At 43.6% G+C, this 288,358-nt stretch overlaps 2 protein-coding genes and 3 long non-coding RNA genes across 8 annotated transcripts; 3 read left to right on the top strand and 2 right to left on the bottom strand.

Moving 5' to 3' along the window:
• Window positions 1-8,357: 8,357 nt before the first annotated feature.
• On the bottom strand, window positions 8,358-11,244 carry LOC120395154. Its single transcript, XR_005592497.1, has 4 exons — window positions 11,186-11,244; window positions 10,464-10,621; window positions 9,952-10,038; window positions 8,358-9,818 (listed from the first exon to the last, which is right to left on the bottom strand). It is a non-coding gene; the product is annotated as an uncharacterized LOC120395154 (long non-coding RNA).
• Window positions 11,245-35,505: 24,261 nt separating this feature from the next.
• On the top strand, window positions 35,506-146,950 carry TMEM255B (transmembrane protein 255B). Its single transcript, XM_039542425.1, has 9 exons — window positions 35,506-35,705; window positions 44,253-44,395; window positions 53,606-53,668; window positions 83,451-83,540; window positions 111,688-111,768; window positions 117,283-117,368; window positions 121,503-121,662; window positions 136,204-136,350; window positions 145,951-146,950. The coding sequence occupies exons 1-9, from the start codon at window positions 35,645-35,647 to the stop codon at window positions 146,116-146,118; spliced, it is 999 nt and encodes a 332-aa protein (XP_039398359.1). The 5' UTR covers window positions 35,506-35,644; the 3' UTR covers window positions 146,119-146,950.
• A 1,339-nt stretch (window positions 146,951-148,289) lies between these two features.
• GAS6 (growth arrest specific 6) lies at window positions 148,290-219,343 on the bottom strand. 3 transcript variants are annotated; one of them, XM_039542411.1, is made up of 16 exons: window positions 219,181-219,342; window positions 218,382-218,548; window positions 198,600-198,624; window positions 197,740-197,802; window positions 185,375-185,497; window positions 182,935-183,054; window positions 177,613-177,738; window positions 176,369-176,490; window positions 174,704-174,822; window positions 174,106-174,295; window positions 169,730-169,894; window positions 167,830-167,998; window positions 165,483-165,655; window positions 163,564-163,792; window positions 150,990-151,141; window positions 148,290-148,766 (listed from the first exon to the last, which is right to left on the bottom strand). In XM_039542411.1, exons 1-15 carry the CDS (start codon window positions 219,248-219,250, stop codon window positions 150,990-150,992), a joined length of 2,013 nt encoding a protein of 670 aa, XP_039398345.1. In that variant the 5' UTR covers window positions 219,251-219,342; the 3' UTR covers window positions 148,290-148,766. The 3 variants fall into 3 exon arrangements, with proteins under 3 accessions (XP_039398345.1, XP_039398337.1, XP_039398353.1); XM_039542403.1 differs by lacking the exon at window positions 148,290-148,766 and having other exon boundaries at window positions 150,567-151,141; XM_039542419.1 differs by lacking the exons at window positions 148,290-148,766; window positions 177,613-177,738 and having other exon boundaries at window positions 150,567-151,141; window positions 219,181-219,343.
• On the top strand, window positions 219,318-242,749 carry LOC120407090. 2 transcript variants are annotated; one of them, XR_005599786.1, is made up of 4 exons: window positions 219,318-219,573; window positions 241,045-241,123; window positions 241,607-241,637; window positions 242,443-242,749. It is a non-coding gene; the product is annotated as an uncharacterized LOC120407090 (long non-coding RNA). The 2 variants fall into 2 exon arrangements; XR_005599787.1 differs by having other exon boundaries at window positions 241,048-241,123.
• Window positions 242,750-269,711: 26,962 nt separating this feature from the next.
• Window positions 269,712-277,534, top strand: LOC120398288. Its single transcript, XR_005594295.1, has 3 exons — window positions 269,712-269,827; window positions 275,194-275,371; window positions 277,416-277,534. It is a non-coding gene; the product is annotated as an uncharacterized LOC120398288 (long non-coding RNA).
• Window positions 277,535-288,358: the final 10,824 nt, after the last annotated feature.

The following is a 288,358-nucleotide window of genomic DNA, read 5'->3' on the forward strand; positions in this document are numbered from 1 at the left end:
GGGGACGACTAGTGGAAGCAGAACCCCATGAAGAGGCAGGGCAGTTGGCCCCGAACCACGTAAGGTGCCCCTTTCTACCCAGGCTGGTGGGGGGGACCTCTGCAGAGAGACTCTTGAACTCTGGGGCTGCACTGACCCGGGACAGAGACTTTTGGATTGTGGGACTTTTGGGACTGTGGGTGATTTGGGGGTTGCTGGACTCAAGGGCCCTGAGAGAATGACATGGCCCAATTTGCTGGAGTGGGTCTTTGCTCACAGTTTGACCTATGAACTCTAGCTGAGGTATTTTCCCAATTTAATGCTTGTTGTTTGTCATGTAATTAAACCTTTTCTGCTACACCAAGACTCTGTGCTTGCGAGAGGGGAAGTAATGCCTCCTCGAGGCGCCCAGGGGTGTGTGTAAGATTTTCCCAGGTCACTGGGTGGGGGCTCGAGCTGGTTTTGCATTATGTTGTGGGGAAGGGACCCCTATGTATTGAACCCGGCCCTTGCTGCTATCGTTTTGGCCCGGCAGAAGGGTTACAGTATTATCTGAGGGGGCTGATGTTTATGTTGATTTGACTGACCATTAGTGTTAGAGGCAGAGTCAGTAATGAATCATGACACTCAGCTATGATCCTGAGACTAGAGAATACATTATTAAAGTAATGCATTGGAAATTAACCATCTGACTCACATTACTATCCATCGGAGTTGCACAGCTATTAGTAAATACTCATGCACTGATGTGAAAATATATTCCTGTGTCTATAAAAGGAATTGCTATGTTATTTAAATGTATGCCAGGTCCAAATAAAAATACATTACATTTAATCAGTTGTCTCATTTCTGTCATTTGTGGTGGTTCCCTCCTAAAAATAAAGTTCTAAGATTGACAGACCAGGTGTGATCAGTAGGAAAGATTATTAAGCCATCCAATAAGACACTGAGTCAGGTTCTCCTCCCACTTTTACAGGTGTAAGTTCGGAGCAACACCAAGAAGTGGAAGTGTAAACATGTAAAAACAAGCTAAAGGGAGAGAAGAATCAAAGCTTTTGAGCCCCCAGTTGACCGCAGTATGTGTACAATTTGTTATCTAGAGTTCAGAAAAACTCCATTGCATGGCTCTTGCAAGGGATCCTTCAACTAAATTATACTGTATTACAGATGAGAAAGAGGCAAGTTTAGCTTCTCTGTGTAAGAACACGGTATCAGATTTCAATGAATTTCTTACATTGAAGGAACGTAAAATCAAAATAGTTGTTAAAAGGGCTTCTGTGCAATCTTGTCTAGGTCATTACCTGAGGATATACACCCTGCTAGGTTAAGAAGCCAGGACTAAAGTATGGGCCTATAAAATGAGTGCTACTTATGGATTTTGCCCTTTTTTAAATGTATGCTATATTGGAGAAGTGTCAGGAGAGACAGATCAGCAAATGATTTATTTAAATGTTTTAAATAAAGTAGTTATTTTTTAAACAATGTATAAAAATCACTTATATTCTTCATTCCACCCAACCACAGAATCGTGATAGTCCTTTAGGTGTCCAGGTCCATAATGGGTTCAAATCAAATCCCTTAGAGGTATTTAAGGAACTTATTATAAAGAATATATTTTAGGAAGTCATCTCTAGCAGCCCTGGGTGTAAAGCTGTAACTAGAAACCTGCAGTTAAAACGTAATGGGAAGAATAGAGGGCTTCACAAATTAATTCCTTGTTGATTACAACATCTTCAGAAATCTTGATGCCTCGACATTCTGAGTCAATAACAGCATTTAGAACTCATATAGTGCTTTTTAACCAGGATCTCAAAATATTCTTCTAAAGAGAGCTCATGTTGTTATCCTCAGGTTACAGATGGAGAAATTGAGGCCTGGAGAACTTCAGTGACCTGCCCAGGGCATGTATCTTGCAGGGGATGTGTGTTTTGATAAAAAGATGTGTGTGATAATTCTAGACAGAACTTTTCTGTCCCAGTCGCTTTCTGAAATATGTGAAAGTGAATTTGTCGTGAAACATAGATATGGGATAGATTTTATTCAGTGTTTTTGTTTTCCTGGTTGGAAAGCCTTCCAACTGGCTGTGAAAATAAATTGTAAAGTTCTCTCTCAAGTTTAGAATGATAGTTTTCAGGTTTTAGATGAGGTTGTAGAAAGCTTATTTCTTCTGTTCAGTGGAGTTTATGGTTAGTTGTAACCTTTTTTACAAGATACTCAGTTTACACAAGAGAAATCTCTTGAAAAGCAATCGTGCGGTACCATATATCCCAATTCTTACATCATGAAAAGAAGCAAGCCTAAAGGAAATCTTGCAAACACAAAACTGTAACACAGACCACAGCATACAATACAGCAGAGCGTCAGATGGGAAAGATGCAGTTATAACCCTATACAGCATATGCTGAATACTAATGCAGTATGCAGAAAGCATCGAGTGAGCTGAAAGTATCCCAGGGGTATTTGGCCAATACCTGAACTTGATAGTGTTGTTGTCATCAACTAAATGGTTCTTGTCACAAGGAGTAACAATGTGTGATGTCTGATTTAATCACTAATGAAAACTACTGCACAAATCTAGCTGTTATATTTTTCCATTTATGTTTAGAATTCATTTATTTGCTACTGTCCTTAACTATTCATCATGCAGTCCACTGTGATGGGACTGGTTTCAAGATAAGTTTGGTCCACACTAGCAAATGCAGCTCTGCAATGGATTTATAATTTAGGAGGTCTCTGGTGTAATAGTTTATCTCAAAAAGAATTAGCAGTAGGGCAGACCATAGAACTGGGATGAAACAGACAAAATAAAAGAAGATGCCATGACAGTGAACAAGCTTCTTTCCATTTAAAGAAAAGGCAAATTATCTGAAGAAGATTCTTTCAGAATTTAGAGGGTACTCTAAAAAGACAGGGCCTTAAGGCATATAATAAGTACAACCTGTGTGTCTCCAGAAACTGGGAGAATTTTCCATGACTCAGTTACTAAAGGATACAAACATCTAAAAGAGATGGGTCAGAGTTACAAAAGCTTATACCCCTATCTCAGGCAGCTGAGGTCAGGAAATGACTAGGTAGCCAGGTTAACTGGGAAGAATCCCACCTCCAGCACTCACTGCAAGGCAGGCACACCTTAGAAGACTGAGGATAGATTGTCCTCACTTGATTGCTCTATAGTTGCAGCACAGGATCCGCTATCTGGTGGCATGTCTACACTGGGACATGAAGTGTTGTGTTTGTCCCAGGATATGAGAGAGACAAGGTGTGTGAGCCGAGTAATCTCTTTTATAGGACTAATTTCTGTTGGTGAGAGAGTCAATCTTCTCAGTTTACACAGAGCTCTTCTTCAGGTCTGAAAAAGAGCTCTGTGTAAACTGGACTCTCACCAACAGAAGTTGATCCCACAAAAGAGATTAGCTCACCCACCTTCTCTCTCTCATATCCTTGGACACTCAGGAAACTTTAAGGTGAATCAACTATAGGTGTGAACTGAAGTCAATGTTCATAAATTAAAGTGTGTTATCTCACCCTGTGGCTACTCTCATTCAAGAGTGAAGGAGGATGAACTAAGGCCACTTCATTCCTGAATGTGAGCAGCCCGGCAGCAGGGAACTGGTGGATAAATACTTTAGTGTGAAAGCATGTTGGCTAACAGCTCCCCTTCCTCTTCCCTTCTTACTGTGCTTCCTGATTTCTCTTCCCAGAGTCACTGGATAAGCCTGAGTAGTTCTCCAAACAATCTAGAACTAGCTCTGTGGCTGTTGTTTTATCATCCTTCTCCAGATCTTTCACATTTTTTAACTGACATCTTTGCTGAATGGGGAATTTGAACATAGAGATTATTGGCGGGAGGGAGGTCTCAAGTTGCAGTGGGGGAGGTTTAGGTTGGCTATTAGGAAAAACTTTCATTAGGGGTACATCTACACTACCCGCCAGATTGCTCTGCCATCGACTCCTGTACTCCACCGCAGCGAGAGGCGGAAGTGGAGTCGTCGGAGCGGAGGCAGTCGACCCCGCGCCGTGAGGATGCGAAGTAAGTCGACCTAAGATACGTCGACTTTAGCTACTCTATTCTTGTAGCTGAAGTTGCGTATCTTAGGTCGATTCCCCACCCCCCATGTAGACTAGGACTAGGAGGGTGGTGAAGCACTGGAATGGGTTACCTAGGGAGATGGTGGAATCTCCATCCTTAGAGGTTTTTAAGGTCAGGCTTAACAAAGCCCTGGCTGGGATGATTTAGATGGGGATTGGTCCTGCTTTGAGCAGGGGGTTGGACTAGATGACCTCCTGAGGTCCCTTCCAACCCTGATATTCTATGATTCTAACAGGAGTCAGGTGCCTAACCTGCTTAGGTGCCTTTGAAAATCCCACTACAAATCCCTTGCCCACTGAAGCTGCCATGGTTTTCACATCTCGAGTTGCAATGTCCCAATTTCCATCACTCCTAGTTGTTTGTGTACGGACAGTATATTAGCTTTTTTTCATTGTCTTGTCTTTCTTGTCCCAGTCTGAAGGTTTATCTAGGAGGGTGAGGGGGATCCTTCCTTGTCATGCTTTGGTATCTTACTTTGTTTTGGTTTGATTGAAAGAAACAGAACATTTAGTTTAATTAAGCTGAACAATAGCTGGTACAGCATACATGAGCCAGCAGAGACCTGGGGCAAGCTGGATGCAATTCAATCCCAGCTCTGGCTGCAAACCCAAAATCCTGAAACCAGAAGGTGGTCCTATAAAAAGTGTGCTTTCTTTAATGTAGTCCCAGGAGCCACATGTTGACATTTAACTTTATAGCTTGGCAGGCTGGTACAATTCATTACTCATAGGGGATGTCGGTGTCTGTGGCCACCATCTGTTGGTATTCATTAGCTTATTGTCACCAATGTATTCCTTAGGCAGCTATGGAAAGAGAAAAGCTAGAGAACTGTTGCTTTATGCATGGAGATTAGACATAGATCAGAGCTACAAAATTCAGCTCCGGAGTTGTGGTCCAGCACTTTAGAGTGATAGAGGCCAGGTGCAAAGTTTAGATTCAGATAAAAATTTCCCTAAAGCTCAGGCCCATCTTTAATGAGGAAAAGCAGATTGTTTGTTACTTCATTCTCATTGGGCTTTTATGTATTGGCCTGTGTTTGCATGAGCCTCACTTTCTATCTTAGCAGGGCCAGTGCAAGGATGTTTCACACCCTAGGCGAAACTTCCACCTTGCGCCCTCCCCCATCCCCGAGACCCCACCCTGAGGCGCTCCCCCCCCCGTGGCAGCTCCCCCCCTCCGCCTTGAGGCACTCCCCTGTGGCAGCTCCCCATCCCCTCATCCTCCACCCTGAGGCACCTCCCCCGCCCCAGCTCACCCCTGCTCCTCGCACGAGCACCCCGAGCACGCCGTCGCTGCTTCACATCTCCCACCTCCCAGGCTTGCGGCACCTAAGCTGATTGGCGCTGCAAGCCTGGGAGGCGGGAGAAGTGAAGCGGCCACGGCGTGCTCGGGGAGGAGGCAGGACAGGGGTGAGCTGGGGCGGGGAGTTCCCCTGCATGCCACCCCTCCCTTACTTGTTGCAGGCGGCCCTCCCCGTGCTCTACTGCCCCAGCTCCCTCCGCCTAAAAGCTGGTTGTGACCAGGGTGGCCGAACATCTGGCCGCCGTGGTCACTGCTGAAGAAAATGGTGCCCCCCAAATCTTAGCGCCCTAAGCGACCACCTAGGTCGCCTAAATGGTTACACCGGCCCTGTGTCTTAGGCACATATTTGGCCCCCATCGGCCCAGTAGTACAATCTTAAATGTATTTATTCTCACAGTAGCTATGTGAACTACTATTAATGCCCTTTTTACAGATGGGAAACTGAGGGACAGAGCTACTAAGTTATTTGCCCAAGGTCACTACAGGGAGTCAGTGGCAGGACCGGGAATTGAATCAAGTCTCACAAGTCCTGGGTTAGTGCTCTAATCTCTGGATCATCCTGCCTCTCTGATTTACCAAACAGTCATTAATCCACTCCTGCCCATTTTCCCAACTGGCACACAAGCCCCAAAATTCATATGCAATTTCTCCCCTCTCTTTGGCTGTAATGGCAGGGGAGTGGCTCAACAACCACTGTGCATCCACACAGTGAATTGTTTTGGGGATTACCTCTTCCAGCCCACTAAGATCTCCTGCCCAAAGACCATTTACTTGGGTAAGCATGGGAGGTGGGAGCATTTGGGCTTGTCCTTTTCTTTTTGCTGCAGACTCGTTTCTGATTATGCTCCTAAAAAGTTATCTGCTTTTTTCCTTGACTCAGAAAAGTTATTTTAAACTCCAGTGTCAAAAAATGTCATTTGTTATAAATAAACATATCGATAGGTACTGGATGGCTCAGGGGATTATTAGTAATAGAATATAGAGCCTTATATAGAGAGCAGAGCTGGGACTGAAATGCATCCAGCCTGCCCCAGGTCTCTGCTGGCCTATGTCTGCTGTGCCAGTTACTGTTCAGCTTAGTTTATTGCAAGGTCTGAATTGAGACCAAGAAGGTAGTGACTAAAGGTTGTTAGTGTCTGACATAGGGTGACCAGATGTCCCGATTTTATAGAGACAGTCCTGATATCTGGGGCTTTTTCTCATATAGGTGCCTATTACCCCCCCCCCCCCTCCCCACACACACACTCTGTCCTTATTTTTCCTATGTGCTATCTGGGCACCATAGTCTGACAGGTCTTTGGTGGCCTGTGTATAATGAATTGGTGCTCTTGGTGCAGTTCCTAGTGGACAGTAGAAAGATCACTGAATGAATGATTCTTTAGTCTGAACCACTCTTCACCCTTAAAAGTGATTATCTCCAAGTGAGCTTTAAGGCATCTTGGTGGGGCTATGTACAGAAACGTACACGACTGCTGTCTGTGCTAACCCTGTTCTGCAACAAAGAGCTTCTTCACTGCCAATGTTTTCGCAAGTTTTCTCTTCTTTACTGTCAGTTCTGTCTGTGCAGAGGAATGTGGGATCAGTATGAACAATGTGCCTCCTAACTGTCCCTCATTGCAGCCCAACATTGAATTTCATTCTACACAGACCTGATGCTCTTGCACTTGCCACCCTACATTTGACCCTGGAGATTTTGAAACAGGAGGTTGGTGATACTAAATGTCTAAGGCTCCCCTCATCAGAGCACAGTATCAGGCATCAGAGAAAGCATGTTGAATAAATAATCATTGAGCTATTTGGTTGAGCGTAAAGCCTTCACTGATGTGTGTGTTAGGGAGAGAGAGAAAAATGAACAAATGATTGCTCCTTATTGAGATTTTGTTACTTTGCTCCTCTCTCCTCATCTGCTGCTCTGCCTCTCTTCTCTACTTCACCTTCTGCTGCTTTTTTCCCCTTCTTTTCCACCTGTTCTTTTGCCTTTTTCTCTTTTCATTATGTTCTACCAATTTCCTCTCCTACGTCCAATCCTACTGCTGAGCACATCACTCTCCCTTGATCAATATCTGCCTGCTAGCCGTGGGGTTGGGCTTTTTATTTGTGGAGGCTGCAGCAGTTTTCAAGTTGTAAGTTTAACTAAAAGGTGGAAGTTTAACTAAGGTTTTCCACCTTCACTACATTAATTTATTGAGGGTGGCTAGTGTGTTAGACAGGCAATGTACAGTGTACATATTATGTGCTGCCTCCCATGTACTGTTTTGGGGATAGTCTTCCCTTTGAGCTGCTAAAGAACAGCTCTGCAAAGAGTATGCATTTGTACTCAGCAGTGACATTAATAGAAAGCATACGTTATATGCTGTTTGCCTTCTGGTAAGTGTAGTAGAAAATTTGGGCTGGACAGAACATTATTTTAGGAATTATTAAAAAAATATTTTTCTATTTTTTTAAATATGGCTATGTGAGTACAGCTTTGCATCTCCTCCAGTTTATTGCAATATTCAGATATCAGATACTGAACTAAATGTTGCTCACTTTTCTCACACAAATAGTTCCCTTAACTTAGCAAGTCCATTCACATGCATAGAACAAGGAGGATTTGGCTCACTGTCAAATCTCAGATCATTTCAAACTATGCCTATTGCTTTCTTGGCAAGTACCACTTGTGTGTACACACGCGCGCGCACACACACACACACACCCCCCTACCTACCTACCTACCTAGTAAGATTGAGAACTATGAAGTGCAGTTTATTGTAAGGAGGTAGATTCTAAGAGATGCATTCACAGAAGAGAGCTAGGGCCACAGAATAGAAATATAATATTTCAAAAACTTTAAAGGGAATAAATAAGTAGAAAGACTAAATGCTGGTGACAGAAATTCACAACTGTACATTGATTAGTCTATCTGTCCAGCAGGACTGTAATAATATCTACTAAATCTTTTGTTGAACTGAGCTTTGCATAATGCTTTATTGAAGATTCAGCATGTCATACTTGCTTCTGTGCTCCGGACACTGAAATTTGCCAGCCAAGTGAATGCTTAGGAGGATTAGTATATTTGTGCACATTATGCAAATTAACTATGTAGAGACAATCAATTTCATTCTACCAAAGCATTATATAGCCAACTGTGATTTTTTTTAACCTTATGTAATTGGTTATATATGAGAGAGCATATGGAACTAAATAACTATTATAGTGACAACTTTCTTTCTATAGATCTATCTAATCAACTGTTTCTAGGCTTTTCTATAATTTTTTTTTTAAGCAATATAGTGGGATTGCAGTCATACAGTGGAAAGAATCAGTATTTGCCAGCAGCTACTATATTAAGATACTGTGTTTCTCTATACTTATCTGTACAGTAGGATGTAACTGCTTGGCTATTGGTTTGTGGTAATTGTTGGTAAGAGTTGATTTTTTAATTGCATATATAATACTTTGATCTGACATCTAAGATCAAAGTAGTAAGAGGCGGGATCAATGGATAAAATGTTTTCTACTAGAAACTGGGAATAAAAATGTGATCAGACTGAGCTGTAGAATGCACTTATCTGGTATAGTGTTTGCATGAGAATATCAACATTAAGATTCAGCATGCAGTACAGTAAAATCAGAAATCTGGCAGGTCATTAATGGACCATAGTAATAGAGTTGCCTTAGCATCGCCCTTCAGCAAAATTAGACCAGACTTCCAAGAATGAGACAGAAATGCATTTTTACAAGTATTCTTAATCTATAGTGGAGAAGTAGGGAAGCAGGGCCACATGGTGAGGCTGCACTTGATAATTTGTTATTGGACGTTTTTGCTGAGAAAGACACAATTAATAAAAACAATGCTGTCTTTGGCTTTAAAGCTAGTGCTTAACAGAAGGTCTTTGCCGATATTGCTGAAGTTTTGGATTTGTGCATAGCAGCCAGGTCTCACCAACAGATCACCATGTTTGATTGTGAATCTCACATTATTTTGTGTTCATTAAAGTTCTGTCGCTAACAATTTTCAGTTTAATCAGTTACATTGTGATATAAGAAATAAAATATTGATTCCTAACCTAACATGTGACATTTCTCCCCTCCATACGTGTTTCTGCTTCTGTGGAGGCAGACAGTCCAGTTCAAATCTAATCAGACTTATCCACAAACGTAGAAACTCCTCACAGAGAGAAATATTCAGATCAGTTTTTAGGCATCGGCAGCCCAGATTCATCAGGATTTCCACTGCTTGAAACAGTTCTGGAGGAATTCATAAGTGGTATGCATCCTTCACTTCCATGGTTCCTACTGTCTATAGTTCTTGTCCAGTCTTATGTTTAGTCCATGAGAACATACTATGTATCCTTTTCTCTTATCTCTAGATAAATTGTTCAGGACTGTCAGGAAATGCTTGTAGATCAGACATCTAGCAGAAAGAAGATAGGTGGTACTTAATGTATCCTGGAAAGCAATGACTCTGAAAAGGAGAGAGGGGTTATTGTAAATAACCAACTGGACATGAGGTGCCAGGGATACTGGCTGACGAAAAGGGCTAACTCAATTCTTGGATGTGTAAACAGGAATATTGAGTAGAAATAGAGAGATATTACCTGTCTATACAACATTGATGAGGCCATGAGACTATAATAATATGTCCAATTCTGTTGTGCACATTTTATAAAAGATTGTTGAAAAACCTGGAGAAGAGTTACAATAATGATTTATGGTCTAGAAAACATGCCTTGCAACGGGAGACTTAAGGAACTCTTTCTATCTAGTTTATCAAAAGAAGGCTTAGGTGGCTTGAACACATTCTACACAAGTTCCTACACAGATATAAGATATCTGATATTAAAGGGCTTTTTAATTTAGCAGATAGAGGCATAACAATATCCACTGGCTGGAAGTTGAAGTCAGAAAAATTCAAACTGGAAATAAGATACATATTTTTAACAATGAGAATAATTAACCATTGAAACACAAGGGATGGAGTAAACTCATCACTTGGTCTTTACATCAGAATTGGAAATCTTTCCAAAATTTGTGCTCTAGTTCAACCACAAGTTATGGACCCAATACAGAATTTATAGGATGAGATTTTATAGGCTGTGAGTTCTCTTACCCATTATGGTCATACTGGATAGACATAACACTGCTTTGTTGGATGTCTTTTTTGTTTGTAGTGTCTGTTATGAAACAGGACCTCCCCCTAGAATTAATGCATTTGTCCACTGCAACATGAAATTTTCTGATCCTCTGGGAACAGAAAACAGGTTGTATCTGCAAGAGAGACAGGCTCCTATTCAATTATTTTAGAGCTTGTAGACGTACGGGGGATTCATCCCTGCAGCACCTCCTGCTGATGACTCCTGGGAATTAGTTCATTCCAGCTCTGGCGTGCCCTCTACAGGCCAGTGATCCACCTGTCCTCCGGCTTCCGTGTCCCTTCCTGGACCCAGTACCCTTTTACATGGGGTGCTGCCCCCTGGCAGTAACCCCTTTCTCTCAGGGTCTCCCCTCCCCAGGAAACCCTCACCCACTATTCCCACCTCACCTCAGTATAAGGCTACTGCCAGTCATCATCTAGCCCCGCGCCCTGGGGCAGACTGCAGTATCAGCCTACTCATCACTGGCAAGGAGGGTTTGGACCTGCTGCCTTGGCCTACCCCTGGGCTGCCCTCTGCAACCCCCAGTACCTTTTAGCCCAATGCTAGGCCCCAGCCTGGGTCTTTCCAGGCTGGAGCTCCCCAGCTCCTCTGCCTTTCCCCAGCCCTGCTTCACTCAGGTACTCTGCCTTTAGCTCCCTGCAGGCCCTTCTCCCTCTACAGGCAGAGGGAGACTTACTAGGCTTCTGGCTCCCAGCCTCTTATAGGGGCCAGCTGGGCCTGATTGGGGCATGGCCCCAGCTGAGCCTACTTTCCCCAATCAGCCCAGGCTTCTTGCCCCAGCCCCAGCCCTCTCCTGGGCTGTTTTAAGCCCTTCAGGGCAGGAGCAGGGTGTTGTGTATTTGGTTGTCATGGGTTTTGTTACTATGGCAACTGAGTTAGACTATTAAGGGATAGCTCAGCCGGTTTCAACCGGCTGAGGGAGCTCTCTGTCTCTGTAAATAAAATGGAGGTTTTGGTTAGCTGTCTGCTCTCTGGCCTCAAGTGATTGCTTCCTACACCGGCTGCCCCAAGGATACAACACTGGCGACGAGGGTGGGATCCTGGTGCTGCTCCAGTAACAGAAGGAAGTAGAAGTCAAGGTAAAGACCAAACAAAGAAAAAAAGCTGCTTGTTGCACTGACTGTGAAAGTGAAACTAAAACATCATGGCTACTCTGACCAGGCCCCTGGAGCCTTTTGATGAGAATACAGAGCAGTGGCATGTGTATACTGAGCGTTTTGAGCTTTTTGGTATTGCAAATGACATTACAGAAGCGAAGAAGGTGCCAATATTCTTAACTGTTGTAGGGGCTAAAACCTACTCTCTGCTACGCAGCTTACTACACCCTGTTAAGCCTGAGACTAAATCTTACAGTGACATTGTGGAAATCCTGGGGTCTCATTTCTCCCCAAAACCACTGGTAATTGCTGAAAGATATAGGTTCCACAAAAGAGACCAAAAGGAAGATGAAACAGTTGTACAATTTGTAGCCATTTTAAAAAGCTAGCAGAACACTGTGAATTTAAAGAGATGTTAAATGATGCCCTGCGTGACAGGTTAGTGTGTGGCCTCTGCAGTGAAGCTATATGGAAGCGCCTACTGACAGAGGCTCAGCTTACATTACAGAAGGCTGTTGATATTGCTGTCTCCATGGAACTGGCTAGGGTGCAAAAAGTGTCACAAGAACTGACCCACAAACCGGTGCAGAGTCAAGAATGTTACCGCTGTGGTAAGCTGGGTCACCAGGAATCAGAATGCTGGTGTAAGGACCTGGTGTGTTGACACTGTGGCAAAAGGGACACATTGAGTATGCCTGTAAACAAAAGAAAAAGAGGCCTGTGGTCTGGCCGACAAAAGAGGAACCTTGCATACCCTAGAGCAGACCCAGGATGATCAAGGTGACACCTCCTCACAAGAGGAAGTGCCACTGCATGTTTTGTCTTTGGCAGCAGGCTCACATGACTACTGGGTAACCCCCTTATTGGAGGGCAAACCTATACGCATGGAACTAGACACCGGTGCAGCTGTCTCACTGGTTCCTGAGACTGTGTATAAGGAAAAGCTACAGCATCTTCCGCTTAAGGCAACAAAAACTGTTCTGAAGACGTATACAGGTGAAGCTGTGCCCATGTTGGGCACTATTGATGTTAAGGTGGAGCTCAATGGACAGGCGGCTAAATTGCCACTGTTTGTGGTGAGAGGTGACTACCCAGCCTTAATGGGTAGGTCTTGGCTTGGGAAGATTCAGCTGAACTGGGCAGAAGTGCACCGGATGACTAAAGAAGAAACCAGTCTAACCCCTATACTAAGGAAACATGCTGCTGTTTTTGGAGATGATTTGGGAAGTATGAAGGGAATCACTGTGACATTGAACATTAAACCTGACAGTCCACCAAAATATCTGAAAGCCCGAACTGTGCCATATGCCATCAGGCCAAAAGTTGAAGCAGACCTGGAGCGCCTGGTCACCAATGGAGTCCTAATACCAGTTACCCATAGCTCATGGGCCACTCCTATCGTTCCAATAGTGAAGAAAGATGGCTCTCTCCGGTTGCGGTGATTTTAAAGTCACTGTCAACCCAGTGTTGTGTGCAGAGCAATACCCGCTTCCCCGCATCGATGACCTCTTCGCAGGCCTGGCTGGGGGACAAAAGTTCAGTAAGATTGATCTGAGTCAAGCATATTTACAGATGCACGTTGATGAAAAGTCCCAAGAGCTGTTGACTATTGTGACTCATAAGGGGCTTTATCGATACTGTCGCCTACCCTTGAATCACATCGGCTCCGCCCTGTTGCAGAGGGCTATGGACCAGATCTTGTGTGGCTTGTCAGGAGTTCAGTGCTATCTGGATGATATCCTGGTCACTGGAAGAAATGAAGAGGATCACTTAAAGAATTTAGAGGCTACCCTACAAAGACTGGAAGAGTATGGCCTACGAGTTCGCAAAGACAAGTGTGAATTCTTCAAGCCCTCTGTTGAATATTTGGGACACATCATCGATTCTGCAGGTCTTCATAAGGCCCCTGCAAAAGTTAAAGCTATTGTGGAGGCTCCCCCACCTCGAAATGTAAGCCAGCTACGCTCATTTCTAGGACTACTGAACTATTATGGAAAGTTCATCTCACAGTTAGCCACACTGCTAAAACCACTTCATGAGCTACTTGGGCAGAACAAGGCCTGGAAGTGGACTGAAGCCTGTGATGTTGCATTTAACAAAGCTAAGGATGCATTGTTAAATTCTGAAGTTCTAACGCACTTTGATCCGTCCTTACCCCTGCAATTGGCCTGCGATGCTTCCCCTTATGGAGTGGGAGCGGTCGTGTCACACATTATGCCTTCGGGAGAAGAAAGACCTATTGCTTTTGCTTCACGCACTCTAAGCAAAGCAGAAACTAACTACGCCCAAATCAAACGTGAGGCATTAGGAATTGTTTTTGGAATTAGGAAGTTTCATCAGTACCTGTTTGGGCGAAAGTTTACTCTTCTTACAGACCATCGACCTCTGACATCAATTTTTGGACCCTACACAGGCATTCCCCCATTAGCTGCTAGTCGTATGCAACGTTGGGCATTGATACTTTCTGCACACACATATGAAATCAAATATCGAAATCCACTCTGCGGCAATGCAGATGGCCTCTCAAGGTTGCCTTTACTGGTCAAACATCAAGATAGTGCCCAAAAGGAAATCTTCTACTTTGAACAGGTAGAGAATACACCCATCACTGCTGCTCAGATAAAGAAGGCAACCCGCGTTGACCCAGTATTATCCCAAGTTATGGACCTGGTGATGCATGAAAAATCTCGACAAACCTCTCCGGTCTCACCCGACCTTGTTCCCTACATGTCCAGGCGGACGGGGTTATCGGTCCAATCTGGTTGTTTGTTGTGGGGGAGGCGTGTCATTATTCCACCACCCCTGAGATCACAGATGTTAGAACAGCTACATTCCGGTCACTGTGGAATAGTGCACATGAAGGAAATTGCACGAAGCTATTTTTGGTGGCCTAGATTGGACAGTGCTATTGAAAAGAAGACAAAAGCTTGTACCGGTATGTCATGTCAGGGTGTAAGAAATGCACCCCAGTGGGCACCCCTACACCCATGGGATTGGCCTGAAAACCCGTGGCAACGTATTCACGTTGACTTTGCTGGCCCCTTTGAAGGAAGCATGTTCTTGGTGGCAGTAGATGCCCATTCTAAATGGCCAGAAGTCTCTATAGTGCAGTCCACTACTGCAGAGAGTACTATCCAAAAACTACGAGGACTCTTTAGTCGTTTTGGTCTGCCAGAACAACTTGTGAGCGACAACGGACCGCAGTTCGTCTCTCAGGAGTTTCAAAATTTTATGAAGGCAAATGGGATACACCACATCACGTCAGCACCATATCATCCGTCCACCAACGGATTAGCTGAAAGATTTGTGCAGACAATGAAAAACGCTTTGAAATCAGCAAAGGGACAACACTCCATTCAAAAGCGTCTGGATACCTTCTTACTTTCCTATAGAAACACACCTCATGCTACGACCCAGGCTTCCCCAGCCTTTCTAATGATGGGACGACAGCTGCGCACTTGCTTTGATCTGCTGAAACCTTCTGAACCCAGACAAACTGTGCAACGTCAGCAGCAATATCAAGTCATCAGACAGGCACCCAGAGCAAAAGACCGAACCTTTACCCCAGGGCAGCCAGTTTTGGCTCGGAATTATACTTCCAGAGCTAAATGGGTCCCGGCCACAGTCATCACTCAAACAGGACCTGTTTCCTATACAGTCCGGACTGCAGAGAATCTTACCTGGCGGCGACATGTAGATCAGCTGTTGCCAGGTCATGCCAGTCTTCAGGACCCATCTGCAGTTGAGGGGTCTGACTTCACCCCTCCTGGTGAGACACCGAATCATGAGTCACCTGTTCCTGACTGTTCTCCTCCATTACTGCCGGCAGCTGAGATACCCCTTTGCCCAGCACGAGCTGATACCACCTCCTCACCTATTCGTGCTGCGGACCCTGAGCCCCTAGTACTTTCGGGTGCAACAACACCAGAAGTTCGCCGTAATCCACCTAGAGACAGAAGGCCTCCTCATCGGCTGGATCTTTAGTTAGGGCGAACCCACGGTTATGGGGCAAAATAATCCCCAGGGTTTAGCCGGGAATGGAGGCAGTCTACCCTCCTTCTCTAGTTTAGTGTGTGTTTTATTTAGGGGATGTTCTTATTAGGGGGGGAGGAATATGTTGTGTATTTGGTTGTCATGGGTTTTGTTACTATGGCAACTGAGTTAGACTATTAAGGGATAGCTCAGCCGGTTTCAACCGGCTGAGGGAGCTCTCTGTCTCTGTAAATAAAATGGAGGTTTTGGTTAGCTGTCTGCTCTCGCCTCAAGTGATTGCTTCCTACACTGGCTGCCCCAAGGATACAACACAAGGGACCACTCTGCTACAGAGCTCAATAAGTAAATGATGGGTTGTCTGGTGAAATAGATGATGGGTATCCATTATGTCCTTTTATAACATTAAAATGTAGAATAACATTTCCTACTGGAAAAAGTTGGATGCTACATTTTACTATGCAGAACTCTGACTCTAAATCTTTGTGTCTTTACTCCTATAATCACAGCTGATAATGAATTCCCTTGGTGGGCTTTATAATATTTCCAGGATGTTGATGACAAATTGTTGCACAAGTTCATGCTATACATTTGCTTGGAAGTTAGGAGACAAAATTCACCTTCCTGCATTTATACCATCAAGTAAAACCCAAAAGAAGAAACTGATACTCTGAATGACAGTCTCATTACAGCCTGACTACAAGTTCCATGTACAAACTAGATAAATAATGGTCTTCGGAACAGTGCTACAAATAACAGCACAATCCACTGCAAAAGGGAAAAAAGTCGGCTGTATCTTCTTCCAGATCAGGGGCAGCTCTAGGCACCAGCAAAGCAAGCATGTGCTTGGGGCAGCCCATTTGCAGGGGCGGCAGCGATCCAGCATAGGAGTTGAGAACTAACAGGGGGCCCTGGGAGCTGTAGTTCCTTGGTTAGCTCCCTGCCTATAGAGCCAACCCTGGAGCAGGGAAAGAACTACATTTCCCAGCATTCCCTTCAGCACAATCAACAGGAAAGGAAAGGGGAGGGAGTGAGGTTGCTGAGACCTCATGCTGTGGCTTGCTGTTAATGGAGAGCTGCACTGTGAAGGATAGAGATACCATATTTTAACATTCAAAAAATAGGACACTCCACGGGGAGGGAGGGTAGCCCCACCCTGCCACCATCCACTCCCTCCGACTGCTCCCCACAGAAACCCCAACCCATCCAACCCCCCTGCTCACTGATCTCCCCCTCCTGGGACCCCTGCCACTAACTGCCCCCCAGGACCCCACCCTCTATCTAAGCCTCCCTTCTCCTTGTCCCTAACTGCCCCCTCCTGAGACCCCCCCCAACTTCCCCCTTAGGACCCTATCCCCTACCTGTCCCCTGACAAACCCCTGGGACTCCCATGCCTATCCAACCACTGCCTGTCCCCTGACTGCCCCTCTGAACCTCCGCTCCATCCCCCACCCCTGCTCCCTGTCCCTTGACTGCCCTCCCAGAACCTTCTCCAGCCCCCGAGCCCCCTTACTGTGCAACTCAGACCAGCGTGTCTGGCTCCGCACAGCTCCAGACACGCTGCTGCATACATGCTGCCGTGCTCCCCCACGGAGCCCACAGCCCCGCCTCCCCCCGCAGCACCTGCCTTCCAGATTTGAACACCTCAAAATTCAGGAGTGCTCAAGCTCAGTTTGGGCAGCTGTTACTTCATTTCTCCCAAATCAAATATACTGATCCACTGTAACTTGCTGTAGAAAAAGTGGGATAAAATTGAGCAAGAAATGCTTCCCAGTGGTTATTAGGACTGGAATTGCTATTTTCAACAGCCATTGCCTTTTTTATTTGTTTGTTTGTTTGAAAGGAAGACAGTGATGTTGCATTGGCAAATTCCCCATAGAAAGAAAGAGTGGAACAAAAGAATAATAAAGGCACCTCAACTTTTCCTCATTTATGGAGGACAGTCTTATAATATGCATCCAGATATCCTCCAGTCACACAAGCTGAAAATTGTTCCACTTTACTGCAGTTCTGTAACCATATGGAAACCAATCCTGTCTGTGTTCTGTGCACATCTAAAATTCCTGCTGAATGACCTGCCCTGGGAGCGAGTTACCAGTGACCCAGGGCTGCAGCGGAAGGAGGGTGCAAGTGGCTGGGGCAGCAGGAGGTATGTGTGGGGGGGAATGGGGGAACCCAGAGCTGGGGGGGGGGAGAGCCCAGGGCTGGGGCAGCAGGGGGGTGCGGCAAGGAGCCCAGGGCTGGGCCGGGGGGCAGCCACAATTTTTTTTGCTTGGGGCAGCAAAAAACCTAGAGCCGGCCCTGTTCCAGATACAGTATTTCATTGGTCAATTTTCTCTGAGCTTTAGCTAGCATGTAAAGAGGTATGCAACAATTGATTCTTGATTGGAAGAGAGCCAGGGATTCCAACTGAACACCGGACACACAAGATGCTCACACAGTAAGAACAAATTATATTCCATGGTTATAATACAATTAAGGCTGGTCTGAACCACTTCAGCAGACTTCATATGTTTGTACATTGACTCATTTAGAGGCTCACAAGCACACTATTTATCAACACACACACATGTACTTGCCACTGTCAGATTACAACTTTTGGGACCTAATACAGGTTTTAAAAAATACCACAGAGAATAAAGAGAGGGGAATAACCTGATTGCTGGAACATTCGTACATTGATCAGCCTTTTAGGATATTCCCCACTATGGGTTACATTGTTCCTAGCTGTAACACACCAATGGAGGAGACTAGGGACCCTGAGCCCTGCTTGGGCAAGGCTCTGGTAGCTCCCTGCGGCATGGAAAGACTCCACAATGGCGAGCTGCTGGAGCTTTTCCCTACTGCCTCCCCCCGCCAGAGTCTTTCCCTGTGGCAGGGAAAGACACTGATGGGCATGAGGCGGGGGGACCCTGCACTGCTGAAAATAGCCTTGTAGATGGAGGAGACACTGCTTGGATGTGTACAGAGTCACTTAGGGTACATATCCACAGGGTTCAGGTGCAGTCACCGGCTTTCTCCGGGCCCTGAACGTGCTCAACCCCCTTCCCTGCCCCAGGCTCTTCCCCGCATCCGACCCCTTCTTCCAAGCCCCCACGCCACCTCTTCCCACCCTCTCTCTTCCGTAGGTCCCACCCCCACTCCACCCCTTCTCCCAAGCCCCCGCCCTACCTCCTCCCACTCCACCTCCACCCTATCTCTTCCTGCCCAGTTCCGCCCCACTCTCCCAAGTGTGTCCAGTCCCTGCTACTCCCCCATCCCACCCAGGGCCTCCTTCATGCTGCATAACAGCTGATCATGATGGGAGGGAGGGGGAAAAATTGATCAGTGGGGCCGCCAATGGGTGGGAGGAGGGAGAGCTGGCTGCCAGTGGGTGCTAAGCACCCGCTAATTGTTTTCCACAGCTGCTCCAGTCCTGGAGCACCCACAGAGTCATTGCCTATGTTCAGGTGTGTCTTTACTCGCCTAAGCAGTGCCTCGCTGTTTACACTGCTATTTATATCCATGCCAGGGGGCATGCAGTGTATGTACTCTACATGCTGCCATAAGGAGTATGCAGTGTGGGTGTGCCTTATATTTTTTTGTTATCCACATATTAACCAGTAACCATCTTTAAAAGACAAGAATCTTCCAATTAACCATAAATTCAGAATATACAAAAATATGAGCCTGAACTTTCTATCCTCTGTTTTGGGGGTGGAGGGTGAAAACATTTTAGATACTTCACTTTTACAGGGCCTAATTTTCAAAGGGGCCTCTCTTTGGCTTCTTTTTGTGCATGCCCAGATTTTAAAATGCAAGTACTTGCATATTCCCTCACATCTGTGCATGCAAATACTAGATTCATATTAAAAATCAATGTATCTACAAATGTGTTTGTGTGTATAAATTCTAGCACCTGAATGCACAGGTGTAGCACTTCAAAAGAATGCATGGATTTTCTTTCTCAAATCTGTGTGCATACAAGAGAAGACCACTTTCTGAAACTATGACCCATAATGTCCAGCATTTCAATAGTCCAATCTTCCTGCAGAGACAGAAACCTATTATATTGTATAATATATTAAACTAAGTCTTTAAAAAAAGATGACATACTATGTTAATATCCCTAGAGCACAATACTAACAAGCATATGCATGCAAAGGGTACTTACAAATGAGAATGAAGTACAGTAATCAATAGCAATTATACAGGATTCTGTGTTCATCTTCCATCTCTGAAATCTTTTTCATTGCCAATGTCACTTTTCAGAACTGACTTTTAGTGGATGGTTAGCTGAATTAATAGCTCAGTAAATGCAGGTTTTGTTTATGTACTACATTGTTATCTTGCTGGACAGAACACTCGGTCTTCAAGTTGAGGACCTGCTACTTTTATGGCACTTGTCAATTTTCCTCTTGCAGTTTGCAGTCGTAATCTCTGGATTTATCATTTCTCTCCTTTATTCCAACCCCTCCTGGTCTCAAGTGATTCCCTAATCATCCTTCTGGGAAGGAGAGAGGTGGGTGCAAACAAACTCTTAAGATTTTTAACAGTGAATATATTCACTTCACTGTCTTTGAGGCAATTCCGGTTTAACTGTAGATGAGTTGCCTTCAGGACTTTTAGAGTTTGGCTTTACGTATAGAGAGAGCTTAATATGAACAAGGTTATGATCTGTACAATATGCTGCACCATGCATTGTGCCAGCGTCTTTGAGATCTTGCTGTTGAGCTGTCACATCATCTAGTACATACTAGTGTGTTTGGCATGGCTATTACTACAGTGGCTTATATTTGCTTGGGTGAACAAATACTGGATGGTGCTGGGTATTACTAAAGCCGTGTTGTACGTTTTTGTAAGTTATAAGATCTTCATTCTTGTGCCTTCCAAACCATTAGTACAACTTCATCACTTCATATCAGTTCTGGGCCTTTACATGCGGGGATGGAGGTAGGCTCATCTAGTTCACTAATGGCTGTGATGACAAGCTACTTTTGCTTGTTTTTGCTGTTGGTGGTGGTGAAGACCGTTTAGCAGCATGCATCTACTGTTGTGAGAAAGCTATTACTTAGAACTGCAAGCAAGAGATGAACAATTTTAGGGTGGGTAGAGCTGCAAAGCCACTCACAGACTTAATGCCACTACTTGCATCCAAAACCCATGGGGAATGTCCACAACACCCCTTGAGAAGTGTGGGGCTGGTCAGTCACAATTACAAAGAAGCAACGCAGAAGCCCAGAGACAGATGAGGTAAAATAGGGAAATCAGGGGATAATAACCAGATAGCCACAATTAAGACTTATTGCATTGCGTGGAGGAAGAGGGATAATCCAATCTGAGAAACCTGCCAGACCACCCAGCAGACTCCCCGCCATTTATCCTGGCAGCTGGATAGAACTATGAATCACAAATCATCATTATTAAAAATAAGAGCTAATTTGTCTCTCATTCCCTTTTTAATTAATAATTCAATTTTAGTTTGTAAAAGTCATCATAAACTTTTGTAAAATCATTGCTGAACGTATAATCACTATTACTCGGACCTGGTTAAAATACTACCAAGACTAGGCTACCTACTTCCCCCACTTCCCCTCTGAATCCTTCCATTGGCGCTCTCCTTCTGCCATATCCCATCCCAGTTTCTTCAAGTACCTTCAAGGCCCTGCATTACTCTGCCTGTGGCCTACTATGTGTTTCTCAGATCATTGTCACTTATCAAGTTGCCCTCTCCATTCTACTAATGATACAAACCTTATGTGCCATTTGTCCATTTCTCCCGTAAATGTCTCTGTGCTATCTTCCACAGAGAAACCTACCCAATTGGCTTGCCCACAAATCTCCCCCTAGCCAAACCCTTTCTCAAAACCAATATCTATTGGGAAGCCTTTGAGAAATTAGCACGTTAACAATGGCTCGGCTGATGGGCACTGTATAGTTCATATAAAGGAACACTCCAAAACAAAACAGAATATTTTTGTACTATCAAGACACGGCCAGTCATCATCTTGACTTCTTTACTTGTATGTTGGACCCCTTCTCCCCTCCTTTTGTCTGTCTTTTTTTAGGCTTTAAGCTTTCTAGGGCAAGAACCAGGCCTTCCTTTATGTTTGTATAGTGCCCAGTGCATTGGGGGTGTATCATGGAAACAATAACCATACAAATTTTCTTAAAGGTTGTAAATTATTCTGAGATTGGATGGTAGCCTTGCAGTGTTGCAGCAGTCATTGGAGTGAGGAGAACAGTGGCTTCCAGGAACCACAGAGAGATATAAGTAGATCGCAATATAAAAGATAACATTAATACTGAAGCCATCAAGCCCTTTAATTGAAGGTAGATTATTTCTCAATGGCAGGAGGCCTTTGTGTGAAATTTGAAATGAAGTGGGAAAATTACAGCAAGCAAATCAGCAGTTAGCTGTTAGCTTTAGTAAGAACTAAATAAAGGGAAGAAATTAAATAAATTTGTAAAAGGTAAAAGTTGGATGCCAGTGGGCTTCATGATAATTAAAATGGACAGAGGAGATGGGGGATGTTGAGGGCAAGAAAGCAGAAAAGGGGATGGGGAGGAAATTCACCTACACAGGTTTTTTTAGGTAGCACATGTTCCCTAACAGACTACGTTATATCACTTTCTATTGTCAACGGGTGGCCATAATTTTCAAACATCGCTATTAAAGCTAGTTTGGGTAAATGGTGTACTTTAAGTCTCTGGTTAGTTGCATATAATAATACTCCTCCTGTGGGTATCATCTGAACACAAAAGGACTTTGTAGTCATTAAAGAAAAATGTTGTGGGTCCATGAAAAAGAGAATCTAAATAGAACCAGAATTTGGCATGTGTGTATTTTCATTTGATTGGCTTTAGAACGCTGGTTATATTACAGCTGAAATCTTGCTCTCAGTTCCTGTATTGTTTTCTTTTATTATTCTGCCTTTATTATGTCCCTTTTTACAAATGTTAGACAAAAATGCATATTAGTAAATTCATTCACAAACCCAGACTTCACTGACCATCCACGTTTCCATTTAAGCTCAAAAGATTCCTTCATTCCATCCTTGCCCCTGCATTTCATGGGCCTGATTCTGCTTACACTTATTCTGCTATAAAGCAGGAGTAACTCCATTAAGGTAAATGATGAAAAATTGGTGTGAGAGGGGAATCAAGTCCTGTCTCTTACCTACATTACAAGTCATTCTTCTAGATAAAAATGGCTAGATGCAGCTGTCTTTGGAGGCCATCTACATGGTTGCCTAATACACCTGATGGATTATTGTTCAATGATCTGGGAGGCTCTCTGTTTCCTTTGCCCTTTATTTTCAGTGCTAAGTGCACTGCCTCTACACCTATTGTGAGCACAGGATGAACAGGGAAACTCAGACTTAGATCTCTCAGGTTGTCATAAGAGGAGAATACCAGCTCTTCGCCTTTGGCCTAGCGCTCTTGGACCAAATCCAGTGCTCAATTTGTGCCAGGGCTGAGCCCCAGCACCTCTAGGGTTGGCAGTTCCTAGCCCTGGCATCTCTGGGCTTGCTGCATCAGTTCTGAATGTAAAACAGTTGCTTGAGCACCAACACCTAATTTCTTGAGCCCCAGCACCTCAATCATTACAAATTAATCATGGGACAAATCATCTGCTGGGCTAACTCCATTAACTTCAGTGGAATTATACCAGCAGAAAATTTGCCCCATTTATTTCAATTTTGTTTTAATTTTGTTTTCAAATGAGATATAGGCAAATGGATTAAAGAAAGGGTCTGTTCTATTCTGACCCTAAATTAATAGTTCTCCAAACAGCATTTTTTAAATTGAAACTTTGACAAGTTCCAAAAATCGCCCTATGGAAATAAGCTTCTATTTATTTAATGATTGTGTTTAAATGCTACCTAGAATCTGGTTTTGCAAGGGGCTCAGTGTGGCTTCTAATTTTACAGGAACCATTTTGCCCAGTTAATTGTGTTTACAAATGCTAGCACTTAGATATGTAGCTATCAGATGCACACACAAATCAGGTACAGTAATCATTTGTTTAAGTGTCAGCAACTGCACCAACAATTAATTTGCAATTGTCTGTGGGTGTGGAATTATGCCTGGCGAAAGCAAGGTCTTTTTTCAAAATCAGGCTCTTAAACCTTGTAATAATTCTTCCCCATATGTTGAGACTAAGTTGCTCTGACCTTCATACTGTAGGTTGTTGGATATTTCTGTCAATACTCCTAGTCATTTATCTTTGCTCATGTTCTTGAAACCCTGTCTTACATTTGATCCTCAGATATTTTACTTGATTTTTCTGATCAGTGTGAATATCCATTGTCCTAAGATTGTGAACAAGCAAGATGTCAAAAATAGCTCATTTGACTTAGCTAACTTAGATTGCACCAAATTCTGACATAATATCTAAAAGTTTCAGGCTAGATATATGAAGGGATAGATCCTCAGCTGGTTGAAATTGGCATAGCTCCATTTAATTCAATGGAGCAGTGCAGATTTACATCACCTGAAGATCTGGCCCCCAGAATCTTTATTTTATCATAAGTGTATTGACAAGATAGAGAGGCCTGTGGGTCTGATTCTACTTCCCTTGTGCTCTCCAAACTCTCATTAGATTCATTGGGAATGTGGGATGCACAAGGGAATGCACTACCTAATCTCATAAAAAAACAAACATGATTTAAGAGGCAAATGCTCCTCAGTGACAAAAGAGTAACTTTTGGAACCATATGTTTGCAACCTGTGTGTTAGTTCAAGAACAGAGGGAGTCTCAAAGGCAATGTTTCAGTGGATCAGTAAACTTAATTAGTGCTAAAAAGAGTTATAATGAGACTTTGGAAGGATTAAAATGACTTCCCCATAAAATAATTTCTAATAAATCTTGCAGTCAGGGCCTCATAAGAAAAAAGAAGGTATAGATTCTAGGCAAAATGGAACAGTTTGATAAGATATGAAATCTATTTTTAATTCTGGGGGAAAACAATAAAAATTTAGTAAAACTTAATACATTTTTATTAAGATAAGTGTAAGTTCAAATAAAAGGAATAACACATGGACAGATAATTATTAAATTGGGGAGAGAACTACTTTTGATTTAATTTTTTCTCTTTTTGTCTTATTTCCAGAGAGAGCCAAATACTGAAAGTGAAATTCTGCCCCATTTAACTCAATGTGAGTTTTGCCATTGACTTCAGTGGTGTCAAGATTTCACCCAGAGTTTTGGTGCCGTCATTATCTAAACAAAACTCCTGCTGATTTCAGTGAAGTTTTCCTTCTAAGTAGAACTTGCTCTATACTGCAAAATCAATATTCACAAGCATTGGTTCAGTTTAAATGACTGTTTGAACAACCAAATTTGTAACTTCTTATGTTATTCACAAACCTTTATGTGAATGGTATTTTGTTTGCATGAATGTTTGAGAAATGGCTATTCTCTGTGTGTGAATACCTGTATTTAGGGCCCTACCAAATTCACAGCCATGAAAAATGCATCATGGACCATAAAATCTGGTCTCCGCCCCATGAAATCTGGTCTTTTGTGTACTTTTACCCTATACTGTACAGATTTCATGGGGGAGACCAGTGTTTCTCAAATTGGGGGTCCTGACCCAAAAGAGAGCTGCAGGGGGGTGGCAAGGTTACTTCTGTGCTGCCTTCAGAGCGGGGTGGATGGACAGCGGTGGCTGTTGGCCAGGTTCCCATCTCTGAAGGCAGCGCCCCGCCAGCAGCAGAGCAGAAGTAAGGGTGGCAATACCATACCATGCCACCCTTACTTATGTGCTGCTGCCTTCAGAGCTGGGCAGCTGGAGAGTGCAGCTGCTGACTGAGAGCCCAGCTCTGCAGGCAGCAGCTCTGCCTTCAGAGCTGGGCTCCTGGCCTGCAGCCATAGCTTTCTAGCTGCCCAGCTCTGAAAGCAGCGCCGCCACCAGCAGCAGCACAGAAGTAAGGGTGGCAGTACTGCAACCCCCCCCCACAATAACCTTGTAATCCCCCCTCCCCCCACAACTTCTTTTGGGTCAGACCCCTACAATTACAACACTGTGAAATTTAAGATTTAAGTAGCTGAAATCATGACATTTATGGTTTTTAAAACCCTATGACCATGAAATTGACCAAAATGGACCGTGAATTTGGTAGGGCCCTACCCATATTCATATGTTTGTCATTAAGCCATTCATTAATGGTTCTGATGTGCTCAGGTTCTATGTCCATAAAAAACACTCTGATCTGACTCAGAATGTTTGTAGAAAATTTTGAATTTGACTCTGATTTAGGTGACCAAACACACAGAACCAAAAAGAAACAATGAGGAACACATAATTGAGATGAACAGTTTGCTAATATCTCATACTCTGAAATTTATTCTCAGGAATTATTCAGAGAATATTTGCAAATAAATACATTAATTCAGGTGACCAGATATCCTAATTTTATAGGGACAGTCCCGATTTTTGGGTCTTTTTCTTATAGAGGCTCCTATTACCTCCCACCCTGTGTCCCGAGTTTTCACACTTGCTGTCTGGTCACCCTAACATTAATAGAAATCAGGACCAATTTATGAACAACAGAGGGGCTAAACTGATCGGGTGATCTACAGTATGTGTGATGAGCAATTGAACCAGCTCTAAGCCTGAGTGAGGACTCCGGGGTTTGGCTCACATATTTTATGAATCTGACTGTATGTGTTAATGGTTGTATGAGCATGTATTTATAAATATTTAAACAGATAGAAATAGCTATGCCTATATACATTTGTAATAGCTGTTTGATGGATTGCAGAGTCATATAATTATATTTATCATGAACTTTTGACTACCTCGCCTGCACTCTTCTCCATTAATCCCTCTCCTTTGGGTCTTATTCTAATAGTTAAAACTCCCGAAACTTTCAAACAGCTGCCACAAACCAACCAACCAACCCACCAACCAACCTGAAACATTTCCTTCATTTCCCCCACAAGTATGAGACCTCTCTACTGCAAATTCCTCCAATGACTCTGTCAGTGTAAAAAGGGTAATAGTCAGTACTCAGACTATGACTGATTTAAGGCCTTTTATCTCAAGACCCATCAGGTCTAGAACTGAGAGCTTTTTACAATTGGAAAGAGGAGATTCTCAGCTTTTCAAGGTGTCTCATGGCATAGATGCTTCCAAGATATCAGACCTTAAAATTGAGATATTATGGTGTAGAGAAAAGCAATTTTAGATAACTGTCAGAGAATTCTAAACTTATTAGTTACACTTTTCATTTTCCTCTGAGTCTGATATTATTGTGCTCATGACACCTGGCTATAAAGGCAGAATGATGTGAAAAATAGTGCCAATATAATTTTAAAATATCTTTTTAAAACATTTCAGAAATAGTTTATTTATGAAATATGTGGCATATACACCACCCCATCATATACTGTGTAGAACTTTTATTGGCACTTGTTTGGGATGACGTGTGTAAATCATTTGTGTCTTTGCCATTCATGAGTAATGTGGTCATCTCAACTCAAGGCAATAAACCTTTATACCACACCACACCATTATAGATTTTATCTATATGTAAGGTGTATACTACTTTATGGGCCCCAGATCCTGCAGTGAAAGGCATGCAAAGGAAACCCATGTACTTACACAGAGCCCCACAGAAGTCAGTGGGTCTCTATATAGGGGTAGGAGTTTGCCTGTATTGCACTGCATTATACAATCAGGGCCCTAAGATCCAAAGTACTGTGAGAAGTCCCATTGAAATCCATGGGATTAATCACAGTGTGTAAAGTTAAGCACATGCATAAGTCTTTGCAGGATCAAGGCCTTAGTTTTCAGTTGTTTCACTGTACTTTTGTTTGATATAAAATCAGTAGAAAAATAATGTTAAAGGAATTTTTTCTTTGCAAATTGGCAAAAATACTTTAAAACCAGTTGGAGACCATGTTTACTAGCTCTAAATAAATTTTTATGTCAGAATTATAAGTCCTTAAAATAAAGATTTGCAGTGGAACTATTGCCACAATTTAACTGTGTGGTAAAAACAGACAATTTTTAAAATGCCTCTTTTTAATGGTGACCTGGAAAAATACCTTAAAATCAAGCAACTTCAGAATTGTGTGCTGATTGCCCCAAATAACAAAATAAGAGAAACCTTGAGAGCATTATCATCTTAAAACTTACTTAGAGCTGTGAGGATACATTTTTGCTGTATCTCAGAATATTCTTGAAAATAAAAGCTGACGGCTCACACTTTACTGGTATTTGCGCCATAATTACAAATATTTAGGTGAGCAAGGTTATACTCACAAGAATGTTAATTTGAAGGAAGAGGGCCAGGAATAAGTAACATGAATGAATATTCACAAGGGAGTATTTATGCTGGAATTGGGCCAGGATCCATTTTAAGAAGTTTTTTTTATTATTTGCATAATAGATTCAATGAACAAATACAAACATCTGTAGATAATTTATGAATCAAAAAAATGAAATGTCCTGTTTATACAGATCAGGTTCTCTATCCAGGCAACAGAAATACCATGGTCATAGATCATCCATCACATGGCACAAACAGCAAATGTTCGTAGAACCTAAGGAAGAAGTGCCAGAGATTCCATGAAGTTCACTTAGGGCTGTGTTATTGCTATTGGATGTACTTGGAAGCCACTTAGATACTATGGTGATGGGCAGCAATATAAAACTCATAGCTTAGATAGGATCTGATTTAAAAGCTTATTGAAATCAGTGCAAATGCTCTCGTTGACTTCAGTGGACTTTGGATCAGGCCCATAGTGGCCATTTAGCAACTAATCGGTAGCTTAAGATTTGTTTGCACCAATGATGTGAGTGGACACATTTATAAAAAATCACAACTCATTCTCAGGTGAATTGTGAACCAAAAGGATGGCTACATTTGTCCAATTAACTGTTCACTGTGTGCAGCTTGACCAGCTCTAAACTTAACTTTCTTTCTAGGTCAAGGAAATCCAGACACATTGTAAATTGCTGGTTCCCAGTCTGAATTATCACTCAGCATGTCCTGGTAATGTCATACCCACATAGATCCCCACTGAATACTTAGAGCTGAGTCACAGGAACCAGATAAGTACCTTTAATTTTAACTATATTGTAAACATTGTACAAAGTTTTAATATTTATAGAACAGAGGCCAGTTGAGGGTCTGGATGTCCTGGACCTGAAAAAGAAAATGCTTTCATTAGGGTCTGTTCTTCCATTAATGTGAACTTGTAACTCCCAGGAGCTTTAACTGAAGATCCGGCAATACATCCAAAGTAGAATATATTTCTTTGCCCAGGTCACACAAAAGATCTGTGCCACATTTCCTGAACCTCAGGCCAGTGCTTTAAACCCAAGACCATCTTTCCTTGCCCCTTTCCCTGACCATTTGAACACCTATTTTTTTTCTGAGAATGTATCAACTCAGGATGAAACCTCAACCCACTCCAGACTAGTGCATAGTATTTGAGATCTGACTGCGAAGCTAATTAAAAATAATTTAAAAAATGGAATTGATTCAACATACAAGGATTTAAAAAAGAGAAAATGATTGGTTATGGGTTTTTTAATTATATCTGCCAAGCTCAAAAACACATTCTCCAGAAAACATGAAAACTGTCTGTAATAGCTTTACTATTTTTACTATTTTACAAGAAAATTAAGTTTACAAAAACTGAGTTTAAAAATTGTTTATTACGCATACCTGCTCCATATGTAGCAAACCCTAACAGGATTTTTGCAACATAGAAAAGGTGATGAAAGTATATAATTATCAGATCGACTAGAATGGCTGAAAAAAAGCCACTGTTGTCTCTTAGGTAAATTAGCAGGTTTCTTCTTTTAAAAAAATCATAATGATGTATTTAACCAGAAGGCTGGAATGGCTTTTGCGCATCAATATTTTCACATTTACCTCCATTAGCATTTTAATGAGCACAACCAATGCAACTAAATTCATGCAATTTCTCTTTCTGTTTTTCTTCACCCTTATTCCAACAATCCTTTCACTCAGTAGCACTGGAAAAACACATGATGTAGAATGAGCTTGGTTTTCCTTCATCAGTGCATAGACTCTTAATCATTTCTTGTTTCACTGTGTTAAAAGCTTCGGCATGTTTGCAGTGGAATAAAGATCCTGGTTTAATGTTGGCTACTTTCAATTACTGCACGTTAAAAATATGTGAGGCTATTTTTGAGAAAAAGTATGATCTCTAGTCCTTTAGTAACCTTTAGTATTACCTCTCTAGCCTGTCTTCCTTTATTTCCTTTTTAATTTTTACATTATAGGCTGGCCTTTCTCCTGTTCTAATGGGCAATTCTGCTTAATTGCAGAAAGGAGAATAGAGGACAAGGCAAATTTTCAGTTTAGCCTCCTGTTGTGTTTCACTTTATTGGGGTCTGCAGGTTATTTTGTCAACACTACCCAGGGCCGGCTCTAGGCACCAGAAAACCAAGGACATGCTTGGGGTGGCATAATTTCAAGGGCGGCATTCCAGACACCTTTTTTTTGCTTCGGCAGTTGTGCTCCCAGAGGTTTTTTGGTTGTTTTTTTTTTTTTTTGCTTGGGGCAGCAAAAAACCTAGAGCTGGCCTTGACACCATCTTCATCTCCACAAATGCCCTTTTGAGCACTCAACTGAATCCAGAGCCTTAGGCGCTAGGCAGGGTTGGAGGGTTCCAGTGACACAGAGAAGGAAGTTTTGCTGCCTGAGCTGAAGTATTCCTGAGACAGGTTTATGAAGATGGTCAGGATGACTGTGTTTGGGGAATCCTGGGGTAGGGACTGGAAAGTTTGCAGAGAAAGCATATCTCCACTGCACTGAGTGGGAGACCTCCATCACTGGGATTTAGGATGACCAGATGTCCTGATTTTTATAGGGATAGTCCCTATATTTGGGGCTCTGTCTTATATAGGCACCTATTACCCGTCCACCTCCTGTCCCTATTTTTCACACTTGCTGTCTGGTCACCCTACATGGATTCTGCTGCCTAGCATCTCAGAATTGGGCAGAATAAGAGGCAGCAAGTTCCAGTCATTGATTTCTTCAGCATCATTGAATATTGTGAGTGAACTGCTAAAGCAACAAGCCACAATGTGGGACACACATTAGTACGTGCCTCATAGACTTTAAGGTCAGAAGGGACCATTATGATCATCTAGACTGACCTCCTGCACAATGCAGGTCACAGAATCTCACCCACCCACTCCTGTAACAACCCCCTAACCTGTGTCTGAGTTACTGAAGTCCTCAAATTGTGGTTTAAAGACCTCAAGGTGCAGAGAATCCTCCAGCAAGTGACCCGTGCCCCATGCTGCGGAGGAAGGCAAAAAACCTCCAGGGCCTCTGCCAATCTGCCCTGGAGGAAAAAAATGCAGTGTGACTCTTAACTTAAAAATTAAAGACCATAATCCTCAACTGTGTTGAACTCTTGTGTGATGCAGCTGAGATGGGGGGTGGGGTGGGGTGGAGTGCAGTGGGGAGGGGAGGGGAGAGACCTAATGGTGACTCGGATCCTGGTGCGGGATGGAGGCTGAAACAATCAGCCAGGTTAGAACAGTAGCCTCTCTAATTTATACTAGCTAGCCTAAGGGCAGTTCTGCTGGCCAGGGAGTATCACATTCTGGACCTGCCTCTGGTCCTCTGCACATTTCCCTAGCCAGCTCTGGCACATCCCTGCACTGGTTTTATGCCAGCCCAGAATTCCCCCAAACCAGGAGAATCCTCACCTCTCTCACTAGGTCAGCTTTATAGACACTTTGCCTCTTTAGCACTGTCTTTAAATGGGTTTTTATTCAAGTTATCTTTATGGCTAACCCTTATTTGAATTATCCAAAGAAGAGTATTGCCAACATAATTGCAGAAAAGCTTTCCATTTTTGTTTAATAATTAATTTTTAAAACCGGTTTATTTCCCACAAGAAGTGGGAATAGTTCTTGTCAGTTGTAGTATGTAGCTGGAGTGAGCAGTATTTCTAGTGGAAGAGAGGAAGGAAGAGATCCATTGTCCGTATTATTTTGAATATGTCTCTGCAACTAACAGATCTGCTTTTATCATCAGAATCGTAGTCTGATCCCCACAAAACCCACTTACTCTTGAACCCCTGCTTCCCTCACCCGACCCTGGCCTCCTGCCCTGGTCTTCCCCACTTATCAGGTATCTTATGATTTTCAAACTTTTGTTGTTATCCTTATCAAGTAATTTTAATATGGGAGAAACTACAGTGGATATGAGAGTATTGTATAAGTGTAAAGTGTACATCACTAAAACAATTATGACAACGGTTTGACAAATTTCAGAGCAGATTACAACAACCCTCCTGCATGTTTTTGAGATGCAACTCAGTTCTTAACATTCCTCATTTCAGTTAAGACTGTGAAACAGCCTCCTGGGGAAGCAGTGGAAACATTTTCCCTTGAGACTTTAAAACTAAACTGAACTAAGCTTTCGAGAATATACTGTAGGGAGAAATCTTGCATTAGCAGGGAGATTACAGGGACTAACAGGTCTTTTCCATATTTAATTTACATGATTATTAATATTCTTCAACCTTAACAGTGTTTTTATGGTGGGAATTTCAAAAGCAGCTAAGGGAATTAGGCACGGAGCTCTCAAAGAAAATCACTAGGAGTTACATGGGGGGAGGGATAGCTCAGTGGTTTGAGCATTGGTCTGCTTAAACTCAGGGTTTAGCAGGCCAACCCAGGGTTGTGAGTTGTGAGTTCAATCCTTGAGGGGGCCACTTAGGGATCTGGGGCAAAAATTGGTCCTGCTAGTGAAGGCAGGGGGCTGGACTTGATGACCTTTCAAGGTCCCTTCCAGTTCTAGGAGATTGGTATATCTCCTATTATTATTTATTATACATGCCTACCTCTCAGGTGCTTTCCAACCCTAGCCTAAGCAGATAACATAATTCACCTTAAAGGATTTAAGGTTCCTTGTAGTGGGCAAGTTAGCTTGTCAAATTTTGCTTTTACTACTTATATGTACTCTTAAATCTATACCCACCCTAAGAAGCTCTTTGTTGTTCATGTATTTCATATTTAATAAATAATCAGTTGCTTTTATTAAGGACATTATACCCTTTGTGTTTGACATATTTGTACTGTGTCATGATTGCCTTCACATATATTGCAAACAAATCTGGCCTCCACCTGTTGTTTACCTTCTTGCATTCTGTCTTTATTCCTTAGCATGTATTTTTTATTCAATGAATTTCAGGGTTTTTTTACTGTTTGCAAACACTTTTAATTTGGGAAGCATAGTTTTCACTAGCCTAGCAACTGCCCACTGTCTTTTGAAAAGTCAAGTTCATTTCTCACAATAGCCTGGCTTTGATATGGTTATTGATTATACCACAAATAATTCACTATAATATAGTACATTAGTTAACTGAAAATAAATTTGATTTATTTCGGAGGTTGGTAACATAATGGTCAGTAATCTCAGCTCACAGCTAGTTTCTTGTCAAGAAAATGTACTTTTCCCATGGATCTAAATATTCTTGATTTTTTTGGAAGACTAACCGTTTCAGTTTTCTTCTTGCTCCCACTGGAATATCTTGTAGATTTCATTGCCTCTAGGACTGACGCATGTAGCTGAAATAAAGAGCACATAATGACACAACCTTATAAGAGCTTACAATATCAGTTCAAAAACACCACTTCAGGTCTTTGCTATGCACAATTTAATGAGTTAGCAGAAAAATCACCATAAGTAGAAAATAACTTGATTAAAGAACCAAACATGGTGCAGTCAAAGGATTCATATTTAGCACTCCTAGAATATCACAATATATTTCTCAATGATTTATGGTGATCACCACATTAGAGACTTACGAACAGAAGGACAAAATTCTTAGTGCCACCATTTCTATTCTATATAGGTTCTTATACCATGGTCATCATAGTGTCTGAGGCCCAGACCCACAGAAGTATTTAGGCTCTTAACTTCCATTGAAGTCATGTGTTTGTTCATGCCCCCCCTCCCTCCGGGGAGAAGTGTATGCAGTGGAGTGTTTTGTTTTGGATATTTTTTTATAATATATTTACTTGGCATACAGTGTGTGTGTATACATACAGTATATAGATAGATATGTTGCTATATGTTTATGTTAGAATAGGTTAGAACCTTGCACTTAGATCAGAAGGTCGTGAGGTTTGGGATGATCCTTAGTTCCCTTGGGAGTTCATTGCATAATCTTGGGCTGGCCCACAAAAAAGCTTTGTCACCTGTCATCTAACCAGCTTCTTGAGCCTAGGAAAATTAACTCTGAACAGCTGCAAAAAAATTATATTCCAGGAAACTGGAACAGAAGAAATACTACAATAAAAATTCCAAATAGTTATTACAAGTGGAAGCGCATATTAGTTCAAGCGTGGTTGGCATTCTGTCGCTAAATCATTGACACCAAGGTCATATGTCATAACCATTACCCTCAGGGTAAGTCTTATAGAAGGAACAGAAGACATGTAAGCAAAGCCAAGGAGGACACTGACTGTTTATTGAGGATGTACCACATGTTACTGACAGATGTAACACATGTACACCCAGTAAGTAAAAAACACCAAGAGCGTAAACATAGGCTCCAGTTGGCAGATCCACTTCAGCAGCTGAAGAGGGCAAGGCAGAAGGATCTGTTTTGGGAACACGAAGCACATGTGATCAGAAAGCCATGGAGGTCCAGAGACAATAGTTCTTGACAGATGTCCAATAAAAGACAGAATAACACTTTCATTTGTCAAGGGCATTTAAGTTTTTTTACTTTGATATCCATCGTACATATTTCTATTTGTGTGTTTTATTAGTGGATTCTGTGTATTTTTATTGTTGTTTTTGGTTGATATTATGTTTTATTTGCAATTGGTTTAAAAAAATGGATCCCATAGGAGAGATGTATTAGCTCTAGTTTATGCAACTTTACTGTGTGTGCAACCTTCATTCACCACCATTGTGCTTATTCATTAGAATACAGCCTTTAATTACATGATCTCATGCAGTATATATTCCACAGGACCCTTGCCACATTCAGAGCACAGGATGGATCAGCTCTGGGGATGAATCAGGGCTGCGTAGTGAATGAAGCTGCTGTCTGTAGGACCCCTGCCTCATTTGCTGTGGAAGGTGGGTAGTGAATGAAGTACGGGATTGAAGGACAATCTCATGGGAAAGGCCATTGTATGCTGTCTTGGAATATTGAATTTCATCCCAGCTCTGCCACAGAGTCCCTCTGTGAGCTAGGAAAGACACTTAATGGCTGCCTGTACATGTTTGGTTTAATTGATCTGATCTGCAGAAACACTGGGCAGTGGGAGCTGGGCTTTAAACGTAGGGAATGCTATAGACTCTGAAAAATCAGGTCCTAGGTGTCTCAAATTCAGCACCCACAAATAGTGGATACTTTTGACCTTAATCTTACATGCTCACTTATCCACCTCAGTAATTAAAGAGGATCATATAACACAAAGGTGAATTATGGGGGATGGTGAATTAAGGCTCTCCAGGGAACCATAATACTGGTATTTCCTAAGTTTGAATTGCTTAGGGTGACCAGACAGCAAGTGTGAGAAGTCGGGACAGAGGGTGGGGGGTAATAAGAGCCTATATAAGAAAAAACACCAAATATGGGGACTGTCCCTATAAAATCGGGACATCTGGTCACCCTAGGATTGCTTGACTTGGAATCTCTCACAGTGACCCTTTAACACTTTTTTTTTGCGGGGGGGGGGAATCCCCTTAGCACAGGGCAGCAAAGTTAAGGTACCAGCCCAGGGGACAGTCACCCCGTTTCTCTCAGCAACCCCCAGCCCAGGGAGCTGCGGCCCCATCCCTGCAGGGGGCAGAGGAGGAGCCGTGCAGTTGGCTGGGAGCAGGGCAGGGGGGGTCCCTGGAGGGCACAGGAAGGCGGGGCGAGACTGAAGAGGCCGAGCGAGCAGGTAGGTGGGGCGGGGCGTTTCTCCCGGCTCGGCAGCACTGAGGAGCTCGAGGTCAGCGCGGCTCGCTCCTCCCCGCCTGCCAGTCCGGCGCTGCGGGGCTCGCCGGCGGCTGGCTCGGTGCAGGTGGGGGGAAAGCAGCCGGGAGCAAAGAGGATGCAGCCGCCTCCTCCCGCCACGCCGGTGCCGGCTCCTTTAGCCGTGTTGGATCCCACAGGTAAGTCCCGGCGCTGGGCACCGACAGCAGCAGCGGGCGCCCCCGGCCCGTGCCCAGAGGCACCTGCTGCGGGGCAGAGGGCGGGCAGCTCCGGCTCGCGGCCGTGAGGAGCCCGGCGAGGCGCTGAAGTTCTGGGGGCTGCTCGGTGCGGCCGCCGGCCCGGAGGCGGGGCCCGTGCCTGGAAACCCCCGGCAGCTCCCGGGGTTTTGCTGGTGCGCTTCTCGGCTGGGGACACGCTCTGCCTTCGCCTGACCAAGGGCTGCTTAACCGGGTCTCGTGCTTTCTCCAGCGTGCAGTCAAGCCGTAACTTCCCGGCCCTGAGAGGACTGCAGTGCACATCAATCTGCTGGGGGGGATGAACTGGGAAGGCTTCTCCCTCTCCCCCAAACCCTGCAGCTGCTCAGGGAGTTGAGGCACATCACCAGGCATATTTTTTTATTTGTCTCGGAAACCGTTTTTAAATGTAATGTTGGTAGTTATAGTTACTCTTGTCTTATGGTTGTTCGTTGATTGTTTAACCAGCTGTGGGCACAGATGCTAGGACTCACCTATGTAGCGGATACACTGAAAGCAGTAAACTTGTTGAGTATTATTAAATTCTGGATTTGACATTTCTGATCGCAACATTGTGAGGCTAGCATGAAAGTACTATTCCCCACCCGACCCCCACCCAATACTGCAACTCTAATTTTTCACAGGGAAAGATCTGTTCCCTGGTAATCTCTGTGAGATACAGTACTACTGATTTGCCTGTTCATTTATAAATGCTTGCACTTACAATGGAGGAAATAATTTTCTGCTCAGATGAAGCCCAATTGATCACCTTCTTAAATAGCAATCTAAAAACATATCACAGAGTGCCTAACAACTGAAAGAGGAATAAGGAAAGAATGTGGAGATAGACAAACTCTATATATCAAACTGAATTACCTTTTACTATTTTAGTTAATACTTTTAAGGTTAAAAAAGGAACCTATTCTATGAGGTACAGTACAGTACTGTTATTGGTGGGTTGGTGGGTTGTAACAATCCCTCTCTACAAATTAACTCATTGTCAAGTGTTATCATTCTGCTCTTTCTTGTCACTCTCCTTTATCACACTGGGACATTTAAAAATATTTTCAATTTATTTTTTTCATTTAGCTGTTGCATTATTTTCATGGAATTGCTGTAAGGATAATGTAATATAGAAATGAGCTTTGTGCATGTATGCAATACATCCTTTTCTCTCTTTCCTGAAAATTAACAGTTACTATGCTTGAGCAGTTTGGAGTGTCAGCAGATCAGGGTACAGAGTTAGTTTTGGCTCTTTTCCACTTACAGATGGTTTATGGCTATGATGGGAGTATACTGTATTCAGTAGTAGAAGCAATTCCACTCAAACTTTTGACTGATGCTGTTGAAATACCTGCATGACAATTGGTTTTATTTTTTTACATTTTTGTGTTGCTAAACTAATCTGTCTCTGAAAAGGTTTGTTTTCGCTTCCTAAATGTACAGGTTTGTTTTTTCTTCCTAAATGTGTCCTGGAAAATACAAATGAAATGTAAAAGAGAGGTTCAGTATTTGATTATTCCCCCAAAGTTCCTTAAAGTCAAGATAATCTAGAAAGTATCAGTGGTAGTTCTTGTGTATGTCATTCAGTATGGTATATGGAGACCTTGCCTTTACCCAAACATCAGGACAGCAGTCAAAAAGGATGTACACCCTTTATATTTTTGTTATTTGGCAGTTTTGAAGAAAACCAGGAATAAGTGGTAATAGCAATGATTTATTTAGGATATTCTCTACATGATTTAAGTATTTATTCAGTTAAACTGTCATTGTAACCATTGATTAGCTAGTCATTTAATTATTTATTGGTGAAACAACTGTTGCCAAAGCAATGAAGTCATAGTGATACTGCACAGGATCAATTACTATAGCTAAACTATTTACAGTATTAAGATCGTTTTTTTTCTTAAAGTCTACTAAAAAACTCAGCAACATTTTTTAAGGACTAGACTATACAATATACTCATGGGTTCTACAATACAACTACATAATGGAGACAAGAGTCAGATAAAAGCTGCTAGCTTGTGCCTGGAAATGAATGCAGTTGCATATGGTTTGGTTAGTTTTAGCACACTGTTTTAGTCAAGCATTTAACCAGAAAAGAGGAAGTAATCACCAAAAGCAGGGCTGATATCTTTTTTTTTAAAAAAAACATCTCAGCCCATCACATTTTAGTTTTAGGAGGCAATGTAGGATTAGTTCAATGTCATTAGTATAGCACATTTTTTAAAAATGCACAATGAAAAATATAGCCAAGGAAGATATGGCATTGAAGGTAATGGAGTAATGAAACACAATTAATTTAGCCCCAAAGACATATAAATCTCATTCCTTAAATATTAGCTTCATAGCTACAAAATATTACTGTAGTTGCAAAGCCTGTATTAGCCCTTTGATGTTATATATTATGTTACACAGGGTTAACTTGTATTACATGATTCTTTGTAACATTATGTAATTTAAAACATTGAAAAATTTTCCCCTTACAAATCTTTCTCCTATAGATCCGGGATGTTAATATATGTTGTGCTCAATATTAATTAGAGACCAGTCTCTTCACATCTACATCACCTTCACTAGAGCAAGATGACAAAATGGTGTGGTGTTGATCTCCCAATAAGTGTGATTTGTGCTCTGCATTTCCTCCCTTGCCAAATTCATTCCCTCTTATTTTTCCCATAGACTTCCAATTGGCCTGCTTGCAGGAGACTGTTGATTGGTTTTAACAGGAGTACTTGCATTAGCAAAGCAAGGTGGATTTAGACATTTTGGAGTTGGACTGTAGATTATAGATGGCTTTTCTAGCACTGACAAGTCATGCCTCACAGGTCTCTTTCTCTCCCCACACCTTCCATCACAGACCTACTGCATCCTAAAGTTATACCTTCCCCTTCACAAGCCTCATCTTTCCCTGTTCCAAACCCATGCCTCCACCGCTAGGGTTGCATCATTTCACTCTGGCAGAAACTGAACTAGGGTCTTCCCACCAAATCATACATCTTTTGTCAATGCGGACACACTCTTCCCCAAATAGACTTCTGCTGGCTGTTGTGAAAAGGGGTCCTCCAGTATATTTTCCTCAATTCCTGATTGATTGATTGACAGGGGGCTCTCGGACTCTGTTTTCCCCATCTCTAGGGTGCTGGGAAGGGTTTGAATGGCACTGTGTTCCCTCTCTTGACTCTAGGAATGATGATCTGTACTTCTTATCCAACCCAACTGCTGCATGTGTATGTAAGCTCTACGTGCCTTTCTCCTCCTGTCTCTGAGCTGCTCAGAAGAGGAGATTCTATTTTCTCTTCTTTGTGTCCTGATGGCTTTCTTTGTCCTTCGATGGAGGTGGGAGTAGTATGGTTTAGGGCCTCAAATAGATACTTAGCCTGATAAATGTTTGTTAGGCAGAGCAGAGAGTACTAGTGGGTTATTGCTTTTTCTTGGGCAATTTAAGACCACACCTGGTGGAGCACGGATCAGTGATGTGGAGGTTAGCATTATCTGTCTATCTAATCTATCTCTTAGATTTTTTTTTATAGTATCACTGTGATATCTATGCTTTGTTATCACATTGCCAGCCAAGATTGTTGAGGAACATTACCATGACAGTGTAATGCTGGTAATAATTTGTGACATTCCTTATTTGATTCTTGATTAGAGCAGGGGCTCTAGTAAAGATGACTCTACTGCAGGGGTCGGCAACCTTTCAGAAGTGCTGTGCCGAGTCTTCATTTATTCACTCTAATTTAAGGTTTCACGTGCCAGTAATACATTTTAACATCTTTAGAAGGTCTCTTTCTATAAGTCTATAATATATAATTAAACTATTGTTGTATATAAAGAAGTTTTTTAAAATGTTTAAGAAGCTTCATTTAAAATTAAATTAAAATGCAGAGCCCCCCGGACCGGTGGCCAGGACCTGGGCAGTGTGAGTGCCAGCGAAAATCAGCCTGTGTGCCACCTTTGGCACGCGTGTCATAGGTTGCCTACCCCTGCTCTACTGAGAAGACTTTGCTTTCATTTGCTTGATTCTTGGAATGGTGAAATACTAATAGAAAAAATTGGGGAATTCCAGGGAGGGACAATTTAATATTTTACAATTCCATCTTGAGTAACTATGCATCAGTTAACAGGGACTGACTAATTGCTACTGAGAGTGACTTCAGCAATAACAGGTTGGACAGTTAATGGGTTTGATGAATAATCTCCTGTCCTGGCAGGGGCAGCTGCACTGAAGAGGAATTTGCCCCTAGGAAAGATGGCAGCAGTATTATCTCATTCGTTACCTAGTTGTTCGAAGGGCCACTGTAATTCATGGCTGACACTCTGTAACAGCCCTTGCCACTGGAGACTGACTGAGGTGTATGCTGAATCAGACCCTAACTATCTTCTCCCTCATTACCACAGGGATACTTCTGACTGAATAATTTTGAATTGTTTTTGGCTGCAGGTAACTGTAGCTGAACACTTCTTGCCCCACAATGGGTAGCTATATTAAAAGAAAATCCCAAACATATTGCATCTGCCCTCTAAAAAGCAAACAAAAGCTATGGAATTTTTTTTTAAATGGCAGCACTGCTGTAGTCAATAAAACAGTATCAAAAGGGAAATAATAAAGCTTTGTACTTGCAGTGCTATTCATTTGAAGATCTCAAACTGCTTTACAAATAAGCCTAATAAACATTTATCAGGCAAAGTACAGAGTTGAGGCTCTAAACCACACAAATAGTTATCATCCTGAGTTACATACATAGATAATGTTAAGCATTACGTACATTTAAAATATTAGTATTCTGTTAAGACAATATTAAATTATCTCCGTAAACACCAGGGTTGCCAATAAATGTTACAGCCCAGGCTGCTGGAGCGTTGGAAATGCTGAGTCTCACAGGTAAATTGGATAGTGTTCTTTCCCTGCAATGTTTATGAAGGCACTTGGTATTGTTGAGATTGTAAAAAGTCTTCGTTTTTTTTTTTTTAAAGGTAAGGCCATATGTGCTGCCTTAAACTTATGCATTCATGTCTCACTGAAATAAAATTATACAGACATTTTTCAAAACTGTAGTGTAAATTTTACAAGTGATTTTTCATTACTGGGAATTTTACAAACACACAGAATTTTGAGGCAGTATATGATCTGTAAGCCAAATTTGTAGTAGATTACACATACTAAGGTCCATTTTGAACATAAAACATTTCTGTATTAGTTCTTTTGGTCTCCTCAGAATCAGTAGTTTCCAAAATGATTGAGATTTCATTTTATTTTCTGGTATGATTTTGCTGGCTTTGGAGTGTCATATAGAATGAAGATTCAAAATTCAGAACACTAGTCTGACCCTCAAGAATGTTGGTCACACTGGAGTTTTGCTCCAGTTCTCTTTCTTCTTTGAAATGAAATGTTCTTGAATAGTAGCACTGAACATCCTTTGCTAGAGGTGTGCCTATAAAGTAGCAGACTTTTAAGATAAGAGAGCTTTTTCAGGGTAATGTGACTATCCTAATGTTGTCCTTTGAATCACAGTATTTCATATGTAGTTTGTGTACATTACATATTCACATCTACAGGTGTTAGTAACATTGTGAAGTTCTTAAATATCTAAATTAATTCCTTTTAAAATGTGTATGTATTTCCCTCTATAGTTTCTTCCACCTTCTCTTCCTTATCTGGTCAGTTTGATTGATGTGTGTGTGTCTCTGGGGAGGAGGTTATTAGTGGGAGCTTTATTTTCTTTCTTGTTTTGTTCTTTGTTTTTATGTGATGTGTTGGCTTGAGGGCAGGAGAATTAAAGTTCCCACTCCTTAAGTATTTGGGCCAGATTCAGTTCTGCACCAAGATGCACTCAGCACTAGAGAGAGGTTGGAAGGGAGTTGAGGGGAGGTTTAAGGAGGGAAATGGTCATATGTCAGATGAGAATTGCTGTAGGAGCTCTGCTCTCTCCTTGGCCCTGTCATGCCCTCTTCCACCACAACATACATCCTATTCTGGGGATAAAGGACGACTGGCATAGAGCCTGGCTCTCTTTAAGATAGTTGAGAATTCTCTTCCACTAGGGGAATTCTCATGTGGCAAACTGTGGCCAGATTATGTCCCTTTTGCGCTGCTGAGGTGGTGGAAAGAGGGCGGAAGTGAGGCTAAGAATCTATCCCCTTTTCTGTTTATCTTTTTGTGAGATAGTGTTTGTTTGTTGGTTGGTGTAGATTAGAAGATGACTCTGTGTGTGGGAGGTTATGGTGAGCAAAGGTACTGAGGTTACTGAAGACTTCTCAGGGTGAAATAAAATCAGAAAATCCCTTTGGCTTCCATTGAAAAATACTTGATCAGCATAGATGGAACGACTAACTTAGAAACCTCTTGCAAGCAGGCTTGACTGATCTGTTGTTACTAAGGTTGACACTTGATGATTCTGAAGTGCCATGTCATGCAAATTTGGCTTGTGGTTAGATGAAGATACCTGGCTGGTTCTACACAGATATTCAGTGATCACTAGTCTCAAGCAGAATAAAGATGTGGGCTAATAGCTGTGATATTTTCATGCTGCTTGTAATGTAGAAGTTAGTCAATGATGGAGATGAGTTTGTGCAAAGCATATGGCTGTTTCGTGTATCCATGGGGCTGTACCAAGTATACCAAGTTTTGTGGTTCGGGTTACGCAGTAGGCCTCATAGATGAGTATGGTAAACTGGTGCTGGCAATGCAGTTGAAGTCCTCCTGGATTAGAATCCTTGGGAATTTTCAATGTATATTTGGACATCAGATTGGATAGTCTGGTCTGTGTGCTCCTAGAAGTGATGGATTGTCTTGATTTCCCCCCCCCCCCCCTTGGAGGCTTGAGGAGTGCTCTGACAGGACCAGCCATATGCTTAAATTGGGTTTGCAACTCTCTCAATATTTGGTGTTTTTCTTAAAGACCCAGCACCTGGAGTTGTGGGATTATGTGAGGATCTCAGTTTTCATTTAAACAAAAAGTTTCTAGTCTTTCTATTTTCAGAGAAAAAAAATTGAAAAAGTGAAATCTAAGCACTCAAAAACAAGAAGCTAGATAACCGCATCCCTCAACAATTATTTTAAAAAATCATTGTTTTTAAGATAGTTTTTGACTTTGGGTGGCAACCTGACTCATGATTTTTGAATGCTTGAGGTTGGCCATATTGGGTCTGCTTTAGATTCTTGGATTTGTAGATTAGCCTGTTGAAAGATCTGATCATACCCTCATGCATTTCGGTGCATGGGTTATTCCATACTTCTCTCCTTCCTTACCACCAATGGACCACCATAGATTAAATGTTATTGCCAAAAGATGAACCAGATGGGGCACAGATTGGGGAGGAGATGGCTGGAGTCACCTGGATTAATTTCTGATTGTCTGTTGTTGTGTTCTTCAGTAAAGCAGAGCACACTTCATACTGAAGAAAATATTTGAAGCGTTACTGGTTCTGTTTGAGGAATATCAACAAACATATCTCAGTTTTTATATATGTATTCATAAAAATTAGTTGATGAATTGGTTTGCAAACTGAATCTGTTCTGTGGTGTGAGATTTGAAATTCAAAAACTGAGTTTTACTTGGTCACAGGAGTCACATTGTATTGCTTCTGTTCCCTGATTGGCTTCTTGTTTGCAATTTCTTCTTCTGATTGCTTTTTTCACATTTGCCCACAGTGGACTCCTTCTCTTCGGTTTATTTTGAATGTTAAGAGGGTGTATTTTTAGATGGCTATAGTGATTTATTGTATTTTTTTAAAATATATTTTTACAGAATTTTGGTGAGCTATAGGCAGGAGCTCTATAATAATTATTTTAGAAACCGAGAGTTGCAACTCAAAGATACACTTCTGCCTCAAAGTTAAAACAACAAAATGATAATAAGGTTATTATTAGAGCTGGCTGACTACAGTAGGTTAATCTGCAATCCTTTTACTCCTGGCTACCTGAGTCCAAATTGAGATGAGATTAAGTAAATTTCACAGAACAGTTCCTGTTAAATAAAATAATATATGTATAATATATCACAAATTCATTAGCTGCAGTACAGCTTTACTTCAGAAGATACCAACTGGTTTGCTTATCTGATAAATTTTCTCTTTATATTTATTTTCCTTATAACACAGCAGAGCTTCTGCTAATCTTTAAAATTCACATATTTATGTGTTGTCCACTTAGAACCAAATGGGAATTTTGCCAAGGTAAGGATGGTTTGAGGTCTGCAGAATTGGCCTACAGATGTGAACAACAACTTCATTACAAGATTTACCACAGATAACTGAAAAAATTGTCACTTCAGCTTAGTAAAACCTCATCTTGTATGTGTAAACAATGTATTAAAGTCTACTAAGCTCCAGCTAATCTTTATATAATTTAAGATCCTCTCTCTGCTGTAAAATATTATCCCTTGTTGGGAGAAAGGGTTAAAAATGAAATAGTTGGAATGAGCTTTCATTTCATACTTGTACTGCCAAGATTGCAATGAAAAACTATTTTATATTTGTTTTCCCCAACAGGACAGTTTGCAAAACGAAAGAAGACTTCTCTCTGGTTCACAGTTTCTCTGCTGGTAGTGTCTGTGTTCATACTGACCATAGGACTTGCAGCTACCACAAGAACAGAAAATGTTACCGTCGGAGGCTATTACCCAGGAATCATTGTGAGTAGAGAAATGTATTTTAGATTATCCATTATTACCAATACGCTATTATGGCATAGACACAAGCAACCACAATTGGTCAGGGTTTGAAATTTCCCTCTTGCATTACTGGTGAGGGAAAACCTAAGGTGCATAATGTTTAGATCTAGTTCTGTTATGTTTGATTCAGATGTAAGCCCTAATCCTGCAACTTGTGCATGAGGGTGACCACTGTGCCTGCATGGAACCTCACTGAATTTAATACCTTTTTGCACAGGCACATGGACTCAGTTTCAAGAATGGGCCATCATTTTCTACTGTATGTTAGTAATGACTTTCAAACCACTTAATTCATTATCACAACCTTGATTCTTAACTGGACTTTTAAATTATTATTTAGTAAAAGACAGAATATACTTCAAAAGGTAGTTTAGCATTAACTTTAATTTCATTGACTTCAATAGGATGGATCATTCACTTGCTTAAAGTTTAAGCACATGCTTACGTACACTGCTGAATTGGGACCTGAGTGATTACAGTGTACTATTAGCTCTTGTTCATAATATAATCGTACATTTTAAGAAAAGGGATGAGTATCTGTTAATACTATGCATAAATTTTGCATTGCCAATCATTATTTGTAAATTACAATTGTTCTTTCTAGCTCAGTTCTCTAATATGTTAAAATCATGCTGAGAACATATTTGTTGGAAGGATTAATTTTAGGGTGGTAATCTATATTAAGTGGTGTTTAAAAATGGAATTAAAATGTCAAAGGTCTCACCCCCACTTGGAACTGTTGGGCTCCAATGTGGGGACCTGACTTGGTTTCCCTCTAAACTAAAATCCTAGTTTAGATCTAGTAGGCTGCCACCACTCAATCATTAAATGTGGATTGAGACACAGTCCTTCCCCAAAATCCTAGGGGATTCCAAGAGCCCCAAATCCATGGAGTTCTTACACCCAGGAGAAACAAACCATTCCCCTCCTCCCTCCCCCCTTTTCTAGGAGAGACACGGGGTCTAACTACAGAGGGATACCTCCCCCTTCTCTTTCCCTGAGAATCCACCCAAGGAAAGACCAACAAGTCCTTAATAGAAAAGAAAAGAATTTATTAAGAGAACAAAAAGAAAATACAGAATCTCTATGAGCCCAAGCTAATAACCTTATCAATCTCTGTCCCCTTTCTCAGTAAAAAGCAATATCAGCAACAGGAATAAAACATTTCCTTTAGCAAACACACAATTGCAAATGTAGAAAACAAATCATAAGACTAATTCACCTTTCTAATTAATACTCACTATTAATTAGTAGAAACTACTCCAGGAGAGCTTGGAGACATGACTGTCTCTCTTAGATTCAAAAAGAGTTCTAACAAAGAACACAGACAAAGGCTTCCCTCCACAGAGATTTGAAATTATCTCGTCTCTGATTGGTCCTTTGGTCAGGTGGTCACCAGGTACTGCATGTTAACCCTTTACAGGTAAAACACACTTTAACCCTTAACTATCTGTTTATTTATGACACGCCCCCCAAATCGCAGACAGTGGGGGAACCACACTGGCGGTGATTTCCTTCTAGAACTTTAAAATAAACAGATTAACAAAACACATGCACTATTACATATACTACTAAGTATGTAACAACAAGATATTTGACATTGAAGAACACTTTGTATGCCTTTGAGCGGACATACTTGGCATAGTCCTTGCCCATCCCCTCCCAGTGGAAGGAATGTTTTTAACCTGGTTTTGCTTTGTTGACCCCAGAATGCCCACTGGAGCTTGTCCCAGTACTTAGTTGGAACTACCAACTGTCTTTGAGGATGCTGGCCTTTCTGGTGTTTACCAGAAAGAATGTCCTTATATAAAAGTCCTTGTTTTACAACAAACTGGAATTGGGTAGAAGAGCTGAGAAGGCTGTTATCGGCTTCCTGCTCAGTCTGGAACTGTTCTGAGGTTGTTTCTATTGACTGCTGGTGCACAAGGTGATATTTTAGGCTCTGGCTGAGCCTCTTGGGTAGAGTTGTCTGCTGCTTCTGCCAGTTTAGCAGTGCTGGCGCTGGTTCTGCCGCTGGTTGCTTTTCCAGTTCCGGTCCTGGGACTGGATGTACTATGGCTGCTGTAGTTGTTGGCATGGATCCGGTTCCACCACCTCTGTCTGGGTCTCTGGTAACACAGACAGGGTCCTGGTGGATGGCTCAGGAACAGGGATGGGAGTGCCTGCTTGTTTGGCCTGGCCGCAGGTGACCACTCCCCACTCTTGGCCAGCTGCACATGGTTGCATGGGGATGGAATAATTGTTATAGACAGCAAAGTCCACTTTTCTGACCAGTCCTTGTACTGGTCTTCAGGAACCTTTGAAGAAGGCCTTAGTGTCCTCACCTGCCATGTAGGTGGGAAATTCTTGATGGGGGAACAGTGCCTTCTGGTGCTGCCACACCCCTCTGCAGTCAGTGAATTTTATGTATGGCTTGCTGGTGTTGCTTTCTGCAGTCAGGGAACTAGTTTCTAACCCTTTCTATTCACGAAGAGACTGAATAGAAAAAACAAAACTTTTCATTTGCAAATGTGTAGTTGCTGTTTGCTGATATACTGAGAAGACCAAAAAAACCAACCTGGTTTGTCCTGTTTCTAGAACAAGCCTCCTAGAAAAACTTGCACCTGTTTCCTAGCTGTTTTTCAAGCAGACAGAAAGAAAAAGAAAAGAAGAAGAAAAAATCCTTTTCTAACACAGCCTGTTAGAAACCTTATTTCAGCTGAAAATCCGTTTCAAAACAATCTTCCCTTCTTCTCTCCGGTGGGTGGTAATAAGCCTGCCCTGCTGGCTGGTCCTACTTTACCTGTGAGAAAAAAAAAAGTAAATCCTTTCTTTTTTTTTTTTTTCCTGGCTCCAGAGGATTTCAAAAAAGACACAGGAAAAAATTCTGGCTGGAGGGTTTCTGTCTCCCCTGCAACCCTGTTTTTCCCACTGGATGGCCTGCTGGATGGGGAATCCTGATCACACAAAGGAGGCCTCTGTCTTGAGATTCCTTATCTCCCCAGCAAACCTGTGAGGCTGCCTGTCCAAGCAACCCAAAAGAAAACTGCTTCCAACAAAGCCTGCTGGAAAACAATTCCCTCCAGCCAACCTGGCTGAAGATTTCTTCTAACAATGGGTTTGCCACCATGTCAAAGGTCTCACCCCACTTGGAACTGTTCTAAACTAAAATCCTAGTTTAGATCTAGTAGGCTGCCACCACTCAATCATTAAATGTGGATTGAGACACAGTCCTTCCCAAAATCCTAGGGATTCCAAGAGCCCCAAATCCATGGAGTTCTTACACCCAGGAGAAACAAACCATTCTTCTCTTTCCCTGAGAATCCACCCAAGGAAAGACCAACAAGTCCTTAATAGAAAAGAAAAGAATTTATTAAGAGAACAAAAGCAATATCAGCAACAGGAATAAAACATTTCCTTTAGCAAACACACAATTGCAAATGTAGAAAACAAATCATAAGACTAATTCACCTTTCTAATTAATACTCACTATTAATTAGTAGAAACTACTCCAGGAGAGCTTGGAGACATGACTGTCTCTCTTAGATTCAAAAAGAGTTCTAACAAAGAACACAGACATCCACAGAGATTTGAAATTATCTCGTCTCTGATTGGTCCTTTGGTCAGGTGGTCACCAGGTACTGCATGTTAACCCTTTACAGGTAAAACACACTTTAACCCTTAACTATCTGTTTATTTATGACAAAATCCGTTACAGGAATAAAATTTTAAAAGAATGAATTCTTTGGATCAGTTAAAATATATAGACTAATACAATGGCATAGTCTTTAAACAGTTATTTGTAATTGAAATTAAAACATTTAAAAAATAAACTTTCTAAGTCATTCCATTGAAGGAAATGTAATGGGTAAGAAGTAATAAAGTTCATGTGCACAAAGCAGTTAATTATAGCAATTAGTTTATTTTAGGGAGAATATGTCTGTGTACTAAACAGAAAAAATATATTTCTCTAGAGCATTTTTTAAAAATAAAGTGTTACAAGTTTTTATTTACTAGGCTGATAGAATAGCTAGAAATGTTCAGAATGATTTTGCAAATGAAAACCTTTTAATAATGATTTTTCCCTCTATTTCGTTTTAAGCTGTTAGAGCTGATGACATTTTGTAAAAGCATGGTCATTTTGCACATTTGTGGTTGATCATTGTAGTAACCGAGAAAGAGCAATGATTAATACATCATCACCCTGTATTGATACAATTACAACTTCTGATAGTGTGAGATGGCAAGCAGCTTCAACTCTCATTGACTCCAGTGAGAGCTAAAGAAGCTGAGCGCCTTGCGGAAAGTATTATCTAAGAGGAGTATTAACATACCTATTCTGGTTCCATTTTTCCTTCACTAGTAACATTTCATTCACAAAGTCTGACTGACAGTTCCTTTCCTGCTGTGTGAATGCACCATACAATGCATAGATTTATGGTGCATTAGCTTAGGAAGTATCAGAGCAGCTGAAAATGAACACATTTGTAAGGTAAGATTATGGTTTTTTCATTCTTGATGTGATAAATTAAATGTTTATTTTTATGGAGCAATGAAAAAATAAGACTGCTTGTGAAGAGAGAAATTTAAATTGGAATTAAAAGAAGGGTGGTCGCAGCTTGCTCCCATGGAATTTAGTAACAATGCTCTTAGTTCAGTGGGACAGGATAGGGCACTAAAGGTGCATTAGGTTTAACTCAAGTGACTTTGGTCTTTTTAAAAAATATTATGCAAAATGACTTAAGCCCCCAGTTCTCTTAGCACTACTAAGACTACTTCAAACATGCATAAATTTACTTGTGTCAAACTAAGAAAGGGGAGCTATGCAAAAATGAGGGGGTTAGTTAAACAGAAATTAAAAGGTACAGTGACTAGAGCGAAATCCCTGCAAGCTGCATGGACACTTTTCAAAGACACCATAATAGAGTCCCAACTAAAATGTATACCCCAAATTAAAAAACACAATAAAAGAACTAAAAAAGAGCCACCGATGCTTAACAATCATGTAAAAGAAGCAGTGAGAGATAAAAAGGCATCTTTTTAAAAGTGGAAGTCAAATCCTAGTGTGGTAAATAGAAAGGAGCATAAACACTGCCAAATTAAGTGTAAAAATGTAATAAGAAAAGCCAAAAAGGAGTAATAACAAAATGTTCAAGTACATCAGAAGCAGAAAGCTTGCTTAACAGCCAGTGGGGCCACTGGACGATCGAGATACAAAAGGAGCGCTTAAAGATGATAAAGTCACTGTGGAGAAACTAAATGAATTCTTTGCTTCAGTCTTCACGGCTGAGGATGCTAGGGAGATTTCCAAACTTGAGCCGTCCTTTGTAGGTGACAAATCTGAGGAATTGTCACAGATTGAAGTGTCGCTAGAGGAGGTTTTGGAATTAATTGATAAACTTGACAGTAACAAGTCACTGGGACCAGATGGTATTCACCCAAGAGTTCTGAAAGAACTCAAATGTGAAATTATGGAACTATTAACTATGGTTTGTAACCTGTCCTTTAAATCAGCTCTGTACCCAGTGACTGGAAGATAGCTAATGTAACGCCAATATTTAAAAAGGGCTCTAGAGGTGATCCCAGCAATTACAGACCAGGAAGTCTAACGTCAGTACCAGGCAAATTAGTTGAAACAATAGTAAAGAATAAAATTGTCAGACACATAGAAGAACATAACTTGTTGGGCAAAAGTCAACATGGTTTCTGTAAAGGGAAATCATGTCTTCCTAATCTATTAGAGTTCTTTGAAGGGGTCAACAAACATATGGACAAGGGGGATCTAGTGGCCATAGTGTACTTAGATTTCCAGAAAGCCTTTGACAAGGTCACTCACCAAAGGCTCTTACATAAATTAAGCTGTCATGGGATAAGAGGGAAGATCCTTTCATGGATTGAGAACTGGTTAAAAGACAGGGAACAAAGGGTAGGAATAAATGGTAAATTTTCAGAATGGAGAGGGGTAACTAGTGGTGTTCCCCAAGGGTGAGTCCTAGGACCAATCCTATTCAACTTATTCATAAATGATCTGGGGAAAGGGGTAAACAGTAAGGTGGCAAAGTTTGCAGATGATACGAAACTGCTCAAGATAGTTAAGACCAAAGCGAAGAACTTCAAAAAGATCTCACAAAACTAAGTGATTGGGCAACAAAATGGCAAATGAAATTTAATGCAGATAAATGTAAAGTAACGCACATTGGAAGAAATAACCCCAACTATACATACAATATGATGGGGCCTAATTTAGCTACAACTAATCAGGAAAGAGGTCTTGGAGTCATCGTGGATAGTTCTCTGAAGATGTCCATGCAGTGTGCAGTCGCAGTCAAAAAAGCAAACAGGATGTTAGGAATCATTCAAAAAGGGATAGAGAATAAGATGGAGAATATTTTATTTCCCTTCTATAAATCCATGGTTCACCCACATCTTGAATACTGAGTACAGATGTGGTCTCCTCATCTCAAAAAAGATATACTGGCATTAGAAAAGGTTCAGAGAAGGGCAACTAAAATGATTAGGGGTTTGGAATGGGTCCCCTCGGAGGAGAGATTAAAGAGGCTAGGACTTTTCAGCTTGTAAAAGAGGAGACTAAGAGGGGATATGATAGAGGTATGTAAAATCATGAGTGATGTGGAGAAAGTGAATAAGGAAAAGTTATTTACTTGTTCCCATAATATCAGAACTAGGGGCCACCAAATGAAATTAATGGGCAACAGGTTTAAAACGAATAAAAGGAAGTTCTCCTTCACACAGTGCACAGTCAACCTGTGGAACTCCTTGCCTGAGGAGGTTGTGAAGGCTAGGACTATAACAGCGTTTAAAAGAGAACTAGATAAATTAATGGAGGTTAAGTCCATTAATGGCTATTAGCCAGGGGTAAGGAATGGTGTCCCTAGCCTCTGTTTGTCAGTGTGTGGAGATGGATGGCAGGAGAGAGATCACTTGATCATTACCTGTTAGGTTCACTCCCTCTGGGGCACCTGGCATTGGCCACTGTTGGCAGACAGGGTACTGGACTGGATGGACCTTTAGTCTCACCCAGTATGGCCATTCTTATGTTCTTATGTGTGCATAAGTATTTGTAGGACTAGGGACTTAGTAATTTACTCCATTATTGAAAAATTCCCTTTATCTACATCTTTAGTTTATATTAATTATTAAATTTAGTGGCCCCGATCCTGCAAATGGCTGCATGTAGGAAGACCTCTGTGCCCACATGGAGTTTCACTGAAGTTTATGGAGCTCTGCATTGGCTCTGGGTTCCACCTGTGTCAAGCAGCTTGTAGGATCAGACCCAGAGCTTGTTCAAAAAACAAACACAAAACCCCCCCACCAGCCAAACAACCAACCAAAGAAACCCCTAACAGCTTCCCCCTCACCTTTTGTAAATGCTGTGTGTGTTGTTGTTTGTTATTATTTTGTTTATTACAGTAGCACCTAGTGACCAACTGAGATGGGAGCCACATTGTGCCTCACACTGAGGAGACAGACAGCCCCTGCCTCAGGGAACTCACTATCTGACTAGACAAGGCAGATGTGGGATTTGACAAACAAACAGTGGGAACATTGTGATGGCTTACAAACTCCATGTCCGTGCCATGATGATTTTTTTGGTGGCATTTGTTTGTTTTGTTTGTTTTGTTTTGTTTTATCCATCCATCCATCCATCCATCTTGTTTTTCCCCATGATGGGGTGTGGGTAGGAGCTGTTAAAAAGGGATTGATGAACCAAAAGGTGGGGAGAGGAGACGCTGAAGTGGGGGAGTCAGAAAAGAAGGCATGGAGGGAAAGTGGCATGTGGATGAGGTAAAGTGACCATGCAGAAGTAAACAGCCAGCAATACAAGGGAAAGGATGCCCAGAGTAAAATCTGGGGAAAGAGTCTGATGACCTCATTAGCCTCTAGAGGTTCCTGTTGCAGCTGCTTCTGTGTTCGTTGCTGGCTGGTCTCTGGTTGGCTCCTCCCAGGAATTTCTCTTTTTTCCCCAATCCCACACGGGCCCTGGTGTAGGTCTGGTTCAAGATGGGATCTGGTTGGAAGAGATAACCCTGGCTGAATTGTATTTCCCCATCCTCCCTCCCCTCATGGTTCAATTGTGCTGCTGCAGTTGCCTCTGTGTTTGCTTTTGACTCATTTCTCCCAGGAGCAGGGGATGTCCTGTGCAGTTCTGGCTTTGAGGGTATTTCTCCACTGCAGCTGGGAGATGTGATTCCCAGCACTAGTAGAAAGACTCATGTTAGCTCAGCTCAAGCTAGTGCCTAAAAATGGCCATGTGGATGTTTCGACTGGCAGAGACTCGGGGTAACTACCCAAGTCCTAGCCTGCCCTTGGATGGCTAGCCCAAGCTGTGACCAGTGGCACAATGGCCATGCTGCTATTTTTAGGATGCTAGCTCAAGCTGATGTAGTGCCAGCCTGTCCACCAGTGCTTGGAATCACACCTTCCTGCTGCAGTGTAGACATATCCTGTGAGGAAGGGGTAACTCTAGCTGAACTCCATTCTCCCTCTCTTCTCGCTAATGGTGCAGCTGTACCTGCTGCAGGTGTGTCTGTTTGCTGTGGGATGAACGGTATGAGAAACACTGTACTCTTTAGCAATTTAAAAACATCTTTTTCTTAGGACCTGCAATATTTTGCAATTTTTTAAAAAAGGTAAACATTAGGATTTTGGGGACTTGCATTAAAATAAAACATCTATTTTTTTGAAGAAGTTGCAGTTGTCTTTTGCAGTTTCATAATGTCTTAAATATGTATACTTTTATAGTATAACCATGGGTAGAACAAATGTGAAATGCCATATTTTTCTATATAATTTATTGTTGCTTTAAAATGGACATCAAAATTACTTACAGTAATATCAGTACCTATGTTATTGAACATTGATGACTATTGTCTGTATTTTCTTGTCCCAAACTCCACATTGACACCAATGGGAAGATTTGCCTTGAATAAAGAAGGCAAAGTTGGCCACCCTGGAACTGCTAAAATATAAGAAAATTCCCATTCTGATTGTTCCCTGTTGCATCTCATGATTTCTGGCCAGTAATCTATTTATACTAAATATTTTGCTCATTCTCACAAATTGTTTTAGTTGGTTTATCTGCCCAACATCTCACCTTAAATATTGTGACATTCTTGTATGTTGCCAAATAAGCTGACCTGGTGTGTTTCTGTTTTTTGTTCTTTGCCTTAGCTTGGCTTTGGATCTTTCCTAGGGATTATTGGAATCAACCTGGTAGAGAACAGAAGGCAAATGGTAAGCAACAAAACTTTTTTTCTTTTCCGTTTACTATTAAAAGGCTTAATTGAAGAAAAAGAACGGATTTATGGTCTGTAGTTACCATGACTGACTCCTGCAGTTCTTAGTCCCAGGGTCAATTGATTTAAATCACTGCTTTTAATCATGATTTTAAATCTGCATGCAGGACACCTTGATTTTAATCATGTTTTGCATTTGTACTTCAGTTATTTTTCTAAAGAAAACCGACAACCATTAAAACATGTTGATTTGCAACTAAATATAGTCAAAGTCAAAGTTCCCCCAAGCCAATGGGGGGACATTAAGGCATGTCATTTTCATAGCCAATGATACACAAGGGAGTGATGTGGCCAGCATCAAATCTGACTGCCCTAACCCAATGGATGAGGTACCCATTTTGCAGCTGGGTGAACTGGAAGGGGCCTTCTTTTTGCTAAACAGGAGGATACGCTATATCTATATACATCAATTTAAGCAAATATATTGCTTGACTTCAATTTATTCAGATCTTTAATTTTTACATATTTAACATTGTTAGAAAATGGTGAATGATGCATTTCTTATTTATTAGATTAATTTTTTACTTGTGGTTTGTGTCAAGCTCTATTTGGATGGGAATTCAAATTCAGTTAAAATGCACAAATGGCATTTTAATTTTTTTAATTAAATAAACTTATCTTAAATCTTGGGTCGAGTGCTGTAACTATCTTTAGAAATTTCCATTTGGTATCTTCGTTGTTTTGTCAATCTTCTGTGAAGGTGTTCTTAAAACAAACATGTGCTGGGTCATCATTCGAGACTGCTATAACGTGAAATACATGGCAGAATGCAGATAAAACAGAGCAGGAGACCTACAATTTCCCCCCAAGGAGTTCAGTCACAAATTTAATTAACAATTATTTTTTTTAATGAGCGTCATCCGCATGGAAGCATGTCCTCTGGAATGGTGGCTGACGCAAGAAGGGACATACGAATGTTTAGCGCATCTGGCACGTAAATACCTTGCAATGCTGGCCACAAAAATACCATGTGAATGCCTGTTCTCACTTTCTGGTGACATTGTAAATCAAAAGCGGGCAGCATTATCTCCCGTAAATGTAAATAGATTTGTTTCGCTTAGCGATTGGCTGAACAAGAAGTAGGACTGAGTGTACTTGTAGACTGTAAAGATTTACATAACTGCACTCAAAAACAAAACAATGTAATAAAAATTGGCATTTGTAAATTGCACTTTTACGATAGAGGTTGCACTGCAGTACTTGTATGAGATGAATTGAAAAATACTGTTACTTTTGTTTAATTTTTACAGTGCAAATATTTGTAATCAACAATAATAATATAAAGTGAGCACTGTGCACTTTGTATTCTCTATTGTAATTGAAATCAATATATTTGAAGTGTTTTGAGTTACTCATGGAGTTAACTGTGATTAATCGCAGTTTAATAGCCCTAATTTTTATCTATCCTCCTTAGTCTTTTCTCAGGAAAATCTCTCATTGACTTTAATGGAAGTTTTGCCTGAGTAAAAACTACTGCATTTGTCCCCTAAATTTAGTTACTCAGTTCTTTCTGTCAAGATTTTGGGAACTATAGAATGCATTGTAGCCTTGTATCTACTGAGCATGGAATGATGTTAGCAATGCCTTCTGCAAAACTGTGTAGTCTCAAAAAAACAGAACCACCACCTATAGCTCTTATTACCAAGGTGATAGCAGAGTTTCTCTGGCTAGTTTAGACATGGCCTGACCATTACATTTATGTAGGGGTTTGCTGAATTAGGTCTTACAAACATAATTCAGCAAATGTCTACATAAATGAGTTGCTTTTACTTGTGTGAGCACTTATTTAGGTAATTGAGACTATTTGGGTGAATAAAGTTTTGCAGGATTGGGTCTCTAGATAGTGTAATACAGTTTCCCTACTCAGTGCAAAAAGTGGTTGTGTGGTGGTTGAATATCACCTTTGTCCTATATGCATTTTACACTAGAAAAATCATAGTTAAACTTCATGAAATACTACAACTTCAGTGGACCTACACTGAATTACAACAGCTGAGGAACTGACCAGTTACTTTTGTTCTTTGCTATGTATTTTAGAGCAGGTTATTTTTTGAGGCTTCCTGTTTTCTTTGTCAGTAAAAACTGAATTGCTTTTGCTATTTATAAACAAACAGGAAAATAATTTCAGGACATTTTTCCATTGCACGGTAGTTTTCATAATAGATTTTCAAGTATTCCCCTATCTTTGAACTTTTGTTTTGCATTTTTAACAACTGTTGCCCCTGATTTCTATATCAGAGTTCAGAGCTGCTAACACGGCTAATTCTGACCCCTCATCTAAAGGCAAAAGAATGCTTGCCAGATGAGAATAGGATTTTGTTTTCCACTGTAATCAGGATAGTTTACTAGTTGTCATCACTCTTGACAGTAGTGTTACCTCTCAATTTTTCTTTAATTCACCTCTCAGTTTTCCACCCCAACAGGCAGTCAAAAAGCTGTAAAAAGTGAGTTGAATGAGACGGTGCTTGAAATTCAGACTGCATGGTATGTTTGTAACATTCATGCAATAAGGACTGTGGGAAATGCATGTCATAATTGCTTAGTATTAGTGTCTGTTTGCATATCCCAGCATGAAATAGTGAAAAAGCGGGCTTTTGGTGTGAAATATGCCATGGTGGAATAGAAGGAAAAAAGTCTGACAGATGAAGAACTGAGTAAGAAAATAATTAGAAGTCCAATTAAACATGTCATCCATCAGTAGATCCCATAATCTGCAAAAACAGTAAACATTATCAAAGGTAAGGATGAGTCAGTAGCTTGTTTTTAAATATTACAGAAACAGCTTCTAAAACAAGAGGGATTATATCATAGGTTGTAAGATCCAGGGCTCTAATTATTCTCTTGCGTTTAACTTAGTGTGTTCTGTTGAAAGGCTTGGGGGTAGCTGAAATGGGTTTTCAGCCATCATTAACAAAGCGAGTACAAAAGCCCAGATAAGTATAGAAATTTTACAGATGTATCATATTACTATAATGTAAAAATGGTTTCTGAATTCAATCCAGTAGGGAAGGCAAATGATTTATCGGTGGCTCTAAGTTTAATTGAACTTAGTTTGAAATAGGCCGTCAGTGTAATTTGAGACTAACCCAATGCAGAACTGAAAATGATATAGCCCTGTCTAATGACTTGATTCATTTTTGTTGTTTCAAAAATCTTAACATGAAAAATCAGTGTAGATTCAGCCACAACAGAGAATTTTTTTATTAACTTTTCTTGGTAAACCTGTTTTTTTTCCCAAGTATCAGAGAGGTATCCGTGTTAGTCTGGATCTGTAAAAGCAGCAAAGAGTCCTGTGGCACCTTATAGACTAACAGACATATTGGAGCATGAGCTTTCATGGGTGACATGCATCCGACGAATGCTCCAATACGTCTGTTAGTGTATAAGGTGCCACAGGACACTCTGCTGCTGTTTTTTTTCCCTGCAAGTTGCATTTATTTTCAGTCTACAGCTGTTCATTGCTGTTAATGATAGCTTTCTTATGACTGATATTTATAATGTCACTCCTGGGGGAGTTCTGCGCTGAAAATTAAAAATTCTGTGCACAATATTTTAAAATTCTGCAAATCTGCATATTTTATTTGTCAAAATAACACTATCTAATCATGCCAGTTTTAATTATTTTGATAATTTATTTCAAAATACCTGTCAGTCAGTATGTCTGTAACAATACAGACACACACACAATTCCCCGAGGAGTAGAGCGTTAAAGAAACCCCTATGACAACACAGTTCCTGTTTCTCTGTCCCCTCTCCTCCAGAGGCCAGCTGTGGGGCACCCCCCACCCCAGCCCAGACACCCATGCTCTCTACCCCCCAGAGTCCAGGAATCCAGAGGGAGAAACAGCCTGATGCTCGAACCTGGGCTTGCATGGAGTTTCCTGCGTGCTGCCTCCTTCCTTCAGGGCATGCTGGGAACTGCAGCTTCTGGGAACCCTCCCTCTCCCGGTAGTGTCTTCTGTGTGTAAGCTGGGCTCTGCCAGGTCCAGCAGCCCCTAGTGGCAGCCAGCAGCTCTGCAGTCCATTTATGGGGGGTGTTGGAGAAAGGACATTCTGTGCACACAACATTAATTTCTGCACAAATTCTGCATTGCGTAGTGGCACAGAATTCCCCCAGGAGGAGTAATGTATGTGGATGTATGCTATGGTTAGGTAGAGTTAGTTCAGAAGAAATCCAGTGCTGATTGAACATGAAAGAAGGTGAAAGTTCTGTCTGCTAGAATGGCCAACGCTTTGGTTGTGCTTAAAGTATAACATTGATGATGACCATAGAGAGAGTAAAGTGATCAGATGCTCCACTATTTCATACACTTACCAGACATAGGGAAGAATTTTAAACCTAATTCTGAGAGATATTGAGTACCCTCAATTCCCATTGACTTCAATAGACTGACTTTGGTATAACCCGAATTCAGAGGGAATACCGAGTGCTTAGTAGCTTGCAGGATCAGGCTTGTTATCTCACTGGCAATTTAACATTATTTCTCTACTGCTGTTAATTTGCTCCCCTCTCTATGTTGTGCTGAATTTCCACCAACAAAACAAAACAAAAAATTTGCTATCAGCCAGTCGGGATGATCTCTCACTGGAAGAGGTAATTTGGAATGCTTGGAACAGGACAACAAGAAAATGACTGACGGAAAGAATGGTGTCTCCACCCCCTCAAAAAAAAAAAGTGTACAGCTGGTGACACTGATAACAGAACAGTGTACAATAAAAAAAAGAAGAGAAGTAAAACTCTGTTATAGTCAGAGTGGCTGCTTATTCCAGTTTGGTGCCTGGAAAATACAATCATTCTAAAATCTAGATTTGATTGTAGGACACGAAGCAACCTTGCTTGCTGTCTTCTCACCTTGGAGTACAGAGTATTTGCAATTAAAAAACGAGATGCTGAAATTAAATACAGGGATCTGAGAGGTTGAGAATAAGCGAGGGTATCCATGACAGCAGAGTATGAGATTAGAATGTAGAGTCAGACTGACACATGGGTGAAAGTGGATGCATTTTTCAGCAGCACTACCATTTTATTTCAGGAAGGGAAATTAGTAGCTCCATGAAAAGCCTCTCGTAGGCTTTGCCTAAAGTAGGATTTAAAGGTGTGGTGTTAGAATGCATTAGTGAACACCTTCTAACACTTTCTAAAAGTATAGCGTAGACAAGCAAGCATACACTTTAACATGTGATAAACTGGTTGGGTTAAAGCATGGTCTGTCCTTTAGCTAATCCTAGTGTTAGCTAACATGTACTAACCACACACCTTTTAAAAGCTAGCCTGGAGACAGCTGTATTGTTTAGGTGGCTGAAAACAAAATGTCTGCAGTGGTGGTGCCTACCAATGGTGGTGATAAAGGAGGGGAGAGTAGTAACTAGCAGATTAACAGGTGCCTTTAATGTCACAATCCCACCAGCCAACAATAGCTAGCAGTAGGGTAGCAGTGAGGGAAGAGGTTCAGCTACCACCGAAGTCACAAGCCTGCTATTCAGTAGTGCGAATACAACAGCAGCAGCAGCTGAGGAACTAGGAGTAGACAAGAAGTGTGAGAGAGGAAAGAACAGAGCAGCTCTGATCATTCCCAGGCTAGGATGAGCTACCAGATTGTTACTGATAATGTTGTAGTTTGTGATTATAGTATAGAGCAGGGGTCCCCAACGCGGTGCCCACGGGCGCCATGGCGCCTACGGGGGCATCTAAATGCGCCCGCGTCCTGGCCGGCAGTGGAGCATCTGCTGAAATGCCGCCGAATTCTGCCTCAGAAATTCAGCGGCGACGCCTCTCGATGACGCCACTTACCGCCAACAAGTGATGTCACCGAGAGGCATCGCCGCCGAAACGCCGCAGAAATTCGGCGGCATTTCAGCGGATGCTCCTCCGCCGCCACGGTCCTTTGTCTGGCGCCTGCCAGATGAAAAAATTGGGGACCACTGGTATAGAGAGCTGCCTACAGCAGTTCTGAGGTTGGTATTTATCTGTAGTTATATCATGTTGTATGTTTCTTTAAAGAGAGACCCTGTCAGTATTCAGAAATTGGTTTCTCACATACGTAGAGTTTTTAAATTTTAGGTTTTCCCAGTAAATCTTGAGGATCTGCAAAAATAATCTCAGATTTTTCCATTCTTCAGATTTATCAAAAGATAGGGCACCAACAGATGGCTGGTTTTTAGATCTGTCATGGGGGTTACATTTCAAATAAAATGTTGAAAAAGCAACTATTACAGAGTTTGGAGAAATGAAGCAATAACATTTAGTTGTCTCTGTGTTTGGTTGTTTAGAGTCACATGCTAATACTAATGGTCCTGTGCAGTGCTTATGAGGTACTGTGGTGCCTTTTGTGGCAATACTTCAATAGCAACTCCAGTTTTGCTGTTAGGTACTGCACATTTCTTTCTGAAGCTGTTGCTGTTCCAATGCAGTTACATGTGGAAAGAGTATTCAGAGCCAAATCTCTTCCAATTTCTGACACTGATTACATTTTATAAATAGTTTACAACCATCGGAAGCTGTGTGTTTGATATTTATTGTAAAGAAGGAAGTTATTAAACTTCCCACAAGAGTTATTGAGACTAATGCCTATCAGGATCAGTGCAATGAATTGCACTTTTTCTGCTGTTCAGATGCAAACAGAACATCTTAGAGGAAAGGGATTTGAGTGGGAGTTTTGGATAAAGGTTTAAGTTGCTGGCAGACCCTTTCATATATAGGGTTGCCAACATTCTAGTTGCACAAAACCAAACACCTGAGGCCCCACCCCCCGCTCACTACATTCCTTCTCCCTTGGTGGCTTGCTCTCCCCCACCCTCACTCACTTTCACTGGACTGAGGCAGGGGGTTGGGGTGCAGGAGGGGGTGAGGGCTCTAACTGAGGGTGCGGGCTCCAGGGTGGGGCCAGACATGAGGGGTTCAGGATGCGGTAGGGGGCTCCGAGCTAGGGCAGAGAGTTGGAGTGTGGCAGGGGGTGAGGGCTCTGGCTGGGGGTGCTGGCTCTGGGGTGGGGCTGGGGATGAGGGGTTTGGGGTGCAGAAGAGGACTCCAGGCTGGCAGGTGGGGCCGAGGGATTTGGAGTATGGGAGGAGGCTGTGGGTTGATGTGGGGGTTGGGGTGTAGGAGGGGGTGAGGGCTATGAGTGGGACTGGTGATAAGGGGTTCAGGGTGTGGAAGAAGGCTCCAGGCTGGGCCAAGGGGTTGGGGCACAGGGGAGGTGTGGTCTCTGAGGTGGGCCTAGGGAAGAGGAGTTTGGGGTGCAGTCGGGGGTTCTGGGTTTTGGGGGGCTCAGGACTGGGGCAGGCAGTTGGCGCTCAGGGTTGGGGCATGGGCTGACCTTGGGTGGCTCCCGGTCAGTGCCGCAGTGAGGGGGCTAAGGCAGGCTGCCTGCCTGTCCTGGCACCATGTTGTGCGTGCCCCAGAAGCAGCCAACAGGTCCAGGTCCTAGGCAGGGAGGCCAGGAGGCTCCATGTGCTGCTCTTGCCCACAGGCACTGCCCCCCCAGCTCCCATTGGCTGGAAACCAGCCAATAGGAGTGTGGAGCCAGTGCTCAGGGTGGGGTCAGCACGTGGAGCCCCATGGCCCCCCTGCTTAGGAGCCGAACCTACTGGCCGCTTCTGGGGTGCAGCACGGTGCCAGACAGGACAGCCTGCTTTAGCGCTGCAGCACCGCCAGCCAAACTTTTAACAGCCCAGTTGGTGGTGCTGACCGGAGCCTCTAGGGTCCCTTCTTGACCTGCTGGTCCGGTCAAAAACCGGACACCTGATCATCCTAATCATATATTAGACTAATGAAAGCATCTTATTTGCATGAAGAGAAATTGGTTTAACTTTCTTTGTATTCCTGAGGATAGGTCTCTGCCACTCCTACATGAATAAATGAAGAGTCTTGTTTCATATTGCAAGGGGAAAAAACAGATCATGTGACGATAATCATTGTCATTACCATGGTATTAGTTCCACTCTTGAACTCACACTTATTATGAGGTGAACAGCATTCCTGTGTGTTTGGTTTTTTGCCACTGCCAATCCATACTTCATATTAGGACTCAGGAAAGAGAGAGAAACAATTAATGCTAATGTAAAAAAATCAATAAGAATGGTACAAAATAATGTGACTAGTAACTGCTCCTGTATTGTTTAGCTCCCTTTTTAAAAATGAAAACCCAAGCAATCCATTATCCATAGTTTGTTGGCACCATATATGTGAAGTAGAGATTGTAATATAAATTAATTGCATAAGCTGAAAACAAACAAGGAGGTTTATAAAGACAACCTGTTTAAGGATGCTGATAGTGTCTGAGCTCAAAAATGGCTTTTTTTTAAATTTGTGAGATATACCCTAAAATGATGCGATAAAGCAGTGAAAGGCATAATACCTAAGCAACTTATTCCCTAGGAGCATCTTCCCTTGTTGACTTCTTGGTCCCTATTAATTTCCCCCAGTGTAGGGTTATAAGCAGTTTTTTCCCCAGAGCAGGTCCGTAACCATGGCAGAGTGAGCGGGGCAGCTGCCAAGAGAGCAAAGCTGCAGGAGTGGAAAAATTAGATGGCAGGACTCAGGCCAGTGGTGATGCCAGGATGCCTGGGGTCGCCGCTTACCTGCTATCCTGTTTTCAGTTTAGGGAAATATGTTCACCCTCTGGCACAACCAAACAAAACATTAGGGGTGCATATATGCTCATCTTGGGCGTAAACTGCCTACTGGTGGTGCTGTCCCAGAGTGGCTTTAAATTCTACAGAACCAAGTAGCTATTGCCCTAATGTGGCCTTTCTGCAACTGTTTGCATCTTTCCATCTTCCAGTTGTTACATGTCTGTTAGGTTTCCCCTTTCAAACTGCTGAGGAGATGGCACATCCTTGCTGATATCTTGGCATATTTTTGAATTTAGAGTCTTGTTACTGAGTCAGCAGATGTTTGGACTGTCACATGTTTGCAGCACTGGAAGCAGTGGCGGCTCTAGGTATTTTGCCACCCCAAGCACGGCAGGCAGGCTGCCCTCGACGGCTTGCCTGCGGGAGGTCCCTGGTCCTGCGGATTTGGTGGCACGCCTGCAGGAGGTCCGCCGAAGCCGCGGGACCAGCGGACCCTCCACAGGCATGCCGCCGAAGGCAACCAGCAGAGCGCCCCCCGCGGCTTGCCACACCAAGCACGCGCTTGGCATGCTGGTGCCTGGAGCCGCCCCTGACTGGAAGATGTGGGGTGGAATCCTTTGCACTGGTTGCCTCTCTTGGCAGGATGAGTCAGCTTTCTGACTTCACTTCTGTACTTGTTTGAAGTGTCGTCTGAGGGTGGTTTGTTGATATAGGGGCCTAGAGATTTGTGTAGCAGGAAACAGGAGTGTTCTGGGTTAAAAGAAGGTGTAAGTAGAGGAAAAAAATGAAATCTTTTGGTGAAGGCTCAGTTAAGTCCTGGTACTTTTCCTACCTTCCTTTGCTACCATGCACCAGGATAATCATCTCCTTCCAAGTATGCACTGTGGCAAGAAAAAGGCCAATCTGGCAGTTATCAGTGGTGGAAAGGTGTTGAGGTGGAAAGAGGGATAGCCAATAAGAAAAGAACCTTCCACAATAAAGGCAAGTGAAATTTTATATTTTATTGCTGCCATCAGTGTGAAATACTGTACAGACAGTAATAAAATCAAGGTAAATGAAAGTCTGTTATTGACTTTCTTTCAATCAGCTAAAATGTTGAGACTTTTTGTTTTTTACACAGTACTCCTATATTTCAAGACTTCAGCATTTACTAGAATATTTCTGGGCTGATACACAATTTTTTGATATTTCATCTTTAAGGTGCAGATATTTCAAGTAATTTCATCAGTGTATAACATCTGAGAATATTAGTCATACTTAATGGATATTTCAGAATTTCATGATCCCCATTCCGTTCTGCTTGATAAACAATATTCTTAAAAGTGCATCTTGTCTGAATGTTGGGATTGGATTGGTAATGTCTCTTATTTTGGACTCATAGTAGCTGTATTCCTCTTACCTTCATAGGGAACAAAATTATGTTTAATATTTTATGACGTGTGATCTAATGGCAAGAGCATAGATCAGGATCTAGGAGAACTGCTTTCTGTTCACAGCTGTCATTGAGGACACTCTATGACCTTGGGCAAGTCAACTGACCGCTTTGTGGCTGTTCTCCATTGGTCAGAGGGGTGCTGTGAGGCTTGCTTAATTAATGTTTGTAAAGTGTTTTGAAATCCTGGAAGTTCATGGACTCAAAGGCATAAGTAAATGCTTATACTCTCCTTCTGTCATTCATATTGTAAATCTGCTCTTCTCTGTTCTCTACATATTTTCCTGTGGATCAAAGTTTAGAGGGTAATTCAGACATGTGAGTCTGATATATATGTAAACATTTTACTGGCATACCTATGTCAGTTAAGGGAGTGATTTTTTTTTAAAATTTATTATTATTTATTTTATTTTACTCTGACATAGCTATGCCAACAAAGGCTCTAGCACAGATAAAGTCATACCAGTTCAAAAGTACTTTTGTCGATATGGCTTATTTTGCTTGCCAAATTGGAATAAGCTATACTTTCAGAAGCATTTTTTTGCAAGTATAACTGTGTCTACACTAGGAGGGTTGAGCCAGTTATAGATTACTAGGAAAAAGCTTTTAAGTGTAGATAAGGCCCTAGTGATCCTTACATTTCACCATCATGGCCATTCTCTTGCTTCCTCTGTCTGCCATCTTATGTACAGTACATAGGTGTCTAAGAGCAGATTATTCCTTTCAAAGCTGTTCTTTCAGTCTCTCTGTCTGCAGATCCAGAGACTGTATTTGCCATGGGAATTTTCAGCACTCCTGGAAATTTAAATACAGCTCCACCAGGGTAGCAATGGTACAAGTGTAACCTTTCTGCCAGTTGAAGTGGGCAGCAAGAATGGCCAGGTTCAATATCTAGGGGTGCCTTTTCAACAACATAAAACAGAACTGGCTTGACCCCCTCCCCCCAGTAACCTGGGAAAATTACATGCTACCTTCTGGGTGCCTCTAAGAGGCAATACTTCCTCTCTTGCAAGCACAGAGTCTGAGGTGGAAAGAGTTTTCTTTAATAAAAGTAACCTAGCATTAATCAGGGAAAACAGCACAAGCAGGATTCATAAACATAAAAGCAAGGAACAAAACACCCACCCCAGAGTACACTGGGCTGTGTCTTTTGCCTCAGGTTCTTGAATCCAACACCAAAGTTCTTGTAGTGTGCTTCCTCCCCCACCCTACCCCGCCCATAACACCCCACTCTCAGTTGTTGTCCCTGGTCAGTAAAGACCCAGAGTTCAAATGTGCATCTGCATGAATTCTCCACCCACCATCTGGCCACCTGCTCGCCACTCCCACTATCCTCTTCTGCTGCCACCTGCCTCTCTGCTGTGACCTCTGTAGGTCAGCCCCTTAGTGATTGTCAGCTTTTAGTGATTTTTAGTTCTCATCAGGCTGGGCAGAAACACTGTCCTACCATAAGTGATTTCAGCACTTAAAATAACAAAAGGCTCTTAATGAAGCCTATTTAGCTCTGAACAGTGGGGAGGAACAGGTTAAACCAGACTGGGGACCATTAGGGAGCATCCACACCCTCTTTGGCTGGGACACCTGTCCCCTCCCCTCTCTGCTTTCATGGGGTCTGGCATTTGAGCCCCTGGCTTAACAAGGTCCTTTCAGCTGAGGGTGACCTCCTCATTTGGGACAGGTTAAGCACAGTTCTGCTCCCCTTTACTCATACAATAAAGACAACAACATTGATAACATTTCACTACCCCCGCATTCAGTACTAAAGTGATTTGTAACCCAGCACCAGCCAAAGTTGATCACTTGGAGCTGTCTGCTAGATACCTACATAGAGTAGGTGTGTGCATGTAAATGAAGTGTGCTCCTGAAGTCTCTCCCCATCCCCAAGTAGCTGTCGGGGTGAGTTCATTCAGAACCTGTTTACGCAAGCGCTAGGGCAGTCCAGGCATAGATATTTTCACTGCTGCTTTTTACTGGCCAGCACCTGTTCTATAGTCGTGTTTTCACCATTACTACCAACAGATACCAGGTCAACATGGGAAGTGCTGAAAATGTAGTGCAGACCAGGCCAGTAAGACTGCAAGGCATTGTTCTGCATTTTGAGGGCTTCTTTTGCAACCAGAAGGGCTTTAATTTTCTTTTGTAAATTAATATTTAAATTATGTAGAAATTGGGGGCTAAAAGAGACGGACATCATCATTTACCTCCTTCATACCAGTTCAGTTTAACCCTTGAGGATTAGCACTTGTCTTTGGCGCTAAAGTCTAAGACAATTGCAATGCAGTGTAAATCCTTATATCCTTAATAGAATAGGTGAGCTACAGAGTATGGTCCCTGAAGGGTGAAGCCCTGTGCTTTTAAAAAATAACAGCACAGGACTAATTGTATATTAGTTTTTTTTTCACAATTTTTTCTTATGCTGTTTATGGAATGACAGCAGTGGGTACTTTACTGTCACAGGATTGAAAACAAAAGTAAACTTTATGACCTGTGAAATGTGTTTGTGGAACAGTAAAGAAATTGATTACTGTGCCCAGGAAATGCAAGTTAGAGGATAAACACAGCACTAGAAATTAATCTGGGGGGGGAAGGTTGGGGGTGGTGGCGGTGCGCACTTAGCATTTACACTGACAGATGTGTGTATTTTGAGACATCAGTGGAGTCCGTCTGAGAGACAGTTTTGCAGGTTAACAGATCCATTATAGGTTTTTCTGCTCTTAAAACAATATTGGATGTAATCATGTTGATCTGTTTAAAATTTCACGTTTCTTTACCAGGAAATGCTAAACCTTTACGACATCCAGCATGCCACTTATTTCATTTGTATTATTCTCTTTTATTGCTCTGAACAGAAACTCTAGTTAAAGCAATAAAATGCACTTTTAACATTTTAATCAATAAAGGAGCATCTGTGAATGGAAGTTCCTGGCTGGTCTCTGTAATGCCATAGCTGTTGATCTGCAGACGTAGATACATTTTTAATTTTTATTGTCTTTCCTTTAATGCTGTAGGTACTTTTTGCTTCTTGTTTATATTTCTGGTACCCTCCCATCCTGTAATCATTCTTAAACAAGTGTTTTTTGTTGATGCTCACTAAGGGGTTTTTAGCAGTTCCAAGTGCCCAGTAGGCTGCTGCTTGCTAATACTGGCTCCTGAATCCTAAATGTTTCTCCAGTCCAGAAAGTCACTCGGTCTTCTTTCCTTTTGCAGCATGATGCTCTTATTTTCCTCTCCACTTACTTTAAACCAGGCATCTTATTTATTTATTAATCACAAAAGTCAAACAGTATTAAGGAGAAAAAGATTATGTAACTTTCTTTAATATGAGTACTGAGGCAGGACAGCTTTTAATTCTAGATAATGCTGTTGACATTTATTTCTATTTAATTTATTTTTATTCTTAAAGTGTATTTACTATATAACAAAATATTTAAATACAAAAATGAAGCATAAAATACAATTGTGAACAGTATATCATAAACTCATTCTGGGTGTGATATCTCACACAGTGTTGAGACACTCTGGAGAGGCACTGACAGTAGCAAACAGGACTATTATAGGTATTGCAATCTGAGACCCAAGACTGGGTTTATTAATGAATTACAGTATATTGAAGGGACAAATATCAACAAAAGGAAAGAAGAATTATGTAGTTGCCAAGCCAGCAACTATTGAAATCTTCTCAGAAAGGTTTAGCAAAAGAATAGGATGGTATAGTAACTACTGCAACAGTTTTGCTTTAGCAGTATGTTTCTCTATTCAGAGATTCGCAAACCATCTTTCGGTCCATCTTTGGTGTGGCCCATCCCTATGACATCTAGGGATAGAACACAACACTTTTTCCAATTCGCATTTTAAACAATTCTCACTTCCAGCAGATGAAGCCACATGAGTTTATGTATTCCTTTGTTTGCCCTAGAATGAAGGCAATCCTAGCCCAATAGTCAGAAAGGAAATTCTCCCTGTAGATGTCTTAGTCTTTTTATGAGCAAATTGTTGAGCATTTCCACCAGATATAAGTAAACTCCCCTCTTCCTCTGTGCTCCCTTGAGCAGAATTCTGCAGAGAAGGCAGAAGTGTTCAATAAATATTTCTGTTTTGTATTTGGGAAAAACATGATGATGATGATAATGTAAGGCATACACAAAAAAGGAGTGCTATGATCATACATAGATAACAAGTTTTCACAGTGGTTGAACTTTTTGGACACCCTCCTCACACACACACATTGTATTCTCCACAGGTTCTAATTTCTAGACATTCCTTACCCTTGCTGTCTGGTGGTGGTGTGATATCGAGGCAGACATTTTAGTTTGAGCCTTCTTTCATACAGACCAGTGAGTCTCTCTCTCTCTGCTCTGCATTACAGGTGTGAGATATAAGTGTATGCTTTAAAGGATTCTAAAACGTTTATTGCCTAAATGTAATATAGTGTAAAGGACTACAAATATGAGGTTGTGGGGAAAAAAGTTGCAGTTTGTTGTTTTACTCTGTGTTTGGCCAGTCTTTAAACACTTTGTAATATAAAGGAGCAGAAAAGCTTAATGGTAACAGTGGAATTGGTCTGGTGCTAGGCGGAAATGGTAGAATTATCAACAATAATGTAGAAAAGGCAGAAATGTTCAATAAATATTGCTGTTCTGCCTTTGGGGGGAAAAAAACAAATGATATAATCATATTCAATTATGATGATAAAACTCTTTCCATTCTACTAGTATCTCTGGAGGATGTTAAACAGCAGCGACTGAAGTTAGACATTTAAAAATAATCAGGTCCAGAAAAGAGTTTTAAAAGAGCTGTTGATGAATGTTGATTTTCAGTAAGTCTTGGAGCACTGGGGAAGTTCCAGAAGACTGGAAGAAAGCTAACATTGTGTCAAGGTTTAAATATGGTAAATGGAGTGACCCAGGTAATTATAGGCCTGTTTAGTCTGACATTGATCCCAGCCAAGATTATGCAGCAGTTGATACAGGACTTGATTAATAAAGAATTAAAGGGGGAGAAATAATATAACCGGTGCCAATCAACATGGTTTTATCGTCAACAGATCCTGTCAAACTAATCTGATTTTTTTAAAAAAGAAATTACAAGTTTGGTTGATAAAAGTAATAGTGTTAATGCAATATACCTAAACTTCTGAAAAGTGTTTGACTTTGTACTGCACAACATTTTGATTAAAAAAAACTAGAACAATATACAGTTAACGAGACATACATTAAATGGGTTAAAAGCTGACTAACTGATATGTCTCAAAATTAAGTTGTAAATGCGGAATCATCATTGAGCAAGTTTTTAGTGGGGTACCACAGAGATTGGTTCTTGGCCCTACGCTACTTTAACGTTTTTATGAATGATCTGGAAGAAACCATAAATCATCACTCAAAGTTTGCAAATGATTCCAAAATTGGGGGAGTGATAAATAATGAAGAGGACAGGTCACTGGTACAGAGCAATCTGGATCACTTGATAAACTGGAACAAAGAGTCCTGTGGCACCTTATAGACTAACAGACGTATCAGAGCATAAGCTTTCGTGGGTGAATACCCACTTCATCAGACACATGATAAACTGGGTGCAAGTAAACAATATGCATTTTGCTACAGCTAAGTGTGAGTATATACCTCTAGGAACAAAGAATGTGTTTTTCGAGTCTTTAAGTAATTATTCTGAAAAAGATTTGGGAATCATGGTGGATAATCAGCTGAACATGCTGTTCCCATGTGACACTGTGTCCAAAAGGCTAATGTCATCTTTGGATGCATAAACAGGGGAATCTCAGGTAGGAATAGAGAGTGTATTTTACTTCTGTATTTGGCAGTGGTGCAACCACTGCTGAAATACTGTGTCAAGTTCTTGTGTTCACAATTCAACAAGGGTGTTGATAAGTTAGAACTTCAGAGAAGGAGGCTCTTGTGCTCAAAATGGTCAGAACAATGCTAAAATACAGAGAGAAGGGGAAGGAGAATAAAGAGAGAGAAGGTATATGATGTAGACTGGAACAAGCCCATGGAGAATTTTAAAAACCAGGACAATCTTGAACTGAATTCCTGGGAGGTAGTATGGTTGTTTAAGAATCGCTGGTGTGGTTATTATGAGCTGCTGTAAGTGTGTGTGTGTGTGTGTGTGTGTGAAGGCAGTAGAGAAGGGAGTTAATTTTTAAGATACTAGGTGCAGACGGAAGTTGGAACAGATGGAGAGTTCAAGATGATGGACAGTGGAAGCAAGCAAGAGGCATAAATCATAGAGGAAGGTGAAGGGAATGAAGATGTGTTTGAGGATGCTTCTCTTTAAGAAAAGAACGTCTGTATTTGAAGCATTTAGCTGAAGGAAACTGAACTGAAGCTCCACATTTCCTTATTCAAAAGAAGCAGAGTGTCAAAAGATATCTACAGCAGAATATCTTCAGCACAACAGTAGTAAGTCTAGAGAGGACTGAGAGGGCTGAAGAGAAAAGAACGGGCACTGGTGGAACTCCACGTAAGAGGTATCTTCCTAAAGAAGCAGAAGAGGAGCCATTCCAGATAGACCGAGAGAACCCTTAAGAATAAGACCATGACAAGAAGGAACTAGATATGCCTGCATAGCTATGCAAGTCCAGGGAAGGCTGTGCTGAAATGAAGCAGAAAGAGGCAATATCAGTGGAAGGAGAATGGTTTCTCTGCTATTGTCAGAATGAAATCTAGACTGAAGTCAGTCAGTGATACTGCTATGCAAGAGATGAATGGAGAAATGAAAGAAGGCTTCTTTTAAGAGCACTTGAAAATAGCAATGAGCATATGCATGCCTGTGCAATTGCCTAATTTGCATATGCAGATACAGAGTTTGCAAGCCCAATGGAAGCTGCATCAAGTATGTTAAGCCCCAAATTCGATTTATCATAACATAATCTGATGGTGAATGATCTTCCTTCACCCTCCCATCACCCATAATTTAGAAAACAAAATACAGTTTCTGTGTTTGTTTACATAGAACTGGTAATACTTTATGCACTGGTCTGGCAGAAGACAGATCATAAGTTGACTGACTAACAATACCCAGGACTTTGCAAACATCATTGATGATGCTGGTATAAAAACAGAGAAGTAAATGAAGCAGAACCACACTGGTTTGTACTCCATAATAAATAAGTCTTAGCAGTTCTATAGTACTTTACATCTTCAAATTGCTCTGCAAACACTCGCTAAACTTCAAAATGCCCCACTGAGGTAGGTAAGGAAGTACTATTTCTATTTCCAAATGAGGAAACTGCTTACAGGCCAGGGCCGGCTCCAGCTTTTTTGCTGCCCGAAGTAGTGAAGAGGAAAAAACAAAAACAAACAAAAACAGATTGAGCTGCCGCCAAAGTACCGCCGAAAAGTAAGAGACCGAGTGAAGAACTTGCCACCGAATTGCTGCTGAAGGCTAAAGCGGAGCGCTTGAGCTGCTGCTGAAGTGCCGCCGAACACCCGAATACCGGATGGAGTGCCGCCCCTTTCTATTGGCCACCCGAGGCACCTGCTTCCTTCGCTGGTGCCTGGAGCTGTCCCTGTTAAGGGCAGTCACTCCCAGAGGCATTATTAGCATTAAATTTTTGCATATAGTGCCACAGGTGTGCATGGCACTTTACATGACTAGTAAAGATATAGTCCCTGTCGAATTGGCAATGCCTCTGTGAATGCTGGAGGTAAGCAGGCCTGAGTATCCTTTGCTGCCCCCTTTTATAATGTGTTACCGACTCTGCTGGCTCAGTTCTCCTAGCCAGTGCAGCTGGAGGGTTGATATTATTGCCCACTCTTGATCCTCATCTCCTGACCCCAGTGTTAGATGTTCCAGACAGTGCTAGACTCCCATTGTCATTATGTGGGAGTGTAGCCATGAAAGGAAATTGTTGCCACTAAATAAGTGTCTGAGAAAGTTGACTGGTTTCTATTGGTATCACTGGAGGAAAAAAGTAGAGATAAATAAGAGCATGCTTTAGTGTCTGAAACAGACCCTTGTATATTGTGTCTGTGACCATTGAGCCTGCCAGCGTGTGCAATATTATGGAAGAAATTTTCTGAGGGGAAAATGTAGTCCATAATAGGAATTTTCATCCAGCAAAATAATTGATACCTCTGCTGTGGCTCTTCATGTCCATTCCCCACACTTTAGTTTATCTAAGCAGTTGTGCATTTTGATTTATGTAAGTTTTCTCAAGATTTCTCCTGGGAGTTCTTCTGTGTGTCTGTTATTTCCGTTGGGATTTTTCTTTCACTGTTTTGCCTAATTATTCCTGACATTTTACCAAACAGTGGACTTCTTCACAGAGAGGAAAACAAAAGTGTCCCTTGACCCCAAAGAACAAAATAGTGCAACCCAAAAGCCAGTCTTCATCATTTTAATTAATTAATAATTGGAGATATACCAATCTCCTAGAACTGGAAGGGACCTTGAAAGGTTATTGAGTCCAGCCCCCTGCCTTCACTAGCAGGACCAATTTTTGCCCCAGATCTCTAAGTGGCCCCCTCAAGGATTGAACTCACAACCCTGGGTTTAGCAGGCCAGTGCTCAAACCACTGAGCTATCCCTCCCCCTGCTTATTCTTGCACTGTAACTAAAAACTATGCTTATTTTTGTAGTCAGTGAAATTCAAAGATAAAAGCTATAGAGGAAAAGCTGTGACTGGAAGAACGGTATAGTTTGTCAGCGTAAAATTTCTTTCCTATATATATTTTATAGTTTACATAGTCAACAAACAAATTAAACAATATTAACATTTTTATTACATTTTCCTCTGAAAGAAGGTATTGGACCAGATCCTCATCTGATGTAAATTGATTTAACTCCACTGGAACTAGAATTATACATTTACGTTATTACATATGTTTCTAATTACATCACTGTAGCACTTGTAATAATACTTGGCATTTTGTGCTTTCTGGGTCAGTCTCTTCTCTTAGTTACGCTACTGTACATCTAAATAACTCCATTAACTTTGATGGAGTCATTCAGATTTACACTAGGAAAATCAAAAGCAGAATTTGGTCCTACATTTGCAAAGTTCTTTACAAATATTTAACTTTTTATCCACACAACATCTTTGTAAGGCCAGCATTATTATCCCCTTTTTGCAGAAGCGAAAACTGAGGTAAATGGACATGCCCAAAGCCACACACAATGTCTGTGGTGGAGCCAAAACTAGAGCTCAGGACATTGTGCCTCCCAATCCTATGCTTTTTGGCTCCAGAGAATACTATCATTCTCATGCAATTTCTTTGCTTTCTGGTTCCGCAGATATAAAAGAAATGGCAGAACTCAGAGCGTGATGGAAGGGAGTGCAGCTTTCTCTGATGGGCTTTGATTATTTGCATCTTTGCTGTAAACTTCTTCCTCCTCATAGTTCAAGGCAACTACACCTGCATTTCCCCTCAGTGGTTCAGCAAAGGCACCCACTTCCAGTCTTGCAGCTGCCCTATTGTTACCTGTCTTGTGTGGAGACCCGTGCCTCTCCTTTCTGACCGAGGTATTTCCAGGCTGCACAGTTCCTTGCCTTCACTGTGTATCTCCCAGCAGAGACAGGTTGCCCAAGGACATCTGCTAGCTTTCTCTTCAGAGGCTGGTATCGGAGAGATTGTCAACAATTATAAGATACCATGCAGTTCTTCCTATGCAAGCTTATTTTATTCCCAAGGTAAAAAGAATTACAGATAATACATATTACAAACAATAAAAGGACCTACACATATGCTAAGAAGCTTTGGATTCTGGCAGGCCCGGTCATTCCGACCCTTCCTTAGGATTGGGGCCCTCCATGGAGCAGAGGTGTTGTCCGTTTACCTCTTTGGGGGTGGGAGGCACTTCTCTTTAGATATTGCAACCTGAGTGAATTTACCTACTCACCCCCTGCTATTCTCCTATTTGCCCTTCCCATGCAAATACATACATTTCCCCAATAACACATACACAGTTGCATTCTTAATACAATGGACTCCAAAGATTTTAAAACTCATTCAATAAGGTTTAAGATCACACAGGATATTGCAGGAAACTGTCAGTCTGTTACAACCATGATAGGACATTTCTTTGTTTTCAATATCCCTAACTGATTCAGCTCCACTCTTTCAAATGTCATGTTAATCCAATATCCTAAACTCCTAAAACACTCAAGAAAACATTCAGAGTCAGGGAAGTGGAAGGAAGTCCTCAGATTTTTAAGATACCAGTTAACACTATGAAAAGCACTTTGCAAGGTATCAGCTACCTCTTCTGTGACGTTGGTGTGCCGTTTGCTGAGGTGCAAAGGTATTGGATCTGATTCTCCGTTTAAGCAAAATTAGTGTAAAATGCTACCAAATCAAAATAGTAGGTAGTGTTTCTACACCCACTTCATTTTCACATTGAACAGAGGTAAATGACTAATCAAACGGCCAGAAAATGGGGAACCAAGCCCATGATATTTGTACAAACTTGTTTCATTGCCTAAACTTCTAAAAATACTTTGCACTTATATGACACTTTTCATATAAGTATCTGAAAGCTCTTTTCAAAAGTGAGTGTGTTATTTCCAGTTCATAGATGGAGAAATTAAGGCACCAAAAGGGTAAAGGGAGTTGCCCAAGTAGACATGCTGTGATGATGCTGGCAAGAAGAGCCAGCTTTCCTGACTCCATTACCTTATCTGATGGTTAGACACTCTTGCCTACCAATTTGTTCTAGCCATATCATAAATAGGTTTTTAGGGTCTAGTTAGGCCAGATTTGCCTGTGTTGCTTCCAGGGATGTCCTCCTTTGAATCAGCTAAATAATATTAATTGTGCCATTATGCAAGTGGCCAAGAATGCTCCCCCAGTTGTGCCATTCAGAAGGCCATGTAGATTTTCTTTTGGAGAGGACTGTATGCATTTTTTGATATGTAACGTTTAAATCTGAAAGTTGAAATCAGTACTGAAAGTCCCATATTTAGTTACACAGGACTTTCCTTAAGGTAAGAACATGTGCTGTTACAGCTGAGTTCTTATCTTCACAAATTATAGTTTTCTACCTCTAGTTCTTTAAGTTGTTCCCAGTGCTGTAATTTAACATAATAGTATTTGGATTTTTTTTCCCTCCCTGATCCGGAGGCCAGTCTAAGAAACAAGCCCACAAGCACTGGATGGACAATAACAAAATTCTTTCATCATTAGAAATTCCAGTAATTGTACTCGGTGTTAAAACTAGAATTGACATTAATGAATAATGAAGCTCCAGTACATGACACAATCATATCTCCTGTGGTCTGACAGCTCTCGAGCAAAGTCTCCATTACAGCAATGCTATTACTGAAGAACCGACCTTTGGAAAGAATGGGCTGACAGGCCATAAATTGTGAGGCACATTACCTAGTGCAGCGATAAGCCTCCTTAATAACCCAAGAGTGAGCACTGGTATAAGAGTCTGGCCTGCCTGAATTCTCTCCATAGAGGCAGAGCAATGGTTTCAGTTAATGATGGTGGCAAAAGCTGCTGTTGTGAAGAAGTCTGTGCAAAAGAGGCGGCAGAGGCCCCAAATCAGAGTACGTTAATTAACAATTGAAGATGCTTTTTTTTTCTATCTCACAACACAGGCGGCTCTTTACTAGTAGCAGCACCTCAAGCAGAATGCAATGAGTTTTATTCTCTTAGTTTTACAGGTTATTAATCTATGTCCCTGTTTAGTTGCCATAGTAACAGATGCAGTTCCTGGTGAGGATTGTGCCAGGTATTGAAAGTCCTTGTATGTTGTGGATGATGATATAGCATACAACCAGTTTGTAACCTTCTGCTTTTATGGTATTAACCAGTGAGCTGAAAAAGTGCAATAAACTTATTTGACTACATCTTGAGCACTAAGCTTAGAGATGCATGGAAATATAAGTAGTAAAAGCTCCACAGAACCAAACTATACATCTGCTAAGTTAGTTTTAGGGACAGCTACAACAAACTGCCTCTTGTATTTCTTTATTAAATGTGTTTGCTGTGCCCAGTTTGACTATATAAAGGGCTTTGGAAGCCTGTGGTGTAACATTTATGCAGCTATTTCAGTGCCTTCTCCTTTCAGACCAAAAGGCATCAGATGACAGTGTTTCTCAATTTACATTGATGCAGATAATTGCGACTCTGCCTCTACTTTGGGGGGGGGGGGCGGGGGAAACAGGGGGATTTGATGAGGAGCACAGTACACAGAGACACCAGAGCCTGTTTAATGCAAAAGCAACCATTTACTGTTAGATAAAATGTCCTTGTTAGATATAATGTTACTTGCATCTTATGCAGTAGTGATTTAGAAAACAAAAAAATCCATATATTTTCTAGAAATTAAGCGGCTTAGCCTAAAAGCAGAGGGTGATGTATCTTGAGAAGCATCCAGCACTCACAAGCTATTATAACAACAATCTTAATTTAGATATCGCCTTTGAGTAAAGACAAGGAATGGTTGATTCAGAACCATGAAGGAGCCAGGTACATGTCAGAGCCACAATCTTGAGACTAGCAGGTCTTATAGAGCTGTACTTTTCTCTGAAGGCAGATGGTAGGGTACCAGCATGTAACAGAATCATACACAGGTAGTTTATTCATACCGAGAGACTCTACACATTGATCTAAAATATGAAAGTCATGTCAGCAGAGGCAAACTTTTTAGGTTCAGAATTTGGGTGCACTTTATAGATGTCTCCAAAACTTGTAAAGCATCATCTCATGCCAAAACATACTACTTCCCGCTATGTTTTTCCCCACTACAGGCTATTCATCTTTCTCCCTCTCACTGAACTGGCCCATTCACTACCACATACTGTCTTGAGCGGCCATTGTGAAGAGACCCAATGGTCTTATATGCCCTTCTATATGTGTAGGGGGAAACCAACTGGCTTGGCCAAACTTTCTAGAATTTTATATCCTGTCTTTCCAAAGTTTAACTTCAGCTAGCTTTTGTTTGTCCAGCTGCTAATTTCATTCAGGCATTGGGAAACCTGTATGCTGGTGGCTTTTGCGTTTGACATGAACCATAGGTAAAACTGGGTATTGTCTGCAGGCTGCTTTTAAGCCCGTGGCAGGACAAAAATCTCTCCTAGCGATTTTATATAAATGGCTAGGGGAGAGTATTGAGTCCTGTGGAACTCCACAGATGAGACCTTTTGAGATATGTCAGCAGTTGTCTTTTGCAACCCTTTGGGTGCAATCAATAGGAAGTATCATAGCCAGCTCAGTGCTCTTCCAGTCACCTGCCAGGTGTTTAAGAGGGGTGAACAATATCATTAGACTTCATGGTCAATGGCATTGCATGTTACTGAGAGATTGAGGAGTATGTGCATGGGTTGAGATTGGCCCATTGCATTCTAGGGTATCTCACATCACACGAGTGTTAGGACAACAGCCATGTCTGCAATGGTGAGCAGGAAGGAAACATTTCAAGTTCTGCTGCTTCCAGAGAGGCAGAGTTGGGGCAACATGGCGACCACTTGTGCCACTAGTAGTCAAGTAGGCTGAAGAGAAGGCCCAGCACTCTTATTGATTGCACAAGAACTCAGAGTTGACAGTATATAAAACTTCAAAAATGGGTGTTCAAAATTTGGGGATACTTTGATGTTGTCTTTTAATTAAGTCATGCACACCCAGTGTGCTATATGACTAATAATAAGACATGAGATTTCTAATACGGATGGAGTCTTACACAGTGAAACCTACCCATCTGTTCTTTTAGAACACAGTTATGCAGCTGTTCACTAATCCACCCTTTCTTTAGCTTTTCCCATTTTGGTATTTTATATTTCAGCTGTTTATATTTCAGCAGGTCTAGTCATGATAGTGGACTCTCTATCCAGTAGTAAATGCTTGCACGACTGTTCCATACAGAGCACTAGTCCGGTCCTTTTTTTTCCAAAAAAATCTCTGTTAAACAGATGATTTGTTTTTCTTTTGATTATTCACTGAAGACCATTTTCACTGTCTATTAATTGACTGTACATGTTTCCCCTGGAAACAACCAAATTATTGTATTCTGTACCAGTGCCGATAATATGTTTCAATAATAATAGAGGTGGAAAAGTTCAGTTGCATAGCAATATAACAGTTAAAGCAGAGATTTTTACTGAATCAGGGTTGAAAGCAATTCTTATTAATAAAGAAGAACTTGCCATATAAACATGATAGCCAATATTTAAATACGTATGAGATTCTGTCATCGATCTGAACCTATTATTTTTTTTTAAATTGACCCCTATTTTTCACTGGCTGCCACTTAGTAAAATTATCCATTACAATTTATTTACTACTGCTCTTCTTTCCTTGTCAATCACCAACAGTTGGAATGTTCAGTAATGTAACAACTCTAACAGTCATACCAGTGATAAGAATAAGCTTTTGAATTTACAAGATTTCTTCACTTTGCTGTCTTAGCTGCATTTTTTGTGAAGAATCTCATTTTGTAGTTTGATTTTTTTTTGTCTTACTAAGAAAAATAGGGTTGGAGAAACAATATTAGTCTGTAATTTTATTTGAAGATATTCTTCTGTTTTCTTTTAATCTTTATCGTATCGAGATATTTTACATAAATTTTGACTGAACCAAAAGAATCCAGCTGAAGTAAGGCCTCATTCTGTCATCTTCACTCACACCACGTATTACCTTGCTCCACAAGTTGTTCTATTAATTTCAGTAGGCGATCTCTCAGAGTAAGGGTGGGATTCACAAAGGTATTTAGATGCCTAACTCCCTCCCCATTTTGTTTTAATAGGAGTTAGGTGACTAAGATTGCTACCCTCAATTACTACTCAATATGAGTAAGGGTGGCAGAATCTAGCCCAGAATCAATCTTTTTGAATCCATGAAAGTGTTTGCATGGGTAAATGATCATTAACGTGAAGGAGGGCTGCAGAATCAACCCCACAATTTTTTTTTTTTTTTTTTTACAAAACCACAGTTTACTGTGTACCTTTATGTAGGCATTTCTTATAGATGAAATTGTGAAGCTGAAAGTTAGCAAAATCTTGTTAGATGATTTAAGTGATTCTCGTGAGGGGAAAACATTGATTTTGGAGTGTAAATCATCAATAAGTTGCTCATGTGTGAAATAGGAAAGGCAACTCTGGGTCAGTTTCCAGTAATTCATTCTCAGCTCAGATAGGCAATTTGGTAGCACTCGGATGAGTACACTAATTATTTGAGTGACTGCTATGGCTCGAAAAACAAGATAGAGATATCTTGGAGCTTCATATAGATTGGCTTGATTTAGGCTTTTTGTATGTCCACTGTCTTTCAGATAAAGCGATCATAAGTCTTAGCAACTGTACTTACACTGTGACAGCACAGTCCAACATCCCATAAGTAACTGGAATAAACTTTAATGATAGCTCTGTGTGCATGAAGAGATGAAAGGATATATTAAAAGCACCCATGAATTATGTCATTTGAAAGATGTGGGTCATATTGTGCCATCCGTTTTTAAGCAGAATTTCTATTGATTTCATTTAGGTATTTTATTTCAAAGTGGGTGGTACATTACTCCATATGTATATATCACATGATGCAGGATTGCAAGATCATAATTTGGTACTGACACACTATCAGTTTTTCTGCTTGAAAACACTAGTGGCCACCAATGCTGCTGTAGTTATGGGATGTGACGTTTTAAAGTCTAACCACTCTTTCAGGGCTCCATAATGAATATGTAGTGATTTGCTCTAGGGTGAAACATTGTACTCTATATAAGGCATCAGCTAGAGGGAAATTATTATGAAATTATAGGTGTCCAAAAAGCCAATGATTTACTTTTATTCACTTGTGTTAATCCAAAACAGCTTCTTTGTAAAAATTCTAATTGTACAGTGCTGTATTCAGTTTTATTCTTCAGGATAAAAAGCTTTGTATAAATATTAGATAATAGTTAAAAGTGAATATTTGTATATGATTGATCGTGAACTGGATCCTTCTGTTTTGTTTTTAAATTAAAGCACCAAGTTACAGGAGTGATTTGTTACAGCAGTATCATATTGCCTCTATATAAATCCGTGGTACACCCACACCTTGAATACTGTGTGCAAATGTAGTCGCCCCCATCTCAAAAAAATATATTGGAAAAGGTTCAGAAAAGGGCAACAAAAATGATTAGGGGTATGGAATGCCTGCCATATGATGAGAGATTAATAAGACTGGGACTTTTCAGCTTGGAAAAGAGGTGACTCGGGTGGGGGAGGAAGAATATGATAGAGGTCTATAAAATCATGACTGGTGTGGAGAAAGTAAATAAGGAAGAGTTATTTACTCCTTCTCATAACATAAGAACTGGGGGCCACCAAATGAAATTAATAGGCAGCAGGTTTAAAACAAACAAAAGGAAATATTTTTTTCACATAACACATAGTCAACCTGTGGAACTCCTTGACAGAGGGTGTTGTGAAGGCCAAGACTATAACAGGGTTCAAAAAAGAACTGGATAAATTCAATGGCTATTAGCCAGGATGAGCAGGAATGGTTCCCTAGCCTCTGTTTGCCAGAAGCTGAGAATGGGCAACAGGGGATGGATCACTTGATGATTACCTGTTCTGTTCATTCCCTCTGGGGCACCAGGCATTGGCCACTGTTGGAAGACAGGATACTGGGCTAGATGGACCTTCGGGCTGACCCAGTATGGCTGTTCTTATGTTCTTAAGATGGATGGATCAAAACAAAGAAGTCTGTCTTTCCCAGTGAGTGTTTGTTTATAGTGGTTATCAGGATTGCCAAAAGAGGCCAGAAGAAAGGAGAGAAGGATGGTACAGAGGAAGCAGGAAAGGAGTATGGAATATGCCATAAAACCACTGAGGAACAGAAAGAAAGTACAGGGAAAGTGGGAAAGTCTACATAATGTCTGCACAAACTGGCTTCTGCACAGCATGGCTTAAACGATAGCATAGGCCAGTCAATTTGGTTTGGGAGAATGGCTTCTGTCTAGTTTGCCAAATTCAGGGAATGAGTCACCTCAATCTTAAATGGAATTGATGCGTGTATGGCTAAACATCTGCTACTACTCAAGGATGTTCTATAAGATTCTCTACCTACCCACCCACTATCTTAAATTTTTAAAATAAGCCAATATGTATTAACATAACGACAGTGACAGAATACGATGGAGAATAATGGCTCTACAGCAAGCAAATAACATTTAAAAATAAAGGCTTAAACAGAAATAAAGAGGGCCAAATTTTTCAAGTGAGTCTCTGATGCTGTACCAGCAAATTTTCTGTGTGTGAAACCAGCATTTTGAAATGCAAATATGAGGTTTGTGCATGCAAATGAGTGTATTATATGGAATGTGTGGGTGCCGTTTTAGGGGCCAATTTGATCCTTCAGACCTGGATTTTTCTTGGGTACATCATGTGCTTTTAAAGGAGAAATTACTGTCAATATAGCAAATAACAGACATTTTCAAAATTCTCTAATGGAACTGTGTGTTAAAGGTGCTGTTATGGTTGGTTGGTTGCTTGCTTTCTAGCTAAGGTTAAAGTTGCAGGTGGGAACTGTGAGCCAGGTTCAGTTTGTGTATGCTGAATTCTGCTGATACAAACCCAGGTACAGAGTCTCCAGAGAAATAAGTTCTCTGAGTGCAGGGAGGTTGCAGTATTAGAAAGTATCCAAAACCTCTCCTCCACCTAAAGGCACATGGTGGCCAGTGAAGTCCCAAAAATAGTTAGTGGCAATGGCCTGGAAAGAGTTGTGGCCAGGGCAATTGTGAAATACTCTGAGCACGTGTCTCCTTAATAGCTTCTGCCAATGAGGCTGCTCTGGCCTTTATTGGTCCTTTGTATCAATGTAATGCATGCTTGGAGTACTGGGAGTTATGTGTTGTCTTAGTGTGGTTGATGTGTCAGCTGTGTAATATTTTTGTAACATGTTTTTAAGTAATGAATTATGTACCTGGAGGATGATGTTCATGATAGAGTGCTCATTGGATCACAGGCAAACCACAAGTCTACTGAGCCCAATACTTAACTAAGTATAAGCAACTGTTATTGAGAGAGTGTGGCTGGCATAAGAATTGGTCTCTATCTGTGCTTTTCTTCCACCTCTATAGTTTAGATTCAGACTGAGTAAGAGACTTGGGAGAGAGCAGAGGGCAGAAAACCCATAGTCACTTTGAGGATGCCCATTTCAATGGAAGTCTTTAAAGGTAGAGGATGGAAGTCTTTAAAGGTAGAGGATGGTGAGAATAAGGGCTTGTCTGCACTACAGGGAAAATTCGATCTAAGCTATGCAATTTGAGTTACGTGAATAGCATGACTCAAATCAACTTAGCTTAGATCTACTTACCGCGGGGTCCACACTATGCAATGTCGATGGGAGACGCTCTCCCATTAACTCCCCTAATTCTTCTCAATTTGGTGGAGGACAGGAGTCCATGGGAGAGTGATCAGCGGTTGATTTAGCAGGTCTTCACTAGATCCGCTAAATCGACCACCGATGCATCGATCACTGCTCATCAATCCCCCCGGTAAGTGTAGAGAACCCCTAAGGATCTGTATAGCGTCACCTGCCTCCTGCAGTTACTGGCACCAGCTCCAGTAAGGGGGAAGTTGGTCTCTGTTGGAGTCAATGTGGGGGAGAGCTAATATTAAATAATAAAATAAACCTTAAACTTCCCCCACTGCACCTTAGGAATAAAGGTTCTGATCCTGCAAAGACTTATGCAAATACTTAAGTTTATATTCTGTGAGAAAGCCCTGTTGCGATCAGTGGGACTCCTCTCAGTACATAGAGGTAAATAGGATCAGGGTCAAGGTGAGAAGATTGTTGGGGCAAATAATATAGGTATATTAATTGACTTAGGTGGCTTAAAAGGTTGAGAGGGCACCTGTAAGTGTACAAACTACCATACTGTTTCCCTGCCACTCCAGCACTTCTTACCAACCATTGATACATCACTTTTTCTACTGTACTTAGCTACATTTCCATTATTGTAGCTGATGAGTAGTATGATATAGTGTGTATGTGTGAATGATGTGCTATAACATTTAATTGTAGCGTACTAGGGCATTTCAAAGTTGGGATATTTTGATGGTATTTCTGCTTTGTTTTGATTTAAATAAATAAATGCTTCACTTAATGTATTCAGAACATCTTAAATGTTGGGAAATGTTTAAACAAACTGTAGGGGAAATGAAGTGATTCCAGGCAGTTTAGGAAAATCTTATAAACAATATGGAGGAGCTAAACATGGAATATAACTTTAGTCCCTGGATTTTTCTAAGGGAAAAAGAATCAATAAGCTGGTTGGGGTAGCAAAAGCTTTCTTACAGTTGACAGATGTGCATTTGGCTGGTTATTAGGTCATTGCAAGGTTCTTATTTGTGTGCGTGAATTGCTACTGCTGTAACAACGGTTTACAGATTTATATGAGCCAATGAGAAGTGGCTTTTGTCTTTGCCATGCACCCTACAGAGACCACTGCTGGATTATTTGATGCACTTGATTTAGGAGAAATCACCATTGAATTTAATAGCTCTTACAGCTTTTTTCATTTTTAATGGAAAGATTTAATCTTTTCCAGCAGACTGGATTTTATATCAATTCAGAGGTACTGGTAGCTGCAAGAATTTCTGCCTTGTTGCCTTGTGCCACTGGTATTCACACTGAATTGGTGGCAAACTAAATGATTACATTTGATGACACAAGTGAAACGTCTCATTCTAGTTTGCCAGAGCAATTTGTTTTATAATTGTGGCTCAAGAATTGCATTAAACAAGTTGTTAAATCCGCTTTTCTCTTTCTAGTTGGTAGCATCCATCGTATTTATCAGCTTTGGAGTGGTAGCAGCATTCTGTTGTGCAATAGTTGATGGAGTCTTTGCAGCACGACATATAGTAAGTATGGTCCTTAATATTTTTTCTTTTGGTTCAGAATTCTCATGTCACTTCCAGTAGGAAATATTTTTTTCTGGGTTATGATAAGCGATGTTTTAGTTACTTGGTAGCCCTTCTAGTTCGAGAAATGATTTATTCATTGACGATTATGCCATTCCTGTTGGCAGAAAATGAATAGGAAACCCCAATCAATGTCAAAACTTAGAGCTGTAGCGAAGAATATGTTCACGTCTATGTGAGTTTCAGCTACTGAGGAAAAGTTAGATGACACAATGACAGGAGTTCACAGACTAGTGTCTGCTTAGGAAAGTGAGGCTATTTCAGTCTCCCTCAAAAAGCTTTATTTCATTATTCAGAACTCCAGACATACAGAAGCTCTAAGCATGGCCAGTCAGGGTGCGGAACACTCCAGATTCATATTGTTCAGGGTACATATTGTTCAAAGCAGTCACACTACACCATGGTCCAGCACAGGGGTAGCTTTGCCCCAGGCTCTTCCAAGAAAGGGAGTGGAGTACAACAAAGGAGGAGAGATCATTTTGATGGAGAAGAAGATAGAGAGATGGTAAGGCCATGGTTAGAGGTAGAGGAGGATGGAAAGTTGTCTAGGGACTCCTACCAAGTGACAAACAACCCCAACCTGACCATCTCCCACCTGCCTAATGCTCCACCCACCAGAGTGACAAACATCTTCAGTCTGTCTTCCAAAAGCCCCATACAGCCCCTTGTTCCTCATTCTGCAATGACCTTGTCCTCCTTCCGACCAAAAACCTCACAACTGTTTACTTCACTAGTCCATTTATTTGATTATTATGTCATAGAACATTTATTATTTGTGTTACTGTAGCATCTGGAAGCCCCATTCATAGACCAGGATTTCATTGTTCTAGGTGCTGTACAAACAAAGTAAAAAGACAATCCCTGCCCCAAAGAACTTAGTCTAAGAATAAAACAAGAGACAATCGATGGACTCAGACAGACAGATTTAAATGTGGGGTGGTTTGACTATCCCAGCTCACATTCAGATTTTTATCAATCCTGTTTCTTTTTCCTTTGTATTTTTTTAATTTCCTTAAAACAAGGAAATCAAGTGCAGAAGTCTATATTAATGCATCCTTTTGATTGCATTCTTGACATTTATGCACATAAAATCTCAAAGTTAAGTTTAACAGAATTGTAACTCAGATATATTGCACACAACATAACATATTAACTAAAATACACACATCGCACAGACTGCTACAAAATTTTATGGGCTTGATTTTTCCTCAGACTTACACTGGTGTGACTTAGTTGATGGGCTTCCTGATGTGTAGTGGTGGAGCAAGTGGATGCTAGGACCAGGATGCTTTTTCTTTGTCATTATTTTCCCCTCCAAAACAATGTGGAAACTACAGCTGGGTGGGTTTTTTTTTTTCCTGAATCTTTTTTTCCGAAAAATGCAGATTTGGGTCCATGGAAACATTTAGTGAACTCGGGTCCATTCTGGTAAATTGTTTTGGTTGGAGAGAAAAAGAGAAAAAAATGTGGAAACGTTGAAATAGTTTGCTTTGACATGTTTCAGTTTTTCACCAAACCAAGGAGGAGATGGTGGCAGTAACTCCTTTATACTCAATAGCCCAAGGCACTTACCTGGGATGTGGTTTGAATCCCTGCTCTGGAGTAGGGACTTGAACCCAAATCTCTCATCCCAGGTGAGTGCCTAACCACGGGGATATTTGGTATTCTGGGATGGGGTTCTCTGTCTCTTCTGTTGAAGCTGTTCTATTTTGTATAAATAATTAAAGTTTCATTGGAGCAGGGACTGGAAACTGGCTGTCCCCCCTCCCCCAGTGAATGCCATGAGCCCGGGCTATAGAGCCATTCTATCTCCTCTCTCTCTGGTGGTTGTTATAAATAAAAATTGCACTTGGAGAGGAAGAGGAACTTTAACGATTTGTTATTTAAAAAAAAATTTTTTTTTGTGGTTATTACATGATCTGGTTTAATCTCCTTCTCTTGTGGCTAGTAGGTTTCATAATTCAGCTGTGCAGAACCCCTAGTATCTCAACTGAAGGTGATTTATATTTATTATTAATTATTATGATTTTATTATTATAAATATGGGATGATGACGAGCTTTCAGTCTGCTCTGAGCAATGAGGCCGCATACTGTTGTTTTTTCCTGGAGCTGCCTAGGAAATATTGTAACTCTAGGATTCACAGTCTCCCTCCTGGTTTCCTTATTGCTTTGGGGAAGTAGTAAAGTGCTCCAAGTCGGTATCAGGTGCAGCATACAGTTACTGATGCATCAGGACAGCTATGCTGACCTCTGAGTTGTAGAGGGGAAGGCTGTCCTCACTTCTCTTGTTCAGTCTGGGAACGTAGACGCTGTGCAGAGTATGCTTCCCCTCTTGCCCTGTGAATGGCGGTGTTGATTGCTGGCACAAGGAAGCACTTTATACCTGTTTACTCCCATGTGTCTGTGTACAGGACAGAACAGGGCCTGGCCTAAACTGAGCATCAGTTGAGTTTTTTGTGACCCCTTTGCCCTTCCTTATATTTTTGGCTCTATCTTATTTATGGTGTGGCATCTTTATCATCTCTGATTTCTTTGCAAATCATTCAGAGGAATACAGCTGTTGTTAATATAAATATCATATTCACATTCATGTTTGGGGTGAGAGCTACAAATATCTTAATGGGGCAGATTTGTGAAATCTGTCAATAGGAATAGTGTAGAATTCAGTTTATCAGCACCATGGTAGCAGAGAACCTTTTTAGTATGGTAAGATGTGTATTTTTTATGGTTCATTCCCTGACTCAACCCTCACTTTGAACAAGTGACCATTGTGTATGTATCCAAAAGCGTGTGCAACCCATCAAGATACTAAAGGGTTAGACAAAGAATGTCACCTTCTCTGATATATAGTATTACATCTGAGGGCACTGTGAAGGCAAAATCTCAAACACAGAGACAAATACCAGCCCTTTAATATTTCTAGGCACTTGCTTAGTCATTCTTCACTCTCTTGCCTTTCAGCTCCCTGCTCTTACTTTACACATCTGCTCCAGAAACTACATTTCCCCCTTATCTTGGGCAAATAGTAATATCATGTTAGTATATGAAGAAAAATCTGTCTTAAGTAATACTCTTATATTCTTTCCAGAGTACAAATATCTTCACGTCTCTTTCTGTCATGGCATGCCCTTGGAGTGGCCTTATTCGTACAGGGCTGTGAAGTTGAAAGGGGAGTTCTGGGGCTAGACATTCAAAGGCTTGTCACAATGCAATTTCAAGACACCAGGGTGTTGCACTGCCCCCAAGAGAAGGCCCATAGCAGTCTTGGATGTAGTTCAGAATCCAGCAGGTCAGTGACTAAGCCAATTAAGTTGCAATTGTCATCTGCTCAGTGCTGGAGACTTAACAGTGCCGGACAAAATACAGACATTTGTCCTTGAAATTTACTCTAAAATGAAACAAGGCAAATTCAGGCCTAGCCCGAGTGCCTTCGGGTAAATCAACGGAGTTTACACTGTTTACCTATTGACACTGTTTGAGTCTGAGTTTGATCCATCCATCTTTCTCCAATAGTACAGTACAAAGACTTATTTAGCAATATTGCTAGAAAATTAGAGATCATGCAAAACTTATCATAGTCACCATCCAACTTATTACATTCTTAGCCGCCTAAGTGCAAGAACTTAATAAGGGAGGGTGAAATAAGGTGACAGCTCACCTAAATTTACTGACTACCAAATGGGTGGGGGGTGAGTTGCTGCTCACTCCTATGGTGTCCCATGACCTACTTAGTACATATCGAAGGAAGGCGTATCATATAGCCCACCTTTGTCGCTGTTGTGTTAATAATTCTTTACCTCGCCCCATTTTACCCACATACTGCCCCCATCAAGAAGAAAGTAACAGTGTTTGTTTGAATTCCATTCTCTCACAGGATATTGCCAGTAGCACTTATACTGTACCTGTATCATGCTGCTCACTAATATCTGAGATGTGGTTTGGCTGCTACCATTTAGGAATCATTTATGGATTTTTGGTCCAAGCTGCCCTCTGCAAGGAGAAGCCAAAATCCCAGCCTACGTAGGGGATTGCTGTTTCTGTGGCATTGTTCCCTTTCACCTCCCCAAATGTTCCTCCAGGGATCCATGTGTGTGGAGGAAGCTGGGCTTTGGGAGACGGGGGTCAGGGCAGGTAAGACAGCCAGTCCATGTAGCTCTTTACTCATCCCCTCCAACTCATGAGGATTTTAACCTAAGTTTAATGAAGCTTTTGTAGAACTTGACAAGTTAATGCAGACATCTGTCTTGAGGAGGGGTCTGGGGCTGGTAGAGGAGCCCCTGGCAGCATGGTTCCAAGAGGGAGAGAGGCACTAGTTGAAGCCAGGGAAGGCAGTTTAGAGAGGTATAGGGTTTCCACACAGATGGCCTTTATCTCCATCAAGATCTTCTGGTTAGGCCGGCTGAATCCCTTTCCAGTTCCATGTAGAGGGGTTGCAGCACAGAACGGCATTTCCTCCTCACAACGAAGCCACGGGAGGGAGCGCCACAAGCAGAAACCTGGCATTTCCAGTCACCTATGCAGGAATGAGCTGGCAGAAAGTCAGGGCATTCAATGATCCAAAATTGTGAAACAATGAGTATGAGAGCTGTGGGGACATGAGTGTGGGGAACGGTAGAATTAAGATGATAAAGTAGCCTGGTTCAGAACTCCAACAAATACAACACAACCCTTCACACCAATTAAAAATAAGAAACGTCCCTTATTTGTCTTTCATTCGTGACTTCATTAAAGTAGGAAGAGATGGAAACAAGGCAAATAAATCACCACATTATAATCCTTGTCAGTTCGTGCCTGTTTCTGAATGTTGAGGCTTTTTTAAAGCCCAGTTTCTCTTGCTTTTATAATGCTGTGGATGAAATCATAAAGTACCTTCTCTGTTTTTTCTTAAAAGACATAAAATTGACAAAATCCTGCTTAGAAGGGGATATTCTTCAGAAAAGATGTATTTAAATTATTTAAGACTCATTTAAAAAACACTTCACTTAATAGAAAGCTCTGGAGCAAAGCACTTATAAAATTAAAGACACTGAAGTAAAAGCAGCTTGATTTAAAGTGGCACTAGCTCATTTGAGAAATAATAGTGCAGATGTATTTTACCATGTAAGGTTCATTTCAGCACTAATCCATTCAACTGCACTCTTCACCTTAGAAAAGAAAAGAAAAAAAATTAGAATCAAATGAAACAAATCAAAGCTACAAGTAATATGCAGTGATGATGTTGTTTCAGAAAAATATAGACACTACAGGAATCCTTTACTGTATCTGCAAATCATGTTCGCTTGAGGCATGTTGTTACCTAGCAGTAGACTAGAGCACTGATTCTGCGAACATAAGAACTGTCATTCTGGGTCAGACCAATGGTCTATCTAGCCCAGTAACCTATCTCTGACAGTGGCCAGTACCAGAGCTTCAGGGTGAGTGTACAAAACAGGGCAGTTTTAATGATCCTCCCCAGATTTCCCCTCCTGGCTTCTGGCAGTTAGAGGTTTAGGTCACCCCAACCATCCCTGACTATCGTGGCTATCTTCCATGAACTGATTTGGCTCCTTTTTTTGAGTCCAGTTATACTTTTGGTCATCACAATGTCCTATGGCAATAAGTCCCACAGGTTAATTGTGTGTCGTGTGAAGAAGTACCTCCTCTTATTAGTATTTAACCTGCTTGAACTGTAGAGCCCTTGAGAGGAGGTTGTATGACATCTGAAATCATATATTGTAAATATCAATATACAGCTTGTTTGGCTGAAGCATTTTAACCTCACTGCAGGTGTCTGGAGGGAGGCTGTGGGGGAAGCTTCTGAATATCCAGACTTGATATCACTTGCCTCCAGATTAGATTCAGGTTCCATGCTGACCAGCACCATGTACCAAGATCCAGGTTTTGATTACAGAGGCGAACTCTCTTGAGCTGTTCTGAAGACTTCAAGTGAATTAGAACTATGACAGGAAATAAGTACATATCTGGGTCTCTGGTTTTGGCCCTTCTCTGACCATAATGTTTGTGATAGATTTAAATTTGCTGTCACATTACATTATTTTTGAAATTATCAAAACTTTCAGTTTTGTAACAAAATTGAGTTTATTTTCTTAACTTCAAATGTCCTGATTTCTTCCTCCTTTTCTTTTTTTTTGGGCGGGGAGGTGGGAGGTAGGTAAGGAAAAGGAATTAAAACTGAACATTACATTATGTAATGTTTTCATTGAAATGAATATACATCTTAAATATTGCTAAAATCACAGCGAGGTGGACATCAAAGAAAAAAAGCTATGAAATGCATATCAATACAAATTAACTCAACTCAAATAATTAAAACAGTTTGTAAACTGCTGAATCACAGCAATTGTACAATTGCTCTTAAAGTGTAACATTTTGAGCATTTAGGATTTTAAACTTGATATGCTTGTCTTCTCTTTACACGTTATATTAAAAGAAGAATTAATAAGAGAAGTACTGAAACAGGCTATGTGGGGAATTGGGTAGCTCAGAGACTTAATAATGGGGATATGGAGTCTTTCATCTCTTGATTCCCAGTCTGAGTCAAGGCCAATTTGGTAATGATTTAGTTGGGGATTGGTCCTGCTTTTAGCAGGAGGTTGGACTAGATGATCTCCTGAGATCCCTTCCAACCCTGATATTCTATGAATGATCAAAAGTTGTTATACTCATATAGCTATCTGGTTGCTGCTTGGTAGTGTCTGTACAGTTCTTAGGGGACACATTTGTATCACAAAACCACAGCCTATGTTGGCAGTAGCAGTGAAAGCCAATGTGGCGTTTAGACGTGGTCGTGTTTAGAAGTGTTCCTTCCAGTTATTCAGCAGTATTTGGGCCTGTGTTGTTAAACTTGCATTGTTACCTCTTGTCCTATGTAGTGGGTGACATTAGAAATGCAGTAAGTATAACACTGCCACCCTGTGAAATGCCTGCATTTCTACAGCCGTGCAACTTTGATACCACTAGCTGTTTTGAATTTGCAGCCACAATGATCATATGTATATCCTATGCACACCCAGCATCCGCACGTGAGCAACCTGGGACTATGCAAGTACCTGAGTTCTAATTGCAGATGGTTTTACTGTGATGACTTAGTATTTGACTTAGTTTGAACATAGTGGAGTGGCTGCCTGCCACCATGTTTTCTGGGCTTATTGTCCTGCAGCTCTCTGTATCTTACATAGGCAACTTTGGGAGATACATATTTTGAATATAACAATTTTTCTCACAAAGAGCTTGTGGAAATATTATCAGCCATGTGGTGTTTTTATTCCTTTAGACTGAGAAACGGAGAAATCATCATGGCAAATGATTCTGCAGAGTGGTGGATTTGTTAGCCAGTGAATCTAGATTTACTTATTGTCTTGCCTGTAAGTAGTTATATCTCTTTAGAGTATCAGCTAGGCCGTGGACTCTCCAACTTCTACTCTCTTCTGTTGTCTCATAGGGCCAGGTGCTGTCATGAGAACTGAGAGAGGTGCCCCATAATTCTCCATGACATCCAGAGTGTTACATGCCCGGATGGGATACAAGGTGAATATCAGTGTCTTGGCTGTGGGTCCCAGAGCTGTTGCAGCTGAGTTGTTGCCAGATGTGAGCATTTAAAATGGGGATCTTCACCACCACATGATTTTCAGAGCATCTGGCAGAAAGCCAGCCAATTGTGTGTTATAGCTGATGAAATAACCTATTTCCGGTGAAACCTAGAACTGCTGGGTAAAAGTGAACATCATAGTACTAAAGAGAGAGAGGGACATTCCAAGAATGTGAGGGCAAAGTTGGATGAGTTTTTAGACTGGAGATTTATGGAAGTGATGGAAACTGACAAGAAGATCAAAGCCTACAGTGAAAATTTTCCTTCAGCCCCCTGCAAGACAGTGAATCAAACTGTGCCATAGCTTGCCTCAGAATCAAAGGGATTGCTGGCGATAGCTGAGAAGGTGTGTTACCAGCCTCCCATTCTTCTCAAACACTGGGGCCCAGCAAACTGCAGTCTGTGATGGGCTACAGGTGACCGTTACATCCAACAATGATTGAAATAATCAAACACTGTCAGCTCTGTACCCAGGGCATAAGTTTAATGCAAGACACACACTGCAAGTCTCAGGGGTAATGAAAGTCCCATGATAGTGAAGCTAAGATATCACTATCAGCAAAATTTTGGGAGGACTCAACAAAGGAATTCACACGAATAGGCAGAAACTCTTTGCAGTTTACCTATATGATGTGATAAGTAGACGGGGAATGTGCTACTGGCCTATCTTTTAGCCATTGTGTGTGCCATCTGAAGCCCAGGAACTGATGGATTTCTTATAACCACCCAATGGTGTCACTTGGAATGGCAGGGAATTTCCAACTTTTTCCCCCTAAGGTTTTCTCTCTCACACACTACAGAAGCTGAACCAAAACCAAGAACTTGGGGAGTTTAGCATTGGTCATCACATTGAAGTCACCTAGTTGTGCACCAATCTCCTGGGTTATCTCTCAGCACTGTTTATGAGCATTAAGTTCATACAGACATACCCTCCAAATTTAAAACCATTTTGTACAATCTTTTAAGAACCCATTAGAAAATATTATAATATTCACCTTTCATCTAAAGGAAAAACAAATAGCTTTATTTCATTTCTAAAGAAGTTGTTACCTTGACGACTGGTAATAGAAAACTGATCTCAAGTCATATGTAATTTCTAGCCTCAATTAAATTATAAAGCTTCTCTATGGAGAAAAACCATAAATGCATTTTACTTTCTCCGTGCTGATACATGATGCAAAATTATAGCTAATTACTTTTTATTTTGTTTCCATCCTTTATGACTCATTAATATAATGACATGGCATATACTGTAAGATTTTTTTTCAATGGAATCAGAACTAATTATTCCTAAGTCAAGACTAACACTTGCTCACTTGTGATGTTTAGCTCCTATTAAGAGCCTTTATTTTCAGATGTATGCTTTTTATTTTTTGAAGTAGGCACTTACAGATGCTTTTTAGTAAAAACTGACGTTCTTAAAAGAAAAATCAGTGTAGGAGAATGTTTTATTAAATGACTTTGAAATGCAGTGTGGTATTTTAGGATACACTGCATTTTGAAGCTGATTGTCTTGTGACATAGAGTACAGTACTGGATTTCACACCTTATAGTACAATGGAAAACATGTAGTGTCCTTCCCGGGCTGCTGCACAAATTAGATAGTGCCCTTTAAATTGTGCAGCAGTCTGGGAAAGATACTATATGTGTTATACCTGCTCCCACTGACTTAAATGACAGCAGAATCTGGCTCTTAATGCTGCCAGCAGAGCTATTCCAATCGATGGAAGCCTTTCTAGCAGGACAGATGCTGAGCCCATTCAAATAATAATCATTTTAATACAGCCAAGTGCACTCATGCATCTAGGAACAAAGGGTGAGGTTCAGTTCTGCACCTCTAAAAGGTACAGCATAGAATTCCCAGGTCAGGAAGAAGCGGGGGTTAGGGGGGCTTTCAGCAACCTTTATGCCCTTCTGATCCAGGAGAGGGCCCTGACATAATTTAGACACCCCTGGAGGCCTCTCTGAGTTACAGCAGCCTTCTTGGGCGGCCCTCTAGGAATCTCCATAGTGCTGGGTGTTGTGGTCCCACCCCTGTTACGACCCTTCTTCTCACGGTCCTATCCTGGCACACTTGCTGGACTGGGGTCAGAGGTCAGCCCAACATCGGTCTTCCACAGGGCCTGCACCAGGGAAATCTTCTCAGCTGATATGGGTTTTTTAAGGCCCTTTTATGCCACTCTGGCCCTTTTACCTGCAGTGAAGGAGCTAGAGCAGTGGTTCTCAAACTTTTGTACTGGTGACCCCTTTCACACAGCAAGTCTCTGAGTATGACCCCCTCCTCATAAATTAAACACTTTTTTTATATTTAACACTATTATAAATGCTGGAGGTGAAGCGGGGCTTGGAGTGGAGGCTGACAGCTCATGACTCCCCCACATAATAACCTCATGACCCCCTCTGAGGTCCCAACCCCCAGTTTGAGAACCCCTGAGCTAGAGGAGTGGGGAGGATCTGATCTAAAGAAGGGACCATGGTTACAAGATGGAGGGGAGTGTATCCTGGAAAGGACTTAGGGGCCATGGTGGATGACAAATTGCACACGAGTTCCCATGTGTGACTGGGGCTAACAGGGCTAACGTGGTCATTGGACGTATAAGCAGGGGAATGTCAAGCAGAAGTAGGAAGGTGGTATTACCGCTGTATACAGCATTAGTGACAAGTATCAGAGGGGTAGCCGTGTTAGTCTGGATCTGTAACAGCAGCAAAGAATCCTGTGGCACCTTATAGACTAACAGACGTTTTGGAGCATGAGCTTTCGTGGATGAATACCCACTTCGTCACATGCATGCATCCAACGAAGTGGGTATTCACCCACGAAAGCTCATGCTCTAAAACGTCTGTTAGTCTATAAGGTGCCACAGGATTCTTTGCAGCATTAGTGAGACCATTATTGGAATACCGTGTCCAGTTTTTGTGTCTGTCCATGCTTCAAAAAGGATGCGGACAAATTGGAAAGGGCTTAGAAAAGAGCTACAAGAATGATTTGAGGCCTGGAAAACATGGCTTATAGTGAGAGACTTATGCTCAGCCTATTCAAAGAAAAGGTTAAAAGGTGATTTGATCATGGTCTTTAAGTACCCACGTAAGGAGAGGATTTAGCAGAGGTCCCTTTAGTCTAGCAGACAAAGGCATCATGAGATTCAGTGGCTGGAAGTTGATGCTAAACAAACTGAAGAAGCAGACACAAGTTTTTAATGGTAATGATAGTTAACTATTGAAACTACTTGCTTAGGGATGTAGTGGATTCTCCATCATGTGACATCTTTAATGCAAGGCTGTCTTATTAAAAGATAAGATATATAGCTCAGCCAGAAGTTACAGACTCAGTGCAGGAATCACTGAGTGAAATTCTATGGCCTGGCTGGAAGGTGGGCTGTGGTAAGAGCTGCCCAGGGAGCCTGGGCTGTTATGGGGAGCCCTGGACCCTCCATCCATCCTGGATGATGCACTCGGGGGGGGGGAGGGCAGGGACATGGGCTTGGGGCTGCTCTAGGGCACCCTGGCTCCTCGCCCAGAACAGGTGCAGGGTTTTGGGCTCCTCACAGCTGCCAGGGCTCCCTACAGTCTAGGGTAACCATACATCCTGTTTTGGCCAGGACAGTCCCCTTTGTAAGCCCTGTCCTGGACATCCCAACTTTTTTGGCAAAATTGGGCATTTGTCCATTATCTGTTGAAGCAAACGGGATAAATGCCCAGCTTTGCCAAAAAGGGACTCGGGGCAGGGGAGAAGGGCATCTGAGGGCCCCTAGAAGGGAAGGTCTGTTTACAAATACAGGGAGCAAAGGAGCTGTGTGTGCGTGCGTGTGTATATACACACGCACACAAAAGACGGGGAATTTTGGCTGTCTAAAAGGCCCATTCAAATAGGGAAGGAATTAATCTGAGTAAGAGTGAAAGGGGAGCAGAGAAAAGCTGGAAAGGTCTTCTTTAAAAAAAAAAAAAAAAAAAGTAGTTATGGGGGAAAACCAGCTATTTATTGAAGACAACAAAGGAACCGTGTACAGTTGCTGAACTTTATTTTACTACCTTGATTGTTTTAAGTGAGTTAGAGCTGCCTATCTTATTGCTACTGGTTTAATAAAGAAAAACATGTAATGATTTAAAATACTTCAATTATTCCTGTGTAACTTAGATACAATATGTAAATTTTTCCTTTTTAAGTGGTTTGAGAAGCTGATGTAGATCACAGGCTGTGGAGCCTGAAAAATGAGTTCTCTTTCTCGGTAGGTGATGTTTGCTTATTGCATAATTTTGCATTGTCTGAGTTTCCACATCATAAAATGATTTTTACTTATTTACCTCCCAGCAGGGAGAGAGGATTAATTACTTAGCTTTTATAAATCAGCTTGAAGTTTAAAACCACTAAATATAAGCTACATATTTATATGCGGCCGTCACCACATCCCTGTGACCCCTGGGGGAGAGGGGGCAGAGGGGTCTGCGCACTGCCTTTGCCTGTAGGCACCGCCCCCTGCAGCTCCCATTGACTGGGAATGGGGAACCACGGCCAATGGGAGCTTCAGGGGAGGTACCCACAAGTGAGGGCAGTGCATGGAGCTCTCTGCCCCCCCCCCCCCCCCGGGGCTGCAGAGACGTGGTGCTGGCTGCTTCTGGGAGTGGCGCGAGGCTGGGGCCAGGGCAGGCAGGAAGCCTGCCCTGGCCCTGGTGTGCGCCACTGCCACCCCGAGCTGCTCCAGTTAAGCAGCACCGGGCCGGAGTCTGCACCCCAAACCCCTCCAGCACCACACACCCCAACCCCCTGCCCTGAGTCCCCTCGTACATCCCACACCCCTCCTTTGCCCTAACTCCTTGCCCTGAGCCCCTTCCTGCACACCGTACCCCCTCTCACACTCTGCATTCTCTCCCGCACCCCAACCCCCTGCCCTGGCCCTGCATGCAATTTCCTCACCTAGATGTGGCCCTTTGTGCCAAAAAGTTTGCCCATCCCTGCTGTAGGCAAGTCACTTAACCTCTGTATGTTTCACTGTACTCATGTGTAAAATGGGAGGAAGGAGAGAGGCTGGCAGGGGCAGCTCCGTGAGGGAAGGAGAGGAGAGGTGTTGCAGAGTGGGGGGGCTCTGCACGGGAGGGAGGAGGGAAGGAGAGAGGCTGGGGGGTGGCAGCTCTGTGCGGGAGGGAAGGTGAGGGGCGGGGAGGGGGCATCTTCCTTCAACATTCATCGTTTAAACAATTTTTCCACTTTTTTTTTTTTGATAATTGAGTAACTTGAACATATATTTATTTTGAATGTTCATATTTGTCAAAAAAAGACAATGAGGAGTCCTTGTGGCGCCTTGGAGACTAACAAATTTATTTGGGCATAAGCTTTCGTAATCCACTTCGTATGTCATGTATTTAGTCTTCACTGGAAAATACATGCTTTGCCAAGTTTAGAAAAGTTTGTTTATAAAATGAAGGAGTTATAAATTAATGAAAATAGTATATCGATCATGCATCAGACATTTTCCATACTGGTTTGCATGTGTCCTGGTGCAGTTATGTAGATGCACCTGCACACCGGTGCTTTTTGTTGAGCACTGATGCGGTACATTTCAATATTCATGAACTTCTGAGATGTACTTGAACTTTGAAATTTGCCGTGATGATCGGAGGAGACAGAAAAATACTCACAACACCTGAACAATCAAGACACACACATGAATTGATTAATTGATTACTCAGTTTAGGCCATCTTAATTCATAGTATCATGGATTCATAGAGTTAAGGCCAGAAGGGACCATTATATCATCTGGTATGACCTCAGTATATCGCAGGCCAGTAACTTCACCTTGTTCTCACTATATGGAGCACAATAACTTGTCTTTTACTAAAGCATAACTTGTGTTTGGCTAAAGCACATCTTCCAGAAAGGCATCCAGTTATGATTTAAAGACTTCAGGAGATGGAGAATCCTCTATTTCTCATCCTGACTATTCCCCCCACTTCCCTTCTCTTCTTGTATAACCCACATCCTTCCTCCATCAGCTTCCATGTATGTTGTCTTCTTGCTTGTCAGTTGGGCTGTGTTCAGGCCCCAATCTTGCAATCCCATCCATGTAGGAAGAGCCTTTCACCCTTACTGAGACCTATTGACTTCATTGGGGTGCTGTGTGAGTTTGAGGGTTTACTTCAAATGGGGATATGTTTGCAGGATCAGGGCCTTTGATCGAGAGTGCCTTGGAGCAGGCACCTGGCTTCCATTTGTTTTCTAAGCGCCTTGCACATTTACAGGTCCTATAAAATAATAAATAATAAACAGGGACGACTTGGAGCATTTTATTTGGATGTGTGATCATTCAAGCAAATGCACTAGTGCGGTGGTGGGCAACCTGCGGCCTGTCAGGGTAATCTGCTGGCGGGCTGCAAGACAGTTTGTTTACATTGATCGTCCGCAGGCACGGCTGCCTGCAGTTCCCAGTGATCATGGTTCACTGTTCCCGGCCAATGGGAGCTGTGGAAAGCAGTGGCTAGCATGTCCCTGCAGCCCGCGTCTTCCCGCAGCTCCCATTGGCTAGGAATGGTGAACTGCGGCCACTGGGAGCTGCGGGTGGCAGTGCCTACAGATGGTCAATGTAAACAAACTGTCTCGTGGCCTGCCAGCGGATTAACTTGATGGGCCATGGGAGCTGCACTAGTGCCTTCCTTTTTCCTTCTCTTTAACATAAAATAAAAGCAAAAAGGAATTATAAATGTAAAAAACCTACCTTAATGCAGCAAGAAGTTTTATATGATTAAAAGTTAGGAACTTCTAGAGTTGTGGTTCCCACAACAACCATAACTTTGATTTTCCTGATTTATGTTTTTAAAGACCGAGTTATTGTAGTATTAGGAGGAGGTTTTTGTGGGTTTTTTTGTTTTACTTAATATAGCTCTGTGTTATATTGCCAGCAATAGATTAAATGGTTTGAGTAGTTCATGTGATTGGGTGATTGCTCAAATGACGCAATAAAGTTATAATCAAGAGACAGCAGTCAGTTTACAGAGTGAGCCCTATAATCAAGCAGTGTAAGTAATCAAATATAATAAGCAATTAAATGTATAATTGCATGAAACAATAACTAAAATCACAGCTCTGAATAATATCAATCAACTATTTAGTTAAAATACTACATTAAAGCCAAAGTAAGGAGCTCAAATATACAAAATTAGTATTTATTATTTCGATTATTGGCAGTTCTAAACCCCTCCCCCCCCCAGACTATCTAGGTGCTAATGCTCAGAAAATTAAAAACAGTATTCCCAGTGCAACACTGAGGGCTTGTCTACACTTACATTGCTGCAGTGACACAGCTGCACCACTGAAGTGCTTGGTGAAGACGCATCCGGCACTGACATGAGAGCTTCTCCCCAAGAGGCAGTTGCTATGTTGATGGGTGAAGCCCTCCCGTCAACATGGTGCTGTCTACGTCTGGGGCTTATTTGGTATAATTGTCTCTCTTGGGGGGTTTTCACATAGCTGAGCAATGTAGTTATAACGACATAGGTTTGTCGTGTAGACCAGGGCTAAGAAGCCAGAGCTGCCTATTGCTGTGCAGTGTGGAAGGTAACACAATTGGCAGCATTAGTAGCCAAACTGGAGGAGAAAAAGTAGCTCCATTGCACTTTCCCTCCAGACTCCCAGACATCCTTGCATTTAGCAGAGGCCCCCCTGAATGCAGGCAGTAGGGGAATGCACTGTATTAGGGGTTGGGGGCAGTCTCTGCATGCTCCCTCTGCCTCCCCCACACTCTGTATCAAGGTAGGAATCTCCCTAGGCTTCATGCTGGTCAGAATCTGGCCACATGTCGTTTTAAGGTCTCTTGGGAATTTTGTTTTGAGGTCTCTTGAGAGGACTGTACCAGATGAAACACATATACACGTTTTGGGGAAGATCCTGGCAATTACCATGGCAGTGCAAAGCAGCTGGAAATCTGGCAGCTCTGGCTCCATGAGGATCCTCATTGCCCTAGGTAGAATTGCAGCTGCTCTGTCCTAACCCCAGCACAAGGAGCATTCCCAGCAGAAAGGGGTCATGGCTGAGATACTTAGAGGGCCACCATTTCTGGAGTATCTGAGCACCACGTAATCTGTAATGTCTTTATATTATAATATTTTACAGATGAGAAGCTGAGGCACAGGGCAGATAAAGGTACATCTATACAGGTAGGGCAGTGAGCCTCCGAGCCCTGGTCGACAGACTGGTGCTCACACTACAAATAGCTGTGTGGATAGAGCTCAGAAGTCCACCCCCATCTTTAGCCTTCAGGGCCAAAGCTGCAACTTCTACCCAGCTATTTGTCATACGATAGCACAAGCCTGAGTCTATTGACCTGGGCTCAGAGGCTTACAGCCACAGGCTGGGTTAGGGTTGCCAACTTTCTAACTGTACAAAACCGAACACCCTTGCCCTTCCCCGCCCCTTCCCCAAGACCCCGCACTGCCACTCACTCCAGCCCCCCTCCCTCTGTTGCTTGCTCTTCACCACCCTCACTCACTTTCACTGGGCTGGAGCAGGAGGCTGGGGTGTGTGAGGAGGTGAGGGCTCCAGCTGGGGGTCCAAGCTCTGTGGTGGGGCCAGAAATGACGAATTCAGGGTGTGGGTGAGGGCTCTGGGCTGGGGCAGGGCGTTGGAGTGCAGGAGGGGGTGAGGGCTCTGGCTGGGGGTATGGGCTCTGGGTTGGGGCTGGGGATGAGGGGTTTGGGGTGTTGGGAGTAGGCTCTGGGGTGCAGGAGAGGGTCCAGGCTCCAGCTGAGGGTGTGAGATCTGGACTAGTGCCAGGGATAAGGGGTTTGGGATGTGGGAGGGGGCTGGGGACAGGGGTTGAAGTGCAGGAGGGGGTGTGAGACGTAGGCCCCAGGAGGGAGTTTAGGTGCAGGAGGGGGTTCTGATATGGGGCAGGGGTTTGGGGTTGGTGCGGGGTGCAGGGTCTGGGAAGGAGTTAGGGTACAGGAGGGGCTTCTAACCTGGGGCAGGAGGTTAAGGATGCCGGCACTGGCCGGGCGGCACTTACCTCAGGCGGCTCCCAGTCAGTGGTGCAGCAGAGCTAAGGCAGGCTCCCTGCCTGCCCTGGCTCCGCGCCATTCCCAGAAGTGTCTGGCATGTCCGGCACCTAGGCAGAGGTGCGGCCAGGTGGCTCTGCATGGTGCGGACTGCCCGCTCCCGCAGGTGTCCCCGCAGCTCCCTTTGGCTATGATTCCCAGCCCAGGGGAGCTGTGGAGCTGGCGCTCAGGGCACAGGAAGTGCACAGAGCCTCTGTGGCTGCCCCTACGCCTAAGGGTTGGACATGCTGTCCGCTTCCAGGAGCCACGTGGACCCAGGGCAGGCAGAGAGCCTGCCTTAGCCCTGCTGCACCACTGACGAGACTTTCAGTGGCGGAGCAGGGGTCTGAGCACCCCTGGGACCCTGAGGAAGCCAGCGCCTGTGGGAGCCATCATTGGGGTGGACTCACTCTCCAGCCGCAACCATCTTCTAGGACCTCCCCTCCATACCAGGCTGGGATTAGAGTTGCAATGCTGGTGTGGAGGGTGCCACAGGCATAATAACTTGTAAAATACACAGGCCCAATAATGTATGAAATTAACAAGCCAATAGAGTAATTGGCCCCACCTCAAAAAAGATACATTAGAATTGGAAAAAGCACAGAGAAGGGCAACAGAAATGATTAGCAGTATGGAACAGCTTCCTTATGAGGAGAGATTTAAAAGACTGGGACTAGTGAGCTTAGAAAAGGGATGACTAAGGGGGACATGATAGAGGTCTATAAAACCATGAACGGTTTGGAGAAAGTGAATAAGGAAGTGTTATTTGCCCCTTCCTATATCACAAGATCCAGAGATCACTCAATTAAATTAATATGCAGCTGGTATAAAACTAACATAAGGAAGTAATTCTTCACACAATAAACAGTCAACCTGTAAAATTCATTGCCGGGAATGTTGTGAAGGCCAAAAATATAACTGGGTTTAAAAAAGAAATTAGATAAGTTCACAGAGGATAGGTCCATCAATGACTATTAGCTAATAAGGTCAGGGTTGCAACCCCATGCTAGATGCTGGGACTGGATGAAAAGGGATGGACCACTCAATAAAATGCACTATTCTGTTCATTCCCTCTGGGGCACCTGGCATTGGCCACTGTCAGAAGACAGGATACTGAGCTAGATGGCCTTTGGTCTGACCCAGTATGGCCGTTCTTATGTTCTTGAGATGGCACCACCATACATCACCCCCCCCCCTCCAGTTGTAAAACCTAGCTCTGCTACTGCTTGGCAAGGGGTTTCTTACAGGTTATGTCCTTGCCTCCTTCACTGGGATACAATTTCCTGTCCCTTCAGGAGCACAAGGTGATCATGATGAGTTCTATGATGAATGTTCTGAATTCTTTATTCTTTCCCAGGGATTTGTCTCTGGGAGGGGAAATTATGGTCCATAGCTAGTAAAAGTTCAGTTATTTGGACTGAACTCTGTGCCCGTTATTTTTATGTTCTCCTATTCTCTAAAAGCACAAAATATCCAGTAAACTGGCAGTATGTTTGTGACTGACAATAAATTGGGACACTGTGATGCTACAAAACCAAAAGTCCTGAAAGTGAAATATGCAATTGAAAGGAAAAGTGTGGAAGCCCATGGACATCAGAGGATAAGGTCACTAGGATTGTGCAGAGAAGTTTTAAAGAAAATAATTGTAAAAAATCTTCCCAGAGGGAGGGAAAAAAAACAGAATAAGGCTGGCTATGGGGAGGAAAAATTGACTTCTCTGATAACTCATACCTAGTTTTTGTTCTGGCCATTCTACCAGAACAGCCCTCTCTATAGTTATTAATATTTTGCTTCTGGCTAATACCAAAGATCTCACTGCTGTTCTTATCCTACCTGACTTATCAGTTGCTTTTGAGACGGAGCATCACTCTCTTCTCCTTCATTGCCTCGGCACCTATATCTTGCTAACTCCACAGTGCAATGGTTTTCTTCCCCACTAACACGATTACTCTCTCGGGTTACTCCAGGATAACAGTACTTTCTTTTTCCCCTCTCTCTAAATTGGTGTCCCACAGGCCTCTGTTCTTGTTCGTATAAACTTTTTCTTCCTATTTTGCCCTGCTTGTCAATGTTATCTCTGCTGACAGGCTACAAAGTTATTGTCCAATCTCTGGCTATGGTTAAGGAGCAGGCTGAGTGGGCATCAGCAAAGGAGTGTGTGCAAAAACAGCATACAGCATATATTTGCATTCCTGAAATCCTGCTGCTGTGCATAGGATGGGCCCCTCAGGCATCAATCAGAGTAACCTCAAAGCGAAGTCATTGCAAAGGTGCTGCAGAGAGCCTTAGAATCAGGGCCTAAATTTTTCAATCTGTTTGACCAATATTTGTGCAAAAAACTGTAAACGTGATATCGATCAGTCGAGAGAGGCCTATCATTAGCACGATAATAAGATCCTCTACCCCTTTGGAATTAAAACTGAGCACGTGCTGTCTTGAGACATATTGCAAAACTTTTCCCACACACTATATCTCTTAAAATGGAAAAGGGAATAGGAAAGGTCTGATTTTTAAACAATGAGTGAGATTCTATTGGCAAGCCATTTTCTGAAGCTTTCCTGCTATTCATGGGACCACCTGTGGTTCTCACTCTCATAAGTAACAGATTTTTCTAGTCTGATACTGCACACATTTATGGGTAGAGTTTGACCTATTAAAAGGCCACGTATTACTACAGAGGCACTCTGGTACTATAGTGATGGAGGCAAGATAGATGGGTAGACAGACAGGTAGGACAGGAACAGTGTGAGTGTGTGGGTTTCATTTTAAATTACAAGAGGTTCAGAAATCATCACAATATACTTAAGTACTGTATTGTGCTTGTGTGCCCTCCCATACCACTGTACGTGTTGGTGCCTGTACGACATTCTAAAAAGCTAGCCTGTCATTTTTGCTGTTCTGAACTGAACTAGTTCCAGTGCTGAAGGCAGAACAAATGCTGTGGTTTTAATAACCTCATTTTCTCATAAAATAGATTTATTTCCCCATCATTCCTAGGAGTGATTTATCTTCCATGCTGCACTTTCAAGGGCCTCTTTTTACAATTCCTATTTAACTTGACAGACTGGGTCCTTCTCTTCTCTTGACACTTTAGACTATTAAATAATCATTTAAGCTCTTCCTAATCATTTGGCACTTAAAGAGAGCAAGTGTACAGTATTTTAAGAGTGTTGAAATGGACATGTGGTTTAATATGTTTGATTAAACATTTCTTCCAGGCTTTTGCTTCCATTTAAAAGAACGTTGTGGAAGTAATTTTCATTAAATTGTTCATCTTCATTGACCAATTTAAAGAATAACATGCACTCCATATGTGTGCGCACTTTAATGCACTATATGCTTTTAGTCTAAGCAATACCACTTTCCACTGGAGTCAAAAGGAGGTGCTGGTACTCATCACCTTTGAAAATCAACAGCATCCTTATTAGCAGTATCCTCATTCTTCCTTCTGCTATATTGTTGATGTTCTATCTATCTCTTCTTTCTCTGCCATTCACTAGTAGCTACTGGATGCAATTCTACAGAGAGCCTCCTTCACAACAGATGCAGAGCCCTTGCAAATGCAAATTAAAACTGAAGTGTCACATATCTAACACAAAGATAAAAGGCTAGATCCTCTGGTCGGTGCAGGCCAAGACTGGGAATGAGGAGGGAAAAATAGAGCTGATTTTTTAAAAAAATGCAGAAAATGTATGGAAATTTTTTCAAAAATGTGAAATCTTTGCTGAACATTTTTGACAATGTTGACCACCCTTTAAGCTAGCCAAAATCAGCAAATTAAAATAAAAGGTTTTTCATTGACATTTTAAGAAATTTATTTTTTTTTTCTAACTGCTCTAGGGAGAAGCAAATTAAAGGTGGCTTCATGTCATTTTATGCCCCCCTGCCCAATCACTGTACAAATAAATGCCAATCTGCTGACTCTGCAGAGAATTATGGATACAAATCATGGATTCTGGTACATCAGCAAGAAGAGACAGCCCTGTCCCTCTGTTTCCATCCTCCCCTAGCCCTGCACCTTGCCTACTTTCTGAGGGGCATGAAGGAGACATGATGGTGGTTCATCCAGTGTTAACTGCCACATGGATTCCTGCCTGGAAAACCATTGGGGTAAAGTGAGTCTGACACACAGAGAGGCTGCTTCTCAGTTGATACACAGAGCTCGAGGCGAAATGGTTCTGTGGGATTAGGTGAGAAGTGGGATCATGTCATGACAACCTCTTTTTGAGACGTTTCCCTTACTCACTAACTTAGTCCCCAGTATGGCACAAAATGAAGGGGAACATGAACAGAAAGAAAGAAAGAAAAGCCCAGAGTTTACATTCTGTGGCTTCTAACCTTTGGTTGAACTTTACTGTACTGGAGAGAATACATATATTTTCCTCTAGAGGGCACACAAGCTCTGCCTAATATTGAAACTGCAACAATATTTAAAGTAACACAACCCTATTTTTAAATGCTATATAAAACAATTACTTGGTTAAATTGATGTAATTTGTTTATTTAAATAAAATTCTTATGTAGCAGCACCCATGGTTGCTGGGATTTATAGTTTTATGTACTACAAATAAATAGTACATTTGAAAATATAGTTTTCTGCACTACTATTTTCAGAGCAGATTGGACAAACACCTGTGAGGGATGGTCTAGATAATACTTAGTCCTGCCACGAGTGCAGGGGACTGGACTAGATGACCTCTCGAGGTCCTTTCCAGTTGTATGATTCTATGATTACTGGCTGGTCATTCTGTTAATCTACCAGGCGGCCAAGGTCTCTTTCTAGAAGATGTGTGACCAATATTGTTATTTATTGTGTATTTTATTTTCTTGGGCCCTACAAGGGGTAAAGCCTATAAAGTTCTGGTGGCATGGAATGGGAGGGAGAGTTCAGGGATTCACAGTTTTTACTTTTTTCCCAAGTGGTGAAATTATGGGGTGTGTGTGTGTGTGTGTATTTTACAAGAGTACACAAAATGGTCATTTTTTACTGCAAAAAATTGCAAATCACAGACTGAATTTTGTACTTCTCTACACAGAACTTCAGGAAGAAGAAGCTGAAAATAATTGCCAGGGAAAACAACTTGTTCATGGCTCCACAGTGTATAATTTTATGCTTAAATTAGGAGTTTCCGGGGTCAGGTGTACAAAGGGGGTAGAATATTCTATTCCTATGAATTACACCCTCTTTACGACAGCACTGAAAATTCTATCCTACATATTCAACCCAGATATTCACTAATGTCCTGCTGGTCATAGGGAAGAGAAGTTTCCTGTAACATTTAAAAAAACAAAATATTTTTGTTTATATATGAGTCCAGAAAAATTAGGGAACTGATCATTCATAAATCACTGGGATTTTCTAGAGGTTACCTTACATAGCAGCCACACATCTTCCTTTGAGCTTTGTCCAAATGATTTAATGTCCTCTTGCCAAAGAAACAGTTCTTGATCAGAGATTTAGGAATGGCAGGAGCTCCAGAACACTTCCCTTCATATTAATGTAGTTTTTATAGTAACTGAACACAAAGGCAGCCTGCCCATTTTGGTTGGCAGACAGATGATTTTGGAATTCACATTTACATTTGCCCTGCTGCAGTAATGATGAGGTAACATACACCTGTGTATTTACAGGTATGTTTCTAAAAAGGCAACAGATGGCCTGATCTTGAAGAGAATTAGAATAACTAGAAACATACAGATACATGTTTGGAACCAGAGTTTAGTTGTTCTTACACAGGAAAACTATCTCTGGAGAAGTCTTGTCTTATCATGTGTGGTTTTAGATTTAGATCATCTTGAAAAATCTTGCCTACTACCTGTAATGTGCTCACAGCTGAACTCAAGGAGTACTCAGTACAAAAACCTAACTTATCAGCAAGAAACAAATGAATGAGAAACTCAGAACTTCTGAGCTTCTGTAGCCATTAATCGAGTATTGGAGGATAAAAAAATAAAAATTAGCACTTCGTGTATAATAATTTTAATAATGTTTCACATCCATAATGTTTATGCTTGTTACAGCCTTCAGAAACTGTAAGATGGGGCTCAGACAGAGAGAACATGGAATTTTCTTCTTATCTACTATATGTATGTTTTTCCCTAAGGAAACAAAAATTGGGATAAGAAAACCATACCTAAGCTAAACAAACAAACCCAAAAACCAGTTGTGCCAAATCTGCTGGAGATGTTGTTCAAAGGCTATTTTATCCTTCAAAAATTGCAATGGGATGCTGCCAGCATCCAGGAGAATGTGGGTTTTGCACCATGTGCTTTTAAAAACAGCAAATCAGCCAAACCAAAACCATATGCACTTGGGACAGAATCTTCTCTTTCTGGGCTTAACTCTCCTCTCCCAGCCTTCTGTTTGTCAGACCTATGTCCTAATATGTGTGCCACACTCCAAAACCAAAAACCAGGTTGGGAGAGGGCTACAGTTCAGTCCCTTTGTGTCTGAAATTATTGTTCACAAAGGCTGAGCCTCTTGTGATTTGGCAGAAATTAATAGGAATTGAGCGTCCAAATCCCTTAGATGGTTATGAAAATCTCAGCCTAAAATGTAAATCATAAGAGGTCCCTGCAGGATCCAAGCCAGTCAAACCCCAGAAGTTCACAGGTGCTTTTCAGCTGCCTCATCTTGTAAACTGCTAAGGCAAAATCTTGGTCCCACTGAGCTCAGTGACAAAACTCCCCTTGACTTTCCTAGGGCCAGGATTTCACTCTGAGTGCCCTGTGTTGAAAGTAATATCAGCGGAATGTAAATATGCTCAGCACCTTGCAGGATCAGGCCCCATGGAGAACTGCATCATTTCATCTTTTCAGGGTCATGTAACAGGGTGTACACACAGCGCTATTCTTTCCCTTCCCACTGCTTTTCAAGCAGCAAACAACATTGTTGGGGTAATGCCCCTTTAACGGGAGATGGTTCAGAGTAGAAAGCACCACTAGTCATAGACTGCTGAGGAGTGCACAGGTGAAACCCTGATTTACTGACATGAAGCTGAATTTTGTCTAGCTCTTTAGTTATGTGCCACGATGAATTAATTTTCAAGAAAAATTGTGATTTTTTCCCCAGTACTCCGGGGAACTGTAAAAGAGTAGTTCTTAGCCCATGCTAAATATACATGTTGTTTATATGCCCTAGTCATCTCTGTGTGTATATTAAAGAATGTCTTTTTATAATGCGTCAATGACATTTTTACTGTGTGTGTGTATAATGTGCACACACTAAAAATACCATCAGTCTGTTTTTAATAGAACCTCTTTAATTTATCTTCAGTACTATTTGGACATGTAACAAAAGTATATTCTTGGTGTGAAATGTTAGAGTTAATGTTAATAGGTTAAAATAATACGTATGAATAGAGTAAAAGAGTAGATACACTGTATTTCTGCAAGTGTTGCTATACATATTAGTGTCAAGGATTGGTAGTTGTCTCTCATGCATATGCCGTCGGCAGATAGCAATATAAAAAAAATCAGACAGCATTTTATGAGCCGTCCAGTAGGAATACTTTCACAGCTTTGAAACATGGTTCATTTTCCTTTGTCATTACATGGAGCAATAAAATCATATAAGCGTTAATAAAGTATGACATATTGTAGGATAATTTTTAAACACTTTTTAATGTCTCTGTGATTATATTCTGTGTGCTCTTAATCTGCAGGCAGACCGCATTATATATGAACAAGTTTAAAAACAAAAAAAAGTCAAATCATGGTTCTTATTTATTCTACTTTTCAGCAGCCTTAATATACTGCACAATCAAACCTTGATGACTGTATCCTTGATTTATTGATTTATTTGGATATCTGAATAAACTAAATGTTAATTAATCTTTAGAATCTTGGTGGGTCATTAATCTGTTAAATCTGAACCCTTCACCCAAATAAAAATGTAGTTTGGCAACTAAATTTAGGCTAATGTACACACACATACATTGAGAGGCATTGATTGTGATCAGAAAATTTGCCCTCTATATTCAGATGACTTCAGTTTCAAAAGTAGCTGCATGCAAAAACGTATGGGGTTACTGTGCTGTTGCACCAAATGAATTAATTGTACTTTCAGTGACCACTACAAGTCAAAGGCCTGATCATTTTCTCCACACAACATTCCAGTAAAACAATGATTATTTTGAACAGTTTGGTTCATCACCCCTGTTCTGCTCCTCACCGGGACAACCAAGCAGTGTGGACACATCAAGTGCCCCCTCAGTGGCCAAAGCAATAGGGAGGTGATTAGCAATAATTTGTTTATTAAATAGGAAGGAGACATAAAGGGGTAGGAACATCATGTGAGCTGGGAGAGTAGAGTTGAAGGCCTCTTCCTATGTTTGGTGGTGGAAAAGGGGGAATTCTCTCACTTCCTCTAAAAATATGTAAGATCAGCTGTGTTTGACAACATTAGCACTGAGTATCTCTTCTGACAGTGTGGGATATTAGCACAAAAAAAGGTTAGCTCCAGTGCTTCCATTATCACATATGTAGCTTGCTTCTGCTGTGGACATAACGAATGGCAATTTTTAATTGTTACCAATGTCTATATTGGGAGGAAGCATCCTTTCTCTTGGTGGTGTGCTCCTTTTCAGCTCTGCTTGCTACTCCTCTCTCCCTTTCCCTCCCACCAAAGCAGTGAAAAAAGTTACTGCTAACGCCTAATGTTTTCCCAGAGTAGAAAAATAACATCCTTCTAGTTTTGCAAATGCTAGAAACGACATGTTATTTCCACCACTCTGGTATTTCCTGTTCCTCCAAAGAATAGGAGTTATTGAAGCAATTCATTCTCTACTTGTGTGGTATAAACAAATATTGTTGGATGCAATGGTAAGCTTTTACCCAACCCTTAGGCCAGTTGTCTTCAAGCTATTACTTTAGCTTGCCAGGGTAATCAGAAGGTCAAAGCAAGTAACATGATGAATGAGCTGTATTAATCTACCTGTCTCGTCCTGCAGGGCTCTGCATTTTCTCTGATTGCCTTCTTGGGTTTTACAGATTTATACAGTTCATTATAAAATAATGAGAGCTGATCTTAACTAGCACAGCCCTAGCTTCAGATGCCAGATTACACCTGGTTTTAACAGGTTTTGAAACCAAAGCTGCCACAGTAAAGGACAGGTGAGGGAGGGTTGAGTTTCTTCTAATGGGTTACGAGTGCTTTGCCTGTAAATTTGCAGGAAAAGAGTGTTTTGGTGGATGATGGTGTTCTCACCCCTTTCCTTGCGGTGGGCTCACTGATACACTGTGATGGAGCGGTCTCAGAGCTCTTCAGTTGCTGGACTAGGCTTCAGCAACATATTAAAAAACCTGCATGGCCAAATTCATTGCCAGCTTCATTCAGACCCACTCCTCCCACACTCTGCTTTGCTTTGTGAAATACAACTGGTGAGAGATCTATGCAGTCATTAAATCCCTCCCCTGCACACACACACTTCACAAAAGGGACTTGGGGATTATGAGGCTCATTGTCACAATGCCTAGCTTTTAGGTGCCTAGAAAACTCACAGGAACAACACTGTGATCCGCAAAGCCTGAGTTCGGCACTGAGGCTCCCCATACAATGAATGGGGAGAGAGAGTGGCCTTAGAATGGGATCCACAAAGCAGCACTCTAGGCAGGAACTGCCTAAACTATCCAATGAAAAATGTCGACAAGAGGGGTGTGTCCTGAACAGCGGGTGCCCCTCTGGGAGTTCGGCACCTCAGTCCAGGCTGGAGGGAGGAACCTATCTCTGCTTGTGATTCCCACACCAGGGGAAGACAGGCATTCAGCTGCTTAAGTCATGTGTGGGCCCAATCCAGTAAGTGTGCTCAAAGTCTGGCTAATAATACACAAAGCAGGGGGAGGAAGGCCTCTCTGATAACCTTTAGCCTGGTGGTTAAGGTACTCGCCCTGGGATGTAGGAGACCCCTGGCTCAAGTCTCGCTTCTGCCTGATGAATAGAAGATGGGATTTGAACAGGAATCAGCCAGCTCGCAGGTGAATGATCTAACCACTTGCCTATGGGATAGTCAGATGCGGGGCTTCCTCAATCTCTCCTGTTGAAGCTGTTCCACTGCAATTATATAATTAATAATTAAATATTAATTGGGCCAGAGATAGTGTTCAAATGACTCTATATCCCAGTGGTTTGAGCACTCACCTGAAGGGTAACAGATCCCTGTTCAACTCCTTTCTCCTTATCAGGCAGAGGGGAGGTAGTGGAGAGGCTTGAACTGGGGCTCTCCCACATAAGTACCCTAACCATTGGGCTAAAGGTTATAAGGGAAGTCATCCTCTGAGTTATTTTGTGTGAGCTCACCAATGGGCCCAGTCTGATAGGCAGCCTCTGAGCATACCTACTGGAGTGGGCCCCATGTGCCATTTAGGTGGCCAGACACCTATCTTCCCCAATTCGTACATCGCTCTGGGTCAAAGGCAGGAGATGGGTGCCTGGACACCTCGAGGGAGGCAGCAGATTACATGCTCAGAGGTAGAAATATAGGTACTAGGGAACTTTTATTGCAAAAACATAGGTGCTGAGTGACTTGAAGCACCCACAGGGTTAGGCAGCAGCTGAACAGGTGTTTTGTGGATTGCAGTGGTGCCTAAAAATGGGATTTAGGTGTGTAGTACTTCTGTGGATCCCACTCAGAGTCCTGAATTTAGTAGGGGCAAACATCAGTAGCCTTCAAGTGGTCATTTGCTAACTGGCTGCTGCTTGAAGCATGCCCCTCCCTGCCAGCTGGTGGATATTCCTTTGTGTTATCACCAAGGAGATTTTTGCATCAAGAAAATGTAGTAAATTTGACTAGTGAATATATTTGAGAAAATCACAATCTTTTTGCAGATATTCATGAACAGAAAAAGAAGCAAATATTGATTCATTATGAATTATGAGCTCAGCTCTAGATTTTCTCCATATCATTGTCTTTTCTTCAATTTATTTAGTTAACGAGAAGAGTTAGTGCACTGGGGCCCTATAGTATGAAAAATTGGGTGGTATATTTAAAGATCCTATTTTATTTTCTGTTTTTTCTCTATGGCAAAAGATTCTTAAAATCTTTAAAAGTAAGGCCTTGTATTTTAAAATAAATTGCCAAATACTTTTCTATCATTCTAAAATTAATTGGATTAGATTTTATGCATGGGGAAATAGTGGCCGTACCGTTCTCAGAAGAGTGTGTTATTCATCTGACCTCTGTGTGGAAGAAGGCAGTAGGGGGGAAAAAGAGGTATTAAATGATTGAGATGCTGGTCTGTCAAAGGAGGCCATTGGGTCAGAGAAAAATAAATTATCCGTGCACAGCCTAGAGGTAGAGGGAGCAAGGGAAATGGTAACCCTTTGCAACTGATTTCTGAGCAGATACAGATTGGAAAGCAGACAGGACTGCAGTGCACTTAACTGGTCACCCAGCATGTTCCTTTGGCAGTGGGGGATGATATGACTGCACAGTTATTCCGGATTAGATACTTTCATGAATATTTTTTTTCCTTGCAGGACCCTAGACCCTTGTACACTAGAAGGTGTCAGTTTTATTCAAGTGGAATAGGATTCTTATACGATGCCTACCAGACAGAGGTAAACAAAACGATATCATAGCTCATTCATTTCCTTTGGGATGTTCTGAGGGGTTCATTAGACGCCTCAAATGTTTTTTTCCCCAATAGCACCCTCAATAATGTATTTCTCAGAAGGTCTTTGTGAGTTGACTATAATATTTACATCACGTCTAGCCATTCTCATTCCATCTTTATTACATAATCCTCTGAGGAGGTTTTGCTGCCTGCACTATTGTAGTAAATATCTAAGTTAATAAATTTGCATTAGCCAGAAAACTTCAAATCTCTACTGTAGTCATCTAATATAAGCCAAGAATGTCCATATTCTGTATTCAGCTTCCCTTTTTTATCTCAACCATATTAAAATGGCAGGAAGAATAACCATACCCAAATAAGTTGCCTCCTGAAAAATCTAGACTTAGTTCCCCCACCAATGTTCCTTAGTATTGCTATTAATTCTGTGTTTTTCTCGCAAATGTGGGATTCCAAACTGGTGGTAGCAAGAAGGAAATAAAGCAGAGCTGAACTGAAAATAGACAAACAGTACTAGGGCTTACAGGAAGCCAGATATCCGTAATCACAGTTCTTTCCACAGCTCTGAATGAGCTTATGGGAAATGTTACTGTTAATAACATTAGACAAGTCAAGTCGGTTACAAATGTAAATGAGTAATGCAGTTGGAACCAGAGCATTCTGTAGTTTAAGAAAATATCTTAAAGGAATATTTTACTGATCTTGCTGACCTACCTCAATAAGACATAGGACCTGTGTCAGCATCTTTTCCCATAATTTTAATTCCCTATTCTCCTCACAAAATAAAAAATACCAGGGATATCTCTACCAAGTAAACAGAACTATTTCTCTGCTAAAGTGAAGTTGATTAAGCTTCCCTGTGGATTTTCTCAAGCAGACCTCTTGATTCTAAAAGGCATCAGAGATATTAGGCTATGTCTAGACCACCTAGGAATGTATAAATTTGAGCAGCTTTGAGATCTTTGCCCTCTTCTGGCAAAAAAAGTAATATGGGTTTATAGCATCTTTAGTTTAATGCCCTTGTAATAAATTCTTGTCTGGTTGTCCACTGGCATGTTTTTCCAACTGAATTGATCTGGATCTAGATTTCTGTACACTAATCCAGAGATATTGATCCACAGCTGTCAAGTTTAGCTTTTGGATTTTTTTTATTTTAACCAACTGGTTACCAGCTGGCATGACCCACATTCCATGCAAATTTCTCACTAAGAAGGCAGATTATTTGCTTCATGCAATTCTCCTGAGCACAAGTTTCCTTAGAAAAGCCATTGATAGCGTGCAAGTGATACATAATTGGTGGATTTTGCTTGTTTCATTTCCTTCCTTTGGCAGAAACAGATGGAATTTGATTTTCTTGCAATTACTATGAGGCCAGAACATCTCTTAAATTGGTGTTGAGGGCATGGGGAGGCACAACCAGGCAAAACATGAAAAAGATAATTATCTGGTCTCTGAAATGAAGGAACGGGACTTGACATGCAGAATAACCACAAGTGACACATGATTTAGTGCCTGATTCTGTCCCCCTTTCTCACATTGAGTATTTATTTGTTTGGATTTATTCACTAGTCTCATAAAAAGGAGCGCTTGTTCTTGGCACTCCAAGCATATTTTAAAAATGCAGTTTTAAAATAGACAACTCCAGTAACCCTCTCATCCAATAATTAGTATATATCATAACACAGAAACTGAAAATATCTTTAAGCTCTTTACAACCTTCTTCTAATATACTCCCAAACTCTTTCAGACAGGGCAAATGTATAGGCCTTGCAGCATGCCTTGAATGTTGATAAACTAGGACAATTTCAAACCAAGAGTGAGTCCCAAAACCACGGGATCGTCACAGAGAATGGCCTCCCAGGTACCCCTCCTCTCTTGGAGTCCCTCCTGATCTCGACTCTGGCAGCATGGCATAAGGAGAGATGTAGTCTTTAAGATACATAGGTACCAGGCCAATACGAACATATGTGATAGGTTAAAACCAACCAGCAGCTTAAATTTTACCTAGTTGCCAATAGATAGCCAGCACCCATCCAAAAGCACTAGTGTCATGTGCTGCCAGGTAGATGCCCCCTGTAACAAGCAAGTGGCTAAGTTCTGCACCAACTTTATTTTACAGATAGATTTAAGATGCTGCCAGATGTCATGCAGCATAGTGGCACTTGGTTAGATTGCTGTAGTCACTGAAACTAGTGGGTCTCCTCATAAAGTAAGTTACTATTCAGTGTGAGGAAGGGCAGCAGAATCAGGCCCTTGATGATTTATGCCTTCAGTTCAGGAAAGCACTTATGCATGTACTGAAGTCCCATTGACTTGAAGTAAAAAAAGACAGAGGTAAACAAAACACACCATAACTCAGTGGGCTTGTGACAGAGTAAGCTATATCTGTATCAAATTGTGAATTCTGTTATGTATTGCAGCCTCCATCTTGGATTGTAACCTTCATTTCATAGTGTAACCTCCACTGTGGATTGGAGCATCCATTTTGTATTACAGACTGAACACATGTATACCTTTCCCAGGGCAGGGCTATTGTGATATATATGAGACAGACACCTTACCCAGGAAAGGGGCTTGACACCTGGTTGAATGAGTGTGATAGTGAAGTTAGCACAGAGCAATCAACCTTTGATTATCTGTCAACTACTAGGCCATCTTCATGGGACAGTGGACTCTCTGCACATAAGCCAAGCTGGGGGAAGGGTCTAGAATTTCCCAGCTGGAGCACATGGGCAAAATAGGGACAGAGACTGTATTCAAGGGTGGGCTTCTCTGATCAGGAGGACCGACCGTCACCATGTGCCAGAAAACAAGGTTGGAAAGAGAGAAAAGGCAGGGGGGGACTCTGCCTTGCCTGAAACGCTAACCAGATCTCAGGCTCGCAGAAGGAGTGAGAACCAGATCTCAGGACTTCCATTATTTTGCAAAGATTTGTAATTCTCTAGTGATTTCTTATGAGTAAAGTAGCTGTGGTTAAGGAATTCCTTTGCTAAGCCTGTATTGCATACTTGCCTGCCACATTTTTCCTGAAGGGGTTAATTGAGACCCTCAAAGTGCCCACAGGAAGGTGGACCTTTGAGGGGGAATGTATAAGCAAATGTGGGGGCAGGGGGCTCAAGAGGCCTGAAGTGTTGGCTTCAGAGTCTAAGGCAGACAGGTTGTGGGACCCCACATCCCAAGGAAGGGGATAAGCCATGAAGTCTGCCCCTGGGAGTGGATCCCAGGGACACAGAGGTATGAACAGCGACCCAGCTCTTCCCAGGCTCAAGTAGCTGAGGCCTGGTCTACACTGTGGGGGGGGGGGGGTTTCGAACTAAGGTAGCTGAACTCGAAGTACCTTAGTTCGAAGTACCTACCCGTCCTCACGGCGCGGGATCGAAGTCCGCGGCTCCCCCGTCGACTCCGCCACCGCCGTTCACGGTGGTGGAGTTCCGGAGTCGACGGGAGCGCGTTCGGAGTTCGATATATCGCGTCTAGATGAGACGCGATATATCGAACTCCGAGAAGTCGATTGCTACCCGCCGACCCGGGCGGGTAGTATGGACGTACCTTTAGTAGCATGTGAGATCCAGTGGTTGGGTCCACGCAAACCAGTCCTTGCAAAGGAGGACTAGGCCAGGTTGTGACAGGATTCATCGAACAAACTCATTGACTTCAGTGAGATATAGGCTCATACTTACAGTGAAGGATGTGCTTAAGTACTCTGCTGAGTCTGGGACCTATATCATGTTGTGATGTTCTCTTAGCTTGTATTCATTGTATGGTATCTTGACCTACGCCAAGGGCACACTGCTTTTCTTTTTCTTTTCTTCTCCAGCCTCATCAATAGGAGTAAGGTATTACTTAATGTGAGCTAGGGTGGTAGAATCAGACCCTAAACCATGTGCCATTTGTGTATGTTCTGCATATCAAGTCCTATGTCTGCATTTCAGTGACCAGACTGTTACCTTTTTCAAGTTTTGGCTATTGTGCCTTGACCTCCTCTTAGCACCAATTGAAGAGAGATTCTTGCATTTACTGTGAGGTGAAAACATCAAATTCTCTGTTGCTGTCACTGACTTCCTTTGTTCACTCCTTAGTCTTTGTGTGGCCCCCCCCATCTGCCTTGTTTTTTTTTTCTTTAAGCTGTTCACGTCTTCCAGAGTCACCATATTCTCTCATGGAATAATACATTATTGGATGGGCATGCGTGACAGAGGTCATCTGATAAGTGCTTTTCAAAGGCAACAATTTTTTCCTAAGCCTGTTGCTACCATCTCTTTCATGAGGAGAAAGGCTCCATTCACTAGTAAATGCTCTTTTCATAGTACAAACAGAACCTTTCTGAATAGTCACAGCATATTTAAGAAAGAAGGTAGCAATATTGTATTTTCCATACCATTAGCAGTTCCAGTATTTGAAACTTTATTAATAAAGCTAAAGACCTCAAAAAGAAACTTGCCTATAAAATATTACAGTTAGTCTGCTATGTCAAATAGAAATGATGTATGCATATTACATTGTAAGGGTCATTAAAGTGATCTCTTGTCTGAATAGAGTGTGACTTGCATATGTCTGTATTTATATGTCTGTTCTCTAGAGTCCATAGTCTCACAAATGAACCTTTTCATTTCTGTATTCCAGAGCTTGCTGGAAATGATACTCGTTTGCTTAATTGCTTAGACTTTTTTCCTGTTGTATTTTTTTTTTATTTTGGTGTAATAAAAGCTGAAGGGAGAAGGAGTGAGACCGTCAGGAGCAGGGCCGGCTCCAGGCACCAGCGAACGAAGCAGGTGCTTGGGGCAGCCAATGGAAAGGGGCGGCACGTCTGGGTCTTCGGCGGCAATTCGGCGGCGGGTCCCTCATAGAGCTGCTGCCGAAGTGCTTTATCTTTTTTTTTTTTTCCTTCGCCGCTTGGGGCGGCAAAAAAGCTGGAGACAGCCCTGTTCAGGAAATGCAGGGGGTTCTAACAGGTAGACAGACAGACTTAATATCATTCACTAGAGAATATTATTATTCACATCTCTGGCTGCAGAAAGGGGCCTTAGTGTTAATGAGAATCAGGCCCATGATATCACGTTTGGATTATAAAAAAAGGTGAAGAGATTTGATCCAACAAAAGTTCATGCCAGCAAAGCCTTATAACATCCGCGGGGAAATATTTTCAGTATTTTTATGGTGCTTTAAACAAAAAATGCAAGAACCTTTTCTGGGGTTGTATGTATTGTGTTTGAATGCTGAAGACACTCTGGCGGTCGTTTGTACAGTTACTCTCCAGTTTCCAATCCCAAAGGAATGTTTGGATACCTGTCAGTTATTGTATAATATTGCAGTCTCACTGTGGCCTCTTTGCCTGCTTCCTCTCCTTTGGGTGAAAGATAATTTTTGTACCTGTGCAAGCACCTGAGAGTAAATCAAATGTGTTGCTTCTATGTGGTCGGTGGGATGACTTATAAAATGGTGGCCAGGTTCTGGAACTACAGTACTTAGACTAAAGAATGGTCCCTTCTCTTATTCCCAGGTAACGTGTTTCAGCTTAAGCAGCAAGTGCGAGCTGAGAGTAAAGAGCAATACATGCTATTGCTGTGACCTGTACAATTGTGAAAAGTAAGTATGTGCTCTATCAGAATGTGTATGTTTATTTGTACAGTATGTGGATTCTAGAGTACAGACCCTTTGCATTTAGGCCAGTACCTGGGAATCAGCACACAGCTGGCTAGCAGCTGTGCACTGGTGATAACCCTGTGAGAAGGCACATGAATACTCCCCGCCCCGAACTGCAGAGCCAGTGCATGGCCAGAAGCTGCAATAGCACCCACATTGCCTGCAGCACCGTTCACATAATACAAATAGCCTCCCTGCATTCAGCCCCACAGTAGGTCCCTATGGTGAGGTCTGTACTGCACAGGAGTGTGCATTCCCCAGATCCTGTTCTCCCTTCCCCAGGGACTTGTAGGATAAACTGTCTTTGGGGGCCCTGCTCACAGTGGAGAAGGGGACATGGTTTGCCCCTCAGTGCTCTTATTATTTCAGTGGGTTTTCTTTAAAAATTGTCGGTAGGATTTTGTTATGTGGCCACCTAAATAAATAAATAAAGCACAACCTTGTAAAGACTCTTTGGTGAGCTTGCATTACAATTTTCAAAATGGATTTAATGTGATCATTTGTTCACAGATCTCTGGGAAGCAAAATTAATGGAGATATTGTTTCCATGTCAAAACTTTACATCATAGGCAGGGCCTTGGCGTTTTCACAAGCATTTATGTGCTCAAGGGATTTTACTCAATGGCCATGAGGATAGGGTATGGTATAAAGGAGAATGTTGATCATATTTCCAAAAGATTTCCATTTTAAGTCAATCTTACCAAAACACAGGCTGAGAAGATATAACGGTGGAAGTGCATGAATATGCTAGTCAAGTAACAGTAGGTGTCTACATCATCCCTTGGAGAGAGGCTAGCCAAAATGGGCCCAGAGTGGTGGTGCAGCGGACTGATGTGGCCTCCCCTACCTGGCAAATAACACTATTGCCAAACAAAATAAACTCATGAGATTTATTTCCAGCCTGAAATCCCTTCCCAGTGCCTTCCTTATTGCACACATGTACGTCAGTACCATTGCAAGCAGCATCATGTTGTGTAATGAGCAGGAAAATCTCCTGGGGTGGGGTGGGGTTGGTAGGGAATGGGGGGATGCTGGCTCTTGTGCTTTCTGTGTACCAGCTGGAAAGTGCTATTTCACATTTTAGTGTCACACACCCTAGATTGACCTCCTGAATCCCGCCAGGTTCACATCAGAGCTCTCATTTTTTTGTTTTTACCCATGCCTGCAACTCTGAATGACCCAGCCCTCCTCAAACCTAGGTTGCCACATATGGGAATTCCAAAAGTCATACAAGTTTGGGAGAAGGAAGTTTTCAGTGAAACTGGCAGAGAAACGGACAAATATGTTTTGCTTTTGCAAACTCCCCCCTCCCCCTCAAAAAACCCCAAACAACCAACCAAAAACAAAGAAACATTTTGTTAAGCTTTACTTCCCTGAAGGATTAAAGTGAAGTTTTGGACTAGAGGGAGATACGAGTTTCCCCAGAATGCTAGACCGGTGGATGAGATTCTGGAGTTCAGATTTATGGAACCAATTTGACAAAGTCAAAGCCTGGATGAATGCTTTTCTTTCCTTGCCTACGAGATGCTAAATCGAACTGGTATGTCTGCTACTGATCAGGGTAGTGCCATCTGTATTTTTGTAATTTTAGTGAAAGCAATTTATTCACTCATCCTAGTGTGTGTATGTTTTATTTAACTTCAGTCTTAGGGTTTTCAGGAAGCGGTTTGGCCTGGTTAGAGAGGTGAGAAATAAGAGGCTAACAATAGAGGTGCACAAAATAATGCATGGCATAGCAAAGGTAAAGCAGACCCTCCCATTCACCCTTTTTATAGTATAAGAACAAAGAGAAATCCACCTGAATTGGAAGGCGATATATTGAAACTGGGAATATTTACTTAAGACATAATTAATGGTGAATCTCACTGCTGCAAGGTAACATTGACTCCAAGAGTTTAGGGGGATACAACACAGAATTGATCCTTAAATGGATAAATAGAACACCCACAGTTATGGGATAGAGTGAAAAATATAAGGGATTGAAAGTTAACCCTTTTGCTTCTGGGCATGAACCGCTAACTGATAAGAGGCTTGGAAGAAACTCCCCTGTAGGCAGCCCATGGAGCCTGTACATTATGGGCCTTCTTGCACCTCCCTGTGAAGCACCTGGTACTGGTCGCCGTCCAAGACGGGAGACGATTTTATTATCTATTTATATTGTGATAGTGCCGAGAGACCCCAACCAAGATCAAGGCCCCATTGGGCTAATCAATGAACAAACAGACTGAGAGACCATCTCTGCCCTAAAGGTTTCAGCTGTTTTGTCTGTGCAGATTGTGCAGGTTGCGAGGGAAAACAGGCACAGAGAGGTGAAGAGCTAGATTCACAAAGGTGCTTTGGCACTTGCATTCAACATTTAGGCACCATGGATATTCTCAAAGCCATGGCTCAGCTGGCATCTCATCCTGAAGTCCCCAAAACACCTACATTTCTGCCAGCAGGCATGTGCAAAGCCATTTCAGTCCCAGTGCTCAGACCATCCCTGCAGGCTAGGGCTTTGCACAAAAGCCAGTCTGTGGGGTTGCAGAGGGATGTGTGTCCCAGAATGCCCAGTAAGCTAGTGGTTTAGAAACTCACCTGGGAGGTGGAACATCTCAGGTCGAATCCCTGCCTGAGAGCAGGCGCTTGAACACAGGTCTCTCACCTCAGAGGTGAGTGCTCTGGCCGCTGGGGTGCTGGATATTCTGAGGCGGGTCTCTCAGTCTCTCCTGTTGGAGCTGTTCCACTTCATAGAATCAATTAAATATTTACTGAAGCAGGGACTTATGCCTTCCCCCCCCCAGGGGAGTGCCCTAGCCACCAGGCCATAGAGACAATCTTTCTCTAACCCAATGACTAAGGATGTGATTAGGGAGTAGAGCACCTAAGTACCTTTGTGAATGTGACCAGTGCTAAGGGGACCATTGGCTTTATCTGCTATTGGTTTGATATTTATATAAATACTCAGGGCTGGCTTGGCTCTGCACAGGAGCACTTTAGGTTTCTCCATGCCTTCCCTTTCTCCTTAGCATTTTCCCTACCCAGCATCCCCAGTTGCACTCCATGAGCCTCACTGGAACTCAGAGCAAACATTTCACAGGACATTCTTCTCTGCCTTTCATCAAAATGTCCCCATGGTGAAGGGAAAGGCTTCGGAGGTAGCACACATATCCTCAGAGCAAGCAGGCAGAAACTCTCCCTAGCTGAGATAGCTGGTATGGAAGTGGGTGGGTGGGAGGGAAAGTGTTACTACTCGGCAGTTGTGTTTGCCTTGTGTTTGCAAATAGAATAGCAGGGTGTTTCAAAACATGGGATTTGGTTTCTCCAAATACCACACAGACGCTGCAGCAAACAAAGCTTGGGTTCATCATTTGCCTGATTTGTAATAGCAGTTGCTATGTATGAATGTAAAATATTATTTCTAGATAGCACAATCTGAAGGAACATCTTTTTGATATCCATTAGGTCCTGAATTGTGTTGCCTCTGTCGGTTTGAAACCGCAGACGCTATGCAAATGTAGCCAGTTAGTAAAATCTCCCTTCCCTGTGCTTGGATTCACTTCTTAAGCAACATGCCCATTTGACAAGGATCTTTGAAGCAATGCTACAGGTGAACTATGGAGGGAGCTGTGCTAGGCATGTTTTAGCTGGTAGCTGCTCTCAAACACATTACTAAGAGTGCTTGCAAATTAGAAATGTAGCATCACCTATTAGTGCCGTAGCTATGCTAGAAAATGGTACCAAAAAATCCCCACAAGTGCTAATGCTAGTCAGCTGAATGAGGGGCAGCACTGGGGGCTCCTCTAGCATGGCCATTGGTAGCTTTATTTTTTGTTAAACCAGTTTAATTTGACATAGTGATTAAAAAAACAAGTCAGGCTGCAGAGAATCTATACCAGAGCTCCCAGGGGTTTAGCTGAGCAATGTTAGCTCATGTGGGAATGTTTGTGTACAGTTTCCTCGTCCAGACAAGGCTGGACTACTTGCTCTTGCTTCAGCTATTTTGCCCGAGAAAAAAATAAACATTTTAGGATTTAGCTGGGCTGGTGCTCTGTAAATCACTGATGTAGCAGTGACGCCATTTCTATCCCACTGCAGTTCAGAACAGTCAACCAGCTACTACGAGTTTCTGGGAGTGAACAGCTGTCAGGATGTGGTTCACTTGTACCGGCTGCTGTGGGCCTCCACAGTCCTGAACATCCTTGGATTGTTTCTTGGGATAGTCACGGCAGCCATACTCGGGGCCTTTAAAGACATGGTAAGACTTGCAAGTCCTGCAGCTTTTCATCAGTGGTGATTTCTGTATGTTGCTAATTATCCTGTTACTTAATGTGTTCAAAAAATAGACTGCAGAACCATACACAGCAGGCGCTCACAAAATGTTTCCTATATGAGCTTTGAGTTCTTGAACTGTGCTCGGGCCAGGTGTTATAGCTAAGTAGGGTCAGGCCTGGTTAATACACATGTGTAGGTAAGAAGCTGGCATCTGTAGCAAGTCATGTTGGTGGCTCAGTAAGTGGCCTCTTTTTTCTGAGAACTGGTAAATAAACGCGGATACAGTAAGCCACACTACGCGCAAGCTGGGCTGTGGGTCCCTATCCCAGCGATAGTTCGCGTCATCCCCGCAGCATCCCGCCCCTGCGCCCCAGTTAGTTCTTCAGCCTCCCTATCCCCCTGTGGCACTTTGCCCCACTCCCTGTACCCGTGGGGTCCCTCTCCCCTCACCTCCTCCCTGCCATTTTCGCCTTGCCTGCCCTCCAGCCTGTTTTCTCTCCAGCCACTGGACCCTGCTCAGCTCAATTCACCCTTGGTGAACTGTGCAGCTGCAATACGCACTGAGCTCATGGACCCCATAGTCGTGCAGACCATGAACTCGATGTTAACCGAGACCTTCGAACCGGCAGGCGATGACAGTGATGAGAGGCAGCGCGAAGGGAGGCTAGGAGGAGCGGGCTGAACAGAATGGCGATGACAATGATGAGGGTGCGATTCTATCCATTCTCAAACCGCCGGCCCAGCTGGGGAGGATCTGCTGACTGGAGGCCCCGATTTGTCGCGTGAATGGTGGATTCGATGTGGTGCGTGAAACGTCGACGCATGGCTGCGTGACTTGTGGAACTTGTGTGTTGCTTGCCCCTGCCTGGAAACTTGCGCATACCAACCAAGATTGCCCCAGCAGAAGACAAGTTTGCCCTGTGGAAGCCACGCAAGCCAGCTCACAGTAGCAGCCCTGTGGAAGCAATTTGGAAAAGGAAAGAGCCAGACAGCTACCGGTCAGTGAGCTGTGATGCGCAAGCCTCAGCTGCTGCTGTAGCTGGGCTGTGTTGTGGGAGCCAGAAGAATGCAGGCCCTAGTGGCTGGGCTTTTGCACTTGGGAAGGATGTGAGGGGGGCACTAGATGAGGAAATGGTGCCCCCTATTTTGACAGGCACCAGGTATCCTGGCACCAGGGCAAGCTTACCTGCATTTCTGCTGCAGCTGGCACACACCGGTGAGGGCCAAGTGCGATCACTAGGGTGGGGGTACAGGACCAGTGGATCCAAGTTCGGAGGCCAAGGGTGCTACTCTGTTTGGGATGCTGAAGCTGCAGAAAGGGAATTCTTCCGTTCCAAAAAACAGCTGGGGATGATGGGGAATATGCCTTGGGGATGTTGGGGGGCCTGTCGTTATCCTGGGGTGCCAGCATGCCCCAGCCTGCCCTGGGGACCAGCCTGGACCTTGGTTCAATCTGGACAGTGGTCACATGCTGAATGGTGGCAGAATGGTGAATGTGCAGAATGGTGTTGAAGGCGTGGCATGCAGTTTGGACATCTCGCTGGCATTATGTTGCCAAAACCCTCCCCTATGTTGTTGCTTGTCTGCCTGCTGTCCACCTTCTGTGAGAAGTGAGAGTAAGGGGTGGGAGGGGTGGGAGGCTGGGTGGGGACACTGGGAGACTGGGCCTGCTGCCCAGCTGCAGCCAGACACCAGATTACAAGAGAGGACCAGGAAGAAGTGCATCAGAGACAGAGGAAAAGGATCTTGGGAGCTGGCCAGGTACACAGGCAGTGTCTGCTGTGTGTGATGAACACCACCCTTGTTGACTGATTGAAGTAACTCCCCCTCTAACCCTCTCTCCCTCAGAGTACAGAGTACTTCTCCAAATAAAAAAAAACTTACTTTAAAATAATAAAATTCTTTTTTATTAAAAAATAAAAAGAGAGGGAGAGAAATAGAAAAATGGAGGAGAGAATTATAGGATGGAGAAAAAATAGGAAGGAAATTTCACATTAACGAAAGGGGTATGGCCACGAGGGTGGAGGTGGTTGGGGCGTCCACGGAGTGGGGAGGTCTTGGAAGACTGTGAGAGGTGAGGAGGACATGTGAGGGCTGAGAGGGAGGATACAGGGGCTGTGGCTGGTTGAGCACCGCTCCACAGGCCTGAAGCTCCAGCTCTACCACCGCTGCAGCCAGCATTCTTCACGCCACGCAGCAGCCCCTGGTCATCGTCCCCGCGCTGCAGCACCTCTCTTCCGCCACCTCTCATCTTGGTCCTCCTCCTCACCTTCATCTCATCCCTCCTCTCACTCACACTCCTCTTTCCTGTAATTTCGTATACCACTCCCCTCTTTCAGACCTCTTTTCTTCTTTGTTCTACATCGTATGTATCTTCCCGAGAACTCTCTATTCTTCTTTCTTTTTCTTCCTTCTTTATCTGTGCTAGCCTTTGGGCCTTGGGAGGATGGTTGAAATAAGTTGCTGCATGAGGAGATAAAAACAGAGAAAAATATATTTATAAAAATTTACATATATACTCTTCACACAGAACAGCACTATTCACACTTCACATTCCTATTCCTACGCATTTCGCATTTTTAAGAGTGTGCTGAGTGCATTCTGGAGTTACCAGTCATGCTCACACACATCACACAGCATCAGAGAATTCAGCTTGCTGTCGGCATGGGTCAGGCATCAGAATTCAGCTATTGTGGTTTACTACCTTCCCCTCGGCAGCTCCCTGCCCCTCCCCCCTCCCTCTACCCAACAACCTTCCCCCACCCCCCCCACTGCGGGGCGGCTGGTCCCCACCCCAACCCCACAAAAGACACAAAAAGATCTCCAGCATTCCCTCCCTCCTCCCCGCCCCGAAAGGTTTTTTTTTAATTTTTTTCCTCACGCCCCACGCTAGAAATCAACCACCCCCTTAAATTTACGATTTTTTTATTAAGGTTATCCTGTTTGATATTAATTTGCTGATTTTAACAACACAACAAGACAAGAAGGATAACACATGCAGATAACAACAGATGCGCAGAGGACCACGCGCTATGCTGCTGCCATACGCCTGCTATGATTGCTACATGCATTGCTGATGGGTAGCATCCTACATGTGGTGGCGAAACAGGCTGCCTTTGCCAGGAAAAACCTGCAAGGGCTTCTGGAGTACCAGGAAGGGAGAGCGCTTACAGGATGAGGATGGATTTCCTCTCAACCTCAGACATGTTCACACTTTTCTCTAAGTAACTACTAAGTAACTGCATCGCATCAAGTCCATCCCATCATCAAGGGCAAAAAAATCATTAAAAAAAAAAACAAAAAATAAAACTACAAACACAAAACCAGAGCTCCCTTCCACAAGAGCATTGTCTCCATGGCGTCATTGGCTGGCTGAGGGAGGGGGGCTGGGAGGGGGGGGTGAAGCTCCTGGGGGGCTTCTGGGCTGCTGTGCTCTGGCTGCTGGTCTCTGCTGCTTCTTCCTCCTCTTCTCTCTCTCTTTTTCCTCTTCTTCTTTCCTCCTGCATCATGGCAGAGATTACCCCCCCAACCCCAGATCAGGCAGGGGGGGTGGGGGTGGCCACAGGGCAATGCATTGCCCAAAATTGCAGCAGCATGCAGGCATGCAAATTGCCCGCACCGACCGACCTGCTTTGACCTTCCGTTTTCTTCTTTGGTTTTCTGGTCTCTTTCACTCTCCACTGCACTCACACTGACTCCTGCTGTGGCCTTTATCCAGCCTTAGCGTCATTTGCTCTTAGAAATTTTTTTTCTTTTTTTTTCTTTTTTTCTTTTGTAGCACTGAAGCACTGAATCCTCTCCCCATCCCATATAGCGATCAGAGTACCTCCCCATGGCCGGTCCATGCTGGATCTCAGGATCGATTCTCAGGAACTGTGCTGCTGAGCTGCTGTGATGGTCTGTCGTGTGCATGAGCCTGATGAGCTGGGCAGCTGGGAAGCAGGAAAAAAAATTTCAAAGTTTTTTCTGTTTTCCTGTCCAGTGCATCCCAGCATCATCCGAGTTCAGATGAGTTCAGTGTGGGTGTGTGGTGGATAGGATACCGAGCCCAATACATAATTTCGCGCCACCACACCCTATTCCGATATGTCGATATGTTAATCCCGATATTAGCTCCTCTCCTCGGGAGAGGAAACCGAAAAAAGAGCCATAAAAATTAAAAATCGATATAGGTAGTGTGGAGTGTGTGTGGTTAAATGGCGTTAACGTTTTTAAAACCTAAACGATTTAACTCTAGTGTAGACCAGGCCTCAGTCAGCAGTGAACCATTGGCCCAGCATGGTGCTAGAAAGTGCCAGTTTGGTGCAGATGGTGCCAGTTTAATAGATGATATATGAAACCGAGGTCCTAACCACTTGTATTAAAGATTGTGTGACAGTATTCCAAAGAGCAGGGATGAGCTCTGGGATACCAGCCAGGTTCTGATGTGAACTATCACATTCTGCTATCCTAAATACCCTTTTTGGTTTCCATAAGAGATGCCGTTCTTCTTCCCTGCGTCAGCCTGCCCTAACCTGCTGTGCAGTGGTGGTGTGTGAGGACAGTAGCTGCTGCGCTGTGCTGAAGAGGTGGCTGTGATAAGTGTGGATAAAATGATTCCAAAATACATGGCTGTATGTTCCTGGCTGTTCTGCAATGGGGAGCAGATCAAACCCAGGTTACTCTGATTACACAAGGCTAGGGAATCAGCACAGATGGAAAAGACATGCGTCCTCCCTTCCCCTCAGGAGCAGCCACCACCACAGCAGTGTTTACTTCACAATATTCATAAGTCTTTGGGGTATCACTTGCCAAAAGCAAGAGGAGGGCGGAGGGACCAGGGAGCATTGTCTCCGGCAAAGCTGCCTTCATTTAACTGCAAAGGACCATGCATGAGTTAATGTTGCTTGTTGCTGTATTAATTCCTGGTGTGCATCTTCTGTGGCCAGGACTGATTCAGACAATGCTGGTCAACCTGTAGCTACAGAGGCCTCTGCCTGAAGGGCACGTTGAAACAGTGATGTGATGTTTGCCTTTGCTGCGTGATGGGGAGTGTAAGCTATTTTGTGCTGACTGAGAGCTCAGCAGTGATGATAACTTAAGGCCCCCTAAGGAATTGTGATTTCTCCCCCTTTACTTTGGCAGGCACATGTCACTGGCTCCGCTCCACTCCCCACGAAGCTGGCAGGTCAAATAAGTTGATTAGGAAGGGGGTAGGGTTGGATAATGTTACACATTGAATCTTGGGCCTGGCAGCTCCCATGCCCAGGCTCACGTGTTTGCACAAGGCTAAAGATTTGCTTGAACTGCTTCTGTCAGAGGAATGGGTAGTGGACAGCTGTAGTGGGGAGTTAATGCAGCATGGCCACTACCCAGGCTGCAGGGATGAGGTGGGGGTAGGCATGGAACACAGAAAAGCTGCTGCTCTGCACAAATACCCTGAGATCCATCAGGTTGGGGCTAGCATTTCCCACTGATATTTTGGCTCCATGTGGTTGGCAGGTCATGTCTTTTCCACTGCCCCCGTCCCCTCCCCCCCACACTGGTGTTAATCCTTCCTTTAACATGAAGTGGCCCTCAGAGGGTTTTTTCAGGAGGGGATGATATGGCCCCTCATTTGTAAAGTACTTCAGGACCTTTGGGATGAAAGACTGTGTGTAAATGTAAGCTGGCAGACTGTATTTACAGGAGATAGGAGTTGACCAGGAGCTGGCAGCAAAGGTGATTCAAAGTACATTTGACCATAATACTGACACTTGGAGACAGTGGTGCTCAAACTTTTTCAGTCGTGCCCCCTCTTACCAGTGACAGAATCTGTCCGTGCTTTGCTTCCCCCTCCATTACTGCACAGCCAAGGCTGCCTTGGCAGCTGAGCTTGGGCTGAAGGAGAAGCTGGGGGTGGAACTGGGGATGGGGGAGGAGCTGGGGCTAGGGGCGGAGCTGGTGTGGGGCGGAGAGGGCCTGGAGGTGGAGCAGGACTGGGGGCTAAATGAGGTTTAGCTGCATGCCCCCCCCCCCGAATGTTCCTCCACACCACCCTAGGGGGGCACACTCCACAGTTTGGGGATCACTGCTTATAAATATATTCCTCCTATTCAGGCACAACCACCCCAGTGTGCTTCCTTCAGCAAAACACACACAGGAAAACAAGCTATCAGTAACTAACTCTGTGTCATGATTCAGGGCTTTTAGAAACATTTTATTATAGCAGGGCCATGTGAGTTATTTAAAAAAACCTCATTGTTAAAAGGCTGCACAATGTACACCAGTACACAATTGCCCTCCTACATTCGGCAAACAACCCCACTCAGCCATTTTGCACAAGCAGTGTGTAAACACGCAGCAGAGTATCTAGGCGTGAGAGGGACTTGGTGACTGAAGGGGAAGTGGTATGAAGAGTGTTCCCATAGTGCCGGTAATGAAATGCAGCCATCTAGTAATGAACAGCCTGTGCCTCCTTTGCTGAAGGGAGAACAAGCTGCTTTCCAGTGTTCCCCATGTTCTCACTGTGTGCTCCATAGACGCGCATGGGGAAAGGTCACCTGTAAAAACGAGCAGGTAGAACAGGAAGGAGAAGAATCAGGAGATTCCTGAGAGGAGAATTATAGATCCAATTTTAACCAATGCTGGCACAGCCCTTCTGCTTCATTCTTTCTCCCGGTCTTCCCTTTTTTTGTCTCAACTCTTCCCTCTGACTTTGGAAATGATTGAGATGTTGCTTTTCCTGGGTCCCTGGGCCAGTAGCTTTGTTCAGGCCAGTCTCCTGCAACGGTCAAGATTTATCTGAAACATAGTGAACATCAAACACATTGGATCCATTTTAAATGTCCTGCTCTGGGTGTGTCAGGTTTGACTATCCTAGGGTGACCAGACAGGAAATGTGAAAAATAGGGATGGGGGTGGGGTAATAGGAGCCTATATAAGAAAAAGACCCCCAAATCAGGACTGTCCCTATAAAATCGGGACATCTGGTCACCCTAGACTACCCATTTCAGCTCTTGTCAGCTTCTAGTCCTTGGGATACATTGGCCAGGGCAACAAGGTGAAAGGAGGAAGCCTTTTCAGTACTTCCCACTGGGAGGTGATGTGGCTAGTGCCAGATTGTTGTGAAGTCTTTTTCTCTTCTGAAGCCCTCACTTGATCAATTTGTGAGCACCACTGCTACATTAAGAATTAAATTTCCATCTCTTTGGAAACTGAGACATCACTTTAGTCTTCTACCCAGCACTGGAAATCTCGAATTTGTTTCTGTAACATCTGCTGTAGGTGCTCTGAAGGACAATGGCTGCATTGCTAAATGCTATAAAGATGCATTTAATTTTAACAACACATTTCTCCAGGCTAGCCGGGCTGCTGTGGGCAGAGGCACAATGTACATTAGGAGACAAATGCAGATAAGTCATGGGAAGGTGGTGCTTAAACCTTACAAGGCAGGTTAAAAGGTAATTAAATCAAATTAAGCTTTACCAAAACCAATAGGAGTTGTGAATGCTCCTCTGAGAATTAGGTTATAATGGTGAAATCCACTCCTGTGCAGAAGGCCAACACAAGGCTTATACAACACATAAATCCCACTTTTACTTAAGCTAAGGCTTAAAGGGTAACTTATGTGTTGCACAGACCTTGGACTGGTCTTTTGCTCCAGAAATACTCGTTGGGGTGAAACTCATCCCTCTGCAAGCATTGATTTACTATCACTGTTTATGAGGGGTGCAAAGCTATTGAAATGTTCCTATAAGAGACAGAATAATTGTGACCAAGTTTCATACCCTCACACATCACAATATGCTGGAAAGGCTGAGCTTGCATTTACAGATTTGGGCACTGAGGCCAAGCAAGCATCCAAGCAAAAAGCAATGGAATGAAACTACAGCAGCAGTCATGCAACATCATCTCAGGGTATGGCTACACTTGCAGCCGTAAAGCGCTGCCACAGGAGCGCTCCCGCGGCAGCGCTTTGAAGTGCGAGTGTAGTCGCGGTGCCAGCGCTGGGAGAGAGCTCTCCCAGCGCTGCAGGTACTCCACCTCCCCGTGGGGATTAGCTTACAGTGCTGGGAGCCGCGTTTACACTGGCACTTTGCAGCACTGTAACTTGCTGCGCTCGGGGGGGTGTTTTTTCACACCCCTGAGCGAGAAAGTTGCAGCGCTGTAAAGCGCCAGTGTAGCCAAGGCCTGTGTGTGGAGCAAGTTTGTTCAGCTCCCGACAAAGCTGAGGAAATCAGAGAGCTGCTTAAGTTTCCTCTGCAGCAGGAGTAGAGGGGTGGGAGTGAGCACTTTATCTGCTTACGACTAAAGCTGTGTAAATCACCACAAGCATGTGTTAAACAGAGAAACCCCACAATAGTGTCAAACAATATAAAAATCAATACTAGAATCGCTGTTATCCACTACAGCAAATGATTTTCCAGTCTCCTCTTGGGCAACCTACACTATCTGGTTTACTGATTTGCTACTTTATTTCAGTAGCTGTGTATCAATAAACAGCGGTTAGGAAACGGGCCTCAGAAAACATTAAGTTGGGCAAGGAAAGGCATGGAAAAGGGGATGGGGTTGATATAAAAAAAAATTGGGGGTGAGAGAATCATAATTTGTTTTTTCATGATGTAATCTTCTCAGAAATACCGCAGGCATTTTGAAGGTTTATACAGAAACTGTCCTTTACAGGTGCTGAGGGCATGTCTTTAAGGATGAAATCTAAAAGAGACAGCTAGGATGTCTAGTAAAAATCATGTGTAGCTTTGGGGAGTTACAGCTACCAGTTATAGCTATGGTGGTGCGAGAATGAGCTGAAAAAAACGTGCAATTGATTTGAAACCCATCAACTTTTCCTGCACAAAAAATATTAATTTGTCTTCCAGAAAATTGGAACATAGTTGCTTCTGGTGCATGAGTTTCTGGCACAGTGGTTTTAAAAGTTTTCACAGAGATTGTGGTGAGAAGGACCAACATATGTAGCATGTAACAAGTAAAGAAGTTGGCTAACTGCAATGAATACAAATAGAACACCCGTGTTTCATGTTGCTGTTGAAAAAACGTGTCTGTCTATCAACAGATCGATAAGTCTCAGCCTACATTTCATGCTTCATTCTGACTCAGGACTGAGCCACATTCTGGCATGAGTGACTCATGTATTTCTTCAGCTTGAAAGGCCTTACTCTCATTAGCTTGTTCTCACTATTTCTCTGGAATAGGGGCGGTCTCTTTGTTCCACACTTTCCTTTCTCCAGCCATGGAGGGAGAGAGGCCCAGCTCCACAAAGATATTTAGGATCTGGGCCAGAAGCATGGGGGAGGGGGCAGTTCTGTCTTAATGTACACGTTTGCATTAGATGGCTATGAAACTCATGTTAATTAGAAAAAAGCATCCCCAGACAGCTTAGATACATGTTGAAATTTACCTAGAACAGGGCTTAGTCGACTGTTTTTTCTGTTGAAATCAAAGGGAGGACGATCCTTGCAATTTCAGTAAAGTGATTTCACAGGGACATCACTACCTCCATGCAATAAGCTCAGAGTCGGCCCCTTCCGTAGAAACACCCAGTAAAGTTATTAATAAAAATACATAAATGTAATTACAGTATTTCTATATAATTATGTATCGATCCAACATTTGATAGAAAAACATTCTTCTTATGTCCCATGTTATGTGTTAAGGACTGACATGGTCCTTGGTGTTACACAAAATCCAAAGGAAGCCTTCAGCCCCATCATTGTGGAAATGTTTGTAGGTGCCACCTTCCCAGCTCAGCATGGATGTGAGCGTGTAGATATTTCCTCACTCAGGCCTCACAGACAGAATGGAATTTTAGGAAGGGGTAGCATGAATGGCTAGAGTGCGGCAGAGAGCTGTGGAGATGGAAAAAGAGTTGCCTTATCACCAGGGCCAGCTCCAGCATTTTTGCTGCCCCAAGCAGCGAAGAAAAAAAGCTGCGATGGGCGGCACTTTGGCGGCAGCTCTACCCCGCCGCTTCATTCTTCGGCGGCAATTCGGCGGCAGGTCCTTTGCTCCGAGAGGGACTGAGGGACCCGCTGCCGAATTGCCACCGAAGACCCGGACATGCCGCCCCTTTCCATTGGCCACCCAAAGCACCTGCTTCCTTTGCTGGTGCCTGGAGCCAGCCCTGCTTACAACCTTTTGAATGGCAGAGTGTTGCACCTGGTATTTCAACATTTTCCTAGGGAGGACTCCGGACTGCCTCCACTTACATTTTGTGACGCTTCCCTCATTCATTCATTCATGCCCGTCACCCCAACCGGGGTATGGGCCGCCAACAACAGATCTCCATAGTCTTCTATCCTGGGCCATTCGCTCTAGCTGGTTCCAGGTATAGCCCATTTTTTTGCTATCAACCTGAAGGTCGCGTCGCCAGGTATTTCTTGGGCGGCCTCTTTTCCGCTTGCCTTGGGGGTTCCACTGCAGTGCCTGTCTGGTGATGTTGGTTGGCTGCTTGCGTAGTGTATGTCCTATCCAGCCCCACCTTCTCCTTCTAATTTCTTCCTCTGCTGGGAGTTGATGGGTCCTCTCCAAGAGGTGGATGTTACTGATGGTGTCTGGCCAGCGGATCTGGAGAATCCTTCTGAGGCAGCTATTAATGAAGGTCTGGATCTTCCTGGTGGTTGTTTTGGTTGTCCTCCAGGTTTCAGCTCCATACAGTAAGACTGATTTCACGTTGGAGTTGAACAGTCGAATCTTTATTGCCAAAGACAGCTCTCTGGAGCTCCAGATGTTCTTGAGCTGTAAGAAGGCTGCTCTTGCCTTACCAATCCTTACTTTGATGTCTGCGTCTGTGCCACCCTGCTGGTCGATGATGCTACCTAGGTAGGTGAAGGACTGCACTTCTTCCAGGGCTTCCATTCAGTGTGACTGGGTCGTTGCTGATGGAATTGATCCTAAGGATCTTGGTCTTGTCCTTGTGGATGTTGAGGCCAACCTGTGATGATGTGGCTGCCACTACGTTGGTCTTCTCTTGCATCTGCTGTTTACTGTGCGAAAGGAGTGCAAGGTCGTCGGCAAAGTCCAGGTCATCAAGCTGGGTCCACAATGACCATTGGATTCCATTCCTACGCTTGTAAGTGGATGTCTTCATAATCCAATCGATGACGAAGAAAGAGAAGTGGTGACAACAAGCATCCTTGTCTGACTCGGTTCGCACCTGGAAGCTGTTTGTGAGCTGCCCTCCATGGATCACTCTACAGTGTATGCCGTCGTATGAATTCTTGATCAGGTTGACCACCTTTGCTGGGATGCCATAGTGCCGAAGGAGCTTCCAGAGGGTCTCTCGATCCATGCTATCGAATGCTTTCTCATAGTCAACAAAGTTGATGTACAACGAGGAGTTCCACTCCATAGACTGCTCGACTATGATGCGGAGCGTTGCTATCTGGTCCGTGCATGATCTGTTCTGCCGGAAACCTGCCTGTTCATCTCGTAGCTGTGGATCGACGGCATCCTTCATTCTCTCTAAGAGGACTCGGTTGAAGACCTTCCCTGGCACCGACAGGAGTGTGATTCCTCTATAGTTGGCACAGTTGCTGAGGTCTCCTTTCTTGGGGATTTTGATGAGATATCCCTCTTTCCAGTCAGCCGGAAACACTTCTTCTTCCCATATTTTCTCAAAGAGGGGGTACAGCATTTCCACTGAGGCATCCAGGTCTGCTTTCAGGGCCTCTGCTGGGATATCGTCAGGTCCAGCCGCCTTCCTGTTCTTCATCATGGTGATGGCTTTTCTGATCTCGTCTCTGGTTGGTTTATCGCAATTGATTGGGAGGTCCTCGTTGGCTGGGTCGATGTCTGGTGGATTTGGTGGTGCTGGTCTGTTCAGGAGTTCCTCAAAGTGCTCCACCCATCTGTTCATCTGTAGTTCTATTCCTGTTATAGACTTTCCCTGCTTGTCTTTAACGGGACGTTCTGGCTTGCTGAACTTTCCAGACAGTCGCTTGGTAGTATCGTACAGCTGTTTCATGTTACCGCTATATGCTGCCTGCTCTACTTCTGCTGCCAGTCCATCCACATAATCTCTCTTGTCCTTCCTAATATTCCTCTTCACTGCTCTGTGGGCTTCAGCATACTCTTTTTGAGCTTTGGCCTTTGCTGCTCTAGTCCTGCTGTTGTTGACTGCTGCCTTCTTCTTCTTTCTGTCTTTTATCTTTGTCAAGGACTCTGCTGTGATCCACTCTTTCTGCTGGTGTTTCTTAATTCCAAGCACTTCCTGGCATGCTGACCTAAGTGTGTCTCTCACTTTCTGCCATCTGTTGAGTACACTGTCTTCCTCTTCCTCAGACCGATCCTGTAGTACTGAAAACTTATTCTTCAGCGTCAATCCAAAATCTTCCTTGGTCTTATGGTCCTTCAGAAGGTTGACGTTGTACTTCGCTCTTCTGTCTGACGCGTCTATCCAGTTCTTCTTCAGCTTCAGCTTCAATCTGGCCACCACTAAGTGATGGTCGGACGCCACGTCTGCTCCTCTTCTAACTCTAACGTCCTGCAAGGATCTTCTGAACTTCTTGCTAATGCAGACATGGTCGATCTGGTTTTCTGTCATGCCTGCTGGCGATACCCAGGTACTCTTGTGGATCCGCTTGTGAGGAAAGATGCTGCCTCCTATGACCAGATTGTTAAGTGCACACAGATCCACAAATCTCTCTCCATTCTCACTCATCTCTCCCAGAGCATGGGTCCCCATGACTTGTTCGTATCCTGTGTTATCAGGTCCAATTTTGGCATTAAAGTCTCCCATAAGGATGGTAATGTCTTTGTCTGGGAGAGTCTCTAATATTTTCTGGAGTCTGTTGTAAAAGTAGTCTTTGTCCTCCTCTTCACTGTCATTGGTTGGAGCGTAGCAATGAACAACATTCATCTTAATCCTCTTCATTTTAGTTCTGAAGGATGCTGTGATGATCCTGGGACCATGTGCCTCCCAACCAATCAGTGCTCTCTGTGCCTGCTTGGACAACATGAAGCCTACTCCCTGTGTGTGGTGTGCGTCGCTCTCTTCATGTCCTGAATACAGCAACAGCTCTCCTGTCAACAGTCGTCTCTGTCCAGCTTGCGTCCATCTTGTCTCGCTAATGCCTAGTAGGGTCAGGTTGTTGCTCCTCATCTCTGCTGCAACCTGCGCCGTCTTTCCTGACTCGTACATGGTCCTCATGTTCCATGTGCCGATGGTAATCCTCCTGGCTGCAAGAAGGGTGATCGGCTTAGTGGCTTCCTCGCGGCTTTCACCACCCAGCGTCATGCATCTTCGAGTTGAAGACCCTTCTTTTTCCAGGCTAAAAGTCTCTGTTAACTCTATTGTTGGCGTTTCTGTAGCAAGCTGATTTTTACAGGGTGGAGTTGCTAGCCCCACGCCCAACCCTCCTCCTTTACCCTGACTTGGGACAGGCAGATGGCCCCAAAGGACCTCTCTGGTGGAGTTGACGCTTCCCTACTCCTCATTAACTAGCTATGAGCCTGGAAGACATGGATGCTGTCCCCCAGGGCTTGACACAACAGCCCCCAATCCTTCAAGTTGCTCTGCAGGATCGGGGCCTACGTGGCCAAACAATACAAATCAGACATGAAGAGCCCTGGGTGCTGCAGGGGATTGTTTTACAGCAGGGGTGGGCAAACTTTTTGGCCCGAGGGCCACATCTGGGTGGGGAAATTGCATGTAGGGCTGCGGCAGGGGGTTGGGTTACAGGATGTGCAGGAAGGGGCTCAGGGCAAGGGATTGGGGCAGAGGAGGGGTATGATGGGGCTCAGGGCAGGGGGTTGGGGTGCACAGTGTGGGAGAGGGCTCAGGGCAGTGGTGCACAGAGGGTGCAGAGTGCAGGAGGGGGTGCAGGCAGGGGGCTCAGGGCAGGGGGTTGGGGTGCGGGGTCCAGGCTCCAGCCTTGCGCCGCTTATCTGGAGTGGCTTTGGGGTGGCAGTGGGGCTAAGACACGCTCCCTGGCCCTGCACCGCTCTGAGAAGCGACCAGCACCATGTCCCTGTGGCCCCTTGGGGAGAGGGGACAGAGGACTCCATGAGCTGCCCTTGCTTGTGGGTACCACCCCCGCAGACCCCATTGGCCAGGAATGGGGAACCACGGCCAAAGGGAGCTTCGGGGGAGGTACCCACAGGCAAGGGCAGCTCATGGAGTCCTCTGGACATTTCTTAAGGCGAAACAGAAAGCAGCTGTGTAACTTCAGACCAAAAAAACCCCAGAACACCCTATTTCTAGAGAGTAAAGTAAAAGTGTGTGTGGGGAGAACTTTTAATTTCAAAGTTCTGTGGTTTCCCAACTTACTTTTCTAGAGGGTACAGTGGTATTGTGAGGGTTAATGTATTAATGTTTGAGATTCTTGTTTGGTTGGTACAATCAAAGTAGAAAATAACATTTTTATTAGTATAAAATGGAAAATGACTTGTATAGTGTGTGTATTTTTTATGCTGGGGAAATAAGAAAATAGAGAAATCAAACATTGTCAAACGATCTGATCAGTCAGTTTGATGTAGTCAAACTCGTTTTCCTTTTTCCTAATCCATGGTTGCAGTTTGCTAACATGTTGTTGTCTTTTGTGTTCAGCAGGCACCTCTGTCCCAAATGGCCTTTAGTTCTGCCCCCCCTCCTCAGATCTTGTACAATCCAGCCCAGCAGATCCTGACATACGCCGGTTTTTGTCCCTCTGCTGCAGCTCTTCCTGCATATTCAGCCTATCCTTTACCTCTTCAGGTAGAGTACAAAATGACATTTTTCTTGTTAATCCTCTTGAAAGCCAGATGCTTCCCTGTGGTATAAATCCTGCGCTGCTAAATCTTGTCTGCTGGGGGGTTTGGGGGAGGTTGGAGGTGGAAGGGAAGATGGATTGGTTGCCTAAAACACAGACTCTCCTCTATTTTTACAGAAAAGGGCAGTCCAGATACCATTTTTAGATCTTCCCCCCAGGATCGTTATTATGTGTTCCTTGGTAGTGCCTAGGAACCCCAATCAAGGATCAGAGTCACACAGTGTTAGGTGCTGTACAGATAAACAAAGACAATCCTTGCCCTGGAAAACTCACTTTAGAGCAGACAGGATACAGTAGGTGGACAAAACAGAGGAGTGGGGAAGGCTGGGAGGATGAGAAGCATAAATGAGACCAGTTTAGCAGAAAAGCAAAACTTCCCACCTCACCACTTCCTACTCAGTGCCAGATGGGAGTGATTTGTAAGCATGGCAGCAGAGGTAGGTTTTAAGGAAGGATGATAAGGTGAAAGCATTACAGTTTTTCCCCATGCATAGGGAACAGCCTGGGTTGTTAATAGCATCAATAGCAGCATGAAGGGCCATTGCTGTATATATGAGGTATTAACTTTGAAACACAGTTCTCACGGTCACTAATCCTCTATATTGACGGAAACAAACTGAATTGTAAAATGGCAATTGCCTGAGAATAATTTGAATTTTGAACAAGCCTGGAGTGAGGAATTCAGTTTGGCACCTGGACTAGCAAAATTAGCCAAAGAAATCTAATCTGCTCCCCCATCTTTCTGCTGCTACTCTGGCTCCACAAAAAAAAAAAAAAACTGGTCACCTCTCTGTAACTGTTCTTTGAGATGTGATGCAGACATGTACTCCGTGTACAGGTGTGTGCACACCCCAGCCACCGGAGCTGGAGAACTTTGCATAGCGGTGCCTGTAGTGGCCGCACTCGCCCCCTGCGGCCATAGCCCCTCTCCAGGCCGTATAAGGGTGGCGCTACCCTGACCCCCTCAGTTCCTTCACCCCCAGTGTCAGGAGTACAGCCTCTGATGCAGAGGAGATGGAGGGCAGGTCATAAACAGACATCTGCCTCGCATCGCGAAGAGCAACATTTATGGGTAGGTGACGGTTCTTTCTTCTTCAAGTAGCTGCAGCTGGGTATTCCATGTGTGAGTGCTTCCCAAGCAGTGCTTGTAGGCGGTGGGGCTCAAGAGTCTGTATAAAGGAGGACTGCAGGACTGCCTTCCTGAAGTGTGCATCTGATCTGAATGTGGGCATAATGGCATAATGGCTTGCAAAACTATGCACAGAGGACCAACTGGCTGCCCTGCAAGTGTCCAATATAGGAATGTCATTTAGAAATTCTGTTGACGTTGCCGGCGCACTCGTGGAATGAGCTCATAGCTCTTGAGGAGGCATAGCCTGGGCTACTTCATATCCTGTCATGCTACAGGAAGTTATCCACCTGGAGATGGTCTGTGACGAGTCTGCTTGACCCTTCAGTTGTTCACATATGAAACAAACAGATGAGGTGAGGAACGGAAAGGTTTAGTTCTGTCCAGATAAAAAGCTAGACATCGCCTGACATTCAGTGTGTGAAGATGCTGCTTCTCTGGGGTTCAATGCAGCTTAGGGAAGAACACTGGTAGATATATAACTTGGTTCATGTAAAACTGGGAAACAACCTGAGATAAAAACTTAGGGTCTGGCTGCAGGGTTACTTTGTTTCTGGAAAATGACCCATAAGGAGGTTCTGCCATCAAAGCCTGCAACTCACAGACGCTTTGCAGATGTTATCACCACAAGGAAGGCAGATTTCTGACACAGAAGAGGGAAGGAAGAAGTTTCAAGATGCTCAAATGGGGGTCTCGTAAAAGCCACTAAGACAGTATTAAGTCCAACAATGGAAATTGCTCTTTAATTGGTGGGTGGAGATGAGTGACTCCTTTCAAGCACCTCACAGCATGGGTTTTGAAAACATGGACTTCCCATTGATGGGCAGATGAAATGCTGGAATTGCAGCCAGGCGGACTCCCAATTAACTAAGTGCAAGACCAGAAGGCTGAAGGTGTAACAGGTACTCCAAAACATTCTGGATACAAGGCAGCATCGGTTGAACTCCCCAGGCTAATGACCATACCGAGAATTGCTTCCATTTGGCCAAACAGGAGATTGAAGATAAGTCTCATCCCTCCCTGGGTCTTTGGGACCAGGAAATACCAGGAGTAGAACCCCTGCCCCTGATGTTACAGGGGGACCTCCTGTATTGCCCCCAAAGCCAGTAAAAACTGAATCTGCTCTAGTAGCAGTCTCTCATGAGAGGGTCCCTGAAAAGGGATGTGGTAGTGGGTAGGGAGGAGGGTTGGAGAGGAACTGTATGGCATAACCCAGGGGTTCTCAAACTGGGTTGTGACCCCTGAGGGGGTCATGAGGTTATTATGTTGGATGTCACAAGGTCAGCCTCCACCCCCGCTTCTCCTCCAACATTTATAATAGAGTTAAATATGTATTTTTAATGTATGGGGAGGGGGTCGCACTCAAGGCTTGCTGTGTGAAAGAGTCCCAACCACTGTAAAAGCAGGCCAACCTGTCTCCGAACAGGGGAGATGGAGGAGAGATTACCACTGGACTGCTGTCCTGGACACACACATCAAAATGGGTGCTAGCTAGGCACCAGGAGCATGAGGTCCGGCTGGTTAAACCCTGAACAACAGGACCTTCTCTTCTGGGATCTGTGGCTCTTTATGGTACAGTCCTGCTGCCGCACAGGAAGGGAAAATTGTCCAAAAAACCGCTGAGAGCTGAATTGCTGTTCGGCCACTGACCGTTCTAGTGGTGTCTCTTAACTGCCAGATTATACATTCCCAAAGCACGCAAAGTATCTCGGGATGCCTCAATGGTCTGCCGCACATGGGGAACAGTGCCATAATTCTCCAGCTGTAAGGCCCTCCTCATGGTGACAGCTGATGCCATAATTCTGGCTGCTGCAATAACGTCTTGACAACCATGCTCCTTTCCTCAACAACTGTCAAAAAAGCTTTTCCCTGGAGGGTTCTGGCAAGTTGTCTGCAAGCTTAGACATGGCTGCCCAATTGACAGTCATATTTAGAAATCAAAGCCTGCCAGATCCCGATGTTCATTTGATTTATACCTGCCCTGCTGAGCACTGTCATTTGCTGCAATCACTAGCAGGGAGGTAAGGGCCAGCTGGGAGTAGAAACCCTCACACCCTTGTGTTGGAATGAAGTACTTCGCCATAGGGGAGAATGAAGCTGGGGTATTCCAGAAGGCCTTTGCAAACTTCTTGAGAGCCTCATTTAGCAGGAAGGCTACTCTCCCTGGAGCTGATGATTGGAGAACATCCAGCAGCTTGTGAGTGCTCTCTGGCAGGAATTCTGCCTGGATACCTGAGGCTGCTATCTTGGGAGACCCTGGTATGCCTTAAACTAAGTCCTCGGACACTGAGGGAGAGGAAGATTCCAGCACAATAGATTCATCCAGGGAGGATGAAGAGGCGGTTTGCTGCACCAATGATGGATTCTATTCTTGCACCACAGGATCTGGTTGGAAGAGCTCCATAAGTCCCAGGGGATAGGGGAATGGACTCAGCGGTCAATTGTAGCTGTGACGGTATGGGAGCAGAAGTCACTGTCGGGAACAGTGATTGCACTCTGGAGTGCGACCTCAGGACTGAGGCACATCTCAGAGATTCCAAGGAAGCCACTGGGCATAGGCATAAGGCATTGGTAGCCAGCAGGCATCGGGCCAAGAACCACTGTCCCGACTGTGGAATCGATGCCGAGCTTAGTGTGAATAATGATCTGAGGGTGATCTCTGATGCCTATCTGACGAGGACAACCCTGACCTTGAGGGATCCCAGAGGTTCTGTGGTGACAATATGGGAGCCAGCCCCGATACAGCAAAGAACCACTCAGACTCCTTTGAAGCCCAATCAGGATGCAGCATTGGTGCCAAAGAGGAGTGGGGAATCAGCACCAGTGGCACCAAATGGGACATGCTCCCACTTGGTACTGGGAGAGGCATCGGCACGGAGGCTGGCACTGTACTCAATGATGGGATCTGCTGCCAAGACAATGGTGCTGAAGGATGCACCAACTTCAAGGAGGCCTTCCCTGCCAATCCCAACCTCGAATCCACAGTCTGCAGCACAGGTGGTAGGAACTGCAGTGCCAGCGTGCTCGGTATCTCTGACACATAGCCCGAGAGTGCCAGGGACACAATGGAGGACTAGCTGGTAGATGCCATAGCACCGGAGAACTCATGAACTAGTAGAGGTCCAGGATTGAGAGGCAAAGCAGGTCTGATGCCGGCTCATGTGCCATCAATGTGAAGACCATCAGCACTGGTGCCATCATCATCAGTACCAGACCCAATGGATGTCCCATGGTCGGAACTGGAGTCAACAGTACAGGCCCTTGCTGCTCACCGCACAGTACTGAGGAGCGGGTGGATGGACCTGCTCCATCCCACATGCCAGAGGGACTGCAGTGCTGGTCAGCACTCCTAGAAGAGGAGGAGGAATCTCGCTGAGCCCTGGGATGATCCTGGCTCATTTTATGGGACCTCTTCCTGACCACACCAGAGGGGAGTGAATGACCCCTTTTTCCTCTTGAGGGAGATGCCAGATACCAAGTGCAGAGTGGCATCATTTGCCAGATCTGAAGGTGACCAACTATCTGATGAGGGCCTCGGAGCCAAAGTGGGCCTCATGGCCTGCTCCAGAAAGATGCTGCTTCAACCGCAAGTCCCCTTTGTGACCGACTTGCAGAGTGAGCCACTTGCTGTAATGTGTCCTTCAACAAGCACCTGCTGTGGGGGTTGCTCTTGGGGATGGCCAAATACTCTATAACACTTAAACTAAGCCTCGGGTACTAGTCAGAAAACGGAGAGTGAAAGTGGGAGGTGAAGATTCCATAAAGCTCTGACTCTAGCCACAATCAGTGAGAAGGAACTGAAGGGATCAGGCTGGCGCTGCCCGTACACAGCCAGGGGAAGGGCTATGGCCACAGGGCATAAGCACCGCCCCTGCGGGTACTGCTAGGCAAAGTTCTTTCTCTCTGGTGCAGAGGGCATGCACATGCGCACACACACAGGGAATTCACAGCTACATCTACTCAAAGAGCTAAGGTTTGATCCTTTGCTGCTGCCCTGAAATCCCCAGCATTCCCTGCTCCAGCTGCGACTACAGGCTCCCTCACCTTTCTGCTCTTCCATGACATTGGCCTGTGACAACAGCAGTGTTTTAAAAAAAAATGCCCTTAAGTTTGCTGTCCCTGCTGGTGTTTCTCTGCTGATCTAGGTGCTACCGCTCACTGCTTTAATTGATTGACAAACTGCTGCCTGGGGCAACAGCAGAGCAGTACAGTGTAAAGTCAGCGAAGTCCTGGTGGAAAGGAAGGTCTTGTGGCTAAAGCTCAGGACTGGACTTGGGGGCCCTGAAGTCAGTTCCTAGCTCTGCCACAGACCACCTGTGTGACCTTAGGCACGTCACTTAATCTCTGTATCTTGGTTCCTCAGCTGTAGAAAGGAAATAATTAATAACTCTGTGCCTCGCAGGAGTATTGTGCAGATAAAAATTCATTCATGTTTAAGTGCTCAGATACTACAATGATGAAGGCCAGGAAAGTAAAGTAAGAAGCACCACAGAAAAGCCTGCATGCAAATAAAACCTGCAAGCCTGAAAATGATACCCTACATTCTTAGAACTTCAGAGTCTGAAAACTGAATGTGGTCATTTAATTCACCACAATTACTCCTGTGTGTGTTTATAGACCTTAATGTGCTGGGGAGAGGCTAGTAATCAGGGATCATTTTCAACTGGCAATGGAGCTGAGAGTTTCTACAGATTATAATTAAGTTCAAATCAGTATGACCTGAGAGTAGAGAGACTGGTGTGAAGAACAACCAAAAGATATGACAAAGAAAATAACCAAACTGAAGAGATGCACATTAAGTATTTAGTGGTCTGGCATATAAAAACCTGCTCACCTTTCAAAAATAAATCTGTCACTATTTTATCCAAAATTCTTCAACATTTTCCTATATTGTTCAATATTTTTGTAAGTGTGTTCATTTGCCTTTTCTTCTGTTCATGACAATCGGAGGCAGGAAGCACCTGCAGGCTAGGAGAGATCAGATGCAAGCTTTAGTCTCCACAGGTGAAAGCTATTAATCCTTCTGGAAAAAAACAGCCTTGCTCCATGTATATGAGAATCACATTGCTGGGTGGCAGGAATGAGTTACAGCACTAGTATAAAGGCTTACGTATGTGAGCAAACTCATGATTGGCGAAGATGTTCACTGCAGGCTGTCTAATAATTGTTTCCATTTTTGGACATTTTGTAAATAATCTGTTCTGAAATGGCCAAATTCTTAGACGTTACCTACCCCCACTACTGAGTAAATCTTTGGTCCTAACCCAAAGCTTAGCTCACATTTACAGAAAGCAGAAATGACAGTTGTCATCTGTGGGTCTGCTTTCCCACTAAAGACCTAATCAAACTGAGGGTGCCATGTTAGTGATTTGTATAGAACATGAGCACAAAGTGCCTACGTCCCATTTTCAAAAGTGATGTAGGGTGAGATGTACAAAGGGATGTGGAAGTTGCAGTGCTGAGCATTGCAGTGTCTAACTCCTAGGTACCAGACAGTGGAATCCCCACCACCGCCTGAGGTGCCCAGGCTCCCATGCACTGAAAGGGGAGTTTTCTGCCTCAGAAGGGGATCTTGAGAGAGCTGAGTTGGAAGCTGGCTATGAGCCTGAGCGAAAAGGGTGCCTGGCTCCACAGCAGGGAGTCTAGTAGCCCAGAGAGCCCTGGAGCCAGCTGGGATTCTCAAGGCTCCTTCCTGCAGGGCCAGGTCTCCCAGCTCACTTGCAGGTACCCTAGATGCCTGGAAAGCACCTAGGCTTTCCAGTGGTACCTGCTGCAGCAGTTGGAGCCAAGCAGTGTCGCTGCAGCCCAGTGGTTAGGGCACGAATGTAGGAGACACGTGAGCAGGGATCTGAAGTTGGGTGGTCTCACATCCCAGCTGAGGGCCCTAACCACTAGGTCAGGACACACACACCTGACTGTGGGTCTGCTCAGAGTTAGAGACAGAGTTTCCACAGGCAGGCCTATGCAAAGCCACCTAAGTGCTGTGTGCAGTGCTCTGTAGACTTAGCCCTTAGGTGCCTATGTCAGTCTCACTGAGACCTAGACTCAAAGGTATTTAGGCACCTACCTCATTGATTTCTAGAGGCCTAAATTCCTTTGAGGATCTGGGCCTAAGTTCCTAACTCTGGAAAATGGGACTTAGGCACTTTTAATAATTTAACCCCATGGCAGTCTCTGCTGGGTTAGGTAACAGCTAAAAATTCAGGACCTGAGTCCACATTGTGCTAAACTCAACTGGTCAACGTACTGAGGGGCTCTGGAATAGCTAGTAGAGAATCATATTGTTATAAAAAGGTAGAATATTATTTCTGAAAACAAACTGTTTTACACAGATATAAGCCAGTGTTTTTTATTTAACGGGGGAGGGATAGCGCAGTGGTTTGAGCATTGGCCTGCTAAACCCAGGGTTGTGAGTTCAATCCTTGAGGGGGCCATTTAGGGAACTGGGGTAAAAATCTGGGGATTAGTCCCACTTTGAGCAGGGGGTTGGACCTACGGAGGTCCCTTCCAACCCTGATATTCTATGTTAGAGCTATTTCTAAAATTGGCATATAGCACAGTTTACTCTAATGCTACCGTATAGCCATTCTCATTGGCAATGCCCCTGATCAAGTGAATGGATAATTGAACAGATAATTATGATGGCAGTAATGGTGGTTGGTCTAGCTGTTACTGACAAAGGAGAAACTAGACAACAGAGAGGAGACTCTAGGCCTAGTGTGAAAATATTTTAACTTTACACAATGGTTAGTATTTGTTGTGAGTGTATGTGCTGTAACCAAGCATTTGTATCCTTAGAAATAAGGTAACATTTTTATTACAAAATCCCCTCTCTCAGGCCTTATTAAAGCTGTTTAAATCAACCCCATCCATAAACAGAGGAGGAAATTATCTTCTCCAAAGCACACAGAGGCTTCTTGAGTCCAAAGCTTTAATGTCTCTTCTTGCACAGAATTCTCATTGAGCATGTGGAGGGTAGAATGAACAATACAGGGGATCTCAGATCTGGTAAAGGAGAAATTTACCTAGGTGCAATGGTTACCACTACTACAATACCACTATTATAGAAAATGATGATTTTTAAAATGTTAAGTACCTGGGACAGTGAAATTTACTTGTCAGATTTTGCATTTCCCTTATCTTGAAAATAGTTTTTTTTTAATTGAAAAATTTCAGGGTCTTTGAATCTGAGCACTTCAGAGCTGGCCACTCAACACTTCAGCTGACACCTTTGGAATGGCAGGTGATTAACATCTGAAGGTCAAAAATGAAATCCTGGCCCCACTGAAGTCAAGGGCAAAACTCCTATTTAAAATAGTGTCAGTGTGCCCTTTTGTTTTTAACAAAGTGGGTGAAGCATTAGTGGTTGAAGATGGGCTGCTTTCGTAAGCACCTCACTCCACTCCAAATCCAAAGGAGCCAGAGTATTACAGTCCAGGCAGTCGTACATATTAGAGATCCAAATCTATCTATCTATACACCACCCCCACACACACTTATCCAGGGGGCCATAAAGTGGATCAGAGAATAGGCATCCTATACTGAAATAAGGTTCAACCTTACCCACACTATCTTACTTAAACTGTTATGACTTCCACCCCTCATTTAAAATAGCTGTAAGGCAGAGCTGTTTGGCTGTCTGTGACACAAGGGGCATGTGAGCCTGCCCTGTAATTTGGACTGTGTGGGCAGAGGACTCCACAGGGGGAAGTAGGTATATGTGAGTGAAGAAGCACCAGAGACAAACGCAGACACAGCTGGGAGCACAACCCTGGAAAAAGCCTAGCGAGAGACTTGTTTTGAGGGTAGGGAGGTTGCTGGCTGAAAGAGGTTTTGGTGTTGAGAGCAAGGATGCTGCCCTGGTGTTTGGTTGCTCCTCTGTTCAGGGAAATAGAATTTTGTATATGATTTGTAGACAAGATTGCATCAAAGATACCAGACTCCACCAACAGTTGGTACAGAGCCCTGAACTTTGACTAGCTTATGAGATCAAAAAAGGTAACTATTCTCTGTAAATGCCTACAGCCCTAGGATAGTTTCCAGGTAGCAATATGAATTTTAAATAAACATCTGCATATCCCTTAAAGACCACTCTGCTATACTGATTTACCTGGGAGACTAGAGTATCTTTTTTTTTTTGGTGCAGAAGTATTTTATTCAGTTGCCTAGATGGAGGGTGAATTGCATGCATAAAACTCACATTAAGACTAACTTAAGTGATAAGCGTAAACTGTCTCACCTCGCTGTGCACTGTATGTTAGTCTTAACGTGTGCGTTACCACCACCACAGGGATGTCCACATTACAGATGTGTGAGAGGTTTAATGGTACATACTATATACATTTAATAGAGTATAGCTGCAAACATGTCTGTAATCCCTTACTGAAGATGGCATTTTTTCTTTGTTTAATTACAGCCTGCAAGCCATTTTCCAGCATCATCATCTACGGATATTTCTTTATCTGATGATACTCAGCCTCCATCTCAGTCCAGCTCGAACTATGGTCTCCCACCCAATGCCCCACCACTATACACACCAACTTATTTCCTGCCAGAAGAAAAGCCTCCACCGTATGCACCCTAGAACACAATTACATTTTAACTGATTTTTTTTTGTAAAGACATCTTTGGAAACTCTGAGCTGCACAGGAAGCAAACTATTAAGGAAACTGTGATGTGTTTATGATTGTTCTACTTTTAACCCCAACTCACTGTGAGCTAACCAGAATCCTGGAAACCTAAGACAGGCGTGTCACCAGAGGAAGGTATCAGTCACCACACAGTTTGCATGTAGTCAATTGGGACAGTGCTGTCTGGCTAACATGAGCATGATTTTCTCTCTCAGCATAATACATTGTTTCTTCTAGTGAAAAAAAGTCACTAAGAAAAACACTTAGGATACTTGGTTCCATTTTCATAAACCCGTATAGAGTGATACTTCTAATTAGAACTCTTATAGGCTGGTGAATATACATGGGGAATCTGGATTGAAAGAAATGAGATTTTTTTTCCCCTATACTATTCAGTTAAGAGCCCTTTTTTGGTAAAAATGTTGTTCCAATAAATACTGTGTGACAATTGTTTGACAATAAAATATGCTGTGTTTGTATATTTATACTGTACCTAAGTCGGTGTACACATCACAAGAAACTGGATGAAAAATTCAGAGGTCAAGATCCCAGTTAGTATTGTCCTATTCTGAAAAGGTACAAATATAAAATTTTATTTGAACAGGGCTGTTTTAATTCTGTTTGAAATGTCTGAATTGTGTACCAGTCCAGCTAATGCTAACAAAGATAAAATGTCATATCAGTGAGCTAAAGGTGCAATTTCCAGCTAAGTATTTAACCTGTATATAATACTTAGTACAGTACTGAACTCTGTATTTTTCCATATACTGTAAAAGGCAGATGAGATGGGGGCAAATGATTCCTTTTCTAGTAAAAATGGAAACTAAAATACTGCATGTTGACCTAAATTATTATGTAAAAAGAGACCTGTCCAGTAGTTTTGAAGCTGTTGCAATGCATTGGTGAATGCTCAAAGTGTTCCTTTTTCCCCATCCAGCCTTCCACTACAGAGAATTTAAAAATACATAAACACATAGCAACTCCTGTGGAGGTAGCATCCAAAGGAAAGACATGATCTTGTACTCCCTCTTCTGGATAAGTAGCAAGCACTATTCTCAGCTATCAGGGATGACAGTGCTTAAACAAGGATGAAAATAATTAATTAATGACTCCCTGAGTTGCTGATTCCTCCTGCAGCACCCTAGGGCCTCAATGTTCTTTGCCACACCAGGACTGTGGGACAGCACAGAAAATGTGGTTTGCTCCATGGAGCTAGCTCATTGGGCAGCAATTAATCCAGTGCCACATTGGAAACTTAAAAAACAAGTTTCACAACAGTCAGAGTGCAAAATGGGAAGGGGGACATATTTTATCCATAAGTTTTTAAGCAGTTGTTACAGTAAAAAATTAAAGATATATTAAGAATACTAGATTGCTTTCCTTCAAAGGATGTGAACATCTGAACAGCTGAAATCACAGCAAAACATTAAAAAATGAATTCAATACAAAATATCAAATGTTATTCAACATGCACCAGAAAAACCTACCTATTCAGTTTAGAATGGTTTCTTAAAAGGATCAGGATCAGGGCAGGAGCAAGGCAAACAGAATTTTTGCACTCAAGCTAAAAAAAATAAAAAAATTTAAGCAAGGTGGAGAGAAGAGTAAATTACTTTCAAAACACATGAGCTAGTGATTTTAGTTTATCATAAGTGCTTGGATTTCCATGACTGTATAATATAACCACAACAAACAGCTGAGTTTCTCAGGCATAAAATAAACTGCACATATCCAATTTTGTAGTATGTGAATTTTGGCTGGTTAGAAGCATAAAAGGCACATGGTGTGAACGCTACGTTTTAGAATGAACCGACACCATTAACTTCAGTTGCTTAGCGAACTACATGAACTGCTTCAAAAGGGAGGGTGGGGGGAATGGAGATTTCACTGTTTCTGTAGGATTGATTGAGGAGGAAGGTATGTGTCCTACTCTGATGTCTCACTGCTGCCAGTTAGAAAGCAAAGGTGTGTGGAAGAAACCCCCCTATCATCACCCTCACCTTTCCTCCCAGGTTGAGTGCTGCTGTATAGTATTATAGATGTCATCAGTTTAGAAATAATACACATTCCCATATCCTCCATATTTTTATACTGTAAATCCTAACTTTTTGTCCACACAAAGCAGGTATATAAAGTCGTTACACACACAAATAATTGGAGCAATTTTTGCATCAAAATGATGCATTTCCCATGTATGTCAATTATTTCAATTAACTTTTTTTAAGCACAGTACACTGTTATAACCTCTTTCACGTAATATTGAGTGTGGAATTGCACAGCACCACCTCATACCACAAAATTCTTATTTCCAGTATCCAAGATAATTCTGGCACTATAAATATAACCATTGGCATTAATAAAGGTCACACAGATTTGTGACTCATACATGCCACACAGCTATTTGTTTGGGAAGTACTGCAGAAATAACACAAATGCTAGAGGTGAAACTATTTTGCTAGCAGGTGCTCTTTGAAAAGAACAAAGCTTAAAATCGGTTTTGTTCCTCCAATTAGTAGGAAGTGTCAGATGTCTTCCAAGCTTGTGCTGTTTTCTTTAGAGCTACTTCAAGTTGGAAGGATGAGATACTGATGTAGGAAAAGACCTGAAATGACCAGAAAAAACAATACAATAGAGAATCACCATAGGCTATGATACGTATGCATTCCCCAGTAAGGCTGGAAACGAGAAACCTGAATAAAACATTTCCTAGGCCCTAATCATGTCACCAGTTCATCCATCATCATCTCCTAACAGAAGCAGCATCTGGAGTATTTGGATTTCTCTCCCCCCCATTCCTCAAAAAGGTAAGACAAATGAAATTATGACTGGTATACACAACCTATTCACATTCCTCCTGTAAGCCTGTCTCCTTTTTCATTTACTTTCAGTAAATAAATGTCCTTCAGAACTTTTATCTGGTCCCCTTTGAATGTGCATAGACTTCTGCTATTTGTCCTTCTTTAAAGCACAGAAAGCTTGTTGCCTGACTGAAGCTGCAGACCTGACTTTCTCAGTCTTGCTGCATCACCCTTGACTGTCTGGCTCAGGGAACCAGTCAGTCTTGATGTTGCATTATCTAGTGGCTAGATAATGTTTTCACCACATGGGATACTCTATCCAGTTGCCCATCCTTTTCCTGGGGAAAGTTCTATCTGGATAGTTTGGCTACAACTGCGGGCAAATTTGGAGGTTATTAGGTTAATCCGTTGTCTCTCTCTCTCTAGCTTTGACCAGGTAAAACGCTGTATATAAATGCTACAGAATATCTATAAAAAGATTAGTAAACTTGGGTCTGTGCCATACTGACCCTTGCAAGCCCCAGACGTCGTTGCTCTGACTCTCTTTGTAAAATAATTTGTCACCTAACGAATCTAGAGTGTATTTAAAAAAATTCCTTAAACAAAAAAAAAAATCTCAAGTCAGCCCACTGGCATACCCAGTGTTATTTGCACTATGCATGAAATTCTAGCTGTACTCCAAGAGATCCTCATCCATAAAATGTTTGAATTCTAAACATAACAAGATACTTATCACTCTCAATTTGTTACTCTAATGCAAAATATGGGCCAAGTGCTGCATGCTTTCAAATGTCTCTGGAGGAATTCCAGTCATCCTAGAATCCTCTGGATGACATCATCTCAAGAGATGCTCAGCACCTTGCAGGAGTCGTCCCCATGCTAGTAACCTCTGTGGAGGCTGGCAATAGCTGAAAGTGAGTAGACAAAACAACCAACAATTTGCACAGAGCCAGTGTGCAGCAGTGAGAGAAAGAGTCTGATCCGCCTAAAACAGCATTGGCAAAGCCTACTGTGTCTATCCTGAAAAGCCCTTGCTGGTAAGCATGGAAATTAACACACTTTGTTCTGCTGCATCCTCTGGTGAATAAGCCCATAGACATTCTCAGCCAGACTACTATCCAGCCTGGGTAGCTCACACTTAATCACAAAGCCTCAGTGCCCCTATAGGCTCACGGTGAGTGAGCCAGCTTAAAAATTAAGTAGCAAAAGTTACATCACTGCATGATATTCCCTGTTCTCAGTATCTTTCATCACTTGCCTCACTGATCACTGACATAAGACACTTTGGCTTCTACCTGAGCTAGGCTTTTCTTTTAATTGTTTCTTGCTGACCCAATATTTCCTCTCACTTTCAAGTTCTCCATTGACCAAGAGCTTTTTCTAAACGTTGTGACCGAGCCTGTTATCTCTGGAGAGCATGATACAAAACAAATCCTAAAAAAACCGCACCCACACATCTCCCTGCCACCTAAATATGAGCTTGCTCTCTAGTCTAGAGCCTACTTACAGCTTTTCAGAGGCCAATGAACACACTAGTCATTGAAAGATGAATAAAATGGTATCGGCTCTGCAAATCATCCCCCCAAGAAACAATCTCAGTGCAGTTAAGAAGTTTTATGTAAATATTTTATTCTTTCATATTTTGTAAATCAGAAAGCAGTGTTTGGTAATAAAAATAATACAGCAATATTATTTTTCTTCCAGTTCACACTGACATATTACCAGGTTTTCCGCATTACAGCTATCCATCTGCCTTTTTACAGTCTTAACATTCACTTTAGGTATAATCTTCACTTTTGGATTATTAATCTTAGTCTTCTGAACTATTTACAAATATATTACAAACTCTAAACCTCAAAGCAAAGAAATATTTCAATAATCAATTTGACTTGTGAGGATCAGTAGCGCCTACATAACTTCAGTGTTTAAAGAGAAACTATACACATAGTGCGGGAAGTCTGAATAATTTATATCTTAAAAAAGCATGGAAAGTTTTTGAATATAAAACTTCTACATTGCAGTGGTACCTATTGACCAGTCTCAGTTGGAGGACAAGAATGTGATGTGATGTCACTGTGCTTGTAAAAAGCCTCATCTAAGTCCAGTGCCTTATTATTCATCTTCACAGTCATGCAGCCATGGTAGAATGCAGTGACTGGAGTCGAAGTGACAGGAACATCTGTGTAAAAGCAGAAAAAAATTTCTTTAACTTCCTTAAGTTTCAACAAACACCATCCCTACCAAGTTTAGATGACTGGTACTTGGATTAATTCTAATACATTCCCATTTCCTCTCCCCGATTCTGCACCCTTCCATTCCACCCTCATGGTAAGCAGAATGCAAGAACACTTTCTTTCATATTTAGGGCCTTTTCTTGAAGGGACCTCACATGAGCTTCCATTTCTACACACACACAAAGAGGTCAAAGGCCAGATCCTTAGCTGGTGTAAATCAGCGTAGCTCTATTGAGGTCAATGGACCTAAGCCAGTTTACATCAGCTGAGGATCTGGTCCCACACTTTGAACATTAGACCCTCATTGCTTTTCCATTTCAACGTAGACTCAGACTTTAAGGCCAGAAGGGACCCTCGTGATCATTTAGTCTGACCCCTTGCATAACAGACCACAAAGCCTCACCCACCCACTCCTGTAATAGACCCACAGCCCATGCCCAAACAGATGCAGGTTTTGCATCTGTTATTCTGGTAGCAGTGGCGCCAGAATAGGGGCAGCCAGGGGCCATGGCCCTTCCACTTTTCACCAAGGGCCTCCCGCCCCTCCTCTTCCCCGTGAGGCCCCACCCCCCAGCCAGGGCAGCAGCTGGAGCCCAGCAGCAGGGGGTGCCGCACCACAGACCCTCCACCTGCCCAGGGTAGGAGGCCCAAGAGAGGAGCCCCCAGCCCGTGTCCCCGTCCCTGGACCTCCCACCCAGGGCAGGTGGAGGTTCTGCAGGTCCTCACAGCTGCCTGGCTGCGTGGCTCTTACCATGGCCGGGCTGCAGCTCTGAAGCCCCGTCCCCCAGCCAGAGTCAGGTCAGCGTAAAAGCCAAGCGGGCAGCTGCAAACCCTCCACCTGTCCTGGGAGGGGGTGCACAGGGCAGGGACACGGGCTGGGGGCTGCTCTCGCCTCCCCCCAGCCCTGAGCAGGTGGAGGGTCCATGGCTCCTGGCCCTCTCTGGCTTCTGGCTTGGCCGGGGGTGTGGCCTCAGAGTGGGGATGGGGCCAGAGAGGGCAGGAGCTTTAGCCCCTCACTTTTGGGAAGGCTCTGCCGGGGCTGTTTGGCAGGGTCTGGTGGCAGACAAACCAACTCAAAGGAGCACCAGATCCTGCCAGAACAGATGCAAAACCTGCAGACATATCTCCACACTACGACCCCCATTCCCTCCCAATAACACACCTTTCAAGATCCATGGATCCTACAATTGCCTACTACAATATGCGGTGTACCTCATCCAGTGCGCGAAATGCCCCAACAACTATGTGGGTGAAACCAGAAAATCACAAGGAACTCACACAGGACCATGATAAAAGACAGAAAGCACCCTATCACCTGGCAGTGTTGCCAACTCTCATGATTTTTGTCATGAGTCGTATGGTAATTATTAAAGTTCCAGCTCCTGACGTGGATATGTGATGATTTCAACCTTCATTCTTAAAGAAAAAGCAAGTTCCTAGCCCTTGTGGCTGTGGAGAAAGCTTCAAAATGTGACCCCAGTGCACCCTAAAGGCTCAAAAAGCAGAGGGCAAATAAAAATCTATTATTTTTACATAATCTCATGTTTTTAAAGCCATTCTCATGATAGTTGGTGAGCCTGATTCATGATTTTTTGAACATTAGAGGTTGGCAATACTGAAACTCTCTTCATAAAGTGATCACTCGATCTCTGACTTATCAGTCCTCATCCTCAAGGGAAACCTGCACAACACTTTCAAAAGACAAGCCTGGGAGCTTAAATTCGTAAGGCCTTGTCTACTCTATAAAGTTTTGTCGGCAAAAGTTATGCCGCTTGAATTAAAGCCACTGTTGCATGTCCACACTAATTCCTTGTGTTGGCGGAGTGCAGCCACACTAACAGCTCTTGCATCCACACAGAGAGCAGTGCACTGTGGTAGCTATCCCACTGTGCAACTGGCTGCAAGGTGCTTTGGGAAAGGTTTGCAATGCCTCATGGGGCAGGTACAGTGTCACATGATGTAGGCTTCTTAATCCCATTGTTCCAGGGCATCCTAGTAGATTGTCAGCTGCTTTTTCAACTGAAGTGCGTGTGGGGAGGGAGAGGAGACTGAGTGTCTGCGGCAGGGGAGACAGCAGGCTCACTGACCTATTCTGAGGCAGGGGGAGGGGGACACCCCCACACATCAGCCCCCAGCTCTGCTCGGCACAGCAGTCTCTCCCGAAGCAGCCCACTCTGCCTGCGGTTCTGTGATTCCTACCAAGTTCTCCCACAGCCTCCTCAGCTGCCAGGAGCAGCATCCTGAGCCCTCTGTGCTGAGGATAGGGTTGGCTAGGAGTCTCCCAGAATCGGCCTCAATTTCCGGGTTGCTATTGAAAGCAATCTGGGAGTTTTTAAACAAGCCAGAAGTCTGGCAAGGCAAGCTCCTTATCTGCCCTGGCTCGGCAAGGCTCCTGGAAGGGGTTGGCATGTCTGGCTCCTAGGCGCAGGCGGCCAGGGGGTCTCTGCACGCTGCCCCCACCCTGGGCACCGACACCGCAGCCAATAGGAGCTGCGGGGGTGGTGTCTGCAGGCAGGGGCCGCGTAGCTTTGTAGTGTGTACACCTCCCCTGTTTTGCCAGCAAATCTTCATAGTGTAGACAAGGCCTAACTCTGCTAGACACAAACTCATGGAATAAATAGAGATACTGAATTAATGGTTTATTACAACAAGCTGTAACCCTCTAACCACCTCCTTTGGTCTTCTGACTGCAGAGGTGTTAACGGGCAACTCTACCTTGAACTGTCCCTTAGAATGTGCTGTCTAGTTATGCTAAACAATCTGTTCCACCCTGCACTGAGCTGTGATGCTGGAAGTCCCTTTCCCAGACCTGAAGAAGTGCTCTGTATGGCTCAAAAGCTTGTCTCTCTCACCAACAGAAGTTGGTCCAATAAATGATATTATCTCACCCACCTTGTTTCTTTAATATCCTGGGACTGACAGGGCTACAACTACACTGCATATCAAGAAGTTAATAACATTCTCTGGAAAGGAGCTGAAGGCAATAATGCTTCCTAAATTATCTCACCCTTTTAAGAGAGCTTTAATGGGCACATAGAAAACCTTTTATTCAATGCCCACTAGTGGCCATATAAATACTGAAGCCGGAAAAAAGACAGAAATTTAGCACATGCCAATAAATTAGAAGAAAATTGTTGATATTATTACTAATTTCTATAATTCTATCACCTAGTCTCCTTAAACACAGAGATTAAAAGGCAAAAAGCACACAATAAAACCATTAAATGAAAGCTTACTGAGATAAGTGTCCTCTTTTATGCCCTGAAGGCCACTAGCTTGTCTGTCTACAGTTTAGGCTAAGCTGAACAAGCTGGTTGCGTAACAGAAAATGATGAATTGCCAGAAACTCCAACAATGGGGAAGGAGGGCGGGTTGTGGAATGGACATGAGGAACACATCTCAAAGAAAACCAGTTACGGAACAGGTAACTGTCTTTTCTTCTTCGAGTGCTTGCTCATGTCCATTCCATATTAGGCGACTCCCAGCAGTTCCCCTGAAGGCAGGTAGGAGTTCACGGCTGCGCAGATCGTAATACAGCTCTGCCGAACCCAGCGTTGTCTCTGGCCGGCTGAGTGATGGCATAGTAAGACGCAAACACGTGGACCGAGGACCACCTCACGGCTCTACTGATGTCCTGGATAGGGATGTGCACCAGGGAGGCTGCCGAAGATGCCTGCACTGTAGTCGAATGGGCCATGACAATTGGTGGCACCTTTGGTAGGTCGTAACAGGTCTTTATGGAAGAGGTGATCCAGTTGGAAATCCTCTGTGAAGAAACTGGAAGGCCCTTTATCCTATCCTCCATAGCGATGAAGAGCTCGGTCGATTTATGGAAAGGCTTGGTATGCTCCAAACAAAAAGCCACGATCCTCTGGACATCCAGCACATGCAGACGCCTCTCCTCAGAAGTCTTGTGCGGCTTGGGACAGAACACTGGCAGGAATACGTCCTGGCTCACGTAGAAGGAAGATACCACCTTCGGCAGGAAGGCTGGGTGGGGCCGCAGCTGGACCATGTCCTTATAGAACACTGTGTAAGGCAGTTCCAAGGTCAAGGCCTTAATCTCTGGGACTCGTCTCCCTGACGTCACCGCCACCAGGAAAGTGACCTTCCAGGACAAGTAGGAAAGGGAGCAGGAGTCCAGCAGCTCGAAAGGCGGGCTGGTGAGCCTGGAGAGGACCAGGTTAAGGTCCCACTGTGGGATGGGGTCCATACCTGTGGGTAAAGCCTCTCGAGGCCCCTCAGGAACCTGACAGTTATGTCATGAGAAAAGACCGTCTGACCTTGAATCGGCTGGTGGAATGCAGAGATAGCTGCAAGGTGCACTCCGATGGAAGAATGCACCAGACCCTGGTTCCTGAGCTGCACTGACGAACATGAGGAAGAAATACCACACCCTGATGCGCAGCAGGAAAACCTCGTCCACTTGGCCAAGTAAGTTAGTCTCGTGGATAGCTTCCTACTCTCCAGGAGGACCTGCTGGACCTCCTCTGAGCAGGTACGCTCTTCCGGATTCAACCATGGAGCATCCACACCGAGAGGTGTAGAGACTCGAGGTTGGGGTGTAGGAGCTGTCCATGATCCCGTGACAGCAGGTCCGGATGGTAGGGAAGGGGCCAGGGAGGGGCCACCGCCATGTTCATGAGCATGCCGAACCAGTTCTGGCAAGGCCATGCAGGTGTGATCATGATAACCTGTGTCTTCTCCCTCTTGATCTTTACTGGGACACGGCTGACTAGAGGGATCAGAAGGAACGCATACATCAGACCCTTGGCGCATGACAGGAGGAAGTCATCGGAGAGGGAGCCCTTGCTCAGGCCCTGCCGGGAACAAAACCGATGGCACTTTCTGTTTCGCCTGGTGGCAAACAGATCTACCTGGGGAGTTCCCTACCTCTGGAAGATTATGCAGGCCACCTCCAGGTGGAGTGACCAATTGTTGTGAGAGGAGAAGTCCCTGCTGAGGTGATCTGCTAGGGCATTTCTGATGCCTGGGAGGTGACCAGCTTTCAGATGGATGCTGTGGCCGATGCAGAAGTCCCAGAGATGGAGAGCCTCTTAGCAGAGAGCCGACGAGCGCGCTCCTCCTTGCCTGCTGATGGAGAACATTGAGGCTGTACTGTCCATCAGGACTCTCAACACTCTGCCCAACAGATGTGGCAGAAAAACCTTTCAGGCCAGCCGGACCGCTCTGAGATCCTTGACATTTGTGTGTAACGTTGTCTCCTCTAGAGTCCACATCCCCAGGTCCAGAGATGTCCGCGGTGCGCCCCCAAACCGAGGTCCGAAGCGTCCAACACTAGCTTGACAGGTGTAGCAGGACTGTTGAATGGGACTCCTTCCAGGACCTTCTCACAATCGGTCCACCACTGCAGCAAGATGAGAACCACTGGAGGAATGGTTCTTTTCCAGATGGTCCCTGGATTGGGAATAGGTTGACGCCAGCCATTACTGCAAGGGCCACATGCGGAGCCTGCCATGGAAGACCACATATGTGCAAGCTACCATGTGGCCTAGCAGCTGCAGGCACACCCTGGCCGTTGTCAGGGGAAATGCAGACGCTTCCGCGATGAGGTCCATCAGGGCCTGAAACCTGTCTAACAGCAGGAATGCTCTCACCCAGGTTGAGTTGAGCATGGCTCCGATGAATTCTATCCTTTGAACTGGAACTAATGTGGACCTTTTGTGGTTGACCAGTAGTCCCAAGGAGCGGCACATGGCTTATAGTACAGTGACATCGCATTGGACCTGAGCCTTGGAGTTGCCTTTGAGCAGCCAGTCGTCAAGGTACAGGTAAATCTGGATACCCAATGCCTGAGGTAGGCCGTGACTACCGCCATGCATTTGGTAAACACTCTTGATGCTGTAGTCAAGCCAAATGGAAGGACCGCAAACTGGTAGTGGGCTGAACCAACCATAAAAGAAAGCATCTGTGTCCTGGGAAGATCGCTACGTGAAAGTATGCGTCTTTCAGGTCAAGGGCAGTATATCAATCTCCTGGATCCAGGGAGGGGATAATGTAGGCCAGGGAGACCATGCAAAACTTTAGCTTCTTTAGGTATCTGTTGAGATCTCGCAGGTCCAGAATGGGACATAGACTGCCCTTGGCCTTTGGGATCAGAAAATACCAGGAATAGAAACACTTGCTCCGGTAAGAAGATGGGAGCTCCTCCACTACCCCCAGCTGTAAGAGCCCCTGAAGTTCCTGCTTGAGAAGGCTCTCGTGAGAAGGGTCCCTGAAGAGGGGTGGAGAGAAGTGGAAATAAATTGGAGGGTGTAGCTGTGAACCACCATGCTGAGGACTCAGCGGTCCAAAGTTATCGCCAACCACGCTGGGAGGAAAAAGGAAAGTTGGTTGGGAAAAAAAAAAAAATGGGAAAAATCGGATCCAGGAAACAGACTGGTGGGTCGCCCTCAGGTGTACCCTGAAAATGACTTTTTAGCTCCTTGCTTGGAGTGGGTCGAGCCCGACTAGGCAGAGAGTGGGGGCTGGTGGCTCATGCACCATCTATAGCCCTTGAGGGGTGTATGGGGTGTTCAGGGAGGGGTAGCACCTCTGGTGTAGGGGCATGTCGTGTCCTTTCAGGGCAGCTCGTCCACCTTTGGTCCCCACCTGTCACTCAGCTCTCACCTGTGGCTCCTAGTAGCTGTAGCATGCGCAGCGGCCACACCCCGGGCAACAGCTTCGACAGGCTGGCTAAACCAGGTTGAGGGTAGCCGTCGGGCATAGACCTTCAGTGAGATAGGGCCTTGTCTATCCCGAGCATGTGAAGACAGACTCCGGCGGATTGAGCGGATGAGACCTTTTGGAATAGGACCAACGGTCATGAAGGCGGTTTCTGCAAGCGACGTGGTACGCTAAGAGCACGGCAAGACGCGAAAGACGCCCTGGTCAACCACTGCGCCCAGCCCATCTCCTACCGTCTCAACTTTTGTCCTGCCATTGGAGCAAGATGGAATCTGAGAAGAGAGCGTGAGGCTGACTATGCGCACCTCTCCCTCACTTTAATCCAATTCACGCGCAAGTCTTGACATCCCTCCAATTCCCGTAAACTTAAAAGTCCTGTGGCGATGGGCGAGCTATGAAGCAGCAGGTGTGGATACACTGGGAGCTGTAGCCGTGGACCTGCACACAGGCGGCTCAGGTCTAATGGTCGTCTTCTTGCTGACCGAAGCAACAGTTGGATTCGGCGTCTACCTGAGTGACTGAGCAGCCCTCTTTAGGACCGCACTGCTCACCTTCGTAGTAAGAGGAAGGGGCTAGAAAAGGTGCCCTAAACATTGTTTGCTTCATAGAACCCTGGCCAGCTTACCGCGGCTGGAGGGGATCCCATCTTATGCGGTCGAATAACAAAATTTCAAACAAAATGCAAGGTGACACCACTCATTATTGGTACATGGAATGTACGCACGCTAAGTTTTTTCCCTGGATATTGACATCACCTCTGGGAAACTCTGGCACAAGACCGATCGACATGGCGTACGCTGATCCACCAAGGCTGCCAGACATCTGAAGCCAGAAGGATAACTATAGCACAAGAGAAGCGAGCACTCCGTAAAGCCAGAGCTGTAAATGTTGTAACAGTGGTGCCCACACATGTCTGCCCGACATGTGGCAGAACATTTCGTGCCCGTATTGGCCTTATCAGCCACCTGCGGACGCACTGTGGACAGCTCACAACCTGCTAGATGTCAAGGTCTTCTTCGAAAACGATGGATGAACATACATAGCCCTTGAGCTCTTTGTGAGGCAGGTCCTGCCGGGGCTGGCTCCCTTGCCCCTCGGGAAGTTGCAGGTTTGAACCGCTTACATGCCAGGCCCAGAACATAGACCCCAGGTTTTTAGGGTGATTCGGGTGTCCCTCAGCCCATGTAATGTGTTGTCCATCTGCTCCACAACCCAGAGAGGAACAGACAGGACGCTCGCCACATGGAGATGGCGGATGCCACGGTGTGGGCGGCGGAGTCTGCCGCATTGGATGCCGCTTGAAGAGGTACCCTCGTCGAGGATCACCCAGAATTCTTGACAGGAACTTTCCAGGAGGGCATTCTCGAACTTGGCCACGGTCTGCCAAAAATAAAGTCATAGTGGCCAAGGAGGGCCTGGTGGTAGGCCACCCTCAACTGTAAACTAGACGAGGAATAAATTTTCCATCCGAACAAGTCCAGTGTCCTGGTGTCTTTATTTTGGGGGTAGCTCCGGGTTGCCCCTGGTGTTCCCTGTGGTTAACTGCCTCGACCACCAGGGAATTTGGGGCAGAACAGGAGTAAAGGTATTCATGCCCCTTAGTTGGGACAAAGTACTTACGCTCTGCCCATTTGGAAATGGGGGGCAGAGAGGAGCGGGTTTGCCACAAAGCACTGGATATCTTCAATACCCCTTTGTGAAGGCGAAGGGCCACCCTAGCAGGGGCTGTGGAGGAGAGGATGTTGAACAGGGAGTCTGCTTGCTCCTCCAACTCCTCCGCCTGCAGGCCAAGGTTGGATGCAACCCTCTTCAACAGCTCCTGGTCTGCCTTAGCGTCATCCTGAGGAACCGGGTGACGGAGCTCTGTGATGGCCTCATCTGGTGATGACAGGAGGTCAGTACCGCAGGCTTCACGGCACCCATTGGTGGTCCAGCAGGCTGTTCCCCTTGGTCCACATGGACTTCCATGGTCTGATCCCCTGGGGCCTCAAGCACTGGAGGGAGTTGGGTCATCGAGGCCATTGGCCTGTCCAAGTCTCCCAACACTGAGCGGGCAGTCTGGGAGGGCTGGATAAACCCCCATGGGTTCCAGGGGTACCACAGGGCCAACCACTGGGCCTAGGGCTACGGGGCAGGTTTCGTTACCGACGATGCAGGCGGCACCAAGGATCTGGAAGGCTGACCTGCCGATGTGGAGCCTTGCTCCATACTGGAGCCATATCTGGAGAGATTGCTACCTGGTGATCTGGATCCACTGGAGCAGCGACTCCATGCGTGGCGATAGTTGCGCTTGCGTCTAGAGGAGGACTGGTCTGAGCGGGCCATGCACCTCTGTGGAGACCTTGGTGACGGGTGGCGCTCGGCAGATCCACGACGGGAGACCAGTGATCCATGCCTTGGCTTTGAGATCGGTACTGGGACGAGCGGGACCTGGAGGTATTGCAGTCCGGGCGCCAGCGGATCTCCCCAAATACGGTGACACATGTCTCTGAGATTGTTGGCGGGGCCTGCAGCTCCGGTCCTCCAATTGTTCCCAGGATCTGTAATGGCGTTCCGGTGACACAAAGGGACAGTCCCGACATTCCTGCTGGGGGGAGAGTGCATCTGTGGGTCTGTACCAGGTAACCGGTGAGGTCTGCCTCGAATCCCACTGCCGGTGCCCAAGGTCCGGTGACTGTAGAGGGCTCCAATGCATCTGCCTCCCTAACTCCAAGGCATGATGGCTTCGAGCAGGTGAATGGTGTCAGGAAGTTCCCCGTGATGGGGAGCGGACTGTTGGGGCAAGGACAAATAGAAAGGTCCCAAGGCGGGCTTACCCCAAGGTCTGGGCACCGCCGGGGCCGGTGTGGGTGGCACTGGGAGCATCAGGATCTCTGGCGCAGCCTGGAGTGCTTCAGGCATCAACGGCACCTGAAGCTGATGAAGGCCTGCCTCTCCGTCCGGGCCTCCAGGCAGGGAACGGGGTGGACTGCATCGCCCGACATGAGCTGAGGCCCAACTTCCCGACAGGGGAAATGAGCCGTCCAGCACGGGTCTTAGCTCACCCCCATCCCTGTCCTTCCTGTTGCAGGGACTAGGAGACCATCCTTTACTGGCCTCCTTAGACCTCTTGGCCAGGGCTGTGGACAGGGATCGGTGCCAGCTCACTGACGGCGGGGCACTACGCACCGATGCTGCGGTGCTGGGTGCCGAGTCAGACCTTTGCTCCGGGGCTGGAGTGAGCGCCGACTCCATCAGGAGTACTTTGAGTCTGATCTCACACTCTTAGACATTCACTGTTTAAAAAAAAAAAGTGAGTAATTCACCACTGGGACAATTTACCAAGGGTTGTGGTGGATTCTCCATCACTGACCATTTTAAAATTAATAGTGGATGTTTTTTAAAAAAGATCTGATCTGGGAATTATTTTGGGGAAGTTCTATGGCCTGTGTTACACAGAGGTCAGACTAGAGGTTAACAACGGCTCCCTCTGGCCTTGGAATTTATGAAAAATAAATGGTTGCCACAGCTCAGATTTTAAAAGATCTACAAAATGGATCCTTTGCCATAATGACCTCTGTTACACTAGACAAAATAATCATTTAATCCTCCTGCTTCAGGGCATACAGGATTACTAGATGAGTCAGGAAGAAATTTCCAGCTGATACAGCCTTGAACAATTTGAAAAATAGCTGTCATACCACAATTAGAAATAGTAAGTGTTCTTGATGCAGTGGGGCAAGATATGCACCTGCAGCAACACAAATGTTCAGAGACATTTCTGTTAGTGGGATTTATGCAGTGTAAATAGTGTTTCCCTGCAATCAAGGAAACAAATTCCACTTCTCGTGACCAAGGATGAGCTTCCATTGATTAAAGCTCTTTCTGCACTGCAAGCTAATGCTCCGACAGTCCATAGAAGAGAGACCAATTAAAGATGCCATGTACACAGACCAAAAGAAGAGCCCTATTATTAATGTTAGGAATAAAATATGCATGTTAGAGCTAAACAAATTTCCAAATGCTGATTTTTCTATGAAAATGTTCATAGAAACGTTGATTGAAAAAAACCCTAACATTCCCCTGCCGCACTCCCTGTGTTCAGCCAGCCCTATACAGCTAGTCAACATGTTCCAAATTTCAAGAAAAAAAATGGGAAATGACAAAATGTTCATGATTTTTTTTCTCTCCATTTTTTGATCAGCCCTAGCACATGTACCTATTCCAGTTAGAGCTTAATGAAAATGTACCTTATACTGCACTCAAAAGCCAGCCTAAAAACAAATTACTTTAGAGAACTATAGCACAAAAAGCTACTCCATTCTAAGTGTGTGACAGACACTTCCTAATTTTCAGGAGAAAATCCTGCCCTCTGCTGCACCAGTGATGAAAGAGAGCATTGGTTACCTCCTACTGGTGCAACAGCTGGGCAAAAATCGCAGTCCAGTATGGCACTCCGCTAAGTGCTAGATGGAGGGACTGGCTATTGCACCTGCCAACGCACCAGAGCCCCAGGTGGGTGTGGTCTCCCATCTTCTGGCATGCCTAGGAGCCAGGTCTCCTAGTGTAAATACTGTTTTGTGCAGCATGAGCTATGGGGAAGCTCACATTACTCCTTCTAGGAACAGCAGTAAAGGGGCACCCTGCTATGTTACCCCTCAGCTGCCCTATGCTGGCTTAACTGCTGCGGCACCTAACACAAGGCCAGCACTGCTCCAGCCCCTCTTCCCCATATTACATGGAGTTGACACGCAAGGCCAGGACTTTGTCTGGCTGTGAGTACCGCAGATAGTAACTACTATTATGCAGAGACACATGCTTTTCCAGTGCTTCCTCATTTGCATTTCTCAGCAATAGGGAGTGGTAAACCAGTTTAGCCAGAATGAGAGACAACCCCAAACAGCCAAATCTTTTATTCAAATCAAAGATCAATCTGTCAGGTTCCAGGCAGAGAACAGAAGTGACTCCTGCAGAGGCTCTATTTTTGCTGGAAAAGCCAGAAGTTGTGGCAGCCTCTATGCTGTGCCCCCTGGGTGTCCCTGGCTGGAAATGACATGAGCTCTTACACATAGTGCTCCCTGGATGACAACATCAGCAGAGAAGCTACAGAACCACAGCGATGAGCCTCTAAGACTTCCGACAGAGGTGAGGTGAATGAGTCACCCACTCAATAGAGGACTAGAGGTACCAAGAGCCTGCATGGAGCCTTGAGTCAGTCTGCCAGGCTAGGAGACAAAGGGAGTGAGAACCTCAAAAGATTGGACTACACCTTTAAGTGTTTTGGTCCTTATCTGATACTGATCTCAGACTCCTATGTGAAGGTGATGCTAATTCAGGGCTGCACACATTTGAGGTAATAACCGCCACAGATTGTGCCAGGCTGATAGTGACCCTCCACATAGCTCTTCTTTGAACAGGTAACCCCATTTGCTGACCAAAAAGAAACCCAACCAACATTCCTAATCTTGCTTCCTCCCCTCCAAAAAGCTTGATATAGTCATTCAACAAAAACAAGTTAAAAAAACCCAGGGTATCAATGCTAAGTGCTCTCCTTGCACCTACTCATGCACAACAAAACTCACTTGGGCAGAAATAGTGTTTGACTTCAGGGTCTAACGAACACATTTGATCCCTTTTCCAATCACCAGTACTATTATTTTTGTTAGAACCTGCATTCTGCTTTGCAGAACTTGATAATCACCTGGCAGTCCTCCCACATATGTCTTCACAGATGACTGCAGGTAGCCCTCCAAGAGAAACAGACTGTCCTGTAGCTGGGAATGGCTTAATTCACTCTGTCCTGCAGTCCCATCCACGGTGAGCGATAACTGCCCCTTGCTGATGAAGATGTTCACAGAGTGTTCCTGATCATCACAAACGTTTATTGCCAGTCTGGACACAACTGTGCTCTCCATGGCCAAGATAATGAACTGGATAGCAAAAGAGCGCAATAAGTGAAGGCACAGGCACAAATTGAAACAGACACTTACAATTTTCCTGTTCCATAATGCTCGTGACTGCAGCTGTTTAGAAGGCTTTTTACAGAGCCAGCAAAGAACTGATTATATTATTACCACTGGAAGTCAGATTCTGAGCTCACTTACACTAGATTTATACCTTGCGTAATTCCATTGTCTGGGTCTGATACTCATTTACATTAACAGCACACCCAAAGAGCTCTGTGCAGCTCGAAAGCTTGTCTCTCACTCACAGAAGTTGGTCCAACAAAAGACATTACCTCCCCCACCTTGTCTCTCTAATATTCTGGGACCAACACAGCTACAACAGCACTGTAAACACCACCACTCTGGCAGTTCAAAGGAGCCTTAAGGATAGACGACTGGTGCTGCCCCATACTGGGAGGGGGGCGCCAGCTAAAGAGGAGGACACGTGACATCTCCATGTGACTCCTCCCCACCCTGGGGCCCCGAACTCTCCCTGTCCCCACCTCACATTACGGCAGCCTGCTCCCTGCCCAGGCTCAACTTCTGGAGACAGGAGCCAACTCTGAGCATCCTGGGAGGATAGGGGTGGGGCTCCGACTTGCTTGGCCCCTACCCCCAGAAGCTGAGCCTGGGCAAGGGGCAGCCTGCTGCTGTCACAGCCAGGAGTTCTCCCAGGCAGCTGCTGTGCTGCCACCAGGCAGCATCCCAGGCAACGTGGCTGGAAGAGGTTCTGGCCCCCCCACTTCCTCTCCCCGCCCGGGGCCGGCTGCTTGAGGGGCAACTGACCCTTTGTGCCCCTCCCATGAGTTGTCTCACTACCAGAGTGGTGTTGAGCAGCCGAAGGGCTTGTCTTCACTACCGCAGTAAATCGACCTAAGTTACGCTACTCCAGTTACGTGAATGAGGTCGCTGGAGTCAACGTAATTTAGGTCAACTTAGCCTGGTGTCTTCACTGCACTGAGTCAATGGGAGACGCTCTCCGGTCGACTTCCCTTACTCTTCTCAGGGAGCTGGAGTACCAGAGTGCGCTCTTCACTAGACCCACTAAATTGACACCCGCTGCATTGATTGCAGCAGCGTCGATCTCCCAGTACTGAAGACAAGCCCTAAGTGTAAATGAGAAGTAGGCTCACTGACTTCAGTGGAGTTACTTCAGAACTGTGACAGCAAAATCTAGCCCTATATTATGAATATAACAAATTATATTGGTTATACTGTATGTGGGACTTTGAAGTTAGGCCTGTGTTACTCCTTTGACTACAGTGGAGTTATTATGCGCTCACACTATAGAACACAAAGTCTCTGTACAAAGGAGTTTATAGTATAATTCAGACTAGGATAACAAAATGGGATAGTGGCTCAAATTCAAGAGGTTGAGCAGATATTGTCAGTGTGGAGATATTTGCTATTGAATCAATATCCTTTATAAGGGCCAAATGTTCAAAGGAGCGTCTACCCTCCTTCTAAAACTGTCCCCACAAAAAGCAGAATTCCTGTCCTCCGATGACATTCAAACATCTGATTTGCATATACAATTCTGAACTCGTGAATGTAAATGTATACACAAAATGGCAGGCACAAATTTTCAGATTTTTTGAAAATGGCCCTAGAAATTCTGATTAAAAAAATCAAGGGATCTTTTTGTTTTACACCAGTAGAAGAGTAAAGCTTGTACCTGTTGCTTAAGTTTCTTTGTGGAATGATAGTCAATCAGAGCCAATGATAAAGGGACTGAAGCTTCTTCACCAACCAGAGCAAACAGTACCCCGGTATCTGCTGCTGGCCGAATTACAGTGTTTACTTCTACTTCCCAATTCCTTTCAGTTTCATTTCCAGCAGATGGTTGCACTACAGAGAGAGATGCATGTCAAAAAAACAATGATTGACCAAGTGGCAGACAAGACGACTATGGATGGAAGAGCATATGGACAGATTGCTACTTCTCTTTGATCCAGAAAAAATCCAAGTGTTAGTGTATAAAATCAGAAAGGAAAATGGTAACAGCTCTGCCTCGTTACACTCTACAGAAAGGGCCGCTGCCTTTCAGAAAGTCAAGAGTCAATGTTGAGGGTTTTGGTTTTTTAAAACAAGGATAGAGATTCAAGGGCTATCAATCATGGGCGGTGCGTAGCATAGGCTGAGGAAGGATGAGCCTCCCCAAACAGCCTCATGTGGCTCCATCCATGTTCCGCCCCAAGGCCCCCTCCTGCTGCTGGTTGCCCCACCCCAGGCAGACTGCCTCCTCTTCCGGGAAGCCCGCTGGGTGGGCCAAGGGAGGCTAGCCTGTGGCCAGGAATTGGGGTGGCTGGGGCCCCCGACACTGGAGCTGCACCACCCAGCACTCCAGGGTTGGGGGCACGCACCACCTGGTGCTCCGGGGATGCAGGCTCTCCAGTGGCCTGGGACTGGGGAGGGGGGGCAGGGCATCAGGCAGAAGGGGCTAGCCTCCCCAAGCCCATGGTTCACCCACCGCCCACGCTATCAATCCATCACATTCTCAGAACTGCTGCAAGATCTCTTGAACTTTACAAAATGATTGAGGGACTGATTTCAAATCTGACACAGAGGAAACAGAACTCTTTCACACCCAACATGAAAACAAAACTGAAGAAATATAAATAGAACACTTCGAGCACTATCCCTTTACAAGCCAATCAGAAGTTCTGAAGCCATTTTAGCTTGCCATAAATGGTCTCATGCTGAACTCAGAAGTAGACCCTGTTGACACCCTTCTAGCTTTTTAGTTTTAAATCTGATATTGGCTAGAAAGAAAGAGGCTTACATGATTTCCATAAGCACATACCATAAGAACGGTCATACTAGGTCAGACCAATCGCCCATCTAACCCAGTATCCTGTCTACCCAACAGTGGTCAATGCCAGGTGCTTCAGAGGGAATGAACAGAATAGGTAATCATCAAGTGATCCATCCCGTCGCTCATTCCCAGCTTCTGGCAAACAGAGACTAAGGACATTTCAGAGCATGGTATTGCATTCCTGCCCATCCTGGCTAATAGCCATGGATGTACCTATCCTCTATAAACTTGTCTAGTTCTTTTTTGAACCCTGTTATAGTCTTGGCCTTTACAATATCCTCTGGCAAAATATTCCACAGGTTGACTATGCGTTGTGTGAAAAAATACTTCCTTTTTTGTTTGTTTTAGACTCGCTGCCTATTAATTTATTTGGTGACCTCTAGTTCTTGTCTTATGAGAAGAAGTAAATAACAACACTTCCTTATTTACTTTCTCCAGAACAGTCATGATTTTATAGACCTCTATCATATCCCCCCTTAGTCATCTCTTTTCCAAGCTGGAAAGTCCCAAGCTTATTAATCTCTCCTCATATGGAAGCTGTTCCATACCCCTAATCATTTTTGTTGCCCTTTTCTGTACCTTTTCCAGTTCCAATGTATCTTTTTTGAGATGGGTAACCAGATGTGCATACAGTATTCAAGATGTGGCCTGTCCCTGGCCTGTCTCGACAAGGTCATAGACAATACTGATTTATTACTGCTGTAAATAAGATAAATGGTGTCTTTACATCCTTTTACTGTTGCTAAACAAAAAAAAAGTATAATTGTTTATAATAAATGAATAAATTATGTAAATTCTGAGAATACAGCTCTGTTAAGAATGTGGTCTCATTTGCACTTCAGATGCCAGACTCTATTTGGAAGTTCTTGCATCTATGTTGTAAACAGCATGACAGCCACCTAATAAAATATTCTCTAATTTATACTAGCAAAACAGAAAAATCCACATAATGCTGCACAAAAGGTATTAGGAGAGGAGAACTTGTAATCAAGTCTGTCAGCATTTAAAACTTTTACCAATGTCAATGGTCTATTTTAGTTCTTCTGTGGACAGGTATAAATGGAAGAATCTGAAACAAAGGCAAAGCCATCCTTCTAATTTCTACATTATGATTAGAATTATGATTTTACAACTGTTATTTCTATTCTATTTGAATACATAGGTATGGACAGCACACTATGACAACGATAAAAAAAAAAGCACTTACTATAATTGAAATTAAATATAGCAAAACCACTGCCAGGATAAAAGGATCCTCGTCCTGCCACTGAGAAGCACTGCATCTTGTCATTCAGCTTTATTGTTTCTTGGATAGTAGTATCTTCGCCATTCAACCAGTTCCATCCCCGCATACAACCATCCAGCCGAGGGTTTATCTTGTAAGACAGAGAAGTAATCTTACCTTGAGTTGCTATTCTGCGTTAAACAGATAGAGGACTATGGGCACAGAGGGTTCCACAAGATCAAACTATATAATGGTGTGGGGAAAATAATCTCACCACATTTACCAACATGCAACCACAGCAAAAACAGACTTGGGCCCCAATCCTGCAATGACATCCATACAGGCAGACTTCTGTGCCATAGGCACCGATGCTGGGGGTGCTCCAGGGCTGTTCAACAGGAAGTTCTGGGGGGAGGAGGCGGAGTGAGGGCGAGGCAGCTGTGGAAAAGGGATGGAGCCAGGATGGGAAGAGGCTGGGTGGGGGTGGGACCTTGGGGAAAGGAGTGGAGTGGGTCCTGGGATGGAGTGGAGGGTCGAGCACGGCCAGGAAAATTAGCAAGTCAGTGCCTATGCTCTGTGCCCACGCAGACCTCCACTGAAGTCCGTAAAGCTCCACTGGGGAGCAGGGGTATGGCTCATGCAGGGACTAAATTTGCCTTTGTAACTGTGTTACCCACTTCTACATGCTGCACATCATTAGTGCCATTTATTTCTAAGAATCCCCTAGAGATTAGCCATGTATAAATCCATGTGAAACTCCTTACAGAGGGCATTTATATGTAATGGATTATAACACATTTCACCGTAAAAAGCTCACGTCAGACAATGTGTTGAACCTAATGAGAAATAACCAAGTGGTATGTACTGCGACCAGAGACAGATGTAAAAGAACTATGGCTAAGAGCAAAAAGTTGGGTGCACGCACACACACACACCCCTTGTTAATTCCAGCTTTTATTTATATTTTAAACTCTAGCATTAAAATGTGAGAAAACAAGTAGACCAAAGGCTCCCTTGAAGCTGCTAGATGAGTAACAGCATCCACACTCAGAGAGAAAGTAAGTGTCAGATACAGAATAAAAACCCAGGGGTTTCTGGCTCCCAGGCCCATGTTCAGACCACACCTCTAGTTGAAACACATTCAGAGTGGCAATCACCCTGAGCGACTTATCATGGGGAGGAGAGACCTCCTTAGGTTGCTACATTTCCAGTCTTGAGGCCACAGGGTTGTCACCTTATTTAAAAACAAATAAAACCCAGCCCCATTGTTCAAGGTAGAAAGTCAGTCAAAAGAGAGGTAGAACAGCAGCGATTTGACCAATAACTCATATAAACCTTCTGGCACTGTTGGCTTACATGGGAATTCTGGCTACATTAATTTAACAGCTTTCAAAAATAGTCCCAAGTCTCAATCAAACACATCCAAGGAGTGTCTTGACTTTCATTCCTATAAAAGTATCTATCTTAATTAGAAAAAAAGGGAATTGGTTTCTTAGCTGTAACTGACTTTCATAAAGATGGAGCATGAGGGACAAAAAAAAAAACCCCACATACAAGCCAGTAAAAAGCCTTTTATAGGGTGAGAAACCGCCCATGCTACCGTGCCTGAAGCTCACTACTAAAAATAGATGCTAAAAAGTTAGCAGAAATAAAAGTTTGGCATGATACATATTTCAACATTAAGCACTCTGCTGGTGTATGGAAGGAAAGCTCCCCTCCTCAAAAACACACTGGGCCTGATTTGTCTCTCACTTAGCCTGCCGTAAATCAGGACTTACTCCACTGGGGTCTATAAAGGTAGCCTGTTGTAAGTGAAGTTACAAAAGTCAGGCCCACTACACTCTGTGTACCAACATGACTGAATATTAAGAGCAGTACTCACAGGCTGAATAAGGTCTTTAGTTTTAAAAGGAATGCCTCCTACTGTTAAGTTCAGCTGATACAGTCCTTTGTCCAAAGTAAACAGATCTCCTGCAACAGCTATTTTCATAACTGCATCCTTGTTGACCTTTATAAACAAACTTCTCTCCAGTTCTTCAACAGAGATCTAAAGAAATAAAATTGTAAATAAGAATATTCAGAGATAGAGAGGTTTAGTATCTGCAAAGTCACAGAGTACAGCCACAATTAATGAAATCCTCAAGCTAAGAAAATATTTATTGTGCCGAGCCCACTTCATTAACTTTTTACAATCTATTTTATGTTGTCTTCTGATTTAAAAAAACAAAACACTTGATAACTTGTGCTGTCTTAACAGTAGGCTCTACCCACCTGTTTTATAACAAAAAGAAGAAAACCCACATTTGTTTCAAGTTGAAATCAACATTGCAAAAGGCAGAGAACACAGTCTATAATATGAGTGGATTAATCATTTAATGTTTATACAGTGTTTTGGAGATCTAACACTAACTGCAATAACAAGTGATTTATTATCCTCCTTCTATTACAGTCATAGATGAAAAGAAAAGCTAAAAGGACAGATAAGGGAGGGTTTCTTATTGGACCTGTAATTAATGAATAATACAGATGGTTTCAGGACAGAAATGGGTCCCATCTTGGAGCAGACACAGCTTAATAAAGAACAAAAGAAGAAAGGTTTCGTATCTGAGAGAGTATTTAAAGAGTTGATATTTATACAGTGCTTTTCATTCCAAAAGGATACCAAGGAGCTTTACAAACTATGGCGCCAATCCTCCAATGACATATCTCCAGGCAGATCCCTATGTCCATGCAAAACCCAACTGACTTCAGTGGGACGCCAGGTTGGCACAAGGATTTGCCTGCATGCGTCTCACTGCAGAATCAGGGCCCACATACATAAAGTACCATTGAAATGCAGCCACCTCCGGGGAGAAAAGGAGGCAGTCTGGCACAAAACTGACATGCAACACACTGAACAAAAATGGGAGTTGGGGAAAACTGTGGCCAAGGAAACTAGGGCAAATGCTATTCCTTTGAGAAGTGGCATGGGATTTTTAACATCTACTCAGAACAGAAAGGACTTCAGTTATCTCACTTTAAATTCTCATCTAGATGTCTCTGACACATCCATACGCACACACCCCTCTTTCAGAAGGTCGAAGGGCTGAGTTGATCCTATTAGGATTTGAACCTGTGGTTCTGACAAATACAGGTGTGTCAAACTTAATGCTTCAGGGTACAATTTTCAGAATTGCCTAAGGGCTAGATTCACAAAGAAACGTAGGTGCCCAACTGCCATTTTAGGAGCTTAAGACCCAACATTTAAGCACCAGTTAGATCCTCAAAACTCCCGCTGCCCTACCACCTAATCCTGGAGATACCTAAATTCCCTAGGTGCCCAAGATTCTCCCTGTAAAGTCGCCATGGTGCCTAAGTTCCCACTGCTGGCATGCACAAAACTGCCTAAGCCGTGATGCTGTTGAGCTGCTCAACACCCTCACTCATACCTAAACCCTGATGGGACTGTCAAACTCAGGATTCCCTGCCTATCTCTGTAACAGGCGCCGATCCAGTAGGAGTTCTCAGAGTACACTTATTGGATTCGGCTTCGCAGAAGACAGCCAAGGCAATCGTATCAGGAATTTTGAGGGCAGGGGATTGTGTCAGAATACCCAGAAGGCCAGTGGTTAGGCCAATCATCTAGGATGTGGGCGACTCATTTTCAAATTCCCACCTGATTTGGAGCAAGGGACTTGAACCCAGGTTGAGTACCCTAATCATCACTATTGTTTGTAAAAAGGTAGCATCTAGAAGCCCCAGTCACAGACCACACCACCACTGTGCCAGGCACGGTACAAACACCGAACTGAAAGATGGTCCCTGCCCCAGACAAGAGACAACAGTTTCAATGGATGTGGTGTTCCTCGCATCTGGCCCTAAAATGTGCCTGGATTCAATAAATACTGGCTGTATTCCACCACAAAGGTGAAATGCCACTCCTACCTACCGGGAGTGCTGTAAGGGTTAATCAACTAATGGCTGTAACATGCACTGAGATCTTTAGATGGCAAATGCTAATTGTGAAGTGCTCCTATTCACAGAATATCAGGGTTGGAAGGGACCTCAGGAGGTCATCTAGTCCAACAAAAATCATCACAAAGGAAAGGAAGTTTGCATTGTAATTGGGTGGTCCATTCATACACCCAGCCACCCTGTCTGTTCTTTACTAGAAAGTGAGCACACAGGCTCGAACAGACTAAAAGGCACTGAGGGGGGTTAGAAATAGAGCTAGGCAAATTTTTTGGACAAACACTTTATTCACCAAAAGATGCAGTTTCTGAGTCAGTAAAAAAACTATTTGCAAATTTGTGTTTTCAACCTATTGCTTCAGTCAAACCAAATAAAAATAATAAATAAAATAATAATAAAAAATCAGCAGTCTCTCTTTCTGGCCCAACCACTATTCAATTATTTTAAACAAAAAGTGAAACAGCTTCAAAAGGAGAGACAGAGAGCCCCACACCAAAAGAGCTTAGACCTAGTATTCAGAAACCTCACTAAAGTTCAAGTCCCTGCTCCAATGACTATTAGTTATACATCATGGAACAGGTTCGACAGCAGAGACGGAGAGTGCCTTGCCCCAGAATACTCCACAGCCCAACGGCTGAGGAACTCTTCTGGAGAGGTGGGAAAGCCAAATTCAAATCTCTTCTCCCCATTAGGCAAAGGGGAAAGGTGAACCTAAGTCTCCCATATCACAGGTGAGTGCCCAAAGGTTACTTCTTGCTTGCATATATATACCTGCCCCTGGAAATTTCCACTACTTGCATCCGACGAAGTGGGTATTCACCCACGAAAGCTCATGCTCCAAAACGTCTGTTAGTCTATAAGGTGCCACAGGATTCTTTGCTGCTTTTATAAAGGTTACAGAAGAACAAAACATTCTGTTTGACCTGAACTGAAATATTTGTCCATTTCTTTGATGTGCCATATATTTTTTTTTGAATTTATAGTTCTAGTTCAAACCAAACCAACTTTTTCCCCAATTTTTCAGAACTGCCAGTGAACCAAAAAAATCAGCTCTTCTTCCAGCTCTAGTTAGAAAGCCAAAAAAATAAGTTATGTTGACAACTGTTTAACCTTCAGCCCTAACAATCAGCAGTGCATTTTGGTGATTTTTTTTAAACTGATTTTTCCCAATGCTTGTAATAAACATTAAAAACAGCACACAATGCCCATTTTCCTTTGAATTGCAAAACAGAGGGGCGCATGTATTCTCTGCCACCACAAATTCATGTGCCACTTTATTTTGTAACACGCGTAAATAACTTCTTTGGTTTAAAACACCAGTTCTTAACATTGGTCTATTCTTCCATATATTTTTAGCATATTGTTGCCAAAGTAAGAGCATCTACCAAGGCAGGTACTGTAGAATTTTTGGCCTAACAATCTTGACAACGTCTTAACATCTATACAAGAGGAAACTATCCTCCAAGAGGTAGAACATTCACTTGTCTCTGATGATACAGCTTCTTTATAAACTGTTCTCTGTCCCTTCGTCTGCTGAAGGGGAAATAGTAAGACTATTATTATCAGTATTACACTACCACTTGAAGACTCCAGTCAGGATTGAGACCCCACTGGGCTAGGCACGGTACAAACTCAGGGCTTAATTTTGCACCCACTGAAGCCCACGGCAAAGCACCCAGTGACTTTAATGATATTGGATAAAGGCCTTAGAGTATGGCTACACTGCAATTAGACACCTGCGGCTGGCCCGTGTGGAAGGATCCCATATATATGTTTTATTTAGGTTTCATACATGTAAAATAAAGATTGGGGGGTGGGGAGGAAGAGGACACGTAGGGTTTTAAGCAGCAGGGGAAGAAGGGACTGTTGGTGCTGGGACCCAGGGGCAAAGATGGGAAATAAAGGGAAGGAAAGGAAAAAGGTGAAAGGATTTGGGAAGGGTGAGAGAAGCAGGATGGGCAGGGAGCATGAAGATGGACTGCTGAAGTGCTGTAGTGGTAAGAGGGATGGGATGCAAGGGAAGCCAGCAACCAAGGGGAATGAGAAAATAAGGGGGAAAAAATATCCAAAGTACAAGTTTCAGAGCTGAGTGAACGATAAAGTCAAGAGGCAATGCTGTGAAGGCTCCTCCCAGCTGCTATTCACCATGTGGAGAAATGGAGGGGAGACCCGTGGGTAGGAGTCTCTATATCTAGTGGAACATTTGGCATGATATTTGAGATGGAATTTGGAGAACAGATTTTAGAAGCAGCCCAAGAATCAAACAATGTGACAGTAACATCCATGAAACAAGCAGCTTATACTCACAGTTTGCCACATGCCATGGTTGATAACTGGCCCACTGCTGGTCACACGGCCTATTCCATTGTACTTCAACTGCAATTCTAACCGTCCGTTGCGCAAAGCTAAGACTATCCATGTGCTGTCTTGATGGCCTCCAGCAAAGAAAAGGATACCTTCAGGATCAAAGGTTCTAAAGTCGAATTCAGCCACAAGTCTGACCACATGGGTGTCAAGAAACAAATTAGTTATGCAGAATTCAAAAAACCACTGTGTGCTTTCCATACAGAGAGCATCAGTTCAGACAGTTAAGAACCAAGTATTAGCTTTTAACTCATTTCTAAAAGACTAAACTAGGTGGAGGATATATTATGAAAATAATAATAGAGAACACACTGTCATATTTCAGAGATTATCAAATTATCTGGAGCAAGGACTCCCTTCTTGGTAACTTGTCTGTACAGTGCTTTGTATAATAGGGGTCTGATCCTTGATCAAGGTTCTCAGGTGTACCATAATACATACAAACAAATAATAATAATTTTAGTTTCAAGTGGTTTTTTAATTCCATACATGTACCGAAGTGACACACAACGTTCAGCTGCAGTTCTAAAAGCACTCTCACCTTGTGGGCTGTTTCCTTTTAAAGCGTAGTCTGATAATAGGTGTACCACTGAACATTCTCCCCAGGTACAGAGATTTAACACTTTTCGCAACAGCAAAAGACACACAAGGTATAATATCCTATAATCGAAACATATTTGTAGACTAATTATTTGCTCATACATTAACAAAAGAAGAAGACAATAACATTTCCTTTGCTATTTTCAAATCTCAAACACTCATGACATCGATACAGTTGTTGATCAATTATTATACAACAACTGCTGATAAGCTCTAAGACTACAGTACTGTAATTTTAGTAATGAGTTCATTTCCCCCTGCTTCCCCTGAGAGCATATTTTTCTATAGCAAAAATAATTATATGTACACATTAAAGAACAATTTCCATTGTAATCCACATCCTCAGAAAAAAGTCCACTATAAAAAACTTGCTAATGGGTGCCTTTTGCATTCATGCAAAGTATCAGCGACTCCTGCCTGCCTAGCCAAAGGGAAAAATCATAAAGGGAGCGTGGCCCGCAACAAAAAGTGAAAGCACTACCCCGTAGCTTAGGCCACGCCATTAGATTTCTACACCATCCTCAGTGAATCTAATTCAGAAAACCTTATGCAGATAGATGTAAATTACAGCTAAGTAGAGGACGCACGATGCTTCCACTGCCATCCACTTTGTGGAATGGGGCAACAGATGCTTAGCCAGTGGGATCCTAGAAAGATAAGTCTTGAATAAGCTATTTCCTCATCACCCTAACAAGACCCCTTTCCTATGGGGGTGGAGGAGACAGGACACCAGCCTCTTATGGCAGAGGTGGGCAAACTACGGCCTGCGGGACCGTCCTGCCCAGCCTTTGAGCCCCCGGCCCCTCCCCTGCTGTCCCTCCCTCCCCCCCACCCCCGCAGCCACACGGCCGGCTCCAGCCAGGTGGGGCGGCTGCCTGTCCTGCCACTCCAAGTGGCATGTTAAAGGGGTGGGAAGCAGGGGGTTGGATACGGGGCTGGGGGTCCCGGGGGGGGGGGGCGATCAGGGGACAGGGAGCAGTTGGATGGGGTGGAGGTTGGGGGCAGTCAGGGGACGGGGGTTTGGATAGGGGTGGGGTCCTGGGAGGAGGTGGTCAGGGGACAAGGAGCAGGGGAGGTTAGATGGGTCGAGGGTTCTGAGGAGGACAGTCAGGAGAGAGGGAGCGGTTGGATAGGCATGGGAGTCCCAGAGGGGCTGTCAGGGGACAGGGGTGTGGATAGGGGTCGGGGCAGTCAGGGGACAGGGAGCAGGGGGGTTGGACAGAGGGTGGGGTCCCAGATGAGTGGTTAGAGACAGGGGTCCTGGGAGGGGGCGGTCAGGGGTCAAGGAGCGGGGAGGTGGGGTGGGGGTTGGATGGATCGGGGGTTCTGAGGGGGGCAGTCAGGGGTGGGAAGTGGGAGGGGGTGGATAGGGGGCAGGGGCCAGGCTGTTTGGGGAGGCACAGCCTTCCTTACCCGGCCCTCCATACAGCTTTGCAACCTCAATGTGGCCCTCGGGCCAAAAGGTTTGCCCACCCCTATCTTATGGTATCTACCACCCAACTCAAGTAAACCTGGACACTGGACTCACCCCTCTGAGTTATTTAATCCAAGCATACTTATTTCAAAGCTTTTTGTTTTTCAGTTACTGAAATGAAAGAGAACATACCTCACAGGTGTTCATGTCCTGGGAAAGCTTAACTCTCCCTTTGCCATCACAGTGACAGGTGTAACTCCCTGGTGAATTGACACAGGTTTGCTCACAAAGTTTCTCTTCACATTCATTCACATCTATACACCACCAGCGAAGGGAAAGGGGGGACAATGAAAAATACTGATCAATTTTTTAAGCAAATGGTCTACAAACCGTATCATATTTTTGCCCTTCTATAGCCCATCTTGATTTGATGATCTCAAAGTGCTTAACACTCAGTAATTATCCCTCAACACCCCTCCATGGTAAGGAACAATTATCCCCATTTCACAGGTAAGGAATCTGATTTACAAATAAGTTCTGGCGGCTAAGAGTGACATAGTGAGTCATGGGAAGGCTGAGAACAGAACCCTGACTCCTGGTATGACCTGGTCTCCTGATTCATAGCCCTGTGCTCTAACTGCTAGATAATGCTTCCACATAAGGCCCATTCTGGTACTCTTGTGCTGAGTAGATCTTACTTGTTTTGACAGCCCAGCTGTGGTCAGCATGACTACTTGCATAATTGCTACTCAGTATAATGACAGCAGAATTGGGTCCTTAATAAACAGCAAGGAGCTGACAATACTAATGAGATGTCTCCATTATTTTCTTTCCTCCTTTTGCGTTTTCTCATTCACTCCAGAGATCATGGGGGGGAGGGGAGGGGAGTCACGTTTGTTGCCCAAGGATATATGTAGCTATTTAAAAAAAAAAAAAAGAAAAGAAAAAGAAGCCCTCACACTCTGTAAAGGCTCGTGTGAAATTCATATCCGTAAGCTACTCAGGTTTAAGGCTGGAAGCAACACTGGTCCTGGAACACTTACAGAGCTGTACACAAAGCTATTTACACAGGACTCCTAGCGCAGCTAAATACTAAGAGAGATTTTTAAACAACTACTGCTTTGTAGCGTTCTGCCACCACATATGGAGACAACACTATGAACAGATTTGTCTGGATCCCAGCCAGATCACTGCCTGTCAATACAAGAAGTCTCAGTCTGTTTTGTACAGTCTTATTCAAGCCATCAAGGATGACTGAAAACCTGACATAGTTGCTCACAGGCACTGAAAGGCAACCGACCTACAGTGGTTAAATGATGAACTAAAAACAATGAAAGATTAATAAAATGTACTGTACAATTCCATAGTGCTTTACATCATCACAGAACTTCATAAACATTACCATGGAATTAATCCCATTATTTCCATGCACTTACCTAGACAAGACTTGCTTAAGTTATCATATTTGTAGCCTGTATCACACAGACATGCATACGAGCTTATTAAATTTTTACAACGAGCTTCTCCACAGATGCCTGTTGATACTGTGCATTCATCTATGTCTGCAAAACAAAACAGTCAAACACACAAGGCTATTTCACATCAGTATCATTTCAATGTTTGCAAGTTTTGAGTATGGCAGTGGTCAATTGTCTTCTCAGTTATGTAGGTAATTGAGAAGTTTACTAATATCCTTGAGAATCTGTCTACAGTGTTGGTCTGATAAATATTAAAGCTGTTCAGTGCCAGTAAGGAAGTGATTACAGGCTTCCCAAGAACAGCTGTTGGTTTCTCTTCAAGCCATTGGCTATCTTTGGAAGAGGAATGCAAAGTGAGCCAGGAGGGAAAACACTGAGAAAATAGACTCAGTTGCCAAGTTTGACAGGGCTACAAACTGTGGAACAATAAAGAGCACACAGTCAGGAAATAGAGGATCAGTTTTACTTTTGGTGAAACAAAAACAGATTTGAAATCCAAAATCAAAGAAATGTTATTTTAACAAACATAGGTTTCTCCTCTCCCCTGCTCTCTTTTTAACATACAGTTTCATAAAATGCATGTAATTTTTTAAAATTTTCAGCCTCTAACCATTTGTAATTCAATTTCAATTACTTTATAAAATTCCCACATCTCTTTCAAACACCATCTCTCAAATTTCACTTAAAGCATATAATTTTAAATGTAAGATACCTGTGGCATATATATATTATTATTATTATAATTAAACATGTGTCTTTAATGGCAAGTTTTTTTGTTCTATTGTCATCATATTGGATTAATAAACCTACATTAAACAGAACATTTTCTTGTAGACAAAAGACGAACTTCACAGCTGGAATAATGGGTACAACTCAAAGTCAATGTGTCCCCTTTGCACTATTGTGAATTAGGCCCAAAGGAGTGCATGTCTATAATCTAATCACCAAATTAGGCATCAGATTAAGAGTACTGGGGGGTTCTGCTATAGGGAGGCATACTCCCCTTAGGTCTAGATGGGGGAAAAATAAGCCACATTTCAGCAGGTGCTGGTTAATGTGAACAAAGTTGTAGTTTTAACATATGCTAGCAGGTCATGGCAAATACTAAGGCAGAGCTTATTGTCTACCTCAACCTGGTAACGTGTTAAAACTACAACTGCCTTGTGCACATTAGGATTTTACCTCAACTGAGCTAAAATGTGATTAAAAAAACCAAACCAAAAAAAAACACTTCCCCCCCCCTAGTGCAGGTACATCATTACTATAGGCACATGCTTAGAAGGAAAGCTAAGAGTGGCAAAAAGTAAGGAAAGATAAAAATATACATTCAGATACAATTGACACTACATATAAAATATCAGCTGTTTCAGGAATAAATCTCCAGGCTATGAGTGTTTACATGCAATTTTCAAAGGGCGTTCTTCCCATTTATAACTATACTTTTGGGGACAGACCTTCAGCTGACGTACATCAGCATAGCTCTATGCCAATTTACACCAGCTGAGGATCTTGTCTTGAAAAACTACCACTTATTTTTGCTTTTATGATCAGTTTCTCTTCCTGTCAGGAAAGGGAGCAGTGTGCATTGGAAATGGTTCAGGACAACTGCACTTGTATTCGCCCTCTGTGATGTCTTGAGGTCACCCACTCTAGGCTCCTCAGCAGTCATCTCTACTGGGTAGATACCACGTCTCTCCCTCCTGACCGGGGTTTTTCCAGACTGCAGTTCCCTGCCTAGTGTGTGATATCCCCAGCAAGCCAGACTGCACAAACAGGCCAGTGTTTGTGCTTTGCTTCCTCTTCAAAGGCTATGAACAGCTGAAATTGCCTGCAGTCACAAGGTACCACATAGCTCTTTATAAGCAAGCACCTTTATTCTCAAGGTGAAAGAATTCTAGACAAAAATTATAAAAACAATAATGAGTTCTTATACGCATGCTAGCCACTTACCAAAAGTCATCCGTCAGTCTTATGGGGCCTCAGTAGCCCAAAGTCCTTCCAAAAACCTTCCCAAGGATTGGGGCCCTCCCTTTGACAGAAACTCCTGTGTTTGCCAGATCAGAAGACAGCAAACATTCATGTCCCGGTAGGGGAGTGGGGTGATCCCCACAGGTGTGTACCCGTGAGTGTGTTTAAACTCACGCTATTTATCAAAAATCCTTCTTTGTCTGTTTGTCTCTGGAGAAACCAGTCTGAACTAGTATATGAGCATCTCCAGGTGGTGGTACTTCTCTAGAAGTGTTACAACCTTACTGAATTTGCCTAATCACCCCCTACTGTTCTTAGTTTCTGTAGGAGCTGTGGTCACCCTCCCTGACGGAATTACATACATAAACTTAATACAGTGAGAGCTCCCAAAAATATTGCAGGAAATTTCCATATCTTGTATTTATGTTGGGTTGATAAAGTTATTGTGCTGGAGCTTCTGCATATGCCTGTCTCTATTTTCTGTACTTTGTGTGTAAACCAAGGTTCTTATAAGCAGGGATGACTGAACCGTTATGAAATAAATTATGTGGCAGCACATTAAAAATTTGATACATAATTTGTCTTTTGAATGAGATAAATAGAGCTGAGGGCTTGGCCACTTGTGGTCACTTGATCCCATGGCACAGCACGCAAGACAGACATTTGAAATCTGGATTAGTTAAATTCTGTGGACATAACATTCACCCTGTAGCTTCAACTGGACATGACATTCTGCTTCACTTTCTGTCCTAAACTGCTGTCATAGGTCTCACCCCCACTTAGAGCTGTTGGGTTCCAATGTGGGGACCTGCACTGGTTTCCCTCTAAACTAAAATCATAGTTTAGATCTAGTAAAAGCTGCCACCACTCAATCAGGTATGTGGATTGAGACACAATCCTTCCCCAAAATCCTAGGGGATCCCAAGAGCTCCAAATCCATGGAGTTCTTATACCCAGGAGAAATAAACCATTCCCCCCGGCTTCCTCCCCCCTCCCTTTTCCTAGGAGAGACACCGGGATTTAACTACAGAGGGATACCTCCCCCTCCCCTTTCCCTGAGAATCCACCCAAAGAAAGATCAACCAAGTCCTTAATAGAAAAGAATTTAATAAAGAATAAAAAGAAAAGTCACTGTCTTTGTAACCAAGATGGAACAATACAGGGTCTAAACTTATCAATCTCTGGAGAGAATTCCCCCTCCTTTCTTTCTCAGTAAAAGCAATCACAGTACAGACTTAAAGAAATTCTATAGCAAAACACAGAATTGCAAATACAGAAATAAAAGTATAAGAATACTAGTTCCTTGCTAATACTCACTAGCTTGAATAGAAGAATTTATTGTAGAAACCTGGGAGGACTTGATTAAGATGTCTGGACTCTCTTAATTCCCAAGAGAGACTCTCCAAGAAAAACAAAGAACAGGGAAAAAAAACTTCCCTCCACACAGATTTGAAAATAATCTTGTCCCTCATTGGTCCTCTGGTCAGGTGTCCACAGGTACTGCTTGTTAACCCTTTACAGGTAGACAAAAACCTTAACCCTTAACTAACTGTTTATGACAATTGCTTTGTAACATTGCTGTCTGCCCTCACCAGGGCATTTCAACAACAGTTAATCTTAAATGAGATTATGCAAGAAAGGCTGTAAGATCCATTTTTTGCACTTTCACCTTCTGAAAGTATTAGCTGCTGTACATACCCAGATTAAGAAAAAATATTAAATTTAATAAACACCACAAAAAAAAGGAAAAGAAAAACAACAGGCTCACATATTGCAATGCAATGAGACTGGAAAAAATCATAACAACTCTTCTTGCCAACCCTTCTTCCTCTCAGTGTTGTCAGGATGTGAGGGCTGATCAGTTGGACCAATTTAGTACAACTCAACCCACAAATCCTCCGTGAATCACTGCTATGTTATGATGTTGCAGAAAAGTTTGGTATGACTACCGGCATGCCTAGACATGTATTCCAAACTTGCACTACTGAATAAAATCCTAATAGGCAGCAGTTACTTGGGGGAAAAAATAAAACAAAAACCTAACTATTAAGAGTTTCTTTTGGCCTAACAATTAAAACACAACATTTGGTGTAAACCTACAGTATAATATGTAATGGTCACAACTCCAGGTTTCTTAGGACTTCGTCTCATATACTGCTGCTACCACCAAGCTTCTCACTTGGCAATTTTACCTTGGGACGCCTCTCCCTCTGCTCCCTTCTTACAAGGGCCCTGTCCCCAGGAGCAGGAGAGTGGTCCCAATAGCTATGGTAGGTGTTCTCTGAAGGCCACTGCATAAATCCCCATTCGCCACAGCTCCACTCATGACTGAATTAAGCGACCTGTATTTTATTATTTACAATTCAAATCTGTGAATGAACTCTGGTACTGATCAGCTGGATCACTGTCCTTTTCCAGCCCTGGAAAGGACCATTTCACCCCCTCCCATCCCCCCAGTTCAGGATCTCTCTTCATAAGCCACAAAGTCTGATGTTCTCCTAGTCTGGTCTTACCACCATCCTTTCAGCAGCCCAGGCCTCTATCATCCCTGATGGGCCAGTCTCTGAAGAAACCATTCTTGACATTCTTAGCCAGTTCAGACCAAACTGCCTACAGCCAGCAAATCTCCACTCATTCCTCCAATGGTCCCCCACCCACTGCTGACTGTCGAACACATAGGCACCCACGGGGAAAAATTAGCAGGGTGCTCCACACCCACCAGCAGCCAAGGTCCCCCGTCCTCCCCCCCCCCCCACCAAGTGTACCATGTCCCCACTCCTCCCCTTCCCTCCCAGCGCTTTCTGACCACCACCACCACCTGCCACCTAACAGCTGTTTGGCAGCTTAGGACTTTCTGGGAGAGAGGGGGAGGAGTGGGGACGTGGCACACTCAGGGGAGGAGGTGGAGAAGAGGCAGGGCAGGGACTTCGGGAAAGGGGGTGGAATGGGGGTGGGAAAAGGTGGGCTGGGGTGGGGACTTTGGGGAAGGAGTGGAATGGGGGTGGGGCAAGGGCGGGGCAGGAAGAGCTGGGGGGGGGGGTCAAGCACCCACCAGACAGAGGGGAAGTCAGTGCCTATGGTCGAACAAATATTCAAGGCTGGCTCCTAGCAACCCAGGGGACCCTCACAGAGTCCTTAGGTTTCAAACCATTATCTCATTTCCACCCACACATTTTACCTCCCACCTACCTTATATGCAAAATAATATACACATAACACATACCCTAATATACTCCACAGTGATTGAGAACCGCTACTCATTGACTTTAATGTATCAGCTAACCTGAAATTAAAGGTATAGATTGATCTTACCTTCACATATTTTATCGTTTTTGAGAGCATAGCCACTATAGCATGAACAGCGGTAACTGCCTGGGTTGTTGAGACAGACTTGGTTACAGCCACCATTCTGCACACTGCATTCATTTATATCTAGATATGAATACAAAGTTATGTTAGGCTTTCCAGCTATACAACATTGTGTAAGTGAGGGTAGGGATGGGAAGTAGGAAGGAGGGAAGACAGGCAAGAGACGGAAGAATAATTGTTATTTAGAAACAGCTTCAAAACATTCATACCAACTCAAATATACACACACACATTTGTTTATTGCCCTTAGGATCTTCTACAACCACCACTGAATTGTGGGCCCAACCTTGCAAACAGGTATGAGTGTCTTTACTCCTGGGAATAGTCCCAATGAAGTTAATGGCACTATTGCCGTGAGTAAAAGTAACTCCCATATGTCTTTGCAAGAGCAGATCTGATGTTCATATAACATCCTGGGCCACATCTGGGAAGGGATCTTTATACTCAAAATTTAAATACCAGTATGATCAATGCAGTGTTGTTGTAGCTGTGCCGGTCCTAGGATATTAGAGACGAGGTGGGTGAAATAATATCTTTTACTGGACTAATTTCTGTTGACGAGAGAGACAAGCTTTCGAGTTACACAGAACTATTCTTGGGGTCTGGGAAATGTACTCAGAGTGTCACAGCTAAATACAAGGTGGAACGGACTGTGCAGTATAAATAGTTAACACACATTTCAAGGGACCATTAAAGGTGAAGTGGCCTGTTAACTCCCCTCCAGTCATAGGAGGGAAAGGAAGGGAGGGGGAAAAAAAGCCAAGGAGGGGGAGGGGTTGTTAGTGGGTTACAGATTGTAGTACTAAGCCATAAATCCAGTGTCACTATTCAGTCCATGAATGTCTGTCCAGGGGATGAAAATATCATCAATTTATCTCAGGAATATCATTGGTTTTGTGGCACATTTGTTCAGAAATTCTTTTTCAAGGTGACCCATGAAGAGGTTGGCATATTGGGGAGCCATCCTCGTACCCATGGCTGTTCCCCATGGTTTGGGAACAGTGTTTGCTGTTGAATGTAAAGTTGTTATGGGTGAGGATGAAATGGATGAGTTTGGTGATGTGTTTGGGCTGAATATCTGAGCGCTGTACATTGTCTTGTAGATATCTGAGACAGGCAGCGATGCTGTCATTGAGAGGGTTATTGGGGTACATCCATGGTGGCAAGGATGATGTTCTGAGGGAAGCTGCTAATGTTGCGGAGTTTCTGGAGGAAATTGGTTGTGTCCTGGAGGGAGCTGGCCCTTTGGAGTGGTTTGAGGATGGTTTTTATGAATCCAGATATTCCTTCAGTAAGAGTGCTGTGGCCAGACATGATGGGTTTGCCCAGGGTCCCTTGTTTGCGTATCTTGAGAAGCATGTAGAAGGTCGCTGGGGTGGGTTCATGTGGGATGAGGTTGTAGGCAGTCCCCTTAGCTGTGACACGGAGTACATTAACCAGACCTGAGAAAGAGCTCTGTGTAAGCTCGAAAGCTTGTCTCTCTCACCAACAGAAGTCGGTCCAATCAAAGATATTACCTCACCCACCTTGTCTCTCTAAATGATCAAGACAAAGGAAAAGACATTGAGCAAAAAACAAAAACAAAACATTATTGCAGTTGCTGAGCTTATAGAGATGCTCAAATCAATTCATGAACAAATTTCACATTTTAAAAAATAAAATATTTGTGAATAATTCCACCACTCTGCACAATATTCCCCCAGCTCTACAGGAAGCTCAGGTTCAGTTCCCCTGCGAGATCTCCTGCTGCCTGGGCCAGCATGATTGTGAGCTAGCAGAATATGATCTCAAATGAATCTTAATTAATCCTTGCAGCCAGAAAAGTGATGGCTCTGATGAAAGGCCTGAAAGGAGCAGACAGCAGTAATCAGAGAGAGCAGGGGAAACCTCTGTATGCCATAAAGGAAATGGCAAACTCTCTCAGGAAAACCTCCCATTTATAGGACCACCAACCCTTATTCAAGCAAGTAGTTCTTATGCGAGTAGCCCCAATAAAGTCAATATGAATCCTCACTGGGATTTCAATAGTCTTGGGAATAGGTCCTCTATAAATAAGGGTATCGAGGATCAAGCCTATATGCAATTAGTTTTCTTTTTTTTTAAAAAATGTCATTTTATACAGTTATGTGCTTCACACAGGACTTTTAGGGGGTGGTGGGAACCCTGAATGATGCGTAAACCAAAGTTCAATGCTATGGTAATTGTGAATTATGTGACAATGGGGAAGGGGTAAATACTGGAGTCTGGCATCAGTGACTATTTACAAGTGCACTCAACAAGAGTTCAAGTAAATGTATGAGGTATAAGAAACACTGTACATGACAGACAATCCCGTATAGCCTGGTCATCAGAAGTCATTAAGAAATAAACCAAATATAGCTACCTTGTTCACATTTTCGCCCACGCCAGCCACGTCTGCAATGACAAAAGAAGTCACCCTTTAGATCTTCACATATTTCAGTCCCCTCTTTCTGGCAAGGGTAAGGAGAACACTGATTTGGTAAATCTGGTTTAAAAAAAAAAAAGAAAAATAAAACACCACAGTGAACTCTCAGTTTGTTTTCCTGCCTCTGTCAGAATCAAGACATTTTAGGAATACTGGAATTACTATCAGAAATACAGGTGATTGGTGCAACAGATAGAGGCTTCATAGTGCTATGGTACTGAATTATCTTTCTGTGTCAGGATTTATGCAATGCTACCTCAGTAGCGATCAGCAAAAGCACTGAAGTTGAAGCGCACCTTATTAAAAATGGGAGGAAGTTTCTTCCATTATGGGCAAGGGTCCCTATATTTTGGAACTGATGACCCCCAGGTTGGCGAAAATAGTTCAAATTTGCTCACTTTTAGGGACACAGAAAAGCCGATCTACTCTCCCAGGCTTTTGAGGGAAAAGGGTTCAGGAAGAGGGTCAGTGTTGCAGGAAGGGGATTGGTGGTTTATTTTTGGCTGTTGGGGTGAGGCGAATAGTAGACTGATAGGTTTGTTGTTGGTAAAGACTGTATTTTACATAGCTATCAAAACTGCCATGGATACACTCTTTTGTAGTAATCGTAAGGAAAAAAAGGAAAAGAAAAAAAGACTGATGTAATACTAATAAAATAACTTCAAACCACTAGTCTAGAGACAGTAAAATGTTCCTAACCAGACAAGGCTGAATAAAGTCTAATGACAGACAGAACTCCAACTGATGTCAGTGGGAGCTCTGCATGTGAAATGACATTAAGTATAGCTGTTATTGCTGCCTGGTACAATAGTATCAGCTATATTTCAGCGCAAGACAGCAGTCACCCAGTTCAGGATGGATCTTTAAATCAAATACCAAACTGTTAACTTGACTGTTCCCACAGAGTGAAATTCACCCATCCAGGCACAAAACCAAAGTTATAAAGCTGCACCAGGAACTAAGTGGAGGTGGACTATGCCCCTATAAAATCGATGGGCAGCCCCTCTGCAACTGTTGTAATACACAAGTAGGATCCTACCAAATTCATGGCCATGAAAAATCCATCACGGACCATGAAATCTGATCTCCCCCATGAAATCTGGCACACAGCGGGTGGCTCCCAGCCCGTGTAGGGCTCCAGCTGCTAGTCCTGGCTGGGGATGGGGAGGGAAAAGACTTCCTGTTCCCCTACAGGGGTTGCTCCCAGGGCGGGTCAGACCCACCTCCAAAATCTTCCCTTGCTGCAGAAAGCTCGGGTGGCTCCAGCTGTCACCTGCCTGCCACGCAGAGAGGCTGTAACTCGAGCTCACACACACACACACACACACAGCGTGCACAGAGAGGCTGTGGCACCAGCTGTCAGCCCCCAACTCATGCAGGAAACTGCTGGGAGAACCGGACGTATGGTAACCCACCCCTCATACCCTGCGACCCTCACTTCTGCACTGCTGCTGGAGGGGGTACTGGCATTAGAGATGGGCACCGGGCCAGTAGCCTTCCTCTCCAGCTGCTCAGCTCTGAAGGCAGCACCCCCGCCAGCAGCAGGGCAGAAGTAAGGGTGGCAATCCCAGAACCCCCCTACAATAGCCTTGCGACCCTCCCACCCTGACTGCCTTCTGGGTTGGGACACTCAGGGTTACACCACCATGAAATTTCCGATGTGAATATCTGAAAATGTGAAACTGACTAATTTTAAACCCTCCTGGCTGTGACATTGACCAAAATGAATTTGGTAAGACCCTAAAAATAAGGGCTACTGACCCTTTGTGCCCCTTATGCAGGTGCTTTGGGCTACTGGATCTTCATAAACATCCCAATGGGGCCTTTTCGAAACCTGCCCCTTCACATCAGCATATTTGGAACAGGTGTAGAGACCATTCTGTCCCATCCAGATAGTAGAAAGGCCCACAAACATAGAGAGGGTTTTCTACATGAATTTTAGTCACAGTACAATCTGCAGGCCCATCGAACTTGGCAAAAACTATTAAATACTGTTGCATATTATGATTCTTCTTTGACTCCCTCTTCACTTTGAGCTGGATTTTTTTTTTAAAGTAGTTTCACATCTCAGTTTGGATTTGCAGTCCCAAAGTGCTGGAATTTCTAATACTGTTGGTTTACTTCAGTTTAATGCAACAAGAAGGAGTCTATAAAAAAGTTCAAATAAAATCAGGACAAGCAATGCTAGGTTCAGCTATGCATAACAACTGTTTGTAAAATGGGTGCCATTAAAAACTGGACATTAACCACCTGCAGTATATAAACGCACAATGATGGGTTTGAGACATTCCCCATTCTAAGTGGAAACAATACCACAAATGATGGGATAAAAGGTAATTATTTCAGTGAGCAAAAATGTTGGAATCTTTATGGTGCCCGTTGCAAGCATTAGCACTATTGTGAAGGCTCCAATCAGGACTGGGTGCCCTCACTACAGGACACTGTACAAACACACAAGAAAAAAGAATCCTTTCCCCAGAGAACTTACAATTCATGGTCCCAATCCTGCAATTTACAATTCTTGAGTGGTCCCTGGCATGGCGATAGCGGGGATGCAGAGCTAGGATTCCCTGCTTCCCTTTTGAGGTATCTTAAGCCCCCAGGAGACTAGAGAACACCCCACACTCCATATCTGTTCGAGGCCTTGACAGACTGTAGCCAACAGTGCTTAGAGAAAACAATTTAAGTAGTTTCACAATGCCCACTCTGGCCCCATCCTGCAATCAGGGCGGATGGACTCTTATGACTTAGCAGAACCCCAGTGAAGCAAACAGAGCTCCAAATACACCAAAGGCCCACCAGGATCAGAGCCTATGCTGTGACAACAAATGCCCTCCGCATAGGACCAAAGCCTTGCTCAGCCAAAAATCTACTGTTTTAAATGACAAAAATACTCATAGTGCTAATACTATATTGCACTTAATGTGCCTTTTGTCAGAGGATCCCAAAGTCCTTTTACAAAGCTGAGTATCATTATGACTATTTTACGTATCAGAAAAGTGAGCACCGAGGTTACGGCCAACATTTTCAAAATGGCCATTGATTTTGGGTGCTCAGATTGAAAGATATATGGCTTTATTTCTCAGGAGTGAGATATCAGCTAAAATCACCACTGCCTGTGGAAAACGGTGCCAGTACTCAGTTCAGTTGCCCTATCCACATATACTCATGCCCTTGAGCTACATCACCCCCTTCTTGTCCCAATTCGCCTGCACCCCACCTCCCAGGCCATATTCACTATAGCTGGGACTACCACCATGCTCTATGAATCCCAAGGAGAAATGTGAATTCAGTGTTTTAAACTTGTGTGCATCAAGGGGAGTGAGTTCAGTATAGCAAGTTTCCATTTATCTTGTGAATACACTCACAATAGGACCTCTGTGCATCTTTGCAGCTGGAAATGTGTCCTTGAGGGTCTCTCCATCTACACCAGTGGAGCAGCTCAGCCAGATGAGGAGGAGAAGGAAGAGGAGGCAGGATGACATGTTCCAAGAGATCCTGCAAGCCTCTGGTGCTTCAGATACCAAACACAGGGCTTGGAGGATCAGCCTCACAAACAGCATGGATGGGGATCGAGCAGAGAGGAGAAAGACACAGGAAAAGGAGAGAGATGTGTAGCAGGAGATGCTGGCACTTCTCAAGTGTCAGACGGAAATGCTGGAGACTCTTGCTGACCTTCAAGGTTGAACAGACCTGTGCTAGCCTCCCTCTGCAGCCCATTTAGAACTGCATTCCAAGACCTCCCTTCACAGCCCCACCACATTCCACATGGCATCCAAGACTGCTGCACTATCCCTATCACTCCTGGGGAAGAGTGCAGGCAATCTCAGCCACACATACCCTAACCTGTTAGAGACAAGGCTGATATCATGGAATATCAGGGTTGGAAGGGACCTCAGGAGGTCATCTAGTCCAACCCCCTGCTCAAAACAGGACCAATCCCCTAACAGATTTTTGCCCCAGATCCCTAAGTGGCCTCTTCAAGGACTGAACTCACAACCCTGGGTTTAGCAGGCCAATGCTCAAACCACCTAGCTATCCGCCCCCCTCCCTAGTTCTTCCACTGTGGTAAGACACTTTCCCATGGCACTCAGCAATTACTGAGCAGCATACGGACCTGGTGTACAGCAAGATGCATGCATGAACTGTTCCCTTTCAGCCTCCGTTACCGTCAGGAGTGAGAATAAAACTGTGTGACTGGGAAACAAAATGGCAGATGCATTTCTTTGCATGGGAGGAGGGATAGCTCAGTGGTTTGAGCATTGGCCTGCTAAACCCAAGGTTGTGAGTTCAATCCTTGAGGGCCCTATGGGGGGGAGGGGATTAGTCCTGTTTTGACCAAGGGGTTGGACTAGATGATCTCCTGAGGTCCCTTCCAACCCTGATATTCCATGATTCTATCATATAGAAGAACTATATGTGCTTGTGAAATGGAAATGAGTGTTCTTTCCCCTCCAAAGGTTCTTTTCCCTGTACTTATAAAGTTTCATTCAGTTATAAATATGTTTGCCTGTCTGGGTTTGGAATAAATGTCTATTTATGGAAATTAAGTCATCTTTATTAGTTCACAACATATACTAGATGGGGCTGAAATCATTCCCAGATAATAGCAATAGTTGTATTTGCAATGTTATATTTTTTACACACATGGTACTCATTACAAAATTCATACTAGGGTGCATAAAACCAATGCCAGGCAAAGCACACTAAAGCAACACAAATTACTGTGGCTCACTATTAAAATGGTCTTTCAAAGCCTCTCTGAGCTGAACAGCTCCCCGTTGAGCAATTCTTATAGCCCTGGTATCTGGCTGCTCAAAATCAGGAGACAGCTGTTCTACCTCCACCATGGCAGAAATTTTTCTCCATTTGCTTCAGATATTCTGAAGGACACAGTAGGCAGCTATAACCATTGGGATATTTTTTTCACTGGGGTCTAACTGCATGAATAGACAGCACCAACAGCCTTTCAAATAGCCAACGGTACATTCATCAACTGTCATTCTGTATCTGCTTAGCCCATAGTTGAAGCACTCTTTGCTGCTGTACGGCTTCATGAGCTATGGGAGTAACGGGTAAGCGGCGTCTCCTAGAATCACTAGTGGCATTTCAACATCCTCAATGGCAATCCTATGGTCTGGAAAAAAAAGTCCCTGCTTGCAGCTTTCTGAACAAGCCTGTGTTCTTAAAGATGCGTGTGTCATGCACCTTCCCTGACCATTCCACACTGATGTTGGTAAAATACCCTCAGGGATCCACAAGTGCTCATAATACCATAGTACATCAGCAGAAATGGTTACTTTTCTATGTGGCAAGGTGGTTTGGAGCCAAAATAGGGATATGCATGCCATCTATCGCCCCACCAGAGTTCGGGAACCCCACTGCTGCAAAGCCAACCACTATGTCCTGCACACTGCCCAGAATCACAGTCTTTCGTAGCAGGATGCGATTAGAGGCCCTGGACATTTGCATCACAGCAACTGTCACAGTGGATTTCCCAACTCCAAATTGATTCCCGACTGACCAGTAGCAATCTGGCATTGCAAGCTTCGACACAGCGATCATCACTTGCTTCTCCACTGTCAGCGTAGCTCTCATTTTGGTGTCACTGCACTGGAGGGCTGGGTGAGCTCTGCACACACATCCAGGAATGTGGCCTTGAGCATTTGAAAGTTCTGCAGCCACTGTTCATTATCCCATACTGGCATAATGATGTGATTCCACCTGTCAGTGATTGTTTCTTGGGCTTAGAACTTGTGCTCCATCGTCTACAGCTGCTCCATGAATGCCAACAACAACCTTGGATTGTTTCTATGTCCTACAGCAATCTAGCCTCCGAGGAATTGTCATGTTCCCCACGACTACTCTGGTGGCTCTGCAAATACTGCAGGATCAGGCATGCCATGCTCGCAATGCTCATCACAATAGTGCAGAGCTGTGCAGGATCCGTGCTTCTCACACAGATGGTGGACAAGCAGGTTTGGGGGGCTTTTGAAGAGAGGTGTGAAACATTATGGGATGCAGATAAAATTTCAGATGGAGAAAACTGCATCCTGGAACATTGAAACCATGTCCCCTGTCACCCCTGCGCAACTCGTTTACCTCATGAGGCACTGCAAACCCTAGATGGAGACGAGTTGCACAGTGGGATAGCTACTCATGGTGCACTGCTCTCTGCATCAATGGAAGCGCTGCTAGTGAGGACGCACAATGCCGACAAGTAGCATAGTGTGGCCGTGCAAAAGTGATTTAATTACTGCAGCAGCTGTACATCAATGTAATTTAGGTCAACTTAATTTTGTAGTGTAGACTTGCCCTTCGTGCGGAATAGCTACTGCACGCTGAATTCTGTCTAGATTATTCTAGAAGAGCTTCCACATGTAGACAAGCCCTAAGTTTCCACTGTCCACGAAGGACGTGTGCCTATCATCTTAGAACCCTTCTTAAATCATGTATACCTACAGTGTTTTTAAAACTTTACAGACTCAAAAAATAAGTTTAGCCATTTTTACTGCAGCAAAAATCCAGTTTCCCAGTAGCAATAGTTTTGTATTTATTTTTGAACTAATGCAATGGATGGCATGAAAATTCCCCCCCTCCCCTTCCTGTTGAATGCTTAATAGTGCCTAGAAATGGTAACTGGGTTAAAGGATGGTATGGTACAAGTTCAGACACTCTCACAAAAATAGCTGTAAATTGTGATCCTGCTTATTATAAAGACTCAATCATTTCTGAAGGACAAAGGGAACATGTAACTGGTGGTGGTTTCTGTATATGGTGCGTTGGTTGGGGAGGGGGGAGGAGAAGGAGAAGGAGAAAGGAACTCTTAAAACAGCCCCAAAGGGCTAAATTCCCTACATTCAATAGTATTTACATTCCCCCCACCAATAATTCTGTCCATTTCTATCAAAATGTGATAAGGCTACAGTCACCGGAGCAGCTCTGCAATTAAAGTAACATCAAGAATTTCTAGTCAGCATCAAGCTATAGAGAAGATAAGAACTTATCTTAGGCCTCAGTAATACTTCTGTTGCGAGAGAGGGAGGACGGCACTAGAGAACTGTTAGGGAATGGAATGTGGTTAGCCTGCTGCCATGGGAATACATATTTGTAATAGTTTGTCTTGAAATGCCGAGAATGCCTGAGAATCACTAGCCAAAGCCTTTGCACCTAGCCCTCCTTGAAAGGCTCGCAGTGATAATCAAGGACACTCAATCACAAACAAGGCCTAAATGTCTTCCCTCCCCCCAGCTTTGCAGAGCAGAACAAACCCATTGAAAGGGCATGAGGAAGGCTGCACAGTAGGAAAAAGCAGCTATGCAGGCTGCCCACCACACATGCACACCTGCCCAAGCCTAAAAAGAAGCCTGTAAGCCCCCCGCTGGGGCCCATTAAAAAAAAAAAACAAAAAAAGTAAGTGCCACAAGATTGCAAGTAACAATTAAAAGTGCACAGTGTTTGTGAAGTACACAACTCAATTATATGTGTTTAGAATAGAAGCATCTGAAGTTAATGTGTTATGTGCTTCTGCCTCCCTGAAAGATGTTTGTGATGGTGTTTTGTGGGAGCCTCTGTGTGGTTGCCCTAAGTGACAGAGAGAACAGGTGGCAGCAAGAGAGGGTCAAGGAGAGAAGAGAGTGTCAGTTTGGAGCTGAGAGACAGACAGAGGAGAGAGGAGGGAGGCCCAGAGTGGAGGACCTGACAGACAGTGGAGAGCTGTTCTGTTGACTGTCTCTCTCATCTGTGTTAAGATCTGTTTGACTGTCTCTGTTGTTGTCTTGCTGAACTGCTCTGATCTCTACTGTGACTTGCTGTGCACTGACCTCTGGTTCTGGGCAGACCCTCTGGCCCAGCCTGGGCAGAACAGCTTGCAGAAGTGCATTTGACAGCAGGCATGAGGGGCTGGACATGCTGAATGCAGGAGAAAAGAAGGGCAGACTGTGAGCATGCGAGTGAGAGGAGACATGCTCTGAATTTGTGGAGAGCTCAGTCCCAGAGTTCCCTTCCACATTCTTCTGAGTCCTTCCCAGCACATTCTGCACATCCAGCCTCACAGCACCTCCTCACTCCTCAGTCCAGGCATTCCTCCGCCACCTGATCTCCTCCATCTCTCTCTCCTTCAGTTGGCACCAGGCACTTGCTCTCTTGCATCTCCAACTTCTCCAACACCTTCAGTTTAAAGCGGAAACTGATTTGGGAGAAATGAGCTGAAGCTGCCCAAAGGTGCTGGGCTGGGAGTGCTGGAGGGGAGTGGGGCTGGCTGGGCAGGTGCTGGGGTGGGGGGGGAGGAGTGGCTGCTGGAGCTGGCATGGCTGCTCTGGAGCTGGGGTGCTGGGAGAGCAGGGCTGAGTTGAGGTTGGGGGGGGGAGAGAGGGAGCAGGAGGGGAGGGGGGAGAGGGTGGAGGCAGGGGAGGGGGGGGAAGGGCAGGGCAGCAGGGGGCAGCAGGGGGATAGGCATGGGAGGGGGCAAGGGACAGCAGGGGGGGATTCAGGGGGGGGGGAGGGGGTCAGGGGGGGGGAGGAGGGGGGGGGGGGGGGAGAGGGGGGGGGGGGGGGGGGAAGGGGGGGCAGGGAGTAGGGGGGAGGGGGGGGGGGGGGGGGGGGGGGAGGGGGGGCAGGGGGGGGGTGGAGGGGGGGGGGACCAGTGGAGGGGGGGGGGGGGTGGGGGGGGGGGGGGGGGGGCGTGGTGCGGGGGGAGGCGGGGGGGGGGCGGGAGGCTGGGGGGAGGCTGGGATCCCTGGGCTGCTGCTGGGCAGCCCAGCCCGGAGAGTCTTTAAATCCTGGGCCCGCCAGAGGAGACAGAGGGGAGCCCAGAGCCTTGAGGCAGCAGGCAGGCCCCCAGGGGCCCCAGGAGCCGCAGCAGAGGCAGCCCAGCCCAGGCTGCAGCAGGCAGGCGCTGCCCAGCTGGCTGGCCACGGCCTGGACTGGCCTGGAATGCGCCCAAGCGCAGCCGGGCCGGGAGAGCCCGGGAGGGAAATCAGAGGCCTCTGGGCTGCCTGCAGCGCTGGGGGCCCAGGCGGGCCTGCCGAGCGCATAAATCCCAGCCGGAGGGGCCTGGGCTTCCCGCCCCAGCAGCCCCGGCCCAGGCTGCAGCCAGAGGCCGGGCTAAGGGAGCGGCTGGATGCCCGGCTGGGGGAGCCCAGGCCCGCCGGAGCAGAGCGGCCGCGAATCAGAGAGGGCGGGAGGCGCTGCAGCCAGAGCAGGCCCAGGCCAGCCCCCTCCGGCCGGCCCTCGGCTGCTGGCTGGGCGCTGGCTGCCTGCGGGAGCCCAGAGCAGGAGCCTTTAGCCCCAGCCAGCCGGGGGATCAGGGGGGGGCTGGGGCTTTGCTGGGGCAGCTGGCCCTTTTTAGCGCCAGCCCCAGCCGAATCCCAGAGGCTCTGGGGCTCCGGGCTCTGCAGGCAAGCCCCAGCCTCCTCTGATTCGGCCGGGATTGGGCTTTGCTGGGGCCTCTGGGCAGCGGCGGCGGCGCGGGCGCGGCGCGCAGGAGAAAAAAAATATTGGCAGGGCAGGCCCTGCCTGGGATTTATTCATGGGGCTAAAGCCCCAGAGCCCCATATAAGTCGGCGCCTATGCACCTGCCAATGTCCCCTCTAGAAAGTCTCTGCACAGCTGACAGGCCATACGGAAGCAGGAGGGGAGCAGAGGGGAAGGAGGGAAGGAGTGATCAGGGAGCAGGGAAACAAGCCAAGAAACAGCAGCTCTGAGCATGTTCTTTTCCCTGTGCAGACCAACACTTGTGTACAGTAAGCTTAACATTGATCAAAGCACATTAACTAGCCGTGTACACTCTTCAGAGGAGCCTAGTAGACAAAATGAACGGACAGGGTTGGTGCCCAAACTTTCAGAGGATCCCCGGCCTCTGTATCTTTTCCTACACACACCTGTTCTGCAGAGTAAAATGGGAGAAATACAGTGTGACAATAAAATAAGTCGAAACCCACTGGGAGTGGAAGAATTAACTACTTTATTCTTTGTATAGTACCAACATTGTGCTGGATGCTTTGTTCCTTTTCCCATTGGTTTGTGTGTAATACAGCATCTGACTAGGCTCTCGCACTAGTTTTACAACAGTGTAATTCCAATGACTTCATTGGAATTATTCCCGATTTACATCAGTGTAACAGGAAACAGAATCAGGCTCTCAGGGCCTATGTCTCCATCCATTTAGATCTCCTAGCACAAGTAAGTGTTCTCTTTCCTCGTATCCAGGTATCACACCCTAATTTATAAACTTCTAGTTCTTTTTCAAAATTGACATCAAAACGAGACCTTAGCTTGAAAGTCTGAAAATAGTAATTGCCACTTGTGACTTCTAAATTTATCTTCTGAGATTTATGAACTTCTTGGATTAAAACTGCACTGGAATTTGTCAAGTTACAAAAACGACATCATCTACATGCCTCATTTAAAAAAAAAAAAACAAAGATAATCATAGATTTTAATGCCAGAAAGAACCATTACATCATCTAGTCTGACCTGCTGCATAACACAAGTCATAGAATTTAGCCAGTAATTCCAGCATCAATCTTATAATTTGTTTGAATTACAGCATCTTTTAGAAAGACTGTTATAAAGATTTTACATAACAGAGAATCTTCACACCCCTTAGTAAGCTGGTCCAATGGTTAAATTACCCTCACTGTTAAAAGCGTGCACCTTATTTCCAGTCTGAATTTGTCTAGCAACAACCTCCAGCCACTGGATCCTGTTATACACCTGTCTGCTATGTTGAAAAGACCCTCTACCCTCTTGTTTTGACACAGAAATGAGATCACTGAGAAGTGTCAGACACATGGAGTCCTTGTGGTCAGGTGAGCATAAGGACTGAAATGATAGCAAATTCTGAGAGTAGATATAAGATGGAGGGGCTCCTTCCACACTCTCTTTCCCCTACCCCTGTGCACCCAGGCAATGGCTGGCCACAGTACGGCCATTAGTTAATTACATTTGTATGTCGTCTGTTTTAAACATTTCCGGATTTTAAACTGGAAAGAATATATATATGATTATAGTGCTAAATCTCTTTATCTACAATTGGCCAAATTCTTAGCCCTTCCTCAGCTTTTATTCATCCTTACACAGGTAAGCACCCTTTGGCCCAATATTTCTAAAACATTTATGAATTATTCAGATGATTCTTTTACATTATGTAAGTTATGTTGCTGCATTTTGTAAATTCAGGACTTAAATTTTTGCTTATTAGTCTTGGAGTTCGGATACAGCCAACTCTGTCAACAGTTTAGGGAGGCTGTTGCAGTGCTAATGGATTTTAAACCGTGAAAACTTAATGAAGTGGTAATTGTATCCCACTTTTGTGAATAACTCCCTAACATTGGTCATGAAATCCTACCAATCAAACTGGACCATGATAAGACACATAGGAAAATTAAGTGATTATCTATAAATAATGCCTGTTTACTCAGTTGATTTGCCTCCTGGGTATATTTAGAATTGTATCTGCTTACATGAGTGAAAAAAATATTTTTGCTACTTGATATTCTTAGCACTATGGCGCCAATATAGCTATGGGAGAGGAAACTGGATAGTTAACATAATGGTTAACTAAATTCCAACTGCAGAATCTTTATCGTTAATAAATTCACAGGCCAGAAAGAACCCAGCTTGACTTTCAACATGATTCCAAGTTGAGTTTGCGGGTTTGTCAAACCCATCTTTTTATTTATAACCTGAATAAATGTGATTTGGCAGCTTTTCATACAACAAAGACATTTGTCATGTGATTGGTGACTTTCTGCACAGGGTGAATTTCATCTAAGTCCCTCTTAAGTATCAGGGGGTAGCCATGTTAGTCTGTATCCACAAAACCAACAAGGAGTCCGGTAGCACCTTAAAGAATAACAGATTTAAAATGACTTAAGGTGAAATTCAGGCTTAACAGAGAAGAACCAAACTTTCTTTTTCTTTCCTTAGAAAAATAAGTTAAAGTGAGGAGCCAAGCTCAGTGAAATACCTAATTGTAAATCCTAGTTCTTGTCTCTTGCTTCCCAGCCCTTGAGAAAGCGGGGGAGAAAAAATGTCCTGCATCACTAAACACGAACCCTTTGGAAGATGAAGGAGCAGCATTAATGGATTCTGAAAAGAATAAGGTCTCAACTGGTCCTTCAGCTAGAAGGGTGCCACACATGACATAAGGTCCTCCAGAAAGCAGATGGATAGGAGGGGCGCTGAAGTTCTATCAGAATGGAGAGGACACTGAAATACATAGGAGATGAGATGCCTCCCCACCTCAAACCAAATGACCGTTATGTTTAGTTGTAATATACAATATGAAAAATGCTTACTATGAACGCATGTAAGGAAATCTGGACTTCTTGTATACGGTGACCCAAATTTCTCAATACAAGCTGAAGAACAGAAAATGAAATTGTTATTATTAAGTGCCAGCTGTCACAGTGTGTAAATTGATATCTGGACTGCTGATGTATCATTAAGCAAAGTTCTGGAGGGTAGGTACAAAATCCATGTTAAACTGTAGCCCTTCAGATGCATTCTGAAAAATTCTTCTCAGTTCATATAAATATTTTAGCTTTGATGTTCAGTTGAACAGTTTATAATTCTACTGTACAATATGATCATTCTACCAGATGCTACTATTGTGCTAAAAGGATATTAGTAGCTACTAAAGGCTGACCTACTAAATAGAAAAGATTTCTCTCAAATCTAAAAAGCACGTAGAGTTTTCTAAAACTGCTGATATATGTAATGTTAAATACTAAATGTTCAATGCAAATGTAAAGCAATGTGGTGGTATGACAATGATACACAGAATATAAAAAGCAATAGGTCTGAAAGCTAATACTCTTATTTAAAAATACTTTCAAAACTAAACTATTAAAAAGTGTATGCACTGTAGAAGACTGCAAACTGTTTACTCTTGATGTAAGCTACAGAAATAAATGCAACATTAAACTTTATATATATATATATATATAAAAAAATGTAAAGTGTTTGTGTATGTCATTCTATAGATATAAATAAAATATACCCACTTTAAAATCATATGAGGAGCAATTGGTTCTATTTCAGGATGGAATAGAGGATCTCTATTACATTCTTTTGGACAGACTGGCTGTCCCACGTTCCAATGTTAGGCACACATACCAGCACTGCCAAAAAAGTGAAAGTAATAACTGTAACTCACCCAAGTATTTCGGGTAAAAATAGTCCTGTGGGAGAAAGAAAAAAAGCAAAGATTTATTGGGATAATGTTAGTTTCTATTATCAATTTTATTCATTTTAACTGCTGATGCTAGTTTGATGGTCTAGCCTGGTGGCGGCACAACGGGGTCCAAACGTAGGACTCTTAACTTCTTTTGCCCTGGCCCAATGGAGACAGAAGAGAATGGAACTGATTACTTTGATCTGAAGGGGGAAGGGGAAAAAATGGTTTGTCTCAAAGAATTTTTTGACAGCTGACCTATGAAGTGGCACTGGCAGTGACTGAACAGGAAGCCACTTACCCACTATCCAAGAAGTAAAGATGCTGATCATGGCATGAGGTAGAGGAAGTAAGAGGTATCTGGGGATAAAAACCAGAGGGAAAAGTACAGAATCATTTAGTCACCCACTGCCCCCTCTTTGGAGTCACTCTGCAACAGCAGAACTCTGACATCACCTTAACCATTAGAGTAAAAGCCTAAATTTCGCCTTTGCCTCTAGAACGAGGAGCAAACTATTACTTTGAAGAGCTTCCCTTATAAAACTGCCCAGTAACGTATACAACTAATATGGGGATGCACCACAGCAGCATGGTTTAGAATCAACCCTTTTGATACCAGGGACCAGGTTGCTGCCTTCCTAAACTGCGTCAGGGAGATCTCAGGGACCGGCGCCAGTCCATGAACCAGTTATTGAGAAAAACTGGTTGAGAAGGGTCAATATATTTTTACAATGCATTTTTTTTTAATATAGGCCACAAATTGCCTTCAGAGGTCTTTGAAAAAAATGGACAAAACTCATAGCTATGGAAAAGATCTCTTTCCAATGTTACATCACCCTTAGTACTTTTACTTTAAATTGCTAGTTTAAAATATTGTTAAAACTAAGGTTAACAGGAGTTGGATGACTCAGGATAAAGTACTGACAATTTCAGGGATTTAAATTTTGTTGCTTGAGTTAAGCATACTCTTCCCCCAATGATCACGATATCCTACATATAACTGTCAGTCTTTGTGAGGCCACTTGAAAGATTTCAGTACAATTCCAGTGTCTACAGTGAGGTTGAGATGGGTTTGATGACATGTTTTGTAATTATCTTGTGTACCACAAGATCCGTTTAGGCAGCAGAATTCCCAAGATTCTGAAACTACTCTAAACTCCTATTACCACACGCATACATGCATTATACACACACTGATACGACACCCATGGACTGTCAGCTGCAATCCAATTGACCAACTAGGTCATGAAATCTAGAATAATTTTGCATTACTGTCTTCCTCTAGACGATCAAAAGCTTTTGGTGAACAAGCTCCATTTGCTGAAACACAGCCACATGATCTCATAACCTAAAATCAAAGAAGCTTCAGTAAAGACTAGTGAAAGGTGCAGCACATTTAGATTAAAAGGACATACAAGGCCAAGAATTGCACTCTCAATGGAATCACTAAAAATTTGGGTTACTAAGGACTCAGTGAGGACCTCAGAATCTTGTCCTTAGCATAACATTTAGACCAGGTTTCTTTGGTTTTCGGCTACTTTTACTGTTTTTCAGCCACAGTAAGAAATCAAAGCTTTGAAAAACATGGAGCAAAAACTGTATTTATTTTTATTTTCACACTAACAGTTTAAGTATGTCAAAGAGCACCAGGATGTGCACCTAACATACTGAGCCACAGTCAGTACTTGAATTGTAAAAGATGTATGTATCTGATAGAATGATCTGAAATTTTCTTAAATCTTTCCCCTTTGTTAACCTACAGCTGTGAAAAATGGGGATGTAGCACAACCACAGACACCAGCCCAATCAATTTACTGGCAAAAGCAAATATTTGAAGCGAATCAGAAAGAACAGAAGTGGCATGTTTCATGTACATTCATCTAAGTTGGCTGCTATTACGATTGCTGGAGCTCTGTTACAAAGAGAAGCAGGGCAGAAAAATCCACTAGCCTACTCACTTGTGATGAGTAAGACGAATATTGGGAAAGTACCATCAACTTGTTCAGAATCCAAACTTCCATTTAAAAATTATTAGCTGTTTTGGTTGCAAACATAACCTTCTAAACACAAATTCAGGGTAAACTAGTGCAATGCTAGTTTACTGAGTCTATGGACAAAACTGTGCCTCTGCTACTGCTCAGGGCTTTCCAAATAGCAACAAAATGAAACTTACCAGATGTTTGTCCCCTATAAGCTGTGGTCCAGAGACATACAGGTTAAGTAATTAATTTCAATTGAAGTCTACAATATAATTTTAAACTCTTTTCTCCCTTCCTCCAATGGCCCATTTATTTATTTTACACCAAACTCCTCCCTTATCAATAATAAAGATCAATATTGCCCCTCAGACTGCAGAGGACCTCTTTGAACGGTTCACTCTTTGTCACATATTTTAAATAAAAATGAGACCGATTATGGGTTTTAACATCATTTGCTCATGATGGTTTAACTTTTTATTTAATGGGCTTAGTTCTAAACTGTAAGAACAATGAATTAAAGTAATAACAAGAGCGGAGCTGAAAACGACTTCCCCATCCACCATGCGGAATCCGGGTGAATTTCCACTGTTGCAAGTTTCCAAAGAGCTAGAGGTTCTCTGTTTTTGGTTGGCTAAAACCAAAGGATTAACCCAAAAGGAATGCTGAATTACTTCCAATCGTTAGAACAGAAAATGACTTAATGTCAAGGTGGTATTGTTTTGCAGGAGCACTGGTTAGCACTTTGTATTATTAAAGCTTTGAAATGTTTCTAGTCTGTAGAATAATACAGTGAAACTTACCTGTTTTCTAGCATGAGCACTGAGCTCTATATCCCCATTTCATAGATTCCGATAGCCCAGACCTGAAAAGTGCTCTGAACACTCAACTCCCATGGATTTCAATGGGAGTTGAGGGCCCTGAGCTCCTTGCAGGATCAAGCCCCTACTAAATAGTCACACATATCTCAAAAAGTATGCAAAGTAAGAGTCTTCCATTCCATTTTCAGGATCTTCTAAGAATAAAAAATAATACAAAGAGAAATATTTTGTGGCTTGCTAATATATCCGTAACATTAAAAAAAAAATGTGGTGAGATGCACTCAATGCATTGTTTAGTTTTGAACTAGGTGACTTAAACATTAGTTTGTTGACATCTCACAATCCAGAAAGCTACCTAGTATCTATAGCATTAAAAGGCAACAATTTATTAGCTGATCCTTTTGTGGCCACTACAGTGGCAAAACTAACCACATAATTACAGTCAATGTTAGTTTCCAGCTAGGACTCTAAAGAATGGAATTAACACTGACATATTGTCACCCCTTTCCCCGGATTTGTTTTTACAGTAACTGTTAGAATAAAAAAAAAAAAGATATGAGGCACATGCTTTATTTACCCAAAATTATACACAAACATCTTCCAGACCATAACACAACCTCACCAGTCAGCATAACTATCCCATCCGTCAATAATATCCCACTCCAAATGAAGGGAAGGCAAGCACACTCCAGCCCTGCATGACGGAACTGTTAACCTCCATCAGAGAATGGCCTCCATCAGTGCAGGTATGAACAATTCCAAACTCTGCGTGCTCCCATCAAAACAGGCAAAATGTTAATGCCTCTTACTTGTGGCTCAATACAATGTCTCATTTTGTCTGGATCCTACTTGTCAATCAACCTACTTTTGTACCTAGGGAAGCCTCAACTTCCAAGGGTGGCTTTGCATACCCTGCAGCATCCGGCATTGCTTATGTCATCTGTAAATAAGCAGTTTACAATGTGACATGTGCCCCTGCACTGATTTAGCGCAGATCTCAGGTGGGAATGGAAAAAGGAGGAGAGGAGAAGGTCCAGGAGAGGTCTCACACGATCCAAGTCCCCTCCCCTCCAATGAAGTGGAACTATGGCATAGGGCCAGTCTCTCCAGACAGGCTCTTGCTTGCCTTCTTCCATTGAGTTCAAGAGAAAGAGACCTTTTCTTCATGGTCCAGGAGATAGACTCATTTTTAACTCAAGAGATTTAAATACTTTTTAAAAAATGAGTCTTTCAAATGTGATGAATGCAATCTCTTTTCCACTTTCTGTTTCCATCATTCCACGGTAGAAGAATTTTTATAGGTATTTGGTACTTTTACTTCAGTTTATTTTAAATCCACTGCCATGAAACTCACCTTTGGCATTACCACCCCAAAGCTAGTGAATTTACACCAGCGTCATATTTGTCCCACCCCACATATTTGGAGAAGATGGAAGAACATCAACTCAGAAAGCAGTCCTTAGGTAAGTCACAGTATATAAATAGCTCTTCTGAAAACATAACCAAGACCTTGCCTACAAGAGGGAAATTTTCCCACTGTGGCTAAAACGAAGTCTGAAATATTGGGAGCCCTAGAGTAGATTGTCTATCAATTGCCTGTGTTTTGTTTTAATGTCATATCATGTAACCCTTATCAGAGCCGGGTCTAATCAACACAGTGCTTACACACTGGTGGCAGCTGGTGAGAGTTCATCTACACTAGGGCTTCCAATGTTGTTAACACCAGCAGGTCTACTAAACAGTGTTAGCAAAAGTGGGCTGTTTTATGAACATTTTCTCAATGTAGACAGGGACACAGTCCTTCAAGCGAGACAACATCTGATTTTCTAATGTTCAACAACAACAAAAAGCAGGGGAGGGGAGAATCTTCTCAGGCCTTCTTTAGACTTCACAAACAAAGCATAAATGGACATAAAAGCCAATTTACTTTTTCTTTGCAGCTCTGCTTTAATAGCCTAGCTTTTTTTTACCCTCAGGAAACAAAATGCAGTGCAACAAAACCTGCATCAGAACACTATGCTTTCCCTAGCAGAAGGCGGGAACCATCTTATCGACCTTCATCAGGATAGGTACTCTGTAGACCCATGGAATCAGCACAATAACTTGTAATTGAATTCATTTGGTTTTCTGGTCTACTTGCAACATTTTACAATTAAGTGACAACCCCTGCACCATTTACTGTTATTCAAAACCTTACATGGATCTTGCCTTCCACTTTCTATTTATCGAGTAGGTTTTCATCTAGGATTCATAGATTCCAAAACCAAAAGGGACCATTGTGATAATCTAATCCGACTTCCTGTATAACACAGGCCACAGAACTTCCCCAAAATAATTTCCGCAACATATATTTTAGAAAAACATCCATGTGGCATAGCCTCCTGGTTTACAAATGTAATTTGCGCTTCCAAACTATGTGCTTGCATTTTTTTTGTTTTACGCTTGCAAATGACTAGCCAGTGCAAATGTAAGTCATTATATCTAGCTACAAGTCCAACTGGCTGACTTTTGCCTGCAATGATACCAGTAATCATTTGTGTCAGCAAATTATTGCACACATTTTAAGGGTGCAAATTCAGCACTATAATCCTAAAATTCCCATGCATAAAGGGAAAAGGAGGAGGTTTGCTTGAAAGCTAACAACATAATTAAATAGCACTGTGCTATAATTAATAATTTCCAAATATGTAAATTCAGCTTGAGCTAATACAGGGGTCTCAAACATGCGGCCCGCGGAGCTCTTTCCTGCGGCCCGCGGAGCTCCCCAGGGCCGCCCAGAGGGGGGGGGCAAAGGGGGCAATTTGCCCCGGGCTCCGCAGGAGCCCCCCAAGAGAAAAGCGGAGGCTCCCGCCTCCGCCCCTCTCCTGGAGCCTCGGTGCATAGAGCGCCGAGTCTCCGTCCGAGCGCCTGAGCCCCGCCCCGATCCGAGCCGCGTGGGGAGGGGGCGGGGCTGGCTCTGGGCTGGCGCTGCGCTCAGCGTGGAGCTCCCAGCCCGCCCCTCACCACGCGGCTCTGAGCGGACAGCTCAGGCCTCGCGAGACGCGCTTCGGGTAAGGGGAGAAGTGGGAGCCGCCGGGGCCTGGGCCGGGCCGTGGGGAAGGAAGCGAGACCCGCCGGGGCGGGCCGGGCCGTGGGGAAGGAGCGAGACCCGCCGGGCCAGGGGTGGGAAGGAAGTGAGACCCGCGGGGCGGGCCGGGGTGGGAAGCGGGACCAGCCGGGGTGGGGAAAAGAGGGACCCGCCGCCGCCGAAGCGCAGCCCGGTCTTCGGCGGTGGGGGGCCCCTTCTGTTCCGGGACCCGCCGCCTAAGTGCCCCACCGCCAAGCCACCAAACAGCTGTTGGTGGCGCTTAGCACTTTCCAGGAGGGAGGGGGGAGGAGCGGGGAGCCGCGCGCTTAGGGGAGGAGGTGGAGAAGAGACAGGGCAGGGGCGGGGCCTCATGGAAGGGGTGGATTGGGGGTGGGGCCAGGGGCAGCAAGGGGGCGTGTCAGTGATGCGGCCCTCGGGCCAATGCACTAGTCCTCATGCGGCCCTCGGGGTCATTTGAGTTTGAGACCCCTGAGCTAATACCTTGTTGAGTGCCCAAGCCTGCTTTCTCATAAATGGCTTGTCAGCTCAGTCATGGATTATGGTCACAAAGGGCTCAGCCCTGGAAAGCGCTGAGCCTCTACAGCAAGCTGCTGAGCCTTATTAACTCCTATTAACTTCAGTAGGAGTTGAGGATATTCAGAAATTCGTGAGGTATTCTGCATATTGCAGAATCAGGCCCATAAATAGTTCACAGCTTTTCTCTGTGTAATTTTTGACCAAACAACACTTCACAGGACCTAGCAAGTGAGCTCAACACCCAACTAGAGTTTCGATCCATCTTCAGTACTGCCACCACAACACAAACTTGTATCTTCTTTGGGTGGCACTTGGGCACAGTGCCTGTTAAATGCCCATTCCACATTGCACAGCTATCCCATAGCACAAATAGTATGACTATCCCCAGGGCTGGTGCAACCACTAGGCGAACTAGGAAGTCGCCTAGTGCAGCAAGTGGTTGGGGGCACCCAGGGCCGTCCTCAGGCATAGGCAGCTGGGTTGGGCACCTGAAAATTTGGGGCACCACTGGGTCTTAGTGTCCACCCTACCGGTTTTCCTATCCCTGTTCTGTCCCTTCCGCAGGCTCTGAGTCTTCCTGGGAAGGGGATCTAGTAGTTAAAAGAGAAAAAGTCTCCAGCCTGCCAGACTATTAGCACAACACTGAAACTGTTAAAGAGCCATTTAAGGGGTAATGAAGACATTTAACAGGCATTTGCCAGCCCCCAGGTATCTACTGTCAGTTTCTGAGGGTATGGTTACACTTGCAAGTTGCAGCACTGGTGGAGGCTTTCCAGCGCTGCAATTAGTAAGTGTCCACACCTGCAAGGCACTTCCAGCGCTGCAACTCCCTGGCTGCAGCGCTGGCCGTACACCTCACTCAGCATGGGGAATAAGGATTGCAACGCTGGTGATCCAACGCTGGTCATCAAGTGTGGCCACACACCAGCGCTGTTATTGGCCTCCAGGGTATAAGGATGTATCCCAGAATGCTTTTAACTAAATTACTCCCTTTGTTTTGTTATGCAGCCTCTCTTTGTTTTGTTGTGAACTCCTGTTGCTACCGGAGCTGCTCTACCAGAGCTGCTCATGCTGTGATCAATCTGTATCCTCCTCCCTGCGTGATTCACAGGGGTTGAGGGTTTGCTTTTTGCTTGACCAGCAGCGAGAAAGCGAGTCGGCAGCTGCTTATCTGGTCTGCAGGCTTTTGCAGTTAAAGAATAAGGGGTTGGGTTTTGTTGTCAACTCGGAGCTCCGGGCTCCGTGCACCCGGAGCTGCTTCAAACACAGCTCCTGTTTGCTGTCATCAATCCGTAACTACTGTCAACAATGAAATGTGAATGAGACAGGCAGGGGGTTATCTCAAGGGTTGAGTGTTTGCTTTGCTTGAGAGAAACAGGGGGTGGGGGTAGAGGGGGGAAAGGGAGTATGCTGGATGCAGGCTGTTTGCAGTGAAGGGTGGGGGAAAGTTTTTTTGATTTTTTGCAGTGTCGGTTCCAAAATCCTCCTCTCCCCCCCCCCCGTCACTGCCCCACACCCCCCTTTGAAAAGCACGTTGTTGCCACCACTTGATGCTGGATAGCTGCCCCATAAGTCATCACTCCCAACAGCGCTGCAAATGCTGCAAATGTGGCCACACACCAGCGCTGGCCCTGCACAGCTGGACGACCAGCGCCGCAACTACCAGCGCTGCAGATTTGTAAGTGTAGCCATACCCTGAATGTATTTACTCAGAACATGTCAGTCTAAAGGACCTTAGGTTTAAAATTTGTTTTAAAATATGTTTCATTGGTGAGTTGGTGAAGATTTTAAAAATCACATCTCTAAAAAATCCTTGCATAGATTTTTAGATGCACAATCATCTTTAGCCTTAAATGCTTGGATCTTCAGATATATGTTTTTTCAAATAAATTCTTCAAAAGACCACTCTTATGTAAAATACACATTTTATTACTATAGTAAACACACACACACACAAAAACCAACAAAAAACAAAAAACAAAAAAAAACTTACTTCCAAAGTCTTCCTGTCCTTTCTGCCATCCATTTCTCCCTTCACCCTCTCCCCCCTTTGAAGGAAGCAACAGCCCTTTGCTTCCAGATAGCTGAACAAAGTTTCCCTTTCTTTACTTCTGACTATCTGATGAACTAGTTTTAAGCAAAATCAATACCTTAGTAAGATATAAAATCCTTTGTTATGCCTAAAATCTTTGGAAACATTTTTTAAAGTTGGTGAAATTTCATAAACATGTCTATTGTTATGGAGATCATACAGTAAATTATTGTTCCCTTTTTCTAAAAGCAGTGAACATTGTTATGAACACACTAAACCTCTGACTGATTAATTTAAAATAATGTCTGTTTCAGTGAGTTAAATATGTAGTAATCTGGAATGATTACTTTATGAAGGTGTAAGAGTACATTTAAAATATAAAATCAGCTTAGAAATACTGATTAAGAAAATGTAAAACAGAAGAGATGCATCATGTATTCCATAATATTTAATGTTGTATTCAGCAAGACAGCTGACTCACCCTTACTACAAAGGGTTTGCAAATAAATGTCTGAAACTTCAGGGCACATCAAAAAACCTGTGACTAACATTTTTTATTCCCAAGTTTAGTGCTTTTAATTAGGTACCTTCTGCATGTCCATTTTGCGTGAGGGAGAGGGTACAGGGGTCTCTGTGGGGAACTGTGACTCTCTACCACCGTGAGGCGGGCCGGGTGTCTTGTTATTCTTTCTGCATTGTCCCTCCACCCCCACTCGGCAGCAAGCTCAGGCTGCCGTCAGGCATAGGGGCACCAGTTTAATAATACTGCATAGGGCCCCATAAATCCTAAAGACAGCCCTGGGGGCGCCAAAAAGCGGTGCCCTGGCTCGGCAGGGAGGAGCCGCCTTCCAGAGGCACCGGAGAGCCAGAGCATTGGCTTGCGGGGGCGGTGAGCCCCAGCCATGGAGGAGCCGGTGCGGCGCAGGGGGGCAGGAGCCCTGCAAAGGCGGTGGCGCTGCTAGCAGGGAGCAGCCGTGCCCCACGCCCCTCCTGCCCAGCCTGTAGCCTGGCTCCCCCCCGGGGGGCTCCTGCAGGCTGCAGCAGATGCATGTGGGCAGAAGCCCCCATGCGCCCCCCAGCTCATCCGTCGCCACACTCGGGTTCTGCGGCTCCTGGGCATGTGAGCCGCCACCAGGGCGCAGGGCCCTGAGCCTGCTCTGGGAGGGGCAGCGGCAGCAGCAGGGAGCCGCAGAGCCCAAGCGTGGCGAGGGGGGAGTCGGGGGGGTGCACGAGGACCTCTGCCCCCATGTATCTGCTGCGGGAGCCCCCAGAAGGCAGCTCCTCCCTGCCGAGCTGCTGCAGCGACCCAAGCCCGGCAAAGCCAGTGAGTGGACTCTGGGCAGGGGCCACCAGGGTGGGGTGGGGAGGGCTCATGGGGGTGGGGGGAGAGGCGCTGTGCACCCTCCAGGGGAGTTCAGGGGCGGGGAGGGGGGAACTTGGTCTGGGGAGCAGCCCCTGGGCACGGCTGGCCCCTGGGGTCTATAAAGGCTCGTTGGGATTTGCCCCTCAATGAACCAATGTTACCGGGGGGGGGGGGGGGAGGGCAAGGTGGAAGTTTCACTTAGGGCACAAAATATCCTTGCACCAGCCCTGACTGTCCCTTCCACTGAGTTGCTGATTTTGCCCAATAAACCACTGACCTTTACTATAACATACATTTAAGAAAAGGATTTCTAGCACCAGCAGTTGTGTTTCTATTATAAAGGGAATACAAGGTGTCACTAAAGAACCAGAGAAGCTGGAAGCCAAAGCTTAAAACATCTTTTCTTTCACCGAGACACAGGACTGTTTCCAAACAGCATACTCTTGAGCGCCAGTCAAGGATTTTTGTGGTCAAAAATTAAAATAAAAAATAAAACCATAAAACCAAGTTTGCATGAATTAAAGAAAATAATATCAAGACAGTAACAAATGGAAAGAAAAGAAAGAAACAGCCACATGGCTCATTGTTGAACAGAAGGCAAACAGCAAACAATGAGGGTTTTGACTGGCAGCCTGAGACCATTCTTGATTGGGAAATAATTATTTGAAATGGATTAGAATGATCCTCCTGTCCAAATGCTAGGATATTTGTTAATGATTTTGGATTACAGTCTGTCTCCACTGGGTTGGTTATAAACTATGTTAATCTAGTCCAGTTTTTAAATTACTCATGCCATGAGGATTCCTCTATCACTTCCATGGGGAGTCCACCTATCTTCCACTGGTACCATATTTTTCCTCAGCTATAATAACCTGCAATTTTAGAAGGATGAATTTAATTTGTTCTCCAGTGTCTATTTACCTAACCTCTTTACAAATCATCCCTAATACCGCATTGCATCCTCTTTAGTTGCAACACATCCCAATGTGTATTATTTGTAAATTTAACTAATCTATTGTTTATCCCTCTTTGGATCATTAATAATGACGTTAAAAAAGACACTGGACATAACTATCCCTGGTGTAATCAAAAAGGACATCTCCCCTCAACTTGATACATTACCATTTATCGTTACTCTTTGGGATCATTCAGTCATACTTCAAACAGAATGACCAGGCACATATCCCATCCATTCTGAATTAAATGTTCAAGTCAGGTCTCAGAGAACACGGTATTAAATCTTTTACACTACATCTATCACATTCCCTTAGTCTATTGATTTTATTCCACTGTTGTATATGGTGGTGGTGTAGCTGTGTGGGTCCCAAAATATTTGAACGATAAGGAAGGTGAGTTAATATCTTTTATTGTTTTGCTCTTATTTCAATTATTTACACATAGAGTTTTTTAATTTAAACCTTCATTACCGCAGAACCTGAGCACTTCACCACATGAATAGACTCAGGCTGTGTCTACACTACAGGCCTTACAGCGGAACAGCTGTACCGCCGCAGCGGCACTGCTGTAAGGTCTCCCATGTAGCCGCTCTTTGCCAACAGGAGAGAGCTCTCCTGTTGGCATCATTAAACCGCCCCCAACGAGTGGCAGTAGCTATGTCAGCAGAAACGCGTCTCCCGCTGACATAGCAGTTCCCACACCGGTGCTTCTGTTGGTGAAACTTGTGTCAGTTAGGGGGGTGTTTTTCACACCCTGACCAACAAAAGTTTTACCAACAGAAGTACTAATGTAGACATACCCTTAGTCTCAGAGCAGACAGACAACTGAGGAATAGGAAAGTTCAGCAACATGCCCAAGGTCACACTGGAAGTCTGTGGTGGAGCCAAGAATTAAACCTAGATCTCCTGGGTCCCAGTCCAGCCTCTCAATGACAAAGCCATCCTTCTTTCCCCATTCAATGCTGATGAACTGTTCTGGAACTCACTGAAACACTCTTCCAGGAGTAAATCTGATGCGTGCTGTCCTGAAAAGCACCACCACCAGGTGTCATTCAGCCCAGTTGCATCCTCCCATTCATTTCTCCCTCCTTCTCTTCAGCTAGGTTCTCTTTGTCCTACACTGGCAGGCAGCACAAGGCGCCTTAGTGTGGGCAGGACACCAAGACCTGCTCTTTTTCCTCAGCTTCACAAGCCTCTCCCTCTTTGGGTTTCACTGTTTATAATCAAGGAAACAGAAAAAAGGAACCTCACTAACAGGGATGTTGCTGAAGCAGAGAGCCTAGGGAATAGACTGCCACAGTAAAACAGCCATGAAGGGAGCAGACAGGGAGGAGGAGGAGAGATCTGTTCAATAACTTCCACCAGATATGAGAGAAAAAGAGTGATGTAAGGAGATGATGAATCCTGGTTTCAAGTGGCTTGGAATATTGTCACTTAATATTTGTTCAATTATCTTACTAGGGTTTGAAACTGGGTGTGTTGGATGATAGTTACCAGGATTACATTTTTCCATTTTAAAGGAGAACAGTATCACATTTTCTGGTTTCCTTCCAATCCTCTGGTGCTTCACAGGTTCTTCATCACTATTTAAAAGTAACTGTCAATGGTTCATTAAGTTCACTTAAGACCCTGGAAAGCACAAACTGTAACTGCCAATTTGTACATATTCAATGTTTCCAGTGTAATCCTTTACCTGATTTTCATCAACAGATGTACTGTCTGCCTTAATTCCCAATAGTCCAATTCCCCTTTTCTTTATTTAAAAAGAAAGCTGTTCTGCCATTTTAGAATCATAATTGATTTTGTTTCCCCTGACTTCTTAAAGAGCCTGTTTTCTCTCTGGTATTTATTCCTTACTCTCCCCTTCAACCCCCAATATCATTATAAAAGTTCATTGTATCCTTAGAATTCTTTGGCTCACACTATCACACTAATTCATTCTGATTTTCCTGTGCTGCTTCCTTTGCTCCAACCCTGTATAATCCCACTCCCCCACAATTCTCTATTTTAAGTTTCCTTTTTCCATCATATATATGAACAGTCTCTCATAGCCCCATACTAGGCGCTTCTAGTTTCTCATGTTTTTCCTCACAGAGGAACTGTGGTCCATTGTGTGTTAGTTATGATGTGTTTCAGGATTCCCAGCTTTTTTCCACACTTGCGAAAGTGGACACAGCTCAAACAGGCACAACTCCAGTAGAGTCAGTGGCAAATTTGGCTCATCTCTTCCAGTACAGTTTCCTGCTGCACTGGGTTCACAACATTTCTTAATTTCCCCAAAATTTCCTTTTTTGAAATCTATAAATCTCATACAGTTGTGTCTGGGATTCCATTCTGTAGTATACTTACCTTAGGTCATTAGATCAAAACTCTCCTCTAATTCTCATGCATCATGCATCCAACGAAGTGGGTATTCACCCACGAAAGCTCATGCTCCAAAACTTCTGTTAGTCCATAAGGTGCCACAGGACTCTCTGCTGCTTTCTCTAATTCTCACACTCTCTTGGGTACATTTAGCATTAGCATAAACAAATACCACTCTAATGACTTTAACTGAGCTGCCCCCCTTTATGCCAGCCGTAATTTGGCCCTTCATTTACAATGTAGCAAAATACTTTAAGAATATAAAATGTTAAAAAAAGATTTTCTAGAACAAATCTTGCAAGATTTTGCCTTGACTGAGATAATATTCTATAAAGGGATGAGGACTTCTAGGCTGAAAGATAATATAAATATTATTCATGTCTAGACTACATATAGCCACTAACAGAACCTGAAGACATTTTACACCTCTTAGCTCCCCTTCCCTCCTTTCACCATTACATTTCTTCCTACTTTTCTAATGTGATATTAATATTTAGATATCTATATTTACATCTCTATTATTAGAAGTGTGACCTAAATATTTCTACTGCCAACATCCTTCCTAGAAGAGGGGAGTAAAGTTTCAGAAACTGTAGTCTATGTTTGTAACTTAACTGTGTTGTATTGTACACATCATGTGATGGGACAATAACAAACATTCATACTTAACAAGACCACTCAATTGAACTATACAGCTGACCTTTACTATACACTGGCCATTGCTCCTGCTTCATAAATACAAATTCTTGGTAAACTCAGCTGAACACAAAGAATGTGGAGGGTTTTTTAAAAATATGACAAGAGGCACCCACTGTGACTCATACTTTTCCTAGAAGAGTTAAATTGTCTATGTCCTTGCAAGTCTTCATGTGTCCACTCTATAGCTAAAATCATAACTGAAACCATGCTTAGATCCAGTCTGTCTGGTACTATATATATATATATATATATATATATATATATATATATATAGTGCTCTCTGATGCTAGACATCTATCCTGAAGGCAGAAATTTAGAACAACAATGCCAAATTTGCATCCATGTCAAAAAATTCTGCATGGAGAAAAAAATCAGAAGACAAAAAAGACAACTCATGCTTTCTTATCTCAGATACCATTTTTTGTTTTCAATCACTAGAAGTAACCATTAGGCAATCAGTGAATTATGCTACATACCTTGTGTAACTATACCAGTTCTCTTGTCTACATCTCTGCCAAAACAGAAGTGCCAAAGGCTGTAAAGATGTGAACCCTTTGATACACAGTGGGACTTATCCATACGTATCTTGGGAAGTCAGTTGCCCACCCTGCACAGAAATGTATATTAACTGGTTTTCCATGTTACATTAAATGTGCACAGTAAACACAGAGGGCTAGATCCTTAGCTGGTGTAAACTGACATAGCTCCATTGATTTCAACAGAGCTGAAGTCATTTACCCCAGCTGAGGATCTGGCCAGAATCCTTAAAAGATCTACTGCAGAGGTTGGCAACCTCTGGCACGCGGCTCGTCAGGGTAAGCACCTTGGCGGGCCGGGCCAGTTTGTTTACCTGCCGCATCCGCAGGTTCGGCTGATCGCGGCTCCCACTGGCTGCGGTTCGCTGCTCCAGGTCAATAGGGGCTGCGGGAAGCAGCGGCCAGCACATCCCTCGGCCCGCGCCACTTCCCGCGGTTCCCATTGGCCTGGAGCGGCGAACCACAGCCAGTGGGAGCCGCAATCGGCCAAACCTGCAGATGCGGCAGGTAAACAAACTGGCCCGGCCTGCCAGGGTGCTTACCCTGGCGCGCCACATACCAGAGGTTGCTGACCCCTGATCTACTGTAATGAAATTTCAAATGTCTACAGCAAAAATACTAGTAATTTCTTGGTAGTAACAACTGAAAACAAATGACTATTGTGACAAATAGCTGCTGTGGCAGCTCAGTAGCAGCAACAATTGACGAAAACAAGAGACTGCATCCTAACCCCCCCTCATACCAAGCTGACCTATCACACTTTTTAAAAAGTGAAATCCATGCTCACTAAAAAATTGCTAGTTACTTTCCCTTGCACCCTTCATTCTACTCATACAATTGTAGAAATTCCATTTTAGGAATTGGTCAGCCAAATTCCAGACCAGTTTATCAGCAAGCTAATAGTAGCTGACGGAATACTACAGGCAAATATTTGTGTATTACTGCCTTTCATAAAAGCCCTCATCAACATGTTAACTAAGATAACATTCTTATCTCTGTATCCAAGATGTTTTGCAACTTCAACCTTATTTATCACACCTAGCTCATTTATTTAAAATGTTGCACTAGAAAGCAATCCTCCTCCATTAACATGCTCCCTTTATTTTTCTCCATCAATATTATCTGTTGAAATTCTCTCTGATTATTTTACTTGCCTCTTTTACCTGCCAAAAGATTTCAGCCTATCCAGGAGTTCTGCAGCCATATATAAAGATGCTGCAATAGGCTTCATTGAAAAGATAGGCTGCAAGACTACGCCAATGTAGCATGTATTTGTTTTTACCATTTATAGTCATACAGATACGACAACCTTGTTTTCTTTTAAGGGTAGGAAAAAATTTCAGACTAGAAATGTAACAAATGATCTTCCCTCCTCCAGTCTGGGACTAGTCAATATTCTCCCTAATATAAAACAAAAAGCTGTATTTACTTGCAAATAAATGGTTAATTTAACCCTACCTGGTATAATATGACTAACAGTTGATTCAAGTAATCACAAATGTGGCAACACCACCATTCAGGTTTAAGAGAGTTTCCGTCTTTGCTAACATCTGTTTGCAGGCGTGTTTCCGAAGAGTTGGTCAATAAAAGAATGCATGCAAGACACCAAAATGACAACCATATAGTCATCCTACCTACTGTAGGTGCAAGTCAAAATGTTTCATTTCTGTTTATTGGGTCAACAGAGCTATCTTTCCACAAGATAAAAATCCAAAATTGGCTCTGGAGCAAACTTTATAGGATTAGCAGGAAATCTAGGCTTTTTACTTGACCAGCTTAGCGATAGTGAAGTACAACTTGTCTTATCTTGACTAGAGGTTTTTGAAGGCATTAAACTATAACTAGCTAATATGATTTCATATCATGTCTTTAAATCTAAGGGTTTGTCTACATAAGGAAAAAGCCTGCAGTAGTTAGCTATTCTGCACCAACTCCCCCTGCAGTCTCTCTTACCGAGTGCTAAGAGTGCCTCTGTGCGCATGAGCTTACACTCTGGAAATGAATTAAACTCAACTGCCCAAGGTTTAGTGTGCAATAAGAATGTTCACAAGGGGAGTTAAAGCATACTAGCTACTCTGCACTAAATTCACACCCTTGTTTACTATGCTCTAGCTACCTTGCGTAGACAAGCCCTTAGTTTAGACTAAACCTTAGGCTGTGTCTACACTACAAAATTAAGATGACCTAATTTATATCAGCATACAGTCACTGCAGTAATTACATCACTTGGGCGCATCTGCATTTTGCTCCTTGTGTCAGCAGTGTGAGTCCTCATCAGGAGTGCTTGCATCGATTGTACTGTCAGTGTGGGGCATTGAAAGCTGGTAATAGTCAACATAAGCAATGTGGTGTCTATACTGACACTGTGTCAACCTAACTACATCGACCTTGACTCTACACCACTCATAGAAGTGGAGTTGCTAAGTCGGCATAGCGGGGCAGTTACGTCTGCAGGAGCAAAATGTAAGTGTAGACACTTCTATAGTTAGGTCAATGTAAGCTATCTTGCATTGACCTAACTCTGTAGTGTAGACCAGACCTTAGGCTCCAAAAAGTGTAATGAGAAGCAGTTATTCATGCGACTATGCCCATGCACATCTAGCGCTTTAAAGATAAGGATCAGGAGCTTGGAGTAGATCTGGGGCTGGATAAACCCCAGTGCATAAATCAGAGTGTTGGAATGATGTAGTCCACAATTTATAGATGTCTGTTGAACCAGTTACACTTACTGGTTAGCCTTCAGGATCAGCCGTAGAATACACTACAGTAGTCTCTTCTTGATATGACCAAAGCATAGATCGCTGTGATTCGGCCCACATCCAAGAAGTAAAGATGCAATCTCCAGCCATCCTGAACAACTTGAGGACAGACTTCCTCTGCTGAGAGATGAGGTCACAGCTAGTGCTATTACTCAAACTGCAATCTAGCTTCATTTCCATCTTTCCTGAACTGAGTCTGAGCCAGCTGTTTCTCATAGGTCCCCGATTCTCTCTGTCAACAGGGTAAGTCTGTCATCTGTGTATTAATAGCATCACAGATCATAGCATCTAGCAAATCCCCTCAGTTGTCTCATATAAAAGTAAAGAAGGAGAGGGGACAAGATTAAGTCATGTGCGGTTCTACAGATGAGAGCACTAAATGATGAGGAACAACTGGCCATCAAGATCTCCTAGGCTCTGTCAAAGAAGCAACAGTGTTCCCTGAATGGGACTTCATCCATCCCTGCTACTTTATGATTAATAGCACTGTAGGCTGCCAATAGATGTAGTAATAATAGCATAGGTATTTTACCTCTGTCCATAATCCTTAGTTGACTGTCCAGCAGCACAAATGCTGTCTCCATGCCACATATTGATCTGCAACTAGACTGGAAGGGGCGTAAGATTTGTCTCAGGCAAAAACCACATGTGCAAATTCCTAACAAATTCAGCATTCTGGGTGGGCTGGTGGCTGTCTCAGGAGAGGATCTACAGAGCTTGGGGCATTTTAAAAACATAACATTTTGGGTGCATGTATAATATGCAAGTGGATACAAATATTAGAGGCCTGTAACCTTGACAATATTCCCTTATACGTTTTTTTTCCCCAAAATTAGAAAGAGACCAAGCAGCTGCAATAAAATAAAATAAATCCACAAATATAAAACAAAGCATTATCAACTGCAAAATATTTGTTATTCAAAGGTACTTAAATAACATGACTAGGTCTCAGGGAATTTATTTATAGCTATACAGAAGATGTAAAACCTAAATGACTTCAGTGTCTTCATAATAGGAATAAAGCTTTATAATTTTCAAAAGTGTGAAATAACTGCCAAGTATTATTCTTCATAATCATTATATATGTTTACAGCAGCCTACCCTTCCAGTGAATAAGTCTGTGAGTACGCCATACACTTGCTCACCCTTGCCAATTTCTTGGCTAAAATCCAATAAATACAAGTGGTGACCTCAGATTAACTTTATTTACCGAAGGCCAAAGTTCACATTTTGTATATATTTTTTCTGCACAACTACACTGAATGAGTGCAAGATTCTACTAAAACATTTTAGCTCAATGGGAATATGGAAAATAATTGTGTCAGCCAGTCTGATAAGTGTTTATATTGCATTCAATCTATGTATTTTACAGAGCACCAAACAGTATTGTATCTAGGTACAAACGTATCCACGCAGGCAGGAGTGTAACAGACACTTAGTGGACCTAACTAAACAGGAGTTTGATCTTAAACTCTGAACTGCAGATAGAAGAAAAACCAGCATTAGAATCTGTTTGCAAATTGTGGTCCTTTTTACTTTTGCTTTGTAACTATCCACTGCACTGTGATGTAGGGCATTCAGTGCACTCTTAGGTGTACATGTCAAGACATGTTTTCATTTAAATATAAAACATTAAGTCAAGAGGAAAAGCCAAGTCCTCCCCCTCTCCCCACCTCCAGCCCTGAACTATGTATCTCCGCCCACTCAAAAAGCATCAAACCATTCACATGAACACATTGTGCAATATCAAGCCTCATCTCTCCAAGAAATTCACTCCCCACCACTAAACTAATCTCTGATAATCCCTGAAAGGGGGCAGCCTATTCAAAACAGCACACCCAGAAGGTGCAAGCTAACTGGAAAAGAAAAGAAGCAAACTTTAGTAAAACAAGACAACTACAGCCAAACAAAGTGCCACAGAAACAGAATACTCAAGATTCATGAGGACTTTACATTGTTTTTGTAGGCTGTGACTGAGTGTGAAGCTAGATGACGTGCAGATTTACAGCAATGCCATGTTATTAAAAATGCTATAAAACTCATTATTTCTGGCCTCCACTTTCTTACTTAGAGCAATCCCAATCTTAAATCACAAACTCAAAATACTCACTAAAAAAGGCTTGAAAGTTTTAAAGAGTATTTATGATGTATTTTTTCGTGAAATTTCTTTGATGACATTGTTTTGGGACACAGCCAAAATGATTTTAAATGTTTGGGGTTTCAAGGGATGTGGGGAAGGAGGGGGAAGAGGGAGACAAAGGTGTCCAGACAGAAATGCTGTAACACTGTCACCTTGATGCAACTCCCTTGACTTGCTGGAGTTACACCAGGGTGAATTTAGCCCTTTAAGTTTGAACTCAGAACAGGGATATTTTAAATAGGAATCTCATGTAAAATTTTGTCAGCCCAGTAAATGTATCCAGACTTTTTTTTTTTAAACTGTATTTGCTTGGCCTGACAACACTCACACAACCCTACTGAGGGAAGCGCTGGTTATGCTGTGGTTTCAGCTATTTATCTAATGGTTCGCCTCCTCCCCCAAACAACTTCCCCAGCTGTGCAGACAGCTGGCGCCCTCATTCCAGCTGTTGCCGGGGAGCGAGAGATTGTCAGTAAAACCCCAATATATCGGCAGCTCCGCTCATCACTCTTACCGTCTCGGGGTCGTTTTCAAACACTTCCCTGGCTTCTTCCTTGTTGCACAGCTCCTCTACGCACTCCCGCTCCAGGTGACCTTGCTTGGTCTCCTCGAAGATCTGGTAGGCTCGGCGCTGCCTCTGCCGCAAGAACTGGGCAGCCTCCGGGGCGCTCAGCAGCACGGCTGCGGCCGCAGACAAACACCGGGCAGGGGGAAAGCAGCGATAAATACAGGACTCAAATCCGACCGGCCGGCTGGGCACCGCACAGGGCGGCAGGAGCACAGTGCCACGGGCGGGCACCCCCTCACAGAGGCGAGCCCGCGTCACAGCAGGCCGGCCCCGCTCCAGACACCTTGCGACACGCACCCCCTGCTGCACTCCGCACAAAGCGCCGCCACTAGCACGTCCTCTCCGCAGCGCCTGCCCGCACGAGACACGCTCATGCACCCCGCTCCCCAAACACCGGGCAGACGCGGCTTTGCACCACCCGCCCCCCCCGTGCAATGCCCCAGGGGTGCGCTCACACCCTGCCTGCCCCTCCAGCCCCCTAGACCAATGCCACACGCGTGCACCCAGCCATGCCCCCACTACTCCTGCCCACGCAACAATGCCAGTGTCCCCCCCATCATCCCCTCCCCGTCCCGCCAAACGCTCTCCGGGTGCCCTTGGGAGCAAAGGGGGCAACTGCTGCTGCTGCTGCTTTCCCCCGCACCCGGTCGCAGAGGCTGGGCTGGTGCATTGCTGCGGGGGAGGGGGTCCCGGCGAGGGGCGTTGTTCTCCCCCCGGGCTGGGCGGCGGCCCCCGAGGCACTCACTCGGCGAGGAGTCTGTGGCCAGCAGGACTAGCAGGAGGGCGGCCCCGAGGGCGGCCGCGGGCTGCGCCATGCTGCGGCGGTGCCGGGCTGCGGGAGCAGGAGGAGCGGAGCGGGGCGCTCCGGCGCGAGCGGGGAGAGCGCGGCTACTGTGGGAGCGAGGCGGGCGCGCGCGCGTGCAGGCTGCAGCAGAGCCCGGCAGGGGAGTCGCTCGCGCTCCTCTCGCCCAATCATTTGGACCGGCCGGGCCGCGCGGACACACCTATCGCCTCTGGCTCGGTGCGGCAGCAGCAGCGCCGCGGGGCGTGGAGCGCGGGCGCATGGAGACAAGCTGCGCGCAGGGACAGTCCCGCGGGGACTGAACTGCCGGGGCCCGCAGGTGCCTAACGCAGCCCAGTGAGTGACCCCTTTAAAAACAGCCCCGGCCATAGCGCATTCATGCGTTGTGCAAGGGCTCCCCTTTGCATCTCATCGCCGGCTCTCGCTCAACTCGCCGCCTTGGTTTGCGTTCGTCCCTGTAGTACCTGAGCCCTGGAAATCTACGGCCCCGGTTCTGCAAACAGCTTTATGCACCACCTCAGCAATCCCATTGAACGCAACTGCTCGCAGGTTTAAGGCTCTCAGCTTTGAGGATTTACTGCAGTGGGACTAGTTTTGTGCATAAATCAAGCACGTGTGTAAATATGAGTAGGATTGAGGATTAAGTGATTTAGAAGAACTAAATGAGCAGCGTATTGTTCGAATACCTAAAAGGAAGATATATTGATAAGCTAAAAGTTTACCCCAAAAGTTGAGGGGGGAGTTCCTCCCTGGAATCAGATTAAATGTAAATTGATTACAATTATTAGTGGGAATAAAACGAATTAGAGGTCAAACCAAACCCAATTCTAGTTGAAATAGGGTGCTTAGATTATTTTCCCCCTATATATTTTTCTTCACAAATAAAGGTTCCACTTTTCAGTTTTATATTTTCAGCTAATGGCCTCCAAGGGGAAAACTTGGAGATTACTTAGATATTGAATTAACTAAAATGGTGTATTCTCATATCTGCCAATCACTTATGACTCATCAGCAGTTACACTATGACAGATAGCACAGTGATGCTGTAAATGCTTCAAAATACCTGCAGTTATCAGGCTTATGTAAATAGGCAGAAACATTTCCCCAAACTTGTTGATCAATAGATGATGTTTTAATATTTTAAATACAATAAGATATTTGAATATACATATACTTTCCTTCCCAGAACACAGTAGCAGTTAAAACATGAAATTAGTTCTAAGGACATGAAAAAGGATAGAAAAGTAATGCATAAAATATTAAAATGACACTATATAGAACAATGATATTCTGCCAGTATTTATGCCCTGATTGACTTTAAAGATGTTCTGTATGGGCACAGAGGTCTTCAGTTGCATATATGAGCTTGTAGGTCACTGCACGTTAAGAGATATATAACAGAGAAGACAGAGGGTATGTCTACACTACAGGATTATTCCGATTTTACAGAATGATTTTTGGAAACAGATTGTATAAAGTTTAGTGCACGCAGCCACACTAAACACAGTAAGTTGGCTGTGTGCATCCATGTACCGAGGCTAGCATTGACTTCCAGAGCGTTGCACTGTGGGTAGCTATCCCATAGCTATCCCATAGTTCCCGCAGTCTCCCCCGCCCATTGGAATTCTGGGTTGAGATCCCAATGCCTGATGGGGCCAAAAAATTTTCACGGGTGGTTATGGGTAAATGTCGTCAGTCAATCCTCCCTCCATGAAAGCATTTGACGCCCTTTTCACTGGATTGCCCGGGCAGACGCCATAGCACGGCAACCATGGAACCTGTTCAGGCTTTTTTCACTGTCACCGTATGTCTACTGGATGTTGCTAACAGACACCGTACTGCAGCACTACACAACAGCATCCCCTTGCCTTTGCAAGTTAGCAAAGACGGTTACCAGCTCTACTGTACCGTCTGCTGCTTTGCAAGTTGACAATGACGATTACCAGTCATACTGTACTGTCTGCTGCTGTCATGGGTGCTCCTGGCCGGCATCCGTGAGGTCGGTCGGGGGCGCCTGGACAAAAATGGGAATGACTCCCCAGGTCATTCTCTTCTTTAAGTTTTGTCTAATGGAGAGTCAGTCCTGCCTAGAATATCAGGCAAGCCTACTAAAGAACCAGAGAGGCAAATGGCCACTCTGGGTCAGAGCCCCAGACATCCCACAGAAATGATGAGCTGCATGCCATTCTAGGGGGTGCCCCTGCAACAACGCCACCCGTTGCTTCCCTCCTCTCCCACCCCTCCTGGGCTACCGTGGCAGTTATCCCCCAATTTGTGTGATGAAGTAATAAAGAATGCATGAATAAGAAACAACACTGACTTTATTGCCTCTGCAAGCAGAGATCAAAGGGGGGAGGGGAAGGCAGCCTCCAGCTGCCATGATATTCCAGGCAGGAGTGAATCTCCATTAGACAGAACTTAAAGAAGAGAATAACCTGGAGTCATTTCCATTCTTGCCCAGGTGCCCCCAGCCGACCTCACCGAGGCCAGCCAGGAGCACTCACGGGACGACGATGACGGATATCAGTCATACTGTGCCGTCCGCAAGGCAAGGGAAGGGGATGCTGCTGTGTAGCGTTGCAACACCACATCTGCCAGCAGCATCCAGTAGACATACGGTGACATTGAAAAAAGGCGAGAAACTATTTTTTTCCCCTTTGCTTTCATGGTGGGGGTGGGAGGGCTGATGACATATACCCTGAACCACCCACAACAATGTTTTTGACCCTTCAGGCTTTGGGAGCTCAGTCAAGAATTCAAATGGTTTTCGGAGAGTGCGGGAACTGTGGGATAGCTACAGTCAGTCACCCATCCCTCCATGAGCATCCATTTGATTCTTTGGCTTTCTGGTATGCTTGTCTCAGCTCCTTGTCTCAGCTCCTTAGTTTCACGCAGCACTGTGTTGAGTCCCTGTTGTGGCTTCTGTCCATCATGCCCTTGGAGATTTTTTCAAATGTTTTGGCATTTCGTCTATTGGAACGGAGTTCTGATAGAACAGATTCATCTCCCCATACAGAGATCAGATTCAGTATCTCCCATACGGTCCATGCTGGAGCTCTTTTTTGATTCTGGGACTGCATGGTCACCTGTGCTGATCAGCTCTCAATGCTGGGCAAACAGGAAATAAAATTCAAAAGTTCGCGGGGCTTTTCCTGTCTACCTGGCCAGTGCATCCGAGTTCAGATTGCTGTCCAGAGTAGTCACAATGGTGCACTGTGGGATAGTTCCCAGAGGCCAATACCGTCGAATTGCGGCCACACTAACCCTAATTCGAAATGGCAATACCAATTTCAGCGCTACTCCCCTCATCGGGGAGGAGTACAGATATCGATATTAAGAGCCCTTTATAGCGAAATAAAGGGCTTCGTTGTGTGGACGGGTGCAGGGTTAATTCGGTTTAATGCTGCTAAATTCGAGATAAACTCGAAGTGTAGACCAGGCCTGAGAAGGGCAACACAAATGTCTAGGAATATGGTTGTCCTTGATAAGAGACTACAAAATTTAGTATTATTTAGACTGGTAAGGAAAAGACTTAGAGGGAATTTGAGTAAGGTATTCAATCTTTTGAAAAGTATTGGTCAGTTACTCTTCTTTACCTGGTCCCTTACCAAAAAAACAAAGGAATATTTACATTTTGAACAAATTATAGATATCTCATCTTTATGCCATGTATTCTTGGTCTGTAAAGAATTGCTGCTACAGAGCATCATTCAGTCAAATGCTGTAACTGGATATTTTAAAAATTGGTTAACTTTGTGATAACATTTGTAGTTGCAGAATGTAGTTGTAAAATGCGAGCTAAGATACTGATAAGAGTAAATGGATGATCAGAAATCATGCTTCAGGATAAAAGATGGTCAACTGTGGTGGTCAGGAAGGAATTATTCTCCCATGTACAGCACTCCATCAGCTAGGTGCATGACAGGGACTCTTTACCATCCTACGAAGTATTGTGTTGCTCAAGAAAAATGCTAGCCTGACCTCATTGGAGACTGAAGATCTTTATCCTATAGGTGGTCCAGTTTCCCCACATGGCCAAAATGCCTCTGTCCTGACGTATTAGAAATGATAGGTAGGCTTGGCAGACTTGGATTTATATATATAATTTTGACAGATAATATTGAAGTTAATTTTTAAGCTTTTTTCAATTTTTATCTATTTAAATTATCACAATTGTGAGTAATTATTGGGGAAGGTCAAACAATTATTTAATGGCAATAGATGCTGAGATTCAAAAAAACTTAAAGCTTTATAATGGTTTAAAAAACACACAAATTGGCAACATCACATGTCAAAATATATGAAGTAAATATCCTTATATCAAACTCTAATAAGTTCTCAAGAAGAAGTAAATTTCAATTAGCAGTGGAAATATTGTGTTGGTTTGTTTATGTATGATGAAATCAACATTTACACCAAGGAAAATCTAATCCTTCCAAGCCTAATGATAGCATAGGTGCTGAAACTAGAGGTGCTGCTGCACCCCCTGGCTTGAAGTGGTTTCCATTATATACAGAGTTTATAGTTTGGTTCAATGGCTCTCAGTACCCCCACTATAAATATTGTTCCAGCAGCCCTGAATGATAGGATTGTTCCATCACCTTACTCCTTTGGTCTCTACTGAAACTGTGTAAATTACAGTTGCAAAATTTTCTACATTCTGTATAGCAAAAAATGTGAAATTACATCATATCAGAATATTTTTTAAATTTAAAGGTGGTGGAAAATAGTGTACTTAAATGTGAAAATCCTTACAACTAAGCAGGTAGAATTCAGGATTCTTGACCTAATCACACTACCAGTTGGGAATGTGCCAAAATATGCTTAGCACATTAAGATCTGGAATTTGCTGCTTACTGTTATGAACTGCAGTTCCAAGTCTGATGCTGGGAAATAAACCATAGTTTTCAAGGACAGGAAGCTCTAATGTTGTCCCCACTGAGACTGTCTTGGATTCAGCTCAGTGTGATTTCCTTTAATTAGAGGTCAGAATTGTAATTAAAATTCAAAAGTGGCTTCACGCATTAGCAAAATGAGATGATAATTCTGGGACACATTTGCCCTCTAGGCAAGGTAACCTCAACTATTACAAATGTCCTGGTAATTTTAGGGCCAAATCCTGAGGTAGAGTGCATTGTGTGATGGGATCAGCACCTGGGCTGATTATTGAGGCCAAACGTCTAGTGCTGAAGTACAGAATCCTTAGTCCGAGCCTGCAGACACCTGATTTGATACTACAACGGTTGAAGGAAGGGATTAGTGAACATGGCCCACTTCTCTCCTCAATCCAGAATTTTGGACCAGTGGATCTACATTATGCATGGACCAACTACCATGATCTTACTACTAGTGAGCAATTAGGAGGAAGGAAGCAGAATGGACGGCTACTTTTTCATAACAAGGGAGGGGAGGAGAATGGAGAGGTGGGGAAGGAAATGGAACAGGCCAGAGCTGCTCAGCTCTTCACAAATTGGAAGGTTCCACTCCCTTCTCTTCCTTTCTCTCTCATGAAAAATGTAGCAGCCCAGCCTGCTTTCTCCAACTTCCCCTCTTGACTCTTGGAAAACAATCCGCATATTCCTGGGCAACTGCAATCCAAACACAGCTTGGGTAATCAGTCAATTGGACTAGATCAGGTATTAAGGAGCTGAGCATCATCAGTGCCATGTAAGTCAAAGTTTTATTATAACAAATATGGGTCATACAGTTATCCAGCCCTAAGCAAAATTCATATATAGTATTTTACAAGAAAATGCATAATTTATTTCTTGATCGAGAACAATATGTCCATCATACCCTCCCCTAAATGCTAATATCACTTCTCCATATATTACTACTGAGAAGTTCAAAAAAAGAAGAAAAAACTGTCAAGGAAATTTAAAAAATAGGAAAAAATTGTAGCAAAACTATAATTATCAATATAAACCCCTATAGTGTGTAACATATTAACCCCAAAGTGATAAGTAGATTTGTCCAGAGTCCAGCTGAATTTTCTTTGGGACACACACACACACACACACACACACACACACACACACACACACACACACACACACACACACACACACACACACACACACACACACACACACACACTCTTCCACCATTGCCTCTGAAATGGGGCCCTGACCCCTCACTTGCTTATAGTACTCATTAACTTTAATAAGTAATCAAACAAGAAATTGCTTAGGTACATTGAAATTCTGGCTCTACTGAAACCAATAGCAAAACTCCCATTGACTTCAGCGGAGCCAGAATATCACCCACAGCATTCTGGACAATTTAAGTCCTTGCAATTTAGGGCAGATGAGACCCCATTTGTCCCCTTCCCCCTCAAACTTGCAAACTTTTGATTTTTCTAAAGATGTCTTAAAATATATACACTTGAAACAGGTGCCATCTTGCCTTCCACTGGGTTTGGTGACAAAGGAAATAGTTGTCATAACGCAGTAGTTCCCAGACGCTGGTCCATGTAGCACTTTCTCATGGTCCTCAGAGCTGGCTGTTCACATGGCACTGGCACTCCCCTTGTTTTCAGCCGCTAAACTGCACTAAAGGATCTAAAAATACATTAGCTGTCTTCCTAATAATACTTTTCTCATGTAAACTATTGCTTTAGTTGCCAGAGGGATGGCAGTTAGTTGCCTGTGGGAGTGGAGTTGGCCTATGCAGTCATAAATGGAAGAGGATATGGTCCTCATGATGATCTCTCTGTTGAGATGTGTTCCATGCTATGAAAGAATTAGGGAACCACTCTCATAATGGCATCCACAGAGAAAGGAAAGGGGAAAGTAAGGAGATGATATGGACATATTGTGAATGTGGCTCATAGTTTATTTGCCAGTTTAAACACCACCCTTAGTATAATTAAATAGGAATAATTTAATGGCATCCTAACTCTAAATAGTTTTCCAAAACAACATATCTAGCAATAGGTTGATAGTTTGCTAAGTAAGCAAAATCTTTAATATCTACTGTGATTCAGCATTTCTGCCCGATGATACATTTTGCCTTGAAGATAAATTCCTACAACAGGCTGAAAGAGCTGCGTAGCCTGATAAATAATCAGTGAGCTACTGTGCTGATCAGCCAGCATTTCTTCATTTTATTCAAATCACTCATTTCCTATCTACAGTAGGAAGTTTTTATCTTTTCCTTGCTGAAGTCAAGTTAAATCCACTCTATTTTTCCCTTATTAAAAAGGTAAACAAAAATAATGCAGAAAAAGGCCCATGATTTTGGATTCTATTTGGAGAAATATAATTTAAAAAAATGGTTAATTTCTATTTTAGATATATATCCTGAAGAGTTACATTTGTTAATGGTGGCCAGAAATATATTTCCTACATTTGATAAATAAAATGTTTTGCCCACTGGGCCAAATCTTTACTCCTGTGTGGCCAAAGAATATTTGCAGGAGAGTTCCAGTAGAGGCAGGCTGCAAAATGGAAATGGACCTGCTCTACATCTTCTATGGGCCAGCTGCTTGCTCCAGCAATGGTCTATTATAGCTGTGATGTCACAACATACTGGGATATCAGCGGAGCAAGAGCCTACGGACATAATTGTGGGGAGCTGAAAATTCATTTTAAATTAGTTGTGTGATGCATTTCTCTCTTTCCCTTGCAATTTACTTTTTGAATAAACTAATTTTATTTCATGTGCTGATTGCCCCAAATCATAATTCACGTGTATATGTTTTTTTTCTTTCATTAGAAATTTTTCTGGTTAGGTAAAACATGATTGCTCAAGCTGAATTTTTAAGGTGTGGGGTTTGGTGTTGTTTTTGTTCCAGAAGGGAAATAATTATGTAGCGCCCCTCTCCACCTGATTACCTCCTTTATTGGCAATCCACTTACATGTTCTGATGGACAGGTCTGGGTTCTTTTGGATCCCGCCATCCACTCAGTAGGGTGAATCTTTTTTCTTTTTTTGGTTATGAAATTAGTTGGCGGTGCCTCCACCCCCCTCGCTCCTTCCTGGCAGGGTCACCAGGGCAGCTTGGGCGGAAAATCCTAACTACAGAGGAATCCCCACTTATTTGCCAGATAGTTGGAGACTTCCAAGAGATAACACAACACATAAAAATATATTCAACACAACAATTATATTAAACAGGCAACAAATACAACATAATAGGGGAAACACTATGTTTAGGGTCACCGGTGCCCATACTTAAAATACCCGTGTCTGGATGTAACAAATGTAAAACTAGTGTCCTGTTGGTACGCGTACCTTGCTGGGGCCCTTGATGACCTATACAATTCTCTGCAGAGGTGTAGCAGTGTGGCTGACTGGGTTCAGTACAGCCCAAAAGACCCACAAGTGGGAGGAGGTGGTGAATCCCTCCACAGGTGTAATAAGCGGTAGATTATAAAATCCTCAAACCCTCACTCCCTGGCTTGAGGACACAGTTCAGGGAGTAGAGAGTCCCCAAAACAAATTCCCTGACTAACTAACTAAAGACAAGGCACTCACAAACTCCACAAATGATCTTCAGGGTTGAGGATGACGCTGAACGATTTCAGGGGCTGCTGTCCGCTGGCAGGGATCCTCCTCAGGCAGGAATCAGCCCTGGACTAGCAGCGCTGACCATGTGGGGACTGGTCTCACCAGGGGAGCTGGAGGCGAACCCAGCCTGGCTGGGGAAATTTCTCAGCAAACATAACAATTGGGAATCAGCCGTGAGGAAGGAAAACCCAGCTGGGGAATCTGGTGTCAGGTCCCTAGAGGCCAGTTCTCAGGGGGAACCCTGCTTGCAGGCCTGGGACTCACCAGCTCCCCACACAGCCAGTTTGGCCTTTGCCCTGGCTGGCTCCAGCCTCTCCTCAAAAAATGGCTTCTCCCTCTCCTCAACTCCCTGGGAGGGGCATCTCCACTCCCTATTGGTTGCTGGGCAGACTCTGAGGTTGCCTTGGCTCCTCCTCCCTGAGCTGCCAGCAGACAGAGCTCCAGGAATCTATGTAATCTCCTTGGGGGTTACAATTATATTTTAACAGCCTGATATCTAGAGTAAATGATAAGGTGAATCAGGCCTTAAGTTTCACTGTAGGAGACAAAGAAAAATGGAAGTTGAGATTAGGTTACAGCAGAGGATCAGCATGCTATAAGGCATGCCTGTAACTGTTGAAGAATTAGTTTCCAGAGGTAATGCTGTTGATCAGATTGAACCTTGTTATTGACTGCCATGAGTTTTTCAAGTCTCACAAAAACCAGTTGAAAGGGGAAATGCCTAGAAAAAGAGCCTCTGAGAAACAGAATTAGCACACTGCCCACTGGAACAATAGGTAGCATTCACTGGACTCTCTGATGAGGGAGCATATAGGTTTTTAGCAAAGTGATCCACTATATGAGCATTCTGATAACTACTGGTGCAAACAACTCCTGGAATCAAATATAGCATGGAAGGGAGAAAATGGAGGTCATTGATATTAGAATCTCCAAAATTACATTTTAGTAACAGATTATAAGATTCTGCTTTTTTATACCTTAGTAAAATTAGGAAGAAGGTAGTTTCTAACAGACGTGGCTTTACTTTCCCAGTTTCAGACAACTTGGCTAGGTGTTTCTGCAGTAGAGGACATGGAGATACATTAGCGAGCAGCAATATATTACCTCAGAAAGCATATTGTCAAGAGTGATCTATAGCTAAAGTTTTAAAATGCCAGGGCTTTCTAATATTTGGGGTTTTCAAGAGTAAAATTGATTTAAAGTAAGTAATATTGTTTTGGGTGTAAGCTGGATTCCACTGAAATATACTATCAAGCTTAACTCTCTGGTAAAACATTTTTGTTTATGAATATAGCAACATTCAAAAACAGAACATGAGAAGCGTACACAAATGTGACAGGTATACAGCATTTTCCATACAAGTATTTTACAAACATTAATGAATTAAGATTCTGGGAACAGGAAAGTCTGATACCCATTTACAATAGAAAACCGAAGTCCTGAGTTGATGAAGGACAGACTGAAGTCTGTGGAGAGCTGGAATACAAAGAGCTGGGTCATAGTTCAAAGGTATTTACTGGCTTAATTCTCATTGAAATCAGTAGGAGCTAGGCACCTACATACCTTTGAAGATCTGGGCCTAGTGTGTTCAGCTGTTAAGGAGAATAATGTGAAATGGGACAGGAGTGGCCTAAATTACTGGTGGAAAAAAAGATGATGATTGAGGAATCCTCAAACTTCAGAGTGGGCCTACTGCAAGACTTCAGATGTTAATCTGTCCCCTTTGATTTGAAACATGTACTACAGTTAGACTTATGCCATAAGTTAAGACTAGAATTCAGGACACTGGGTTCTGATTCCTGGCCCTGCCACAAGCTACCTAGGCAAGTCATGACTTAGTCTTCCCATGCTTCAGTTCTCCCTCTGTATAATTCAGATGATAATGATTACTAATCTCACAGTGCTGTTGTGATAAAGTTATTCATGTTAAGAGTAACTCAGACACCATGTTGATGAGCATCACAGAAAGGGTTATGAAGAACAGATTTCTCCTGGCGATTGCCCTTACCCACGGAGATATTTGAAATAAATTCTTGTTCTTGTACAAAAAAAAAAAGCATGTTAGTATCTTATTTTTATGTGCTTTCCTGTTTTATTTTTCCTTGTAAGGCCCCTGCTTTAGGATAGCTACTATTGGCTTCTTTTTCTAATGTGATTTTTTTTATAGTGTTATATAGGGACTTTATTAGGAGAGAGATAAACCAGATATTACCCTAAGAATTAATACTACATAGTCATGTATACTGTATCTTTAACTGTAAGTCTAAAAAATATTGCTTCTATTGGACCAGTTCCTGTAGCCCTTAATCAAGCAAAATAGCCCGTTGATGTCAATAGGAGTTTTGCTTGAGTAAGGTCTGCAGGTTCAGGCCCATAATGTGAGCATAGGAAAACACAGGGCTTGAACATACCCTTATATTAATCCTCGCATGGATTTTCTGTTCCCACATATTGGTGGCCTAGAGATCTGCACAGGCAGAGAGGGTAGGCAAACTGGAGTGGATGTGCTTGGTCCCTGCAGCAGCCTCAAGGAGCCAGAGTGGGAATGTAATAATGCCTGGAGCTTGATTATTTTTCCATGTCCCCGGTTTTGCAGTGGACATTCCCCTTTTAAGAGAGGTCCCTGGGGGGAAGCCATGGCAGGGGACACCCTGGCAGCGCAGCTCCATTTGTGAGACAACACAGTCAAGGCATAGGTCAGAGCTGCTATAGGGGTATGGATCTCCCTCCCCCCCCGAGCCTTTCAGATCTATTTAATCCACAGGCTTTGTGGGAGGTTCCTGCAGTCTGTTCCATTGGAAGGGAGTCAAACTCGCCTCCAGATGGAATAAATGGGGAGAAATCTCTGTGAGAAGAGCCTCGCTGAGGTTTCCTCTCCTTTAGTCCCAGTCTGTGGGCTTTCCTATAGGAAAAGATGATTGGGCCCATTGGGAAAGACAGCACCATTGGGAAAGACTGCACGTGCTACGTTTATACTCACAGGGAGAAACTGACCCCAATGGAGAGACCTAGCCCAATGCCTGTGCATCAACTAAATTCCATTTAAGCCCTATTTTGAGGATGTACGCTGTCTTGTGCTGGTCTGCTACACAGGGGCCAATTTCACCCAGTCAATGATTTTTCCCTTATGTATAACCTTCTTTCTTGGTCTACTGCAGGCAACAACTGAAACTGAAGCAAAAACCAGGACTCATTAATTATAATCTAATTTTAAAATCATTGAACCAGAAACTTTAGCTATGGGTCCCAGACATCAAAGATTGAGTTCATTAAGGAGAGTTTCAACTATATTTTAAGCAAGCAGCCAATGTCAACTAAAATTTCACAGAAGTTAGATTATGATCATGATTGAGATATTTGTACAGTGCCTTAGCATCAGGATCCAGTTCTGTTCAATACCTTCATCAATGATTTAGATAATGGCATAGAGAGCACACTTAGAAAGTTTGTGGATGATACCAAGCTGGGAGGGGTTGCAAGTGCTTTGGAGAATAGCATTAAAATTCAAAATGATCTGGACAAACTGAAGAAATGGTATGAAGTAAATAGGATGAAATTCAATAAGGACAAATGCAAAGTACTCTACTTAGGAAGGAACAATCAGTTGCACACATACAAAATGGGAAATGACTGCCTAGGAAGGAGTATTGCAGAAACAGATCTGGGGGTCAAAGTGGATCACAAGCTAAATATGAGTCAACAGAGAAAGCCACTGCTTTTGCTGCTGCCTCTCCCCATGGAGCTAAAGCAGCGACCCTTCCCTGCAGTTCCCAGCAGTTTGTCACTGCCGCTCCAGGCGGAGCTAACACCTGGGAGCTGCAGGGAGGGGCCACGGAGAATAAAAGGGTGTGTGCGCCTGGAAGGGGCAAGACTCAGGCTGTTGGTGGGGTGAACTTTTAAATTATGCCCCCCTCCTTCAATCTGTCCCCCTCCCAGTTATCTCTGGCAGAAGCCCCTAGCCCCTCCACTGGGTAGAAGCCCTGAGCTACCTACCCCACAATTTGGTAAGCAGAGCACAGGGTGCTCTGCAAGCCGCACTTTAACTGTAAAAGAGCCACAGTTTGGCCACCTCTGGTCTAGATAATACTTAGTCCTGCCTTGAGGGCAGGGGACTGGACTAAAAGATTTCTCGAGGTCCCTTCCAGTTCTACAATTCTATGATTCTGTAAAATAATGTTCAATTATCATCTGGCTGGAAGACAAAAATTCAGCTGTTTATCAGCATGAAACCTTTCCAATTCTCATTTTAATTGTTTTTAGAGATGTATTGTTTATAAATCACACTCTAAAAACTATTGTTATTACAATATTTTTAACTGAGAAAGGGACAGAGAAGAAACCAAATTAATGAAGGTTATTTAAAGCTGCCAGGCAGTATATGCTCCACAAGAGAAATTCTCACAACATGGTTCAGTTATGCCACATAGCAAATGTGTGTGTGAAGCACACATGCACACAGAGTAATCCCACTGCAATGAAAGGATTTGGAAAGGAAAATGCAAATGTGAAGTAATATCCATTTGTCTGAAAAACTGTAACATCCCCTTGGGGAGTTTATAAATAATAGTGTGGCCACTATAGAAATTCCACAAATTCCTATGAATTACATAGAAATTTGAGGGGGGGGAATATTTAATTTAAATATTGAATTTAAATGCTATTTATTTTCATATTTAATATCACAATTTCATTGTTGGAAAAAGTAATGAAAAATCTGATTTTCATTATTATGGGCAATATAATTTATATCAAAGAAAAATCAAATAGCTGCAATTCATGGAAGTTCCATGTTCAGATTGATAATTCTATTAAAATAAATTCCATAAATTTACAATATCTGCATGATGAGTAGCACTGGAGATTTTTTTTGTTGGTTTTTCCTCCCTTCCTTTTTAAATTTTTCCCTCCTTTTATTTTTCTTTTTAAACTCTTTGATTTTAGGGTTTAATTGAAAGCCCACTGAAGGCAATGGAAAGACTGCAGATGAAATTCTGGTCCCATTTAAGGCAATAGCGAATCTTACACTTTCTTCAGCAGGTCCAGAATTCCCCCATCTCCCGATTGGCCTCAGTGCTTTGGATCAGGCCCTAAATGCCAAAAACTGGCCATGATCCTACAAACACTTATGCATGTGATTAGCCTCATTGACGTCAATGGGCAGCTCACATGCAAAAAGTTAAGCATGTGTGTAAGTGTTTGTGGTATTAGGATTTAAATCACAAAAAGTCAAGAAATATGAAAATTAAGGTTCTGGTGGCAGTTTTAACTCAGCAGCCATTCTCTCTTTTTATTTCCCGTTTTTACTGTTAAATAATGTGTAGCTTTGTATATTTCTCTTAATATCATAAAGGCCAAATCTCACCTTCATCTCCTCAGGAAATCTCATACACAGATGAGCTGCCACAGTTCCATTGCGTGGTGGTGGCAAATTGTGGAGAAGCCATTCGGAACACCTTTGGTCCTGAGGCATAGTGCTCTGTGGAAGCTATGAAGGGCAGAAGACACAGCCTCTGGACTCGAGTAGCAACTTTGGGGGGGAAGATAGCTCAGTGGTTTGAGCATTGGCCTGCTAAACCCAGGGTTGTGAGTTCAATCCTTGAAGAGGCCATTTAGGGATCTGGGGCAAAAATTGGTCCTGCTAGTGAAGGTAGGGGGCTGGACTTGATGATCTTTCAAGGTCCCTTCCAGTTCTAGGAGATTGGTATATCTCCAATTATTACCTTGCTCTGAGGTTTTTGGGAAATGATACTATCCCTCTAGCTTCCACAGAGAAATGCCTTATTCTGAGGATAATGGGACCCAGATTTGGTTTCAGTTGTATGACAAAATATACTGCTGAGCATCATGTCTTATGTAATGTTGCCTAACTTTAGCTTTGTGACTTCTTATGCTTTAAATCTATTAATTTAATAGCCTAGTACTGCAGTAACTTTGTTCATAATTAGTGTCCTACCAAATTTGCAGTCCATTTTGGTCAGTTTCACAGTCATGAGTGTAGTAGGAAGAGGGTCTGAGACATAAGCCCTTGTATCAGAGGCCTGGTATGAGGCAGAACGTGCTCACAAAATTTGGCAAGAACAGGGCTAATATTGCAAAAATACACATGCCTAAGAAATGCTAGTCACAAAGTGCTCACGCAAACACATCCCAATATCAACCAGTACCAGAACATCCCAACATCAAAGATGGTACAAAAACATTACCCAGGGATAACAGAAACACATTGACCCCCTCCTAAAAGATAAGATCAGGAGGACAGTATGTAGAGATGTTTTGATCGAACCAACATGTACAAAATGATGGGCGATAACTAGCAACATCAGGGGGGCAGTAACTGTGTCAAAGGGGCAATACTATGTTTGTTTTGGAGTATAAAGATTTATCTCAGAGGGAGTATCTTTGTCTGGCCTTTTGTCTCCATTCACTGAACTGGTCCATTGTTACGGGCTTACATGTATTAGTAGTCCGATAGAGTCTGCGGAATACTACTACCATGCTTTGGCAATAATAAACCTGCCTGGGTGCCTTTGTCCCTTAACGGATCTTGTGGTCATTGGGTAGTTCACTCAAGGTCTGCCGTGCCAGCTGTCTGCGCAGGGCTGGGGCAGCACACACAGGGAACACACACATACAGCCAAACATCTATCAACATCTAACCTCAATAAGATTTTAAAAATAATAAATTTCATGATTTCAGCTATTTAAATCTGAAATTTCACTGTGTTGTAATTGTAAGGGTCCTGATCCAAAAAGGAGTTGTCGGGGGTTGCAAGGTTATTGTAGGGAGGGGGGTTGTGGTACTGCTACCCTTATTTCTGTGTTGTTGCCTTCATGGCTGGGCAGCTGGAGACCAGCAGCTGCTGGCTGGTATCCCAGCTCTGAAGGCAGAGCCGCTGCCAGCAGCAGCACAGAAGTAAGAGTGTGATGTTATGGTATTGCCACCCTTACTTCTGCACTGCTGCTGGCAGGACACTGCCTTCAGAGCTAGGCACCCATGCAACAGCCACCACTCTCCGGCCACCCAGCTCTGAAGGCAGCCCAGAAGTAAGGGTGGTAATATCGTGCTCCCCTCCCCCCCCAAAAATAACCTTGCAACTCCCTTTTGGGTCAGGACCCTCAGTTTGAGAAATGCTGGTCTTCACTGTGAAATATGTATAGTATAGGGTAAAAGCACACAAAAGACCAGATTTCATGGGGGGAGACCAGATTTCACAGTCTGTGACGCATTTTTCATGGCTGTGAATTTGGCCCTATTCATACAGCTAAGATATTTACAGTTTATCTTATTTCAATAATTATATACCACTCTGACACTACACCCCATGTTCATCATAGTAATATTATGATGACATGATTATGGGATAATTATAATGCATTTTTAACAAGATGGGTCATGTAAGGTGTAGTTGGAAAAGTTATGATTTGCTGAATATGATTATCCTATTTGTATGCCTGTACCCTATTTGTATCTAAAGTTATAAATATTGACTATGAATCTGTATTTCAAATGGGCTTTCTCTGGAAAACACCCACACCCAGCCTTTCAGGTACAACCATGAAGAAGCCAGGCAGTGCTAATGGCTCATTAACAAAGACAATGGGCTGTGGAATAGCTTAGCCTTCCTGTGAATGTTTTGGCCAGCCTGTAAGTAATGGCTGTTATGACTCTGCAAGGGCATGTAACCAGACCACATGACTCTGAACTCTATGTTGGGTACCTGTATTTTCCCCCAGACTGGTCTGGGAACCAAGTTTGAAACAAAGGGTTCCCGCCCTATTGAAAAGCTGTACAAAGCAAGGAGTGACATTGGCTGTTCACTCCCCCACAACTCAACACCGGAGAGAAGCTCCGGAAGAAAAGGATTTGGAATGGGGGTGGGCAGCCCAAGCTACAAAGCAAGTGCAGCTTGTGCCTTGAGAATCTACAAACCTGCCTGTATCATCAGTCAGGGTGAGAAATTGCTAATTCATATCCTGTCTTTCTGGTATTTTAGGCTTAGTTTGCAGTTTTGTTTATTTACTAGGTAATTTGCTTTGATCTGTTTGCTATCACTTACAATCTATATTTTTGTAGTTAATCAGCTTGTTTTTGCTTTATCTAAACCAGTGTGCCTTTGAGTGAAGTGTCTGGGGAAAAAATCTCAGTTTGGTTAACACAAGTTTGTTGCATATTCCTCTCCACATTGAGGGAGAGGCAAACTGGGTAATAAATTTATACTGCTCCGGATTTCAACCAAGGCAGGACATTACAACTGTGGGGTCTTATGCTGGGGAGCTGGGGGTTATTTTGGCTGCAGCCTCTCTATTGTTGGTTCATGCAGTGCCTGGCCACAGCCTTCATGCAACTGCAGCTGAATGTGTCCATGCCTGTGTGAATGCTGGTGGGAGTGTAGGACAGGGTGCTGTCTATAACTGTGGCTACACTTAGCACTTCAAAGCGCTGCCATGGTAGCGCTGCCGCGGCAGCGCTTTGAAGCGCTAAGTGTAGTCAAAGCGCCAGCGCTGGGAGAGAGCTCTCCCAGCGCTGTCCGTACTCCACCTCCCTGTGGGGAATAACGGACAGCGCTGGGAGCCGCGCTCCCAGCGCTGGGGCTTTGACCACACTGGTGCTTTGCAGCACCGCAATTTGCAGCGCTGGAGAGAGTGTGTTTTCACACCCTGCTGCAGCGCTGCAAATTTGTAAGTGTAGCCAAGCCCTATAACTTATCAGAGCAGCACAGTGCTGAGAGGGAGCCCATCCTGCTGAGTCAAAGGGCTAAGTGGAACCCCAGTTCCTGGTAGCACCCCGGAGGGGACCAATCACAATCGTGTTTCAGGCCTGTCAAGTTCAAGGTTCTCTGCTTTCACAGAACCCAGAGCACATTATGGGAACACTAATAAAATCTTAATCCAAAAGTGGACTAGTATAACCTCCACATTTTCTTAACATTAGTTTTTTTCCCCAGTATTATTCTGAAATTTCAAATATACATGCTTAAGCTATAACATCACATAGCTTCCAACTTGCAGATGAGTAATTTCCACAGAAAAAACCAAACCAAACCATGAAAAGGCAGAAAATACTGCTGATTATATATGTTTTCATTTTACATGTTGTTCAGCATGTTGGTTTTCAGATATGTGCAGTATGCTGTTTATCAGCAAAATTGTATTTTTGCCAGGGACCACAGAACTGTTAAAGTGAAAAAAAGCTCACATGATTTTCATCCTTGTCTAACAAGGACTTTTACAAGAAAGATTGTTGTCTAAGAGTTTCACAATCAAAATGCAACTAAGGCCTTTAGCCTCTCAGAAGATTGGTGTGCTGGCCAAATTAAAGAAAGCGGAATGTTGGCTAAATAAATATTTTTGTCCAGCTTTGCTTATCTGATCTTACCAGCATGGAGCTATATTTTGTCATAACAACTAATTTCCTCTGCTAAATGTAAGAGCAAGTGAGAGCATTATTAAACACTGCATGCAGCCATGTCCCAAACATTTCTTTAACTTTCTGCTGTTAGCGTGAAATAAAATTCTTGTTGAAGAGCCTTAGTAAAGCCCTCTGCACTGGAGATTACGAATACAAAAGAAATAAGCAATAAATAAGTCAAGAGTTCAAGACATTTAAACATTATCTGTTTAGAATTCAAATGCTCTTACAGAGCTCACGCTTTCAAGACATGTTGCAAAGCCTAGCTACTAGCCAACGGCTTTCTGAGGGTACACGGTGAATGGGGCAGGTTCTCGTTTTTATGGTTTGGGAGAATCTTGTTGCTGACATTGGTCAACATTAAGCTTTCATACAGTAGTTGCCATTAAACAGCTTTTGCTTCCAGTAACCATAAATTGTGTCTGAAATATCAGAGTATTTGCCTGTACTTAGAAATAGAATATACCTATGTAACAGTGTAGTTGTGGCTTCTACTCTATATGATTTTAAAAACTGGATGTTTATAGGCCTAGAGCTTGATGGATAGGGGAATTTAAAGAACTGAAACAAGTAAGGGGCCTGTAAGGGGATCCCTTCACTACCATAGCAGCCCTGCCATCAGAGCAAGGATTTGCAGGTGTTGTCATTCTTAGCACTCCGCTGACCACTTCCGTTGCCTTGCAATGGCTTGTCTCTGTCTACAACTTGCATAGTCCAGCCCTTCATCCAGGTCCCTTTTAAATGCAGTTCTCTGTCAGGCTAAGGAGTCCAACTGAAAAGCCAAATAATCATTAACAAATAATCTTTCTGCCCCTCTTGGGCTACACTGAGGTTCCCTGCTCTTCATCCCTAATCCCAAACCCTGCAGAGTCTTTCCAGGCTTCTCAAGCCTCCCAGGGCTTTTCCCCTGCAGGGACTTCTTCCTAGCAGGTTTTCCTTGATGGTTCCCCTCTGTAGGAATTCCAGCAGCTTCTCCCAGGGACCTCCCTGCTTCTTACACAGTAGATTAACTTCCTCCCTGAAAATCCTATTCACCGGGCACTTCCCTGCCTCCTGGGTCTGTCATGTGATTGAGTTCTCCTCTCTCCCCCATGTAATTACCTCTGACTCTTTCACAGCTGGGATCACTAGTAGTAATTAAGTCACTAGATCAAGATCAGCTGGGGGACAATTTATGTCACAGGCAAGGCTAAATCTGACCTGCTTTAAAATGCCAGCTAGCCTGTGACTGTACCATAATATGGCTCTTCTATACTAACAAGGGAAGGCTCTTGGCGGGAGTGTTTTCCTCGCTAACAAACCCACACAGGAAACCTCTGCTATTCCCCTCCAGAGAGGCTGGCAGCCAGATAGCACTGCCAGTAGCTGTTCAGCCAGGGGTGAAAGTAACTTAAAGGACTTACTGGTACGTTGGAGTCCTGAGCGGGGGCGTGTGGCCTCAACCGGAAGAGATGGGGCCTTTCAAGATTTAAAGGCCCTGGGGCTCTGGCTGTGAGCCCCAGGGCCTTTAAATCACCTCGGAGCTCCCAGCTGCAGAGACGGCTGGGAGCTCAGGGGCGAATTAAAGGGCCCAGGGCTCCAGCCGCTGTGGAGGTCCGGGCCCTATAAATCACCGTGGGAACCTGCCGCCGCTACCCCGGGGTGGCGGGGCTTAGGTGGGGATTTAAAGGGCCCGGAGCTCTGTGGCAGCTGGAGCCCCGGGCCCTTAAATCCCCACCAGAGGTCTGGCAGCAGGGCTTGGGTGGGGCTTTAAAGGGCCTGAGGCTCCCCGCAGCAGCTGGATCCCCAGGCCCTTTAAATCACCACCGGAGCCGTGCCGCCACTGCCCCAGGGTAGCGCCAGCAGGGCTCCGGCGGTGATTTAAAGGGCCCGGGGCTCCCCACACCGGCTGGAGCCCTGGGCCCTTTAAATCACCACCGGAGAAGCCGGTCCACCGGACTGGCTTACTTTCACCTCTATGTTCAGCCCCCAGAACAGTTATGTCTGGATGTGGTCTGGGCATGAATATGGCTTGTCTATTGCCCCAGCCATTGTCTGTTTGCTGTTGATGCTCACCTGGAGAAACACAATCAGTATCTTTAGAACTGGTGCAGTAACTGTCACATTGAGTGTGCTCCACTCCCCCAGTACTCAGGGGCGGCTCCAGGCCCCAGCACGCCAAGCGCGTGCTTGGGGCGGCATGCCGCGGGGGGCGCTCTGCCGGTCCCCAGGAGGGCGGCTGGCAGCTCCGGCGGACCTCCCGCAGGCGTCCCTGCGGGAGATGCACCGGAGCCACGGGACCAGTGGACCCTCCGCAGGCACATCTGCGGGAGATGCACTGGAGCCACGGGACCAGCGGACCCTCCGCAGGCACATCTGCGAGAGGTCCACCGGAGCCGCGGGACCGGCGACCGGCAGAGCACCCCCTGCGGTGTGCCACCGTGCTTGGGGTGGCAAAATGGCTAGAGCCGCCTCTGCCGGTAATGCCTCAGTCATAACAGCCTCGCTATTTCTGGGGGAGCAGTGCATCACCTCCTTGTTTGTGTAGTGTCTCTCTGTTCACAATGGTAAGATAAATAGTTGTGAAAGACAGGGGACATCTAATTTATGCAGTTTTACATAGTTATTCCTCTGTTCCACTTAGCAACTCCATAGCTTATTGGACTTGGGATCCCTATGGGCAACAAAGCATCTTTATATCTCCCACTAAGTCATATATCTTGTCATTTTACAAATATTTAGAGGTAAATGCATGCAGTCCAATAAACACAGGTACCCCAGCACTCATTATACTAATTAAAATAAAACGATCATAAATGAAAGTTCACCATAAGAACTTTGCTGTTCCCCCTCCTCTTTAGGAGCATATAAATTTATCCTGAAAAGAAAAGATTGTGCAATCCCTTTTTATATAAAATAAGATATATAAGATGAAAGAAATGGCTGAAATATGTTTGTGAGAATGAGAGAGAGAGAGAGTTTGACTGCTCTTTCACTAGGCTGTCTTTACTGCTTTGAGAATGGAGGACAGATTCCAATAACCTTACTCATATAGAAACAACTTCAGTTGGAAGACTTGTGGAGCAAAGAGCTAGTTGGTGTAAGGGTATCAGAATCTGGCCCTAAATAACTAGAGCATGGGTAGCTGAATTCATTTATGACTGCTTAAACTGTGGTTGATAGTCAATAGTTTAGTGTGATACACAGGTATCTAAATGTGAAACTATGACAGGAAAAACCTAGGTTGAACATCTGGAACTACTTCCAGACAATGAAATCTACACAGAATAATCTTGCTAGAGGAGTGGTGCAGGCTCAGTCCTTTGGGCCTTTTAATACTATATTGGGCAGAACACTAGAGACATTCTGTAAAGACCAATCCTTTATTGCATTGCCAGGAGATGGACTGGATGATCTTCCAGGTAACTTCCATTTCTAACTTATTCATAGATTCAAGGGCCAGAAAAGCACCACTGTGGTCATTTAGTCTGACCTCCTTTATAACACAAGCCATAGAATGTCCCCAAAATAATTTGTGGAGCAGATCTTTTAGAAAAAACATCCCATCTTGATTTAAGTAATGTCAGTGATGGAGAATCCACCACAACCCGTGGTAAATTGTTCCAATGGTTCATTACCCTCACTGTTAAAAATGTACACCTCATTTCCAGTCTTAATTTGCCTTCCAACAGTGGGATTGTGTTATACTTTTCTCTGTTAGATTGAAGAGCCAATTATGAAATACTTATTACCCATATAGGTACTTATAGACTGTAGTCAAGTCATCCCTTTAACAGTCTCTTTGTTAAGCTAAATAGATTAAACTCCTTGAGTATCACTATCTGGCATATTTTCTAATCCTTTAATCATTCTCATGGCTCTTCTCTGAACCCTCTCCAATTTATCAGCAGACTTCTTGAATTGTTGGTACCAGATCTGGACCCAGTATTCCAGCAATGGCTGCACCAGTGCATACCAAATACAGAGGTAAAATAACCTCTTTACTCCTACTTGAGGTTCCCGTATTTATGGATCCAAGGATCACATTAGCCCAAATCTTTTTCAGTCACAGCTTCCCAGGATAGAGTCCCTCATCATGTATATATAAAAATCTGTAGCATACAAAGGATATTAAGATCTACAGGACTTTGCCAATCCCTTCAAGCGAAGTAGGACTGGGGCCTAGTTTTGAAGTGTACAAGATAATAACAGTGCATGCATAACCATTCCTTGAACTGTGTAATCATTTTCATAGTGCAAGTGTGATTCAATATAATTGAAAATTGAAACATATGAACATAAATGCTGCTGTGGAGCTGAACTGAAATAAAATGAAACAGAACATTACACACTACATTGCACGATGAAAGTTATTCATCATTTTTGTAAGGACATGGCAATTACTCCCACACAGAGACTGGTTATTCCAATCTGTCAAACTCTGTTATTTCACACAGTTTTCTTTTTTAGGGCATAATGACCACCTGAAACAACATGCTCGGTGAGTAAAACAATAGGAATGTGTGTGTGTGTGTGCACATGCACTTGCAAGCTAGATACATCAGTTGCATCCAAGCCGAACTAACCAGCAGAAGTGTGCTCTTCCTAACTTTTGCCAGCGAAATTGGAAGAGAGCATGAAGAATTTACTCCAGCTGCAGTGTTATATTACTTGTAACTATTTTGTTTTGCTACAGATAATAATGGTTAAAGAAAGCTGGCTTGCTGACCTAGTTGCAACCCCCAGCAGAACATCTCAGCTCAGTTACTAATATCTTGCTCCTTTGTTTAGCAGAGGTTTGGGGTATTGCTGAGCCACAGTAGCATGTGCAGCTTCTGGTGGATTGGAAGGGCCCATACCTAGAGCTGTCACTGGCTCAGGTTTAAATCAGGATCACCAATTTTCAAAGCCTAGCTCCTATAACCTGCTATCCTAAAATTTACACCCTCTTTTCTTTGAGCCTGTCTTGTATTAGAAGTTTTGTTGCCTGTTAATTATTTGAATTATAATGTCACTGGCATCTCGGACTAACCCAGTAGTACCAACGTGTGATATTAACACCATTGTCTATTTGTTTATTTTGGGTACTGTGCAGTGCCCCATCTGCATTAAAGACAGTCCCTGCCCCAGAGAGCTTCAAAACAACGAGAAAGAATCATGCAGCGGGCCACTGGTTAAAGCCAAAGGGGTTGCAATTCCTCTTCCCCAAAACAAAACAAACTGGCACAAGGAAAGCTAAGTGATTTGAGGGGTGCCAAACTTGCTTGTTTATACTGATAATTTTTTCTAACTGTTTTTAAATTTAGGACTAGCAGAGTATGGTGATGGCTGTAAGTGAGGCGAGGAAGACTGATATGTAAAGATGTACCCAGAACCAGTTTACTGCATCAAGGAAAGATCTTAGTACAACCAGTAATTGTAACATGCCTAGGATGACTTCTGTGTGGGCTTATGAATCATGCAGCCAATGTTAACCTGAATCACAGGAACTTATGGTTGTTTGCAATTATAGATGGCACTTAAAGCTTTCTGCAACCCTGCTTATACTGTACACATTTATCCCGCTAGAAAGCTATTTTTGTAAGTTACTGAAGCAAATTTGAAAATAAACCTAAATCACTTAGGCTCTCTCAGAGAGGGCAGCCAAGGATGATCAGAAAACACTTAGATCTTTAATACGTGGGTGACTGCCACTTACTTCTTGGATGCAATAGGGGCAGGTGTGTATATATAAGCAATATGCATATATAAAAAAAATAAGCAGAATAGAGAAAGGAAAGAATAAAAGGGGAGGAAATAAATGGAAAGGACAAATGACACAAAACAAAACACACAAAAAAAAACCCTCAAAAACACCACACCATACCTGGCCACCACACAGCAGTTTTAAAAAAAAAAAAAAAAAAAAAAAAAAAAGAAAAACAGCAGACCAGAAACTGCTGAATTCAATTTGCATTCATATTTAACACAATCAGGGACAAAACAAAGGACTAAATGACTTGACAAACCAGTTTCCAGTTTCAGTTCCTCCTCCTCTCCCTCTCCTTTCACCACCTCATCCCCCCATCCTCCCCTCCCATCCTCCCCTCTGATCTCTCTAACCTATCTCTCTTGCTTGCTTCTCTTGCTATATATATACACCTGCCCCTGCTTCTGCTTGCATTGCAAAGAAGTGGGTATTCACCCACGAAAGCTCATGCTGCAAAACATCTGTTAGTCTATAAGGTGCCACAGGATTCTTTGCTGCTTCTACAGAACCAGACTAACACGGCTACCCCTCTGATACTTAGATCTTTTACATCCATTTCTCAATGATGAGCTCTTTTTCTTCAGGAAAGAACTAACATATATTTCTTTAGATACCGAGAAATCCCTTTCTTAGTCTTTGAGGAAGTTCAGTGTTGTTATGACAATTTTACATTTTTTTAAAATGATACATTTTGATAAATTTGTGTGAGGTAGCTCAGCGTTGGGGTTAATCAAAGTGTTTGTTATATGAAATGGATGGTTTCCAAACACCTACAGCCACTATAGCAGTGTTCAACTTCTTTACAAGACTCTACTTGACTACCAAGGAATTTCAGACAGGATAGGACAAGTGGCATGGCCTGGACTCTCTCCCATACGTAAATTAGTGCCTCTAAGGGCTTGTGCTCACTGCCTCTCAAGTTAGTCTAGCTTGAGTGAGGACAGTCACACTGCAAAACACCCGAGCAGCACAGTATTGATATGAGCGGAGTAGAGTAGCTGAGTCCCCACTAGTACCAACACCCCTCAATCTCTTACTCACACCCCATGACAGAGCAGCTAGCTGGAGTTTAAAGCACTACTTACGTTGAGCTAGAGACAGAAATTGAGTTAGGGGTTGAAGACAGCCTCTGAGACAGAGATTTGGGATGTTTGACTCCACCCAAATGTAGTAATGGAGTTTAAATCCACCATTTCGCCTTTGGATAACTCCCCCCACCCCACCCATTGACTTGCTTTCCAAAAAGAAACAATGAGGAATAAATGTGCCCTTCTCTCCAAGGTCACACAAGTAATTCTCCCAGTATTAAAGCATATTGAAAAGTCAAACTAAGTTTTGACTAGACCTTTTGCTAAACAAAGAGAATCAAGACTCACATGATTTCTTCCAGGTTTGGCATTTTCCCCTCAAGGAGTCTGCCCATTATTACTTTCATTGAAATTGACATGACTAATTTGTTTCATGGCACTCACAATGTATTTGAATATTTCAGTGAAACTTTATATTCCATTGAAGACCTCTGATGAAATAAATTGTCACTGGTCTTCCTATTTCTCTCCTTTTTGCAGTGAATTCTGGTTTTACCTTTGATCAATTATTTCTAAGAACTTTCATTTTGTCCTCTTCTCTTTTGCCCACCTGCAATATGTTCTTTTCCCTCTTCTCTTTCAAAAAAAATTATTTCCCTGTCTTTCTATTTATACTCCATCTGAAGTGGTGTTCTCTCTCATGGGTATTTGATGACCCTCAGGAGTTGGTATCACTATACAAAGTCTTTTATGTCAAGGTTCTTGGTGCAAAGCCATTCAATGATATATGAAAACTATTACCCTCTGATAGCAATTTGGTGGTCTCAGTACATTTTCCAATTAACACATGTCCATGTCTTAAAACCACTATCACATTTGGCCTTTTTTGTACTCTCAGTAGAAAAGTCAAGGACTGAGAGAGACACATTTAGGTAAAAAGCAACAAAGAGGCCTGTGGGTCCCTTAAAGACTAACAGATGTATTGGAGCATAAGCTTTCGTGGGTGAATACCCACTTCGTCAGACATCTGATGAAGTGGGTATTCACCCACAAAAGCTTATGCTCCAATACATGTTAGTCTTTAAGGTGCCACAGGATTCTTTGTTGCTTTTTACAGATCCAGACTAACACGGTTACCCCTCTGATACTTGACATTTAGGTAAGTAAAGTTTGTGCATAGACAGGACATAGGGTCTGGATTGGTTACATGCTGAGGAGCTAGAAGAAGCTGCAAGTGGTGTAAGAAGTTGTAAGTTAAAGTAGACCCTGCCTAGTTTAAATTACAGCTTCTCCTTGCTCCTTAAAATAAAAGTTAGATGCTCGTACTCATTGGTACCATGGGTGTAAGTAGATCTAAGGGAGTCTCACCAAATGCAAAGGAGTCCAAGTTAAACCATCTTACACGTTGCCTCTGAATTTGGTCTCTTTGTAAGATTCCTCTTAGGTCTCTTCCATGAGGTCACAATATATTCTTCTATATTTACAAAAGATCCGAATTCCTATGGGCTTGACACTAATTGGACTTTGTGGCTGTGGTCAAGGGCTTTTCAGTGTGCCCCAGCCCAGCCAAGCATTTGATAGCAGCCACCTCGCCTCAATTTCCATTTTTGTATTAGTTCAGAAGTGTGGCTAATAGCATATGGCCTTTCTTTATGGCTCCAGCAGGGTCATTTGAGTTTCTCCCCTTTCAGGTAGCAGGGGCGGCTCCAGGCCCCAGCACGCCAAGCGCATGCTTGGGGCGGCACGCCGCGGGGGGCGCTCTGCCGGTCGCCGGGAGGGTGGCAGGCAGCTCCAGTGGACCGCCCACAGACGTGCCTGCGGAGGGTCCGCTGGTCCCGCGGTTTCGGTGGAGCATCCACAGGCACGTCTGCGGGAGGTCCACCGGAGCCGCGGGACCGGCGACCGGCAGACCGCCCCCCGCGGTGTGCCACTGTGCTTGGGGCGGCGAAATGGCTACAGCCGCCCCGTCAGGTAGTAAGGGGTCACACTCCAAGGTCCTCTAACGGGCCTCTGATCACTAGGCTCAAGATCTGATACTTCCCTGATGAAGAAGGGAGAGGGAGCTAACAAAAGGCAAATCAACACCGGAACAAAAATAGAGTTCAGTAGGCTTATGCTAGGACCCCCAAAGCTGGGCTTCAGCTGTCTCTGCCCCCTCATCAGTATGCGTGTGGCGGGAGGGGGCATGGTAGGGGGTCCTAGCCCAGAAGCCGTGTTAGCCTACCAGACTGCTTCCTACCTATGGTCTTTACAGGCATCTGCTGTATGACAACCTTCCATGAATCCTTCTCCCCAAAAATTGGTCTCTCCAAACAGCTTTTCTCTGTTTGGTGCCATAGAACTACTTCATGGCGGCTTCCACCGTCTCTCGTAGCCACTCAGCTCTGTCCCAGCCGCAGCTTTATATCCTAGCTGTTGCTAACCAGCCATTCAGCCACAGCTGGGGGAGGGATTGCTCTGTTTATTAACTCCTTAATAGTCACTGCCATGTGGGGTGCATGTAGCTCGTCACAGAGCCTTTGAGAGCTATTGATAAAGAGTGTTATATAAGAGCTGAGCTAGGCATTATTATTACAAGCCACAGTCCATGGTAAGAAGGTACATTTTATGATTGTGATTTTCAAAAACCCTCAGTAGTTGCCTAACTTTGCTCCAGTAAAGTCAGTGGTAAAACTCCCATTGACTATAGCCCGGATGACTCAGGCCAAAAGTAACTGGCCTATCTCCGATGCCCAAAATCAGTTCTCTCAATGGGTTTCACAGCATCCTTTTATCTTGCATTAAATAGGACTGTATTGATTAATGGCTAGAATGTTTATCTAAGGGATTGAACCTGCAAAGAGGGAAACACACATCACTTTACTCCACTCATATGGGGTCAGTGTTAGCAGTATTATGAGGTATCAGAGGGGTAGCTCATGCTCCAAAATGTCTGTTAGTCTCTAAGGTGCCACAGGACTCTTTGCTGCTTTTACAGTATTGTGAGCTCATTTTTTAATTTTTAGGAATCTGTTCTGTAGTTATTACCAAGTGTTGGTCTGACTTCAGTGTAGTAAATGCTCCTCTTAATAGTAAGTGATAAAAATGATTTCAAATGACATTTTCCTTATGAAGAAAAATGGAGATATATTAAAAATAAACCTAAACATAGATATCTAAGTCATGAAAAAAGTTCTTTCATTATTTTAAAGCATATTCATTTGGATTCCTTTGGCTCCTTCTTCCCCAGAGGCTAATGGCGCTGAGGAAGTTAAAAAACCCATAAAGCCACCCATCCAATTTTTTTTTACACTATTGTCATTTGATAGACATGCCTGGTCTGTTAAATAGGTGCTGTCAGGGTTCCTTCCCCACTCTGAACTCTAGGGTACAGATGTGGGGACCTGCATGAAAGCCCCCTAAGCTTATTTCTACCAGCTTAGGTTAAAACCTGGTACACTACCACCACCAAGTGATTTACAAGATACAGGGAAAGGACCACTTGGAGTTCCTCTTCCCCCCAAATATCCCCCCAAACCCTTACACTCTCTCTCCTGGGGAGGCTCAAGAATAATCTCCTAACCAATTGGTTACAAAGTGATCAAAGACCCAAACCCCTGGGTCTTTGGACAATGGAAAAATCACTCAGGTTAGTAAAAGAAGGATTTTATTAAAAAGAAAATGTAAAAATCATCTCTGTAAAATCAGGATGGAAAATAACTTTACAGGGTAATCAGATTCAAAGAGCCCAGAGGAACCCCCTCTAGCCTTAGTTTCAAAGTTACAACAAAACAGAGATACTTCCCTCTAGCAAAGGTGAAATTCACAAGTTGAGAAAACAAAGATAAACTAATATGCCTTGCCTGGCTGTTACTTACAAGTTTGAATTATGAGAGACTTGTTCAGAAAGATTTGGAGAACATGGATTGATGTCCGGTCCCTCTTAGTCCCAAGAGCAACCACCACCAAAACAAAGAGCACAAACCAAGGCCTTCTCCACCCCCAGATTTGAAAGTATCTTGTCCCCTTATTGGTCCTTTGGGTCAGGTGTCAGCCAGGTTACCGGAGCTTCTTAACCCTTTCCAGGTAAAAGGATTTTGGTGCCTCTGGCCGGGTGGGATTTTATAGTATTATATACAGGAGGGTTGTTACTCTTCCCTTTATAGTTCATAGAATATCAGGGTTGGAAGGGACCTCAGGAGGTCATCCAGTCCAACCCCCTGCTCAAAGCAGGACCAATTCCCAACTAAATCATCCCAGCCAGGGCTTTGTAAAGCCTGGCCTTAAAAACCTCTAAGGAAGGAGATTCCACCACCTCCCAAGGTAACCCATTCCAGTGCTTCACCACCCTCCTAGTGAAAAAGTTTTTCCTAATATCCAACCTAAACCTCCTCCACTGCAACTTGAGACCTTTACTCCTTGTTCTGTCATCTGATACCACTGAGAACAGTCTAGATCCATCCTCCTTGGAACCCCCTTTCAGGTAGTTGAAAGCAGCTATCAAATCCCCCCTCATTCTTCTCTTCTGCAGACTAAACAATCCCAGTTCCCTCAGCCTCTCCTCATAAGTCATGTGCTCCAGCCCCCTAGTCATTTTTGTTGCCCTCCACTGGACTCTTTCCAATTTTTCCACATCCTTCTTGTAGTGTGGGGCCCAAAACTGGACACAGTACTCCAGATGAGGCCTCACCAATGTCAAATAATCACCCCCCTTGATGACAGGTGCATATAGAGATTTCACTCAATGTAATAAAAATCACTATAAACAACATAGGTATTGTAATAATGCTCACTCTGTGATATGGTAGCACCCTGCTAAATAGAAAGAGCTGATGACTATATTCCTATATTATAGCATTTTAAACAAAAGCTAACTGTTGTAATGATTGTTTTATTTGATATTTACATGGCAAGGATTTGTGAATGTGTTAAAACTTCCTAAATAAATAATTTAAACAAACAAAACAAAAAACCTACAACAAATCACTGAAGTCAGAGTTTAGCAGGTTTTGTAATATTGTGACCTATATATTCCTACTGAGTTCCTTTTAACAGTTATACTTCCAAGCTGTAAAAACTGTGTGTTTCATTAGGAACTTGTAATTACATGGCTGGAAAAAGTGTACAGGGGAGAAAAATAATTTTTAAAAAAGCATGGATATAGCCAAAACCAAAAAGCAGTAGACAAGGCTGTGAGCTAGCATGATTATCTTTAGAAAGATTTTTTTTCCAAACTCATCTGTTTATCATAAGTTTTCATGACCATGCAAGCATTATTAAAAGACATTTGCTGATGTGGTAGTTACTGGAATCATTACAGAAACAACAAACCCTGAGGAGAAAGTCAAATTCTTTCAACCTATTTAATATACAGGACAAGCAATAAAACATACTTGTAACATTTTGAAAACTTCACAGTTCCAATCATCAAGTGCTTTGTAAGTGAAGCCCAGTTTTACAGCAGGTTTCAATTACATGCATGGTGGATTTCAGGACAGTTGCATCATATCTTTATGCACTGGACAAAACAAGAGGACAATCAGACCTGATGAATTGTGCAACTGGAGAATTTGTAGTTCCGCTCGGAGTTAGTTTCCTCCATCTTCATCCACTAGAGCATGGGATTATTTCAAAGAGTATGCAGCATTTTAAAAAACATCACTGCGCTGAAATGCATATAGAATTCAGGTTTCAGAGTGGTAGCTGTATTAGTCTGTATCAGCAAAAAGAACAAGGAGTACTTGTGGCACCTTAGAGACTAACAAATTTATGCTCAAATAAATTTGTTAGTCTCTAAGGTGCCACAAGTGCTACTCTTTCTTTATACAGAATTCAGACTGTTCAGAAACAGTATGTGTGGATGCTGAAACTGCATTTCCTGGGAACCCAGGGGCTGTGAACATGTTGATTTTTTTCATGCATTGGAGTATAAATGGCAATAGATTGAGGTTGGGTATTAAGATTTATTTATTTGTGCATGATGCAGGTAAATTTTCTGTATCGCTATTCAATACAGACGGCAAAATGCTAGAAATGTAAAAATTGGAAACTTTTTCCAGTTTCATGATTTAAAAATGGATTGTGGTATTTTAAGAATATTTGTTAAATGGATGGAGGAAGGCACTGAAAAGGATTCAGGAATTGGCTATGTTATGGTAAACAAACCAAATTATGGACAAAAAAGAAACTCTTAGGTTTAATGCATCCTACTTGAACTTTGGATATTATAAAACCACAATGCAGAATCCTGCCAGCCCTTTATGAATACGACAGTATGACACAGTGAGCCAAATAATATGATCAACTGCCTGTCTAGACATAACATTCCCACCTTTTTTTCTGCCCCAGTGCTCGCCACATGAATTCTTGAAATATACTAGCAGCGACAGGACTGAAAACACTTGCAGAGAGGTGGAGAATCCCTCTGTAACAACTTCATCATGCAGTCTGTGCCAGGTACCAAGTTGTTCATGGGATTTCTGTATAAGAACAAGCACAATAAGCAGTCAGAAAAGTTCTGTATGAAGTTGTGTGTCCTCAATGGGCAAACAAGAATAGTATGGCACCCTAGGAAAGTATTTTATGCAAACCTATTTAGGACACCTAATCTCACTGAACAATACTGAAGATCTGGACTACAAAGATGTGAGCCTGTTTTTGTCCTTGGATTTCTTGAAAATGCATTACCACAAGAACAAGGAGCTGAAAAGCAAAGGTTCCCAGCAGTGACCCTTCTTGGTCATGTCCTTAGAGATGGCTTTGTTCACCTCTTTATTCTGGTGATCTTTGGACAGGGCTGCTAGCACTTTTGCTCCTTCCCAGAGGGTGAGAAGATCTAGGGCCTCTGCATGGCTCTATGTGGCTGAACAAGGCATCATATAACACTGCTAGAATGCTGAGGGATGTGACTTCAGGAGCAAATGGACCCATCCTGGCTTTGCACCAGCATTTAAATAGGCAGGTGATATTTGGCCAACATGATCCCAGAGCTGTGGAGGGCCCACTGATAGACAGACAGGCTGGTCCCGACATCATACAAAACAATGTGAGATAGTTTGTGGATTGCCACGCGGTGCGAATGAGAGATGTGTGCATGTAAAGGAGTACAAATGGAGTGAGTCTGAGAAACCAGTTACCACATTCCACACGTTCAGGGAAAGTGGGTGGCCAAAAAAATAACGGAAGCAGTCAGTGGGAGAGAGGAAGATGGTCCTCAGAAGCAGTTCCTGTCTGGGAGAAGGAAGGCATAGGGCCATCCCAGCACATAGTTTATTTAAAGGCCCAGGAGCCTTGTAAAGAGGGGACATGGGGTCCAAGACTCCCCTCTTGCCGGGTCAGCAAAGGCAGGTTGGGGAGGATCAAGAGAGTAAGTAATTAGTTAACAGCGAGTGACTAAAAAACAAACAAACAAAACAAACAAACAAAAACCCACACAGGAGGCTCCAAGGCCAGTCAGAGAAGGGAGGGGCTGGAAGAGATGTTGCTGAGTGTACCTGAGAGGGAGCAGTCAGTCAGAACAGCACCACCAGAAGGAGCACTGTGAACACAAAACCTGAGGGGCCAGTGGACTTTTTGGGAGCTGACTGATAGTTAATGAATTAGATCACAGGAGGGAGGGGAATATTGTTTCAAAGACCTTGGCTGTGAGTGGATTATTTTGGGAATTCAGAGGGAAGGTAAAGCAAAGTGTCTGCAGGGGAACCCCAGGCCGTGAGGCAGGTGCTGTCACAGGAAGGTATTTACAGTGCACAAGAACATTAGTCCACGCGAACTCAACATGAAAGGAATTTACTCCACCCTCAGTGGATATGTATAGCTAGCCAGTTAGTATGCTTTAAGAGGTGTGAGGACGCAGGTCACTTTAATGAACACAAACTTAAGTAGGGGAGAAGGCAGGGGTTATACACTATGTAGACAAGCCTTACATCATCAATACTTGCTGATGGACGCAGCTGGAGAAAAAGGTGAGGTGCAGGGGAGGAGAGCAGTAGATGATCCACTGTATGAGAATTATGTAATAGTCTAAACAGATGACAAGCAAGAGAAATCCCTGTCCAGTAGAGGAAGAGAGTTCATCACAATATTTAATCTTACAGAGTCAAATGCCTATTTTATGAACTAACAGGGGATTGAGGAGTTCATAAAATTGAACATCTCTAAACTACAGCAAGTATGATGCATAAAAGTATTAATCATTCACCATCCCTTGATGAAATAAAATTTAACAGTTTTTCTTTGGTTCTGAAATTGATTTCTCTACACCTGACTGCTGTACCAACTCGGTTGTTGTTATACCTCCGGCCAGCCTTTCAGTAATCTTACTTTTAAAAAAAATATTAACACGGTTGTCTTACATTTCTCTGCCATTGTGAAAAAGAACAGTGGCAACCTCTCTGAGGCGTACCTTCTCTGAGGTGCTTTCATCAGAATGTGGGAAGGTCAGTACCCCCACTCTGAATGTATGTGACCTCTGCTCACATCCACAGATGGGAACTTTGTTGATCAAGGGACAGCAATGGTTCATATAACTGGTCATTCATCAGATTATTGTTCATCAAAGCAGGGTTCTACTGTAGGAGACCTTTGAAGTACAGCATGACTGAAAAAGCATGTCAGTGCATTAGACTGCAAATGATAGTGTACCAGAGTCTGAATAAGTTGCTTCATCTGGATATGAAGAGAAAGGGAGAGTACAGCCTTAAATTATATTCCATTAAATTTCTGTGTCTCCCCCCTCCCAGGCCCTAACTAGAAACAGGATTGCAAAACATTTTACCCTGTTCAGCCATGACTGTTCCCAGAGGATAAACTTCCCGAACATTTAAAAGTACAGTTGGGCAATTACCACCCAAAACATTTCATTGCAATAAAGAACAGGATTTTCTGGAAATCACTAGATGCAGAGCACAGTCCAAACTACATGGTTTGAACTGAGAGGCACTCTTATGAATGACAGATGTGGTCAGATCTCTGATTTGGGGATCAAATGTTAGGTGGCTGAATCTCTGTTCAGGGAGTGAAGTTCCTGGCACTTCTAAAGGTTCTCAAAGCACTAAGACCCAAGATTTTCCAAAAGTGATTAGTGTGTTTTTAGAGTGCCCAATTTGAGATATTAAAAGCCTAGATTTCCAGAAAGTGCTGAGCCCCCACTGTCTTAAAATAAAGAGCTCTTATGGTATTTCAACTTGGGCACTCAAAATCATTTGTTACTTTTGAAAATCTTGGCCTGAAGTTTTAAAAAGAATAGTGAGCTGTTTTACTGTGCATAGAGGACAGTTATTAGAGTAACAGGCATGTTAAACCTTATACTTTAGGTCAATGCATAATTGAAGATCACACAACTTTTGGGTAACACATTTTGTGTTGGAAACAGAAGATACATTATTTCTCCATGTTGCTTGCTTCCTGGATGCATTGCTTTCCCATATTCTGTGTGTGTAATGCTGGCATCTCAAGCTCTGGTGACTGATTCCATGCTTGGAATAGTCCTTGTAGTCAAATAGGAATATTCATTTTCTCTTTTTCCTCTGAGATCAAATATAGATGTAGGTTCACCATATTTATGCCAGCAGAAGTTAACTTAAGCCCTGCAGAAAGCTCTGTTAATGAGTAGCCTACTAGGCATGTGTGGTAGCAGAAAGTAGCTACAACCTCTCGCTCTATTGGTGGCTTATGCCCTCAGAGTGGACATTCCTGTGCGGGGGAGGGAGCATGTCCAGGTTGGCTGAGTGATGTGCTAATTAGTGCATCTATTTGTCTTTCTATCCATCCAGGTGCTTAGATGGTCCTCAATACCATAGCATCCGAGTGCCTCTCGGAGAAGCCCTTACTGCAATTTAAAGTGTGAAAACTTAGGGTATGTCTGCACTTTGAGCAGAAGGTGTAATTGCCATCCTGAGGAGACATACCTGCGCTAGCCCATATTGAGTTAGCTTGCTAAAAGTGTAGCCTTGGCAGTGAGAGTGGTGGGAAGCTCTGAACTGTGCATGCTATTGTATGTATGGTCTCAGTACCATATAGAGAGGGACAGCTATCTCACTAATGTCCGAGAGTTCCCACAGGGCATCATTGCTCCTGGATATTTTTTGCTACCACATTGTATTACAAGCTCATCTCTAATTTGCTTTCCCTTGTGTTCCAGGTGTTTTGGAATTACTGCTTTCCAGCTCTTCTTGCTATCGGTGTTTGTAATTATTTGCTCCTCTTTGGTGTTTACTTTCAGTTTTTTGGTCTGAATCCAGGCACTGTTTCTCCAATCTAATAGTCTAATCCTGCTTTTACTGATTTCAATGGAGCTGGATCTATATCCTCTGTGCCCATCTATTTGTTGGGTGTCCTCATTTGTGTTCCGAACACCTCCGTATTGTAGTGTCCTCTGTTTAAGTAATATAATGTTTATACATTCTTCCAGCTCATTAATAAAGATTTTCCAAAAATTCTGGCACCCCACTGAACATCATTCTCTAGCTCAGATTGGACCAGATTCATCCCGGTCATGATTCCATTGGTTTATATGAATTTAGATGGTGGTTTAATTTGGCCCCCTTGCCATCTGCCATTTCAGCAGTATCCATGTACCAGAGAGCCTTGAGGAGAAATTCTTCCTCAATTAATTCTTCCTTGAGTTTTCCCTACAGCAGTCCAGGTCTTGCCTAAATTCAACAGTTGAGCCCTAGAGTATTATTTATTTTGTTAGTTGATATTACAAAGGATTTAAAATGATTCAGTACACAGACTTCTTTGGCAGAAGCACTCTCTAACTGTCCCAAAACATGCCTATGTTCATATGAAGTACAACAAAACTTATTAAGCAAAAGAACAAAACAAAAACCACCTACAACTCCAATTAAACAGTCAGAGGTAACCCAGAATCAGCTAGAAGTTAACAATAATATATAGATATAGCTAAACTAACAAGCAAAAATAGCAAGTTTCATATTTTTTTACTCTCTTCTAGCACGGCTAAAATTTCAAACAGCTCATCTAATGGATTTGAAGGAACAAACTAGATTAAAATCTATTTCTGTTTTAGAAATGTAAAAGTAAATGATTTTGGTTGATCATAACTCTGAAGATACACAATCACAGAAGCATGTCATGTACCTTTCCCGTAGGTCTTCTAATATAGGGTCAGTTCCCATGTTATGCTGCCTGAACTGTACCTGTGATATAGTCATTGGCTTGTTTTCTCACTGTTTCCTCTTTTGGGGACTAGAGATGGTCCCAAGCCACAACGTTTGTATCAAGATTTGAACTTTCTCAAAGTTTAGGCATATTTTGATCTGGAGGTTTGGTTTGTTCCATTAGTAGCCTGATGCAAAATTAATGAGCTTGATTCTTCATTGACTTCATGACCTTCTGTGGTCATGGACACCCATGTACAGTGGATGCAAAATGCTCCCAAATCAGAATGTTATCATTATACCACTGTGAACAGGTATAAGTGACTCCATAAGGTACAAGGCAGTGGAGAATCAGGCCCTAGATTTGAACTTCCCCAAAGAGAGCCAAGATTTGCACCTAATGTGAAAAGTACCTTTTTTTTTTGGTAACCTGTTTCCAAGTAATGTCTTAAGATTGTACACTCTTAAATATAAAGGGGGGGGCCCTTAAACTATACCATTTTTTAAGAATGGATTACATAAGAAATTAATGTAGAAACAATTATACAAGATACCTGCTATGTTGCTCAGTTAATAAGTTGGACGTAGCTGTAGAGTAGGAAAGTTCATTCTTAGAGATATTGCATATGATGGCTCTTTTATGCTAGCCCCAGCAACTCATGCCTAGCTGGAGTGCATGTGAGTTTTGTTTCACAGGACAAATTCTCATTTTTGCCAGCTTCTTCTGCAGTAGCATGAGCACTGTAAAGATTAGACCTGTTTGGGGCTGCCTATATCTAAAGATAAGCAGGAGGGCCCTGGAGGCTAAAGGCACTATCTAATACCATTGACTTTGAGAGAGTTTTACCATTGACTTCAATATATGCATGTAACCCTTCTGCCCCTCTGAGTTGGCAGCAACAAGGGCCGGGTTCAGTATCCAGGGGTTCCGTTTCAATAACACAATGCAAAACCGGCTCGAGCCCCCACCCAGTGACCTGGGACAATTACCTACCACCCCCCGGGCGCCTCTAGGAGGCAATACTTCCCCACTCGCAAGCACAGAGTCCGAGTGTAGCAAAATCCTTTTAATAAAGGAGGGAAACAATGCGGCATCATGTTGGAGAGACACCACAAACACAAACCATAAGCAAAAAACCCACCTCCAAGTACATTTGGCAGTGTCCTTTCCCCCTTAGGGTCTTAAGTCCAATCACCCCAAAGTCCAACAACCCAAGAGTCTCTGTCTCTGGTCAGTGCCACCCCAGAGTTCAAAAGTTTATCGGCAGAGTTTTACCCCCCCAGCCTGGGTGGAAATGGGGGGGGAGCACACGCAGGGTGTAAAGGGACACCTTACGTGGGCCAGGGCCGACTGCCCCGCTTCTCTGTAGAGTTCTGCTGTAGCCTTCACCACGACTGGCTCCACTCCATCAGCTGTGCCGCTCCTCCAGCCAACCCGTGAACCGCATCAGCCGTCCACGCGAACCGCTCCACACTGCTCACTGTTCCACGGGCTGCGCCAACGTGCTGCAGACTGCTCTGCTCTGCCCGCTGCTTAGCGATCGATCTTCAGGCTCCCCCACTCAGTGATCTCAGCTCAGTAAGCTTAGCTCTTTTAGTGATTTCAGCTTGTAGTAGAGGAGCCCCAGTGCCACCTTGGCCCAACGTGAATTCAGGTCAGCAGCCTCCAGATGGACTCCTAAAGGATTCAAAATTAGCTCTGCTCTTTAACAGTGGAGAGAGGAGGAAGTGCAATTGGTGTTCCAGGCCCTCAAAAGGGGCCCATACTATCAGGTACACACACCAGTCCCCAGCCTCTCTCCCTTCACTGGGTTTTGGAACCCATGTCCCTTGTCTAACAAGTACTATTTAATGTAGGTTGAGTCATTTCTGTCATAAAGCAGTCTCATAGTTCCTCATTCACATAATTAAGGTAACAGCACTTTTTTTTTCCTTCCTGCCCCAATAACAAAGAAATTGGGGATTCCCCAGTGTGAAAATAACCATCCCATGCTGCTGTGTGTTATGCTAAGTGGAGTGGGTTTACCAATGCAAATGCACATTCCTAAAATTCCTTTGCCCACTCCTCATACTGTACCACCAGATGTCAGGGTAGATCTCATCCTGACTCTGCTTACATGCAGGATCAAGCCCTAAGAACACAGTTGCTGATTGCTCATTCAGTATCAAATTCTGTATATCAAGAACATTGTTACTATCAGTATATGACCTCATCTGCAAACATGAGTGAATGCAGTTCTTGATTAGGATTGCCAGGTGTCCAGTTTTCAACTGGAAAGTCCAGTCAAAAATGGAACCTGTGAGCATCTGGTCAGATCTACTGACCGGACACAAAGTCTGGTTATCCCAGGCGGGGTGGAGGGGTGAGTGGCAACCTCTCACCCGGCCCTTACATGGCAGCCTCTGTGGCAGCACGCATGCACCAGCTCGGGCAGCAGGCGGACCCTTTGAGGAGCACGGTTTGCAGGGCTGTGGTGGAGGACAGAGCGTGGGAGCCCATGGTAAGCAGGGCAAGAGGCTCCCAGCGGGCATGGAACATGCCCCAGGAGGGAAGGAACACGTGCTTCCCTAGCAGCCAGCGCTTCCCCTGGCTATGCACTCAAGCAGCTCCGGGACGGGGAGGGCTTGAGTAACCAGGGAAGGGGGTTGCGGAGCACGCAGTGCAAAGGGAGGCAGGGGGTTGTTGGGCAGGAGGGAGGCATACTAGCTTGCCAGCAGGGCTGCCTGGCTGCAGCTCTCTTGTGACCTGCACTCCCTGGGCCTTGCGGGAAGAGGCGAGACAAAGGCAGGGCCTGGGGGAGAAAGAGGTGTGGCAGGATGGGTCCAGTTTTCAGACATTGGAAAGTTGGTGACCCTATTGCTGTACATTAGCTTTAGATGCAATGGGGCCCATGGAGGCTATTTTTCCTCAGAAGGCCTGTCTTCAGTAACAACCTCAATATTCAAAAATCATTGCTGGTCAGCAGACCTCACAACAACATTTCAAACGGTTGTCACAGATTTTATAATGGGTAATTTCTACTTCATTGCAACAGAATAATTATTATTTATGACTGAGTTTAGCAGATTTGGTCATGTCTGATTTTGTTCAAGAGGCCCCAGTTCTCTGGGCCAAGTTATGGTATCATACAGTCAGAACAGTTAAACATCCCCAGATGGTCTCTTTTGCACGTTACATTGTAGGTATTTTACAGCACTGTCGTATATGCTGTTAATCTTGGACTGCACAAATGTTGCTTTTCAGATCCAGGTTTGTAAACAGTCTAGGTGGAATCTCAAAGGGAACATTTTGGAAATATGCACACTTGACCTGGCATGTGTTTAAAGTACTCTGATTTTGAATAAATCATATCCCCATGTACTACCATGATGGAATGTGGATGATACTTTTGTGGTTATCCACAACTCCTCTTGGAGATTCTGGGAAGAAAAACTAATAGCACTCTTCCAGATATTTTGAAATGTTACTTACAACTGCAAGAGAGAGCAAGTTTAAAAAGTAATTAAGCCTTCACTTTTTTGGACTAATAATAAGCAATGGTAGAATAAGCAGCTAGTTTCTGGGAAACTTTGGTCAGCAGAGAGCACTTTGATGAACTCATTTAGCCATCCATTTAGAATTCCATTACATCCAGTAATATATAAACTCCAAATGCTTAGGGGAATATATACAATGGGTTGACAGAGAGCCAAGTACCTCCAAAAAAGCAGTTAATCACTAAGAACTTGATCATGCACAAAATCAAAGGCTAAGCTCCCATTGAGTTCAGTGGAGGAGGATCAGGTCCCAGTCTAAGAGTATGCTTTTGTAACAATTCTGGGTCAGTTTTATAATGTACCTACAAAACCAGAATGAAAATAATTTGCAGGTAATTTTAAGAATGTTATAACATAGCATAAGGATAGCCATACTGGGTCAGACCAAAGGTCCATCTATTCCAGTATCCTGTTTTCCAGCAGTGGCTAATGCCAGGTGCTTCAGAGGGAACAAGTGATCTATCCCCTGTCACCCATTCCCAGCTTCTGGCAAACAGAGGCTAGGGATACCATGGCAAATGTAGCTCAGGTTTGAGCATTACTTTATCAGGATGCAGCAGATATTGTGACAACGTGTTTAAAAATTCAGTTCGTTGTTATAGGAATATGCCATGTCACATTAGACTGAAACAAGAAGATCAGCCTTTTGGAACACAGACCCTGGAGCTCTATCTTTGTCACTGATCTGAAATAAAACGCCCAGTGATGTCAATGTGAAATCTGCAAAAATATATAAAGTCAGGCCATGGCTCTTTGTTTTTCATTGATATTTCATGATCACAGAGAATAAATGAAATCTGGTTCTCAGGCTTTTGAGCTTGGCTGCAATTATGAACCACGTGGGAATGGCTTCTAGCATCACTTTTTTCGTGTAGAAAACTTAGCTTTAGCATAGCATTTGAGAACCACTACTGTATTTGATACTGTCTGGAGTAAGACCCTCAGCTGCACCTGCTCAATACTTCTAATGTCCTAAGGAGCCTGTTAGGTTGCCTGATGGACCGCCCTGCCTGATTGACTGAGGAAGCCAACAAGCTGGTTCTTAACCCTAGCAGCAGCATCTCACTGGCTGCTCAACTCACATGCCCACAGATTCTCTGCCTGTCTGTGTTAGTCTCTCCAAGCCCTGCTCCTCCACCACTCTAACCTGCCCTGTGCCCAGCCTTGTTCCCATCCTGTTCCAGCCCTGCTCCTGCCTTTCCTGACTTCCGGTAATCCGGTTCCAACCCTTGGTTCGGACTCCTGACTCAAACCTTGGCTCTGGAATTCAGACTCGGACCACTCAGCCTGACAAATACCTACTCCAGACTGCTTCACCTCTTTCAGCAATACCTTTGGAAACAACTTCCAAGCCTTCGCTTTGCCAAGTATCAACTATTTTCCCATAGCACAGCATACCAGCCTTATAAAGCTTTATCAGTGTTTTTATTTATAGTGAAGAGGGCACTCAAATCTTTCTGGCAAGACTTCTTGACCTAGAATAATTTGGCACTTTCATATTCCTTTCTCTTTTCCCTTTCATCTCTAAGCTCATTGAATGCACTATTGACAATCATTGTCTGGAGCGCCTGTCTTCCAACTCCATCCTAGACCCTCTCCAATCCACTTTCGCCCCTTGCACTCAACAAAAACTATCGCTGCCAAAGTTTCTAATAACCTCTTCTTAGCCAAAGCTAGTATTTCATCCTCATCCTTCTTGACCTTTCAGCCACCTTTAACACATTTGACCATGCTCTTCTTGAAATAGTGTCCTCCCCTAGCTTCCATGACACTGTCCTCTTCTGGTTCTTCTCCTACCTCTTTAATTACACCTTCAGCGTATCCTCCTGTCACAGTTGTAGCTGAGTCCTGCCTTGACATGAGTAATTAACACCTGGAGGGAGGCCTCATATCTTGGAGGACAGAATTAGGGAGGTAAACAGATCATTAGGCTAAGAACAGAAAGTTTGTGCTAATTAAGATAAATAAATAGGTCAGTAGGCTAAAAAGACAGAATTATCTTAGCTGGCTCACCCAGGGAACCACTTATTGACAATGGACAAATTAAATTAGGAATGTAGAGAGGAGATACAGACAGGGCCGCGGGGAGGGGGGCAATTTGCCCCACAGGGGCCCCCACGAGAATATAGTATTCTATAGTATTGCAAAGTTTTTTATGGAAGGGGCCCCCGAAATTGCTTTGCCTCAGGCCCCCTGAATCCTCTGGGCAGCCCTGGGTAAAGACTCTGTCCTGAGCAATGGACAGAGCATGCTGCTCAGGGATTGGTTCCTGCAAAGCAACCCATCCAATCCAAAAACAGGTGATGCAATGTAAGTGTATATGAAGGAAGAAGTTTTCTGTATAATTTCGGATGTGTGATATGCTGCCCTATACCCACCCACAGGCTTGCATCTGATCAACTCAGTGTAGCTTTGCTGTATGCCAAATAAAGGAACCTGAGTGATGAAATCTAGAGTCAAATGGAGTATTTTGGATCCCAGGAAACTGGCTGAAGTGCTCTCCCAGAACTTGACAAGGTGTTCTGGATAAGCCAAGTGGAAAAGGTCTCTGAGGGAATCCCAACATTAGTGGTGCTGTGACTTGACCTGGTTCCATTCATCTGGAGCAGGTAACACATAGTTTATTATGCATATAGCTTTACTGCCAAGGATTGCAACCCAGCATTTTAGCTATGGCATTGGAAGGGCTTAAATTTGAGAAGGTTTCCGGGGTGGTGGAGGAGTGAGTTAGAAATAAAGAAGGTCCCTATGTATGCCCCTGGAAAGTGATGGAGGAAGACTGGAACCTGTTTGAAAAGGAAATCCAGCAAATAGTGTTAGACAAGAAATGCAAGAAGAAGAAACAGAAAACCATTAAATTATACCCTAGAAGTCTCTCCTAAACAGAAGGTGAGTAGCAGGGGGAATACAGGGAGGTACTTTGGATACCTATGTAAAAGGATGCTTGGCAGGAAAGGTCTGTTGAATGCCATTGAAACTTTAAAGAATAAGACCCATAGGTGATCATGGAGAGAACAGTAATTGTAACTAAACAATGAGTACAAAGATAAGCTCAGACACGGAGGGAAAAAAAATCAGCCGAGAAGTATGTCACTTTGGGAGATAAGTGATTTAAGGAAACAGAGTGAGGGGGGATGCAGATGTTAAAAACTTTACAGAGCACTGAAAAGATTAAGCAGGCTGGTGTAGTAAAAGTGTTCAATGTCACATCGAATAAGAAGGTGGGGGGAAGAGTGGTTGGTTTGATAATAAAACCTAGTTATGTCAGTACAACTCAGTGTAGTCCAGTGGAACCCTGATAGTCAAACAAATTATGCAAGGGGAAGTCAAGCGGTGACAAGTACCACCAGGGACCATGGAACACTCTTTTCTGGCCCCAAGGATGAGTGGATGGGTGGAGGGGGTGTGTAGTGAACTGAGACTCACTGGTGCGGTGCCTCCTGCTGGGCGTCCTGGGAATTAGCTCAACCCCAGCTCCAGAGCACCCTCTGCAGGCCAGTGTCTTACCTGCTTTAGGGCCTCCGTGTCCCTCCTGGACCCCAGTGCCCTTTTCCTCAGGGTTCTGCCCACTGCAGTACCCCCATACTCTGGGTTTCTGCTCCCACAGGAACCCGCAACCCTCTAAACCCACCTTGCCTCAGTGGCTGCTGCCAGTCATCATCTAACCCCAGCTCACTGGGGCAGACTGCAGTCTGTAACAGCCACTCATCATTGGCAAGGGGTTAGGACCAGCTGCCTCTGCCTATTCCCAGGCTGCACCTCTGTAGCCCCAGTACCTTCATGGGCCTTCAACAAGCCTGCAGCCTGGGGTTTTACCAGGCTGGAGCTCCCTAGCTCCCTTTGCCCTTCCCAGCACTGCTCCACCTCAGGTACCTTGTTCCCAGGCAGCCAGCCCTTCCCACTCCAGGGCTAGAGTGAGACTCCTCTGGCTCCTAGCCCTGCAGCTCTTTTATAGGGCACAGCCTGGCCCCGATTGGCTGCCTCCAAGCCTTTTCCTATTGGCTCCCCAGGGCAGCCCTTTCTCAGGGCTGTTTTTAACCCCTTCAGGGCTGGAGCAGGGTGACTGCCCCGCTACAGGGCAGAAAGGAGCAAGTGGGAGGTGGGGCCAGGGGACGAAAGAGGCAGCAAGGGAGCCCGTGGCGTGTGGGTCAAGCGCCAGTGACCTTCTCCCCCTTTTAAGGACCTGGTGTGGCTTCTGAGTATCACCATTACGCTTTTGTCCCCAGAAATCTTTACAGGCATTCTGAAGAAAAATGGGCCATTTTCCCAAAGGAATGGTCTGTAAATCAATTGCAAATGACTGCTGTAGGCAGAGAGAAATCTGATTTGAATAATAGAATATCAGGGTTGGAAGAGACCTCAGGAGGTCATCTAGTCCAACCCCCTGCTCAAAGAAGGACCAACCCCAGCACTGCAGGACAATCATTTGACTGTGGACAATTTAGTTAAAATCAGTAAAAGGAAATAAGGGGTTTCCATCTGAACTTGGCTGCCTCTGAATGTACATGTAGGAAATGCAATCTGGGTAAAAAAAAATAATAATTAGAGCAACACAAGTGGTGTTGAGCAAGCTGTTTAAAATAAATGCCAATACATTTAATTATGCAAGGTTTTAAGGACCTAAATAAATGCTCCTGGCTTATAAACCCCATTTTGTAGGTCTAAAATGAATTGGCTTTTAAAAGATTCCACTAAAAATCCATTTGAATCTTTCATTAAAAGTTGCAAAAACTGAGTCACTTTTTGAGCAGCTGCCAATGTTTCCTGATAGTCTTTGCTATATTCTTTATTTTTTCCCCCTATGAAGCCGAACACAAGTAGCTGGTGTTATTTGCCTTTGTTACCTTCAATGAGTTCATGAAGTTCACCATCTTTTTAAATAAGGACTAGAGGGCATGGCTGCGGCAGAGATGGCCAGAATCAGTATAGTTGGAAGAGACTCTGGATCCTTTTGTAGTAATGAAAGAGCTGCAGGACAAGAAATGAAAAGGTAGAGACAGTGCACGTTTACAATAGGGTTGCCAATTTTGGTTGGACGTATTCCTGGAGGTTTCTTCGCATGACATGATCTTTAATTAAAGATTAATCTTTAATTCCTGGAGACTCCAGGCCAATCCTGGAGGCTTGGCAACCCTAATCTTGAATAATAGCAAGAGGAGGTGGGGGTCACTAGAGTAGCAATGTTAAGAACTCCAAGGCATAAGGTGGCTCTGAGTGATCAGACAATCACTTCGATAGGGGTACATGGAAACACTTTAAGCACAAAAACAGTTACACTTCCTTTGAAAGTTGATATGGCTATTGCATTGTATTGCAAACAGAGGATAAGGGTGGCACTGTGGAAATAAGGTTCATTCCCTTGGAACATGTAGTGTAGCTCATAAGAGGGGTAATATGTATTTAATCAAAATCCTAGAGAGACTCCAAAGAGGATTCTCAATAGGCTGTGTTTTCTTTTTCAGATGGCTGTGTGCTTTGGAAGCAGAAACCCAGCCCAACACCAAGAAAAATCAGTGAATACTGTGTAAGAAATGGAGCTTAACCACTAACACACTTATCCAAAAGTTCTGTAGTGTAAAATAAAGGTTATTAGGAAGTAAAAACCTATATTGCAGGCTTTTGTAAATGGAAAAAAATTCTATAAGATTGAAATGCCCTAGATGGGAAACAAATTCAACTAATGATTTAGGATTAAAACTATTAAGGAAATATTGTTTAATAATGTTTAGTTTATTGTGCCAAGTGTTATTGAATTTCACCAGTCTGCAGTCACTGGGGTTTGGTCAAAAATGGTTGAAATATTGAAAGGACTTTATGGACAAAAAAAGTAAACTTTTAAAATATATAAATCTGCCAAGGTGGGGCAGGAACAAAACTGCAGGGAGCTTGACACAGGAGCTGGGCTGTTTGGGAGTGGTATGTCACTCTGAAACCAAGCTGACAGATGCTGTGGGAACATGACCTAGTGTCTCAACAGAACCTATCACTAGAAATTTTGCATCCATGACATTAGCAAGTGTTTCAGCCAGAATTAGTATCTAGAGAATTGTATTTTGAAAGTCAACAAAGTCAAAAATTTATTGATAAAGAGGTTAACTATTTTATATGTATAATGTAAGTGGGTTTTTTAAATGTGCAAGATAACGTTAATTTCCAATCATGACAGGTAAAAGGCAAAAAACAACGACGTGCTCTATACGGAAATATATGTTATATAAAGTAAGAGGCCTTACTTGACACAGAACAAAGAAAGTTGCCTCTTATCACAGGAAAAAAGTTAAAAAATTGGTACAAGGGAAATAATACTAAGGGAACAGTGTAAGAAAGTTAACAAGGGTCCAGTGTCATAAAGTTAAACATGAAAAGTACTTAAATGGCATGAAAGAAGTTTGTTTTCCCTCCTCAAATACTGTTGCAAGACAAGGCAAGGTCTGGAAATCCCCAGACGTGTACTGTTGTTTGTACCTGGGGTTCACTTACAGGCAGAGTTGCCGGCATGTGGGTTCACTCTGGGGGATCAGTCTCCAAATTGCAAAGTACAGCTGAGATGCTCGGACACTGGTAAAATAAAAACTGCCTATGCTGGTGATGACAAGTATTGTGTGGTGCTTGAAGAGGGCTGCTTCTTGTAAGCACCCAGGGAACGTTCTTTTAATTGGTCTATGTTCTGTTTCACACCCAAATTTCCTGTGATGATAAATAGAAATATTTTTATATTGTAATTAAAATAAAAGCAAAGTTAAAGTTATTGAAGGAGGCTTTAAAGGCAAAGCAAATTTATAATGTGGAATTACACACTGGTAGGCTGTACCAAAGGAAGTGAGTTTGCACCCTCTGGTTTATACTTTAAGCCTAATATGAATAGTGGTTCCAATAATTACAACTACGGTCTTAGGCATGTGTTGCTGGGTAATAAAACTCGAGAAAGAGAGCACAGGAGGACAGGAATACGATGCAGAAGAAACGAATGCTAATATAAAATAAAGACAAAAGCAAGGAATGTAGTTGACATGAGTAATTAACACTTGTCCAAGCTCATGATCATCTTGTGTCTCAATTATTGAAGTGTCCTTTTCTCTGGCCTTGATAAAGGCATGCCCATATCCATTCAGAATGCTGGCATGAGTACGTAGCACCTGGAAGGAAGCCTCATTTCTTGGAGGATAGAAGAAGGGAGGTAAAGAGATCATTAGGCTGAGAACAGAATGTTTGTGCTAAATAAGATAAGTAAATAGGTCAGTAGGCTAAAAAGACAGAATGTCTGAGCCAGCTAACATAAGAGGGAGAATACCCAGGGAACCACTTATTGGCAATGGACAAGATAAGTTAGGAATGTAGAGATGAGGTAAAGACACAGTTGAGCGTGGACAATGCATGGACAGAGCATGCTGCACAGGCACTTGATCCTGCAAAGTAACCAAGCCAATCCAAAAAAACAGGTGATGCAATGTAATGTATATGAAGGAAGAGGTTTTCTGTGTAACTTTTCATGTGTGGTATTCCCTATACTCACCTCCTATGCTTGAGTCTGATCAACTCAGCATAGTTTTGCTGAATGCCAAATAAAGGAACCGGAGTGACGAAATCTGGAGTCAAACTGTGTTTTGTGGATCCCAGAGAACTGGATGAAGTGCTCTCCCAGAACTGGACAAGGTATTGTGGATAAGCCAAGTAGAAAAGGTGTCCGAGGGAATTCCAACAATAGTTTCTGGGTAACTGCATCTTTGACTATCTCTGTAGTCTGCTCCAGGAATGCCTTGTTAAGGTATCAAGTCTGTAGCAATCACCTCTGCCTTGGCAGAGATCTGTCCCTTCTCTCTCCAGACCAGGGTTCTAGGCTGCAGTCCTCTTGCACTTCACTGTGATTGTCCCAGGCAGGTCTGATCAGCTCCTGCTCTTTATTTTCTCTTCAAGGACAAAGACAGCAATTTGCCAGTAACCCAAACAGCTCTTTCAAAGCAGAGGACATTTATTTTAGGATAAGACTACAGAGAAGGAACAAAAAAGAAGTATCTCAGTGCTTTATGACTAGTTCCCAGGGCCGGCTCCAGACCCCAGCGCGCGTGCTTGGGGGGGCGGCATGGCGCTCTGCTGTTTCTGCCTGGCGGCGGGGCGGCAGGCGGCTCTGGACCTCCCCGCAGCATGCCGCCTGCGGATGCCCCACCGGACGGCTGACCAGCAGACCCTCCGCGCGCGTCTGCAGCAGGAGTCCACCAGAGCTGCTGGACTGGTGTGACCCCCCCCCCTCGCATGCATGCCGTGCTTGGGGCGGCAAAATTCCTAGAGCCGCCCCTGCTAGTTCCCCATCAGTCCTTTGGGGACCATGGCAGCAGGGTTGGAACTAAAAGTCATGGCCTTTTGCTGTGCCAAACTCTGAAGTTTAAACGGAGCCTTTCATGCTAAAAGCCCTTTCTTTGTCTCCTTCAGTTGCTGGTACATATTTGAAGCAGTATATGCAAACCACCCCAGGGGATGGTACTTCTCTGGAGCTGTTTACAATCCCAGGAACTGCAATAATCACCCCTCCATTGTTTATAGTTCCTAGAGGAGATGAGAAACCTCCTCGTGGAATAGAATACAATCCCTAGCCCCCAACAACACAGAGAACATTCATAACATCAAATAAGGAAGTCTCCAGCTATGCCTGTGTCGATCTCAGTCTAACTACCTCCTCTTCCACTCCCCTCCAGCTTTCTGTGAGGTTTCCACAGAACACTGTCCCTGGTCCTCTCCTCCCTCTACACCTTATCTCTAGGTGATCACTCTGCAGATGACCCCACAGATCTAACTCTCTACTCCAGACCCATCTCCTTCTGTCCAAAGGAAAAAAATTGCCTCATCTCTCTGACTTTGTCTCACGGATGTCTAGCCAAAGCTCAAGCTAAACATGGCTAAAACCAGGGGCGGCTCTAGGCACCAGCACGCCAAGCGCATGCTTGGGGCGGCAAGCCACTGGGGGCGCTCTGCCGGTTGCCGTGAGGGCGGCAGGCAGGCTGCCTTCGGCGGCTTGCCTGTGGAGGGTCCGCTGGTCCCGCGGCTTCGGTGGACCTCCTGCAGGCGTGCTGCCGAAGCCGCAGGACCAGCGGACCCTCCGCAGGCAAGCCGCCGAAGGCAGCCTGCCTGCTGTGCTTGGGGCGGCAAAATGCCTAGAGCCGCCCCTGGCTAAAACACAGTTGCCCCCCCACCTTCCCTGATACCTACTTTCTTGATCATTATGGACATCCTGCCTGTCACTCAGGCCCATAACATAGGCCTCATCTTCAACTCTGAAGTGTCTCTAGGTCCTCACATCCAGGTTCTATCTAATAAGTCTTGCAGATTTTTTTTTTCTGTCTCTCGTCTCTAAGATACAGCCTTTCCCATGGGCGGCCTGTGAACTTCTGACTGGGGGAGGCTAGCCCGCAGCCCCACCGCTTCTGAGCCCCCACCCTGCCGGAGCCCAGACACCACCCCCCACTGTGGCCACCAGCTGAGTCCTGCACCAGGCTAGCCCCCCAGCCCCAAAGGAGGGCAGAGGGCAGTTGGTGTATGGCCGCAGCCCCAGCTGGAGCCCTGGGGGCTGGAGCTGCATGCAGGGAGTGGTGGTAAGCTGGGGTGGTGGGGGCACGCCTGGCTGTTTGGGGCAGCACAGCCTCCCCCAGCCCATGCAACCAGACGCTCATGGCCTTTCCTATGCATCCACACAGCTAAAACTCTTGTCCAAGCTCATCATCATCACCTTCTCTCTCAGTTATTGAAACGTCCTTTTCTCTGGCTTTGATAAAAGCAATCTTGCCCTGCCCATATCCATTCAGCATGCTGCTGTGAAGGTCATTCTCCCAGTCAGTTGCTTCAGCCATGCCACCCCTCTCGCTGCATCTCGCCGCTGGCTTCCCCTCCTCTTTCGTCTAAGACAAAGTACTTGTCTTTACTTTCAAAGCCCTTCACAGCTTATCCTCAACCCAACCTAGCATCTCTCATTTGGTGTTGAAAGGCTGATGCCGGCTTCCCATTGGCCCATGTTGTCAGCCTCCATTGCCCACTCATCACATTTTCCAACAAGCACCTTCCTGCTTCCTCCCAAGGTGTCCCTAATGCATAAGATAAACACCAACAGAGCCATTTTGTTGTTCTCTCTCAAAGTCCTCTTTAAGACTCTCCTTTGCTGTGATGCGCGCGCACACAAACACACACACACACACAGAGCCTATCATGTGCCCCATATTGTCTTATTATTTCCTTGTACTCCCCCAAATCAGGCTGTCTGCATCCATCTATTGTATGCACTGTTGTATCCATCTATTGTCTTATACTTCGATTATAAGCTCTTTAGGGTGGGGAATATTGTTTGTTCTGTTTTTGTACAGAGCCTAGCACAGCGGGGTCCTGGTGCTACAACAGTACAAATTAATTAAAACAAACACACACTTTGCCATGGATAGACCTTCTCCCTGACTGCTGTTGCTGCTGGAATACATTAATGTAGGATGTGTGTGTGTGTTAGTTAGTGGACACATAGATCATGAAGAGCAGGTAAGGACCAGCAGGAACCCAGGAACAGTTCAGCTTGATGGGCAACCACTAGTCTTGATGCTGCCAGGGGCGGTGATGCTTTTCCTGGAGTGACCCCAAAACTGGCTTGGATCAGACTGCAATGCAGCGCGAACAACTTGCCTTTCCGCAGGATTCCTACTGAATAACCAGCAGGTTGACTAGGCAGGAGCCGATTTTGGATGTGAAGCTTCTGCACAATGACCACGTCCCTCTTTGTGTGGCTCATAAACAGTCATTTTGGGGATCTAGAGGGGAAAGGTATTGGGTGATTGAGAGAGGAAGGTATTGATTTAATTTTGTCTTTTGGAGAAAAGCCAGTGTCCTAGCCTGGATCAGTGCTCATATTACAGAGGTTTGGGGCGGACAGGTAATGGCTGTGTACCCCACACTGGCAAGGGATGGGTTAATGTGGGCCTGAAGTCAGTTAATATACTGGGCTTCACCTGGAGTGTGGGCCAGGCTTAACTGCTGATGAAGTCCAGCTGGAGGGGCTAGTAGAGGACTAGAAAACAGGGAGTTCAGAGTAGATGAGGGCAGCAGGGAGTGACAAAGGAATCCTGCAGTCACGCTGGGATTTGGTTGACCAGAAGAAAGCAAGCAAGCCCTGGGGTGGTCACCTCAGTAAAGGAGACTGGCAAACAGCCAGGAAAGACAAAGAGCAGCCACCCAGGTGGAGCCGGTGCTGGTGGTGTGCTCTGAAAGAAGGGCAGGAACTGGACTTTCAGGGAGCGAGCTCTGGAAGGTATTAACTGGGGAACAGAGCAAGGGAAACTAGAGAGGAATGAAAGGAAGAAATTAAACTAGAGAGGAAGCCCAAGGAGGGTGGAAGTGGGTTTAAGGATTTAGGATTTTGTTGTGGGATTGCAGGGCCCTGAGAGGCCTGGGCCTAAAAAGGAGGGTGAACCTAGAGAGGTTTTGGGGAGAAGGCCAAGGAAAGCCTGGTAGGAAGAAATCCAGGGAGGTGGCAGAAAGAAGTTCAGTGAAATGAACCTTGACTGCCCGTCCTAGGGCCCCTGGACGGGAGCTCACTGGAGTGGGAGGGCCTGGGTTCCCCCACCAGCCACTGGTAAGGTGGAGTAAGGCCATGAAAAGGAAGCCAAATGCTTCTTTGTAAGGACATTCCAACTTTTATTTGTTGTGACTTGGCTGGAGGGCTGAGTTACAGGAACAGATGCCACAGGGCAGTAGTGACAGTCGGTAGGTGGGGATGCCATATCCTCACTGCCGGTGATACTTCCTGGGGGTAACCAGGATAGTGAGGCACCTCTCTACCACCTGCCCTTAGCCTGCCAGGGGCCAGCTCCCTGACACCAACAGGTAGCACAACATTCCCCTCTCAGTCTACATAGGCTCTGCTGTCTCTCTGCCAGTCTCAAAGATTAGCTCACCTAGAGTGTCTCTCCCAGCATCAGTCAGAACAGTTGTGATCATCCCTTCATAGGACAAACATGCTGGCAGCTTGTCCCCTAGGTGAAGGATAACTGCACCCTCTGATATAGTTCTCCTAATCCATGGTCTTCACTTATAAAAAGGGTATCCCCTCCTAACGCCTGCAGCCAGTGATGAGCTGCTAAAATCTTAACAACCGCTTCCCTATAAAAAGTTCTGATTTAAGGGATGTGCCACAGTATGCATTTGTTTGTACCAATAGGGTTACCATATGTCCATATTTTCCTGGGAGGAATTTTTAAAATTTACCACCCAGACAGCGATTTAAGAACCTAAAAGCCTGACATCTCTGGGAAAATACAGATGTATGTTAACCCTACCTAAAGTTTTTTTTTAAAAAGATGGGCCTGAACTAGAAAGGAGCTCCATTTCACAGGTGTGGGTCCCCACCACTCCCTTGGGGTGTGCTAGGGTGACCAGATGTCCCAATTTTATAGGGACAGTCTCAGTTTTTGGGTCTTTTTCTTATATAGGCTCCTATTACCCCTCACCCCTGTCCCGATTTTTCACACTTGCTGTCTGGTCACCCTAGGCTGCGCACAAGTGTGGGTCCCAGCTGCTCCCTACCCCCCTCATTGAAGCAGGTGTGCAGGGTTAGTGCCCTGAGAACTGCAGGGCACCAGTGGGCATGGGGCAGGGCTAGCTGAAGGCAGGGAGTGTGACACAGGCTGGCTGCAACAGGAGCTGGCTGTGGGCAGGTGGTGCAGACAGGCTGTGGCAGGGGTCGGGGGGGTGGCACGGGCTGGCTGCGGACAGGGGCTGCGGGCAGGGGCAGAGGGGTGGCAGGGGCTGTGGACAGGGGCTGGCTGCAGGCAGGGACTGTGGCAGGGGGCAAGGGGGGTGGCAGGGGCTGTGGCAGGATGGATGGCAGGGGCTGGCTCTGGGCAGGGGAGGGCAGGGAGGGTCTGGCTGTGGGCAGGACGGATGGCTCTGGCCAGGGGGTGCGGACAGGGGCTGGCTGGGGGCAGGGGAGGGTGGCAGGGGGCAGCTGTGGGCAGAGGGGGAGCGGGGTGTGTGTGTGCAGACACACACAGGGAGAGTGGCCTATGATATTCAGGAGGTCAAACTAGATGATCATAATGGTCCCCTCTGGCCTTAGAATCTATGTCTCTGAGCCACCTACCTTGTCTGTCCCTCATTTTTCCATTGTAAAATAGGAATAATCCTTAACAATTTTTCAGGATTCTTATGAAGCTTGGTCAAATATTTAATGTGAAATGCAAAACAAGTCTTTATTTGTGTTAAGGGACAGACCGTAGCTGAAAAGAAGCAAGTGGACAGGAGTTAAATTAGAAAAATATTGATGAGGGAAGAGGAAAAAAAGGAATACAAATCCTTTTTAAGTCACAAGAAGGAAGGGGAGCTGAGAAATAAAACGTTAATGAGGAACTAAAGGCCTGATCCAATGCTCATTTAAGTCGGTGGAAAGACACCATTACTGCAAATGGGTGCTGGATCAGGTCTTGTATGAAAAGAAGACAGGAGGGTTGGGGGGAATGGAAAAGAGGTACTTACTCTTTTCTCTTAATCTTTTATCCACATTTCCTTTCTCCCCCCTGCCCCCTATCTATTTTCTCTGCACAGGCAGTCAGTTGCTAGGGCTCCTTCACCAGAACCCAAGTCGCAGATGGAAAGGTGGATGTCCCTGTGTTTGTTAACTTGGAAAATGGAAGTGAGCCATACAATTACATTTCATATGATCCTAGGTTAGACTGGTGTGGAAGCTGAATGTTAAGGCAATGGTTGTTCCTAGGCTATTCATGGCAGTCATCAAGGCCATGGTGATTCAGTTATAGTATGTTAGTTTCAAAGGGCCTGCACAAATTCTTGGAGCCAAAGCTGAAAATAATATTTTAAGGAACAGAAGTGGAAAATGAGATAGATGCATTTCTTATGCAGCCTCAGATGGTTCCCTTCCCTAGTAAACTTGGCATCAAAGCAAATGCTGAACAAATGAAATATTCGACCCCATATTCCACAGTCTTGGAATCCTGGATTTGTCTCCAGACAGAGTCTAGAACAATCACGTAGAATGCAATGCAAGTAGCGCCTCATTTTGTGGATTTTAATGTTACAGAGCAAAGTAAGTCTGAAGCATTTTCCTTAACTCTAAAATGACATGCTTTTATTGGATGTAACTCACACAAGCTCTCTTGAGCCTCTTTCAACTGTTTTATTTTTAAAGGTTAATAACTAAAGATGGGCCAGATTCAAAATCCTACACTGAATGCTGCTGAGCTTGGATGGGAGGCACATAGAAATCTGGATCCCAGTTCTGCAGTTTGGCTCATCTTGTCCCCGGAGGCTGATATTTATGGCACAATAGTTGTGGGGGACTTTTGAAAGCATAATATACCTGAATGCATTTTGGTCTAGAGGCTTTTCTTCCTCAGAAGTTCATAGCTTTTAGTTTAGAAACTCTGCAATGTTCAGTCATAAGTTACAGGTAACAGAAACATTTATAAACTTTGAGTGTTTGTAGTCAAGTTGTGCTCAGTTGTGAATGGAATGAAAGAAGATGGGACTGGAGGGTTGTCTTCTTGTCATGTCCTCAGCCTGCTTCCCGCCACCTCCATGCATGTGCGATTGCCAAGTCATTGCACTCTGCCAGTCACTGGAAGACCATCCATACTCAATCAGCTGGCATACTGGGAGATGCTTCATATTTTGAAGTGCTCTGCTATAGTCACAGGTATTGGGGCCAGTGATGTAACCCCACTTGATCATTGCAGCTCTAGACTGGCCAACACCAGTGCGGAGTCAATTAAGACAATGCCACATAGTCCAGGGCTGATCTGCACCAAGTGGTAGATGCTCAGCTGGTGGGAGCTGGAGCACACAGGCTCCAGAGTCATGCTTTACTCACTTGCCATAACTGAACCCTTGTCTGTTTGGTGACAAAATGAGGAGTTTAACATTGTCAAGAAAATTTGTTGACTTCAGTCAACTCAGCATCTGGGTTATATCATATAGCGGATGTCCTGGATCTGTGCATTGCCTCGTGAGCAATGCACAAGGGCTAGGTGAAACCAGACACCTTCATTTCAGAGCTTCATCCATGAATGTGTTTTTCCAGTTTTGTTTTTCATGGGTTCATATCTGTTAGTTTCCTCTTCTGAAGGAACGCAAAATCTCAACATGAAACTCACCCTGAGACAGTCACACCAGCACAAACACACCAGCAGTTTCAGGGTATTTGCTTCTTAGCCACACTATCTACAATTCTGAATGCATTTACTCAACTTAGCCTCTTATTTCATCAGAAATTGTCTGCCTCTGCCCAGGTCTCTGTTTCAGCTCCTTTTCCAGTAGTGGTGTGCCTGAAAATCTGGGCTAGCTGCCCTGTGAGGGAACAGCCAGGTAACTTGCAAATATTTACTGCTAGCTGTAGCAATGACTTGTACTGAAATAAAATTACAGCCTAATTCCTTATGGTGTTTCTCACAACACCCACTAACTTCAATGCTCAGCACCTCTCAGCATAGGCAGCGAGTTATATGGGCCCATGGTGCCCATGCTCTACCAATATTCAAGAACGTGGGCCTGGCTCCACCAGCGTTCCTCGCTGCCAGCCCTGCGTCCGTGGACACCAAACTTGTGTGGAACATGAGGGGCTTGGGGATTAAAATGAGAGAAGCTGAGAGGTAGACACAGAACAACCTGCAAACACAGATTTTGCTGAGGACCCTGGCCCTGCTCCCATTGTAGTTAGTGGGAGTTTTCCCATTGTGCTCAAAGGGAGAGGGACTGGGTCCAAACCATGATTTAAACTGTGTTTTAAAACCTGATGAAAGTCACTTTGCATGACATTTAACAGATTTCCAACTGCACACTGGAAACGAGAAGGTGCTGCTGAAGAGGACAGCTGTACAGGAACGAACGGAGTGTTGAACGTAACAGCAGGAGCATGCAAAAAATAAAATGGAAACGTTTATTAAAACAACCACCCTTCCTGTATATTAGACAGATAAGACCTCTTCCCTATGGTCTAGGGGAGATTTAAGAAATAGATGTTCCTTGGGGGAGAAATTCTTCAGGGCAGGTTAGAGAATGGAAACATTGGAGCAATGAAGTAACAAAACCAAGAAGCAGATTAATCTGCCGTACCATACACACATAAACCTCTAGATACATTAATTCAGACATTCAACGTTCGGCTAAATTAATCAATAAACAGATAGGAATAATGAGCCAGATCCTAAACAGATGTAAATTGGCATAGCATCATTGACTTTGATGGAGCTCCATTGATTTACATCAGCTGAGGATCTGACCCAATAAGCAGAATGCAACATTTAAAAATGGATATGTTAGGGTTAAAGTTACACACACACACACACACACACACACACACACACACACACACCCCCTGCTTACAAGACAGGAGTGGGGAGCAGGACTTGGACCCGTTCTGGGCACCACCAAAATGTATACAAACCTGGTGCCCAGGCCTCTCAGGATCAGGCATGTGTGTTTAAAGGCTTTGGAAGAGAAATAACTTGCCCACATATAAAGTTTAGCTATTGCTTATTCTGAAATGATGAAACAATGAAAATCACTTGAGTAATCTGTGTCTCCCACCCTGAAATTTGCCACTGCTCAGTGGTAATGGGTATTCAGCTAGTGGCACATCTTCAGTGTATGTTTTTATGTTTATAGGCTAGCAGCCAAGGTAAGCTCTCTCAGAGCCAGAGCATCAAAGCCGCACAAGTGGAGCTGGCACTGTTGCAGCAGCAGAAATAGGGCTGTCCAAGCTGGGATGAAATGAGAATAATCAAAGTCTCATTAGTTCTGGAAAGCTTCAAACTCCATCATGCTGCCAAGACTTCACTATAAGGTACTGCACCTTAGTCATGGTGATGCTGGTAAAAAATGAAAAACAAAGTAGCGGCAACTGTGACTACTTTGCAAGGGGAAAACAGACCAATGCCCTCCCTACACTCTGTGCTAAAAATGTGATAACTTCCCAGTGTTTTCTACCTGTGCCTATTTTTCCATGGTTTGCATTATCACTTGCTAAACGTATCATGACATCTTATTTACTACAATTCACAGCTTTCTGACTCTTGTGTGCCTTTCCTCCTAAGTATGGATTTGATAAATAAATCCCTTAAAGAATTAGCTTTCTCTTGATAGCTTTTCAGAGTTGCAAGTGATATGAAATACAAGGAAAGCACATATACGTTTCTGAGACCCTGGGCTGCTGGCACCTGCCTTTTCATGGCCAGTTTCCTTGACATTCAAAGTTAACATTGAGTGCTAGGTTGCTGAAGGCTGCACCTTCATCTGTTTGCATACATGTCTGGACTTTGATGTGCAATGACAGAAGCATTAAAAGAAATTGATTTAAATATCACTATTAGGTAACTGCAGACAAGCCTGGCTTATGACAAGTCTTAGATGAGATTACTGAGTTATTTATACTTTACATAGCTTTCCATTTTAAAAGCAAGGAAAGTTTGTACAGTAATGCCAAAACATGAGCAAATCAAGGAAAAATGAAACATCCACCGGCCAGAGGCACTGTACAGTAGATTACTAATGTAAGAAAACGTACTGTTCTCTTGTGCTGACCAAAGAAGGCAGCTCTTTCCTGTGGGCCTATACGTTCGCTGAGCAACATCCAAACCCCAGTTACATCAACGTGAGCCTTTCCAGAGACCAGTGGGCTTTGGATCAGACCCTTGGACATAAGAGGCTAATGAAGTATGAATGAAGTAACTTCCCAGTAACAGTGCAAGAGACCAGCAGGCATTCCTCCTAGTTTTCCATGTACCTTCTATGCTTGCAGTCCCGAATCTGACAACCTCCAAAGTCATTTCAGTTTCACAACTGAAAAAGTACAGCTGCTAAAAGCCTTTTCCAGAACCTCCCCTCACCCCACCATCTGTACATGATCTTCACAGTGTATAAAGCTTTCTGCTAGTACCTACCCATGTATGCAAACTGCATCAGATGTCCTGCTCTGTGACTCACTGGCATCCATAACGCTCTTACAGATGCTATTTTTATCTTGCACTTATCACTCAATACACTTTGAGGGCATAAAACTAAGGCACATTTTCCCCGATTAAGGAAAAATTTGAGAGGCTTCTTGCAAACCCTGCAGCTGAGTTTAACAGCTCATGGACGTTTGGGGTAGTTAGCCCCAAATTATAAGTGACTGAGCACCTTGTGCAGCGGTGAGGTGATATAACCAGACACTCTCACTCTGAGCTAAGGAGACATGCAACTACAGAGCGTTTCAATAATGCTAAGGCAAGGAAGACTGCTTGGCATGTCTGGAATAACCTTCCAACCTGTCGGTACTTTCACACCTAACACCGTGTTTCTCACAAATTACAATATGTTGTCATCTCTCAGAAGGACCATCTTTCCCTGGCAAAATGACTCAAATAATATCAGTGCCAATGATGTGGAGAGTGCCAGCTGCACTGGAGTGCTAGATTCCATTCTTCTTCTTGTGGTTCCTCCTGCCAGGGGCTATGCACTGTTAGCACAATGCTCAAAATGTGTTCGTCTTTGTGTGCAGGGATATTTGTTTTCCAAACCCCTTGTTTTTCTGAATGATATGCAGTAAACTGAATAGCGCCCTCCCGTTTCTCTTCAAGAATGCCCTAAAGAAAATTTAATCTCAGTTCCTAATGAAGTTTAATCTCAACTCCTAATGAAAATGAAATGAGAAAGAATGGCAGCAGCACACTGGGACTTGCAGACTAATTAGTTACATTCAATGCTTTACTGACATGTGCCAGCGTTACTAGGTTCTCTGGCTGTTGTGTTAGGAGATTGAGCAATGCAAAAAAAAAAAAAAAGACATTTGTTAACTGGCTGCAAACATGTTTGTTTATTTATTTCTCTTGTACATCTTATTTTAACAGAAATGGGCCTGGCTGACATTGTCTTCACAAACAACCTCTACTGCATTTTGTGATCAACACTTCTACTTATCAGTACTAAAGAGTAAGGGTGAAATAAATCCAATGGCAAAACTCCCAATAGATCCAGGATTTCATCTTGTAATTTAGAGGTCTCTTAATCCAGTGATATTCAAAACCAGAATGAGTTTATGTACCACTGCAAACCAGATAACTTTATAGATGCAATAAATGCAATCACAGCACAACACTAAAAATTTCAACAATCATTCACATCTCTGATTGACATCAGTGAGAGCGGGATTGGTCGCACAGGACATTAAGTGTCTTTGGCCAATGGGTTATGTTATGTCTCTTCAGTCACCAATAGAGTTGCCCAAACAGCCCAATAACACACCTTAGTATGGCTCATTGCTGTTAGAGTGCGTTGTAAAAAAAACCCTGACTAAAGAAAATGTAGCGGGGAGAAGTATTTTTGTGTCTCATGCTGCCAGGAAAAAAAGTCAGTGCTAAAGAAGAAAGAAACACAAGTTAAAAAAAAATTGAAAGTAATTTTGCAATCTAATTTGTGACATTCCTGGGAAGGCAGTGGATGTACTGCAAGCTCTTTGGTGGCCTCCCATTTGTCATGCAAAATGAACCTATGGATAATACCCTGCTGGGTGGGCCCATGAATAGTGATTTGCTGTGTGTTAAGTGATCCTTTCACTGAGGAGGTCCAAACTGTTCACCATTAAGACCTGGTGCACAGCAGGGGTCTCACCAAAAATACCAAGCCAGCCAAGATGAGAGGCAGTTTGGACAATAATTTAGCCAACCAAACCATCCTCATGTTCAGACAGGCTGACACATCTGAAACTCAGAGGATGGAAAAAGTTCCCTTGAAGACACATTTGTCTAATATTCCAAGTTGAAAGAGGAAGGAAATCACACAATGGCTTGAAATTATTTTTGGGGTTTTTTTCCCCCACCTATACCAAGATAAATAGTTCTATTTTTAGAAGCTGATTCAATTCTGTGAGAAGAAGAAAACTGGAAAACTATAAAAGAAGAAAAAACAGATATGCTTCATTTTAAAAAACTCCCAAAGTTACCTGTAATCCTTCTGTCCTTCATGCTGATGATTCTTAGTGTGACTCTCCTCCCCACAAAAGACAAACAGTGTGATCTTGGGGGATGAACATGGAACTGGGAGTCGGGAGGTCTAATGCAGAGGGGCTATGTGGGGTGGGGGCAGGCGGGGTTGCTGTTTGGATTGTATTTTCCCCATCTGCTTCAAGCATAGTTGAGGATTAATTAGTCAGTGCCTGCATAGTGCTTTGAACATAGAAAGCACTATATGAATGTTAAGTACCAATAAAAAATTTTTAAATAAAAACTTGCTCAGCAGTTCAGGCCAAATAGTGACCTTTCACAGACCGCAACCTTGCAGACTCCCTAGCATTTGTTTGCTAATAAAATAGCAGTGCTACTTCCCCCTTTCCTGGCTGTTTCAAAGCACCCCCTCCGTCCACGTTTAGAGTGTAATGTATCCCAAAGCCTGGCACTTGACAGGTGTAGAAGGACCCATGGAATCATTTGCCATTTATGTTACACGTTATTTCCAAATTTAACAAGTCTCGTAGCCTCAGGAAGAAGGAAAAGATTTGACATGCAAAGGTACATAAAGACAATGCAGTGCTACAAGAGCTATTTAGGTAGCAGGTCCCTGCAGCGCTTAAAGAGATTTGGTTTCCTTGAAAAAGCCTAAGCATTGCCTCAAACCCTTTTAAACTAATTTAAACAAAGTTTATAGAGGCTGCAGCACTTTGATGGGCTCATAATGATTTGTACTATGCTATGCATTCCTGGCTTTAGCAGGCCACGAGCTGGAAGGATGCTGGAGGCTATCCCACAAATTAATCAGAGTCAGGTCTATTGTGTTGACTGGCTGCATTTTACTACTCTAACCACACAGCTTATTGAGGTTTCAAGAAAACCCTTGAATCTTTGCTCATTAAGGGAGATTGAAAACATAAGTAGATAACTTTCCTGGCCTGGTTCTGAGCCTGCTTAGACCAATTCCACAACTGACTTTGGTGGAGTCATGCCTGATTTATACCAGTGTACAGAGAGCTGACTCAACCCTCCCAATTTAATTAGAGTAAATCATACTTCGTTCAAACCACAATTACAACTATTAGTTTTGGGACAAAGACAAACAAAAGTAATAAATGAAGGTATGATTCAGTGAGGTTTATCTCTGCTTATTGGTTGCCAGGACTCTTTATTTCCCCCTCTGAGGCATCCATCGAGGCACACACTATGACAGGAGTTGACAGACTATTCTTCAGGCTACTGAGGGGATGTCGACACAGCAGTTAAATACCCGTGGCTGGCCTGGGTCAGCTGACTCGGGCCTGGGCTCCAGGGCTGTGAAATTGTGGTGTAGATGTCCAGGCTCGGGCTGGAGCCTAAGCTTTGGGATCCTGCGAGGTGAGAAGAGTCCCAGAACCCAGGCTGCAGCCTGAGCCCAAACAATTACACAGCAATTTTATAGCCCTGCAGCCTGAGCCTGAGTCAGTTGACACGGGCGAACCCTGGGCATTTAATTGCTGAGTACAGGTACCCTAACTTCCATTCTTTTTTTCTGCATCTACACCAGGCACTTATAAGAGACTGCAAAGTTTGTCCTTGAGAGGCACCTGGGGGTGAAGTGCTGGCTCTATTGAAGCCAAAGGGAGCTTTGCCATTGACTTCAGTAGAGGCAGGATTTCATCCCAGAAGTATTAGCATTGTTTCTCAGTTTAATACCAGTATTCGTGTTCGAAAGCCACAGCTCTCAGTTATAAACAGTGTAGGCCACAAACCTGGTTTCTTTCGCAAGAGGGGGAAAAGGAAAATACAAGCAGTCTGCAGAATGTGAGTGAACTTGAAAAACAAAGCAAGAGCAGAACAAGATGAAGGAAGAGTGACAGTTATATGCACAGTTTAAAGTACATCACAGACTTTGTTTTCTTACAGTGCAATAATAACCAGTGTCTTCCGGGTGACAATGAGGACAGCCTTTGTCTGTATTTCAACACATGGAGCATGTAAAAATCCCCAAAGCTAATTTGGCAACAGTCCTACAAACAAAAAGGCCTTTCTCAAAAATATTTTTTCTTGCCCAACATGGCTGGCATATCCTTGTCATAACAGAACCTACAGGCATCATACCATCGGGGCCAAGGAGGTAGATTATTACCCAGAGAGGAGAGGACATATGGAGATTGAAAGTTTGGATTTTTACAGGTGGCTGATTTTTTGGGTGTATGTTTTTCGGTTCAAGCCAAAAACCTATTTAACTTTAATACAAGGTGGAAAACAAGTTAATCATAAAAGCTTCTTTTTTCTATGGTATATAAATTTAGGTGAAATCTGATTAATTTGTACACCCATGTGGGCTGCTAAGCAGTTGAGAATTTTCTAGCCTCACTTTGTGCCAACAATCTCACACAGCTCTGATCTCATCTTCCCTCATTCCATTGACTGTCAAGGATATCACACCTTGGTGCCATATATGTTACACACAGTGCCTCACGGGCCTTCCAAGCAGTGCTTAATTTGTAATGAAGGAGGTGACAGGGTGCAAGCAATTTTTTTTACATTCATAACTTACCAAGGGATACTTACCATCTAGGGCCTTAGCTGATAATTGGTTGTTGTACTTCAGGTTAGCTACCTATGTCAAGTGCAGAGGAAATGCTGTTTAGTTAATATGGCTGCTTTTATATAAACAATTTTAGTAAGGGTTGGATTGCGTCCCATTTCTGCTGAACTTGATGATGAGAGAAGCTGTCCTAAGTAAGCATAAATGAAACCCAATAGGAGAAGCAAACTGACTGCAGCACCGCAAGTTTGAACAGTGAGGACTGATTTTGAACAACTCTTTTATTATATCTGGGGGAAGTCAGCTGTGTGGCATCACTGTTTTAAATGGGTTTACCCCAGAAGTGTGCCAAATAACCCGAGAGTCATGTGAATGGCAGAGAACGTGATCCACAGGAGTTGCCAACCCACAGGTAGTGAGAGAATTTTTGCTACTTGTTGCAGCTGGCCTGGTACTGTAACTGGTTAAAAAAAAGTGTTGCCCCTATAACAACTTGCAGCTTGTTGTGTTCAGAAATGTTGAAGATTAACTTTAACAAGCTGATTGCTGACAAATGTGCCAGATAAGGTACATCCTGTGCTGCCAGACATGCCCTCTTGATTTTAATTATTTGTATTGCAGTAATTTAATGGCTGCCATCTTGGCCAACATACTGAAGGTTGAATCAGGGACCTCCAGAGCTAAAAGCATGAACTGCTACAGCTTGAGGTAAAGCACTGTAGCTGGGGCTGTAACACACTTATATCCTCTGTGGATCAGGCAGAAGGGTGGGGGGAGCCTGTAACACACACCCCAGCAGGTTACAGTAGTAACTAGCCAAGACTGGGGCTAGTTTCTAGCGAGGGACAGTCCCTACCTCAAAGGGCTTACAATCTAAATAGACACGACAGACTAAAGCCAGGCCCACTAGGAATGCTTTGCCAGAATAGCTATACCAGTATACTATGGGCTCCTACTGTGAATGCATCTGATCCTGAGAAAACTGCTTTTGCTGGCATAGCTTATTCCAGCCCAGCAACCCTCATCCCTTCCAGTAAACTAAGCTACACTGGCAAAAACACAGTTTTGCTGCTATCGCTGCATCTACGCTAGGGGCTTTTGCCAGCACAGCTCTGTCAGTCACAAATCACCCCTCATGACCAACATCACTCTACCAGCAAAAGTTTGTAGTATAGACATAGCCTAAAGCTCAGAGAGGAAACAGAGGAATTGAGAAGTAAAACATGTGGGAGGATCACACAAAGCTCAGACTAGACCCAGGTCTCCCAGTACGGTGCACTAACCACTGGACAAGACTGCCTACCCATTAAACCCATATTAATGTACTATGAAGACAGGTCTGTCTCTCTCTGTCACTGCTGCAGCACACTGTACTGTTTTGTAATTTCTGGCTGTGGAGCATGTCTGTTTGGGATAATCATCAATGCAAACCTATGCAGGCTAAACAACAACAGGCAACATTCTTATCTAATATTTCATCCTCTCTGTAGATACAAATACAGGCTCTACTGATTAGCCCATCAAGTCTAGTATCCTACCAAGATTAATATTAGCTGCTGCTTCAGAGGAGGGTGACAGCCATGTAAAAAATTTAACCAATTGTACAATCTTGTATAGTACATAAGGAAGAAATCCCTCACACAGGCACTGCAGGTTCACATTTTAAAGCATAAAGAACAGGAGTACTTGTGGCATCTTAGAGACTAACAAATTTATTGTTAAGCTTTCGTGGGCTACAGCCCACTTCATCGGATGCATGCAGTGGAAAATACAGTAGGAAGATATATATACACACAGAGAAGATGAAACAATGGTGTTACCATACACACACTAATGCGAGTGATCAGTTAAGGTGAGCTATTACCAGCAGGAGAGAAAAAAACTTTTTGTAGCGGTAATCAAAATGGTCCATTTGCAGCAGTTGACAAGAAGTTGTGAGGAACGAGGTAGGAGGAGGAGGGGGAGAATAAACATGGGGAAATAGTTTTACTTTGTGTAATAACCCATCCACTCCCAGTCTTTATTTAAGCCTAATTTAATGGTGTCCGTTTTGCAAATTAATTCCAATTCAGCAGTCTCTCATTGGAGTCTGTTTCTGAAGTTTTTTTGTTGTAATATTGCGACTTTTAGGTCTGTAATCGAGTGACCAGGGATATTGAAGTGTTCTCCGACTGGTTTTTGAATGTTATAATGCTTGACGTCTGATTTGTGTCCATTTATTCTTTTACATAGAGACTGTCCAGTTTGGCCAATGTACATGGCAGAGAGACATTGCTGGCACGTGATGGCATATATCACATTGGTAGATGTGCAGGTGAACAAGCCTCAGATAGTGTGACTGATGTGATTAGGTCCTATGATGGTGTCCCCTGAATAGATATGTGGACAGAGTTGGCAACGGGTTTTGTTGCAAGGATAGGTTCCTGGGTTAGTGTTTTTGTTGTGTGGCCTGTGGTTGCAGACAGCCCCCCAACCTGAAGAAAATTATCACCAGCAACCACAGACCAAACAAAAAAAACACTAACACTAATATTACAACAAAAAAACTTCAAAACCAGATTCCAATGAGAGACTGCTGAATTGGAATTAATTTGCAAAATGGACACCATTAAATTAGGCTTAAATAAAGACTGGGAGTGGATGGGTCATTACACAAAGTAAAACTATTTCCCCATGTTTATTTCCCCCACACACACTGTTCCTCACAACTTCTTGTCAACTGCTGCAAATGGACCATTTTGATTATCACCACAAAAAGTTTTTTTCTCTCCTGCTGGTAATAGCTCACCTTAACTGATCACTCTCGTTAGTGTGTATGGTAACACCCATTGTTTCATGTTCTCTGTGTGATATATATATCTTCCTACTGTATTTTCCACTGCATGCATCCAATGAAGTGGGCTGTAGCCCACGAAAGCTTATGCTTAAATACATTTGTTAGTCTTTAAGGTGCCACAAGTACTCCTGTTCTTTTTGTGGATACAGACTAACACGGCTGCTACTCTGAAACCTGACTTTAAAGTATGAGGTTTAATTTTCTGTGATAGTTTAGTGTAGGTCTGTATAAGTCTCTATCAATCTGCAAACTCCATTCTGTTTTGTGAATGCCATTTTGATTATAAACTGTCTTCTACTCCTCACTTTTGTGCTGAGCCTCCATCCTGAGCTGGGATACTCAGAAGGTGTAAGAAAAATCCTCAGACCTGGCAGAGGCACTAACAATGGGAAAGCTATCAAGAATCATCAGCGTTGGTGGTCTTCTATTCAAATGGGTCCACCCTAGAACTATAGGCTGATTGCAGTCCAGGGGAATCAAATTTCCCAGCTGGGACCCCAGAAGGGGCTACAGGTAAGTAGCTGATCACCTGAGGGAAGGTTTGAAGTTGCTTAGTGATCACCTGATAGAGGAGTCTAGAACTCTAAAGGTCGGATCTTCTTGAGCTTGAAAGGCTCTCTCTTTAGCCATCCATCACCATGAATAGGAAGATTGAGCAGGAGGGGTGTGGTGCAGGAACGTCCTGAGACCATGAAAGAACAGTAACCCAAAGCCAGAAGACTCTTGGAACGGTGAGGACACTGTGGGGAGGGGTTTAGAAGCTGCAGCAAATTCATATTGCTATGATATAGCTGTGGTAGCACATAGAATGGAAGCAGATATTCATTATTTTTGCCTAGATCTGTAACTCTTGTGCTTTGTCTACAAGTGAAGTGTGACTGGTTCACAAGTTCCTTTGCAAAGTCTGTGTGTTCCCATATTTTACCTGTAATGAGGTCCCCAAAGGTTAAAACAGTGAACTGGGGAAACCCATGAGGATGCAGCTCTGGGGTAGGGTGTGCTTAAACTACTAGAGAAATGAAGTATCACCACTGGTCTTGGGGCCTAAGGCAGCTGGACAATGGGATCCCACAGCCCAAGAAGGGGGTGTACTCCCTAGAGTGTGTTAGAGGTAGGACTATGAGATAGCATCTGGAAGCTGCTCAGGCTCAGGGCTTGTCTATACTTATCGGGGGATCAATGTGAGGCGATCGATGCATCAGCGGTCGATTTAGCGGGTCTAGTGAAGACCTGCTAAATTGACTGCAGATCACTCTCCCGTCGACTCCTGTACTCCATTGGATCAAGACGAGTAAGGGGAGTTGATGGGAGAGCATGCCCGTCGACATCGCGTAGCGTGGACCCCATGGTAAGTAGATACAAGCTATGTCGACTTGAGTTACGCTATTCATGTATCTCAAATTGCATAGCTTAGATCGACTTTTCCCTGTAGTATAGACAAGGCCTCAGTAGACTGAAATGCACATGAAACCCCAGGGTTGGATGCAATACAGCAGGCTGGTGTCTGACCTCAAGGGAGAGTTCAGCCAGGGCTGTACTATTCCCATAGAACTGTTATATCATCAGTGTCTACAAGTATGCCCAGAGCACTGGACAGGCACAGTTTTACAAAGCCAAATTAATAAAATAGAAGTTTATGGTAATAAAACTATGCAGCCCTTTTCAAAATAAAATCCAGCTACTGTGTTTGACTTGACCACCGGCAGCAATACACTTCCTATATATTCCATAAGTGGTATTGCATTTTATTGGTTCTAGCTATAATACTCTAATTTTAATATTAGTTTATAGTAATATGTTAAAAAATTGCCAAGGTTCTTGGCACTGTTGACCAAATTTAAAAATACAAATGTGTTCTTCTGTTGTGGCATTAGATAAAAAGGAGCAGATGTTTTCCTTATAGCCTTCATGATCTTGAAATAACTCTGACAAAACCCCCTCAAAATTTTCCATTTTGCTGGCTAAACAATGCTAGCCTTATCAGTCTCTCATCAATATGCAGGTCTCATTGTCTTTTTATTACCTTTCGCTAACAATTTTCAATCCTTACTGTTACATTCATGGTCTTTCAGCTTGTAGATTTAGAATATGAAATTTGACTTGGTTTTGGATTCCTGTAAATGAACACTGAACACCAGCCTTGAGCTGCATAAATGTATAAAACTGAATGTCATGGAAATAAAATGTTGTTGATAGTGTAAATAAAAGAGTAGAATTTACTGTAAGATGTTAAGCCAGCAACAACATGCCTCAAGCACTGCAGGTTTTCTGGTGAAAATATTAGTTATTAATTCTTTGTTAGGGATTAAGGCAAATTCAGGAAATCAACCGGGAGGTTATGAAGGGAATTTTCCTGATTTAGAATCTCAGTGATAGAGATACTGGTCTACACTCTTGGTTGATCAGCAACAACTTGATTAGGAAGTTTCACTGTTATTAAAGCTGCCAGGGAAAAAGAAGGTGGGAGGAGTGGGACGATTTGGCAATCCATTATTACAAGCCATTGAAGCACATGCACTGAATGTTGGGACCCTGGAATCTTGTGTATCCAAACAGTGCAGTGTTACGTTTGTAGATGTCTGGGAAACTAACCACTCACACCAGCAGATGTTCATATAACAGCACAATAGAATTTACCATATAAAGGAACAGGGAATATAATTAAAGAGAATTCAGGGCATCTTACAACACTCAGACAAATGAAGCAAAGCATTTAAGAGTATTTCCTTTTCCTTTACAGGTTGCTGGCATATATGTGATCTGGTATTTTCTTTAGGAATGTGATTTCCAGTTCACAAAGATAAGATGATTTCTTTAATTATATCAGTATTGTGCCCTTACATTGGTTATATTTATTTTTACTGTAGTTAAAACTGCCAACAAAATGGATGTTGTAAAGAATATCCTTGCTATTAATACCTAATTAACTTGTACATTTATATTAATGGCCCCCTTTTTAAAGAAATGGGCAATTGTGCACCTAATTTCTTGCAACTATTTGTGTTTGCACATGCCAATAGCAAGTTAGACACTTAATTGACCATTTGCACATCCAGATATCCAACTTGCATGTCTAGTATGGTAACTGCTCATAAATTATGTAATTCTTCACATGCATTTTTGACAACCAGTCTAGGGGTGAGGGAGGTCCAGCTCACTCCCAAAACATTCAGAGGAGTAACCAGGTCTGTTGCTCCTTTAAAAACACAAAAGTACAGCAACTTGTGACTTTAACTGGAGTTAATAATCACTTCAAGTCAAACACGGTACTGAGTTGATTTAGAATAAAAGTAAAAAGTTTATTTGCTCAAAAAGAGAGCGGGTTTAAGTGAGTTCAGGTATGAGGGATAAAGTCCCAAATGGTTATAAACCAATAAAAGTGAAAAGAACAAAAACTACAGCCTTGGTTCAAGGTAAGATTCTTACTACACCTCCTTCCAGCAAGATGGCTGATGACTAAGGTTGCCAGTTTTGGTTGGATATATTCCTGGAGGTTTCATCATATGACACAATCTTTAATTCCTGAAGACTTCAGGACAATCCTGGAGGGTTGGCATCCCTACTGACCAGCCCTTGGTTAGGATCTCCCCAAAAGTCCAAAGGGTGGGAGGAGTCCCTTTGTCGTCTTAGGTGAAAGATGATGTGGGGTTCTTTGCCTGTCTCTTTTATAGTCCAGTGAACTTTTGACATGTACCTTCTCAAGTCCAGTGCCCCTGCGGTGAGGAAAGGTGCCACGGAGTCTGACAGAGAAGGTTCCTTTCTGGTTTCTTCCTGGCAGATGCTTTCTACAATGCAAATTGATCTGTCCCTGCAGCCTCTGATATGCCAATGAGCTTCTTGACTGTGATTGCACCTAGATGGAGGTGATGGCCTTTCCTTTGTCAGGAAAAACTGGTTAACCCACTCCCCAGACTTGTCTGGTTCAAACACATTTTAGTCCCATATATCCTTTACACTTATACAGCCCTTTAGGCATTTACCATACATACACATGCAAAAATATTAATCATCAGTGTGCTATTGGTTTCCCAATGATACCTTACATGACACAAGTGAATTGGGGTTCACTGAACTAGTCAGGCCTGCTGAAACTCTCTACCTGATACCGTGAGCCTCTTGCCTTCTGGCACTGGGATGCTTTTAGGGTCATAGCAATATTTTTTGATTGGAGTAATTGATATAGTGTCAGTGACTGGAACATGGGCAGTCACGCCCAGTGGCTAGAGCAGGAGTCAGTAATCAGGAATTTGAGTCAAAGGTCAGACTGAAGTCAGAAGTCAGGAATTGGAGCCGAGGGCCAGGTCTAGGTTGCCTGTACAGGTGTAGGCGCTGTTGTAACCATGGGCAACTGCTTTGAGCAGCCACTGAACTACTGTTGCTGCTGGTCTTAAGCTCTGGTCTGCTGACTCTGCTGCCAGTCAGGCAGTGTAGCCCATCAGGCAGCCTGCTACAGGTCAGCTGCATTGTTGGGTTCCCCAG

Source organism: Mauremys reevesii, linkage group 1 (genome assembly GCF_016161935.1).
Source record: "Mauremys reevesii isolate NIE-2019 linkage group 1, ASM1616193v1, whole genome shotgun sequence".
Classification (NCBI taxonomy): domain Eukaryota; kingdom Metazoa; phylum Chordata; order Testudines; family Geoemydidae; genus Mauremys; species Mauremys reevesii.

What these genes read in the sequence shown, in the direction of transcription:
- TMEM255B (XM_039542425.1), top strand. Translation starts at nt 35,645, where the DNA reads ATGCAGCCGCCTCCTCCCGCCACGCCGGTGCCGGCTCCTTTAGCCGTG. An exon ending in TCTTTGCAGCACGACATATA is followed by an intron (nt 83,541 to 111,687) that starts GTAAGTATGGTC and finishes TTTTCCTTGCAG; the next exon opens with GACCCTAGACCCTTGTACAC. An exon ending in CCTATCCTTTACCTCTTCAG is followed by an intron (nt 136,351 to 145,950) that starts GTAGAGTACAAA and finishes GTTTAATTACAG; the next exon opens with CCTGCAAGCCATTTTCCAGC.
- GAS6 (XM_039542411.1), bottom strand. Translation starts at nt 219,250, where the DNA reads ATGGCGCAGCCCGCGGCCGCCCTCGGGGCCGCCCTCCTGCTAGTCCTG. An exon ending in GGCCACAGACTCCTCGCCGA is followed by an intron (nt 218,549 to 219,180) that starts GTGAGTGCCTCG and finishes CTGCGGCCGCAG; the next exon opens with CCGTGCTGCTGAGCGCCCCG. An exon ending in CAAAGAAACTTAAGCAACAG is followed by an intron (nt 163,793 to 165,482) that starts GTACAAGCTTTA and finishes TTTGCTATCCAG; the next exon opens with TTCATTATCTTGGCCATGGA.